The 281689-nt window shown below is 40.7% G+C and overlaps 1 protein-coding gene across 2 annotated transcripts; it reads left to right on the top strand.

The window, feature by feature from the left end:
- Positions 1–90447: 90447 nt before the first annotated feature.
- SVIL (supervillin) lies at positions 90448–228510 on the top strand. Of its 2 annotated transcripts, XM_071559982.1 has the most exons (38): positions 124889–124993; positions 160052–160118; positions 165192–165283; positions 170561–170618; positions 170739–170890; positions 171305–171974; positions 176775–176855; positions 178828–179715; positions 180046–180210; positions 180834–180868; positions 181942–182003; positions 182364–182503; positions 183256–183351; positions 184572–184824; positions 187379–187949; positions 189431–189650; positions 194917–195046; positions 206141–206291; positions 208819–208908; positions 208991–209077; positions 210122–210299; positions 210521–210693; positions 212179–212334; positions 213090–213226; positions 213726–213873; positions 213997–214142; positions 214823–214998; positions 215099–215243; positions 215619–215895; positions 217510–217661; positions 218849–218954; positions 219750–219957; positions 220775–220908; positions 221571–221726; positions 222124–222267; positions 226397–226518; positions 227280–227435; positions 227561–228510. In XM_071559982.1, the coding sequence occupies exons 1-38, from the start codon at positions 124930–124932 to the stop codon at positions 227645–227647; spliced, it is 6873 nt and encodes a 2290-aa protein (XP_071416083.1). In that variant the 5' UTR covers positions 124889–124929; the 3' UTR covers positions 227648–228510. The 2 variants fall into 2 exon arrangements, with proteins under 2 accessions (XP_071416082.1, XP_071416083.1); XM_071559981.1 differs by lacking the exons at positions 124889–124993; positions 160052–160118; positions 176775–176855; ... (1 more) ...; positions 180046–180210; positions 183256–183351 and adding exons at positions 90448–90593; positions 96161–96243; positions 119828–119915.
- The last annotated feature ends 53179 nt before the right edge of the window (positions 228511–281689 follow it).

Genomic DNA, 281689 nt, shown 5'->3' with positions numbered 1-281689 from the left:
ACTGCCCTCTGCTGCTGCATCAGCAGGATGTGCTCTGAGAAACTGACTTTAGGTGGCTAAAGAGCTGGTAATGGATCTGAAAACTGTACTCTACCTTACCCCAGCCTCTCTCCCCTCTGCGCCGGAGAGGCTGGGAGCCGAGCAAGCAGCATGGGAGAGGGAAGCGGAGACCCCTGATGCACACAGCTGTTATCTGTGATAAGCTGCATCCTGTGCCATGCTCCACCTCTCTGCAGGAGGGAAGGCGTTTGAACTCCAAGACCGTTTCTTAGTTCAGTCCCTATCTGACAAACACACAGCAGGCAGCTGGGAGAAAAAAAAGCGAAGTTCAACCCATCCCCAGTGACTCAGTTTCTAAGATTTCTGACTAATTTCCTAAAACTCTGTCCTGAGGATTTTTTTAGGCAGTGTCGGTACATTTGAACCGTATAAATAACTGAAGGAGTTGAAGCCGTTGAGCTGTGAAGCAAAGAGATCGAGGTGAGGAAGGAAACAAAAAACTCAATTATGTGCTGGCAGAGCACGAAAAAACCGAAGCTGCTTGTTTGAAATGGCTGCAGCTGACCTCTGATCTCCCGTCAGCCACACACCTCGCCGCAGTGTGGCCGCTGACTTGTGTGTCCCTTTTGCAGGCTGTTCCTAACCACGATCGTTCCGACCGCCGGGTTTCACTGTGCTCTTCAGAGGAAACCCCTGGGAAGGCAGCGGCACATCTCCTTCCCCACGTTCTCCCCGAGGACTCTTCATCCTCCAGGATGCAGACGTTATCGAGGCAAAAGTCACGGGCTATGAATTGTGCCTGCCTTAGCAACACGTCATCTTAGTCATGGGGGTGCGCCGCTGCCCCGACCCTCTGCCCAAACCCACGAGGTTTCCCGCAACCGTCAGGCGCCGTTTGGTGCCAGCGCTGTGTCCGGGCGGCCACAGGTCGCTCCTCTGTGGGAACGCTGCTCTCGGGCCTGACACCGCGGCTGGTCGCTTTTTTGTTTGTTTTCCGCCGGAACAAATGACCGTCAGAGAAAAATTATTTCGCTTCTGTTCAGTTTTCACCGCAGTTCTCGTGTGACGGAGAAGGCGCCCGGCGGGCTCGGGGCGCGGCAGCAGCGCCACCTGCGGGCAGGGACGGGCAGCGCTGCCGGCGGTGAGCGGCTGTGAGCACCGAGAGCGCAAACAGGCTGTGGCACGGCAGTGGGATTTAGCGGGAACATTCGGGGATAGGGTGGAGCAGGAGGCAGATGGGATAGGTGGAAGCTGGTGGGCTGCAGGTGCTGTTGAAGTGGAGCCTGGATGAAAGGGCAGAAGAGCTGGTGGGAGACGAGGGTAGGAATGCCAGGTATATTAGGTGTGTTGGCTTGTTGCTCTAGCTGGTGCTATGTCATGCAGTTAGAAGCATCCCTTGGCAGACCTGGAAAGAGACAAAATATTCAGAAAACCTTTCACTAGAGCTCACGCTTCTTTGGGTTTACCTGTGCAATATGCATTAATATATGTCTGTCCTGATACCACTTCCATTGTGACTCTCCTTAGGATAGGCCTACCTGACCTCAGCAGCTCCCATCAGGTCTACAGTGACACCCATTACAGCACCTGGCCTAGTGTTGCTCTTCTAGGTGGGTAATTCATCTACTACCATCAGCCAGTCTCTCCCTCCAGCACCCCTGAGGCATGTGTCTTCTGCTTCAGCAGCTTCCCCAAAGGCAGGGGGACCCAAAACTGCACTATAAGAGGATTTCCCAGGATTAGGAAGTGATCCAAAAACACATGTGAAATTACTCAGCAGTGTCACCACATTCACCAGCTACCACTGACCTTTGAAATCATCTGTGTGTACTTCACTGACATGTGCTGTTCATTCTGAACATAACACCTCTAGTCTCACTTTGGCTAAAACAACATCATCAATATTTGACTCTTCAGTAAACCCCTTCAGAGCATCCTACTTCCCTCCCATTGCCATTTCTCCCTGTCCTTGGTGTCATGCCAGGTTTGTTCTCATTTACACCTTGCACACTGGCCAAAACGCTGTGTTTTTAATTCCTTCCTCTTTTTAAACTGGGATGCCAGTAATCAGTTTACACTAATAGCCAATACAGACACACTTTCTCCTGGTCTTACCAAATACAATTTTGTTATATGCAAAATAGGATACTTTTAGAAGGAAAGACTGAGAAATAGCCTAAAAATGTGGGGGAAGGGGGGGGGGGTGGGGGGAGAGGGGGATAATAGCCAGTGCATGGCAGCCACATTCTCTGCTCTGCCTGGTACATACCCAAATTATGAAGTTGGGTTTAGATACTCCAAATGGCTGAGCTATTCTGGTTAGGGAGAATCTTGTTTTTAATGAATATTTCAGAAGACCTGGTGTTTATTCCAGTGATGGTTCTCATGGAAGCAGAGCAATAAGATACTGTTTTCAAAACTGGATTAACCAAAGTTTCTTCCCACTTACCAAACGATAGCAGCTAGTGCTCCATAGTGTTTTTCATGCCAACCATCCCATATTCCAGTCTCAAACATGTAACTCACAATCCTGTTTGATAACACAACTGAATTGCCTCATCCCAGTCCTGGGATTTCAGACCCAGCACAGGCAAATTTGACATTCCACACTTACATGGAAAATAGTTTGAGAGGGAAAAAGTCTATGGAGGTTGGCTTTGTTTTTCATTGTTAATTGGTTGAGATGGCTAAAGAATAGCTGGGAAGGGTTTAGGGATGTTAGCTTGGTACTTAAGGATGAAAGCTCTGTCTTGACATTTCTTTCCTGGGGAGCTGGGTCCCAGGATGACTGCGAACACCCACTAACTGGAACAATTAATTGTTCAGTTGCTCATTAGCCTCATCCATCACTTAAGCATTTTTTCTCATAGTTTGAAAGAGATGTTGCCTAATTAACTCCATTTTTTTCCCCTGAAATCCATCTTAATCCCAACTCTACCCTCAATTTTCTCCAGCCTTTGAACTCAGTGTAGCTCTCTTGTGTGGACAGAGACATTTATACTGAAACATGCCATAAGATGAACTGGGAGAAAGAAAGAGAAATATTTACAGAGTCCAGTAGCATGGAGGTAATTTTTCACCATTTATTCTGATAAACATGTTTGGTGTACATGGCAATGGGGTTTTTGTACTTTCCATCTTATAAAGTGGTGAAGCATTTTGAGATCTGAAGATAGGAAAACATTGTACCAGAACTACATATTTATGATTGTGTTTTCCAATTGTTTCTCGTCTGTTTTTCTTAAAATGTTTGGTTTTCCATATGTCTACACTTCTTCTCCTTCTTGGGAGATGAGCAGATGCCTTGGTCCACCTCTTCCTCTGTAGTGACAAAAAAGGCAGCAGTGTGTGCCATCACATTACCTGCACTATGTCAGTCTTGGCTTGTTACAGAGTCCTTGGAATTGCCAGCCCTTTGCAAATCACACAGCACAGCGTAACATTTTTTACCTATAACAGATCCCTTTGGGGTTACAGACTAGGGAGAAAGCTGAGCACTTCTGATCTGACTGGGTGGGAAGAAACACATAGCAATTGCACTCCATCTGTTACCCCTTCTCCCCTCACCTTCTAATACTGCCTGTGATAAAGCAGAATATTCATATGAAAGATATTGAAGAGGGAGAAAATCCATAGTCATGACAGCAGGACTAAAAAATTGAGAAATAAACAGAAAAGGTTACAAGTCCTGCAAATAGAATCTCCTCATGTTTCAAATGAGTAATAGATCAGTCTCTCCTCTGCAGGTCTCCAGAAATATTTATCTGACTTTTTATTGCGCTGAGAAAAGTCAGAGCTCAGCCTGCCAGCCACCACCTCCAAAACCAAACACTTCTCAAATTAAGTCTTATTGTACAAGAAAAAGACAAACATAACATTCAGCTGTATAGAAATCTGCATGTGATAGATGAAAAGAGCCAAACATCCCCCTTGAAGCACTTAGAGACAAGAGGGGCTGAACACCTCTCCAGGGACAACTACCGCTTCCTCAGGCACGTCCTCCTGCTCCCGCTGTGGCAAAGACTGGGTCTGAGTCTGACAGCTGAGAATCTCACCCTCTGGCCTGTTCCCAGCACCTGCAGGCTGCTTCCTGTAGAGCCAGGCCAGCTGCTTTCTTGGGTCTCTAAAGGGCATGGATTTCTCTTATGCTGTTTTTCTACACAGATTTATTTGCATAAAATGAATGTTCTTTAAACGCAGGTTCTTTTTTATAACATCAAAAGCCTAGCGCCCTTCATTGCAGCTGTGTCTGTCTTTTAATGTGTAAGTCACTTTCAAACATCTACGCAAACCAGCTTTAGAGGGCTCTTCTTTCCTGCAGTGCAAAAGGCTTTAGGGAAAACATGTATCAGTGAAAACTAAATCCTAAAGAATAGACATGAGCATAAAGCCAAGAACTTGAAACAAAATTTGGGAGACCAATATTTAACCATATCTATCTAACACTAGGTACCTAAATCAGAACACAGTTACTGTTTTAGTTCCCACACTTTAACCCTCAGAAAAACAGGTAATGAGAGGCAATGCTCACACAGGCAGTGTCAAAGTAATGCTTTTCCTTTCTCTTCCAAACAGGGCTTTCTGCAAATGTACAGTAACATTTCTGAAGAAGCCTTCTGTAGTAGAAAGACAGAAGATGATTTTAATGAATATTTGTTAGCTCCTTGATTTAATACATGATCAATTATAGTTCATGAATTAGTCCTATAGCTTGCTAGTGTAGAACAGAAATTTAGCAATTCAATCTGAAGGCACTGCTAGTCACATTAACCAAGAGCCCCTATCACTTTTTGGCTGTGGGTTTAATTTAGCACAACTCTTGGTGTCAGTCTAATCTCAGTGAATGTCTACAGGAAGTTGTAGGGGATTCTCTCTGGTCCTCCCAAGTCTTTATAAAGCACTAGTCCTTTGAACCCTATGTGGAGAAACTCTTTTCCATCTTACATGAAGTGCTATTTTGGAGAGATCTAGCAAGTCTACTCATTATTTGGGTTGAACAGTTTTCTCTCTTATAAAACCGCAGTCTTCCTTGTTTGTGATTTTGCCAAACTTTTAAAAATGTTTCAGCAAGAGATTTTCCATGACAGACATCCAGCTTAAGCTACTTTCAAGATCCAAGTTAAGGATGAAAATTCTTTTTTTCTCTTGCTCTGAATTTCTTGAGTGCCCTTTTGGGAGAAGAGTGGAGAGGTGGAGGGATAAGTGGCAGTTCTTCCACTCTCTGGAAAGAATTCACAATGTGACTAAAGAACTGACTATAATGCCGAGCATGAAGCAAAAGAACAGCCTTTGAAAGATCAGAGCAGTTTTCAACGTGCATTTAGACTGTGATTTTAGAAACTTACAGAGTCCATCTTCTCTGAGCACAAATGCAAAGGAAGCGCATATTGCAGCAAGGAAGGATGGGGATAGGAAGAACAGTACCAACCCAGAAAGATGGACTGTCCTTGTCCCTCTGTCCACAGGCAATGTAGAGCACTTCATTCAAGCAGTCTTTAAAGAGGTGGATGGTACCACTGAAAGCCAGAGGCAGCTGTGCTCTGGACAGATGAGATGTCATGCTTAAAACCCCTAAAAAGTTAGGAGAGACACACTTCAAACAGAACTGTAATTTTCTGGCAAGCTCTGTCTTGAAAATAATAGTTTCCTGTGGAGGACAGACACTACAGTGATGACTGCCACAGAAGGATAACGTGAATGTGTCATTCAAAGTGATAAAACAGAGCATAATGACTTTATTTCTGATAGCATCTAGCTTTTGAATCCTCATCTTGGCAATCCTGCTCATCTAAAAGAAGTTTTATGTGCCATGAATCTGACAGACTGAAATGCCGGTTATTAGGCAGGCTTCTTAATCTCTTTCTGACTTTGCAGTTCTACCATGGAAAACGCCCAGCCCTGAAACTGGGTTGTGAAACTACAGTTTTCAGTCATCATCTGTGGATTGTTGGGACAACTGCTGTGGACTTTGTCCGGGTTAACTGCTTGTTGTCAGCTAGCCTGCATTTGAAATTCAGCATCTTCCCCTCCACTATGTGGTTCTTAGCTTGAAAATGAAAAACATGGATTGGAAGCATCAAGACCGATTTTCCTGGCGTCCTGTTGCCAATGGCTTGCCAGTGGGGTTTGATTAGATATACCTGAGTATTGCCATGTGATTAGAATAGAATAAACTTCTTGCAAAAAAGATTGTATTTCAATGGTTTATCTTCTTTGTTGTTTTCCTTTTGTGAACTGGCCATAAGGTAGTTATGACTATGTACAACATTTTTGGTTAATCAAAATTACTCAGTGGACAACTCCTCAGTTAAAAGCAATTTGAGAGCAGCCTATATCTAATATGCACTATTTGGACACTGAGGGAGTTGAATGAATTCATGACTCATAAGGATCGGTTTGCACCTTGTTCCCCCACTGGGCAAGTAAAACTTAGCTTCAGGTTTTGTGCAAGACCACTCCCATTGTACAAGTCCAAAATTACCTTTTTCTGTGAATGTTTCCAAATGTTACTTAAAAATCTACTGCTTGGCCCAAACAATAGATGCTGTCAAATTCAGTGTGCACTTGGACACCTGCAGGGCCTCTGGAAACCAGTGCCTGATTGCTGGACAAGTATGAACAACTTAAATTAAAGGCAGTAAATGCTTCACTTCACACTTCCTTTTTATTAAAAAGCCAATAAACTTTTTTGGCCTATATGATATCCCAAAGTGAATCACTTGTAAAGATGTGAATGAATGCTTCCAGAAAATGGTTTGTATGCACAAGATCTGGCCAGGGAAATTACTTGGTTGTGCACAAGACACCCTCTGGAAGAGCTGCATGTCACTTGTAGGTTATTGCACCATATCAGATACTGCAAGAGCAAAATACATATAGCATCACAATCAAAACATACAGCTATTTTCCTGGTTCACTTCTATAGTTCTGTTAACTCATGGTTGTCATGGATTTTGAGCAGCTCTGATCCAATACTAGACTTTACATTACTCAATGGCTTTGTTAATTACATTATAGCCCTTTATGAACTTTGAGTGACAAAACTCCTAAAAATTAGAAGCTTCCAAACTTTTTTGATAAAGCAATTTAGCTGCTCTTTTAATAACAGAAATCTAAAGGGTTCAGTAAAGGAATGGGATGTTTTACTCAATTGTTTTGTACTCTAGACATAAAGGCTAATCGGCATAAAATTCTTTAAGGGAAGGGGTAAAGTGGCAGGGGACTAGAAGACTTTTGGTTTGTCCTCAGGATTTTTCCAGCTGGATCCAGTTATGTTGCTTCTACCAGTACAGACAGCACTGGACATAGTCATGCTGTTTCTATTCTACGTCACAGCGACCTGGGACTTGAAGGTTGCAATTAGGCTTAAATCAGGATCCACAGAGGGACTTCACCTTGACTGGAGCCAGTAAGCACCCTGACTCCCTTTGTACTCAGTGAAAAGAAGGAGGCAACTGGGGAGCATGGCACCCGTTTTGAGATGATCCATGACATAACCAAGACATAGTCACACTGAGGAGGTCTCTGTTTGCTAAGCATTATTTATTATGCCATACCCAGAAGTCTAGCATGTCTCTTGCACTACAGCTGGAGTTCCTCCTGCTAACCATTCTGGGCTGTACTTGCAAGACTGGCTGGAAAGTCAAAAGTTTAGAAGACACCTACAGGGTCTCAGTTAAGCATTTCTTCAAGACAGGAGAGGCTACACTAGAGCGCAGTGAGCAGGGGCAGATGTCCCTTATCACCTCCCTTGGAGCTGCCAGAGCACACGGGACAGTAGCAGGAGCAGAGTGGTGCACAGGGCACCACAACGACGCCCCTGTGTTTGCACCTTGCTGAGACATCTCCTGGGACATCTGCATATAGGAGAAGATTGAATTCCTTCTCCTCCAGATCTATGTCTTGTTTCCATACTAAACTATTCTCACTCCAAGAACTTCGCTCACACGCATTTCTCTGCATAATTCAGTTTTTTCTTTCCTCTGTAAATCACACGCATAATGCACTATAGAGCCCCATTTATGAAAACAAGATCTATGACAAAAACCTCATAACACCAGTAAATCTTCTTTTAATGAATTGGGCCTGTAGCTTCAATTATGAAGCTGGGATGTGATGGCTGCAGAGCAAGCCATGCCAACAACAACACTGAGACAGATCACTGTCATAAGGGTGTTAGGAGAGTCTTGGGAAATGCTTGGACGCTCCCTCTTTCCCTTCAAGTACTTTCACATCTGCACTGCATTATAGCCCTGTCCAGATGACTTCGCTGGGATTTCCAGTGTTCTTGAGAGTATTTACATTATCAGAAAAGAAATCACTAATTTATTTGTTCAGTCTTCCACACAAATATACCCATAGCCCAGTGTGAAACAACTCACATTTATCTGGTTTGCTTTGTTTTTCAAATGAACCTACCCTGGATTTTCAGTTTTACAGTGTATATAAAAAATTAAATTCTTTAATTAGATTGTAAACCCTCTGGATCATATTTTTACCCTGTTTTTGTGCACTGCATACCATCAGACACTATTCTTCTTCATCATTATTGGAAATAAAGCACTTCCGGGTATCATGTAAGAGCTGGATGGGCCATTTACAGGGAGGGGCAGATCTAGTGGCTCCCACATTGACAGATGATGTGGGAAGGCTGAAGATGCTATTTCTGTCCTCTCCATTAGGAAGTACATTTGGGCCATCCATAAGACAGAGTGTTGCCGAGCTGTTTTCTCTTCTATAGCAGTGAGAAATTGCCAATGGACACTGTGATAGGTAATGCTCTTATCTTTCTGGCCTTGGGAACAGAGAAGGGGGCAAAGCACAAAGGAAATACCCTCAAACCCTCCTGCCCTCTTCTGTGACTAGTGTGATTATAAAGGCATTGAGATTGTCTCAGATTTTGTTCTGTGCAGGACCTCAGATTCCCATCTTTAATGTAGAAATCAGGATTATTTCCACCTATTATTGTCATATTTACACTAACAACAAGCTTTTCTTGGTACTTGCTTCTTCTGTTGGCCTCACAGAGTAGTTCTCATGAGTCATCTTGGTCCTGTAGTGAAACTCGACATAGCAGAGGACCTCTTTGACTCGATTTTATTTCTTGAGAGCCTGCACTTGTCCTGTGTTCTGTCTTTCTGTAGCAGTCTGGGTCATGTTGATTTAGTGATGGAAAACCCCTTGATGGAGAAATGGGAGAAAGGAATATTAAAATAATAAATTTCACTTACTGGAATGCTTGGCCTAGAGACACCTGTTCCTGTGGATTTTCATCACATGAAATGGATGCTGGTCTAGTAGAGCTAGTGCAGCACACAGGCACTCCTGTGGACTGCAGGGTGGGGTGGTGTCTGGATTGATGACAAAACCAGACACCTAGCTTACTGAAGAGAGATTGTTGAACACTGAGGAGAATTACTTAAGTTCTTTTGTGTGGTACTATCTCCTTCCCGTAAATTACATGGATTATTCCTACTGGTAAGGAAGAAAACTATATTGAAAGTATTAACATTTTGAACACTATCAGCTGGAATTTGGCTTCTGCACAATGTCAATGATCCAGCTTTGTTATTGTTTTTGTTCCTGTGAAAGTGCCTGGCTTGGACAGGAGTTTCACACTGGGTTGCTGCAAATATGTGTTTCCATGCACTCCCCTGCTTTCAAAATATTCTGGTGAAAACATGTACATTCTGCAGAAAATGTCCCCTCTGCTTAGCCTACCCCAATCCTGAATTAAAGCACAATCCTGCACAGCATTGCTTGGCAGAGGAGAGGTGGCTGTGCCTGGCTGTGCACACAGGTCCTCACTGGCTGCCTTTTCTGTGTGCTCACAAATGCTGAAAGAAAGCCAGCAGCTGTCACCTATGTGTGTACCCAAGGATGCACCTTTGGTAATGGCCTTCTGGTGACAGTCACATGCCATCTATGGTGCTTGGGAACTTGCAGATGAGTATTTCCTCTGATAGCTCAGTTTCTGAAAACCATCTACGGGCACATCAGTAAGGTCAGGCATTGCTCATGAGTCAAAAATGAGTCACTCTTTATCTAGATATCAAACTGCAAACATTCTGGTCTGGAAAATCATTTTGTTGGTATAGACTAAACATTAAAGTCCCTGCATTTGGGTCAGCTGCACGACCCAGGAGGAGATTTCAGAGAAGGGTGTGACTGAGAAAGCAAGAGAAAAGACCCTAGGACTGCAGCCAGTTTTATTTAGATGAACTGCTTTGTTATTGTATTACAGCTGCATGGTGTTTTTAACTATAAACTCAGCTTCAGACCCAAGCTGAAACAGGTGCTGCAGTGATTCATATGGCAAAACAAGTTACAAATCCCACATGAAGCAGTGTTTTAAAGTCCTTTGAAAGCATTGTTTGAGCAGCAGCAGGGCTCTTTTCAAGCCCTACTGTGGTTGCAACTCTTATTTCTAAAGGTACAGCTATACAAACAAGTGACTGTAGGGATGTGCATGTACTATGGATCATGTTTTTCACAGCAAGATCCCATTCACAGCCAGTGGTAAGTGAAAAGCTCCCTAACCACTAAGAGAAATTTGCTCCAAGGCAAGAGGTTACCTCTCAGAAGTTGCCACTGGCAGCTATATTGACACTGAAAATCCATACCTTCACTTCATTCAGAACAATCTGTTTGTGTTGCTGTATCATGTGTTACTAATGCCCTTGTTAGAAATGTAGTTTCATGGCTGCAAGAAGCAGCTGTGCAGGAGGTACTCGTGAATTGCATGGGGTGTTGGAAATGGATATAGATACCTGAGCAGTAAATGGGGAAAGAAGGAAGAAATCCAGTGTAAAGTGTTGCTTTACAAGCCTATGTGTTACAGTGTTATCTGCCTCCTCCATCCAGTGCTTGGAAAAGTCTGGGTAGTGGAAGGTTTTCTAAATTAATTCTAATCTTAACTCTCACAATTCAAAGGAGAAGAGCTGAATTTGCTGTCTGCTCCCCTGGACACCATGTAGTTGTTGGCCATTTCAGCAGTATGTGGAAGTAGTGGGGACGTGCTGTAGGCACTTGCAGCCTCACAGGAAAACATCTCCTGCACTTCTGACAAGCTCCTATGGACACTGCATGGCCTGGGCTGGTGGAAGTCCATCTCATTGTGTGTGGAGACCACAGACACAGGGTAGACTTCATTTTATGTGCTTCTTTCATAGACTTCATTTTATCTGTTACTCTCCTTTATACGAGCGAATGAGAAATAGTGAGTGAATGGGACAAGGATTATATTTGAAGTCTACTCATATTTTCCCTCCAGCTAAGATTTCTAGTGCCTCTAATTCCATAAATTAGTGATGAGGTCAAATACTGCCAGAGAAATATGGCTAAGGTTGAAGCTCCAGCCAGCCAATATCTAGGTAATAATTAAATATGTATTATTCATGAACACTTTATTAATGTTCACATTAAGTCATAATAATTCTTTCAGTACCAATGTCCCTGCTTCACATGAGTAGTGTTTAATATTAGCTGGTTTTCAGCCCTTTCCAGCCAAATAAAGTCAGTCTTTTTAAATTCTGTCTTGCTTATATCAATAAACATGAAACATAATGAACTCACCCTGCTCTGTGACTTATCTTGCCAGGACGGGAAAGCAAAATTACCACAGCTAAACATTCCCCAGTGCTTTGTTTTGACAGCACACAGTCCAGCCTGTGAATGGACTGTGACAGTGCCACAGGATGCTGCAGCTTCCCATCTCTTCTGTCTGCCAGCACAGGAGAACCACTGTGCCTTCCCTCCCTGGCATCAGTTACTTTGTGAGGGCAATATGGCTCTTCAGCAGGTCCCATGGTTAAACTGCTTTCCAGAAAGGTTAAAGGAGAGATATTCCCCAACAGCAGCCTCTTTCCTGCCTGGTGGCCCCTGTCCAATGCACCAGGCTGGACACTGTGAGAGCAGCCCTGGTGCTGGGCTGGCAGTACAGGGGGTCCACACTCTGCAGCAAGTAATGGGAAACTGGCCTATCTTTTGAGTGAATCCGACTCACAATGATGGAGACAGGAAATTTTGGGTATACCCGAACCAATCTCTAGTAAGAGTTTGAAAGCAGGGCACTGGGAATGTTTTTAAACCACTCAAGCAATGACAAGAAAAAAACCATAGCATAATGTCAGGTTCTTCTGATTAAATGTTTTTTTCCTTCCCATATTACTTCAAAATTAGAAGCAGACAAAATTATCCATCATGTTATAGATAACTTGGCTGCAGAAATATGGCATCAGTATATGCTGAAAAGTAAACGCTAATATGATTAATAGACTATTAATTCTAGCATCAGCCTTGCCTGCATGGGATCTGTGTGCACAGAAAATAAGGTATTCAGAGAAAAAAGTAGTGTTTCTCTATATCTCTAAAGCAGGTGCAATTGGTCCGAGCATTAGACTAAAAATCTGATGTTGAAAAATTGGCAATGGTCTTTGAAAGTGTTGGCCCATCAAAAGAGTCTTCAGAGTCTTGTGATTCTGTTGGTCCAAAGCTGGATGGTGTCTGTAAGTTTAATTCCATTGAGCTGGTTAGGCTGACTTGGATCTGGTATTTAGGTATGTCCATCCGAAAACAAGGTTTTCAAAACACATTGTAGCTCCTGGAGTTCATAAAAGCTGTGAACTACAGAACTAGTAGTCAGTGCTCTGTGGGATGCAGTTTGCATAGTGCATTGCACACCGACCTTCCAGGCCTCCCAGGCCTCTGTTTTTTCACGGTTGGTGTTTCCCAGGTGCCTTAACCCAGAAGCTGCAAATATGTCTTTCCTCATTTATGGGGAAAACCAAAAAGGACTCGATTACAGAGTGTTAAAGACTTGATATCTGCTAGTGTGATTAGCCCCACAAAACTGCAATGGTTTTAATTTCACAGGAAAAAGGGAGAAGAATTTTCATCCTACTGAGTTTTGGCAACACTTTGATGGGGAAGGTCTATAAAGAAAACACTATCAGCAAAGGTCTTGTGAAAACCAAACTTCAACATCACTTGATACAAATAGTCCTGTTAAATCATGTTAAATGTTTTCTGTGCATCCATGAAGGGTATGACATCTGGTGTCTGCATATCTGCAGTCTGGCTTAAGTTACAATTTACACACATACCATCCTCTGCTAGCCTCCTTCTCATTAATCCAGCTTGGCCCTTCCAAATCAATTTGGCTATAGCAATTTCTGGCCTGATCTTTAGTATTTTAACTCAAACAGGGTGTGTTGCAGTTCATCTGTCCAATGTTTCTTGTTTCCTTGATGGGATCAGAAGAAATTTGTGTTCCCTTTCCTGAGAAAGGCAGCAATTTCTTCGTGGTGGGAGAAAGCTTGCCACTCTCTGCCAAAAGAGCTGTCACTCACCTGGGAACACGCTGTACTCTGCAGCTCCCAGCCGTGCCTCGTCTGACCACCAGAAGTCACCCCATACCACATCTCAGTCATGGGAATTGTGACAGACAGAACAAACCCACAGAAGATCAGAGATCCGTAGACTCTTTCCTGTGCAGAGTCTTTCTACCATTTTAGTGTCACTACATTTAACTAATTTCAGAAAACTTTATGTTAAAACATCTTGTTTGCAGGTGAAGAAGCTCACCGTACACTTCTAGAAACCTTAATGATAATTCAAGAATTACTTGTAGTCCATATCTAATTGTTACAGAAGAAGAAAGAATAACAGTTCAGTTAAAACTGTTTCACGCACACCTCATTTCTACCCCTTTTCCTGATGTGAGGCTGCTTCTCCATGCCCTGAGGTGGATGGTCTCAGTCTGGTGGGGCTGGCAGTGTTGCAGTGAATCAGGAACAACTGGAGGGCTTTGTGAGGAGGGTCATGATGTTCAGGCTGATGGTGTTTCCTTTCTTGATCTAGGATTCACTTTGAGTAATTTTCATAAGTTTTCTAACTTTTTTTCACACCTTTGTCTTTCTGCACTGGTCTGCAGCTCTGTGTTTCTTTGAAATTTACCATATGGAGTGCCTTTTACATATGTTGGGTACTGTTTTTTTCTCATTTTACCCTGATAAAACCAGGTTTGTCCAGCTCCACTTTTGTTGAACTTTATTGAATCTCACTTGAATTTTATTGAAAGAAGACATGTTTATAGTTGGGATCACCAGTGGCAGTCTGTGCCACATTTCTCGCCATCCCACGCCTGTGCTTCTCTGTGCCTAATTCTGTCTCCACTTCTCCATGGATGTTGCTGCAGACCTGTCTGCCCTACACTGCATTATTGTATTAATCAAAAATAGCTCATTCTGCTTCGAATAATTACAGTGTCTGTAAAACTGTGGTTGTAGCATGCAAAAATACACAAAAGTAAACCAAACTAACTTTGCACACACAGTCACTTGGAGAACTTGCTGCCACATTTCAATGAAGCAAGAAAAATGTAAAACAAAACTGCAAGCAGATGAAGAAGAGTTCAGACAGAGCAGAACCTGATAGACTCAATCTTGAGTATTTTGAAATCCAGTAGAAAGCTTCTGGCCCGAGAAAGGCAGTGCTGCACTGCAGAGCTACCTCATGGTATGATGCTCTGCTCAGCATCACAGGGAATAGTTTTTCCAGTGAAAAACAAACCATGGGCTTTGGAGCATACAGGGGTGCATGACAGTGACATACAAAGGCAGCAGCGTGTTTCAAGCCTTAGACCAATCTGTGCTTGCTTTTTTTGATTAGCTGTTTGAAAGCTGATCGTGGAGAAGTGCTGTTGTGGGTGATGGAACAGGTATCTCCAGACTAGGTTTGACAGCCCAGCTCTGTCCTAACAGGTCTGGGAAGGTGTACCTCCTCAGGATTACCCTGCTTGCTTCAAGAAGACAGCAAAACACTTCACATTTGACATGGGCAGCTTGCCAAAATTCTTTTATTTTTCCCTTTCAGACACATCATTTCCCAGATAAGTAACACCTGAGAATTTCTGGCATCACTGCAGCATATTCTGTCCTTCAAAGAGATATGAGTGGCCATATCTGCATCAGTCTGGCTTTCACTGAGTTAGAGCCATAGGCACTTTTATCCCAAGCTGTCAGTAAGTCTCTGGCTCTGACAGCTCTGCTGTAATAAGACACTTAGTGCCACTGAGCAAGGAAAATGCCATTTCTATTTGCAGAATGGACACACTTCCCTGTGTAATAAATGAAGTGAGTGACTGTCTGTATGGGCTGGCAGTTATCTTCTGCTCCTTGCTCCCTCATTTACTGTCAGTGAGAGCAGCTTGGCACATCAATATTGCAAATTAAATACCAATCAGATAGGTGATCTTTGGAGTTTGCATCTGGGAAGGAAACAATTTTCAAACTGAGGTTCAGCCCTTCTTGTGTTCAAATCTTGGCACTCAAGTAACACTCAGAGTGTTTGATCTGCAGGTTTTATGCAGCCCCAGTCTGCAAAGTCTGTTCTGGGCTTTTTCCCTCTTTCTCTCTCTGTCTCTCAACAGTCAAATTTTACATCAAAGGCTGGTTGAAGCTTTTAGACTACTATTACGCCATTCACTGGTTAAGTGGAAGCTGTTTAAAATCCTGCATAATTGCATTGTCTTTGTGTATCTGTTTTCCTTGGCAGCCCTCCTGGCATGTGGAATCAGTTGGTCTCTTAGAACTATCAGGGCCAGGCGCAGTTTAGCCAATGAAAATGCTAATTAGGATGGAAAAATATATTGTATGCATTCCACATGTTTAGCTGTAAAAAATATGAAAAATCCATAGCCTTAACACTCTTAAAATGTCAGATACTTCTCGCAGACAATGTCTTCAGAGTTCTATAAGCCTCAGCGGAGAGAGATTATTTTGTTAATGCCTCCCCTCCCCCCCAATAATTAGGTCCACATGCACACACGATTCAACATGAGCCCTGTCTTGACTTTGAACTTCAGGCCTGTGACAGTGGTTTGCATTGAACTTCAGGGTGTGTTTTAAAATAACACAAAAATATGTCAACTAAATATTGTAGCTACCAAATTAAGCCCCCAGGCTAGGAGAGGCCAATACCCACCCCAGTGCAAACCCCCTGTGCTGCCTTGTGTCATGTCCTGCACTGCAGCAGAGCCTCCAGTTGCACAGCCAGATGCTCCATCTCCTATAGGACCCCTGTGTCACCAGGGTACAACAGGCTAATTAACCAACAGCTAATCAAGAGATAGATGTCATCCTGTTCCTCATAGGGTAACCCAGCACCCTGGGTACTGCAGCCAGCTCAGCCCAGGGCAGGGTCAGCCCTCAGACCCTACAGCTGGAGCTCAGGAGCTGGCTGCAATCCCCCAGGGGAGCTGGGGAGGATGTGGTTGTTCTCCACCTTCTCCAGGCATCCCCATCCACCCCAACAGACTTGACTCCTTCCTCTGTGTCATTCTCCCCTAGTTCCCATGGGCAGACCTCAGCAATTTCTCTCCGTCCTTCACTTCTCTGTGAAGGCAGGATGTTGTGCGCTATTCCATGCCACTCTGTTGGCAAAGGGACATTTGGGACCCCATGAGGGAGCATATGCTCAGCACAGAGGGACTATGGGGCAGCCTGCAGCTGCTTAGTGCCTGCAGCAGCACAACCACTGTGGTGGCACCTGCCTGGCCATGTCTGGGCCAGTGCCATGCAGCAGAAAAGGACAGTGGGGCAAGATCACTGCTGGGGCACCTTGGGAGCTGAGCAGCTTCTGTCTCTAACAAGCACATGAGAAGTGAAAATTCTCTGGAGCAAGAGTGACCCTTAACTTGGGGAATGTTCCTGAGGGAGGGCATATATCTGCAATGGCAATGCTGAACCACTGCTGCAGCACACAGATAGCTAGAGGAGGCTCAACAGAGAGGCTACAAAGTTGTTAGTATTTACAGTGTGCTAAGCAGTGTATACTTTATTTTAGCCTTATTCTTGGAAAGGGATGAATTATTTTATACTGCACTTGCAGTGTGATAGGGCCTCTTGTAATGCCATCACTTGGCTATGGACCATTTCTGAAAGATAAAGAAGGCGAGACCACATTTCACACGCTGGAGGAAGGGCCCATTTAATTTCTTCCTTCATGAGCCTGCCCACCCGCTCCTTGCACTGGCCCCTGAAGCCTCTCATGTGCCCAGGAGCCTGGCTCACCACTCTGGCATTGTTCAAAAGCGAAAAGGCACAAGGGGATGGTTCCCTCACGTGCTTGGCATGCATGGACTTCCCTTCGCTGGGTCCTGGGACTGCTGTGGAGACACACAGCATATGCATTAGTGCAAGAAGAGGGTATCCCCTCCTTTGGAGGAGTAGAGCATTAAAACACAGATAGCTGCAGAAAATGAAAATTATGTTGAGAAAACAAGTCCAGAGGTTTTAACTGTTAAAGTTAAATAATATTTCATAAACATAATATTCCTAATACTGCATAATGCACTTCTCTGTGTCATGCAGCACAATAATTTCCTGTTCAGCTTCACTTTCTGAGCAAAAGATAGGCAGGCTGTAACAGGAGAGCCAGGGCTCTCCCTCAGCCACCAGAGAGCCTGCTTTCTCCTGCTTTACTCTCAGCATAAGCCAGTTCAGCCACCGGGTGATCCTCTTGAATCACTTTTTAACTGAGTCAAAAAGACTTCTATGGCAACAGCTTGTTTGTGTGTGAGTAAGGAAGGGGATTTCTAGGGAAGTAATGAAGGGGGAAGGAGGAGAAGACATTTGGCCAAGAACTGCTTACACAAGTGAAAACCAGATTTCCTCCACATCTTGCTTCAGAGTAAGGTTTTGAAGAACAAGAGCTCTAGAAACATGTAATTACCATTTGCTTTCTCTACTTTTTTTTTTTCTTTTCTCTTTATGGGATTGCTTGTTTCTTGCTCTGGTAGAAGCCAGCCTGCTTTACAGACTCTTGCATCTACCTGCTGCTGTGTTTGCAGAGGAGACCCAGCTCCTGCTTGGGGTCCTTTCTTCCTCTTTGTCCACTTTCCTCCTTCTGCTGCCCCCACAAAGAGCCAACTTTTACACATTGTGCAGCATGTCCTGACTTCCGAGGTGTGAGAATGCTTGTCGATGAGGCTTGGCTGAGTTCAGATTGTTTTTCCATTTTGGTAGAGCTATATTTAGGCTGTCCAGTAACTGTGTCCTGCACTTTCTAAAATAAATCAATGCACAAGGCCCTGATTCAGCGGCCGCCTGTGCCAGCATGGAGCCCTGCCTGCCCCCAGCTTGCCCGCAGTCTCTGCAGGCTTTGAACAGCCGCTGACAGAGATCTGGTTGCAAGTTCAAGGTTTAACAAGTCTCTTCTCCTGCCCCACTCTGCCCTTATGTCCTGCCTGCCACATGCTGACCTGTACTCAGGTTAATATAGCTCTGGTATGAATTCAGCTGAATTACAGATTTGCACCTATGCAGAGGGGCCAGAGCTCCTGGAGTATTTTCCTATTTTAAACATCACTTGATACACATTTAGATTGGTAATAAAAAAGACCTGCCCTTCTTTGACCTCTGTAGGAAACAAGTCAAACCAAACAACCTCTTCTATTGCAAGCTTGGTCTTAAATCTGTATTTTTATACCAGAGATCCAGTTATAAACTAAACTAAGGGTTCAGTTTAAAATCTGAACAATTACTGACTGTAACCTTCATAAGTTGTTCTGCAAAACTTGGAGAGTCAGTTACAAGAAATTTTCTCCTTACTCATTGAAGATCGGTTTATTTTCCTTTCTGTGGACTTGATATTGTGGAGCTTGTTAGAGAGTAACCCTGCAGAAATTAGGCATGAAAGCTTAAATATGAATTCTCCTTATTTCAAAAGTATAATAAAGATCTGATTTTGGCCTATGCCTTTTACCCACTGGTGGGTGGGTTTGTAGCCACACACTGTCACTGTGACAGAGAATTCATATCTAAAAATTTGTTTTAACTATCTTTTCTATGGAGACTTTGCAGTATTTCTGTAAGACTCACTGACATATTGATATGGACTAGCCAGTGATGCTCCCTGCTCACAGACATCAGCCATGTGCTGACTCTAGTAGCATCATTCAGAGGTTTTTACAGAATTGAGTTCCCACTGGGGTGACAAGGCTGGGTGCCAACAGCCAGTCTGGCCCCACAGAGTGGTGGATGTCCAACATGAAACTAAGTTTCATACCTAAAATATCTGCCTTCAAGACAGCCACATTGTCCTTTATTTAGAACTCATTTGCGACAATTTTAATAATTAATTGGTTGTTCATTTTTTGCAGTTGGGATAGGATTTTAATCCAGTTTTCAGTGAGACAGCATTGGAACTGAAACATTCAAAACAACTTCACACTCCCTGGTCTGGCCCAGCACTGTTTTTCTTCTTATGTTGAAGTGTAATTGCATTCTCTGTTTACCAGACCTCGTGCAGCTGAAGTACATGTGGGTCATGTTGATAAGTAAAAGGTATTATTGCTGGGATCATGTAGATTTTGAACAGCACACAGCTATTCACCAAGGTGTAAACTTACCAGAATCAGGCCATATGACATTCCAAAGTTCAAAAGAATGGTCAAAACCTACCAAATTGCAAATTTTCTCATAAATAAAAAAGCTTCAGTGTATCTGCTGTCAGGAATTCAGTGCCTTATCAGTCTGATCATTGACTGGAATGATAGGGACATTGCAGTTGGAAAGATGCCATTCTGGAAAGCTATCACATCTTGTCTGTAGATTAATTCTTGAGGATTTTCAACAGTTTTGTCTACTCAGCTTTTTTACTCTTGTTTTCTTTTTAAGAAATCTTGTGACTTCTGCTCCAGTGATCTGGCCAGACCCAAGAATGAGGGGCTGAGAAGCTTCAAATCAAATCAGATGTGAGAGCTAAATAAATTGGGGGGATTTTGGCAAGCCTTCTCAGAAACATAGAAACAGATGTAAAAAGAGGCATAGAAGAAACAGCAATGCCTCAGTTGCTCCTAATGGGGGTCCCAGCAGGGAGCTGGTTAACCCTGCTAAGAGACTTGCAGGCTCCTGGATAACCAGAGAAGAATCTGCAAAGGCAATGTCAGCACATGCAACAGTTAAAATGTTTTTTTTCCAACCTTGTGAGCTGCCACGACACGCTGCCAGTATTGTGCTGTGGCATGTATCACACAGCCCAGCAAAGCTTCTGTCTGTCTTGTGAGATTTTGTGCAGCAGCCATTAAATGATCAGTTCAGCCATTTTTGGCAAAACTTGACTAGAGAACATGCCTGAAAAAATACATGGACTGTCACTGTCACCAATGTGGCCTGTGTGGAGTGAAATTCAAAGTATATGAAGGATTCAAAAAGAGTCATTTTCCAGTGGTGCCAGGTTTGGGGCCTGGTCATGCTGTACCTAACGTGTCAGCAAACTCTTTACTGAAAGCAAAAAAAAAAAAAGAAAATATGCCATAAGACCCTCCCCCAAAGAAAGTTTGCTGCTGCTGTCTGAACACTAGCTGGAAAAATTCCCGTGCACTTCAAGTGCCTGTGGTTATATTAGTCATGCAGCAATGAGAAAATAGTCTGCTCCGGGGGCTCGGCTGGTGGTGGCTGGGGGGAGTGGGACAGAGCGGGTTTCTCGCAGCTGACCCAAGGGGAGAAACCACTGGCAAACATTAATGGCAGCTCAGGTCTGAGAGGTCCGATCCATTGTTGAAGCCATGTTGAGGAGGGCAGGAGAGGAAGACAGGCACTGGGTATTTTCAAGTACTGAGAAGCAATATTTTAGCAACAGTTTTGAAATGCAAACAAGAGAGGTTCATTATGTAATGTTTCCTGTATTTTAGGTAACCTTTTGTTACCAAACCAAGCTGTCACTTGTAGTTTTTTTATCTTTCCTAATTAACCAAACTGCAGGTTGCCCACCTCTGAAACATTCCTGCTTTGTGACTCTGTCATTGCTAGAAAATTAGAAAGAGAACTCTTGACTGGAATGAAAGCTCTTTTCTTGCCTTTTTTGGTAGAATATCCTACTACAATAAGTCTGTTGAAACACAAAGGGCTCTTTCTAATTGCTAAGCTAAAAGCAAAACAAAATCATAAAATATTCAGTGGGGTAACCTGTGCTTTAAAGATTGAATTTCTGAGCATTGTATCACGTTCTGATACTAGTGGTAATGCTCTGCAGCTACTGTGATCGTGAGGTTTGAAATGCTGATATTCAGCAAGCAGGTAACAAACTAATTAGTTAAGTAAAAAAGTATTTTTTTAACATAAGAAAGAAACACACAGAAACTAACCAAAATTGATCCTTACTTTTACTGAAAACTGGGCATTTGAGTGAGTATATTCTGCTAACTCACAGGTGGTGCGGCTCACATGCTTGCACTACCAGAGTGTGGCTCCCATGCCATGCTAAGCCTCACAGGGTGCCCAGGCATTGGTGCCTCCTAAACCTGAGAGGCTCACCAGGCTGGTGGGAGACTCCAAGGAATAGGAGCACAGAGCTTAATCTAGTGGTACTGTAGGAATGGCAAAATTTTAAGGATTCTGGTTTCTTATGGTTTCTAGGAGTTGACTTGCTTCATATAAAGCTAACTCTGTGAAAACTGAGTGGCATTAAAAGTACAGCTTTCCCAAGGGAGTTAGATTGCCTGGAAAAGTGTTGGCCACCTGTAGTAACAAAAACAACATGCTTTTGCACTGATCCTGGTGAAGTACCTGCATAGCTGAATGTGCCCCATAGTTAGGAGAGTTTCCATGCCTCTGCGTTCTTGACCAGAGAGGAAGGGCTGAGTATGGACATAGTGGACCCCAGTGGTATGCAAGGCAGGTCACGAGCTGCAGCAATGAGGAGCAGATGGCCAGTGGTAGGTGTTTAGTGTATCTGTCTCATGGTTTTACAAAGTGAATTTAAACTATCTATATAAGGAGCTGCTGAGGTACTTATAATCCATTAAGTTTGACAAGGAACATTATTGGATATAATATTCTCTCTGTGGTCTTACTGGGGTTAGAACCCATGTTTTAACAGCTATTCCTATTTGTCTTGTTACTCTTGCTAACTACTATTTATCTGCTCTCTTTGTTTTTATCCCTGCATTTCTTTTAGTTAGTACTTGCAGCATTCTGTGGTACTGAGGAAGGAAATATGAACATGAAGTCTCACAGCAGGGAGAAAGTTCACTGTAGCAGTAAGAAGCAGCAAGAAAAGATATGCAACATTTAACTCCTCACTCCCTTGCCCTGGGTGGGCTGGTACAGATTATATCTCCTGCTAGACTACAAGAATTGGAGAGGGAGCATGCTAGCTGGATACCTAGGGATTTAGCTAACAGGAAACAGAATGTGTTTGTACTAATTGCTCAGTTCTCCAATGTGTTAAAAATATGCATATAACAATAACAATCTATTCCATAGATTATGTATGACTTGATATATCCAACAATACTGTTAAACAAAGATTCTTGCTGAAGTTTCTGAGAGTGAGGACAGTTTGTATGTGCACTAAAATGGACAGGTTGAATGAGATCTAAAACTTGAGGAATTGATGAAGTTATGCATCTTAGCAGAATGTTTGGGAAAGATTACCTTCAAAAAAGGCTACATTTGCTTTGGCTTGTGTACTGCAGCTGGGGAAGTATCTACAGACACAAAGCCAAAAAACGGCCAGCAAAAAAAAATTTTCTGGATATCTGCATATCTCTCATATCAGCATGCTTATCAGTGTCCAGAGCTGCTCTAAATTTTCCCTTGCAAAGTGCTGTCTGTTTTTGTTGAAAACAACAAGAAAATAAATTAAAAGTAAACCAAACTGTACAAAAGTTAAATGCATGGTGCTAGCTGTACCACAGTATCACAGACAATAGAGGTTCGAATCTCTACATAGCTCCAAGGTATGTGTCTGGCAGCTGGACTGGCATTGACCTTCTCTGCAGGAAAAAAAAAACAAAAAAAACCCCAACACCGAGGGAGGGGGAAAAAAAAAAGGAAACCCCATTCCAGATAATGAGACCTCAGAGCAACTTGTTATTTGGAAAATTGTTTCTCACTGAGCCGTCACGTCTGCAATGGGTTGAGCTAATCCCCAGTCCTAAGCACTAGCAGGACTGATCTTGGCTGAACTTTGTGACTCTCGTCTGTCACGCTTAGATGAGAGGAGCCAACAGTCCCTAAAATACCCCTTCCCTGCCCTGGCTGGGAAGTTGCCCTCCATCACTGGTGTGAGCAGCACTCCTGCTACTCATGTGCCAAGCTGCTGGTGACAGGGTGAAAGGAGAGTGCTGGAGACTGTACAGAGTGCACATTAGAGGACTCTGGTGCTGAAAAATGACTCAGCTAAATAGTTCAACTCTGGTTGGTCTTAAAAATAAGAATCAGTGAAAAGTGTAAGAGTCCATTGAGCTTCCAAGACTTGTCAGCACAGACAGCAGTCTGAACAAGCCAGTTTGGTCAGATCAGCGGAATGCAGTATGAAGGCTTGTGCGTCTCTCTAGCTTGTGTGTGCAAAGAGACCAACTCAAACAAAGTCAAAGTGGTTTATAGCCTGCTAAGGGCACTGCAATTAGAAATTAGGCTGGTTTAGCAGACATAACATGACTTGCTTTTCTTGAAACATATATTTGAGACCTTGAGCATCACATCTGAGAAACCACAGAAGGATAAGAATAAATGTAGGTCTTGGAATAATCACATTATCTTACTTGCACTTTTGAAACATTTAACACCCTTAAAAACTTTACTGTAAAGATTGTGGAATTTTATGGCCTTTGTTATTAAAGTCACTGAAGTAATTTTTATTAGGGAGAGGTGGAATCTTTTCTCTGCATCTCTTCATTTTGAACCTGCATCAATTCCATTAGATTTTATGCTATTCCTCGTGAATATGATCCAATCCCACTCCAACGTGAGATGGGAGAGGAAAGGTCAGAACCATAAATTTTTGACCTTGCTGGGTGAAAGCAGACATTACACTCAAATCCTTGTTACTAATGGTCACTATAGTTTATGACAGTGCAGGCAGCGCAAAAGGGCACCAGCAATGACATCTTTCATCACTCGTGCTAAAATGCTCTTCACTGACTGACTCTTGCATGGGGTGCCAGTGAAATGAGATGTAAATGGATCTGTTGACAAACAGGTTAAATGTCAACACCCATGATGATGCGTTGTTAGTAGTAAGGGCACAAGATACCACAGAATTTTTTAAAAGGGACAAGTGCTGAAATGTGAGCAAAGTTGTCATCACAGTTATTTACTTTGTAAGTACCATGGTTTGACTAGTTGGCTCTCGTTCAATGCAGCCCTCATCCTATTCTCCCTTTTCTTTCTGACAGCCTTGCTCCAGACTTTGCTCCTGATCGCCCACATCCTTGTGCTTTCCCTGCTAGCGTTGCAATGCAACAGGAGTTAGAGGACACATATGGAGGCACCGAGCCCTCTTGGGACCAGTGACTGGGGACTAAAATGCCTTTTGCTTTGTGGAGGCCTGGGGAATGGTGAGAGCTCCTAGGGGGAGATGTTAGATATTGTGCAACTTGGGGCAGCTATTAGATATAACACTCCTTCTGTGTGCTCTGACTTGTTTGCTTTAGAGGGAGACTTTTTAATCACACTGGTATTTATAATGTTTTGCAATATTTTTATTGCTCTTCTGAGTCTCTGTCTGGGGGTTTACTAGGCACAACTTAATCAGTGCCATTATTCTCACTTGCTTTTCTACTGTAATAAGTACCTTAGGAGCCTGAGAGCTGCTACTAAGAGAAGGAAAGAGAAACTTTCCTTTTCTCTGATGCTGAAATGCTCAGTTTTTTTCATGGGGAAGGAGCTGGAGTGACTGCTGCTTGTTTACACTGTGCCTCAGGCAAAGGAGGAAAGATTCCACAGAAATATGTTAGAAACATACCCATACAAGGTGGTATTTGTGATTGACTTAGTGTCTTTCAGGCAAAATAGTTTATAAGCAGGATAGCAATTAGACAAATGATTCATTCTGTAAGCTGTATGACTATGTTATGTTTAAGATAGTGATGCCCCCATGTCCCATTAAGGTCTGCTGTCTTGGGTGATGTGTAAACATGGTGAAGTATATAACAGGCATGATTAAACTTATTCCAGTCAGTTTTTGATGAATAAATATTTTGATGGTACATTTTAATGATGTGAATGAAGAAACTATCCCACAAAAAGATATTAATGTGAAATAGCCAAAGGGAAAAACAACTTCTAGCAAGATATGAGCAGCTTTAAAATCACAGGGTTTCCTGTCTTAAGCTGATGGATTTGTCACTTCCTCCCTTGGTTCTCTCCCAAATGTAGATGCCAAATTAAACAAAAATAACAGCATCAGGTGAAAATCTGCATAGCTAATTACAAGAATCAAAAATCTCAAGCAGAGCATTAGCAAAGTATCTCCAAGAAAATTTAATATCAACATAAAATATGCCTCCTACCAGAAAAAGAAAATACTTTAAATAATAAAGAAAAACATGACATGCAAAGTCAACAGGAACTTCTGTGGAAACAGGGCTTGGTTATGGCTCAGTCAGGGATCATCTGAGATGTTTCTTACAACTAATCCTGAAATAACTTCTTTTTCAGCTAGAACAGTGCAACTTTGAAATGGGAAACCACAGGAAACCTGGTAATTCCTGACACTGAAGAAATAACAATACGTATACTTGATAGTTTCTATACTTTGAAATGAATTTTATTTGGTGCAATAATTAGTGGCAATGCTCTGTTTAAGAGATTTTCAAATATGAGGATTAAATGTTGTTTTGCAAGCTGATAATGACCACTCATATTCTAGAGTTAAACAATCGAAAGGATCTAAACTTTGAGGCCATAGGGCAGAATGTCACCTTGCACCTGGGGAAACCTTTCCTTGCATCATCTTTTCCTTAATGTCAGTTCTCTAATGTTCCTTCTTCCCTGCCCATGGCTTCTGGATGTCCTTCCACAGGATGGAGTGGACTACGAGTGTGATCCAGGCCAGCAGTTCCTTAGGCCCTCATAGAAGAAATAAGTTTCATGGAAATATCCCAGATATACTGGTGTCAAGTCATTTGAGTACATGGCAGAAGCATTCTGAACCTCAGTTTGGATGTGCCCTCCAAATCCTCCTGGCTTTCTGCTTCCTTTTGCTTTTTCCCTATGTTATTCTTAGAACTCCTTTGTTTTGCTCTCTAACAAGGCAGCTCCATCTGGCGCCTTCTAGTGTTTATTCTGTTTCATGGTTTCCTTGTGTGTCCCTTAAAGTGTGCCAGGTAGGAGCATCTAGGTACTGGACAGCTCTCTTACTGGTTGCAATAATAAGAAAGAGAATATTATATAGCCCTTTTATATGAAAAACCTTGAAGAATTACAAAACTCCCTCTGCTGTGATGCTAAAATTCTTTCATTCTACCTCAGTCTATTAATCCCTGCATGTCCCTCCTCACAAATGGGTACCTCCAATATTAAAGGAAGTACCTTGAACCTGGCCATTTATGGAATGATGCTTGAGTGCTCTTTCCTTTAGTATTGCACCAGTTTTTGCTTCTACCTGCTCTGTTTCTATTTATCTTTTTTCCATGGTATTTTCCATGCCTTGAGCCTAACCACCCTTTCTCTGCCTGTTCATGTCTCCTGTGCCTCCTGGTCAGGTCCTGGCTCTCATCAGTCTGTGCAACCTAAGGGACTCTTTGGATGGACCATCATTCCAGGCTTCTGCTGAAGTCCAGGATCAATCTTGTCTTTCCTACCTTCTCTTCTGCCACTTCTTCAACCTCTCAGTAGTCATAAGACATCTTCTTCCAGTTCCAGCTATTCATAGCTGCAAACTTAATAGTTGTCTCTCAAACCCAGTAACAGCAGTAAATATTTATATGATGTTAGCATCTTGACTGGTACTAAGGTATTACTGAATTGTTGTACAAACTCAAAGATAAAAAATCTTTGGCCTGACAGCAAAAGCTGCCAAAGGTGAGTTCAACAGAGTGCCTCAAAGGGTGTCTGTGCCATGCTGCAGAACACTCTTTTCAAATGGGAACTTAAGAAACTGTTTTGTACCATAAATTTAGAGTCTATATTCTGCTTTCCTGTCACTGTGTTGCCATACAAATCCCAGCCAAATGACTCATACTGCATACTAAACACTGGATAAAGAACATCACATTACATTACATAAACTTATATAAACTACTAAGATTACAAAAAATTTAACTCAGAAAAACAGTATCTAGTAGCCTTAGGACCATAGTGTGAACTTCCCCAGGAAATACCTCATCACCTACTGTCCTCAGTATAAACTCTATTTCTTTGATGTTACCTTCTCTTAAATATATAATAACATGTGTGTGTTGTTAGAAAATTCAAATCATTGTGTATACTGGAAGAGAGAGTAAAGGAGAGTAAGCATGTGAGACGCTAATCCCAGTGGGACACTCAGGATGAAGCTCAGATGTGGTGATGAAGTGTGTAAGTTTCAGTGTGGGAAGGACAGAGTAGCTGAGTGGCTTGCCAGGATGAAGAAGTGGCTCTTTACTGATGTGGGAAGGAACCTCACAAGGTCTGACTCCAGGCTCTTGGCTTGACTGGTTTTTGCAATTAGGAAAAAATCCTCCACATCTTCCTACTGTAACAGGCGCTATTTAAAACAAGACAGTAATAACAAACATAATGGCATGCACCACAGCCTAACCCTAAGGTGAGAGTAGAGATAACATTATTCCTGCAGTACTTTGTGGTCTTCATTCCTGGTCGAGTGCAAAGCTCCTTAAGGGTGACAGTGGTAACTCCAGAGCTTGATAAACTTGTCTTTACTGGGGGAGTCAGAGCATGTTATTAGCAAATGTATATGAATTCTGTGTTCTGCTATAGCACATGTTTGTATAGCCTTTTCTGACAGTTAAAGATGTGCTAAGTTTCCCTGACAGAAAACAGACATTTTAATAAAATGGCTGCCATTTAACTAGAAACTCCTGGGCAAAGCTCTATGGGAAACAGTTCCCACGACCTTCAGGGGGTAAGAAATGTTTGCCTTTTAGTAGGGCTCCATACTGTAAAACAACCCCCACAACCTTACTCTGCAGTGTCCAGGCTTTTTTAAACACAGTCCTAATGATTCAAGTCCTGAGGAATTACATATGCTGTTTGCAAAAGCATACTGCAAATTGCACTCATCTTTAATTTCAAAAAAAAGAAACTTTGAACTACTATTTCAGAACAACAGATTTGGAATAGAGTAAGACTGAAGCCAGATCTTCTGTAATGCATCTATTTTCATTACATTACACATTTTAAACCTGAAATGACAATTGCTTATTGATTTACTTGCCCATTTATGCTGCTGACTGTTATTTTTGTGAGTCTGGTAACTCCTACTTATGCTCCGCATGGGTTTTGTTTTGAATTATATCTAAGTTTGCATGTAATGTATTTATTTTAATATAAAGCATGTTTTACAAAAGTAGCAAAGCCTATAACCCAGCTGTTTTTATTCAGTGCATTCTGTTCATGCTTAATGGGCACCAGCTTGAATTAGGTCCTTATTCAACTTTTCTGGGTTGTTTATAGGCTGCACATGTCACTGAGCAACTTAAAAAAAAATTATTTATGAGCTGCCCTACCTGGGAGTGCTCCCCAGTGGCAAGAAGAGAAGTGAGCAATGGGAACTGAAGTTGCAAAGGAAGTTACACCATCTGTCTTAAAAACAAGACACAGGTGAGAGATAGGAAAGAGATGAAAAGAGGCATTCATAAAAAGCTGATTGGTCATTAATCTGCTTGTAGCCAAACACAGACAAAAATAGCTTGTTTTATGGTAAGGTTCTGCCCTTCCGAAGCTGCATTCCACTTTGGGAGGGAGAGTGTACTATATGCCATGAACTCAGGGTGATTGTGTTCATTTCACCAAAGAGCTTCTGTTGAAACTCCACTTTTTGTTTGTGTTTGGCACCAAAACAAAATGAGTGTGTTATATCCACCCTTGACAGCTAAAAGTTGAGCTGGATTAAAAATAACAATGAGGTTCTGTCTTTTTCTTGCATACGTATAAGTAATTTTGAAGTGAAACTACAACGTGGCTCCTTCTCCCTGGCTCCTCTGGCAGGGACTTTTGCAAGCAGTATGCATTACCCTGGCATTTGTGGCAACCACCTTCAGTTTTCTGCAGAAGCAGCAGACTTGCTCACATCTCCATGAGGATGGCAGGTTGGGCCCTGGGCACAGATCCTACTCTGAGGTGCTAAAAGGCTGCTCCGCTCATGAAGAGGGAGCCCATTGCTCCACAGAAAGATGTCCACAGCTGCTCTCCTGGCAGAGCTCAAGTCCACATTGGAATCCTAAAGTCCCAGTTCAATCCGTTGCTTATGCTGATGTATAGTAAGATTTGAATATGCACATAAGTGTCCAAATGGTTAAGTAAGAGAATCCAAGAGGGCTGAAGTTTTTCTTTAGCCTTCTGGCAGCTGCAGAAAGAAATCCTTATAGTGAAAGCAAGCCAGTACACTTTTTGACAAGCCTGTTTTCTAAAGGAAATGAAGCTGGTGTGGTTGCACTCTTCTCATCAGGCTCCCTTCTTCACCCCCAGCCAGTGTGTTTCCAGCTTGTGTGCCAACTCAACCAGGTTGGAGCAAGATGAAGATTTCAAAGAGGTTCTTCCTTCCTGTCACATAAGACCTGGGGCCTGCACAAAGGACTAAGACCCAGGTGTCTCGGTTTGAAGGGAAAAAACCCAAAATGTTTACCCACAAGCAGGGGAGGGGCCTCCTCCACGATAATCACACCACTCTTTATCAAATTTAAGAAAAGGAATTTTAATACAAGAAGGATAACTGCTATATATATATATATATATATGTAAACAGACTAGTGCAACCCACTTCCCCAACACCACAAGAGAGGGAAAAAAAAAACCAAAAAAACAAAACAACAACAAAACCCAGCAGGTTTTTTTTCTCCGGGAGGAAAGGTTATACTCAAGTGTCCTTGTCACAGCCCGGCTGGCTGCAGAGTGAGTTTCAGTCCCTCTCCAGCGAGACCGACGAGCAGTGAGCTTTCAGATGGACTCAGTCTCTTCCCCCTGTGTTCCCCGTCCAAGAAGCAGAAAGGTACGAGCAACCAGCAGCAAATCCAAGGCAGGTAGCAGCAGCAGCGCGGCACGAAAAGTAGTCCGAGGTGGGCAGCGGCAAGACAGCCAGGAAAACCCCAGCAGTAACCAGCAGGGCAGCCTGCCTCCTTCGAGCCCCCACTCCTGCGTTCCCCGAGCCAAGACTGGGGAGAATATCCAAAAAAAAACCAAAAGAGACAAACCTGCCCCCACCCCAGCGATCAACAGTTAACTGCTTCTTTTGTTAACTGCTGGCCTGGGCAGTTAAGTAGCAGGGGAGAGAATTTACATAATAATCCCAAACTACAACACCAGGTCAGTGTCTTCTCTGGGGAAAAGGCCCCCAGTGGGGGTTCAGCAGTTACCCACTGCAGTTAGATGGCTTGCTGGCAGATGAGCTCATGAGTATCCATGCAGGTGGATACCAGATATTTACACCAGAGCACATCTATTTCTCTCATGGGTCATGAGAAGGGAAGGGGGAGTTGGCTTGACTTCACATGTTGACACCAGGCTGCTCAGCTGCTGATTAGGTTGGATTTTTCATGTTAAAATTCAACAGAGAAAAAAATCACAGCATTTTATCATATTTTATTTGCAGAACAAATAAAAACCAAAACAGAGGTCTCCATTTTTCATCATATTTTAACACCTGAAAAATGAATCACTGGGACTTGAGGCTTTGCCAGTTATAACATGATAATATTGCAGACATTTGTTTTTAGAGAAGGAAGACAGGTAGAAAAATGGCATCCATGGGAGAAAATTTTTGGCTGGGTATATAATGAGCGAATACTCTTCTCCTGCTCTTGATGACAGGTTTTCTTGCAATTGTTCAATGACTCCTCTGTGCAGGGACCTGTCCTGTCACTGTGTGTAACATGGGGACATATTGGTGTCTCAAGACACGAAAGCCAAAATCTAAAAACTGGCAGAATGGACCAGGTACCTGGAGTGTGATACCAGTCACACACGCAGTGCAGAGGAAACAGAGCTGGCATGGCCAAGACTGAGTCTAAGCACTAGGTTACTCAAGTTACCTCTCGTAAATTGTTTTCATGACAGTGAGTGTTGGGGTAACATTCTTGATCTGTCAAGAAAGACATCCTCAAGGATGGAAAAAAACCTTGCACTGCTGAAAAGGAGTGAAGAAACCATTTTGTGTGGATAATTGAGAGTAGTAACAATTGTCATTTGGCTTATTGTAAGCATTACAGGAGAGGCTCTTGAAGAGCTGTTGGTGAACGCTTGTGTTTCACACAACCTGTAGAAGGAACAGAGACCAAAAATAGTCAGCATATTCTTTAATTTTATATTCTAGTCTTACTTTAAAAGTATAACGGCAAGACAGAAAAGATGTAAAGAAGTATTGTTCCATGTATATATTAATCTTCAAATACCTGATTTCACATTTTTATTTCAGCAAGCAACATTTCATTAATCACTTCAACCACTTTCACGGAAAAAATACTGACAAAATGTTGAAAGTGAATTACCAAGCAAGTTGTCTGGATTGTTAAGGAGAATTGTACTAGGAGTTGGTCTAAACTCTATTTTTCAGTCATATACTTCAATTTAATAAAATGCTTAGAATTTATTATGACCTTTCTCTTTTCATGTGCAGGAACAGAAATATTATTTCCCTTTTCTAAACAGACTGAGACAGGGCTCTACATGCAGAGAGTTTTATGAATGGATTAGAAAAAAACCCAACACGGACTAAAACAATCTATAAGTACCATCTTCAATAAGACCTGAATTATGTATTGAAGGGCAATAGCAAGGTATACTTAAGAAGATAATGCACTATCTCCAATTCAAATACAGTGCTACTGACTGTCTCATTGAACAAACAGTTGTTCCACATTTGTGCCTTATTTCCAACCACTAAAGGCTGTGCTACCAACCACTGCCAAAGAGGAAAGTCCATAGCAGCTGCAAAAGTTGCTTGCTGACAGCCACAGTCATTGTAGCCAGCATGTGGGGAACACAAGGAGGAAGTAGGGGGCTCCCAGAGGGTGGTGGGTGTGAAGCTGGAGTGGGAGGCATGATAGAAAGAATAAAATTCAAAAAGTGAAACACAAGAGGATAAGAAGAAATTAAGACCACAAGACAAAGGTGTATGGGGTTGATGAGTAACAGTCCATGAGTACATCGTGAGGTGATGCTAACCACCAGACTGTGTGTAATTCAGTCAATTAGTTGACCTGAATTCAGCCAAATCTGGTATTTCTCCTGGCTCACCCCTAATATAATGCAAATCACAATGTGTGCCAACAGCAATGCCAAGCATGTACCAGTGCTTATGAGTCTATGGCTTACAGACATGGGACTTGTAGAAAGTAACAAAGAAAAGAAACGTTATCATAACAGATTTAAATTACCTACAATGTTTCTCTCTTCAAAAATATCAGAGCAACTCAAGCTACTAAGTGTTCAAAGACAATTCAGTACATAATATCCAGTGGTGGTGTCATCTATTCAGTGTCAAAGGATGGCTCAGTAGTCTGCTGGATTTTAAGTCAGTAGTAAACACTGATGTGCAATTGCAGTGTAGTCAGAGATGAGGTTTTCCAATGACTGCCTTAACCACAAGTGTCAAGAAAGAGCAGAGGCTGCTTCAGAAGTTACTGCTGTGCCTGTTTCATGCTGTCATCATTCATCCCTCAGTGGAGGCATTGCAGGCAATTTTGTATTCACATGTGATAACACATGGATGATGAGAGTGGTGCCAAAATGAAAAGAGGATATATATAAGGTACAGTCCACCTACTGAGGTCTATTTCCTTCCAATTTAAGTTTTTGTGAAATTCACTCCAGAGGAACTTCTGAAATGTTGACAAAAAAAAAAAAAAAAAAAGCTTTGATTGCACTCTGAGGTGCCAACAGACAGCACAAGACTCTTTTTTTTCCAAAGAGCAGAACCCTGCTGCTGGTGCTGAGTTGCTGGCCCAAGAGTTGACCACAGTCTCGGGAGAGCATGCATACCCATGGCTCTTCTCAGACCTTACAAGGAAGGTAGTGAGGCAAGAGCAGGAGCAACAAAACTTGATTTTTTCAAAATTCAGGTTGATATTCAGAGACAGAGGTGAAGGAAAAATAGCAGAGCAGCCTCCAGCATGCATACTGAGTATCTTGTGGTGCCCATCATATAGTGATATTTTTTTTCACTCTAGCTGCTCTTCATTTAAAAACAAAGGTCCTCGGATTTCCATCCAGAAGACTTGGGTTTTGATAATCTGCTCTCCTGTTTCCTCAAATCACTTTCCCTCTGCAATCAGGCCATCAATCACTACAAAGGATCAAAATTGCCACATTTAAATACAATTCTCCTTGTGAGAAACTACTATGTGATCAAAGATTAACAGTTTGAAGTATGTTTCTTGTTTCTGCAGTAAACCTGCATGTCCCTTGTTTTCGGTCCAAGTTCATGGAGGTTTATTTTCAAAGCAAATCTCTTGTTTTCCTTTCACCAGAGAGTTGTTATAAAGCCAGCTATTGTAATTGTAGAGTATAACTTTATTTTTTTTAGTCTAACTACTAGAAGCAAATGGTTTTCATCCGGTGAAAATTCATTGTATTCATGTATTTTATAGACAGGTCTTGGACACAACAAGCAGTTAATATTTCTTAATTAAATAGAGTGAGATGGAATGCTCAAGGAGGAACCCAGGGATTACTTGTAGAGGAAGTTTCTCTCATGACTAATAGTGACTACAAATAAGATGGGGGATTACAATAAAATTCTACTGCTGACAAAAATATTAACAGTAAACGACGACAGAGCTTTCATCTGGGACTAGGAGAGCATCTGGAATATATTAAGACTGTAAAATTTCCCATTAAGTGTGGGTTACTAAAGTTAAAACCAGCCACCCAGAAACTATGGCACTCAGAGTAACTCAATATTTTTTTTCATTAAAATTACTTAAGGAGATTTACATCTTCCCTTGGTTGACGTTGTGATGTTCTGCTTGTCCAGACTTTGGGTCCTGGAAATACGTATATGATGAGAAGGAATAGAGGAAAAAAATGACCTCAAACATGTCCTGCCCATGTTCATCTGGGAAAACAACCCCAGTTCCAGGCATCCTTCTGCAATGCAATCAGTCAGATGCTCTTTGCAACAGCTCTGTGCAGATACCAACTACTTATTAAAACCATATGTGAAGTTGATGAATTATGTATCTAGAGATGCAATATAAGCACCAGATATCGACAGAGATAAACAGGAGTGAAGTGGGATGTGCTGGGAGATCATTACAGAAAACAGGAAAGTTTGTTTTAAACAAAAGGGCAGTGTTCTAAAAGAAAGATGGCATTGCAGCAAGGTTTCTGTTTTCCATCCTCCTTTCTCCCTGTCACCAGTTCTCATGACATCTCTCACTGCAATCTTATCTTAATTTAGGCTGTGATTTCCTTGAGACAGAAATTATCCTGTAACGTGTGTATATTGCATGCAGCACAAGAAGTGCTCCTGTCTCACCTGGTGTTTGGGAGGCAGCTGCACCAGAAGCATCTTATGTCTCAGTTGAATATCTATATTCTATTTCTATTCATGCATCTTTTCCTAGAATGGGAGAAGGCTTTTACATTTCTTTCCTGTAAACCTTCAGCTCAAATCCTAGTGCTGAGGTAACAACCCATATTGACAGATCAAAGAACTCCATTAGGAAGAAGAGAAAAATCTTCTCTCTCCTTCTCTTCCCATGTCCCTCTGCTTCCCCTTTCCTCTTTCTTCTGACCATGTATTTTTGTGGCTGAAATATTCAAAAGTAGCTACAGCAATAAGATCAAGTGTTTCAGAAATTGACAGGGAGCATCTGTCCATCAAGGTCCTTATAGACAGATAGCAGACAGGATCTGAACTCAAGTGAGCTGGTAGCTACTCTTTTGGGATTTAAGAGTGAGTTTTGCAATGCCAGTCTGCAATGTTAAGGACAGAACTCCATACATGTCTCCCATCAGGAAAACTTGAGCTTCTTGATCCAACCTGCATCTCATCCTACTAAGAAGTTGCTGAACATTATGAAATACAAAAAAAGAACAAAACCCAGGAAGAAAAGCTAACCCTGGAAATGTTCTACAAGGAGGAAGATACAGATATACACTGTCCTGAGCACCAGTCCATTTCTGGGCATGGTAGTAAGAGGTTGGAATGTATGTGTGTAGAACACAAAGTGGGGGAGATGGAATAATCCACTAATGTCCTCAAATTTTCCCACCTATCAGTAAGTCATTGCTGCTAAAGGCAATGAAGGAAACCTGCCAAATGTAACAGCTAAAACCAACACCCTGAAAAACATATTTAGGAAAAGATGTATGCTGGGGCCAGCTTGTGCCAGGTGCCAAGTCTACAACCACAAGAGGTCTTGGACATGGGAAGGTCTTTAGGAAAGTGCCCATTGGTGGCCAGGCACAGGACAACTCCTCTGCTCCTGTGCAGGTATGAGACTGTGACTCCCACAACTGATGGACAGTCCTGCTGATGGTAGCAGAGGTTAGGTTTTCCCTTCCTTCAAATCAGTTGCTCTTTGCAAATGGAAATGGAGGTAAATACTGATGACAGTTTCAAGGAGGGATGCATGGTCTTGGTGAGCAGTGGCTCAGATAAGGGTGAGGCCATGACTACACCAGCAGCTCACAGGCCTTAGCAGGAACTCAGCATCAGGCTGCAGCAAACTGGGGGCTTAAGAAAATCTTGGACCTAACAGTGTCGCCTGGATGTCCACTGAGGGGGGAACAAGGAAGGAGTTCTTCAACACAACTCTGGTAGGATCAGTGCAATAGGTCTGCGCCCCCTTCTGCACTTCTAGAGGGATGTTGGGAGGGATCCATAGCATGACAGAGGAGTAAGAGAAGCCTTGTAAGTCTTGAGAAGACAGAATGTGAAATGGGAAGTGAATTCCCTGTCTTCCTTGTTTACATACCTGGCATCTAATTTGGGCCTATGGCAAAGCTCTTTTTTCCTGCATGAGGATGACATCGCCTGGTTCCCCAGCAGGGAGATTTTGACTGAGGAATTGTTTGCAGGATGATACCTTCTCTTTGCTGGTGGCAGTTAGCAGCTCTGTTTTCTGAGTATTTGTGTGCTTTTGGCTGATTCATGGCTATGGGTTCGAGTGAGAGGTAATTAGGCAAAACTTTACTGCCTAAATGTCTAGTATGCAGGCACTTTGATCTTCTGTCTTAAACTCAATGAAATCCATGGCTTTGTGTCTACATGAGGTCCTCATCAGCTGCTTCCCTCAGCCAATCTTGCTGTCCTTGGCAGTGGAATCTCCTGAGAAGTTTGGGGCTTGAGGTCAGTATGCGCAAAACTGTGAGTGGTTTGGGAGGACAACTGGTGATATCTTTCAACAGCTGTGAACTTTGAACCATGCTAAACACCTGTTCGCTGGAGTCAGGCCTGTTCATGCAGAGCAGATGCGTATCCAAGGGTCAGAGTTACTGGCCCCACATTTCATGCAAGCTCTGCAAACCTTCTGCCCCACCAGACAGACCCTGCTGGGGCACAGCAGCAGCTTCCACTGGAGGTGCTACTATAGCAGCAAGAGCATTGACTGTACCTCATGAAAAAGTGTACCTGCTTATTTTTGATGTCCATCTGAGTCTAAAGAGTCATAAAACAGCTTTTACAAATTCCACAAGAATTCCTTCCTAAAAGGTCTCCCGAATTTCTTCCCCCCATGGGGCTCCTGGGAGCCATTGCAATTCTTCCTCTCCTGCTTTTCCTTGCAACTTTCTGCACATGCTCTCACTTGCCTGTTATTCCTGTACTCATTTTTATCTTCACTCCAGGCTTGAGCTGCGTCTCATTGTAACAATATTTCCTCATAAGGCTGTGCTTAAAAATGAGGAGCTTGTATTTGTTGGTCATGGGTGGTGGCATGTGAGGCTGTACAAAGAAAAACAAATGTTTGAGATGTTTTCAAAGGTGGTGTAATGAGACAAAACAGGGCTCTCGGCCCTGACATTGTCAAGTTTACTTGTACTTGGATGTACCAGAGCCTGCTCAAGCTCTTTAATAACTTTCTCCTGGGAAGTTTCCATCACCTCCCTTCCTTTCCTTCCCTCCTGCCAGCTCCATTTGCCATCAGGGCTGTGCTCTTTGGAGAAGTGATGGGGACATTCACTCCCACTTTGGAGTCTGATCAGCCATTGCCACCTTGCAAAAGCAGCATCTTCAGCCCTATTTGTTACACAGGTGACACAGTTAGAAACACCTTGTACAGCCACAGCAGGGTTTCATTTGCCCTCCTCCAGGAAAGTGTTCTACTTAAACCCCATAGCTTTAATCATTGCAGAGACTTTGTTCTGACTTCAAGCAATCAAGAATCCATGCAAACAAGGGGGAAAATATCCACTCAGTTTAGGGGGAGATGTAAAGAGGAAGCACTAAGTCCTGTCTCTCTCGAGTCAGAGGGAGTAGGGACAGAGGAAGGGGCAATGAATTGGTTACTGCACCAAGCTGAGCTTGCTAGCACCAAGGTGAGCTTGCTAGCTCCTTATCTAGCCTGATTTGGAAGCAGAGCTTAAAAGCTGTTTGCTTAGGAGGTTTGTTATAGCTATGCACTGAGCAGCAGAGCAGAGGGTAGAACAATATTTTATTCTTAAGTTAAAACACTTTCACAAGGGTAAAATAAGTAGGCTGCTCTGCCAGTGACTTCTGTGTGCAGGGTGTGCTAGTGGGACTGTTCTGAGGGTGCCCACACTGGGGCTTTCTCCATGTCTGCCTCCGGGTGGGCACGCTGCAGCTTTGGGTCATCATGTCACCCCAGGACACCGCACTCCTCATGCTCCCTGTCCTTTCGAGACCTTGGTGATTGCTCTGGGATGAAGAAAGGGGATTGTTTTACAAACCAATCAATTCTGGGGGAAACAGCTCTATTAAAGTCCTCAGAATATAAGATCTTTCCCCACATACAAAGTTTACAGCTGTGAAGCTGTGATTCCTGGAAAACTGGTGCCTTCTCCTACAGTAATTGTATGTGTGTGGCTCGGCTTCACGAACGCAGATTTGGGAAGGGCTGTCCCCATGTGGGTGTGCCCTTCCAGCCTGCGCAGTGGATTTTTAGGTGAGGCTCAACTTGCGCAGAACTGGCCCCACCGTTTCAGTCCTGAGGTTCATCTGCCATGGCCGAGCGAGCTTGGACAGTGACAACATTGAAGTCCTCAGGACTAGAACCTACAGCACCCGGCATTTCTCAGGAGGTCTCCCATCCAAGTACTAATCCGGGGCTGACCCTGCTTAGCTTCCGAGATCTGACAGGATCGGATGTCAGGGAGGCATTTAACTGCCCAGTAATTGTATGAACTGGGTAACAAAGCACTACCCCAGTATTCAGAAAAAGAATTGTTTTGAACTTGGAAATGTTTGCTACTTCTCTGACCAGCTGTGTTCTTCTTTGAAATAAGTAAAAACTCTCCCAGACTTTAGGGCTTTAGTATTTCTTAGTTCTCTTTTTTTCCCCCCTTCTAAAACTTCAGTACTAATTTGCTCTGGAAATAAGACATGAGAAGGAAATATACTTGAGGAAGATTCATACTCTGACTATGGGAAAGTGAAGTCCCAGGAGGTGAAGGGACTTGCCCCAAGCCCATAGGAAGCTTGTTCCACTGTGTAGAACCAAAGGACCTTTCAAAACCCAAACTGTTGTCTGCATTGCAATTTTCTTGTAAATATTTGGGACTCAGATTTCAAAGTTCAAGCTGGGTTAATCACAAAGAATGCAGCTCTTCCTGCTCCCTGTGTAGGGGATGTAAAGTAACAGTCTGTGGTGCCCTCCTGGATAGTCCATACTTCTGCACAGGTTTCAAGTAACATCTGGTCTTTAAACTCAGTATCACACAAACAAATTAATGATTACCTGCCCGCTGTCCTGCCTTCCAATCCGTTCCACTTTATTGACTTAGCCCAGGTTCGACAATTGTTTATTAATCTTGCCTTTGTGTATACACAGCAGCCTTATTGTGATTATATACTCCCCCCAGTTTTGTCAGCCAAGGTTAATATTGTAGGCACCAAGGACTTTGTTAACCGGGGTGGCTTGTCTGCAAACCAGAACTTAGGTGAGACCATTATGAGGGCTGGATCAAACTCCACTGTGTGGGAATTCTCTCACAGGGAGGTGTTTGATAACAAGACATTACATACTTCCTGAGAAGAACATTGGAATGGACCTGGGAGACTGTCAGGACTTGTAAACTGCCCACCCCGTGGGCTGCTGTCAGATCTGTACTGCTGTCCAGCTCTGGTACCCCAGGACAGCACCTGGGACTGCAGCTCCAGGTCCTGCCTGTCCTTGGTGCCTGGCACCCTGCACAGAGCTGTGCCTGCCCCGCACATCACCCCAGGCTGCCGTGCCCTGTCCTGCTGGCTGCTCCATCCTGCCCACATCCCTGCAGAAAGGTGGGAGTGTGGGCAGCAAGGCCGGGGTCGCAGGGCAGGGTTTTACCTGTGTGGCAGAGATACCTGCATGGCTTGAGGTAGCAAATGTGTTTGGGAAAGCTGCTCAAGACCATTCACCAGAGCTTGTTTCTGGCAACAGATAATTCAAAACATTTGTTCGGAGGATGGTTCATGGGATAACCACAAGCATTTGTATCACAGGGCAAATATTTGAGGCAGATCCAAATCAGCTATTACCAATGTTGTTATCAGTCTTCTTTCAGAGGAGTCCCTCGGGGGTGGCTACACTGGGAAGCAGAGGAGAAGGGCTGGGGCAGGAGGTGCACCCCGGGCTGATGCCTCATCTGCTCTTTCCAGATGCAAGGCCCACTGCAAGTACAGATCTGAGAGATGGGAAATGTGAAGCAGAAACTCCAAAGGTTTATTTTTAGGGAGGCAACCTGCAAAGGAGGAAAAAAAAGAACATATTATAAAAAGTAGAGGGAGTCAAATAGCAGCTGTAAAAATGAACATTTCCAACAATACAACAAACAGAAAATTACATTTCCCCCCATTGTGTGGAAGGGGTTGAGTTTCCAGACAGCTGTAGAGGAAATAACGTTATTTGCAGTGTCAGTGAGGACCAACATACAAACTTCCTGTCTGTGTCCCTCTACAAATTAGCAAAAGTTATATTTAAAAAACCCCCTTATATATAAAAAATACGTTTTCATTTCACTTCATTTTATTTTTTCTGGGGGGAGAAAATGCACCCCAACCAGTGTGGTCACAGACACTGTATCTGAGAAGGTGCTATGGGAAACTGAGCACACAGGAGATCAAAAGAAAAAGACAGAAATGGCTGTAATGCTGGAGCATTGCAGCTTTGCCCCTCACATCTCTGGGCCCAGATGGAGCAGCAGCTTGCAGGATGTGTCGATGTCTGTGGTCTCACAGGCCAGCATATGCCATTTACTCACAAGCCTAAGTTTTTACAACATGTGTCTTGCCGTGTGGAAAATGACCTCCCCCAATGTTTGTTTTAAGTTTCAAAGCATTGACATGTAAACTTAAATTATTAGAAGAAAAATGTCATATTCTGTCTTGGTGCTTGCTTATGCACAGCCTATATGTGTTGAGAGTTTTCCATGCCTCCCTGCACTGCAGCAGAGGGTATTTCAGCCAGCTGTGGGCAGAAATAAGCCCCACAAGGCTCTTGGCCCTGGGAGGTGCCTGGCATTCCTACTGCTTTCCCAGCTGCTTCCAGTGTCCTGTGACTGATGTTGCTGGGCAGGAAAAAAGCAAACATGCAGAGTCAGCAAGTTGCAAGTCAGGTGTGTGTTAAATGAAGCAGTTGATAGCCATTAGCAAACTGCTCAGCCTGGCCCTGAATCACTCTGAGGGATGGTCAGGGGGACAAGAAGACCCCAGGCAAAGGACTCTGACATCATGTTCTCTCTCAGTCAATCCCACCACAACTAAAACTGATTACCAGCTCATCTTCCTGTCCAAAATGACAACATTTAGATTCCTAATTTAAGGGAAGCTCCTGCCTGCCCATCCCCTGTGCTTGAGGCATGCTGGCTGCTGGATCTCTGGTGTTAGTGTCTTGGAATAAATACCAGAGCAGTCAGCTGCTCTGTTCCAGGAGACTTGGAGTCATGAGGAAGCATTTCAGGCAACTGAGAGAGGAATATTTCAAGATTTTTCACTTGAGAGAAGGGAAGGAGCATGGAGAAACCTCTGAATGAAAAGAGCTGGATTTCACCAGAAGTATTGTATTGCACATTGATTTAACTGCTCTCACTTCTGTAACCAAATAGATTCTCTCTCTTGCCTGAGGTACACTCTGTGCTTCCAAGAGTCTTGTCCCTCTGCTGTTGCATGTTTATGCATCCATTGTCCCTGTGCAATGATCTTTTACATGCCCCTCCCAGGGAAGCCTTCGGAGGGGTCCCCCAGGGCCACTGCTCCAGGAGTTGATGACGAATGGTCAGGAGTAGAGGGGAGAGGGACAAGGTCTTGGAGGGGCTAGGAAGAGAGTGCACTAGCTAAAAAACAGTCACTAGGAAAAAGACCGGGGTCTGCTTTGGGAATGGCTATGAGGTTTGTTGGCTCCACGGTCTCCCAAGCTGATTAACTTCTGGTGTGGGCTCATGTGTTTACCTTCTCAGGAGATGAAAAACAGAGTGAGATTTTGCAGCACTCAGATTCCCTGGTTTTTTTTAAGATTTTGATTAATCATAAGGCATTTGGGCAGTCTCCTCAAATACTCCATCACCCCTATGTAATCAGTCCGGTCTCAACTGGTATGGCTTGATGGCACAGAGGGATGGGTGGGCCTCAAGGTGCTCATGGGGCAGGCAGCTGGCTCTGCTCAGGGTCTGTGTCGACATCCCCTTGGTTTCTGCAAGGGAGACATCATGACAAATGTCCTTACATGGATGTAGAACATGGAATAACCTTAATTTGTATTGTGTGCAGTCATAGTTGGCTTGGACAGTTCAGGGAAATAAAAAGAGCCAGACTTTATGGACCTGGGGGCCATCATCATTAAAGATGTAAAATTATGCCATCAGTATTACAACTGAGAGGTTGTGGAAGTGTTGCCAGATGGGTTATGAAAGTGGTTTTTCACTGTCCTCTTCATCTCTCTTAATGTCTCTGCTGTGCCAGCTGAATGGACAGAGGGATCCCTGAGCTGTCTGTATCTCCATTAATAGCTTAGTTCACACCAGGATGGGACCTCTGAAGCAAAAGTCTCCATGTGCCATGTTTCAACCATGATCAGAGAGAAGTTTAGGGGGAAGTGAACTGGGTAAACTTTCAAACAAATGGGAATGCACTCCAGCCATACACTCAACAGCACATGGGATGACAGCCAGCTAGTGCAAAGCAAGACCCCTTTGAAAGGTTTGCTGTGTAGGTATGGCCTGCGCACATACTTCCACTCTATAATTTTGCTCATTGGGCAATGACACACAGCCACAGCCAGTGCTGAATTGGTCAAAAAGATAGATACCTTTCTCCCGTTCCCTCTGCATGGTGGAGGGCTTGTTTAGTGCAAGAAGGTGCTGGCTGGTACCTCTTGTTAGCAAAATAGCTTTTCTTGTGTTTTACTGAGGTGACAAGGCTGCTTCACAAAAGTGCAAAAGAAGTGTAAAGGTGATTTGCAGAGCAGTCCTTTTTCTCATACAGAATGGAGCTGTGCTTGATGGTCTAAACCAGAAAAATTTAGCATTCTTCCTTCCAAAAAGTGAATCCCAGGAATATTCCTAAAGATGTCAATTTAAAGACCTTGAGTAGCAGTATAGGTCACTGATTAGCTGAACAAAGTAACACCAAGCATGTCTAGAAGATCAGAATGAGCAAAAATTGGGACAAGAATAGAGGTAAGAGATTCTACAGGAAAGAAATCTATTTTCTCATTTATTTTATGTCTTACAGTGTAGCAGCATTAAAAAATGTACAATTCCTTTCTGCTTCCAAATCTATGTGGATTTACTTCTTTTGGGAACAACAGGTTTCCATCACCACTGCGTACCCATTCCTTGATGTCCTTCTGTGATGATGATTGTGGCTGGTACATGCACAGTATCAGAAGTGTCATCTGTCTCTTCTTCAATAACTGAAGCAGATTTTCCTACCAATCTTCTTTGTGCACCATCTGCCATGTGAGTATAGTCTTCTAATTGACTATTTTTGCATTTACATCAAGAAGCTGATGAGCAAGTTCCTTTCTGATGCATGTCTTGAAGACTCTGTCTGACAGGTGTTGTACTTAGACATTAAACATGAAGTCAAAATTATATAGTGAATTACAACATTTTAAGTCGAGTATTTCCATCATGGATGTGACTGAGAACAAGCAAAGCTCGTTTGGGAATTGTGCAGCAAGTTGTGTTTGCAAGAAAGTCATCTGCTGTCTTACTTCTCTGTTTCTCTGTCAGGCATTAGGCAGTCATATATACACATGAACAGTCATTAGATTTTAGGTGCACTATAATCATTCTTTCTGCAGAGATAAAACAATTTGTCCCTAATCCATTGTTACAGCTGAATGACATGAGAATAGTAATGATGCAGTTGATGAATGAGCAGCTGGAAGAGTTGCAAATTTCATGTTAAATGGTGTATAGTTAGTCAGAAAAAAGGCTTTTTTCAGATAACCAAACATTCAGCTAACTGCCATGCAGACAGCTAGCACTGGGTGTCCTGGGATCCCTTCTTCTTACAATTCCTGAGTGACCAAAAAAGTAAAGTACAATCTTCTTTTAAGAGTTCCTTCATGGTGGTATTTATTAGTTTAAAAATATTAAGATTATTAGGGGAACATTACAGGCAACATAAACCTCTAACTGGCACCAAATCATTATCCAAGGGAACACTCACATGCTCTCCTTGAAACTCCACATTTATTATGTAGCTATCAGCAGCAGGGTAGGCACATGTGATGTGAAAGATGCTGAAGGGATGATCACTCAGATTTCCTGATGAGGCCTGTAGCTGGGCCCAGACAGACATGTAGTGAAACTCGTTTTTGCTAAGAGTCATGGAACTGGCACTGATTTGTCTTGGAGAACTCTCAAGCTGCTGGGATAGACTGTCCACATGTGAATTCAACAACTGCACTGGAAGTAATTATTCCCCTTGTCTTGCTACTTGTTCCAACTGCAGATCACTTAGCAATTTTCCTGTGTCCATCCTCAGACTGGAGAAGCATCAAAACTGTGCTAAGCCAGTGCCACTTAAAAGCTCTGATGAACCAATGGAAAATCCCTGATGAATAACTTGTATATGTGAATTCTGGTATTTTGATGCTGCCATTTTCCTCCCACTTCTGGTGCACAGCACAGTAATTGTGCTGCCAGGTGAGGGGAAAGAAAGCCAAACCAATAAGAACAATAACTAGAAAACAGACTATTCAATCCTCTTTCAGCTTCTGCTGTACAGTTACTGCTGTGCCTTCTGTATAACTGTTGATGATACACACATGCAGCAGCCCAAGTTCCCTCATGCACTGTACTATTACTTTCTATCCATCTGAAGTGGTGAAATGATATGAGGAGAGAATAATGATCCTTAAGCTTTAAAAGACAGGAAATATCAACTTTAACATGACACTGAAAGTTTCAGACTTCCTTGAATCTTACCTTGACCCAGCTTTAGCTCTTTGGTCCCTGGTTCAGATTTGTATCTTCATGTAAATTATTGTGACAAACCAGCACACCATAGTGGCTCTGCAGCTCTGATCTTGGTTAATACATCCAATAAAGGAAGCAGAAAAGGTGGTTTACTCCTGCTTCAGGTTCTTGCAAGGGTTTGGGCAATTGCATTCTGTGAGATGAGAAAGTTTGCAGTAAAACAACAGATCCATGATTCCTGGATTTGACCACTTAATTAAGAAACTAGAGGCAGGATTCAGGTCACAGATCAGGACACTTGTGTCCACAGGTAACCTAGGTGTCTAAGGCCTGTTATGGTCCTCAGTGATCGGGCCAATATACCAGTTGAGTTGAGAGACATTTCAACCAGATGTCTAAGTGTGGTCACCAAAGGCACCAAAGGCTCTCCAGCTCCTTTTGTATATTGACCAGATTGCCACTGACAGTAGGAGGATATCAGACACCTTTACCAGTAGATCCCTGCTTAAAGGTATTTGGCTCTCAGGGCTGAATTCCACCTCGAGATTCACAGATGAATCTTGCTGTCTTTTGTGGGCAGTCACCAAGAGGGCCTGGAGGATGGAGCACACACATAGCATCTTGAGGCCTGATCATCCATGTTGTCCTAGCCCAGATCAGCAGTCTATGTGCCTGCTGTCACCCCAGCAGACTTGGAGAGATTGATGTAACTCACCCATACCAATGACCATGGGCATATCTCTTTCACTCAGCCATGAGGGGTGTCCCCTGCTCAAGGGAGGAATCTCCAGACATACACCCTAGGAAGGGTTACGTTAGAAGAACCTACTGTATGGAAATGGACTGGACTTTTATAATATAAAGTGGTTGACTGTCAGTCATGTCTCCAGGTCAGCCTAACAGCTTTATCTGCCAAATCTTTGCCTCACTATCAGGATGTTAATTTGGAGTTGATGTGTCAGACTGTATTTAGCATAATTCAACACCAAAACCAGCAAGACATATCCTCTCTTGGTCCACCACTGAAAGCTATGCAAATAGGGCATTGTTAAGAGTATCTTAACCACATTCCAGGGCAGAGCATCCTGCTACAAAAGTGCAAGAGCAAGAATAAGAACGTCAAAATCTGGACCCCAGGTTGTGGATCGGAACTGCAAAATTCAACTGAGAAAACTGGAAACAAGAAATTGTCCTTTAAATTAATAAAACATATCACCCACATTAAACAGACAGCTTAATACAGATTTGAATGCATCAAATAGAATACAGCTAGATGGAAAAATCAATTTTCTACAGAACTGAAATAGAGGCCTGGCTGGAGATCTTCCAGTGGAAAAATTTTTCTTGCAAAACATTCACTACACTTAACTATCTTGAGGATACTTTTGACTTTCAATTAATAAAGTCAACTGAATGCAAAAATGGAAATACAATTTTCATATCATTGAACATTTTTCTATTTGGACATCATAATTCCTTTTCTTGGTATTATAAGCTAAAATCTATTCCCAAAAGCTTATTTCAATCAAAGTCTTCATTTTTGTTAGTACAAGATGTTTTAACCATCTTGTATTTTTTCACAGTTAGGATTCATTTACAATATTCATTTTGGAATAAAAAAACCAAAATGCTTTCTGCAATGAAAAATCTAGCTTTTAGGTTAGCTGTTTACTTTTCTCCACTGAAATACCTTCACTTATTGTCTTGTTCTTTTATTTATATGATAATGTATTCCAGCTTTTCACCAAAGTACAGTTGTTGACTAGGACACTCTTCTCACACCTTATAATATGTCTGCACAAGGATGCAAGGAAATATTACTTTTTTGGATATATATCATGTACCTACAAATAGTTATATGATAAACATGTGTCTAAGTAACACAGATTTATTAAATTTTGCCAGAAGGTTTGAAAAGCTCCATAACATTATTTATTGAATTTATATTTAATTTTTCTTTTATTTGTTCATCCCTAAGAGTCAGGCTGAAGACTTCCACAGTCTGTATGGAATTCCTAATGAAGACAAGGAAAAGATTTACACTTTAAAATTGTTTGTCTCATTTTTCTTTTTAATTTATGGGAACAGTAATGAAAAAGTACACCCCCAGGACATGCACAGAATTTCTCTGACAGTATGTCTACCAATATTGGATATCTGACAATAAATAAATGGAAAAAATGACTGCTTGACAGATTCTAGGGGAGGGAAGAAAGACAAGAAGCCAAGGAGAGATGGCATTTTCTCAAAGAAGCCATAGTAAGGGTGCAAGGCCAGACATTCTAGTTAGGGTAGTGACTAGCCTGGCTAAAACAGTGACTTTAGGTGCTACAGGGGAACAAAAATTGTTGAAACTATGTTGTGTGAACTAAGGATGAAGTGTGAAAAAGAAAGGGAAGGCTGAGGCAAAAAAGAAGCAAGAGCAAATCAGGAACATCTCAAAAAGTGGCAGGACAATGATGGTTTTGCAAGTGGTGGTGTCCTACAATGTTCAGGACCCAGATTTCATGTGTAGAAGTAGCACATTTATCAGACAACTTGTTATGGCTGTCAGTATGCATGGGCTAGTGGACATGCAGATCCTGAGGACACAGCAGAGAAGACCACAGCACACATCAAATAGCAGCTACCAAGAGACATCTAGAGGAAGAGGATGCCATTTGATGCAAACACTGGTAGAAATCAAAAGGCCAAGAAACACCCTGCTACACAGCTCAAAAAAGTTGCAACTGTTGTCAAAAGACTTAAATTTATTCTATATTTTTTGTAGCAATCTTTGTTGCAACCAGGTAACCAGTTAGTTAATTCCATATTAGGGTAAAAGAGGCAAGGTTTTGGTCTTTAGCACTTCATTTTAATACTCTTGATTTTAAAAAATGATTACCAAGGAAATAAATAGCACTCAACATGGATTCCACAGAAATAAAGTTATTTCTCCCCTGTGGTGAAGAGGAGGCTTTGTGGGCAAGGCAAGTGGTTTGATTTAAGCCAGGCAGTGAATGTTGTGTTTTTGCATTTGCATAAGCGGTGCATGGTGGTGATGGAGGGAGTGGACATCTCTGAGAGCAGGCTACACAAATATCTGTAGGGAAGGGTGAAACTTTTAGAAACCCAGGAAGAGATTGTTGGAGCACCTTCCCCTCTCTTTTTCTATGTTTCTGTGACTTTGCAGGCACAAAAATTATTATTATTATTATTATTATTATTATTATTATTATTAGTAGTAGTAGTAGTAGTAGTAGTAGTAGTAGTAGTAGTAGTAGTAGTGGTAGTAGTACTTGGTTTTGCATTCTGTTCTTGTCCTGCCCTGAATCCTATGCTGCTTTTTCTTGTCTAATTGACACTGAGTTCTCCATAGTCCCAGCTGAATTATAACACAAGTGTTTCCAAGTTTCAAGTGGCATTGAGATCTGATAGCCTTTTTTGCCAGAGGAGTTTCTTTTTTCTTTGAAGTCATTACATTCGATGACTCAAGAAAAATGACAGGGCAAAGAAAGGGAACTTTTATTTATCCCCACTTTACAAACAGGGGAAGCCAGACTCCACAGAATCCATACCAAAGCTGACAACTGAACTCTGATTCCCAGAGAGCATCTCATGTGCATGACTACCCTATTAATCGTGAGGGTAGGACAGGCCAACATGAGCCACTGATGAGCCTCTCATGAGAAACTGTCATCTTCTGTCTTTCTCAGGGTGAGTACAGGAACTATTGGGCTGAGTCTAAATTGTGAAAGCCCAGGAATTACTCCTGGGGCTCCAACAGACCAAAGAATGCAAAGTTTTTATCTCAGCATCCAAACAAATGAGCCTTTCAAAGCTCCCCTCAGGTTGTCTGGAGCCACTCCCCAGCCACAGATTTAATTCTCTTTACACACTCTGAAAATTGCAGTCTGTTTAATATTCTACCCACAACTTGGCTTGAGGCGACTTGAAGCTATTGTTTGAGGGTTTTTCTGGTCTGTTAATTAGACCTACAATTGGCAAACTACCATTTCTGATGTAAAGCTACATGTGATGTGACCCTAAGCCAAATCACGTATGATCCTACGCTGGAAAGCCAGCAGCCAAACGCAGCAAAAAACTGGACTCTGGAGGTGTCCCCTGAGCATATGAAGGCAGCAGTGAAGACAAAATGAGATGTCAGAAGGGCAAAGCCTGCTGCATTTCTTGGGGTTTTACCACAATCCTTTGTTCAGGCAAAACTCTCATTGGTTTTAGGGAAGTGAAGGCTTTAGAGCTTGTATTTCAAGTGCTTATAGACAGATAATCCCCTGCCTAGGGGGAAAAGATCCCCTAGGTTCTTTGCCCTAGGAAAGATCCCCACTGTGATACCTATTTACAATGGAGATGCTAATCCAAGGTTGTGGTGCTTCTCATCCCACTGTGTCCTAGGTGCAGGCAAGAGTCCCCAGAGTGTCAGGGACCACCAGCAGCAGGGGCACCTCTGTCAGCCTGTGATGGTGCATCACATCTTGCCTCCAGCCCCCAATCTCCACATAGATGGTCTTGTGTTTATTTTTGGTTTGGACTGATTTTTTGAGTGACATTAAAACACTCATTTCATGACACAGCCAACCTGTGCAAAGCAGTGCTGGGGCTCAGGAGAAACCATGCCAGGGAAGGTGCTCCCCTGGCTGCCTGCACATACACTGTGTGTAACAAGGGGCAAAGCACTCTCTCATGAGCTTCTGCCGTGGCAACAGAAGGGGCAGAGCTGTATGTCTTCAGGTCTCTCTTCCAGCAGCAGCTGAAGGTGCGTCAGCTGGTTGTGTTTGCTCCAGTGACCAGTGGCACTGAGCTAAAGCCTCTGCATGCCTCCTTCTCACACACTCCATCCTCAGCCTTGCTGGTTTGGAGAGGCAAGAGGTCCTGGCAGGAGACAGCCAGAGGCAGGGAGACCCAGCTCACAGAGGAGAGCTGTCCCCACAGGCAGGAGCAATCTGCTCACCAGGGCTACATGTCTCTGCACATTCAAATTAAAATGCAAACAAGGCTACCAAAGGCAGTGCAGAGCCTTGACCTCCTGCCCTTTTTGAATCCCACAGGTTCAACAGCCTGAGGTGATAAGCAATTTTCATCATCCTTGTGATGCCATGGTGATGGATCAAAGGAAGGCCACCACTGCTGCACGTCCTTGGTAGTTATGTTCACTGAGGTGGGGTGAATCAGAGGGGAGGAGAGAAAAAGACATGGACTCAGAGATGGTGATGAGGTAAAGAGCAGGACAACTCGAAGAATCTCCTCTGGAGTCATGCATTTTCCTGGAAAACCACCAGATCTGGCTACCAAGCCTTTCCCATTAGAGACAGAGACAAACTGCTGTGTCTCTCCTCCCAGGCGACAAATCTCCAGCAAACCCACACTGATGCTTGTGGACATTTCTTCTGCAGATCACAGCAGAAGGGACAGTTCAGGCCTAAGCAGCCATGACTTTTAGTTGCTGCAATAAGAAACCAAAACAGAAAAAAATCTAACCAGAATGGAATAAAAAATATTTTCATTTTGCGAAGTCTGAGGTGAACTTATTTTTACATTTTTCACAATTTGTGGAAAGTTTTCAAAGTATTTCAACTTTCTGGTAGTTTAGCTTTTAGTTTCTTATTCACTGCCAAGTAAAATTAACTAAGTGGTAGCCACAGAGTAGCACTTCTCCCTACTTTTTTACTTTTCACCTTGTTACCCTAGGCTTTCAAGGTATTATGAAAATGTGGAAGTTCTGAAAATTTAAAGAGTGGCAGAAGGAAAATCAAAAGTGATGAGTGGGGAGTAGAACAAAGGTTATTCAAGAAAAAAGATCAGTAGGTTCTGACCTGGCAAACGAGTGTTTTCTCAGAAATTGGGACAGACTGAATGGCAATCGCAGGGCCACCCTCACACAGTTTGTGCAGCCTCTGATACATTGTCAAATCCACTGTACAGAGGCATGAAATGATTTTGTGTCACAACATTTGTGCTTTAATTACAAGTGCATTTCATGCCATGTATCAAAGAAGGGTGAGGCAACTTAATTTGGTCCATTAGTCTGAGATTGGGGCCGGTGAAGTGCCTTAAATAAACATTTCAGAGCCAGTGCAATCCATTTATAAATCTCTCTTTTCTGCAAGATTTTGCACACAGAAAGAAAAAATGCCTAGAACAAGTCCCCTGGTAGAAAGGCTGTTTTCTATAACTACTCAAAAGAGGTGTTTTACAAGAAAAACTGTAAAGTTATGTAAAAGAAGGCTCTAGCCTCAACAATGAAATGGGGTATGCTGTCTTGCTCCTTGGGCAATGACAAATCAATGTGGAATGGAAGCCCACTGAAGGCTGGGTCAGCAGCAGCCAGCATGGTGACAGTGCCATTCTGGGTGGTCCCTGATGGGGTTGGAGACCAAGGCTGAACAGGCATCTCTGGAGGGCTCGCATGGGACCAGACAGCCTAGCAGTGCAAAGCTGCTTTTCCAATTTGGCAGCTGTGACTGAGCTCAGGCTCAGGTCCAGCTGCATCCTTCCATAGTAAAACTGCAAATATAACACAAATACAGAATAAAAAAAAAAAAGAAAGAAAAGAAAAGTTACATTTTCCCTCCCACCATTACAAATTACTCAACAGAATGTTTTATTTGTAGAAAACAATTGAAACTTGATCACTGCTTTATATTAAAAACTTGTAATCCCCATGTCACTCTTGCGTGATGCAGGATGGAGTCCACTGTGATCTGGCAAACAGCAAGGAGGGGAAGAGGAAAGTCATGACAAAGGCGTTCACATATCTGAACATTTACCTCTTGCTGAATGTATCTGGAGCAGCAGCGTTACTGGGAAATAAAATAATGTAAGAGAATTTACAGGGCAACATCTGTTTCACTGTCAGAATTCATTAGCGAGGAAAAGGGGAACACAGGTACACCAGGGGGATTTGGAAAATCTGAGATTTAAAGCAAATGTGTCATTCAACCTCCATTATTTTCTGTTTCTTGCAACTGTGCTTGACAGATGAAAAGAATTTTTGTCCAGCTAAAGGGTGTATGCAAAGCTTAGAAGTATTAGAGTACTCATTATCCTTCATGGAATCCTCTTTAATGATCTGTTCTGTGGCCATATACAGGATCACAAATGCAATAAAGTGGGAAATACTGAGTAAAAGCAATGTCTGGCATGGTGATGTCATCTATACAATAAACAAATGTCAGTGTGGAGTTATAAATAATCTTTTTATCCTAATCTTGAATTGATCCAATACCAGATGTATACACACATCATGAAAATTCTTTAGCTTTGAAAAAAGAGGACAATAACCTGTAATATAGAGATACACTTGTGTGTGCTTCTTATGGGTAGTTTATGTTACAGGCAAGAGGACACGGGGCTGTGGCCTTTCCTGTAATCAATGCCCATACCTCTGTGCCAAGCATGACATGCTCCTGTGAACATACAGACTCCAGGTATCACTCTGGGCTGGTAAACATCCCCCCAGTGACAGGCAGGTCCTCAGAAGCATAGAAAAGTCTTTATAAAGAACATCTCATTTATGAGAGAGATCTGAGCACACCTGATCTTTCCTTCTTTACAATGCAAAGAGTGCAGGACATTGCAATGAAACATCACATAAACATATCAATATTGAAATAGCAATTTCGGGCAGCTAAATCGGTCTTTTTGTTCTGGACCACTTTTTAATTCTGTTTATATGAGATATTTCTGTCAAGCAGGCTTTTACACTGTAACAATTGCATTTAAAAAAATATCCAGTTGCATCAGTCGAGCAGTGTCTTGGGTCTGACTCAATCCAATGAAAATCTTTCCATTGACGTCATTAAGCTTTTATTCAGGCTCTTAATCTGCAATCAATCAGCCCTTAATATTATGCTGTGCAAAGCTCCATGCCTTCGTTTGGCGATAGAAAAAGATGAGACCAAACACTTGTCCCAGCTACCAGTGCTGGCAAAAGTGCCTGGGTCATGATTACATTTTCAATGTACCTCAGTCCAGAGTTATCCCAAAATGCACTGTTCTGCCTTTTCTCCCTTATGTGCATTTTACTATCTTCATGTTTTGGTTTTCACACTACATTGGACTGTCCCTCCTTATCTAAGCTGAGGAGCCCTGTCCTGCGGCATCCTGAGTGTTGCTGAGGACAGGCAGCCTGAGCCATGGGCTGAATCTAGCAGCACAAAGTGTGTCCCAGAAGCAGGCTCTGGGACATTAAATCCTCCTGCAGTACCATGAGGTATTTACTAGTGGAGCTAAGAACCTACATTAGATTGCCAGGGGAAAAAAAAAGCATAACCTCCCCTAATCTTCCTTAGCTTTTCCCAGCACTGCATTCGGCATATCTTGCTTAACCTTTCAATCTCCAGTGTCTATAGCCATGGCTGTATTTCCTCTGCACCAGCTGCCAGAACAAGGACTATCTGTCTAGGGGTTCTGATGATAGGGGCTTCATCTTTTGTTATGTTCTGGAGGTCTTTCTGGTGTACTTTCATCATACGTCTTTTGTTAAAGGACAGGGAATGTGAGCCTGGCTCTACTGCTGTGGGGAGAGTTGAACAGGACAATATACAGGTCAATAAATCACACACACACACTCCAAACACACCCTCCAGAACCATAATTTGGCTGTAATCGGTGAAATAAGTCTCCTTATTTAGGAAAAGAAAAGAAAAGAAAAGAAAAGAAAAGAAAAGAAAAGAAAAGAAAAGAAAAGAAAAGAAAAGAAAAGAAAAGAAAAGAAAAGAAAAGAAAAGAAAAGAAAAGAAAAGAAAAGAAAAGAAAGAACAGGCAAAAAGGAAGAACTAAAACTTGGGGCATTCTCAGAGGTGTCTGAAATATAGCCTGGATACACTGGATGTTAGAGGTCACCTAGAAGAGGAGTGACAGAAGGGAAGGCTGCACACCAGAAATAAGTTCAAACCCAGGCAGTGTGGAAAAATACATAACAGAGACCGCAGAAGTGCTAGAGATGGCAAGGTCCAGGAATGGTGGCCTGCTGCTTCCTGTTGCAACTCTGTCAAATATTTGGAAACCATTCAATGAAGCCTTGGCTGTACTTGTTTCAGTGCTTAGGTGTCAATGAAAGAATAAAAATTAGACAACAGGGAGAATGGTTTTAACTTTAAAGGACAGGGCATTCAGGATTGCCCTTGGTCTTAGGTCAGTAGAGCCACAGGTACCCACCTATACCCGAAGGTGTCAGAGTCTTTGCCCAGTAACTAAACTGGAGGCCAAATGGGCAAATGCAAACAGGAACTGCAGGTCCAGAGAGTGTCCACATATCTAAAGTAGACAAGAAGCAGAGCAGGCATCACTTCCAAGTCTCTCAGGCCTTGGTCTCACATCTTATTCATGCTGACTTTCTCTTTTATGCCATGGATTGAGTGGGAAAGTGTGTAGATTTGGGACAGAAAAGGAAACAGTCACGGACAGAGGAATGCTGGGCTCGTTGCTAGCAGACAGCAGCTTTCTCTTAAACCAGTGAGCACACACTGACCAACTCTAGTTTTGCAGATTTGAGAAGGGGGAGAACCCCAAGGGCTAAAGTAAGGGTCAGGGAGAATGGAGAGGAGCATCTAAGTTTAGAAACATGCTTGAACTGTTGACACATCTGGTGTCTCACCGGAGGCTTTTTTTTTTTGCTAGATAATGTATAGGGAGTTGGGCCATGGGTCTGTCCAGCCCTTCCCTGGGGAGAAGTGCTTCAGGTACTCAGAAGTAAACACTATTCTTTCTGTTTGGTAAAGAACCTTACTGTATCAGTAGCTTCCTTACAATGCTAAAGATTAAATTAAGATTAGTTGAACCTAAGACTTAATTTGAGGTGAAGCCATAAAATAAATTATTCTTGTCTTATTCTTGTCTCTCATCATTCATCTTTTATGGGAAGATATAAGCAGATACAAGTCACAGCTGGAAAATGAGGAGTAATTGATGGAGCAGCCAGAAGGCTTGGTTGTAGCCACGATTATTTTGTGCTTGTGAGTTATGACAACAACAGCAAATACATTTTAACACTTAGTAGCACATTCAGGATATGTTCAGGTACCCTGATACTACATATTCTGCAGTGATATGCTTTACAAAAACACGCAGCTGTGTTTCTGAATTGCTGCTGAATATTCTAGGTGCTCTATAAGACTGAAGGCCTTTGCACTATAAGTCATGGGAGAGCCATAATTTCAGATTTCACAACGACAAAGCTTGTTCTGGAAAACCTTTCCCTCTCAAAGGCCCCCTCTTGACTTCAGGTAGTTTGGGATTGCAGGTCTCCCTACTTTTCTAGGATAGAATTTACAGATAAAAACTGAAAAACAGGTCTCTGTCTTCAATATTTATGCCAGGTGTTAATATAATATAACACTAAAGTAATGATGCTCAGCTTGGGGAGAGGGGGGCTAAGACCTTTCCTTATGTGACTTATGGCCACAGGAAATTAAAAAGTTTAAGATGAGAAGGGACAAAATAAGTTATGTGCAGAACTGTTTCTTGTCTTTTTATGCTCTGGCCTTAGGGGACCTGCTGATAGCCCAGCTGTGTCACAAGTTTCCTGCCATTCCGGGTGTCCTTAGAGTCTTACCATCTGGACATGCAAGAAATGTGAATGCCAGTTCACAGGACACAATTTTCTTGCTTTCAGCATTGCAGAAATAAAAAATCCACGTGGAAAATGTGAAATTAATATAATTAAAGACTCACAGAAATGGAAAGAAAAAGTATCTGAAGAAATGTACAAAATACCAAGCTTTTTAAATCAAATTGGTTGTATCTGACATAATAGCCTGTATTCAGAGGTGCATCTATCCTAGAGCCAGAGAGGCCAGCCTCTCTTCAGCACTGTAGAACTATTGAAAAAGGGTGATATCCTGATTTTCCTTCTAATAATGCTGCTTGGCCAAATCCAGTTGAATGAATCTTACAAGTAAAGAATTGCAAAGTAATTGCTGGTTGTATTGGAGCTCAAGTCTCTCCGCCATGCAAACCAGAGCTCCATCAGAAAAGGAGAGGAACACAACCTACCTGGGAAATACAGGAGGACTGCCAAGCAGCCTGGCATGAGAGGAAGATTGGTCTGCCTGTGCTAAACCTGCTACCCTCAGTTGTATCAGCAAGCAACAGTTGCTGGGAGCAGCTGTACCATGCAAAAGACTTTGAAGTAGATCATGGCTGGAGCTCTGCAGAAAACTGCATTGTTTCTGACTCACTGACTAACTAGAAAAAGAAGAATAAAAAATAGTCATCTATCTGGGTCAAACAAAGGAGGAGGATTATGAAGCAGTGCCTAGGGCCCTAAGATACTTGGACAAGCATTTCCATAGAAGACATTAGCACAGCTGGGCTTGTCAGCTGAATTTCCAACTGTTCTGCTTCCCTTCTATCTGGCCTCCCAGGTTGTGACACCTGCAGAAAGCTCCTGGAATGCTGTGGCTGAGCATCCACTCTCTGGCCCCTGGTGGACCTTCTGCTTCTGGGCAGAGGACACCACCAGCCTGGGGCAAGCTGCAATTCACCCTGACCCTGAAACTTATGGCAGAGAGACACAAGGTTTTTAACTGGCCCTGTCTAGCTTTTTGTTCCCAACCACCAGAAGGTGAATTATGAAGGATTGGGGCTGTTATTATTCTGGGTAAATGCTACTGACATCTGAGCAGTCTTGGCTGACAGTTCTTTTGGATTTCTATTACATTTGTATATTTTAAGCTCAAGAAAAACAGCTGAGGTCACAGACTAGGTACTTTCAGCAAAGCCCAGGGAAAAACAAAACAAAACCAAACCAAACCCAACACAGAACTGTCTAATAAACGTGCCCTTGGAAGGTGGCTTTCTCTGCCCTGCTGCCTGCCCCCAATCTGTGGGTGCTGGGCAAGGAGGGGCACACTGGGATGGGCAGTGGCACCAGTCCTGCAGAGGGGGCTTATGTCTCCTGCAGAACGAGATGGGAAAGTTGGGCCACACCTGGAAAGCCATGAAGCTCCTGTGGTGCTGCAACCAGGGGCTACTTGCTGAGCCCCATCAAACTGTGTCTTAGATGAGCTCTTGATTTTGCCTCTACAGGCACTGCACTTTGCAATGGCATGTTACAAACTCAGCAAGCATGTCAGCATGGCCTGAAGGCAACCAGCAGGGAAACAACCCCAGGTCTGTTTTTTTCACTCATTCTAAATATATGGGCAGTGACAGGTGTAAAATTACACCAACCAGGCAATAACTCAGACCTGTTTAAGTGCCAATTATGTGTCTTTTTACAACATTGGGCCTCTGCCTGAACACATCATTTAGGAGAAAAATATGTTGTAAAAGAATATTCACTCCAAAGAATGCTATAAAAATTGGTCTCACTTGTTTAATCCTCAGTCCTTTCCTCTGCTCCTCCCCCATTCTTGAATAAAGAAGCTCTGGATGCCCTGTGTTGCATGCACAATCTTGTAGAGTTAGCGAATAGGCCATCGAAAATAAATATACATAAATCTTAGCCATGTATGGTCTCCAGATGGGGAAAATGGCTCCCAAAACTCAGAAAGATGACCACCCATAAAAAAAATGCTGGACACTACTATTTTGATGGCAGAGACTCAAGCCACACAGTGTACGGCACAGTTTACAGAAGAGTCTGCTAATTTAACACACCAGCTTGGCAGGCAGAGCAGTTCCATGGGTTCAGGCTGGGTTATGGGCTGTTGCTGGTGATTGCTACCAGAACTAAGCCTTTAGCAGCTAAAAATTAGGTGTAGATGGTGGGATCCTGTCTCTAAAACATTCAAGTGTGGATACTGTCCTTTGCTAACAGGAATGCTTAAAGTATGAATTCTTTGCCCACTTTGTGGGTGGAACCACTGCCTGCTCAGAAGCTTGGAGGACTTCTGTGGCAAATCAAGGAAACCTTTGTAAGGAAGAAGGCTCAAAGAAGATAGGCAAGGATGACGTGCTCATGAAGCTCAAAAAAGCATATAGGAAGTGACCATAGCTGTCATACAGGAAGCTGAACTTATTTCAGCACAAAGGGGACTAGAGGGGACTAGAGGATGGTCTGTTTTAGATAAACAGCTGTATATGTTAAGTTGGTCAATTGGTTGTGTAAATGGACTTCCCTAAAATGATTAACAAGGAGTGTTGTCTTGGTGAGCTAGCCAGACCAGCATGGGAGAAATCTATTTGTGGTTCAGCCCCACACCGAGTTTAAAAATTAACAAACAAAATGGACTCTGAAGAGAGCAATGCGTCTGAGTTGCCTTCAGACAGCACTGTGAGTCATGTTTGTATTGCGATCCACCAGTATGTTGCAATTATATTGTGTTTGTGATTTCAGCATGTTGCTGTATCCCTCTCTTAAATCAAAATGCCATGTAATGTCAAATACCTACAAATAAGTAAATGTGATACTAAACATCAAATCCTTCTTGTGTGAAACATCTGAAAGAACTTGGTCAGAGGATGTTTGACTCATGACAATTTCATACCTTACTGTCACCATGAGACAGTCTTAGGAATCAATTTCCCAAGCTCTTTGGAGCACAGTATTCCTGTCAGTAAAGCTGATTGCACATTTTCTGTAGAGGTTATTACACTTGGTGTCACTGCAGTTTTCAGTATTTCCCTGTAATTTCCCAGCCTGCATATGATTAAAAGAACTAATGTGAAACCACAACTCCTTCGTAAACTTTCCAAAGCATTGCACAAGCCTTTAGAAAACCTCTCACTTTCATGCCCACAAGTTTCTATCCAGGCTCTTCCTCATTTCCTTATCCATCAGGTTGCTCATGATCAGGTATTGAGACTCAACTGAGCAGAAAAATCATGTTCTTATTATTTATCCATGTTCTGTACAGGTGAACAGGGAAGGCCAAGCTCTTGTTCTTGAACTGGAGCATGCAGAATGATTCAAAGCATGTCCATGCAATTTACATTTTTATAATTATATTACACACAATAACATTTTACAATGTGGCATTATAATAATAAAATTTTCAACTTATTTATATTATTACATATAATAGTATATAATGGTATATTTTTATATTTAAATGCGTCAGTTTATATTTTTTGGCCAGCCAGTGGAAACAAGAGACTGGAACCAAGAAGCCCTAAACTAGTTGCAATGTATCAGATGAACATGGAAGTGCTTTGTCTTGTGGCACAGACATATTTGTAAGAAATCATTTCACACATGCACTTCTGCTGCTGATAGACAGTTTTCTTTTGCTGACACTGTGTTCCTTAGTCTACAGAAGCTGATTCTTTCCTTACAAGCCCTGTTTCAATAACACTTCAAGCCATTTAAAATCTGCACTGCAAGCACAGTCAAGGGGTGTAGAGCAGTGCAGAAGTCAGGGCAAGAATAGTGCAGCCAAGTCTGGGGCTCACACAGATATTTCTGTGGAGAGACACCCCTTTTGGTAAGGGACCCACAGTGCAAGACTCAAGGGTTACACATTCCCATGTACAGGAGAAAATGCACATTTGATAACATGAAGCAATAATCTGCACCAAGTCTCAGACACATATTTCCTGGACTGCTATGTTCAGTTAGCAATTTTTAAACTTAGGTGTCTTGCCATGGGGTTTTTGTATGTGAATTCATGACAAAGCCTCCACTTTGACTGTCTCAGTATCCTCCTGGACTAGGGCCACCCTTACCCTTTCTTAATTTACTCTCTTAATTTACTCCCAAAGTCCCAATTCATAGCAACTTCACTCCAGCAGGGAATAAGAAGGTGCTTCACAACTCTTGGGGTCATTTCAAAACATCATCACAACCCTTCCTTCCCTCTCACTGTCATTGCCAAAAATTGAACTTGAAGTTTACCTTCTGAGACCCATTTATATTTCGAATTCAGATCAATGAAAGGCTAAAACAGACTCAGTGGAGTAATCAATCACTGAAATACGTTGCCTTTCTCCATGTGAGGAACTGGCCTGTGAGGCTTTTTTCTCTTCCCCAGGGGGAGTGGAGGGACAGATGGGGGCTTCTAGGTTTGGGATATTTAGAGTCCTCTTTACTCCATTGGATTCTGGTGTAGTAAATTGGTGCACAGTGGAATTGAGCATCTTTTAGAAGTCTAAATAGAGACAATCAGTGTAATGGTCCAGTGATTCTGAGGCAGTCAGCAACTAATGACCCCACAGGGGAAAGCCTGTGGTAATTGTTTTATAAAACTGACCAAACTGAAATCAAAAATCAGATTACAAGAAGGAAGGAAAGTGCATTTGTGAAAGGAGATTTTAATTAGTATTATAGAGCACCAACAAGGCTGCAATAGCTGCTTGTCTTACTTGTTCTGTGTTGGAAAGGCCAAATCCCGAAAATATATTGCCACAGATATATTCTGGAGGATGCACTGGCATCTGCTCGGATCTACTTGCAGAATACCCCATGAAATGATTATGTGTTTCAGTCTGTAGAGAATACTGGCATTGGAGGCAGTACAAACTAAAGTGCCTTTTATTCAAAAGGGTTTGGCTTGTTAGTGGAATTGGACCAGCAGATGGCAAATACCAGCTTTTAATACACTATAATGCAGTTTGCTGCAGAAAAATGTAACATAATTTAATATGAGGGTAAGGAACCAATCAGTCAGAGCAATGAGCAGGGAAGGGATTGAGAGTATTACGGAAAAATCATTGAAACCATGAGGCCAGCGCACAGCTGCAGCAATAAAGTCTGTTATAAAGTGGAAGGGACTATAAGAGAGGACTTAGTGTAGATGGTATTAGTCAGAGCCCCATCTGCTCTAAGCCCCATATCATGTAAGGGGTCTGTTAATGGCTCAGAGGGGTACAGGGCAGCTCAGGGTGAGGGCATCTATTTTACTACTAGATTTGTGGGGAGGAGGTGACCCACATGGAGGTTTCATCATCCTGCAAGATGCTTTTCTACAATAGACAGGGAAGGAGGCATGGAGCTGAACCCAGGTTTGTAACCGTCAGGTCTTCAAGTCTTTACATTGAGAAAATTTATTGTATTTTTCATGTTTTCTGTTTTTTCAGATCCAAATAAGGCCCAAATAGGAGTTCCACTATTTGTGTGACCAGCAACTCTGGACAATCCCTGGTGCTCTGATGTCAAGCAGGCATAATACAGAGGCACACTGGTTAGCCAGCATACCTTTTTTTAAAGCTACCTGGTCCCAGCAAACCTTTCCAGAGAAAACAATCATTTTCCTCAAGTTCCATAAAACCCAAGGCTAGATTTCGCCAGAAAAATATTGGTAGATCTCTGAATTATTTAATACCATTATTCTGATTTTTTTGGCAAAGTTCTGCTTGTACGACCATGATTTTCTGATTTTGATCCAAAATTCAAGTAGAGTTTCCCCTCCTTGTGTCTCATCCTCAGCCCAAAACAGCCTGAGACCAGTCTGTGCTGCATTACCCCTGTGTGATGTGTGTCGTTGTACCCCAGACCTCTGCACCAGCGACTGTCTTTGTCTTCCATGGGATTGCAGAGTGATGAATGAGTCCAGAATCTGACAGAGGAGGAATTAATGAAGTTTAATACTGTCTTTGGCCAGCCACAGCAACCACCACTTGATAGCTGAAGAAATGATTACATTCCACAAGAAACCATATAATTAAACCTACAGGAACCTCCACATCAAACACAAATATGTGTCACTACCCCAGATGAAAGTACACATGAGGCATAGAAGGGGGGAGAGGTTTTACTGCCTCTCCTTTACAAAGGCTTGAGTGTTTGAGAAAGAGGCCATGCAACCAAGGGGAGATAGCAGAGAAGATGTAAAAGAAGCCCTCAAAAAACCCTATCCCAATAGTGCAATATAAAATGCTATGCAAGAAAGAAAGGATGTCTGATTGGGTTAGAAGTGTAAGACAAGAGATTATCCCCTTTTGTCTGGTTTTTCCTGCGATTTGTGACCAGTGCATACTCTAGTGTATTAACAGATGTGTACCGAAAGGACTTTCTTCATTGCCACTTTTCCTTTTAAAGGAAGTAGTGTACACTTTCTCACTTGGCTAAAAGTTTAGGGTCAAAAGAGAAGACCAGTACTGCTGCTGCCTGAGATTTGAAAGTTCAACTCAGCTGCTCCACCATCATCACAAAAAAGGAGCATGTGAAAAAAATTCTTGCAATTGTAGTCACTAGACTGGTATTCTGATTTCACACATGGAATATATCTGCTAAGAAAGCAGATGCCAATTTTATACAGGCAATCTTTTGAGCAAAACCACACTTTAAATAATGAGGGAGTGGGGAAGTGCATCAAAGGTTAGAATGAAACTTCATATTACCATGAATAAAGGCTAACAGTGCTCTGGATGCCTTCAGATCTGAATCTGTGTGATATTCTCATAAATAAGTTAAGTGAGAGCGATGGATTTTGCACACATTAATTCACTTCCCACAAATACAGAAACATGAGGAGTCCCTAACCCTCACCCTCTCCTGGACCCAGGCCCAGTTACCCAAGCACACGTCCTGATTGTGTGTTGAACAGCACAGTCTCAGAGCTAGTCTTAGACAAACTCCCCATCCTTGCTGGCATGTGCAGCATTCCCAGTAACAGGGAGCTTGCTGCAGCTCCCATGTTGTGAGGGCCACTACAGCAAGCCTGAGTCCACTTGCTGACCTCCAGAAGGGTCTGAAAGAGCCAATGTGCTACCTGCCACTTCAGAACAAGGCTTTCTGTGTGCTGAAGGTCAGGTTCCCAGTTTGCCCAGTAACGTGACTTTCCCTCTCCTGTCTATCTTCACTGCGGGCTTGATTGGCACCAACACTGAATCGAGTGTCTTTTCATCAGCTCTGTCCCCAAGTGTTGGATATACTGGAGCATATTCCCCATCTCTTCAGGCAGCAGAACTGGAGACACATTGTTGCTCTGCAGCCACAGAGTGCAGGTGAGGTCCCTGTCCTGGGGGAGTGCTCAGGAACAGTGCTATGGGAAGGCTGGATGCACTAACCTGCTCCTTACGCATTTCAACCTCTCATCTCTTTCCAGGCTAACAAGAGTTAGTGGAAAATGACACTCACTTTGTACGAGCAAAATTTGTCTCAGGAGAGAGGAGAGATTAGGGATAGCTCATGCCAGAAATTTGATCAAAACTGTGACCCAGTCTGGATCCAAACAATTGTAACTGGAGACATTCTGAGCTAGAAAATACAAGCCTAATGTATGCTCTGTGGTGACTGCCTCAGCTTGGTATTACTTTTGTCCTGAAATGGGAAGTGGGGCAGCATAAGTTACCTCTTTCCCTGTGATTTCATGATGACCACAAGTTGTAGTAAAACCAGTTTTATTTTTACATTATGTCCTAATAGTAACTTCTAAAATAATGAAACAACAACATTTAAGGAAGTGTAAAATATTTGTTTTTAAACACCTATATTTTCTTTGAAGAGTGCAAAGATTGAATAGCTGAGCTGAATGATAGCCCAGGCTTTGTTTTGAGGGGACATCCCTTCTCTGGAACCTTGCTCAAGACATCCAGGACAGCAAATGGAAGGCATCAGCTATGAGAGTTAAATGTAGTCAAATCTTTCTTGTCTCTGTATGGTTTTCTCTGTACTGTTACAGGTCACTGCACAATCCCCTTAAAGAGTGCACATGTGGACTAGTTGGCCTTTGCAATAGGTAGGGCACAAGCCCAAGCTAAAAGGAGAGTCACAAGGAATGTCCAGCCTGGGCAGAGAGTACCACTGCTCACTGGTAGTGCCAGCTTGTTACACCAGTGCCTGGACTGCATTTCAGTCCTCTTTACATAAGCGCTTTCCTTTGGACAGTACAAAATTGCCAGTGCTGGTACAGATCCTTTCTAGAGCAGGACCACACCTTTGCCAATTAAAGTGATGTCCCCAGACTGGACTCAAGTCTTTCAGGCTGGAAACAGCATCCTTCATGAAGCTGCCAGACAACGGCAGCTACATCTTTGTCTCCTTCCCCATTCCACTACCCCAACTAAACTGTTGAGCACATCAGCTCTCCACTTCTACCTTTCCTCTCAGAACAGAGGGGTACAGGAGAGGTAGAAGTAGGGCTGGATGTCACTGCCTGTGCTGCAGTAAAGCTGAAGGCAGGACTGGAAGTAGTGCCACTGCTGCAATAACTCCTTTGCACTTTCTGACCATGGAATCTGCAGTCTGCCTTCTGTACATACAGAAGTGCCCAGATGTTCTGGCATGAGTGAAGGATCTAGTTAGGAAGACACTGCATGCCAAAAGGACGCCTCCCCTCCCACCTAATGCTGCCTGAGTATCCAGTGGGTTCATTCTCTCTCCTCACTTACTATCAGAAATCCATGGGTGGTGCCACTGAAGCCCATTACAGCTGTCAGAGGTAACAGAGGTGGTCTTTCTGGGAGCAGTTGGACCACTTTAGCTCCACTCTACCTACAACACATCATGTCCAGATCAGATATTGAAGAAAAACATGCAGCTGAAAGGGATCCCTATAGAACTGGCAGCCCCTAAAGGACTTTTATTTTATTCATGTATTTTGGGATAATAACTGCAAACAATTTAAAATGAGGTTGAGAAAAATACCTCCACCCTTTATGTTAACCACAGCTGATAATTTGTAGCAGTTCCTGGAAAAATGGATTGTGTGCTATAAGAGTCTTTGATCTGGCATGGGTGCTTTCCTGAGGAGGCTCCAAGAAGCAGCCTAACTAACTCATTCCAGGACAAAACAAAAAGCTATGTTTTTAAACACTCACTATTACTTTTAGACTCATTTTGAAACATCTGCATAATCCAAGTACAGATCAAAGCCTGGCTGCCTGAAAATACTACCCTGATGATGAATGTAGGATTACAGTGGCTCCATACATCTCACGACAGGTGGTAGGATACTGAAGGAACGCATTTCTGGAGTGACTTCGGATATATGCCAGCGGGAATTTCAAACATGAAACAGATCAATCAAAAGCAGCCTTGAGCAATCTGGAAACCTCTTGATCCTCAGCTGGCTGCTGCTGCTGCAGGTCAGCACTGGAAGGGCCTCTGGAGCCAGGACCTGGGCCTTGGTGCTGGGCTCTTGGGCTGTGCTGCTGGCATGGCAGGGACCTGGCTCTGGGTCAAAGCATCCTGGGCTCATCTGGGCAATGCACTTGAGTCAAGGAGCTCTCAGGCACAGCCTGACTTTGTAGCCGGGCCTTATCTTATAACATCCCAAGATATGGACCTTATCTGGGGGTGCTGTGCTGACTGATCTTCAAGTTACAATAGTTAAGATAATTTAATTATTTGTTGTCAGGAAATTATAGACACCTCTAGTCTGTTTCTGTCAATGATGAGAAAAATAGTGGTTATTGTTAATAACGTCAAGGTTCAACAAGTTACCCTATAAGGAATATTGCACTTTAGGGACAAATTTTCAGGGAATGTTCAAAAAATAAAGATTTTCTTTACATTGAAGAGAATCCAGTGCCATCTCAGTATATATGACTATACATCCATATATACATACATTCATGTACATTCATAAAAATAAGTATTATATATATAATGTATATAATGTACACAGTTATATATTTGCAGTTATTTATAAAAGATTTTTCCCACTAGACTAATTCAGTGCAAAAGATATCTCAGGTAATGCTCCTTGCATTGCATTTGCTTTAACTTTCACAACAGAAAGATGAAAAAACAATTTTTGTTAAAATCTGTGTATGTTTTGGAAGCTTGTTTTGTGGTCAACCCAAGTTTCTGGATATGGGATTCTGACAGCACAGGATGCTAAAGGTCACTGTCATCAATGACAAACCCAGGACACCACCCTGGAGAACTGTGTAAAAGCATTGTACTGCATAAGCATAAACTTGGCATAAGTAGGTTTAACGAGATCTTCCCCATGCTTAAATACATACTCCTTCATTGTGTGCTGTAAACACAAATGCAATTTATTTGTTTACCTAAATTTTATCAAGGAGTTTGCAATGAAACTGTGACAACTTCATGTAGAAATCTTGGATGAAGAAATTCTCTTCTCCCAGAAACCCCACAAAGAACAGTCTATGTCCTTCTTTACTTTGATGGGATGGTCCTGCCCTGCAGCTGACCTCCTACACTCAGTTGTCATCAGAAAACACTCAGGAAGCAACACTGATGTGTATGTGGACCTGTTTTGGAAGCAATTCGGAATGTTACTCATTAGACATAACTATTTCTAGGTAAATAAATGCAGGTTTAGGGACCCAGGCTTAAAAACTGGCCTTGGGACTGCATGTTAGCTTCATTTAGAAAAAAGAAACTGGTGTCATTAAAAAGAAATAAAAAAGAAGGATGTTCACAAATAAAGTAACACCTTCCTATAGGCAAGAAAATGTGTTGGCTCCCAGCCAGTGTCACTCACTCTGAAGCAATTTCAAGATAAAAGGCTCATTCATTGAAAAGTATTGCTCAACAGCAAAGTAGTGAAGGTGAGTCATAATCTCCTTTGTGCTGGGGCTGGGGTCTGGAACAACCTGCCTCTCCTCCACAGAGTGCCACCAGCTGCAGTCCCATGGGTCAAGTCAGAGCAGAGAGCACAGCACAACACCACAGGTCTTTGAGATATGATTCCCCTATAAGTCAGGCCTAGAAGCAGCCTGAACTGCCATACTTTTTTAAAGTAATATAAACCAAACTGATTTTCAGAGGAATCTGTGCAGAACCAGACTGAATGTTGACTGAATATTGCACTGCCTGTGATTTTCTGTTTTGTATTTTTGGATAGAAATTATTCATACTAGGGCAATATCCAACAGGTTGATTTATTTGTAAAATTTCATACAAGTCATTAAGTATTAGATAAACATAATTTTATTTCAACTAGCTTATAAATAGATATCTCAGTTACTGCACTGCATTCCAGGCCCCAGGGTCATGGATCTCATTATACAGCCTTAACCAGCCGTTAAGGACAACCCTATTAGGAAAGAGGTTTGCCATGAGCCTGATTGTGATTTCACTTCAGCTGAAGGACTTTTAGACAACATATTATTGAGGAATAAATGCCAAAAAATGGTTTAATATGTACTTCAAAGTGAAAAAGAACAAGAGGGAGCAAGGGAGGGAGCAAGGAAGAAAGGAAGGAAGAAAGACAGGAAGAAAGGATGATTATTAAATGTTCTCTCTTTATTTCCATAATTTATAAGTAACAAATGTAACCACACAAACATCACTGGAACAGATTTTGGGAAACAGACCCCTACCTAACAGCAGTCACACTGGGACGTCGCTTTTCTGATCCTATCAAATAGCAATACTTTGCCTAACTTAGCAGAAATGGAGAGTAGTCCTCATAGAGGGCAGCATGGACTTTCCCACTTCAGAGACCTTCAGAAGCCAGGATGCCCATTTCTCCCTGTAGTTTGGTTCAACAATGTATGAACCATTTCTGTTGTTTTAAAATTTTTCTCCTGTTTTTGCACCCAAAGGCTACATTCAGACCTGAAGCTCCATTTTTTGTAAAGAAGAGTTGCAGAAAGAAAGATAAGAACAGGCCTAACTTTAGTGCCAAAATGACCTGCAACAACAAACTGGGACATGGTTACAGCCATATTTATTGGCATTCCAGCACCATGACTCACATGTAATTTGCTCTTGAAGCAGAACAATGTAAACTGAAGAGGTTTACACTGAGGGATAAACAAGGGAGATGGATTGAGGATCCAACCTGCAAGAGATCAAATTTAGGAGAGGATTTGTACAGTACACTTTTGTTAGTTACTGGACTTTTTCTTTCCCTTGTGTATGCTGGATGAGTGTACCTTTTTTAACTTGCCCCTAAGTCAGAGTGTGAATACTCAGCAACTAAAATGAGGGAAAGGCTTAGGCCATGAATTACAGTTTATCCTATAGGATTTTATCAGGGTTTTAGCAGAGCTCACCACCATATTCACAAAATCCTCTAAAGACCAGGCTCATATGAATTCTGCACGTGGGACTGCTCACCTTACTGTGGCAGTTGATTAAAGTTTCTGGCCCACCTTTTTATTGCTAGGGTTCATTTAAAGTCTGGGGAGCAGATGCTGCCTTTTGAGAGCTCTGCAGTAACTTTCCACATTTCTTTGCATCTGCACTTCCAGGGTTTTATCCTCCATCTCCATTCTCCACCTACCAACTGGAAGCTACTGACAAATTTATATGAATGGTTTTACATGCAGCCTGTTTAATTTCTGCAGGATTCAGCTCATTTCAGGTATACAGTGCTAAAAGTTGATGGGTTGTTGTACTGCTAATGGGGCAGAGCTCCAGTTAGCCACTGGTGCAAGTGCAGAACAAACCAACGTCTTGTGAAAGGCACAGCTGAATGCCAGTGACATCCAAAACGTGCTGGAGATAGAGCAGATGTCAGTAGCAGGAGGCACAGTAGGGCCAGAAATCTGGATCAGGCCTTGGAACAGATGGCTCCAGGGGCCACATCCTGAGGATCTGTCTGGGTAGGATGAATAAAAAAACAATTCAGAGAAGAGCCAGAACTGGGACCACAGCAGGGTGAGCAATGACCTCTCTGTTTTGTTGTTACAGGGTGAAATGCTGAATTAATACAGTTGCTGTGGAGGGTAGTGCATGAAATGGGATCATTTTGCTTCAATTAATGGTGAGGGGCATTTAACTTCTTTGAGGTCTCTTTCTCTCCTCTCCCCACATCATCTCTATGCGTGATCCAGACTGGATTCCAAGTGGGAGGAAGAAAGGAAACTCACAATTATTGACTTGCTCTGCCAAAGTTTGAATAGATTCCTTCTAAAACAAATGAAAGCTTGTTTAACTGGCCTGGAAAACATGAGTGTGTACGACATTATGTACTGCCCTCTTTGTAACTCTATCACACTGGGAGATCATTACAGCAAAAGACAGAACAACATTATCCCAAGCAGCAGGAATTATAAATCCCAAAGGCTGTAGTACACTAAAAAAGTTCCTGGATGATGGCAAGGGTTGGTCTTTTTCCCTTACCTAGGCAGGGGACATTGACTTCTTAGCTCAGTATTTCATTAACTTTTGTATGTCTGCTTTCTTCCCCTGCCCAACTCCCAGCTGGTGTCTGAGGCTCCAGAATACTTAATGCAGGAGAAACTTGAGACAGTTGATCAGAATCTGGAGTAGAACAAAACTTCTGTCACCTTGCTTGTAATTTGCCAGTCCTTTCCAGTCCTAGTCTGGCTAGTGAATTAGTAGGTGTTGAAAAATCTCCTCCTCACAAATAAATGATCTAGTAGTGGAAGATCTGCAAGCAGACAGATGGTACTTTCCAAGATGTGTGCTTCTACCCCAAATGAATTTAAATTCCCTTTTAGAACCAGTTCTTGATCTGACTATCCTAAATATACTGGTGTTCCCCCAAAATTTCTTAATCCTTTACTAAGGCACTGAAGCTTAAATGCCTCATACTGTGTCTGTGGACTAATAGCAGCTTCTGTGCAGGGTAATAGGCAGGGGCAGAAAGGTGGCTAAAATCCATCTTTGCTACTCCTTATATCTCAGTTCTCAGCCTAGCTTGGCTATGTTTGTCTTCGCACTAACTTGTGAGAACCAAATAATTTGCCAACTAGGACTCCAAGTGTAGTCCTTGAAATAACTTACATGAAGTTCACTGCAGTGAGGTTACAGTAAACTTACACTAGACAAATGGGGCCTTGCCACAGCATCAAGGCATAGAAAATGCCTTGAAAAGCTAAGAAGTGGGCTTTAGAAGGCCTTACTGCAGAAAATCGTGCCCTCCAGACCACATATATGGGCAAGATTGACCAGCTATGCTGCTGCTACTGATCAGTAGATATTTCTGGCTTCGTGGTGTCCTCAGACATGATCCCTTAAAGGCTACAGTAATGCCAAAAGATTGGACATTATTGTTGTGGAATATGTGAGAAGGACTGAGAGGATGAGAACAGGTTTTATTTTTCTTTCTCTGTCCTCTGAACTATATTGGTTGAAAGAGGTAGGAAGAAAACACAGTTATAGCTAGTGTCTGTTTTAAGGAAGATGCAAACTAAGAAAGAGCAAACAAACTCTACCAGTTACAGTGAAAAATGTTTAAAAATGAATGTTTAACCTGAATGTTTCTCTTTTATCAGATACATGGAGACACTGCAGTCAGCCATCAGCAGTGGAAGCAACTACCTGAAGAGAGCTATCTCACCCAGAAGAAACATCCCAGGATCTACCAGTGTCATCAGCTGAGGATATTTCTAGAGAAAGACACTGTTTTGGAGACAGATTGTAACTACCTGAAATGCTCTTGTGAGTTAAGTTTTTAGATGTTTATTATGCTTCTCATTTTATTCTGGGACCAAAAAAGCAGAAATACCACAAGAAAATGCTGGTTTGGCATGGTTTCTGGAGACAGCCAGAAGTCAGAGAGCTGAAAACTTTTATGTGAGAGAATGTTTTACTGGTTCCTCATCTACTGAAATAGGGGGTATATGTAAATTCCAAATAGATATTAGCTTTCAGGCACTTGACTGAGCCCAGCCTCTGAAAACTATGAAAATTACCAAAACCTCCTTCTAACTATTCATTTTCTTTTGAGTGGGGAGCATGTAGAAAATAAAAGTATGGCCCCTAAAAATGGATGCAACCGACACTACTTTCAAGACTCACACTCTCCTCCAACTCCCTTTGAAGAGCACTTAAAATAATTCTTGAGTGCTTTGGTTCATCTGGGTAGGTTAGACACTAAGACAGTTCACAACATTCCTTTCTATTCTGTTTCTAATAACTTGTACTTTGGAAGAACAAATAATGCAGTGTGGTGATTAGCTAATCTGTGGAATTAGTGTATCATTGCATCTCTTTTGAAACACTGTTGAGGGGAAACAAACCTTCACAGACCAGGCCATCAACCAGCTACCTGGCTTTAGGAAGAAACTTGTCTTGGGCAGCCTAACCTTAGACTATCTACTTACAAAGTTACTTGCATATTTTTCTGAAGTATCTGGTATTAACCACTGTCAAAGAAGAAACTAAGTATGATGAATCATTGATCAAATGTGGAAAATACAGTGTGATCAAGGTGCAAGTGTTTCCCATGCTAGCTTAGCTTTGTGACAACTCTTTACATATTGAAAAAACTCTCAAAAGTTCTACAAAGCTCCTTCCTTTTACTGAGTTGTCTTTTCCAAAATAGAGACAGACAAGGGCAAAGCAGGTACTGCCCAAGCTGAGTGCTGATGCTGCTCATGGTGCCAGAAAGATCTTCTTTTCCTCCCACCTCTGGTTCTCAAGCTATAATTTTCCTCAGGAAAACACTAGCTACAAAAGCAGAAGGAGGACAAGGATCCAATCTTCTGACAACACATCTAGAAACTGAAGTCTCCAGCACTCTATTCTCTAACTTGATTTGTCATGTCACCTTGTGAAAGGGTGACATTTAGGGAGAGATTCTCATCTGAGTTAGGCTGGTAAGAGTGTAGGGATGGCATTTCCATTCCAGCTTTACAGACCTCTTTACAGCCTCTCTGCGAATGTGTTTTCATACTTGGTAAAGAATTCAACCTAAGAGTAATTTAATGGGGATTGAGTAACAAGACCTGGTTATTTACACAACAAGCATGGGTAGAAGGTAAAACACAGAAGTGAAACTTCTTACCCAGGCTTACAAAACAGTGCAGTGGCAGAGAGATGGAAATAAGCCAGGTCTCCCAAATTCGAGGTTAGTCCATAGCCCTATTTTCAGATTTCCAGAAAGTGTCTGTGAGTTAATGAACCTGCTGCTGTTTGTGACATACCCTGCTCATGCTATGTCTGTCTCGATACATTCTGCTTTTTTAAAACAGCTTGGCAGCCCCAGTCTTGAAACTGGAAACCAAGTGAAACCAGTGATTGTGACCATTAGACAAATCTTAAAATGCTTCCCTGTCATTACACAGAAAAGGAGCTGTCACTTGCTGCTCAGGCAGTTCTGCCATATACATGGATACAAATTACTGATGCCTGTGTACAAAGCTAAATGGCACCTCATACATCTCAGTCTACAAGGTGCAGGCTTGAGATAATTGCCTAACAGAGCAATAGATTCACCACTCCTGACAAAATCTATGCACATCTATGGACAAAAGAATTTATTTGCCTAAAAGCTGATGCCAGACTATCTAATTGCCTGGAAGGCAAAGCTCTTGAAATCAGCAGAAATTCCAGTCATATTTGGACATTAGTGAAAATATAAAGGAAATCATGAGACCCCTAATTGGCAATAAAAGCACTCTGCAGAGTCTGGCTGGACACAAAGTGGACTTGCCAAGGTACTTGGCCTGGAGAGTGAAGCCCCAGACAGAGAAAAGCTCTGACTGCAGGTGGGTCAAGCAGGTTGTGGTGTTAGTGAGTTCTTAGCAGATGGCTGTCATTTAGGTATACCACGAGGGATGTACAGAGGTGTCCCTAGGGCATTTCTCAGCTCTGTCCCCAACTTACTAAGAAAAAACTTGGGCTAGAACTCCAAGGCTTTTCTACAGGGAACCTGCTGTACTGTTTCAGGAAAGAAAAATATGAACTGCTATTCCAAGTTTGGCAAAAGTGAGAAACTACATTGTCAGGGCTGAATATACTTCTGCCTTGTTTATAGTCCAGAGGCTTGCTTTGTGTTATGGTTCAACTCCAGCCAAAGCATACCTGAGACTCTCAGTTACTGTAACTAATATTATAGTAATGCCCCAAGCAGAAATGAGGTCCCCACTGAATGGTGTGCTGCCCAAAGGCATGCAAAAGTAGAGTTCTTGGCCTTAATAACTTGCAAGTTGAAAGAACAAGGAATGGTCAAGTTTGTTGGATATAATAGCAGAGACAAATCAAGGGAGAGGGTGATGATAGATGCATGGCTTGTTAGCTCCATTTCTTTCTGACTCATTTGCTGTACTTATATTACATAAATCTGGATTCAGGGGATTTCATGGGGAAAATACTGAAATAGGAGATGAGAAGGACTATTGGAATAGGAGGAATGGTGGGCAATTTGAGCCTTTTAGGGCACTCAGGACTGTGACTGAGATGTAGGAAAAGGGAAAACAAAGGAGAAAAAGATGAGCAAAAGGAAAAGCTGAGCCCACTTGTCCAACAGCAACAGAGCAGGAAACTGATGGCTTCCCTTTATTCTAAGAGTTCATTACTTTAAAAAGTGCTGGATACCAGTCTTCCCGGGTTCCTTCTTTGCACAGTTGTTGGAAAGGATCTGTTCTGGGTCTTACAGCCTGGGAATAGAACCAGGCAGGGAACTGTGCCACTTGCCTCCACAGAGCCTTCCAGCATACCAGCCTTCAAAGTGCCATAGTAGTTGGTACAGGCTCTTTTGGTGAAAATCATAAAAAAAAATCAAGCAATCTCATGACCTTTGGGTAGAGAAGCTTGGTCTTTCTCTAACCCAAAAGCCAAGAGTGTGGCCAAAGTTTTTCAATAGGGATAAAACCCAAGAGAACCGAAAGGTTAAAGTCTTCTACCCACCCAGTTTATTAAGTACCCATCTCAAGACTTGCAGTCAGCTTTCCAGGCCTCAGAGCTCCTGCTGTCTCTAATCCATAAGTGCTGTTGGCTCTCTTCTTCACATGATCAACTGTCTAATGTTTTAAACATATCAGGAATAGCATACGTGGTGCTAACATTGCAACTGTTGTTTGTGCGTACAAGCACTGCTTGGGTACGATGTATCTATCATTCTCCAGGGACAACAATCCACTGCAAACCATCTCCAGAGAAAGTATCCTTTACATCTGGTTCCTTTTCTCACCCTCCTCTAATTTCAAGGTATCCTTTCATGCTGAACAGATGGAAAGCATCATTGGTTACTCTGCTCTGTACATCACTTTTGTGTAGCAAAGTTCATTTACATGAGTCCATATGCTTTTCATCACTAAGGGGCTATGAGATATTCCTCTTTTCTTCCCAGAACTTGGGTCAGTTGAGTGTTTGATGCTCCACCTTAATGTTCTAGTGTTGAAATTGTTTAGCAATGTCCCTTTATAATTCTAGGATTTATTTGGTGGCTGTCACCATGATAAATAGTGCTTTAAAAATTCAGTGGGAATACAAACCACATTAATAACTTCCTACTTTTATCAGGGGTTTATTGACAAATGGTTTCCAGAGCTTGTTTCTGACCCTTGTCTCATAGCAAAGAATGGTTCCTCCTTAAGCCAAAGTTTGTCCTACATTAACATTTGTCTGTAACTACAAATCTAAGAAGAGGCAGCAGAAAATTAGATATGAGCTAATTTGCCAGTAATTCTGTAAGTAAACTTTCCTCTCCTTTGAAGTAAATCCACAGGTATTTAATTCTACTTGCTTCCAGAGAACACAAGTATTTCCCAAGATAATTATCCTTTGGAAACTTTTGCAGGAATTATTTTTAAAACAAAATGGGCAGAGAGACAAGGCCAATGGAAGAGGAAAGAAAATAAAGAAAGAAATAAAGAAAGAAATAAAGAAAAGAAAGAAAAAAAGAAAAGAAAGAAAGAAAAGAGAAAGAAAGAAAGAAAGAAAGAAAGAAAGAAAGAAAGAAAGAAAGAAAGAAAGAAAGAAAGAAAGAAAGAAAGAAAGAAAGAAAGAAAGAAAGAAAGAAAGAAAGAAAAAGAAAGAGAAAGAAAGAAAGAAAGAGATCAAATGTTACTAGTGTTACCAGCTCAACACCAAGGAACTAACAGAATCATACAGGAAGACCCTTGAGGCTCTTTTTCCAAATAAATTAAACAGCTGGAACCATAGCTGCTTTGTCTTTTTCTTGGGTGTGAGTCATGCAAATCTGAAATCTTTGGGACATAATGGACATCTTGCACATATGCAATTCAATAGCATAATACATGTGTAGTAGGCCAGATAGTAACCACAACCACGCTTGCTGCACGCTCCCCAGAGCAGCAGGAAAGTGCTGCCTCTGTGCAGGGCACCCAGGAAGAGTTTCTGGACACTAGCAGCCCAGCTAGCTTCATTTATTTGCCTTCATTTGTGGTTTTAAAATATAACAATATATGGTTTTAAAATTTCTATAATAAATTATATTATTTACTATTAGTATTTACTTTAATAATTTAAATTATGTATATGGTTTGTTCTCTGGGCTTAAATCCAGAAATCCCAGAAGTGTAGCCAGATTAAGCCACTACTAAGCCAGCTTGAGTAAGAGGCTGTTGACTTCCTCCTTGTGCCCATTGCCACAGTAGTTACACCTGGCCTAAATGGCTGGAAAAGAACTCTTTCCCACTGGTCCCCAGATGGGCAGGGGTCCTGTGACACAACTAATCAACTACACTTCCTTCAATAAACAAGTAAAATTCTGCTACATATGAAAAATAACCCCATACCTGGCAGAGGTTCTCTTCTTCCCTGCAGCTGATGTTGCAGTGGGTTGGTATGAGGATGAAATACAAACGTATCAGCTGCAGGAAGACTGTTGGCACTGGGCCAGCCTCAAAGCATGGCTGCAGCTTTTGGGGTCAGGGAAGTCGCTCAGCCCTCCCTCCCAGAAGCACAGCAGTGACCAGCACGAAGCTGAGACTGTCAGTTCCCAGTTGTTCTTCAAAAATGAACACCCATCATGGGAGTCTCCAAAAAGCACAGTTAACTTTCTCCACAGTGCAGAGAGGGGGTGTAGCATCTGGAGAAGGAAGCCAGCAATCACTCAGCACTGACTGCAAGCTTGTGCAGGGCTCAGCTGACTCACTCCCCTCTGGCAGCCTGTGCTTCTGGTCAAGCAGGGAGCACAAATTGGATGCTGACCTATTTGCAGAAGGGCTGGTGGGACAGCAGACACTCACCCCAGCTCTCAGGACAGTGCTTATTCCTCACTTCAGTGCATAACTGGCTTAATTTTTGATTGACTTTAACTCTGGGGTTTCCCCATGCAAGAGCAATGGGTGGGCAAATCCAGGTGTACAGGCCCAGATTCTGCTATGGTATTTAAAATAGTTCCCATGATCATGGTAGTAGGACTGGGCTCAGAGGATACCCTCTGGTTTGAATGTATAGTTAAGGATTCTTTGTGGAAAGAAACCTGCCTGGCTGCCTTGGTGCCATTCTACAGAAATCAAAGAGGAATCAGTATTTTAATTGCAGTCATGCCTTCCATGCTCTATATTAACTCTGTATTTTCTAGCAAAAACAGGCTGAGTACCCTAATTTTGATCACAGTATCATTGCTCTTCCCTGGCATGGCTTCAGAAATGTGTGTGTAATTTTTAACCCTATGTACACACTCACTACTACTGTTAGATTTTAGATAATTTTGGATTAGAAATACATTCTCCATCCACCTTTATACAGTAAATCAGGAAGTTGTGCTATCCATCTGGGCTGGTATCTAGTGGAATAGGAGCCTTAAGTCTCATGAAACCATGTCTGCTTTTGATACAGTTGCCAAATCTGGTTCTTTTCCTTTTTAAATTTGGCTGCCTCAGTGGAGTAAGTCATTCTTCCACCGCCCAGAGGACTAGAAAAGCTGGTTACATTTTTCACACAGTTCACTTTTGGGATGATCAGATTACAGCAAATACATCATAAATTGCACAAATAAAAATGTATTTTAACTTCGAGGGCTTGGGATTTTTTAAAGTGACAATTTTACGATACTGCAGAAAAAGTGAAAAATGTAATGATTATTAGTAGAGGCCCAATACAGTGGTTCAGAGGCTGAAGTGCATGACTTACAAACAGAGACTGAGACAACCGAGATTGCTCAGCCTGGAGAAGGCCAAAAGTGGGGATCTAATTGCTGTCCTAAATGCCCATTGAGTAGTTATACAGAAGATGGAGACATATTCACCTTAGAGGTCAGCAGCCAAAGAGACAATGGAGACAAACTGCAAGAAGGAAATTCCAATTAGGAAAAATTTCCTTGAGGGCAGCCAAACACAAGAACAAGTTGTACAAAGGGCTTGCAGAGACTTCATCCTTGCAGATACTCAAATCTCAACTGGATGGGACTCTGAGTAAACTGACTCACCATTGAAGTTAGTCCTGTTTTAAGTAGGGGATTAGACTATATTACTTCCAGAGGGTCTTTCTAACCTAAATTGTGCTTTGATTCTGTGAAAAATTTTGCAACTACTTACAGAATCAGACACAAGGGAACAGGTACAGCACAATTTACACCAGGAAAAAAAATTAATTTTTATTGTTTCAAGAAGTAGTTCTGCCAATATAGGAATAGAGACTACAAAAATTATACTTATTGTAAAGCTATTTTATCTTCACTGTTTGTATCTGGATTGCCACGTGTGACAGCCTATGTCTGAGGCTCCTGAGGTCCAGCAGCTTGCCGTGAAGCCAAGGTCTTTGCTAAATACTTACTACCACTTATCAAAATAATTTCTCAGCTCTGTATCACACTGGTTAGAGAAGATGCTCATGAAGGATTTGTTTTCATTTGTTTTTCATTCCGGAATGCATAAATCTCTATTTAATCAATCACAGAAGCCACAAGGCTGGAGATTCACTGGGTTGTTTCTGTTCAGATTTCCAGTGATATGTATGGTGAGCTGAACATTTTGCCCACATACATCCAGAAACAGTGATTGCCTCCAGGAGACATACGTGGAGAATAATAGACATATTCTTCTTGACTAGCAGAGTAAAGGTTAACTCTGTAACACACCCTGCAGCTATGATAAAAGAGATGTAATTTGAAATGAAATAGTAGAACTCAAATCTTTATAGACATGGAGAATTAAGTACTACATGGTCATTTCTCTCTCTGGGGCACGCTTCAGAAATGGGGTTGGACCAAATATGCAGGATAATTCAGGTTTGAACTGATAAGTAATCACAAATTTAAGAGTTCAATATGTGAAGCAATTTCAAACCTACTTCAATAAAGACAAGTTTGGGATGGTTGGGTGGGGGTTTTTTTGGGAAAATACTTGCCTGTAGGCAAACCTGAGCTAAGCATTTTGTCTCACTCCATACTTACAGTAAATTCAAAGAGACATGCCTGGATGTCAATTCACTTTATTCAAAGATAAGCATCTGTTTAAGATAGTGATGCTTACAGCTGGTCAAATGGATACCACCCAAAGCTTTTTGTTCAAGAATGTTGAAAATTAAATACTGAATTTGGAAATAGAGAAATGATTTTCACTTTTTAAATTCTTTTTAGAAAAGGGTGCTATTTAAACAAGAAAGTGATTTGATGATAATTCCAAAGCATAGTTTTTCTTTGTATCTGCAAAATAAAAAAAAAAAAAATTTCTGTTCTATAGGTCCAGTGTCACACTTATAGGATTGAGTCAGTATTTACAGAGCAAGACAAAAAACTTCTTAAGTAGCAAATATGGTTGCTAATAAGCTGAATAATGTGTTCTGTTAATTTGCAGTATTAATAATCCGTTGCCTTATTTAGCATTTCCTCCAAATGCCTGTGGTTACAAACTTTTCAGACATTTTAGGAAAGTAATTATCCTCTTGAAGTAGAATATGCTGCAGTTTGGTATTTTTATCCCCTGATTTATATTCTATTTTAAATTTAAGAGTCATCCAGTCAAAGAAAAACAATACTTAAAAATACAAACACACAACAAGGATAAATGCATGGAAATGCTCAAAGGAAGCTCTTTCAAAGAGCCAAAGAACTGGAAATTATGTATCCAAGGTATTCCACAAAGAAAGTAGGTAAAAAGCAACACTAAAAACAAGAAGTTCACGTCACATTTTTTCTCCCTCCAAAAATGATGGTAAATCCATAACAAACAGTTCAGCCAGCTCTAGACCCAACTGGGATCTGATCCAGTCATTATTTTGGTACTTGAAATCAAAAGGGATTTGATGGGAATGCATGATAGATTATTTTCTGCACATTTTTAATTGGGTGATTTCTTCCCTTAAAGGGTTCCTAATTTTTCACACATGTCTCCAAACATCCTCTGCCAATATTACATTTTGCTCAGATGGATTTTCTTTTAGAGAAAAATTTGGCAGTTACAATTCTCTGGCCAAAATCCAGTAAATTCAGATGGGAGGAGCCAGCAATTGGAAATGGTTTTTGTAGATACTATGTTACTTCTTTGTGCATCCAGATTTACACATTCTTAGAGTAAACAAAGTTGTGAACTTTATTTTGGTTCCTTTTTGACTTTGAAAAAAAGCTACAGTAACACACAGTCTTCCCACTAATCTTCGCAGTTCTCTCTCTAATCTTTGGTCTAATAGGTTACCACTGAATTACTATTGCCTATGTATCTCTCCCTTTGTCCATGTCACAGTATACAACCTGACAAAGGCACTTTTAGAAATGAAAAGTGATTTGGTCAGGTGTCGTGAATTATCAATACTCTTAGGTAGGATCAATTGTATTAAGTAGGTGAAAGCCTTATGATATTCTATCCTTTTTTTCAATCTTCTGAAAAAGGATTTGCAAGAAAAAGAGAGAAAGCATTTGTTAAATTTACTTGAAAAATAAATGTCTCAGACTATGTTCAGGAAGAGAACTGTGATTTCCAAGTTTGTAGATGAATATTTAAGTACACCAATAATGAGAAGTTGAAATAGCACAGCTGAGCAAAGCAAGGCATCTTTAAAAGGCCCCAAATGGTTTCATGCAGATTCCATGATTTTATGAGTGATTATTTCTGCCACAAATTTAAACAAAATCCATTGTCTTACTCCAATCCGATGAGAAAAAGTGACTAGAAGAAGAGCTTGTACCATACTACTGATGTATCCTTCACACAACAGTGTCAGAGGGCAGATGCAGGTTTATTTTTGGAAAGCTCCTGTAAAAGGAGAACAACTTCTGTTACAAGGAAAAATGGGATGTATGCTTGAGTTACTGAGGACACACTCATCATAAAAATCTGCATAACTTATTTCTTCTCACAACTATTTTTTTCTTGCTTTTATTTTCCCTCATGAAAGTTTGGGTCTATTGGTGTAATTAGGGAGATTGACCACCATTTCCCAACCTAAAGGCTCCATAGACATGGCAGAACTGGAACAAGAAATTCTGACATTTTTCACAGAAAATTTTAACATTTTGAAACACATCCAGTTTTGGAGGGCGGAAAAATCTGGGAATTTATAAAGTCCTACAAAAGAAAATACTCAAATAAACTCACATCAATAGAAATATACAGTTTTGTTAAAATTTTTAAAAAAATCCATTTAATACTTTGCTTGTTTGCTTTTTTAAAGAGTAAGAGTTCTTCTGAAAGAGGAATAAAGAAGAAAAAAAAACTATTCTAAAGCCTTTCCAATAAGCCTTAAGTGAATTTTGTTTTACTAAGCATGAATATTTCCAGTGTGTAGTACACTCTTTGACACATTCCCACTTATGAATCAGCATTTTCAAAATGGAAAACACTAATTCAGAAAATGTTTGCCCAACACTAAGAATAGTTTGGGAGTCTCATTCTGAGTATTCCTTAGTTACTATTTTCTACTAAATTTCACTAAAAAGCATCACAAAAGTTATATAAGTATACTTCACATCTTGTACTTGGCATACTTGATATGTAAGGTAGCAGCGCACTCACCTGCTGGTCATCTGTCTCAATGGGATTGGAAACAAGTTTGCCCTGGAATCACCTTCTGGGCTCCAACCAGAACTTCTTCCCCTCAGATGCTGTTGGCAGCAGGCTGCTGCTTTGCCACTTTGTCCTTTCGTTGTGAAACCTTGGCAGCATTAAAAGGTCTTACAATAGTGGAAAACAGAATTTCAAGTCTTCACCAGCTTTCACAACTATTCTTTTTCACTCAGGTTCCAATGTTCACAAGGAGCAGGAGGTAGGGCAGCAGTGGATGTCTGGAGAACAAACTTACTGACTCATTTTCCCCATCAATGAGATGTTTATCTACATGCTTTCTCCTGCCTTTCCATATTTATTGGCATTCTTTCCACTGAGAAAAATAACTTGGTAACTCTGCAGAAGTACTCTCATTCTGGTAGTTCAATCTATCCTGTGTTTTCTGAATTTTCTCCCCTTATGCATCTGTTTTTGATGTGATTTGAATTCATTTTTATATGATCTGCTCACACGGAACAGCATAAACCCCATCCCTTCATAGATGCCAGCAGTGTCAAAGAGAAGTAGTATTATTGAGAGTTTTCCTCACTACTTCTAGTGTAAAATACATGTAATGGCTGTTTCATGGCTCAGTTGTGTAGTAATGAAATATAGTTATACTCACATCAGACTGGGGAGGGTTATTTGCTTTAGTGAGAATGATTAAGAAGAATATAAGGACTTGGACCTGGGCGTAAAGATAACTGACATAGAAAACCAGAGAAGCACAAGAAGATCCAACCTTAATGCAGGAGGATGCAGTTTCCAGAAAAGTGAGCTAAGTCTGCCTAAGCCTGGCCAAATATGTGAACCTCCAAGCACTCCCACCCAAATGTGTTCATTATATAGACCTGTGCAGTACATTTAATGTTCCTTGACTCTTGATGTCTTTGTTAAAGGTACTGGCTTTTTGTATTGGTTTTGGACTGGCTTCATGATCATGGATTTACAGATTATTTGAACACACCAAGACATTTTAATTGGTTAAAATGTGAACATTTTACAATTAATGAATGATAGCTTTAGAACTTGATTTTCCACTGCCGTGTACCTTATGGAGCCATTAGTTCACAGTAGGAGACAGGTCTCAGTGCAGTTTGGCAGCTCACTGCTTATGACCTTCTCAGGACATTAAATCCACTGAGCTTTTAAAAATCTCCTGTGAGGCTGGTTATGCTCTGGCTTTTCCCTCCTATCACAGCAACATGACAGGGTTCAGAGTTAATGCAACTGATCACCAGAGATTTTCCCAAGCTTTGGTGCTTTCCTGCTCACCTCCAACTTCAGTACCCAGACATTGGAGTATATCAATGAAGAGAGATCTGTTGTCAGATCCTGCTGTATTACAGCTTTCTTTTTATTATTTTTTCCCCCACCCTCAGCTATTAGAGCACTTGGTAGGACCTCAAATAGCTGAAGAAAATGAGAAGGAGAACCAGAGCTTAAAGTACTAACGTCTTTTGCTACAAACATCTGCCTATGGGCCCGCTCCTCAGCATGAATCTCCCAAATCACTTCAGCATATGCTTAACTTAAAATCTTCAGCTATTATTATTTTATTCTAAGTGTTTACTGCTGTATTCTTTGAGAGTTCTTAAATACTTCACTGATATGTTCAACTGACGCATAAATGAATAAATAAAATAATGACATACAAGGTGGAAGAGAATTTGTGCTTGATGTCATGTACTTTTACTGTTGGTTTGGAGAATGTATTTTATCACTAAATAATTTCTGATCTTCACAAAATGGTAATTGGTATGAAAATTACTCCTTGACACAGTGTCAGAGCTGGGATACATATGTTCCCACATTTTGCTTTTGCTTACTACCGGACACAAATCTTTGGTAACAATACCTCCAGGGCTGGGGGAAAAGTGTGTGAAATTGTCAGCACTGCAGATGTTATTACGAGCTTGTCTTATAAACCATTTTTTGCACCTTCTGCCTTAGTGCCTACGATATAGTGGCAACATTCTGGATTGCTTTGGAAATGTATGCAAGGATTCTCACATAAATTGAATATATTCAGAGACCAAGTTTCCAGCTGAAATGCATACTAACCTCCATTTCTGTGGTTGGGAGTTGTAGCTGATGGTCCACTCTGTTTTCTGTCTTATCTTGCTATCTAAGTCATGTTGTAGACAACCAATGAATATAGAAAAGCAGTAGCAGAATTAGTTTGTACTAAAAACACAACACAGTGACACTGATGGTGATTTTCCCCATGAAAGTCCACAATACAAAAAAGCAACAAAAACCTGCTAGGTCACCAATGTACTCACTATATCATTTGGTCATAAACAAGAATTTTCTTCATAAAAATGCTCCTTTCTATAAAATTCCTGCCTTGAAAGTTTTATTTAGCCCTAAAAGAGTCTTGGGAGGGTTTCACAGGAGAGAAAACATTTCTGTTTAGTTTTTTTGTTCCTTCATGAATTCAGTTTGCTGGAAAAGCTCTGAGTTGCACAGAATATCATTTGTTTAAATTAGGGCTTTCCTATTCAAATAACCTTATTCTAGTTCTCTGAAAAGTTGTTTTAGACAAGCCAAAAATGAGATCTTTATTTTACAGATGAGCTGCGAGCACACTGGCCTGGAGGATGATGGGTTCCATTTAGCTTTTCTGACTACAACACGGCAAGTGAGATTGTGAATATTTTCATTCTTGTAGACAGAAGTCACTCCAAGCTCTGGTTTCCCCTCTCACAGTCTTTTATCCTTTGACGTCAATTTCCTCTAAGAAGAGTCTCCACTTCATTTTTTTTGTGAGTTTTTTTTCCCTAGCCCCTCTCATATCTGTAGCTAGCATATGACTTTAAGATGGAAAATAATAATGAATAAGCTATAAAACTGTAGGATACTAGTGAAAGATTGCAACAACATCAGGCTTTCCCTGGGAGTGCTAACACTAATCCCACTGTAAGTTTGTATGGCACTGCTATATGTCTTGTGAGGGATTAATTTTTAAAAAAGTTGTTCTTTTCACATATCTGTAAGTATCAATTCTGGGTCATCATGAGAAGTCTGTGTTTAAGCACAAGAGTGCTCCAGACAACTTATTATTGCTAGTGGATCACTCAGGACCATCTGCTTCCATCTCCTGGCTTCAACCACAACAACTCTAGCTCCAGCTGGCAAGACCAAGACACAGCTTCATGCAAACAGCATTACTGGATGTTTGAGTAGTGGCCAGAGCTAGCCCATCATAACAATGGGTCTCAGACTTCTGATTCATATTTAAAAAAAAAAAGAAAAAAAGAAAAAAAAGAGAAAAATTTAAAAGCTTTCAGAGTTGGGATTTTTCCAATGGGTTTTGTTTCATGCTTAAGTTTATTTAACAGTTTTGCAACTCTTAAAATTAAACCAAATATAAAATTGACCTCCCATTTTCATATGCAAAGTCAAAACATTTTGCTTAAAAATAAAATTTGCCTAAACATTCAGTCTTTCTGATTCTCCCCCTTCTATTTTTCCAGTTGAAACTATTAAGAAAATTTAGAAAATTATTTAGATTTGTATTTGTATTGTTGTCCTCTTGAATGCAACTTTTTAAATAACTTGACTATGTAAAATAAAATCTTTGTTACTCCAAAGTAGGGCAAAGCAGTCCTTTCTCTAAACCCAAGCAGTTCTTCAGCAAAAAGGACTCCCATTGGGCAGACTGCCTTCATACTATCCCATGCAAGCAATACAAGCTTGCACACACTGAAGTAGCTAAAACTTCAGTAGTAGTTTGCAATTAAACACCTTGCTTTCATAGAAGGCTTTCAACAAAGGCTAATCTATGTTAATACTTTGTGAGCGAACTGCTTAAAGTACCAGTATTGTTATTTGCATCATTGTTTATAAATTGAAGTTTCCCTTAATGGGTCAGAAACACAAGAACAACCCTTGTAAAACACCTCCTCTGTGGAAATAGAAGTTGGGAGGGCAATGGACCAACCAATAAACTGGTAAGCTCACTTCCAAAAGAGCAAGGACTTCAAATATGGATCCTGCAGGGTTTTCCATATGAAAGAGTCCTGCCTGTGAATGGACTGACAAATTTTACTCCATCTCTTTGTTACGCGTATCATTACAGAAAGGAAGAACAAAATTCAAACTCATGCCACAGTTACATATCTCACTGAGGTATGGAAGGATGAGGAATTTGTTTTACGTGCCTTGCATATTTCCAAGACATTATAGATTATTGTCTTCATTGTGCCACAATCATATCACAGGTAAATGGCTGCATCACTGTCTGTGCAGAAGATGTGTAGCTTTCTGAAGTTACAGGGGTGCATCGAGTGCAGTCCAGTACTGCCACAGGAAGGCAGTACTTCCAAAATAGTAACATCAAGCTTCTTTTAAGCACTACAGACTATGCATATTTGATGCCAATATCTCTCTAAATTCTTATGAACAGCAAAAAGAGATTGCTAATGGCTATGTTTCTTGTCAATATGGAATTACTGTTTTAGTTCCTCTTGCATGTTAAATGTTTCACATTTTAATATGTGCTGTAAGACTGATAGACAGTATTGCAAGTCAAAGCTTAGGAATGACTTATGAAATCCCACATATCATTCCAGAAGAACTAGAATTTTGTATTTTGATAACTGTGAGCTCCATGTGAGGATTGTTACACCAAATAACACGAAGAAAACTCTGTGACAGACAGGCCCACTGCCTGTGCTGAAATCCATACATTAGTGCCAGCCACTTTCTGAAGGACATGTAGAGAGGCTTTCAATTTTTCCTTGATGTTCTTCAGATGCTATCAGTAGCTGAAAGCTTCATTCAATGTATCCTTGTGTTCCAGCACTCCACTGAAATCAGTGGTTTGTATGCAACCTCAGCTGACCAATTATGATAGTCTTCCTGAATTTTACTCACTGATTTCAAACCAATATCAGTTTTTTCCAAGTAAGTGTCTCATCATTAAGAGACATGCAAACAAGTAAATTAAGAGTCAATTAATTTCTACTCAAGAAACACCCAGTGGAATTCTATGAGCATGTGAAGAACAGAAAATCACCATAAGCCCAGCATGCCCAAGTATCAGATGAACAGTGCATAAATTATATAGTTAATCTGACTTTGCATAGTCAGTGAGTTTAGCATGGGTTGTGCAGTTCATCTGGTCAACATATGCTCAAAAGATTTAACACTGTGGAAGTACTGCATAGTTTATGGAGCTGATCTGCAATGCACAATGAATGTGTCTACAATTTCCAGATATTCAGAAGCTCAGGCAGACTTGCTATTCTGGTAAGGCTGTTCCAGACAATAGTCAGCATTCTCAAATTCCTCCCCAACAAAATTGCCTGAAAAAAAAAAAAAAAAAAAAAAAAAAAAAAAAAAGCAGCATGTCTGGTGAAAGCCAGATGGTAGGTAAAAAAAATTTCAATCCTATATATCACAATTTTATTATTGCCCTTACACCAGTGACTGCTAATCACCTTCTCAAGACCTATAAAAAATAATACAGCAACCTAAAGTATTAAATAGATGATAAATAAAAAAATTAAATAAGAAACCAGATTAAAAACCACCCAACCAACCAAACCAATAAACCCCCTAAGTAACACAGAACTCCAGTTCTACACGTAGTTCCTAAGCAGAAATTCATGACACCATTGTCAGATCAGAGAGATGTGTGTGACTCCCGTGTTAACCAGAACAAGTGTACATTCACTAGATATCTGAGAAGTGAATTTGTTCTGCATAAAGCTGTGACCCTTCCTTTCTGAATATTCTTTCTCCTTTAGAACTGGGGTTACTCCAGTTGTGAGTAGGAAATTCCTGAGAAGTTAGGTGAGCATGGCAAAGCAGGTCACTTGAAGGCAACATGTTCTGGGCCAGTAACCCCATTCATTCACACAGGATTCCTTTTCTGTCAGACACTGTCTAGTGTTACTGGCCATGGTATTGATTGCCAGGGCACTTGACATTTGATTGCTGTTGTTTGATGAAAGCAGCTAATTGGAATGCTTCCTCTGAGGAAAACCATTTACAAATATGGAGTCCTTTGTACCTGTGCCTACATAGGCAATACATTCTGAAACCTACACAACTCACAACATGCAGTTTACATGTACCATAAATGTAAGTAACTGTTATTGCTTTGCTAAACATTTACTCATAACTTGCAATTCAATTCCATCACCTGAAACAAAATACTTGAGACAACTGTGAACTAAATGTCAGTCCTCTTTCATGTTAGAGAAGATGCCTTTTCCATTCAGCAGAATTAATCAACTTACCTTACTTGAAAAATACTTTTATTCTGGAAAACTCCCAGAGAGTTGTTTCTTTAAAGCAGTCTTACAGAACTTCAATAGGAAACAAGATGAAGTGATTCAAATGGAAAGGACTCAAAAATGGAATATAAATCCTGATGCAAGACTTCAGATGTTTTATATACAGATTTTTAACCCTGATATTCACCCATGTTATACCAGTGCTATAAACAGGCAGAATTAGAGACCTGCAATAAAGCATAAAAATCACATTTCTATACTGTGATGAATTTGAAAACAAACCATATGCTACAGCATGGTTTCTTCAAACATCTTTTTCCAAAGTCAACAGCTTCATGGTAATATAATTTAGGTGATGAGCATGTTTGTATAAGTGCCATGTGGGCCACAAACTACATACTCCACCTAAAGAAACTGCTGTCCCAACTTATCCCAGCTTTCCTTGCAACCCCATTTTTATTTTTTCCAGAGCAATGATTGCAGTAGCACTGGCATGAGGCAGAACTTCAAAATTCTCCACAGATCTTTTTAGAAAATACATGAAAGTATCTGAAAGTATCTCCTGACAAGGAGATCTCATGGGGATTATGTTGCCACCCCCACACCCCACCTGCCCTTTCTCTTCCCTTTATTTTTTGTTGCTCGTGAGACAGATAGTTATTATCAGTTTATTATTACTGCTTTTCCACAGACTTTCTCAAATGTCAAGTGAATCTGATCTGGAGTTCAGGCCCATAATTACACTGGACCAACTCCAGGCACTCGTAAATAAATCGGTGGTGGCTGCTCTGCTGCCAGAGCTCTGTCATTCTGTTCGTCTGAGTGTGGACAAGGGCTTTGGCTCTTTTCTAAAATTCTACACTTGCCCCGAGATTTTCACACCTTATTTTAAAAGACCCTAGGCTTTCTCACTGTAGTTTGGCATAGCCTTACACAGGAAGAGAAAGCTACTAGCCTGCCACATTGTTGAATATGTTCATTTAGAAAAGCATCTGAAATACAGATCGTTACTTTTTCCTCCCCCCTCCCCCCCCCCCCCTCCCGCTTTCTCCATATGTGGGAACCTTGCAGGGACAGACATATTTCTGTGTCTCTGCTCTGGCCTCTTTGTTGACACTAATAGTTTGCACTGGCCTCTACAGTGAGGCACATCTTTGTCACAGTGTATCAGCTGTGCTAAGCTACAGAAGTCAGTTTCAAAGCTCGGCAAGAAAGTCCCGTAAGTGTAGAGGTCTGAATTCAAGACCATGGATTTCAAAGGAGCAGGCACAGCATTCATTCACAAACCTGGCTGACTGAATTCTAAGAAGATTACTAGTGATTTTACATGTTATTTTCAAGACTGTTTCTCATCATATCCATGCAATATACAGCACAGCATCTGGTTACAGAATGAAATCTCCAACTGGTGCAAGCTCGAACCGAAAATGCTGCAGATGTTTATCTTCTGCTATGTTGAACACCTTTTTCTTGAAAACCTTCAAATAAACTTTTCACACACATTATTAGAGCTGATTCAGAATATGTAACTATTCAGAAAATGGTTCATTTTCTTCAACCTCAGCTACAAGTAAAACTAGTCCCCATGTCAGCCTTTCAGTGATGCAGAAGGCAGCCGAGATCACAATCCGCACAACTTGATCTACAGTGGGTTTTTACCAGAAGCTAAAATGATTCCTGAAATCAGAGCTAATCCTGAGTGCAGACAAGGCCTCAGACTGCCAACTAGTTCCAAATGTTTTTAAGATGTGAATACTTATATGCTGCCAATGAGACTGAGATGACCAATTCTTTTCACGTGGGTCACTCCAAGGCCAGCAAACGGTAACAGTATTTCACCAGTGTTACCCTGGCTCATAGTCACACTGGTCACATAAAGGTGAAAGTTGCTGGGCTCCTTTGTAATAAGTTGAGTCACTGTGTCTTCTGCAGACCACTTTTCAAAATAAAGCAAAATACTTCATGGAGTGAAAAACACTGAATTATTTGCAAAAAAATGTCATTTCTTTTCTATATCCCTCCCCAGGGAGACCATTGTTTGAATAAGCATTTGCTTGTGCCCCAAAGTACAGATGTTTTTGACTATCATCATAAATCAAACATGCATATGTCTAACACATTACCAAAGAGTAGAAAATAGGATGGATTAAGATGGTTAGTCCGATACAAATTATACTTCTTTAATAATCTTAATTTTTTGCTGGTTCTTCTGGAAACAAAAGATTCAGCAACATCACTGTGCCTCCCTCTCCCACCTTGTAATTGAAATCAATCTTTTACTCCTTTTGAAATGTAAATTTGAAATAATCTTGTATCTGGATCATGGATTAAGTTTGCAGGAGAAAAGTTTCTGGCAGAAGATGGCAGGGACTGTGCCTAAAGTTAAATCCAGACACAGAAATCAGTTCTGAGCTAGGATGAACACAGAGTTCTTGTTAAATGGGTTGCAGGTTTTCAGTTGCAAAAGTTCCATCAAGAAACCATTCTGATATCTGAAAACAAACACAGACAGCATCACATCACTCAACAAAAACAAGTTTAACATTTCAATTAGTTTTTTCTTCTCTTACACAATTCTCTCAGGCCTATCTTAAAGTGCATTTTTCCGCAGAATCAGAATTCCATCTCTAAACCTTTACAGTACTAGAGATACAGTGGTGAGTCTTTTCTTTTTCCATAAGGAAGACAAGGCCTTTGATAGTTTCAAATACGGGTGTTGAACAACAGGATGAATTGTCTTGAAAGGCAGTAGGATAAACCATGTTTTCAAGGTCACTTTTTTAGTCTATGGCTTTTAACCTTGTTATGATTTATGTTTGACCTCCTTTCCACGGTAGCTTTCTTCCTTCTCTCCCTCACACTGGAAGGACACATCTACAATTTCTATTTGATGTGGGTTTCATGCATCTGCACAAAGTAATTCATAACCACTACACAAAAGGCATGTGCCTGCACCACATCATTATCCTGCAATTAAGAAAATTCTTCCTGCCACAAAGCTATAAAACCCAGGTATGCTTCAAGCTAAGCTCTCAATATTCATTCTGAACTCATCTAGATCATAAAGGTGCTATAGCACGGTGGACAAAGATATTTTGTAGCTGTCTTGTGAAATACTTCTTGGGTGTTGATTTGAAATTGTTTACATTTACCTCATCTCAGCATGTTTCCACAACTTGAGATTTTCTCAATTTTTTTTTTCTGCACAGACTTTAAACGGATATAGAGAAGTTGTCTCTCCTCTGCAGTTGAAAGGAACAGAGACATGTATTCTACTCAGTTCCTGTGCTCTCTACCTAAGCTCTCAGATTTAACATGTTCTTCAAATTATTGTCCCAATACCACATACCACAGGGTTATCCTCCATGTGGGATGTGCTGTTGTTCCTGTTTCAGGTTGATTTGTAAGACTTAATCAAGCAGGGCTTGAATTCTCCATGTAATTCACTCAGAAAATGTTTGATTAAGGTAAGAGATTGAAGTGAAAGGAAGATAAAAAGATTCTACTTTCCCCAGAAGGTAGGTGTTTAATATCAGAAAACCTGAATGCTCTAATTTTTTTAAACTATGTGGACAAACACCTCTGCTGCACCACGGTGGTATGGTCTACAGCATTTCATATTTCTTCCACCTTCCGAACGATGTCTTGGTTTTCAATAAGCTCATCTGAGGAAAAAAAAGTTTCTCCCTATAAACAAAAAGTGGTGATGACTGTGTGCATTCCCCGGCTTCTACCTCATGTGGCCCCAGTAGTGGGGAGAGAGCAGGACATTTATTGAATCGCTCTTTTAGACAGCCTGCTCCAGAAGCTCTTCCGAGATCTACTGCAGCCCAGCAGGAGCTTCTGCCATCAGGTTGATATAGCCTGGCAAGGCCGTGCAAATTATTAAAGAGAACAGTTGTATGTCTCTGAACGTACACTACTGATAAACACTGACCATAAATACTGCTAATGCAGGAGCTCTCCATAAAGTCGCACATGAGTAACGCTGCTGAGCCCTGCCCAGCCTCTTTGCCGCTCCGCGGCTCTGTCGTCGGCCCTGGTCTCCTCTAAATAATTAAACATTCTATTGGCCAGGCACGATGAAAGGGGACCCAAAACACTCGCCCCGCGCCGCGTAGGGCGCGGCACCTCCAGGAGGCGCGCGGGAGAGCGGACGGGGAGCGCCGGGCGAGGGTCCCGTCCCGTCCCGCCCCGTCCCGCGTGGGACCGCGAGCACCGCCCCGCCCCGCCTCCGCTGCTCCCCGCGCTGTGCCCGTGGCCGCTCTCACGCCGTTGCCGCCAGGGCGCAGAGCCGAGAGCCGCCCCGTCCCGCCCCGCCCCGCCCCGCCGAGGAGGCGGCAGCAGCCGCCCCCCGCCCCTCGTGTCCGCGCCGCTCCCCCTGCCCTGCTCCGCCCCGCACGGCCGGAGGCACGGCCGGACGGACGGAGGGACGAAGGGACGAGGCCGCCGAAGGCTGCGGCTGCCGAGGAGCTGCGAGGTGAGTGGCGGCGGCCGCGCTTGCCGCCCGTTCGCAGTCCGTTCGCCGCGGGAGCGGAACCCGCGCGGGCGCTGCCCCCGGGGCACGGCTGCCGCTGCCGCCGCCGCCGCCGTGGAGGACGCGCCGCGGGCTCCCCGCTCGCCCGCGCAGCGGGTTTGCGTCGCGAAGGTCCTGCACGAAACTTCCCCGGTGCCTCCCGCCGGGGCTGCGCTGTCACTCGGGCTCGGGGCTCTCCCGGCGCAGCAGCTCGTGGGGAATGCGGGGCTCGTCCCGCCCGCGGTGCCCTGCGCTCCCCGCACGCTGCAGGAGCACCTGCTCTAGGGTTGGACTGGAACCGGGGCCGGCCGACGGCGCGGGGCTGTACGGGGACGGCTCGGCGCCGGCGGGAGCGGGGGGCGCGGCGCAGGGTCCGCTCCCAGGACCGCCCGTGGCGCCGGGGCCGCTTCGCAGAGGGGCTGAGAAATGTTTGAAGGAGTTTTGTCTCTTGTTGCAGCTGGAAGAAAAGGCATCGGCGGCAGCAGCAGCGCTCACGTGTGATGTAGAGAAAGAGGGATTTTATGATGCTGGCTCGTTACAGCACAGCGGGATACCGGGAAAGGCTGGCAGAATCAACAGGGCGCTTGTTTAGTGATGCACGGAGCCTCTTTGGCTCAGAGCCCCGTAGCTGGGTTGAAGAGGTTGAATACTCACCTTGGCTTAAATGGGTCAGCAGTGGGGTTGTAGCTTGCCCCGACTTGTTTTCCAAACTCCAAAATACAATAATATGTTTTAAAAGGGGAAAACCAATGAAGTATTGTGATTAATAGGAGAAAAAAAGAGTAGGATATGCTGATAGTTACAATTGCAGTGCTTGTAGGATATTATATAGAGCGTGGATACCCAATGCTGCAGAGCTTACTACTTAATGACATGCATCCATTCTACTAATAATGCTTCTAGAAGGCTGCACATGATCATGGATTATGACTCTTTCACGGGATACATAAGTGGTCTTTCAAAGACTGAGTGTACTCGAGTTTATTACTTGGCAGGGGGCAGCAGCATGAAGCCTGGGAATGAGAATAGGAAGTGAACATTTTTCATTTAGTTCTGATATTGTTCTGGGTCTTCAGCAGTTGTAGGTGTCATCATAGACTAATCTTAAATCAAATACCATCTCATGTGTGGAAAGACAGTAGTGTTGTCCTAGAAAGTACCTACTGCTGTGTGTGAACACTCCTTCTGATACAGAATATGTTCTGAACAAATCTGGTTATTTTTATCATGGGCAAGTGTGTTTCTTTAAGAGTGAACTAAACTGTATTATACAGAAAAACGTTCTCAGCCTGTAATATCTTAATCTCTTGTGTTCAAAATGAAAACAAAAGCCATCGGAAGATTGAAACCTCTCTTGACTGATTCACGTGGCTAATGAGGTTTATGACAACAGAACTGTGTTCAGTGTTACTGTATTGGGTTGTCCTCTGGCTCTGTGCAATGCCCCATGTAACCAGCAGTGGCAGAGGTCCAGCTTGGGTTTTCAGAGAAACAATCCTAGTTTCTTTTTGGTCGTTTTCAAGCCTTCATAAGACAGAAGTGCCTGTTGTGGAAAGGGGGAAAGAATAGTGATAATGCACTCAACTCTTGAAACACAGGCCTGACAGCTGTTCCTGTCACGAGATGTTCTTCCCTGGTGAGATGTTCAGAGGCTTGATATGTCATCCTGATTTCCTGTGCCTGCTGAGGATCAGGCCAAAGGGTATTGGCCTGATCCTTAAATGCATCTAGCTGTAGGTAATGGCATGGTGAGTTGCACTAGGGTAGTTTGTTTTGGTTTAGTTCTGCTTTGTTTACCTGTCTGAAGACTTTGTTGGATGTCATTGTATTGAGTGAGATGGAGTTAAAATTTTTCTTTGCTATCCTGATAGGAAATATGCTTCAGCTTTCACTTTAAAGTAGTTGAGTGTTAATTATTAACACTTAAAGAGCTGTATCCTAGCATGGATGTGAGTGCCTGTAAGTTTATTTCTCCATGATATCATTACTAACCTCTGATACAAAGTGTCTGTCCTGGGTAGAAACTTCTGCAGTCACCATAGGAAAGTCATGAGCTTTTTAGTAGTAAAGCTCTGAACAAAATTCCTGTCTTCAGGTGAGCGTTAGCTCCTGCTAGGTGTGGCCTGACTGTATTCCCCTGGGGGAATCATTTCACACTCTTTGTTTCCCTAGAAAATTTATGGTTCCCAACTGCACTGTTCAGTTCTGTGTGGATGCAAACCATGCTGACTCATATGCTGAACTGTTGCAGCCTTGCTCCATGTAAACACAAGCACACTTCTAAAATATTTAATTTGTAATGTCCTCTGTGAAAAGCTATCCCACAGCTCCTGGCATAATTCCCAGAAGCAGCAGATTCTGGGGTACTGGGAATTTCAAAGGCCATTGGTGCCCAGCGGGATAATCGTCTGAACTAGTTTAGTGTAGTTTATCCTGGCACTGGGACAGTTCAAACTGAACAGGTATTTAATCTTGCTTAAAGCAAGTCTGCTTTGAACAATACTTGGTATGTGTATGAATGATCTGGAACCTGTTGGGACATGGCTGTCAGATCTACATGGTAGAGAAAGCTTTGTTACAGCAAGTACACTTTGGTGTAGCTGTATCTCCTAACAGTTTCTGAATCAACCTTATCTGTGTGCAGTTACAGTAAAATCAGGAATAAGCTATTAAATGACTTGTTTTCTTAGTTCCTCCATGGCAAATAACAGTGGTAATTTTTTGTGAAAGACCTGAGTTTATATCCACATGTAAAGTGGTTATTAAAATGAACGTCTCAGAAAGATGGAAACTCATCCTTCCCATTCATGTATGCAAACACCCTCATAGGTCTTTTAATTGAAAATAAAATACAATCACTGGTTTGGCTACAAAGAAGGGGAGTGAAACCAAAGAATGATTTTTGTCTGTACCTACTAAGTACAGCATTGGAATTTTAAGATAAATACCTTCTCCTTGAAAGCAGTAATTAGTTCAGTGGAGACTAATTGATAAGGAGCTAGAGTTCATTGGCTCTTTTGTGGGTTTGAAAATTTGTGTTTGGGCTTGTTTTTTTGTTATTATTGTGAGCTTGGTTGAAATACTAATCCATTATGGTAGATATGGAGAGTAATTTAGGAGAGGTTCAGTGCAGCTTATGGATGGTTCAGATCAATCACATATCACTTGCTTATGTAGGTTGACTATCAGGGCATTACCTGTAATTGCTAAAAATCGTCTGTTTACTGAACTGTGCTAAGGTTTGATGATGTCATAACTCCTTCCAACATCCTGCAATGTTTTAAGCTTCGAGTCTTACTTTTTGATTTTGAGAGCAAACTTTAGAGACACTAAAGGAGTGGGATATTTTCAAAACTGGATAAATCTGGGTAGCAAAACTGGTTCAAAACTCTGGAGAAAAAGCTCCTGATGCAGATGGGGCTCTGGATCTCATTGAGGTCCCTTGGGGGAATATAAGCCATTGCTCTCACTGCCACAACATGGCAGCATTTTGCAGGTGCTCATAGCAAGTGAATGTCAGTGCAGCTGGAAGAGCAAATCTGTGCTCTTACCTTTACAGATGGTAGGGTTTGAAGATAGCCTGCAGGAAGGGTACTTAGCATAGTGTTATTTTAGTACAAGAAGCATCTTTTCTGGAAGTGTGATTCAAGCCTCTACTTGTTTTCTTTCTTTGTTCTTATTCCATTCGTATGGGGAATTTCTTAGAAATACAGCTTAATTCACAAAAGAATTTCACTAAAAAGTCTTTATCAGAAGTCTGAAATTGAAACGTACAGATAGGGCATTTTGTTGTTTAGGTGTGTCGAGACATGTGTTTGCTGTTGGCAGAGTCCCATTGATTGCAATCCATATTTCAAAATCCTGCTTTCTATGATGACCATTAGGGGCATTTTTCTTTGTAAAAGCAAAGGAGGTTAAAAATTGTGACTGCATCAGTTATTGTTGCTATGACAGCTGTCTTTGTTCAGTTTTAACTATCATATTCTGAGTAGCTCTTAGCTGGGATTGTAACATTAATGGCTACCTGCAGAATAAGTAGAAGAGGAGATCTTTCCATGCTGTCTTTCTTAGTCAAAAATATCGTGTCTTTTGAGTTACTCTATTTCAATCAAGATGCAGTGAATTGAAACATTTCATTACTGACTCTGTTTTGGTGCCTGGCATAATTAGGAGTTGTGTAGTCAGTTCCTTAGCACTGTTTAACCATGGTTTGTCATGAGCAAAACAGATGGTACCGTGGATACTGTGCTTCTGAGACTTGAAAACTAGGAAGATCACTTGAAATAAGGTGATGCAATTTTTGTACAAGGTCATGTACAAAATTATGTTTTCTTCAGATGGCAATTGTGAAACAAGCGAGTGCGTCTTGCAACATGCTATCGGTTATTGCATAAGTAGCAGCAAATAAGGACTATCCCTTTGTCTACGTGAGAGCAGTGGGATGTGCTGTCCTCAGGTGCCAACTTACTTTTACATCAATGTGCAACACCAGCGTAAAAAAGCTGTAAAATAGCCCATGTTTATTGAAACCGTCCTTTCCAGCATGCTGAACATCTCTTTCCAAAGTGGATAGATAACTTCTGTGTAGTCAGTGTCTATATTAAGAGTTCGTAAATGGCTCTCTTCCTGACACTAGCTGGAAAATATAGTCACAAGAGAAGTTTTTTTATATGTTAGATGGCAACCTGTTAGTCTGAGTAATGCAATGTTGGAAACTGTTGGTGGTCAAGTAGCAGCAGTTTGAAAAGCTCTGTTACCCTAATCCAGACTTGTTTTAGAGGGTAAACTTCTAATACAGCGTCTTGTACAGTGTAGTCCAGTTGGAGGGCCAGCTGTCTATTTTGGAAATCAGACTGCTGCCTTTTAGGATGAAAGCCGTATTTTGCGAATATGAACTCCTTTGTATCCACTTGCTGTGCCTTGTCCGAGGCAAGGAGCAGCTGTAGTCCATTCACCAGACCTGCATTTGGCTGGTGCTGCCATTGTGTTGTGTGTAAACATGTACCATTATTTTGGATCATATGGCAGCCTGTTCAAAAGGGTCTTGCATTCCCCAGCTGTTCTGCAACTTTTCCATCTCTAAGCTTGCCAGCTGCTTAATACAGGCAACTGTAGCTGCATTTGTTTCTTTGGTGTTAAGTATTAGTGGAGATAAAAATTGACTTCTTGTTAAATGCTAGGTGCTGTGAGCCCCTCCTGCTTTCAATGGCCATAAAATAAAGCAGTTCTTACTGTATCAAAGTTGTTAGAAGTTTTCTTCATCACTAGTTGAACATGTTGCATACAAATCTTTTTTCATATATTTGAAACAAATAGGAAATACACTTGTGTTTACATATATATGTACGTCTACAGCCTGTGGTAGTAACTAATCCAAAAGAACTGGAGTACAAAAAAGGGTCACTTACAGATATGTCAACATCTCCTTTGTTTCCCCACTTCTCTGAACAATGTTCAGTTTAACAAGGCATCCTGTGCTCTCTTGTCAGCCAACCCTTTTGTTTACTGATTCTGGAAACTTTTTCTTTCAGTGGGCAGCACTGCTCAGATTGGATGTCAAGGAAGGGACAGGGGTTCTGCCATGCCTTGTACCTGCAGTGGGTGCTCAGTCCAGGTGAGGAACCACAGGTTGAGACCTGCCTTCTGGATTTTTCCCTCCAGCCTACTGTCCCTGCCATGAAAGTGATAGGAAATGTTTGGAAAATGTTTTGTGTTACTGTACTCCTCTTGCTGCAGCAGTGGATCCATACTTATCCACCTGGAGTTATAGAAGTTAAAAGTCAGAGTAAATTCAAGCACCTTTGGAAAAAGGAGACAATTCTGTTAATGACTAAAGTTACTGTTCTAACCTCTTAACCTCTTCTACAGTGTCAATTTGAAATTTTGGGTGAGGAGGAGCATATCCTAGGTTGCTGCAAAAGACTTTAAAGATAGTGATAAAGCCAAGTTTTCAGAGGCTTGAGCTGGTTTCCTTACTCCCGGACAAGGGGATAAATCAGGTGTTTGCTGGAAATCATATTTTGTAATTGAAGAATGTTAACTTGATTTTTCATGGTTGTGTTACTCATTTCATGGTGAAGGAGACTGGAAGGGAATGACTTGTGCATTCTTGCTTTTGATAGCAGAAAAGGCTGCCCCAGGGTCCAAGTTACCCATTGTAACTGTCCTGAAAACCCTCTTGTTCAGAGAGGAAATTTTCAGATGACTGTAGATATATTTCTTTTTTCCTACCCCCTTTCCCCCCACCCTTTCAGAAGGCCTACTGTGTCCTAGCTGGTTGTAACTTTAATGTACATGTTAAACATCAACACTACCTAAATGACCCTAGGATGACTCTGGTTTAATAACAGAGCATTTCCCTGTGAAAATAAAAGCAAAAACATAAAAAGACATCTCTTGATTTAAGGTAGCATATTTCAGGATCTGTTTTGGTGTTTGTTTTTTTTGTATTTCCAAATAGCTGAGAGTTTGAACTTTTCCATTCTAATGCTAGTATCTTAAAAGAGGTTGGAACACTGTCTTTGGCTAGGTTCTTGCACTTGTCTTGTGGAAAATTAATTTTTCAAAGTCAGTGTTGGAACACTAAATCAGTATTTCACTGAAATAATAGCAGAAATACAGGTTTATAATTTGATGTGATCATATTAGGTACATAGTCATGTTAGCTGAGCACAGTAGTGGATATTAGATTAAAATGTGTAATTAATACTGAAAATGTAGATATGAGTTTGTATTGTGGATTTAATAACTGCGTATATGAGCAGGTCTTTAGAAAACAAGTAACAGGGGTTCTCATCCAGAACAGCAGACTGTCCTTGCTTCAAAAATAGAGGTAGACAACTGAGTGTAATGATGAGGCCATGGAAAGATAGTGGCCAGTGGGAACTGGAGGGAGAACTTCTGTTGCAAAGAAGATTAGAGAGAGCGTTTGATTTTTTTTTTTCTATTTTAAAGGGCTGCTGATTAATTCACAAGCTCCTTTGTAGTGAGTTTAGGGAATGGACATAGAGGAGATTAGGAGAAGTGGATATTAAGAAGTAAGAAAGTAAAGAGGTGTTGGTTTGTCCTCAGCTGAACAGAAGAGGAAGACAGTATCTGATTAATAAGCAGTGTAAGTTAAAGGCTTTAGGAGAAAGAAATATTTTTCACATAGAAGGTGGTGGGAAGTGCAGTGATAAGATTTTAAATGGCATTGAATTGCTTAAACATGTTTAAAATAATAGAGTGAAAGAGGTTACCCACTCATTCACCTCCAAAAACTGTTCTTAGTGAAGTTGGTGGAAGTTTTGGAAAGGCATAAAAATAGAGCATTTGAGAAAGCTTTTTGTTAGGTGTTTGATTTTTTTATTTTTCATTCTTTTAAATGAAAGGTTCTGCCAATGTTTTTAACTTGGCTTAAATTTGCTCCATCCTCTACTGAGGAAAATATTTATTTTAAAGTTTCCTCTAAACTTAAATTCGCTTCCCAGCCAATTTAAAGACATGTCTGTCTATGTAATACCTTCCAACTCCAGGAAAGCTGACAACTGGAAGACTTAGTGGAGGAGGAGACCTTGTTGATTGCACAGAAGAGCAGTATTTCCAGGAGCAGGAAAATTGCTGTTCTGAAAAACGTAACTTGAATTAGTCCCTTCCATCTTTGTTTCCTTTTGCTGTTGTTAATGATTTCCTTTGCTCAGCTAGTGGTAAGTGCTGCTGTGCATGCCTCACTTCAGTGATTCTTCCACTGGTCTGAGACTAAAATTTACAGTATGTGTTAATTTAAGGACAGAAATAGAGCAGGAGCAGGTAAAGCTGCTTCCTTAAGCTGCAAGTTTATATGTTATCAGAGTTATGCTCTTTAACTTTGGCACTTTAAGTTGTTTTCCTCCAGAGTGGTCATTGCAGCTCCTAGCGTGGGTCATCCTGCACACTGGTGAGTTTGGCTGCCTGTTATCTCACAGGTTGTGTGGCTCAAGTCTCTGCCCCGTATGTAGCTTATCAGCCACATGCATGACTTCCCAGAGCCTACTTACACAAAATTGTCTCTATCACTGGAAAGATTCAAAGGCTTGAAAGAAGCTTACTTACACAAAAGTTGCAAAAATAAACAAAATTGCAAAAAGGAAACAGAATATATTTACTGAAATAATACTTGTCAGTAAGGATCTGGTTTAGTTAGGCTCTGTTGTTAGGATTGCCTGTCACAGCTACTTGTGTTCTGGATGCTTTGCCTTGTTTGTGTGCTACACATGAGGCTGTACTCTCATCCGTAAATCAGCATTTAGGTGTTAAATGCCAAAAAGCAGCTGTTTCTTCTTGTCCCACCTTACTCCACAAAACTGCTTAGGCTTAGGTATTCCTGTTCAGATCACTCTGTTGGCTTTAGGTTTAAACTACTTTACAAAATCACAGAATATGGCAAATTGTAAGGGACCCACAAGGATCAGTGAGTTCAACTCCTGGCCCTTCATAGAACAGCTCCAAGAGTCACACCATGTGCTCTAGAGTATTGTCGAAATGCTTCTGAAGCTCTGTCAGGCTTAGTGCTGTGACCGTTTTCCTGGGGAGCCACTTCCTGAGCCCAATCACCCTCTGGGTGAAGAACCTCTTTCTAATACCTGACCTAAACTTCCCCTGACAAAACGTAAGTCATTTACTCCTGTCACTGATCAGCAGAGAAAAGAAACCAGTGCCTGCTGTCCACTTCCCCTTGTGAGGGAGCTGTTGGCAGCAGCTCTGAGGTCTCCCTTCAGACTCCTCCAGGCTGAACAGACCAAGTGCCTTCAGCTGTTCCTCATACGGCTTCCCCTCAAGGCTCTTCACTGTCCTCATGGCTCTCTCTTGGACACTCTCTAATAAGTTAATATCTCTCTTTTATTGTGGTGTCCAAAACTGCACACAATATTAAAGGTGAGGCCATCCCAGTGCAGAGCAGAGCGGGACAGTCCCCTTCCTCGCCTGGCTAGAGATGCTTTGCCTGATGCCCCCCAGCCCTTCTGGCTGCCAGGACACTGCTGACTCATACTCAACTTGCCATCGACCTGGAGCCCCAGGCCCTTTCTGTTGGCACTGCTCTCCAGCTTCTCTTTCTCCATTCTGTACGAACATCCAGGATTGCCCTGTCCCAAGTGCAGAATCTGACACTTCCCCTTGTTGAATTTCATGTGGTTGGTGATTGCCCAGTCCTCTGATTTGTCAAGGTCTCTCTGCAGGGCTTCCCTGCCTTTCAGGGAGTCAACAGCTCCTCCCAGTTTTGTGTCATCTGCAAACTTGCTTAGTAACCCTTTTAGTCAGAGTATTCTGTCATTTGTGGTTTAAAGCATATGCTGGGACAAATACTACTTCAAAGGAGTTTGTGCAGAACTTGACCCTTGCAAATCTTAGAGAGTAAAGACTCTCCAGAACTCTATAAACACCCTGACCGTGGGATTGCACCAAACCTCTTCTGGATGCTCTGCCCAGTGCCTGTCCTCTTCCTTCCTGTTATACTGTAGAGTGCTAATAGTTGACAGACAAAGGATTTGTTTTTCCTGAAATACACTTGTTTATCTTGTCTCCATAATATTTGGTGCATGCCTCACTTGACAACTCGCATGCAAATGCCTCTTTTTGTGTTGTTTTTGTGGGTTGGCAACAACATTATTCTGGCTTCCTACTGCAAGCAAAAGCCTAGTGTATGGAACAGATTTGTTTATGTGGATTCCTGGTATGGAATGCAAATTTAATTCTTTTAACTTGAAATTAAATTACATTGAGTAAGATGACCTTTCAGTTTAAGTGTCACTGAACCTAGATAAAGAGCTTTCTAGGACTTACATTAATAAAAGCAAACTACAGTGTAGCTACTGTTAGGGATGCATTTCAGGTTCTTAAAATGTGTGGTTTAAGAGGGGAATGCTCATCTTATGCTTCTGTAGTAAACTTCACATCTTAAATGCACTATGTGGTGTATCTGGTTGGGACAGTGCAGCCACAGACAACTTGAAGGGACTTGTGTGGACAGGGAGATGGCAGATGAAACATTCCAGGTGAAATATAAATTTCCATGCCCTGGTTTAGGAACCTAATCTGCCTTACAGTACAGAGATAAGGAGCTATGAAAAAGAAGTTAACAGTGATTTTGTTTCATCTGACCTACTGTTAGAGGATCTAATAGCCTTTTCAAAGAATTCTTTAAAGCAGTATTTGGTTGGACAGGCTCTTTCTGGATTCCCAGGAGGTGCTTGCTAGCAAGGAGCTGCTGAAATAAAAAGTAAAACCCCAAAAGGCCCATATATTTGTGTGAATTAAGGAAGGTGAGAACCAGAGTGGTTTTGTGCTGAAGTTCAGCTTAAAGTTCTTTCCAAGTGCAATAAAGAGAAGGAACACCTTAATTTCTGTCCTCAAGAATTACAGTGACTTGTGAGATTCCTAGAGTAACATACAAATAGACTTTCATGATGGAACAGTAGATAGTGTCCTTCCAATAGAATAAGTGTTATTCATTAAATGTCTCTTATGCAAAGACTGATATGGGAAGTTATAATCATACCAGTCACCTCTGAAACAAAGCAAGTAATCTTGTGTTACAGAGGTTAGTTTCTTAAGGAAGCCTGAAAAAAACTTTTTCCATGAACACGTTGGTATGAATTGGCATTCTTCCTTACACAGGAAACCACAAATTCTTATTGTGGAAAACTTCTAACTCCTGTAAAACAGTCATTAGTTTTGTGTATTAAATGTTCAGAATGTTCTAGTGTTTTTTTGGTATGGCCTCTGGAGAGCTGCTCTAAGAAATGTTACTCTTGATAAACAGAAGATCACTTGCTCAAATGTTTCCAGTCACTTCCATTCACTGTGCATGCTTCTGGGGCTTGGATGCTTGTCAAATGCCTGCAAGCCTAAGACCATCTTTATTGCTCAATTACTTTTGCCCCCTTAAGTCTCTAAGTATGACAGTTGCAGACTGAACATGATCCCTGCCTTAAATACAGCAATGTGTTCTATGAGTTGCTTTGTTGGGATTTCTGAAACTGGTGCACTTGAAATTGCCTTTGGTGGTGGGCAGTCAGTGCGCGCGCACACACACACACACACACACACACACACACACACACACATGTGTACTTGTGTGCACTCCTTGGCAGTACTTGTGTGAATGTCAATATGACTTGAATACCTATAGTATGTGTGCACTATAGGCTGGGAGCTTCAGGTTCAGGTGGCTTGAAAAATTACTTAATTGACTTCACTGAGACTTTTCTTTAAGGTAGTTTCTTTCTTTATGACTTGGTCTTCCCAATGTCTTTACTTTTTTTAAAATCCCTATTCTGGATTTGGTATGCAAACCCTGATCAGTTTTTCAGACTTCACATGAAGTAAAACTTTCTTAACCGAGAACTGCATCATTATTTTTTGTTCCTTTCAAATACATTGTTGAGAGTAGAACTCAAATTACCCAGCACATTCTTTTTCTTTTTTTAATGAAAGAAGAAAGAAATGGGTAGGGATGTAGCAAATCACCTAAGCTAGCAGTGATGAAAGTGATTTTTAATTTTTTTTCTTTGCTGTGCATGTTACTTGTTTGAAACAGATTTATCATATCATCTTCATTAATGTTTTACACTTTCTACTATTTTGAATGGATAGCAGAGTTCTCAAGTACTGGAACGTTACTGCTGCTATTTAAGGCAGGACATCTGTCATGATGTGTCTAGAGTCTGATTTCCCCAAGCCTGTACAATTCTTGCTTTTATACTCTACCTATGTAGCCATTGCTCTTTCTACAATGTAAAAGTGGCAGAGAAGTTAAACAATTCATTGAAAATGTGTAATTTCTGAGAGCAGCAACTTGCGAGTAGCTATGTGTTATGTCATCTAGACAATGCTTTGGCAGAGTTTTAAGAATTCACTAAACTAGGCCAAATTAACTTTCTTTGCTTGTCAGGCATAACTTTCTGTATTGGAAGGGTGTGCACAAACTAAGTTCATGCATCTCACAGACAGTGTTAACAGTGTCTCATGCTGCACACACCAAGGCTTCTGGGATCCAATCCTAGTAGGTCCTCCTGCTGTGCTACCCTCGGCTTGCTCCCTCCTTCTGGAAATCACAGATTACATATCAACTTTCTTGAGCTTTGGGACTTTTCCCCTTGCAGTAGCCTCAGTGTTGGCTGCCCTCTCAGTCATGGTCCCAACAGCTGTTGGGTTTGCAGACTTTTGTTGTAAATGCTATTTATATTATTACATTATTATCAAATATTCTGGGCACAGGATAGTGAGATTACTCTGTGGAGCCTCAGAACTCATCTCTAGAAAGGGTAGACTTTGCAGGATAATCTAGAGAAATGATTCCCCTTCTCCCACAGAAACCCTTTTCTGAAAACTTTGGTTTAGAGACTGTTTTAATGAGCTTTGTATTACAGTTTTCAGGATAACCCATTTATGTCTGTGGCTTTGCAATAATGCCATTTTGGGGATGAAATTTTATGACTCCAACAGCTCTCTACTCCTCCCATTTCCCTTTTTCCTTCCTGCTCCCAGCTGTGTGCATGTGCTGATTATTCTGGGGTGGCTCTAATCCACTCTTTTAACTTTGTAAGCTGCTTTATCTCAGGTTTTGGTTGCTGGGTCAGCACATCAGTGTCTACTGTTAGTGAAGCAAGGAAGGTCTCAGACCTCCAGTGTGTGTGGGAGCTGGGGCAGTGGGGACAGTGTCAGACTGGGCAAAAATACGTGTTCTCCACAGTTCATTTTGCCTAACATGAATTTATATGTAAACATGAGTTTTCTGATTGCAGCTTTCAGTTCTGATTTGGCAAATTGAAAGCTTTCAAATGGAAAACTGAACTAGTGTTTATTTGAAGCTTAAAATGCTGGTTTTGGATTCTTTTTTCTTTGTATTTGTAGCTCCTATTCCATGCTATGTTTTCACAAGTTTTTTGTTCAAAGGAAGCCTTACACTTCCCAGAAAGGTCGCAGCTGGCAAAGGCCTAAAACAATTGCAGTTGCACAGTGTTGCTTGGCTCTGTTGGATTGTAACTGTGTATGACTGTTATTAATCTAAAATTGCAGATGCTTTACTTGTTCATCAGATTGTAAAAATGCTATGAGAGCATCCAGCATCTTTTAAAGGCAGCGGGAGTTGCTGCATTTTGCAGTTAGAATAGTCATGTCTCTTCTGTACGGGTGGAATAAATTAAAGAGAATGGGGAAGAAATGCTAGGGAGTAAGGAGACTTGAAATAACTATACATGGGTCAATGCAAACAACATAGGAAGTTTTGGGAAGCTTTGTTAAACTTGGGCTGAGTATTTAAAAGTTTACTAAAGAGTAATATATGCTATTGAACCTGATGGGTTTGGCTTGTGATCATCAGTGAAGGTCTGCTTTTTCACCTAGTTTTTCATCTGGGAATTTACTTTGGCACAAGCAAGGTAAGTTTCTTATTTGAGTTAGTAGAATACAAGTGGCTGCTTGGAAACTTTCCCAGCAATGGTCTGTTTCCTAGTCTTTTTGTAACTGCTCAATAGTGCCATCAATGCATATCTGGCCACAAAAGAGTTATGACAACCTACATAAACTCCAGGATATTTTAATGTCTCAAAAACACTTTAATACAGTGTAAAAGCTGGTCAGTTATAAAGATTGGCTTGAAACAAAGTGGCTTCCAAGGACTTGCCAGTTAAGTTTAACAAAACTATTGCTTGCTCCTGCTGACTTTGTGGCATCCCAGGTGAATCTTGATAAGCTGACTGCCAGTGACTGTCCCTTCACACCTACCTCACAGTACAGGAGTGCTGTGTCCGAAAATATCCTTTCTCAGTCCAAAGTCTCCATATTGTTGTTGGAGTTCATTTAGAAAGGACACGTGGCTCTATGGTCTGCTGCAGGTGTTGAAATGCCCCAGTGTTTCAGAAGAGGCTATGCTCTACTATCAGTATATTCTCCAGGGTAATTCATATATACGTCTTTGACCAAAACATAAAGGTCCTATTTTCTTTTATATCTTAACAAAACTTTTGCTTATTATAAAATATTGAAATATTTGAGTTAAAGGAAAATAAGCTCCAACAACAAACCAAATTATTACATTTCTCACTACATTCTGGAAGCAAATGCACATCCAATATGCTAAGGGGAGAGTTATGGCTGTGTAAGCTCCAGATGTGAGAGGATGTTCTGCATTACAGGTAGATGAAATAAATTTTGAAGCCATCTGGCAATGAACTGAGCGTAACTGCTTCACTGCCTTGAAAATCACTTCTATAAATTAACCTCTTCACAGGCTTCCTTTTGAGGAGAGTCCTGAGAAGATTCTCATTAGATCTTTTTTGACAGTATTGTCTGGGAATCTCACAGTCCAAAATAGTGCATAATTCAGATCTGAGATTTAGATTCAAAGTTAGTATCTCAATAGCAAAGTCCATGTTGTTCGGAGATTTTCAAGTGTTAATTGTTAACAGAGGTGCCCTCACTGCTCAGCTGAGGTGCAGGGTTTGTTAGCTGAGCTGCCTTACTATGTACTCTGTTGTGTAAGTGCTATTTTTGATGTCTCACAGCACCAACATATTTAGCTTAATAGATGTGATGCAGAGAAGACCCTTCTCCTGAAATATGCTGCTAGAACATGGTTGGGACTATTCAGATTATACTCAAAAATATTACTTTATATTTTTTCCAGTGTTAATTACACCATCTATTTTATTCATGTTATTTAAATATTGTACTTACTTTGATCTTTGAGCACAAGAATCTGATATTATTTGGTTGTTCATGGAAACCTGGGCGTTGTGTTTTATGTTTTGGGGTTTTTATTGGTTGGTTGGTGTTTTTTTAATCCTCTTAATAGTTCCTGTATTGAGTGCTGTTGTTTAGAACAAGCATTTATTTGTTTGTGCACCTGATTCATAAGAATCACTCATGTTCTAGTTGTCTTAGGCACCCGAGACTCTTGTTTCATCTCTACTGCCTTCACCTCATTTCTGTTTCTTTCTTGCTTGGTACTATCCATTTTCAAGACCTTGGGGAGGGGTTTTTGACTACAGCTCTTACTTTCATGTATAGGCAAGTCTTCAGTCTTGTTCCATAACTGCTCAGTGAAGAGAGTTGTCTCAGTCATTGAGGAAGCTTGAGCGACTTTGAGGTGTTGCAGATCAGAAGATGATTATAGTTCTGTAAGAGTTCTTTTGTTCCCCAGTGTAACATAATGTTGTCACTAACAGACCATTTTTGAAAATTTACATGGGTGAACAGAAGTGTGATGAGTTACATGAATCCAGTATGCCCCTCATTATATTGTTTTGTTTGGAAAATGTTATTTTTTAAAACTTAAGGAATTCTTACATTTATTGATTTTATTTTTAATGAAATTAATTTCATTGATAAGGGAGTTGTTTTCCATCATGCTGTCACAAGGCCCAAGTCCAGAAGAAAAATCTAAACAGAGGGAATGTGTCTTGAATGCATTGTTAAGAGATGATCTGAATGGACTAGTACTCCTGGTTAATGATTGTGCAGCATTAGTCTCATCTTTCTGCCTTGTCTGACGAAAAGAAATGTTTAATATTCCTTCCATTTCTGAATCTGGCCTTTCTAGAGACTGTAGTTAGCTGTGACTGTTATCTTTGGTAGGATATTCAACTGTTTCTATTTTGTACTTTATAGTCTTGTTTCTATCATCAGTTGGGTCTTTGGGCCGTTTCTTTAGAGGCTTTTTTTGCAGTATGTTTGTTCTTGATTTGCTTCAAAGACCTCATTGCTAGACACTCAGGCCACATCCAGTATCAAAGTTGATCAAAGTATCAAGTTTGATCCAAATAGTCCTAACAGCTGAGATAACTTATTTTCTGTTGGATGATGTGCTTGTGCGTTTTAGGATGATGCATAATAACCTGACCAGGAGCATGTGGAAAAAAGAGTAGGAAAATAGGATTCCTAATTAGGGGACCATTTACTAGCACTAGGGAAAGGGCTGCTGGAAAGCAGGTGTATTTTAAGGGCCTGCTTTTTTATTATAGGTCTGCAGAGCTTTAATTCTCATTTAGCACTTCAGCCTTTGCCTGACCTCTTCCAAATCTTCCCCTTTAGCCATATTTGCAGTATCTTTCTTTTCTGACTCCCCCCCCTCCCCCAAAAAAAGCATATCTTGTATGCCATTTTTTGGTTTGTGCACCACTCAGTAGTTTTGCCAGAGTAGAGCAATGGTGTGACTTTTTAAGGAGAGCATTAGTTATATGAATGATATTATCTCAACAAACTTTGAAGGTCAAAGAAACCCCTGCAATAAAACCTCTTGCAGACTAATTTGAAATACTTGATATCCCAAACTGGACAATTATTACATGTAGAACATGTAGAACTGTCTTTTTAAAGATTTTTTTTTCTTAATTCTTGAATTACAGAAATGGACACCTGTCTCTGTTATCCATTTTGCCAGTGCTGGCAAGTTCAAAACTCTTAAGTGGTGTTTGTGATGAACTGCAATTTCAGTGGTGACACTGCTGTCAAGTCTTTCTCTCTGTCCTTGAGTTCAGCAAGTCTGTTCCTCTTTGGTCCTGTAGCAAACAGTTGTGATCTCTCCACTTCTTGACATGTAAGAACTTCAGTATCTTTAAGGCAGTGACTACATTATGCTGCTAATGTCTTTGGACTAACTAAATGGAAACTGAGCAGTTTTTAATTTAAAATGTGCCCCAGGTCTTGTTTGTAAATATTGTGGAGAGTAATTGATGCATCTGATTTTCAATATTTCTCATATATTTAAGGGAGACAGTAAAGTATTGAAGTTGATGAAAGCAAGCGAAAACTAATTCACTTTGGAGAAAGGGAATGCACCCTGGCTTGAGGGAATGACTCTCTAGACCTTAGTGCTTGTTTTTAACACTGGAACTTATGTACTTTGAATGCCATAGACTGAAGTTACAATAAAGAGATAACATAACTGCAAAATGAGTTGGAGAAGTGAGAGAATTTAAGCAAATCAAACAAAATTTACTTTGTGATAATGAATTCTTGAATATATGAGTTTTTTGAAAATGTGGTTGAGAACTATAATCTGCTGCATAATCAAATGTGTCATCTGTAGGAAAAAATACTATTATTATGAAGGTAGAACATGCAAATATCTAAGAGTCTGCAGAAATATTTCAAAAATTTTGAGAACTTGGAAGAAAATCTAAAAGTGTATGTGGAAATCTGCTGCATAGTACTACTGGGTTAGCAGAAGACAGTGGTTCACATGCTGAAAAAATGTCTCTTTGCTAGCTGTTGTTACTCAACAAGACTATGAACATTGTAATTAGGTTTTGCAGCCCTTTCTGAGTATGTCCTACATAGCTGATGGCTCTGCTAAGGAGTTAAGAGACGCTGTAATAGAACCACATTTTAGTTGTAAAGGAGCTTATTAAATAACAAAACCTTTAAATCTAAGATTATATTTTATTTTGGCTAAGATCGACATTTATTTAATTACAGGTGTGCTCTGTTTCTAGAGGGTTTATGAGAAAATTTTGAAATTTGAAAATGTTCTTGTTCAGATAAACAGTTGAGCAGGCAATTGAGTCAAGTATCATTTGATATCAGTGTTTGCCTGTGTTAGGATATGAGTTCAGGTCAGACTATTGTAACTTGCATTAATGGCAACTGATTTATAGATATAAAAGCAATCTTCTCTTTGCCAGGTGTCTCTTAGTCAACATTGCTGGAGTTTTTTGAATGTCCAGTCAGTGACACCTGTATGTAGGCATCTGGATGGAATTTAGACTATTTATCACTGGGATACCCCCACTTACTCTGTCTAGAACACATGGCAGTTGCAACACTTTTTTTAAATTGGATTTGGGGATTGAGCTGGCTCATGCAGCTAGTACTTGGCTTTTATTTTAGTGTATTTACTTGATATGAGGAAGAAATTCAAGCTGCAGATTAAGGAGTGCGTGTGCCTAAGAGAGATCAAGCAATGTGAAGTCATGACTGAAGCTCTAACTATAGTCCATTTTTCTGGACCCCGTTTCTGTCCTGGGGCACTTTGTAGGAAGAGATTCCCACCTCTGTTACTTGCATGCTGGCCCATGTCAGAGGTAACTCTCTCAGCAGTAACTATGCACCGTCCAGGTTTCTACCCAAGGTCTGGCTGAGCAGAGCTGTGCAAGTGCATGTTAGAAGTCACTCAGATAACATAAACCCAGAACACCTGGGTCTTAGCAGTTGGCTGATGCATGAAGTGGGTGTTTTACAGCACATACTCTCTAAAGTTCAAGGAAGAGAATGAAAACAACAGTTGATTCCTAGATTTGCTGCAAACTCTAAAGTTTTAATCTGTTTCTTTGTATTTGTTTTTTGTTTGTTTTTTTTTTTGTTCATTGGGGTTTTTTCCCCCCCTCTATTTTTTTTTGCCTGTAAGTAGGGACATTCACCTGAACTTAGATGAATTTTGATGATGATGCAACTAGTTATTTTCTGCATTTACTGAGGTTCTTGCCCTTTCACATTCAGCATAGTGGCTTACCTGGCTGAGAGGGAATTGCCTTTCTACACTGTGTCTAGCTTTTTAGTGGCTTATTTGGAGCCTTTAAAAACACCTCACTTTGCCATTTAAAGTGAAACATGGTGGTTCAAAACTCAATTAAGAAAATAAATAAAATGTACCCCTTATGTTTTAGCCCTTTGTGTATGCTTCAGAAAATGCACTTGCCTGCTACTGGCTGACTGGCAAAATGAACATCTGCCCTAAGCAAGTAGGTTAGGAATTTCCATGGAGCTGGGGAAAATCGAGAGGGCACCCCTCTGTGTGGGGCAGGACTGAGCTGGTGTCTCTGCACTGCAGTTTCTCAAGAGTGTGAACCAGGGAGGCCTGTGCTTGTTGAAGTGTCTTCCCAGCCGTGCTGCGGAGGAGAGTAGTGCTGGCTGAGCTTGCCAGGAATGATAAGGCCTCCAGGTGGGGATCACAGTAACATGCTGTGAGAATCACAGCCCTGCTTTCCCAGGAGTTACATGCAGCAAAGATGTTGTTCTGTCACTTGTTCTGTTGGAAGTTTCTTGCTTCTAGCAACTAAATGATATGCAAAGCAATCAAACTATGGCTCTTCCAGCATTCCTGATGTTTTGGCTTATGGTACTTGATTCTGTTTTCAAAACTGAATTTCTCAACATAGACACTACTTCACTCTGAAAATGTAAAATCTTATCACAAGTGCTTCTTGTGTTGTAATAAACATGCATAACATTCCTCTAAGAGATCTGCACATTGTGCTTGCTTTTTCCCCCCACACTGTTTGTTCAATACCTGCCAATCTTCTGAAAAGATTTATTCAAAACTGGCAATATGGTAATGGCATTGCTTCCAGTAAATTCAGAATATTTTATTCTACATACAGTGTTCATGGCTGTATTACTGACTAACAAGACTGCTGTTGGCTACAATGAAGTACACCACAAAATTGCTCTCATCTTAGGCTTAAACTATAATTTGAGACAGTTACCTTAAACCAAAAGAACCTAAGTTCATACTAAACTATTAAGCATCATAAACTTTTTAATGACAGAAACAGTTAACAAGGAACTATGCAAATCCCACAGGCCTAGATAATCTCTACCATAATTATGTAGTCCACTGAGTAAAATTTCCAAGGCTCTGCTTATGAATAAGACCAGATTGTTTGTGATGTGATTTCATAAAACAAACAAGGAGACTAAAGGCTCCAGAGGCTGCTTAAGGTTTTGCAGATGGGTAAATGCTACTACTCAATTGTTTAAAGTATGTGTGAGGAGATACATGGCAGTTGTACAAAATATGCCTTAAGAAATAAACTTATTGTTAAATACGTGCTGAAGTTCTTTACCAGTGTAGCTAGGTTTCCAACAGGTCACTTTAGTAATCTGTTCAAAATAGCCTTTAAATGTTCAGTGAGGTTTTTACTACTTACTCTGCAAGATAATATATATTGCTAAATATTTTCTCTCTGCTGTATTCTAATTGTGGTAGGCTTCACAACTGCAGGCCTTTAAAGCTGTGCTCTTTCTGGTTCTGCTTTGGTACTCTTTACACATACCTGTTCTAATCCATACATCCTATTTAATTCCCCCACCTAAGACAGTTGTGCCAACAGAAGTACTAGGAAGAATACAACAGTTGCACCAGACTGGAAAAATCCACTCTCCAGAACATGGGTGTTGGAGGTGAGAGATAGCTGAGATGTTCAGCCATGGAGCAGATGAACTTCCTAATGGATTGTCTTGCCTGATCTTTGAGGTGGCCAGCCGCAAACAGCAACAGAGATACAGCCAGCACCCTGGAGATCATAGGAAGATGTAGCATCCTTTTGGGGTGCTTTAACAATGTATTGGTTCTCCTCCATTTCTTGAGAGAGGAGAAATTAGTTTCAGCTTTTGGGGACATCTTATCTAGGGATCATCCTGAAGACTTGGTCTTTCCTTTTTATTTGTATGTGGGTTTTTTCTGGTTTTGGGTTTTTTGTTGTTGTTGGTTTGGTTTTTTTGTTTGTGGTTTGTTTTTCTTTTTTTGTTTTTGTTTTTAAATGGCTAGGTGTTGTCTAACTGAGATAAAGCACCATGCATACTTCTGATGCAGGAATTTGTACTTGTTCAGATAAATCGGCTGTGAGATGGCCCACCCCCAAATACAGAAGGAATCGCAGAAACAGCAGCAAATGGTGATCTTGTTGAGCCCACAGAAGGGAAGGTCCCTTCTGTGTCACTTCCCTGTTACCTCCCTTATACTGGAACTTGCTGCAAAACAGAGACCTGAAGTCTCCTGCATCAGCACAGATCCGTCTGTAAGTTTTATTTTACTTCACTACTTCTCTGACTCAAAGTTACTAGAGAACTCAGACATTTGGGTGATGGAAGCCAAAGACTTACCCAAAATGGGTATTCTGTGGAAAAAATTCCCTTCCTTAGGCACATAATCTAAAAAATTGCTCCAGTGATGTAACATAAATCTCAGTGCTTTTGAAATCTTTAGTTATTTATCCTTACAGATCCCTGTGAAATTGAAGAGTTCCTTGGTCCTGAATGATGGACTGGGAGCTGGATTATGGATGGGCTAACTATCAGGTTCTCACCAACATGTACCAGCTTCCCCCTTTGCACCCCTCTGCTCTTCTGATCCTGTACTGAGTCAGCTCATATGGAAGAGAGCAATTGAATTATTTTTATGAGTTCTGGTCTGAAATGAGTCAGTGCAGGGTCAAACATCTTGTGGTACAGGGAAGGTAGAAGAATGGGAATCTGGCAGCTAGGAGCTGGCTGAGATTGCCATGGAGGCACAGACCACCCCTGGTGACTTCTCCAAGGTCACACAAACTTCTGTCAGCAAGAAATTGAAACCTTCTCTCTTGTGTTATCTAGGGTGCTGCCCTCAGGTCTGTCACACGCAATAACTCATAGGAAGTGGCTTTAGAGTTACCCTACTTGAATTTATTGCTTGTTTGCAAATACTGATGCATGCATGAATTAATAGATGCTTTCTAGTGTGTGCCAAAATGCAAGCATACTGAAGTGTAATCTTCAGGTGTAAGCTGGGTGCATTCCATGAGGAATTCATAGTTAACTTGAGGTAACTTTCTGTTACGTGATTTTTGGATAGACAGTGACCTGTCAACTGCAGCACATTTCTGTTTAAGGACTACTGTCCTTTAATAAAGATAGCTCAGGAGTTAGTGTCTCAAACATGGTATTATATTGCCAACTTAGTAAAAAATCATTTGGTCACAGTTGCCTGATAACTCACACAATCTGACACTTTATCAATGTCCTAATACAAAATTTAGAATGGAGTATTTCACCAATCCTGGGCACACAAATTTCTGGATGCACAGCATTTTGAGCTATGTTCCTTATGAAGGCAGTGTTGAAAGTAACGATCTGAGGGTAAAGCTTAGGTCATGTATTCTGGCATCAATTTCTATGCTCAGTTTTTTTTGTTTAAATTCATTTGGGTAGAAAGAAACTAGGAAACTTTTTGAGTGAAGATTTTGGAGCTCTGTGCTGGTTATGAAGCTGTTTGCATCACTCCTGTCTTTTTAAAGTTTCTTTAGGAAAAGGCCTAGCCAAAAAAATGTTCTGGACGTGATTGTATGTAACATATGTGCATTTTCTTTATACAGTACGCTGCAGTTCATTCAATTTGAAGGCCTTCCTCCTAGCTCTGGCAAACTTTCTCAAGCTACCACTTAATTTCTTTGCCTGTTATGTTTTGTTTTGAACTTTCATTTCTTGAAACTAAATAAAACTTGTTGCAGGTGTTTTGGTTTTTTTGTTTTTTTTTTTCCTAAGGACAATATTGGAAGTCTGTCTCCAGCAATCTAATATATTGTCTGATGTTCTTCTAGAAACAAATGCATCATGTGGATTTTTATGTAGGAGGCTTTTTAGACTTTTAAAGGTTGGGTGTTAGCCACAGGGTTCATGTGATAGGACAAATGTGGAACATCTGTGTACTAATGCACATCACTGTTCTCAGTCATTCCCCCCACCACATGCATTGAATCAAATACAAGAATTTAGAGAAAAAACAGTTGGAAGAACACATTCTGTCAAATACAATGGCGAGAATCTGTTGTGCAGGCTGTTGGAGCTCACTCACACACTTCACTCACTTCAGTGGTCTGATCTGCTTTATGCATTAACTGTTGCTCCTTTGGAACTGGGAGAGTGGTATCATGCCTTCCTAGCTGGTGGCAAACTGTTTTCTGGATTGAAATTAGAGTTTAGCTTAAGAGATTTCTCAGTGTAGTTCCTTGTTTCAGTGATATATGGGCTGTATATGAGGTAAGTAGGTGGCTGAGTTTGTTTACTTGTATTGGAAATGAATTGTGGCTGAGTGGCTTAGACTGGGATCTCTCATATTAAAACATGAATCTTTTTCATAATTCTGCCTGAAGTGACCTCACTTGGTGACCGATATCCTTGCAAATCCTGTATGCTACTGTTTGTCTCCATTCTATAGCTGGAGTAAGAGTTCTTGGTTATGAAACATCCGTGATATAGAAAAGTGATTCTTTTGGATGAGACTTGACCTGTAGCATTCTCGACCAGAAGCTAGAAATCCTCTGTCTTCTAGACTGCTTAGCAAATTACATGAAGGGCACTGTACTTTATTGCATCTTGTATACTTGATGCTATCACCTTGATCTGACAGGGGAGGCTCAGGTTTAAATTGTAGGATACGGTATATCCAAAAATCAGACTTCCAGATGCATGTCACAACTGATATTGAGGTGGAACTCATGGTTGGGGTGGTCAAAAGCTCACTGCTGTGCAGAAGGCAAGTGGCAGATATTCATAGTTGTCTTCCTAGGGACTTGCATGTATTCCAGAAGTGATCTGAAACTGTTTAGTTTTGAACACATCATTAAGTAGTGTTTTTCTTAAGTCATGTAACTCTGTTGTTTCAGATGTTGACATCGCAGATAAGGGTTTATTGAATGCTGGTACTCACAGCTAGAAACCAATGTTAAAGACTTGGCCCTTACTTCCTAGGTTATCTTCACAGACTCAGCTCTGGGACTGCAACTGTAAAGGACCTCCTTCAGTTGATCTGAATTTAGTTTCAAACATTTGCCTCTGAGATCATTTCTGAATACTTCCTTCATACTTTGAGGTTATGATGGCTGTTTTCATGCTGTGCTTAACTCTTTTTGAACTTATTATTTCTGAGATTTTTAAATACTTGTTCCAAAGATATTTCCATTTATAAGAGCTTCTATTCTAGAGTGCATGTAAAAGCTCTTGTTTCAACAAAGCCACATAGGCTTACTTTTCAGACGTTGGAAAACTTGTTCACATTGGAATTGTCACTTAACTTGGAAACAGCTTCTGAATGATGCCCTGCTTTAAAGGAGGTATAAGAAATGGTCTGAAGTAAAGGGAACATCTCTAGGATTTGTTGTCCAGAAGCAGGTGCATGTGAAGTGGACAGAAGTGGTATACCAGACCTAAATATTTTGGGCATCCAGTTCAATTGTCCTATTGTCTCAGCATTTGCTATGGTCTCATTAAATAGTTCTTACCATAAAACTGCAATTAGCTCATAACAAAATGTAGGATCTGTAACCTTAAAAGTTGGGGTGGAACTGTTTTTGTTTGGATTTGAAGTTGGCAGGTTTTGGAGCTAACTTTTTGTTTTTGTTTGTTTGGGGTTTGTTGGGTGGATATTTTTTCTTTTCAAAAGCCATTAATCCAAAGCAACCGGCCACTTCTCTCAACCGAGCCTGCCTGGGCTAAGAGGCTGCCCCCACCTACCTCTGTGAGCCCTCTGTCCTTAGGGGATGAGGAGCCATGCAGGTTTTTATACTGCATTTCCAGCAGACTTCTTGTCTTCAGTGCTGGCTGCAGGAAGTACATCTGAGTCAGCAGCCCTTTGAAAATCTGATGCAGAATCTGGGCTGATCTAATTGTGATCTCTGTGGTATAGGACTTGCCCAGAGTGTTTCTATTTTAAATGTTTGAGGGTTTTTTTAATTTAGCTTTGTAAAACTGTAGTTAGGCAACAAATCTGTACATCCAGAACGTGTAGGTGTTAAATTAAGCTGGTGTTCCAAGTACTTAAATGCAGCAGTGATATAAATTACTTAAGTAAACACAGCAGTAATTTCCCATCCTTAGAACAATTTAAGCTCTTTAGCTTCTTTTACCCATGCTTCAGTTTTGTTAAACAATTCAGAGTAATCCTAGGAGGCCTTTCTGACTTCAGTCTGCTTTATTGCATGAAAATGCCCTTCAGAGTGCTGGGGAAAAAAATTGATAACTTTTCTAAGTGTTTGAAGTGTCTTCTGATGTCTTGAGTCTTTGTTACACTAGAGGTCAGTATACGATGGGAGCTTCTGTGCTGTGGTATAGAGTTTCTTGCAGAATCCTATTTCATCAACTTTGAAACCAGATTCTAAGAGAAACTGTAGCCTGTTACTATGAAAAATCCTTAACATTTATGTGTCTTGTGACTTTCTTGGCTAAAGGGTTTTTGAGCTTCCTACTCTTAATTCTCCTTGCTTAGGGAGTATTAGACAAGTATCAGTAACAGCAATTTAATGTGGTAAGCAGGAATATGCACATTCAGTTGTTCCATTGTGAACCTCGAACATTCACCTTGCATTGCAATACCATTACTTTTTGGTTCAGATATATTTCTATATGCCAGTGTATTTACAGGAGTCATCCTTAACTTGTGCGCTGTACTTATTAAGGGCATGGTGGGAGAATTGCACATGCACCTTATTTTTAGAGTAGTAGGTGTCAGTTGTCAGCTTTGTGAGCATGACCTGGTAATTTCCAGGTGAATGGCTTCACTTTTGGGTGCTGAGGGAAGCGCAGTCAGTCATGATTCTATCATGATACTTGTAGAGATTCTTTCCTCAGCAGATTGTCTTCAGTTCTTCTGAAAAGGAATTTCCTTTAACATCTGGAATGTGCAAAAGCAGATTGTTTCTGAAATCGTCATTGGGCAAGGGAACTAGAGCAGATGGTCGAACTATGACAGTGTTATCTGAGGTGAAATGGAAGAGAAACACACTAAAGGAGAGTCCTGTTGACTGGAGCAGATTACATCACAAATGTCAGTTCAAGTAAGATAGTGGGAAAGAACCCAGTAGGGTGGATTTGAGCTCCTGAATGTTTTCTAGGAGAACTAACTACAAACAAAAGTGCCTGTACCCTGTCAGTCTTGTGCAGAGTTCTGAAATGCCTCAAAACCATGAAAAGAACATGGGATGTTTAGAATTTACAGGCTTATACCAATATAGATGCAAGTGCAGACACAGAGCTGCGTTGTCCTGTTCTAAAGTGATATTCTGAGTGTTCAAGAGACCTGGACTGATGAAAGTCTGTGGTCTTTCTTTCTGATAGGGTGGAAGAGGGAGGGAACACAGTAAAAGGAAAAGCAGCAGCCTGAAAATCTCCTTTGCAATTGGCTTGTGCTCAGTGTGTTTTGTTACATACCTCTGGAGCATTAAGAAGGATAACATCTCAGCTGAGATAGCATGAAGGACGTGTTACACTCTGTTGAACTCTTTGTCAGGTTTCCTGGCTTCACAGGAAAGTTGCTTCACTCCTCTACCTCTTTCCCAGGTTTTTCCAGGCTGCCTTTTTTTTTCCCTGTAAAAAATTAGTATTTAGCAAGTCTTTGCAGAATAGAGCTTTATCAAAGTATCTCTAAGTTGTGTTAGGATTCACTGGGTTGGGTGAGAGCCTGAGAAGTCGATGCTTTTGCAAACTGATGTGATATGTCATTAAGCAACAAATAAAACATCCTAAAAATTTATTTCCTTTTCTGATTGAAGGGATACAACCGTAATTTGTTTCAGTGAAACTCTTCAAAGTCTGTTCTGCATGTGAGAGCTCCAGAGCTGGGAGGCTTATCTTAAAGAAGAGAAGCTGTTGTAGGCATCCTGTAGCCAGCCTTGTGAATAACTTGATGGATCCCTGCAGATTCTTGTATGGCAGCTCTATGTCTGTGAACATAGTGGCAGTCCTTCTTGATTCAGCTGTCAGATGCTAAATCAGTCCAAATTATGCTGTTACCTGCATCCAGAAGAATATTTGTCTAGAAGAAATATAAGGTTCATTATTCTCCTGAATCAAAAATGATGGATCTTTGTGGCTAAGCAGAGATGATTACCCACTAGTTCTTCTTTCTAGCTCATAATACGAAGTAACGAAATGGTATTTTGATGTCTGTCTTTCCTTCATGATGTACTGATTAATTTCATCTGTTGTGTAATAAGGCAGAGTCCATCAAAAAGGCAAAAATTAATGTTTAGAGTGTCTTTTCCTGCTTTTGTTCTGAACTCTCAAAATGCAGGGGTTATCAGATAGAGGATTCAAATGGCTTGTGAGGCACATCTCAGATTAACTGCAGAGAGAGCACAAAAAGTTGCAGCCAAAGTCAGTCTTGAAAAGGGTGGAATTCAATTGCCAGCTCTTGCATTTTAAATTGAATCTCAGTTGTTTCCTGGTAGGTGCTCTGTATTTCTTAGGTCTTATGTTTGTCTCATTATGTGTTCTTGCTCAAACTTCTTGTGAGACTCCTGGCAGTAACTAGGATGTGTAGAATATAGTGACAGAGGCAAAGATACATAAAAAAAGAACAAACCAACTATGTTAAGATAGTTCAACTCACACCAGATTTCAAGATTCCTTTAAAAGGACAGACTTTGACAGGCTTCAAAACTGCAGGCCTTTAAAACTGCAGCACTGTGGTCTTCTTTCTCTTGTTCCAATACACAAATGTAACATTTGCAAAAGAAAAAGAATTAATGATGCGTACTAGTGGGACAGTGAAAGTGTGCACCACGTTTAATGTGTGTTGTGTAGTTCAAATGTCCACTCTTCCCACCTCACAGTGGCTTCCAGGAAACCTGTGAAGTAGTTGAGCAAAATTATAGCTAGATTTCAAATTCTTTCTCTTCTGTTGGTTTGCGTTTTTTTTTCAATATTGATACCTAGAGGAAGAAGGTAGGAACAGCAGAAGTAGTCAGGCAACCCTACAGTTGAGTAGCAAGAAGGAATTTGGAAGCTGAACATTATGTGATGGTACGACTACGTGAAACTAGGAGACACTTGTTTATCTTTCTTCCAGCTATCCCTTGTCAACCATCTTTTTTTCTTCACCTTTCCCACCAGACTGTAGTGAGTGCCCACTCATTTACCCTTTCAAAATGCAGGAATGCTCATTTGAGGTGAATGCAAATTGGAAATGTGAAAACAATAGCATGTGATTTAACATATTCTTGGAAATTTAGGCGAGTTTCCTGCCTGAAATACGGCAATAAGTATGGGTAGATCTTAAAAACTGGCTCAGTTTAAATATGTGAACAGCTGCATAACATCAGGGAGAAGGCTGAACTGCGGCCTTACCTGTTCTCATGCACTCTACAGTAGTCTGTTTTGGGGGGTTGCTTGTCTTCTTAAATCAGAATTTTTCCCAACTCAGGCAAAATTCCTGTCTTCTCTGTCTTTTCAAAGAATTATTTTTGTTTTGACCTCTTCTCTACATGCTGCTATTAGTGTCTGACGTGTTCAGCAGCTGCAGTGGAAGCAGAGCAGTGACCTGACTGCTCCGAACAGTTGTTGCTCTAGTCACAGAGGATATTATGACCTCATTTGGTACCTGCTATTAGATTAAAAAAATAAATTGAATAAAGTAGTTGTGAAAGTGAAAGCAGTATAACTGGCACCTAAACATATGCAGGTAAGCTGAGCCTGAGCTGAGCAAGAGTAAAAACGTTATTTAGTTACTAGCTATAACGGGAGGGGAACAATAATCTGTGCCATAGCACAGACTGCTTCAGGTAGTTCAAGTCTGCATTGGAGAACTCTTCACTGCTTTTTGGAAAGAAACAACTGCATGTGGTACAGAACAGAGTAACAAGCCTGAAGTAGTTGATTATTGTAAGTTTTTTATGAGTTCAGGGGATTGGCATTTCTAAGGACAGTGTGGTGCTGGGATAATTCAGCTAGATTGAATAAACTAACTTGGATGCTTCATCAACATGAGTAGCCCTGTGGGCTAAATCACTCTGCAATTAATGTTACAGGTACAGGCAGAGATGTTTTGTATTTGACAAAAATAAAACCAGCTGTGGTTCAAGGTGCGGGGATCAGAAATCATGCCACATAGCAAGTGTCTGCAGAACTGGACTTGCTTGATAGATCAACTCTACTAGGAGAGGTTACAGGTCTGACTCCTGATTGCTGTGGTTCTAGGAAGAGAATTGGCTCTTTCAGTTGCATCCACTGATGTTTAAAATTAAAGATTTTGAGGGTTATAGTATTTTGACAGATGCTGTTAGTTTTGTTATTTTTTTTCAGTGCTGCTTGACCTTATTGAAAGATGTAATACAGATTGCTTCCCATGAGATGGTTAAGGGAAAGCTCAGAATTTCTAGAGACATTTGTAGTTTGAGAATGTCTCATGTGAAAGGGGTCAGACTTTAGTAATGTGAAGGGTCGAGTTCCTCAGGGTTTCTATGAAACTACAAAACCTCTCTCTGTGAATATGGCTACATTGCATCAATAGCTGAAGAGTTCTTGTTGCCTGTGGAGATGATCCTGCCTATATGAGTAAGGAAGGTGGCAACATGCTCTAAACTGCTTCATTTTTTGCAGTTAATCAGTTCATCCCCTTTGTGCATCTGCCTGGTAGGTCTGTATTTGTTATCATATCCTGGGATGTGTATTTGTGGTTCTTACCCATAGTTTGTTATGTTTGTTTCTTGTAGGAGGAGGACTGCCTTTGGATTGTGAGCCACTTGGACATGGTGATGCAGATGTACCTAGAGGGTCAGGCCTGGATGGCTGTCATTTAAGGTAAGCCTTTGCTGAAAAATATATGCAGATGTGAATGAGGAACTATAGGTTGTTGTTTTTCTTGGGAGTTTTTGGGGGTTGGTTTTTGATTGTTTGTTTGTTGGTTGGTTGGTTTTAACCTGGAGTTGTTTGTAGCAAACATTTAAAGAAGAATCTGTGTGTGCCTCCTAGGGCATATGTAGTTTGAATAAAATGCAGTGATATAATAGTTAAGATCCTGGAGTAGCATTTAGGACCTTCAGAAAAACTGATAGGTATTTAAATACCTAGGAGATGCTAATGCTTCTTTAAGAGGAAATGATATTTGATAAAAAAGTGACAGTAAGAGTTCCTGAAACTCTATTCACTGAGAGGCAGCAGACAGCAGAGATGGGTCCCCCCATTCCAGCCTTTCCGTCATTCCTTCTTCCAACTGCTGTATAACAAAATAGCTTCTGCTGTTTTAGGCTGTGTACAATTTCTTCAAATACAACATTTTAATTACAGATCTGTACTCTCTTTCATGTTGCCCACTCTTCATGTTAGACTTTTGATTATATATTTGTAGTTTAGATTGACTCAGGTTTTTTTCAGTTGTTGGCTATGGGAGAGTATTTCTCTGTGTAATCACAAACCAAGAACAAAAGAGGGACATTTTTATGTATTTGTGTAGCAGGTTCTGTCAGTCCCACAAAGGCAGTGCTCTCATAGCTTATGGACTTAGTCTTGGAGAACTGTGTCATTTTTGTTACTGGAGAGATGTGATTTCTCAGACATGATCAGGGAGGTCTCACTGATTTGTATCAGCAAGACAGAATATAGATCTTTTAACTTTGCTGAAAGAGAATTGATGTCTAATTCTGATTATACTGCCAGTCAAGAGCTGGCATCCTGCTATTTCCCTTTCCCATATGTAGCCTATGTTTTTTCTCAGAGGTATAGTAGGCACCTTTTCAGTTATTGCTCCAGAATTACGTTAGAGCTGCTTTCCTTGCAACTTGTCATAGCTCTTGAAGACTGCGAGAACACAGTGGAAAGAGTGGAAGTGTGAATGAAAGCTGCTTTTGCTGATTTAACATCTTAGAAGAAAAGTGGGAGACTGGGGCAATGCTTACTCTTACATGTGCTAGAGAGCTTGAAAAGTTGGAAGGGCTTGCAGTGGAAAAGCAAAACCTAACCTTGATCATGCAAAAAAGAGAACTGAATATTCACAGTTCAGAATGAAAGCATTTGAATAAAGTCTTCTCCAAAAATGTTCGAGCAAGGACATTCACATCACAGCTGTTAGCTGCATGCTTTCTAGGCAGTGAATAATTTAATAAATGTGAGTAGAAGTAGCCTTTTCTTGCAAGACTAATGCAGGTACTGAAAATTATGTGAACAATCACGGGAATTTAGTTTTTGAGGGTAATATGTACTTAACATCTTTCAACAAAGACTCAAGTAAGTCAAGCCTCTAGAGAATTTCTTGCTGAACTTGTTTCTTAGTACATACCATCCTAAAATGATTATAACCTTCAGAGGATGATGCTGGTAGAACATGTGAATGAGTATTTTGGCTGTATTTAAAAAACATCAACAACTAAAATGAAATGAGATTTATTTTAGTAAACAATTTACACAATTAGAGTTTGTTGACAGTACACAATTTACACACTTAATGTGACCTAGCTGGACAAGGTCTGATAACTAAACCACATCCTATTGGGATACAAAGTCTTTAGATGAATGTGTTTTTTCACAGCAGCTTGCAATACTATGCAGTATTTACTGTACCCATAACTGGCTTATGATACATATTCATTAAGAAATTACAAGGACTTCAGATTATCGGTCTGTAAAATGATGGAAGAAAATTGGAGCTCTCTGGAGGTCATGACCCAGCTTTCTACTGCATTGCTGGAGTTACATGTGAGTAAGACTGGACAGTTGACTTTGGAGGCCAGGAAATGTGCAGGGCACAATCAGATGAATCACTGATACTCTCTTTTCATTCCAGTAGACACAGTTTATGAACTGGTATTTTGTTCTTTTAATTTGCAGTGTGTCACCTTTGCTAGCAGTGTACCATTTATCATGTACTACCTGTGCTGCATACCTTCCACAAAGAGCAAAGTCAAGGCTTCATGTACAAGTTCATGTGCTGTCTTGCTGGACACTTAAGCAGCCCTGCTTATATATGAAGAAACATGGAGTGTTCCTTCTAAGACTGGTGTATTTTTAATTGCATAAATTTCAGCCAACTCTTGCTGTCTAGAGTAGCTTGCAAAACAATGAACTGTTTAATTTCTGCCATCTAGGATAGAATTGAAACACTGGGTGTGCCCAGTTTGTATAAATCCCATGTCAGTGCAACAGTGCCCTTCAGGTTAAAGTTCTTGCTCACCCCACTGGAAACTTCATCCTCTCCCTTCTCAGGCTAAAGGCAAAAGGACTTATTTCCTATTTATTTTCTCAGATATCAATAAGATTGTTCCCCTCTACTATGGTTTCAATTCAGCTACTTTTTTGAATACTTTATAAGATGAATTATTAATGGTTGCACCATTTTAAAAAATAATGCTATGCAGTACCTGACAATCTCTTGCTGACCCAGCAGTTGGGTTTGTTTGATTGTTTTTTTTTTTGGGGGGGGCTGTTTGTTTTTTGGTTTTTCGTTTCGTTTTGTTTTTCTGTTTCAAGAACAGTTTATTTGAACTTTTGCATTTTACTGGTACAGACCAGGAGTACTAGACTTCCTGCAAAAGCCAAGCTTACGGGGAACATCATCCTGTTGAAAGTAGTTTGCTCTTACACAACATATGATAATGCTTTTGTTAAAATGTGTGTGTTTGGTGTAGCACCTGTTGTGTTCTCCATTCTTTGGCAACACTACTTGTGCTCAGTTTTCCTGAGAGTGTTAGTGTTGGATTAGCCTGGTATCTTGTGTAGGGGGTTGAGATCTTCAGTTCTGTTTAAAGTCTACCAGCTCTTTACCACCTACCTTGTTGGTAAGGATGGTCTTACGCTATTTTATTGGTACAGTTCCTCTAGGGCTTTTTCATTGCATTGCTTGAAGGCATCCTCAAAACTTTTATTTTTGCTGTCATGAGTTTGTTTGTTTTTTTGTTTAGAGCATTGGGAATTTTTAGTAAAGACGTTTCAGGTGGAAAAAGGTGCAACAGGGAGATTGTAAAAGCATTTTTCTTACTGCTGCATCTGTCTTCAAATTAATAGCTATTGGTAAGAAAGAAGCTATGCCAGAAATGGATCCTAGGAGTTTAACGTTTATCTCTGCACATGGCCTGGACTGTTGACAAATGTTCTTAGCTATTTATTATGGTCAACAAAGCAACTTCCTTATAGTTGTAAACTTTGGATGAAACCACTAATCCATTCAGGTCTGACACCATGAAATTCTTTTGAGGAGCAGATTGTCCACCTGGGTAATTTCTTCCTAATTTCCATTCGGTGAAAACTTTCAGTTTCATTTCTAGGATTTGAATTACTCATAAATCTTCCCAAAGCTTTTATTGCAGTACTCTACTGAAAATGTCAGAAATTTTCCACCTTAGGACCGTGTTTTCCCCAAAACTGTAATGACTCAAGAATGTTGTAAAGCCATGCAAAGCAAGAGAGTCAAGAAATCTGAGAAGCAATGATTCAGTTGTACTGCTCTTGCTCATTTCTTTGAATCGTGCATTCCAACTTCAATAGTGACTTCTACAAACCTTGGTGTTCATGACTTGCAACTGATACCTTTTTAAAAGCAGAGGGAGGGAGGAGGGGTAGTACTTTGTTTATTTCAACAACCACAAGCAACACTTCCAAAATACACTTGTGGTGGTATCTGAGAGTTATGAATCTTAGGTTATCTAGTGGTGACTAACGTGGTGAGACAGTAGCCTAATATGTCCATGCTTTATTTAGAAAAGGTAGTTCTTGTCAGAGACAAGGAACACCAGTGTTTCATTCACTGTGTTTGCTGAATCTGTAAGTACAGATATCAAGTCTGTTGACAGTTCACAATGCCAAGATACAGCAGGTGGCCTTTCAGGGCCTGACTACAAGTTTTTAAGGATTCTGTGGTACAGAAAGAGACAAATTCTTTTCCCCTTCCAGCTTCTCTCCTGCCAAATGCGCTTTTTGGGCTGTCCTATGGTTTGATCAAAGTTAATAGAGGGTTGTGATATCTCTTGATCAGATAGGTTTTTCACTTACACTGTAGTGATTTTTTTAACACTATTACTACATTGTAGAGGTGGTTCACAAATAGATTGTAATAACTTTCTAAACTCTTCAGCCAGAGCCTAGATTATACCAATTGTTGCTTTTAGAGAATCCTACAGGTTATGAAAAAAATGACTTTTTTTTCCTCATTGCAGAGTTAAACCTGTAGAGTCTGTGTGTGTGCCTTCAATAAGACAACAGTCTTTACTGTTCTGCCTATTTAAAAATAAAATGGAAGAGCAAATCCCCTCTGGCAAACTGGGAGTTCCTCAGGTTTGGGGTTATATGCAGTTTGCATTGAAGATACGCTGTGTTGGAGGGTATAGGCTTTGACACTAAACATGTGGCTTTATTCCCATGGACAGACAATGCAGATGAACTGGGGATTACTGAAGACTGTAGAGTCCTCCCTGACTTTCCACCTTCTCATTGATTCAGAGCGCAGGGAATTGTTTGGCCCCATGGCAATAACATCACTTCATTGTGTTTGATAGTGAAAGAGTGAATGATTTCTTCTCCCAGAAAGACAGGAAGTGTTTGTGTTGTTTTTGTTCTTGTTTGTTTGTTTTGTGTTTGTTTTTTAAATGTTGTTGGTAGTGTTTGTTTAGGTTTTTTAAAGGTAAATAAAAAAATCCTCTGTGGGTAATTTTAGGCTCTCACAGAAACATGAATGTGCTAAATGAGTGTGTTTCCCTAGCTGAGCCAATAGGGATGGTCAGGCACAGGCAACACTTTTAGCCCACGAAAGGGAGGAGGGGTGAATGAGCCAGAAGATATAAGCTGAAACAAAGCCATGCTGTCTTTCTGAGTCATTCGCATACACTGGATGGGTAAGGCTTCCTGCTTCCTGGGACACAGAAGTGGGGTCATGATTCTAACAATGGATGCTGGTAAGTCGCGTTTTATTAAATTTGTCTGTGGTTTGTTTTTTTTTTTCTGGGAAGTCTCTCCTTCCCCTTCCCTCCTTAGCTGAAAAGACGGTATCTGTAAACTGGGAAGCTGGATTGTTAAATAAAAGAATGCTTAATCCAGACTTTGCATGCTGTGTGGGCTTCACATGTGTTACACTGGTGTTATTTCTTGACTGTTACTAATTGAAGCACATACCCTGCCTTGCAAAGCAAGACCTTGATATCAGAAGTGTGTCTATTAATTTGTACTTCTATCTTCATTGGGACAGAACTTGTGGCCTGAGAAGTACATGATGTCTCATTCTCTTTGATAATAGACATGATAATGTCTGGAAGATACATGCTAGATCTTAGGCTTGTTGTAAAGAGCTAGTGGTGAATTATTGTACTGGTTGTGGTTTCCTCCACTCTGTTTTTACAGAAATTTTGTATTGGGGAGAAAGAGGGAGAAACTACTGCATTTCTGTGGTAGGCAGCTCTGCTTTATGTGCTTATAGCCAAGAAGTCTATGTAAAAAAGCGCACACAGAACCTTTTTTTTTTTAATTAATGAAAGTGAAATCTTTAACATAGCTCCCTGTGTGATAGGGAGAATGAATGCAGAGTGGTTTCTATAATAGAAACAAGCAATCCCAGTCCTGCTTCTTGAGAGGGGGTGTGTTTCCATGTCATAACTTGCATCCTTCAAATTCCACAGTAATAAAAGACCTTGGATTTTAAATGGTTATGGCTAGGGCATAAAGCACCAGTGGTTGTGCTCTGGCAGCGTGTTCTCGGCTGCTCTTTCTCTTTACCAGCTGCAAGCATGCCTGCTGCATTTCTAAGAGCTCTGTTGAACTTTTGTCAGCAGTTGGTTCAGCTACTTTTTTTTTCACTACAGTGCAGAAGCATAATGTGACATGTTCTACAAGCTCTGTTCAAAGTGATAAACTTAGTCAGGCAGATCTTGCTGGTCTGTTTTATCTACTTGTCACATGCTGGGTTTACTCCATGCTAGTGAAAAACTCACTGTCTCTCCTGTATCTGAATTGATTCAGTTGGGCATATGCTAGGCCCTAAAGGGAAAACTCTCTGTGCCTTCTTATAGCTGAGACTTCCAGAAGGTGACCTAGCTGGGTTCTTCAAGCACAATTTAGAGGAGATAGCAAACCACTTCATGTAATCCACCCACACCTAATTGAGGTTGCTTTGTTATTGTCTGTGTAGGCAAGATTGAAACCAGTGACTCTTTTTGTGTTCAAGGGATGTTATACGCTTTGCACATCAGTTAAAATTCAGGCACTTTAACTGAGTTGATAAAATTTAACACAGACTCAAAGTGTTGTGTGGCTGGCAATTTTTCATTAAGTGGAAGATTATTAAGTTTAGGTGATTTTTGTACTTTGGCCCTTCCATTAGAGTAACTTCTGGAGGAGCCAAATTTCAGGTCCTTAAAGCAGTTTGAATACCAGGAATTAGCAATTCTCTTATAGCCTTGCTTGAATAGGAAGGATTGATGCCTAGATGGTAGATGTCATACCCAGTATTTTAGAAGGTTACCCTGGCACTGTTCAGAATTTACATGATCATGGAAGATAGAGATATAGGCTTTGCCCACAAGACACTTTTTCCCCTTTGAAGTATCAGAGTTCCCATACTGCAGTGGAATAATTGAACTCTTTGTTTTAGAAAGACTAAGAGGATGTTAATAATATGTGGCTGAAAAAATACCTTTTATTTGCATGTAATTACGTACTTGCATTGTGTGCTGTTTCTTTGCACTGTGAGGTGAACCATAAAGATAATGCTGCTCACCTATGTTTCGCTGAATCCAAACCTGGTTTTTTCCCAGAACAATGTCACTGCACTGGTTTCTCAGGAATTACTGTGCTTTTGTAGTCCTAGTGATAATATTCAGTTATACCAACTGATGTAGTTAGTAAACATATGTTTTGGAAGCTCCTAACTCTGTAAGAATTTTTAAATTATAGTCCTCATCTGCTTTGTGGGAAAGTGGTTCTAACTACCTGAAAAGTAACACTGTAATTCAAGGATTTTTAACAGAGAATTCTCAAGTGTATTTAAGTTACAGAAAAAAAATACACAAGCAATTCAGTGTCATGCCTTCGTCTAGGACACAGATAGTGCCCCATGAAGTTTATCTGCTTAGTTTCACCCATCTTTTAAAGCTCTGCTTGCTGTTCTTGGAACTGTTTGCTTATTTCAAATTGTACGTTTTCATTACAAGTCAGGGCTGATAACTTATTTTATATGGGCATAAAATACTTCAGCTGTTTTTTAACAAAATGAAACTTCTCTTCCTTAACGTAATTTTAAGAATACTTGTGCGTTTGCTTCAAGTTTTTATTTTATTGGTTTGATTCTGCTGCATTTGTCTTAGCAGCTTCTAATTTCTGTCAGAAGGAGGACTGAATGTTTTGGATGGAGGGAGTAAAAAAGAAAGCTTCAAGACAGAGTTGACAGTATAATTGGATTTGAAGCAGCTACAGGCTGGGACTGTTGCAACAGCTGATTTGATCCTTCTGAGTTTCAAGAGCTATTTATGGTAGATTAGCTGTATCAAAGCTCTACTGTTCCAACCATAAAAGGTTGGTCCTCTGTGAAGTTGCCACACTGCATTTGGCTTAGTCCTCTGAGGTTGGAGAGCCTATAGCTTTTTATGTGGATAAATCCAGTGATGGATGGAAATACTAAAGGCAGATCAAGGAATAACACTGTTGAGGACTTCAGATGGCAGCGAACTCTTAAAAGGAGATTTTCACTAATACATTTTTTGCTCTGATGTTTGGAATCAGCACTTGGATATAGCTCCTGCATATTTACAGCATTTGGTGAACGCATGCTTTTAGGAAAGCACTGTTCTAAATTTATCTGACTTATCTGAATCATCTTGACTGCACATGTACTTGCCAGCCATGCATGTTGATATTTGGTAACTTTTCTGAAGTCACTTTTCTGTTTTCCAAGTGGAAGAGTGTTAGGTTAAGGAATCTTAGCTGAAGTGAGTAACTTCTTTAAAGCGAGAATTGTGAAATACTTGGCTAAAGAGAGCTTCAGGCATTATCAGTAACTATTTTGAGAAGACTTTAACCCCTTTTGCTGCATCTTTCTGTCCTTTGTGTAAAGACAGACAAGTGGACTTTTTACGGGATCTGAAGTAAGTAGCACCTGATCTCGACAGCTTGCACGCAGTCGCTTGAGCCAGTTGTTTGAGAATATTTGCACCACTGTCAGATTGAAATGCAAGTGGATTTATTGCAGCCTGTGCATGCCAGTCCTTCAGCCTTCCTTAAGGCATTTTTGTGTTTTTATTTTCTTGGGTTTGCTTAGAAGATGAGTTCCTTCTGCTATGAATGCAAAGTCCTGTCGCTGGTTGATTTGTGTGATGTGTTTGTCTATTCTTTTTTAGTTTTCATGTTAACTTTAGCCACGGTACTACAAATGGCTATAAGAATACTTCTTTAACAACAATATTTTTCAGTAATAATTTTCTCTTGTGTTCATGAAGTTCTATAAATAGATGTGAATACTGTTGCATTGGGTAACTGTTTTATTTTGAGCCTTGAAATGTTCCAAAGAAAGCTTCCTCTGACTTTTCCATCCTCTTATTTTTAAACATTATCAGGACACCATAGGTAGAAGTTCCTGGCACTGTTTTACCTTCCTCTTCTGCAGCAGTATCCTTGCATGCAGTTGCTCAAGCCAGTTGTTTGAGAATATTCACAGCATTGTCATGTTGAAATGTGAGTGGGTTTATTCCAGCCTGTTACTGGGGGGGGGGAGCATAAGGGAACAGAGGATGGGAAGAAGGATTTCCTTGCTTCAAGGATATTCCAGGTGCTGTGTTTTAATCTCCAGAAACAAGAATGGTGTCCTTGCCAAAAAAATCTCTGCTTCTCAATTTCCAATTCAGGAACTAGCTTTTTAAGGTCATCTTCCATTTTCTTTGGATTACAAATTTATGTTTCTCTGTCAAATGGATTTAGAATTTTTATTCTGAATTATATAAGCCTTTGCTTTAGCCCAGGGAATACCAGAAGACAGAACATGTCTGGAGCATTACTGTTTAGAAACTACTGTATCAGTTTAGGGATAGAAATATTTTATTGCAATAAACCCTCTTATGTATGGAATCTTTCTCACAGACTTTGTTAGATATACATTTAAATACTCACCTCTGTCAGCATATTTCATATGAGACAGACTCCCTCTACCTGCAGAAGCAGCGAGAGTTAGGAAGAAACTGCCTGAACAATAAACTCCTTGAAACAGACGCTTAATTTCTGTGTTGGATTAACGGATAGGTGCTTCAGTTTGATATCTGACTTTAAAATGGTTTTACATTGCTTCCAGTAAAACTAGTGTTTTTAACATACATCCTTTTTTATATGATCTGATTTTCTTTTCCTTTGCTAATTACATTTTATGAAGCAAGTTGCTTTAAATTGCTCCAGCATTTTAATGTGCCTGTGTTTTGTTCCTGTAAACTTTTTAGAAGGTATTAATGCCTTAAAAGCCTTAAAGCAGGCCACAAAGACATCAGATATGGAAGTTAGAAACCCCAGAGGGTGCAGAAGAGCAAGAATACACTGTTAGAGCTCTTAACTTGAATTTCAGACTCACGTGCACTAACAGTATAATGCAGGAAACATTTTGATTGTTAAAAAGTGACAATATCAGCTTCTCTTCATGCAGCAGTCTTAAACTTGTTGGAACAGGTAAATTTCCTTCCCCATCTCAATTTAAGGGTTAATTCTGCCTCTTCCCGTGACATTTTGGTCTTGATTGCATTGCTAAATTACATTTTTGGCAAAAATTTCCAGTAGGAAGGAGGATTTATCTGGGCTTTATTCAGCAGGACTATAGCTTTGTAATTCATATTTCTTTGCTAAATTCTTTGTTTTGATATGGGATAAAGGTAGTGAAGACATGCAAGCAGTTTTCATCTGTCTTTAAACTATGCCATTTTTACTTTTTATATAGAGAAGAGAGATTGCACTATAACAGTACACAGAGCTCCCCAAAACTATGTAGCTGAGAAAAAGTAAAATGGTAGTGCATATTTCTTCTTCACAGTGAGTCAAGGTAGGTTCGGAGATGGTGGTGTTGAACCATTTGTGGCCAAGACGTTTCCAGAGAGGTCAGAGGAGTCTTCTGCCAGCTTTCTGTGTGGAAAATATATGTGTCTTATATGTTGTAACACATTATGAGCTGAGGTTTCTCTCTTGTCTAGGTTTATGAAGTGGTTTGAAAGCTTTATAAAGTCTTAGAACCTTTGTTTATGCAAAGGAATATTAAGAATGTGTAGAATTTGTGGTTTATGGTTTGGGTTTTTTTTAATTTAAATGCAACATTGTCATTTTACTTGCTTCGAACATATTCACAAGATCAGCTCTTGTCTATAAAACTTTTAATGACCAGAGGAGAAAATTGCACAAGCTTATTTAGTTTAAATTGTCATTGTTTAAGTTCATGTTTGTTCCCCAATGTGTTGGCTGTCATGCATGGCAATTTCACCCCAGTTTTCAGGAGCCAAAAGCTGAGGAATAGTTTGCAGTAATAAGGTGGCTGAGATATTCACTTTGCAGAGGCATTGCTATTTCCAGTGTGGTTTCTTGCTTTTGTTTCTCCATGGTAAAACCTCCATGTGGCATAATGGAGGGGAATAGTGATCTCACACCTTATTAATTCTCTCATCTTGCCACTTTCCCAGCTAGACACTGTAGAGTTAACAGACACATTGGAAGGTTGTGATTTTTAATAAGCAAAACATGTCCTACTTGGAGTCTGCCTTAAGCAGTTAAGAATGCACTGGGTAACTGGTGATAAAAATGCTTCTGATGTCATTTAAACTCACATGATGGTGTGTTGAAGGGAGTCTTTCAGTAGAGAGGGTACTGCAATTATGCATTAACTCCTTGCTGATTTATTTGGATTCAGTTGATAGAATGGTCTCACTTTCCTCTAATGATGCCAGTTTTCAGAGTTTAAAGACAATAAATCTGTAAAGTCAAATTTCAAAGACCCAGATTAAAATACTTTGGATATCCGGGCATGTCTCTCTTCAGGTGTACAAAAAAGCATCATGAGAAGCTTGGATGTCAGCCATCATGTGTTGTAATAACTAAGGCTAGATACGTTTCTGAAGCAGCTTGAGGCTCCATCAGACTATTATGAAGGAAGTGTGCAATTTCCCAACAGAACTAAGCCATTTGACACCAAAAGATGCCATGCTGTTACTAGTGGTCTGCTACAAAGGAACTGCATTCAGGTGTTGCTGCCAAAGTACTGTGAGAAGTTAATAATACTTCAGTGGTGTTAATGACTGCCAAATGTGCTCCTCATGGCTCATACCTGTACAACTCTTGGCAGTCAGCAAAGACCTGCAGGATTTCATTTTTGCTCTGTTAGATTTAGACAGAAATACTGTCTGTTCTCCAAAATAAAACAAAGGTAGCGTTGTCCACTATTAGCTCCCTCCGGAAGAATGAAGGAGTGTGGATTAATTTTTCAAAACAGTTGCACCAAGTGATCTAGAGAATATACAAATCATATGTGCTTTACATATGACTTTTTCAATCTTGCCGTTTCTGACAAGAAGCCCAGTTAAGGGTCAGAGACAGCTAGAATAACTCCTTAACTCTTAGAAAATAATTGCCCCAACTGTTTATATTAAAGTGAAAAAGGGGCAGTATTTCAATGTCATTTTTCATTAAGTGCCAACTGACCCTGAAAGCAAGGTAAGATCCTACTGAAAGCAGCATTTCAGGCAGCTGTTGGCATTGCAGCAGTGACTGGGGTTGGTCAGGCTAACCATGTAGCCATAACTTAGGTCTGGGAGTTAGGACCTGGGTTCACTTGGCTTCAGTGTCAGTCATCATAGCACCTGCCTGCCTTCAGTTACAATAAAAAAACTTGCCAGATTTTTTAACACAGGCAGCTGGAGCTGAACAATGGACATAGAATGGTGCTCCAGCAGCACTGAATTTCACTTGTCTTTCCTCTTCATTGTGAAGACAAGGAGCGTTTTTTTGCAGTGAGTAAAGCTAACCTTGAATTATATATTTCTTACTGTGGTCAAACATCCAGAGCATATAACTAATTTGAAAAAATTGACTTAAAACTTCAGTATTGGTAATTCTAAGCAACTTGAAGCTGAGGTAAATAAAGCTCACTGAGTGCCTTAAAACCTCTTGAGTTAGTTTTTTACTAACCTATTTCAAACAAACAAAATACATACTAACTCCCTGAGCTGCGCTCAGCAAAGCCTGTGTGGATTGTACAAGGGGACTTTGAAAACATACCTCAACCCCTCTCTTTTCATTCCTATCGGATAGTAAGGGTTGGCTTTGCAAGTAAGGAAACTTTGCATTTGGAGGTTGTGGTTCAGAGTGGGAAACTTAATTTTATAACTGTAAAATTGACTCTGGTCTTTAAAGGCTGCATTACAGATTTCAATACCAAATGCTTGGGTTGAAGTTTCCTGTCTTTTCTTGCTTCCATTCCTTAAACTATCCTTTATAAAACAGCACAAATTTGTTTTGGTTATAGGGCTCTACATACTAAAATAGTCTGTTTATTAATACACATATATTTAAAGGTATGCTACAAATTAAGTGTAGCAGATACAGTTTTGATATTGTTAACATGCATTGCCAGTTTATATGTGGAATTATTGGTGTTCCTGTAGCTCTGCAAAAAATCAAGAACTCTGCACTTTCAGTCTACCAACTGTCCTGAGAATTAACAAAATCATTACCAGTTTTTTTGTGGTCAATTCTACTTCTCAGAATTACCTAGAACTGTGTTTCAACTACCTACAGTTGTTTTGTACCTGCATCACTAGAGAATCAGAACACCTCTGGAAGAAACCTCTTCCACTTGCAAAAATTGTTTGTATTTGGTGTGTGGACAACTTTGAGGTTTTTTCCTTGTTGAAATTTCTAGAAAGGATAAAGGTCTTTTGGTTTATTCAGAGCAAGAATGACTATCTTAACTAACCATGTATGCTGACAAAGGTAAGGCATTAATTTTATGAAATGCTGCGTTAATCTACCCTTGACATCTCCTGAGGATTTTGGAGGAGTATGAATCAGACAGGTATGTGCACATGTGTCTACAAAGGGCAAATAGACTTACACAAACATATTGCCACTTTCAGCAGCTGTGAGCCATGCAGTGAAGAGCCAGGCAGGTTAACAGTGCTGGTGCCAGGAGGATTGGCATGTAGAAATCTATGCCAAGTCTTCATGAGGCTCCTGATTGCCATGTGCGTTTGAAGAGTGACCTGTCCAGATGGAGAACTTACAGAGGTGGAAATAGGATGTTTAAGCTATAGAAAACCTGGCTAGGTTAAGTGCTTTGAAAAAGTAGCAAAGAATTGATGCTTTGAAGTACATCAGAGCTCAAAAGGACAGATTTAATAGTTGCATGCTCACTTATACCATGGTGTGCCAGATAACTGTTCAGATCAGAGGAACTCTGGTAACTGAAAGAGTTTTGAAGTTAAAAAAGAGTGTTATGAGGACTTAACTCTGAACAGTCTTCTACTTGAAATCAGTTAGTTCTGCACCTTTCATTTGAGATGTAAGTAAGCTTTTGGCTTGAATTACAAAAACTCATATACTGCCTGTGCTAGGTGTTTGGACATAGGTAAAAATAGGTATAAGTAAAATTAGGGCATAATTTTCAAGGGCAGCTATGAAAGACCTATGCTTGATTTCACAAGAGTTTTGTCTTGATTGAAGCCAGCACAGAAGCAGCACATTTCTGGTGAAATGCTAAATGGGCAAGTATTTCTGATTTAAACCTAGACCCAGTAATTGAGTAAACTCATGAATGAATTTCACTGCCTGTGATGATGTGAGACTAAATGCAGACAATGAAATGTCATGACAGCACAATTCCATGCAAGTTAATTCTCAGGTAAAAAGTGACTTCACACATTCCTCTCAGCAAAAGCTTCAGATAAATCAAGAACTATTAGGCTTAGTTGCCCTGGCTTGTTCTTCCTGGTATTGCAGATAGACTTCCACAGCAGGCCTTTTGCTCCCTAGGCAAGACTTTGGAGAGAGAGGAGAAAAAGCAGTAGTTGAGATAGATCAAGCTTTAGGGACCACGCTTTGAGACAGAAAGGTAGAGTTATTTTAAAGGGAAGCAGTTAAAGAAGAGGAGCTCTCATGCTTTTGTTTCTACTGTCTTGATTGGATAAATGAGCTAGTTTAAACAGGATCTTCAGTCATCTCTCTGCTGGGAACAGACAGAGTTGATATGCTGGGATAATAGTCTAAGATTTAATCTGAGTATTGCATCATGGGATTACATCCTAGGAGGTGTAAATGACTAGTTCTCAACATGACTTGACTTACATGACCTGTACCCTGACAATGCTTCATTCAGTACCTTGAGTTTTTTTACTCCTTATTTATGTTTTTGACTCAGTCAATGAAACACAACCTGCTGCTCAACTTCACAGTCTAATGAATGGTTTGAGTTGAAATGAACTTCAGACTGATTAACACTTCTGGGTTGCTTCTCTCTTGTGACAGGTAACAATCAGTTGAATGACTGTATAGTTTTCTGGTGTCTTTTGCTTCCACAAACACAGAATTTTGTGTTAAGTACTTTCACTATTAGCAGGGAAGCAAATTTTAAATGTGGCCCTTACATATTCCTAGATTGGTAGGCTGAAACCTAACCCTGTGCCCTTCTGCCTGTAAAGGGATGCTTTACTGCAGCTCCTGCTGGGCAGACGTGTGTGAACTTTCCTGACACAGAGGAGTAGTTTTGTCAGTTCACTGGGGGTTAAGTGTATTCAGTACAGTACAGCAAAAAACAATGTAGTTGGTGATACTGTTCCCATGGCCATCAAGCTGTACTCCCTGTGGGTGGTCTAACAAGGCAGACAAGCTCAAAACATTTGGAAATATTTACGTAATTCAGGACCCTGAAGCTGGCCAACATGGCTGTGTATCCTACAAGAGTATTGAGTGCCAAAAAAATTGGGCATTCAGCTTTATCCAGCCTATCATGTTTTTCTTTGTAGCTAAAAGTCCTTCCTATAACCACCTGCCAAGTGTTCTAGCTGTTTAGCTTTAAGGGTTGACAGCTACCCAAGCCTGATTTTGTTGCAGGCTACAGATTTAACTTGCAGACCACTAAAAATAAATAAATAAGGGGAGGTGATGGTGGTAGGGAAGTTTTTTAGGGCCAACTTGGTTCAGATTTTTTTCATCTCCTTTTGGAGCACTTACCAAAGCAAAGGTAGAGCTTTTGCTCAGGGGTACCTGAAGTAAATTATATTAATCTGGGTTTTTTAAAATAACTATAATAACTAAAAAAAAAATTCTGCTTCTAAAGGAGTTCCCATGCAAGTGAAAGGTTCCCCTTCCCCCTCCACCACAAAGGATCTCTCCGGGTTAGGGCAAACAGGCATCTTGTGACTTTGACAATAGATCTTTGTGTTCTGAAGTCAGAGCATAAATTATTCCCTCCCCAAAGAAGGCTGAGAAAGAAAAAAACAAGACCAAATAGGCTGGTTTCTCTACAGAAGCAAGGTGGAAATACTGTAATTCAACCACAGTGATGTGTGCTTGCTGTACCAGTGTCCAGGACTGCCTGTTTTCCCCAGGTTTAGGTAAGAATTTACAATAGTCCTCCCAAACACCAGTATCTGGCCAAAGCTGTGACCTGGGAGCTAGAGGAAGCATCAAGTGAAATATTGCAAGTGATGATGTTTTATAAAGCTGGTTTATTTATGGTACTTCAGACTTTCTGGACTGGCCAAAAAGCCATTGTATCAGTCACAATTTTAGCCTTTCCCTTTTTAAAACAGGATCATGACTACATCTTTCAGGACTTCTGACCTTTCTTCTTCACTGTCTGAGTTGCTGGTCTCTAATTTCTCCTCACTTTCCCTTCAATGATTTTTTTTATTACTTAAGCTATTCTTTATTTGCATTTCTCTCCCACTTAATTCCTGCTGAGTAGTCTACAGGTTCTCTTTGGATATGCCTTTTTAAGTATTACGTGTACCAAATGGTACTGTTGGAAATTACTTTTCCAAATATCTAGCTTTTCATTGCTCTGTAAGAATTTGGAGCAGAAACAGAAACCAGAACCCTGGAATGCTTATTTATGACAGATCAAAACTCTTATCTTATTTGTTCTGAGCCAGTGGTGCTGAGGGGAAAATCACATAATTGCATCAATTGTTCTGAGGTAACAACTGATGTTTGATTTAAACTCATTTTGTTAGGTAATGACAAAAGTTGTCCTGAGCTTCTTTGAGCTCCCTCTCTGCTGACAAAGGAGAAACATAGTTAAGGAATAGATAGGAGAAATGACACATACTATTTGACTTTCTAGTTTTGCTTTCCAATTTGCATGAATATTAGGAGGAAGCTTGTGGGTTAATATGCACCTGGTTTAATACATTTAACGTAGCCCTAAATTTAACATTCCTTATGAACTCTGCTCTAAATATTTGTTGCCCCATTCAAGAGCTTTTTATCTACCTATGGTGAACTTGATTGAGCTCTCCTTTGAGAACTGGAAATGTGTTGGGTCATGTGTCTGACATACAGTAGTGCTCAAGCCAGTGGTCTAAAACTGCAGCACTGTCACAGCTCAGAAAAAAATTAAAAACCTGTCAAACGAATTATACATTTTGGTACCAAAGAACTGTTTATGCCTGTTGGTAATGCAATAATGTGTCACAAAATTTATTTAGCTGTTGCAGTGTGACAGTTCTGTCTGACTTGCAGAACTTACTGAAGCATGCTCACTGTGGGGAATAATTGTCTGTACACATCTGATAAACTCTCTGTGGTTTGGGCAACTGTTCTCTTGAATAGAAGCAGCCTTTGAAGGGCTGGTTGTCGTGTGCTTGGCTTGTACTTGCAGAGGCATGTAGGAGGAGAGAAACAGGAGAATATAAGGGAGAAACAGGTTTTGTAGCCTAGAACCAATGAGGCCTGTGAAGAAGCATCACATCCAGTGGAGGGATGAACAGACATCCTTAGCAGTAGCACTTGGATGTCTGCTGCATCAGGTAATCTCTAGGAAACAACCTAGATGGCCGGACCAACTGCAGGCTTGATGCACTTCCTGACTTGTAATAAATATGCTAAGGAAGAAGCAGAAATAATGGAGCCTATTTGGGCACTGACATACCGTTGGGTTTTCATAAATCCCTGGAAGTGTAATGCTGGCAAATGAATATTCATAAACCAGGCTATTAAAACTTTAAGACTACCCGGAGGGATGATCACGTCAGATTCCAGAGTTAATTATAGAGATAGTAAGATTCTTGTCTAACTAGGCTGAACGCCTCTCACAATAGTTTTTACACAAAACGACAATCAGAGGGAGCCACAGTGTTGGATGTAGGTTCTGAATCTCTTAATATACTCCCTGAACTGGAAGTCTAGCAGTACAAAGGAGAGGAAGTATTTCTGGCTAGCTACTATTGAAATAAATCACCTGCTAGTAGTTGAGTTGCTGATCATTTGTTTTGAGGTTATTTTTGTCATTGAATTGATTACAGTTTCTGGCTCACTTGTCATTAAGTGCCCTGCTGGGCTGGGAAGCATGGGTGGTTCTCTCAAAAATTGCCAGTCGTTACATGAAACCTGTAGTGTTCACTAGACTTATTACAGAGAATACTAATAATTCAGTAACTTCCTCAAGGTTGCAATGAGTTTTAAGGATTGTTGCTTTGTTTTCACAGTCCCTATTCCTCTCAAAAGAGTTATGAAAAATTTCTGATGGCAGTTTTGTAGGATAGTGGTATTTTAAATTTTCAGAATTGATGAGGGCTTGGAGAGAGCTAATGAGTTCACAGTTATAATCCCACTTGGAAGAAACAAACTGAAAATTTCTGACTTTTGTTGATGGTCAGAGTACTCTTATTTCTGCTATTGCATTTTTTCCACAGTATTGATTAAAACTTTGAGAGATACTCCAATGCCAATCGTCATACATGTCCTTGTAGTGATGCAATGGGCAAAACTGCTAAACATGATTCTAACTACCCTGGAATCAGTGTAGTTAAAGCCCTAAATTGTAGGATCTTACTGAAATATTACTGTTCCATTTCTAATAATATTCCTTTCTTAAAGAGAAAGGGTGAAAAGGAAGAACACTTTATTATGTTTCTTGAATTAAAATGTGTGCCACAGGACCCTTTTAATGGCACAAGCCGTAGGAGGAAGAGGAACAAAATAATACTTGGCATATTTTTTAGATGGGGTATAAGGTTAAAATCTACACCAAACGAAACTAGTTATTTGTTTTGGTTGAAGAACAGGGACAGCTGCTCACTCCCTTTATTTTACCAGAACAAGGACCACAAATACTATAAACATAGATGAAACAGTTCTTGAATCCCAGCAAAAAGCCTAAAAACAGTTATGAATCTCAAAACATGCTAAATAGGATTCTGAAGGTTTGGGTTAATTTAGAAAATCATTCCAACTTGCCTGGAAATTGAAATATTTCTTCTTAAGAGGTAACTCTTCAGCAGTCAGTACCTCTAATAGAGATGCTATGTGACCATGAAAATCCAAAGTCTTTATCAGAAATAATACTTCCAAGAGCTCTCATCAATTTGGGGACTGCAAGAGAAAATCACTAATGGTCAAGTGAAATGTGCTGCAATTTTACAAGAAGGAAAATCACTTACTAACCTCAGCTTTTGGCAGCCTTTGTTGTACGGTGACTAAAGAGGCAGTGTCTGCTTTTGGGTGTGGAACATAGGCTGCTCTTTTGCAGAAGCCTCCAGAGTCCTCTGAGAGGAAAACATATTTATCACTTGCCTAGTCCTGTAGTTTGCATGATTAAGTAAGCATAAGTTCTTCCACACTTACTGCTCAGTCTTGAGTTCTTTTACTACAAGAGGGACTGGTGCCACAGAAGCTTTCCTGCCCATCTTCTTCCTGCGTATCAAAAGTGCTTTATCAGTGTGGCCTCTCTAAGTAAGATCAGATAGGAAAAATAAACATATACATCTGCAAGATTTATTTTATGATTGAAAACAAAGTTCAAGACTGTTCTGGATGAGAGGCTTTTGAATGTAACTTGCAGGCAGCCAAAGCTGTGTTGGTTGCATCTGTGCAGGAGGCAGCAAAGTTATTTGCCACAGAGGAGGAACCAAACAGATGCCAGACATTCTCACAAGTCTGCCCATGGGGAAGAAAAACCTTGCTTGTTGGAAGTCCAGACTTTTCCTTTGCAAAGTAATTTTTCAGTAGGTATTTCCCCTTCTTTCTCAAATCAACTATCCATCAGAGGATGGATGCAAATGATTTCTGTCACTGAAGCCAGGTGTTTTTGTGACCACTCTGGTCTAGAAAGATTGAAAGTGATGGTCCACCCAGCACCAGTGCTAGGCATCTGCAATGAAGTGAACATTCTTTCCTCAGTTCAACAGCACTGTGCCAATGCTCCAGGAGCGTGGGGGATACTGCAAGCTAAATATTGTGTAGAATATGAACTTTAACTTCTGGAACAAAAAGGTTTTTTCTGGGAAGGATGAAAGTACTTTTAAATAGATACCTCTTCTTTCTCTTTTTCTTTAATGTCTTTTTGTGTGGCTCCTGTATTTGACCTTGACAATACCAGTGAGGAAGAAGATAGGGGAAAATAGCTGAATCGAACTTGGTGGATTCTCTTTTTCCAAAAGAAAAAAGAAAAATTGCTGAAGGTAGATCAGCTTTTCTAGCTGGGATCATTTCTTGGCATGAGAGAAACCAGGACAGAGAAAGAAAATGCAAATAGATCCTGATCTTTTGTTTGAGGTCAGGTTATTACTTCAAATTCTTGGGGTCTACTCTTCTCATGAGGTCTCCTCTGCAGCTAATATTCCTGAGAGTCCTAGGAGGTAGGAATACCAGGAGGATGACTGGCCTCAAGTTTTAGTTCCATTTATTTTTGTCAAAGTGGTCAGCGGCTGTGTAAAAATAGTCTCTTCTCTGTGTCTGTGGGAAGAAGAGGGATGTGATCTCAAGGAGCCATCTTGCAGGTGTTGCAGTGAACAGCCGAGCACAAATGCCACTGTGCGAGCTGCCTCGTATCGCTCTGTTTTGGTACATTGATGGTGCCCAGTTTGAAGTTTTATATCGAGTCATTTGTCAGCACTTCAGTAAGCTCCCTGTCCCCCTTCCCATTCAGAGCCAGTGCTGCCTGTGCCTTGCGTGGGACTGTGCCCTCTTATCAGGAGCTGGTTCTTGCTCTCAAGAGCAGATACGCTGCTGTCCTGAAGATAGCACTGTGATACAGGCAGTAAGTGTCCTAAAGAGTGTATCAGTGTGAGCTTCAAGTCTTGTGGGATTTATAGGGAGCTCTTCCCTTTCCTTTAATGATTAATAAGCAATTACAATGGGCTTTTTTGTTTGTTTGCTTTTTCAAACAGTAAGCTCCACACTTGTTTATTTTTGTCCAAGGAGCATATGGCTGTATTGATTGGGCAGAGCTGCCACTCATTTTGCGAAGTTGTTGTTAGTTTGCATGTGGCCAGGCAGCATTTATGAAAAAGCTCTGCCCTGCCCTGCCTGCTCCCACATTGTTTCCAAATAAAGGCATGTCTGAAAGGGGAGTTAAGCCTCCAACTGCCGGACCTTAAAGAAAGGACCTTTTACCCATGGATTGAAAAGAGCTGATTTATCTGCAACAAACAGTTCCTTCCCCATCCCCCTCCCTTTCTCAAATTAAGTGAAAAAGTTGCTTTAAAATTTAAATCACATAAACTGCTTCTTTTACATTCATGCTCTCTAGCAGGCAGGAATCTAACTTAATATATCAAAATGCTATATTTTATTTTATCATTAGAGCATTTAAATCAGAAAATGCTCCTGTTCCTGGAAGATATTTAATAAGCAATCCTTTTCTTGCATGTAAACCCTTATCTATGTGAGGATTTGAGAAGGTGAATGGCTACCTTTAGTGCAAGGTTAGTAGTTTTGGTGACTTTGGTTTTTTTATTACTTCTTAAGCCAGAAGTACTCTATATCATGGTTTCATACAAATTTGAAGTGGCAAAATGGTACTTATCTGTGTATGATCTACGGACATAGCTAACATTAGGTTGTTAGGAAGAGGTAATTTATTAGACCAGCTGGTATGGGGGGAAAAAATGAGCCAAGCTTACAGGCACACCAGCACTTCATCAGGTCTGAAATAGAAGCAGCAGATTTCAAGGTTAAACAGAAGTTATGAAAAACCACGCTGTTTAATCAGACATGCATTGAACTGCCAAAGAGGAGCTTGCTGGTATGAAATTCCTTTAGTGGAGAGGGGAGGGTAAGAAGATTATTGTACTGGAGAAAGAAAGAAGGCATTTACAGCCAGTTAAACAGAGGGAGGCTATAAAACCAGTACCTGAGGAGCCCATGGCTGTTCTTGGTATCTAGGGGTACTAGAAGATTTTAGTTCTTTGTCTTCTCTTTGTAAGGTTCTGTTTTTGTAGGACTTCTGAGAATCAAGATTGTCAGATCAGTCATCTGTAGACAAATAGCTGAGTTTATCAAAAGGAACTTTATCAGGCAAATCTGGTTTCAGGTATGCTTTGTCAATTGGTTGCCATCCTTAGCGTACACTGCTAACTTAAGAAGTGACCTAGTACTCAGTTAAAATTTCTAAAGGTAATGGCAGAAAGAAAAAAAATAACCTCTATTGTTTATTTTTTAAAAAGCATAAAGTATTTACTTCTAAAATCTGATCAAATCTATTTTAATGAGAAGCCTTGAATGCTAATGGGTACTTTTAAAAAAATCTGTTCTTTTCCTCAAGCAGAAGCCAAATTCAGGGTTGAAGTATTTAAAAGAAAAAGAAAAAAAAGAAAAGAGTTTCATGGCTTTGTAGAATGACAGATGCTTTACTTGTGCTGCTGACGAAGTTGTCAGTGTGATATTTCTAAGCTTTGAATTTAGTTGTGTTATCAATGTGGTTTCAATACAGATTTCATGGTGCACTCACTGTCTATATTGTACTGTACACTGTGGAGAATAGAGGACAACTATTTGATGCTCTTTAGAAAAAGCTTTTCATTGTATTTCTGTAGTGCTGTATCCTAAATTGATTACTATTGTAGTTAAAGCAGTGTCAGATTAAACATGCAGAAGTCATTATCTTCTAACTTGCTTGTCTGGCTTCTTAATTATGTTTGGATTAACCCCTGTATGTATTAACAGTTGCTTTTAAAGTTATGGTATCTGCCTTTATCATGCAAAATGGACTTTCAATATCAATTATAATGCTCAAAATGATTGATGCTGCTGGAGTGCTGTCAGGAATACTTGGGACCAGCCTGTTCATTTTTCTGAGTCTCACCGCTCCATGTTGAGGGCAGTATTGTTTACTCAGCTGTGTTCTGTTAGTACCGCAGGGCTGGATAGGTAACCCTTGAATTTAACCCAAGCTCTGGAAAGGTGGAGGAGGTCAGAAAAGCTTAATCTAATTCAGATAAATTACTTACCGGGAAGGGGTGTAGCTGTGCTAGCATTTGTCTCGCTCTGCCAGAAGACAGGTTACTCCAACCTGCTGAACCAATAAATTGAAAAAAGTTGCCATGTATTGGGAGGAATTACATGGCAAGTGAGATATACTGAAAGACTGCAGCATCTTCTATGATCCTTGATGTTGCAAGATATGGCATATATGTATCTTGGCTTCCTTGGTGGTAGTTTTATGGAAACTTTCAAAGATTAAGGTATGTTAAAATATCCCTTTCATGTGGTGCTTGAGTAACATAAGTCTTCAGTCACATGGATAGCATTGTGTTTTGCTCTCAAATTTTTGGAGTATTTACCTGTAATTAGTTGTGAATGCCCTCCGAGAGACTTCCCAAAAACATGAGCTGGATGGCAGGTGACTGTAAGACTGGTCTCAAGGCATTGACTATGTTGAGCATGGCCAACATCTATCAAGTTCGTAGGGAAGGTAATAGTAGAAGCTAAAACTAACATATAGTTTTAGTACTTGACAAAATAGAACTAGACTCATATCTGGTGTGGTACAAGTTACAAAAAAACTTTAACTAGGGTTTAATGAAGTGTGATGACTCTGTTCTAACAGATACGGGGTTTGTATGTTGGCTGCCTGTTGCATAAGTAGTTTTTATTTATGGCAGAGATAGCCAGCTTGCTCTGTGAAGTTCAAATAAGAGTATTTATATGACTCCAACCTGATTCATAAATACTACCAGTGCTTAGAAAGAGAGAGAATTAACTGGCATAACACTTGAGGGGGTTAAAAGTAGGAAGGGGAAAAAAGTTATATGTAGCAATTTCAGTAGATGAAAACAGCTTATCTATATATTATTCCAACAAAATTGGACCCCAAATCTGTTCTGAGTTCTTTTGCAACCCTTTCTCTTACTAAGGGTAACTGAAAGGAAGCAAAAGTCCTAATGCAGTCTCCAAACTTAAAAACTGATATATTCTTTATGGAGCCCATACTTATTTTTCTCACAAAATTAAATATTAAGGGGGAAAAGAGTCTATGAACAGAAGCAGTTAATCTCTTTAGATAAGGAAATAAAAATAAAATGTTAGCTTTATTTTTCTGTAGTGAGGAATAAATTTGTTACAGTATGTAATAATGTTTGTTACTGGATATTCCTGCTGAGATCTTTTCCACAAAGTAGTGACTGTGGAGCACCCCTAGTGGCCTCTTTTGCCAGTTTGGGAGAAAAAGCACTACAACTAAGAGTTTATGACTGACACAGAGAAACAATTGCTTGACTTTTGAAACAAAACAAGGTAGTGCTCTGCACCAAATGTAGCTTTCTGGCATTCCTAGTTCCAATTCATCTCAGTCGACTCCTTTCTCTTCCCTGCCTTTCTGTGTTTGGAAGTAATTTTTCAGGGTTACTCACCAAGCTGCCTGACTTATGCTTTTCTTTGTTTCCTGATTACAAGACAAAAAGACAAGATAGCTGAGTTGTGTGTTTATTCTGATATAAAGTTTTCTTATAATCAATAGATGCAAAAAAAAATATAAAAAACCATGCAACCAACCAAACCTTTTCCCTGTGAAATCTAGTTTCTGTGCAGGTGTGTTTTAAACACCCACAGACCCTTGAAATATTAGAAGCTGGATGCTCTCACACTGTTCCTCATAAGGATTGTAAGAAATAATAATACTTTGCCAAAAAAAGCTCCCAAAAAAGAAACCTGAGAACTTGCATATGCCAAATTGTTTAATAGACTACTTTCACACATATGCATACACACATACATACGAAGAAAGTGAGAATTTGTCTATTAAAATGAAATTATGCTTTCCGAGTGTAATCCTTATATGGTGTCTTTTCTAGGAGCAGTCCACTAGTTCTGTTCAACCCTCACTAAATAGCATTCTAGTGTTCTGGATCTCCTTGGATAGGATTTAGTTCTTTTACTCCATATTGTGAGCTAATGCAACTGCTGGACTTCCTCCAGTTTGTGCTGACTTTACATCTAGAGTTTGGGTATAAGCTGCTGATTACCATTTCAAACTTCCCAGGAAATGAAAACAAAGAGCTCAAGAAAACGTTGCAGCTTTTCACAGTGATCTCATGCATGGCCACACGCTGTCAGGGTGTTTAAGTTTCTTGTGCTAAGTTTTAATGCAGCCATACTTTCCATGACAGTTTGAAATACTGCTGTAGTTTGACTTACTACCACTGGCAAAAAGTATATTTAACAAGATAGTCTAAATGTCTTGAAATGTAGCCTTCACTGAGATTTTTTTTTTGTTTATTTAACTGTTTATGAACGTGATTTTTTAATTCAAAGCAAGCTAGTTGTATGCTGACCTGCAATACAAATCGTTGAATCATTTTTTTAGAGAAGCTGCTGGATTACTTAACTCTTCTACTGCTGTATTTCATTCAGTTTTTGAATTAGCACTTAAAAATCAGGCCAGTTAAGAAAGGCAGTGAGGAAAACAAGCATCTTACTTGGACTTCAGTGACTTTGTGTGGAGTGTTGATACATAGTATAGCTATATAGAGAGTATATAGATAGATATATAGTATAGTATAGCTTTATAGTAAATATGCCGGTAGTGTTGCTGTGCTGAAATAAGTTCCCAAATGGCTCTCAAAGGCTTTCTGCTGTAGGAAGGACTATTTTCTTATCATAAGAATACCTTTCTGCAGACTCTGTGAGCAGGACAGTATGCTGACCATAAATTAGGTGCATAAACTTCTTGTGTATCTGTCCACTACATGTTCTGTTAAGGTGCTGAAGCTCGTGTACACCTGGCATGTATTATTCACTTGCATGGATCACGAACTGTGGTTCCAGCCTTTATGGTGCCTTGTGAGAATGATGGGGCGTTTTAAAAATGAAGCTTCTTAGGGTCCATTTACCCCCAAATTCCCCAAGGCATGCAGTATCTCTTTTCTTCTGAGAACTGCACGGTCTGGGTTTGGAAACAGTGTGGTGGTGGTGGTGGAGAGAAGTCTTGCTGGAGAACTTACCCATTTCCCTCCTGGGTTTTGCAGCCCCTCCTGAGCTCTGTGCTCCTGTGACAGCTGAACATGCTGCTTCCTCGTCTGAGCTTGCTGAATATCAGCTAAACACCAGGCTGTCGTCACACATGAAAGGGCCCTAACGACTGAGCATTCTGTAGCATCATCTGGCACAGGGTTATGTCCCACTGTGTTCTGCTGGCTAAGAAGAATTGTACTCTGTATGTCTGTGATTTGGAAGATTATGGACTGTTTCTAAGCAGTGGTTTTGCCTCGCTCATAGACAAATACCTTGCAAGGCAAGGTATTTTTTCATTGCCTTGCAAGGACCTAGTTCAGCACCTTTTCTGTAACTGGTTGTTGGTGTATTACTATAATAACCTATGACCATCAAGATATCTAGGGAGTCTGTTCTTTCCAACTCTAATTTGTTCAAGCTACCTGTCTTTTCTCTCTTTTAAGGGATGTCTCTTTCCATTACACATCTTAGTGCCTCTCTTCAAACAGTACAGCATTCCTTTGATACTATTCTTGGGCAAAACAAGTTGACTGATGAAGGGAATTTACCTGCAAGAAAAAAATGTCCCAGGCTATCAGCATACTTACACTGTGGCGTTGTGGTTTTTGGTCTGCTCCATAGTGTGCTGCTGAAGTTAAGCTTTGTGTGCTCCAATTGGTTCAGCTCTCAGAAATACACGTCCTTAGTTTCCCTATGAGCAGTTCTCTCCTCGTAAAGGGGAGAGAAAATATCAAGTCTGCTAGGTTGGACAGAGCTTTACCAAAGTCTTCTGGAGAACTAAACTAAAACCCTGATCAAGAAGGTGGCTGGGTTTGTGGAGGGGATGGAGTGGAGTAGCTAAGGAGAGCCGGTTGGAAGACTGGGTCTCTAACGGGCAAATTCGCAGTGGGAGCTGGAGAAGAGACAGGGGAGAAGTGGAGGTACCTTTGGAAACACTGAAGAATACAAATACAGTGGGATTACCCACAGGATGGGGTAGAGGAGGAAGGTGGAAGATGCAGCAGAAATAAAATCAGGAAAGACTGACAAGGTTGAGAGCTGGGAGACTAAAAGAATAGAGCTGGAAATGGCGATTTGAGTGTTGGGAAGATGCATGGACTTTGGGACAAGTGCAGCTGAGCTCCTCCCATGTGTCAGTAAAAGGTGCAGTGTGGCTGAGCACTTCTTTCCAGCCTTAACATTAGCATCAATATTGCACCAGCCTTGTGGGCTGTTCTCTGTGTGTTCATGAAGTGGCTCAGGGAAGCTGGACTATTAACAAATCACTTGGTTCCCCAAGCAACTGCCCTTGTTCTTTCATTTGTAGGCAGTTTGTTCACTACATTTCATTTCAACAACATTACGATGTTTTGCTTTTGAGCCTGAGCTGACCATCTGTAGAGCAGGGGAAGAACACCTCCCTATTACCTCACTGAGACCCATCTGTGTTCTCAGTGAATGTGTGCCTGCAACATATAGCTGGTGATTATGTGGTGGATGCGTTTCCTCTCGCGTGACCTGAGGCTGGGGTGGCAGTTGATTCTTTTAAGGTCACTGGATGAAGTGCCTGTTTGGGGGACTGACTGTGGAAAACATTCTTCAGCCTTGATTTAAAGCAGAGATTTTATGTGAGCCATTGCTTTGTTCTTTCAGCATCACCTTTGATATGCACAAATTTTGCTGAAACTACTTTTTGACCATGGTCTTGAAGAATTCAGTGAGAACTTTACTCTCTAGCTCTGCACCAGTTAGGTATAACTGATTGTAATAACTGTGCTTTGTCCCGAGCAATGAAAAAGCCATGCTTCTTTGTGAAGGTGACCTCCCTACCACTTATCCTTTTGCATTTAAGATTTTCAGGATATTCTTTTAAAAATGTTAATTCTATTTTTCCCCCCATTTTTAACACAATGGAGGAGATACTGCTGTACTTCCAAACTCTTCCCAAAATTCCATCCGGATATCTGTCTCGGGATTCTTAATCTCTGTGAGCAAAGATGGAAAATGGGAGTGACAGAATGGAGAAAAGTCAGTTGTAACATTAGCTCCCATTTAAAATTGAAACTGTGAAAGCATAAAAGCATTTGAATGCATTTTCTAGTGTGCAGTTACTGAAATGGTCCTAAATTAACTCGTGTCAAATCAGCAGACCTGTGAGGGTGTCATAAGGCTTTTTTGTGGATGTGCCTGAGTTTATTGAGATTCACCGTTTTAGCCAAGAGGACAAATTGAGTTCCCCTGGTACTTTGGATTTGTCGGATCGTATTCTGGGAGACTTGAATTGAATGGGTGAACCCATTTCTTCTAGCAAGTGGTGCAAGTCCGATAGCTTTTCTCTCAGCCCAGCCTGGATGTCTGTGGAATGTGACTTACTTCTATAGTTCTGGTCTGTCTGACTTCTTCCTAAACTCTTAACAGGCCTAATGCACACACACCAGTCCATCTCATTCCTTGCCTGTTTTGTTACCTACAACATTCATTATTGATGTTTATAAGAGCATACAGTGCTGCTGATCTAAGCAAATTGGACACAAAGTGAGGTAGTTTATTTTTGCACTTACCTGTGTGTAACCATGTCTGACTGACCCTTTTCTGAATGTGTGTGCTCCATTTCTTTGTATTAGTGGAGCATATTTTGGGTGAGAACAGACTTTGAGCAGAAAGTCAGCAATTCTGGGTCAAGATCTGTGTGTGCATCTGGGCACAGCTTTAGCCCAAAATGATAATGACTAAGCTTGCAAACTGCCAGTGTGATTCCCCAGCTGTGTTTTTTTAACATGCACTATTTTAAGAGTAAATTAGCCACATATTCTATCTCTTTTAATTATAATAGTGTGAACCCTAGGTTCATTGCAGGAACAGGACATAACTGTGGTAGTTTGGTTACTTTGGTAGGGTGATAATAATAGTGTGGTCTTACTCCCTGTGCTCAAGTGAGTTTTCTAGCTGTGAGAATCACGTAGTAAATCCATTATTATATTGGTAGTATTACATAGGTATTTAAACCTTACTTGGTGATGTTGAACGAAGGATGGACATGCACTGTCTGTGCTGACCCGAAGGGAAAAGCCACTCTGAGTGGCCCCTTGTAGGGGTCTTGCAGCAGCACTGTGGCAGGAGGTGACCTGCACTGCTCTCCTCTGGCTGACAGCTCTAACCACAGAGCAGTCTCGTGGCTTTCCTCACAGACTCTGTGCTGAGAAAGAGGATTGAACAGTATCCAAAATGTAGCATCTTGAAGTTGCCTTAGGAGTGATGCAAGGCAGAAAATAGACTGAATCACAGGAGGAGCAGCAGAAGGAGGTTTTATGTTGAGGTTTTTTTGCCACATAACTGTTTATGAGGAAAGTAAATCATTAATTTTGAAGCCATCTGTCTTGAATCACGGAGATTCTCACCATAACTGATCAAAACCAATAAATAATTAAATAGCAGTCCTCAAATGAGTATCTGTAGCTTGCTTTCATCTAGTTCTCTTGGTTCTGGTGTTTGACAAGTACCTGTCTGCTGCCTTGGAGCCATGGAGGTGGCTGTTTATACTCATGCTGCTGCCCTACTTTCAAGCAATTCATGCAGTGAGAAACCTGATTATTTTTTCAGTCTAGTGGTCCTACAATGTGCTGTGGTGGAAACTGTACCTGAACTCCCTGCAGTTTCATGCTGCCTGTGGTAAAACTGAAGTGTCTTCCTCAGCTGTGAGTGTTGGCTGAGCTTAACCTCTGGCATGGGAGCAGTGAGAGCTCCCGACTGGTGCTGCTCTGCCACGATTGCCGTGGCTGTGCGAGTGCAGGGGCGGCAGAGCGGTGGCCCAGAGCTGAGGAGGGCTGCGAGGCTCCAGCTGCTGCTGTGCTGCGCTTGCAAGGTAAACACTGGGTGACCTATAAGCCAGCCAGTCAACTCGCACGTGGCCTTATTAGGCAAGCTGCAGAGCCCGTGTCTGGGGACAGAACATGCTGGATGGCAGCGGAGAGTGCGCAGCCCAGAACGGATCCAGCGCAGACCCCGGGAGAGACGACCCAGTACTGCGGCTCTGACAGCGAGCTGCTGCTGCCTGAGCCCAGCTGTCAGAGACACTGAACTCCGCCTGGCAAATATCAAGAATTATGCTGAGGGTGGCTTTAAAAAGTAAAATGTTTTTGTGTAAATGTTAGTAACTTGTAGTTCTCTTCCTGACGTATTTTTTGTGTGCTTTGTTACAACCTTAAGACACCAGTTCACGCTGTCAGTCCATATACTGAAACACTTTGAGGTGGCCTTTGCTGGGAAGTGTATTTTCATTCCTTGTGCTGCTTGCTTTCAGAAGCACATGTGAACTAAGAGGAATTAATTTAATTTTGTTTCTGGACTTCGAGACTTGTTTCTCCCCTCTTCTTATGCAGTTTTATGCCCTTTATTGGAAGACTGATTTTTACTGGCTAAAGCAACGATCTTGCTCCCAGAAGAAGGGGAATATTGGCATCTACTGCCTGTGTGCAGACTAGCACTGGTCTAGTTTGCTTCATATCCACCTCATAAAAACAGACTTTCACATGGAAGAAGCCTTAAAAAAAAGCATCTATGTTTTTCCTTTAGTGAAATCTCCTTAGGTTTAGACAAGTGCATCACAGGCAGATGTTGTGCAAGCTTTCCTGGACAGCTCTGGTAAGGCTCCTCAGATCTGACTTGAGATTAATTTGCTGTTGGTGACTGGTACCCCCTGGGCACTGGGCATGTTTGTGATTTTTGTAGAGGCCTTGGGAGTCAATGAGGACAATAAAGAGAAAACCGCCATGATTGCTATAAATTTAAACCTGATCTCTAGAGAACAGGCTCCAGAACTGCAGCATCACTGTGCTAACCAGATTTTCTTTCCTTGTTAATTTTTGCTTAGCCATGCTGGATGCAAATTAAGGCCTGGTACACATGCCTTTTCATAGTAACACTATTTTCAGTGACAGTACTTGTAGTTGAGCTGTCCTGCCTTGACCATCAGCTTTTGAATAGAGCATGCATTTTTTGGTTTTTTACTAAATATTTAATTTTATGAGAAAGTATTGAAACATGCCCTAGACAGGATGGGAGCTAGGGTCATAGAGGTGTTGTCTGCCTGAGGCTTGAAAAGTTATATTTCAAGGTAAGTATGCAGGGATATGATGTGGCCTGTGAAATGTCACATTGCAGTGGTAAACAAAATTGATGTTTTCCTTAGATGACTATCACAAAGAGCCAAAGAACTTTGTTATAAATTCTTCCTTGGGGTATTGCATGCCTCTCTCTGCTCCCTTTTTGAGCTTTTACACCCCTACAGAGGTGTACAAGAGCAGCCAGGAAAAAACTCAGTAGTGTGGCTGGGCTTTTTTGTCACTTAACTGTATGAGGCCACTTGCTGCTCCAGGCAAGGGGAGAGCCTTGTGCTGGTTGTAGACACTAGAAGTGTCAGAAGATGGGGAAACCCATCCTGGAAACCCTAGCTGCTTGTTTGGGGGACCGGAGTTTTACAGTCTCCCAACAGCAGTTGAGGTCCTGAGTTGTCCCAGCAGCAAAGCTCTTTTTCACTGCAATAGTAAAGAAAATGCTGCTGCTTGTCTAGTGACTTCAGTGAAGGATGTCCACAGACTTTTGGCTAACATGTGCCTTCACAATCTGAGCTGCAGCTGCTTTACAGTGAGCCATGGTGTGAAATGCTCTCAAATATTGTTTTGTTAGGTAAAAACCCATGTCTCCTCAAAGTCCTCAAGCAGTTTAATCATTTAAATTGTACATATTGCAGGGAGATGAGTTCCTGCCTTATCCTCATTTCCTGGCATTTTCTCAGTCCATGCCTAACCCTGACCATGTTCATGCCTGACATCTTCTGTTACTGTTTCAGGCCCCAGACAAATAGGTCTGACTGAATTCAGATAATATGCCTCACATGAAAAAGGTATGTGGCCTTTAAACCTCCTTGAAGATGCCACTCTAGACAGATCCTACTCCTTCAGAGGAAAACCTTGCACATCTTTTCATTAAACTACAGTCTTGCCATACAGTATTGCAAACCATGATACGAGATGTAGGAATGTCAGGAAACGAGATTCATGTTCCCTTTTCTAAGAATGTGTTGCAAGATTGAAAGATACCAAAATATCCTTTTAGGAGCAAACAGTTGCTAAAATAAATTACTCAAATGAGATTTCTTCAAATCAGAAATAGTAACCTGGTGCATTGGAAAGGGTTTTTTTTAGTCCGAATGCAAAAATACCTGTTGTTCTCCTTTTTCCCACAGCACACGACTAAATAGCCAGTGCCAAAAGACTGTCCATATTCTTTCAACACATCTGTCATCTTGTACTAAAAAACTCAGTCCCCTTTTCTGATCTCTTTACCTATGACCTGTTTTAAAGTGTACCACACACAAGTAACGCAGTGCTGAAGTTTATCTGAAGACTTGCCCAAAACATAATCACTGGCCAAACATAAACCTTCTCGTCAGGATCATTATTTGAAAAGGATTACATTTGCTCAGTTTTAAAGTTCATACAAATGGCCTCCATTTAAGAAATGAGAAGTTACCACTTGCCCAGGTACATGGGTGTTAGATGGAGAAGACACGAGTGACTGGCATCGCCAACCCAGAATACATACGTGTTTGCAAGCTAGGCTGCTTGGATGTGACTCAAGATGGTAACTTCCTGTTAAGTGAAGTAATCTTCTGGTAGATTTTTGACCTGTCCTTTAGCTTTGGGCTGACTTATTTCTTGAGCACTTTGGCAGATGTTGCTGTAGAGTGGGAGGACGGGGAAATAAGACAAGGGAGTGCCTTGCCACTTTCCTTCAGAAAGACATGCCTGCATGCCGAAAACTGACAGGGCAGCATGGGGTAGGCAAGTAGCTTGCAGCCTGGGAGGGAAGGTCAGACAGACTGATGGAAAAGAGTGGTCTGGTTTAGCCCGATCTTCTGACCTTCATTCCTGCAGTCATCTTTGGCATCTCAGATCTTGGCACAGCTTGCTTTGACTAGCTATTCCAAAGGTGCTTGTGTTGTCCAGAAAAAGAGCAGTGGAATAAAATTCATGAGCTCCTTTAGATCTCTGCCCATGAAATGTGGATGAAAATATGATTTCATTATCTTGTTTATACAGATCATCTCAGATTCCTGCTTCCCTTAACTATAATAGTTGCTCAAAGTTTCTTTGCAGTCACTATAGGTTTTCTTTCCTCTGCATTGTTGATTTCTTTAAAATTTTATTTTATTTTTAGGTTTTCTTCAAACAGCTGTCATAGGCTTCTTTGATTTTTGCTTTTATAATAACTGCAAGTCACAACAAAGTATCTAGTTCTACTTATCACAGAGGAACTCTTCTAAATATAAATTCATAAGTGATCAAAATTCAGGAAGAAAAAAGTCTTGGTCTTGGCGGGACCTGATTCATAACTCCTCAGTGCTTTGGGGCTGGCTGCCCTTTGAGTTTGGAACCGTTTTGCAAGCCGTTTAAACTCCAGCTTTGATTAGAACAATTAATTTTGCCAGACAAAAGGAAGATATTTTCCTTCTTTTCCTGTGGGAAGCTTCAGAACAGCATTTAACTGCCAGCTGGTCTTTCATGAGCAGTCTCGGATTTGAAACGTATACATGCTTAACCTCGAGCTCTTTGCCCAGATGACGGCAAATTTTGCTTCCTGCTGGGCTGCCCCCCTTTCTGATGGCTGAACTGTTGTTCTCTCTTTGTTTGCTTATGTTGGAGGCTGCTAATGCTCAAGAATTAATGATGGCAGAGGGGAACAAGAATATTACTACCGATTTGTAACACAGCCTTGATAACATAGTTTGATGAAACACACTTCTGGGTCCTGGAGACTGGATCTTTTTGAAGGACAAACTGCTCTTTCTCCTTTCCTCATCAAGTATTTGGTGATGAATTTATTTTCCTCTGAGAAAGATTTGCTCTTAAATCTGCTGCTTTCAAACAAGCACCATGATGCTACGTCCAAGACTTCTTTTCTTGATACTATTGCTTGACTCTGCTGACTTACTGTTTTTACAACCTACTGTTTTGGTCTGCTGTCAAAGCTGGTTAAGGGATGGCACAGATTCTGCTCTTTTCAATAGGTGATACATTTTTGATAGGAAGGAGGGAGGGAAGTGGTCATTTACTGCAGTTAAATATTCCCGATGATCTCTGAAGTGCATAGTATTGGTGTAATATCCTAAGGCTCCAGTATCTCACAGCTTTAGGGGTTTTAATATTGAAAGCAGTGTTGGCACATACCCCTCATCTTGAATTGACACTGAACAAACTCTGGGGTCACAGATTCTGCACAGTAACACAATTTTGATATTAACAGCAGTGACATTAATGTTACTTCATAGATACTGTGCACGGAGCAATGCCTGGTGATTACCTTCCAACCTAACATGAAGAGATCTTGAAGCCAAATTTTAGAGTATGGGTTGGTATTTTTGTGAAGACCTTGTTACAGACTTTGTTTGTATTGGATATTTTATTCTACTCTGTAACAGTTCTTTGGTCCTGTGAGGTAGCCCCTGTATTCTTGATGTGCCAGCTGTGTATAGTAGGAAAAGGAGTCCTACTTGCACCGAAGCCTATCAAAAATATTTCTTTGCAGGTGGTAGCCAGAGCTGTTGGAGAGACTGGCTTCTTGATGTGTTCTGTAGCTAGAATTTGAGCAGCACAAGCAGGAACCTGTTCAAAAATTACACATTTGTGAAAGGCATTCCAGAGTTTTCTGTCTTTCTGCAGCTCTGTGTGCTTTACCTTCCACGCCACATTCACCATGAGGATGCTGAGGACAAAATGTTGGGAATGATGTGTAGCAGAGAAATGTGGGAGCCTGACCCCTCCCTCCACAAATACAAACATAGCTGTCTTTTTTGTTGTGTAGGACATTGCCAGACATGGGTATGACATTTGAGCTGAGCTTACTTCCTTTGTTAGCCAGGAAGGTTGATCCCTTTCCTGATCATAAGATCCTGTGCCTTTTTCTTTGTTCTGGCACATCCTGAAAAGCCTACCCAACAAAAATAAAAAGTAATATTTACTCCCAGTTTAGTCATCAGACCACGTCAATAGGGGGGAGCAGGACCTAGCAGAGATCCTGCAGCAGAGGGAGCAACTGGTAGCACTGTATTTCTTGGCAGCCATGAGCTATTGCATCAGCTCACCTGTCAAGTCTAACTTCTTTCACCTTGCTAAAGACTGCAGACACAAAATTTATCAAATGTTATTTACCTGCACTTTATATAAGAGAAATTTGCCTTACAGATGAGTTACAGGTGTTTAAAAATGCTCCAGTTCATAATACCTCTATTCACAAGGTGAAGTAAACAGCCTTCACACAAGCACAGTTGAGAAAGGGAGTTTTCAGAACAGGGCATCTCTTATTGATATACCAATACAGATACTGGTCCAGAATCTCTCCATTAGCTGTTACTAGCATCTTCTTTGTTAGTTCTGCACTGTCTTGTTTTTGTGTTTTAAGCACATCTGCACTTAGCCTAGACAATAAAGCAGATTTTCAGGTTAATGGCAAATTTGGAACTAATGTCAAAAAATTATGTTTTTTGTTACCCCTTTTTATATATTAGGCTCCAGTACATAGAGGCCTTCACAGCTGGTCAGGAGAGAGCAGAAGTGTCTGTTTGTGTTCTCTTGGCAGTGCTGCGAAGTGGTTAGAATTACACAAGATAGGTAGCAAGGTTATGGGCAAATTAAAAAAACATGATATATCCTATCAGATATTTGTAAACAGAGGATGTTACATGGTGAGAGGCTTTGAGGCTGTGTTCCTTGTGTTGGGTGACTCTCATTCCGGGGAACTCTCACCTGTTGAATGATCAGCTAATAGAAGGTTCTTTGGTTAGGGTGACTCCAGCATTATTCATGTTTATAAATAAATAAATGAACATAAATAGCAGGGCCTTTAGACAAGATGGAGTGCATATTCTTCTTTCCATTGCAATAACTTGCTAGCATGAGAAACAATATTGTGATGACCTGGACAGAATAATAAAATTTCATGGTGAGCCAACAGCCATTAACAGGTTTTTGATAGATTATATTTTTCACTTGTGATTAAGCAGTCTCTTTCACAGCATCATTGCTTGTATATTGCCTGTACATAGAGGTTCCCAGCACAGATTAGGATTCTGTTTTACCAGATATCATAAAAAGAGGTGAGAAAAGTCAAGAACTTCAGTATTTTGTTTCTAGACTACAGTTTTGTGGTCCTGACAACCCCAGTCTTGTGGTGAGTTTACTTCTCATGGAATTATAGAATGGTTTGGGATGGAAGGGACCTTAAAGATCATCTGGATCCAATGCCCCTGCTGCCATGGGCCGAGACACCTTCCACTACACCAGATTTCTCAAAGCCTCATCCAAACTGACCTTCAATGCTTCCAGGGATGGGGCATCTACAACTTCTCCGGGCAACCTGTTCCAGTGCCTCACCACGCTTAGAGTAAAGAATTCCCTCCTGATATTTAATCTAAACCTACCCTCCTTCGGCTTAAAGCCATTAACCCTTGTCCTACCACTACAGGTCCTTACAAAAAGTCCCTTTCCAGCTCTCTTGTAGCCCTCTTTAGGTATTAGGGGGTGCTATAAGGTCTCCCTGGAGGCTTCTCTTCTCCAGGCTGAACCACCTCAACTCTCTTAGCCTGTAATACTAATGCTAGTTGAAATCTTTTTGAAATGAAGAAGTCTACTGGAGGAAAGCTAATAGGCTTCCCTGTTTGTTTGTGTGGGATTAAGTGAATGGACCTGTTTTAGTCAAATATTTAATGCTTCTTTGTGTATTTGTTAGACCATCAGGTAGCTGAGTGTGGGTGACTGAGCCAGGGTTATTTCACCATTTCAAACAATTATTTCCAGACTTTCAAAATTAACTATAAAGAGTTTCCACTCTTCAATACAAAATCCATCAAATCTGTTTAATAATAAAAAAAAGATAGCTAGACAGTACTTTTGTGCAATTTTGCACCTTCTGTCTTGAATTAAAATATTTGGAGTTGTGGTGTCTGTTCTTTAATCCCTACCCCCACCAGTAATTTTGCTCATATGTTATCCATAAATCTTGTCTGTTTTAAATGTTCCAACTAATAGTTAGGCAAAACATTTAAGCATAATGATATGATTAACAGAGTCCATTTTTTGGCAGCCTGGATGCTGTTTTTCTTAAGCTTGCACTGCAGTTTATCCTGATTAGAGATATGAAGGAATTATTCCTCTTCTTCGAGGTTTTTGTTGTTGGGGTTTTTTTGTTTGTTTAGTTTCTTAATATGAGGTTTTAAGGGTTCTACATTCATTTTGCAGGAATATAATATGTGATTTGGCTGGATCTTTGAAGTGGTAATGTTATAAATCTCCCAATCACCATTGCCCAATCTGTTTTAGCATTCATGTGCCTAATTTCTGTTTGTAATCTGATTACTGGCTTGAGCTGCTCCGGCTTGCAGCCTATTGCTATGCATTTACTGTACTCCCTGGGACGCGATAGCCTGACAGCTCCAGTCCTGTGCTATGAAAAATCTCTACACGATATTGCTAAGACAGGCCTAGGGCTGTGGCTGCTTGAGAATTAGCTGCTATTGTAGTTTCTCTTTGCTGAATCCTTTGTTTGTGCAACCATGTTCAGAAATCCTTGGATCTCCAGCTATTTGGGAAATGTTAAATACTCTGAGGAGCAAGGTAAGAGTTCCAAGTAGATAGAAGAAAATGTAGTTCATTTGTGTGTATTTAATCTCTCGTATATGTGCATGCCTGTGTAAATATTGTTTGACTGGATCTTCTGCAGCTGCATTAGGTACTTTAGCAGTCAGTATGCAGTTAGTCACCTAGACTATTTCATTATTTTCTAAAGGACACTTTTGAAAGATCCGATTAGATGGATCTTTTAATTAGCTTAGCTTGCCACCGACTTAGGGCCTTTAAATATACTAAGTAACACTGGAAGGTTGCATCTACTTTTTCTTTTTGAATTCAGCATTTCAGATTTCCTATGTGTTTAATTATGGTTTTATGCAGTAGTTTGTACTTAAGAGGGAAGGGAACTAGACTGAACAAATGGTTAAACTTGTGAGCAAGTTTGATTTACGCTTCAGTAAATATACTCTTAAATTTAAATGCAAATATTTAAAATAACTTTAATGTGATTATGAGCATGTTTAAAATTCTTCAGCAGAAGAAAGAACAAAATGCTGTTGCAAATATTTTCCTTCTGTGTATCAGGTACTCTGAGGGTGGTTTTTTATCTTTAAATTAACCATTTAATAAGACTCTGCTAAACTAATGTTTCTTTTGTGAGCATAGTTATTGTCTTTTGATGCAGAGTTGTTTTACTTTTCCTCCTGTGTTTGTATTTAAGACTTCCATATTGTGGTAAGTATGTTTTATTGGACTCTAATCCCCCCAATATGATGTTTAATTTGAACGGAAGGAAGTACATAAAACATCAAAACTGTGTAACAGAATATAATTGTCTGTTACATTTTTCTTGTTTGGAATGTGGAAATAAAATTGGAGCTCACCCCTGTGAAATACAGCAAAGTTTTAAGATGTTTTTGAGGCAGCATAGATGTGGTATGTATGAATGTTACTGAGTGTGTTTAACGGGTAGCAAGAGCCAAACCCACTTATGTGCCCCCTCTTAACAGCCCTTCTCTCTCCCTGCTTTCAGGGAAGCAGTGCAGGCTACTTTATTCACTTCTCATATTACCTCCCCAGTTTTGGCTAGGGTAGGCAGAATTTCTCTGTGGTCTGCTTGTGGTTTTCATGGTGGACAGCTGCTTCAGTGCCAAAAATTCTAGGATGGGTTGTATCCTGTTAGAACAGCTATAAATTTAAGATATGCCTGGTTCTGATTAGCTAAGATGATGCTGAGCTGGGCTTTGAAAGTTAGTGCATAGGCTTCTCAAAGTCATGTAAATCTGCCCTTTTTAGAAGATATGTATGGCATGGAGTATTTTTTTAATGTTGTAGTGTAAAATATAATGATTTATATACCATTCACACTGTTTTTCTTATAACACTCTGTTTTGGTTTAACAAGATGTTTCTGTGTAATCTATGTCCTTTATTCTCCATTTAATGGGAAGAGAAAATCAATGTTAACAAAAACATAAAAAAGTTGCCTATTAAGAATGCTATTAGCAGAGCTGCTTGAAATCTGCAGTGACTTGTAGCAAATGCCTAAAAAATGCCTTTTTGCACAATCTAAGTTTTCTTATCAAGCTGTTGAAATTCTTTATTTCTGTTACTTTTTTTGTTATGGTGGGTTTTTTTTTTTATCTTTACACCTGTAGAGGTAGCAGAAAGAAGTGAAAGAGGAGGAAAAGTTTTGAAAGGCATGGACAAAATGTACATTCTCCAAATTAAGACTCATATTGTCAGCTGTAATAAGTTGCGTTATAACCATTCTGCAAATATAAGAGACATCCTACCCAGATTTTAAAATATTGTGCATAGGCAAAAAGTGGGTTTTTTGCCAGTTAGACTTTCCTTGAAATAGTTAAATCTCAGCTATGAGGTAGAGTAAAAGGGATGTATCTGGTTTTGAATTGCTTCAAAGAGTGGGTTGTGTAATATTCAGGTGTGTCTTCAAAAAGTAAAATGATCCCTTTATCAGTGACCAATTGGTTATTAATTTAGAGTCTTGGGGTAGTAGATTTAATACAGATGTTGACAGAAGGCAGTTTTCTATTGGGATTAAGTTATTAGCTTTATGTACTTTTCACTGGCAGTTACTGACCAGGTGCTCCCATGCTTCCTGGCTAGCAGTCCCCTAAAGTCTCTTAATAGCATCCTCGTTGTTGAATGGAGGGAGATGGTACTTGGAGCACAGGTCCCTCTTGCCCCTGGTCATCATTTAGACCCTCTGGTGATGCACTTGATTGCAGAAATGAAAAAGTTGAATCCAGAGAGAATGGGGAGATTGCCCATTGCTTATTATAGTTCTCATAGATGGGGGAACCTAGAGGCTTTGTAATATATGGTTTTTGAAGATAAGGCTGCATCTGACACAGTTTTGCTCTCAGTGAAAACATGTGTTCCTCTGTGAAAGTAAAGCATATACTAAGGCTATTCAGGAAAAAAAAAAGGGACCTACCAAACAGTAAACAATAATTTCTGTCTGACATGGATGGTGTAATATTGTTGCAGCAGATCCTCAGCTGGACATGTCTGATTTCTGCAGTGAATATGCATTTTTTTATAGTATTGCTAGGCTGCAGCCAAAAAGGCACTTTCTGTTTGCAGTATTTCTCATTTGCAGAGTGCATCATAAACCTGTCTACTGTCCATTTTATAAGATGGGAAACTGAGTCAAAGACTTTAAATAATCACTGCAGTCTGCATTGCTACACCACAACATGGCAGTGCTATAAAGTGTTAATGCTTGTGATACGTCTGCCATTTGTACTCATTTTTACAAGGCTTTGGTGTATCACCATGTTGAACATGCCCACTTGAGCTATTTGTCTAGAGAGAAGGCCTCTGCACAGTCTTTTGCAGTAGGAAGACTGTGATTGGAGACTATGACCTAGTTTACCAAAAGTTCTTTATTTATTACAGCATCTTTACAATGTTGTGGGTTTTTTCTATTTCACAGATTTTGCCAAGGGAAACTCAGTCAGATTTAAACCCTCACGATTGCTCCTAAGGAAGAGAGCATTAAGGTAAGGTCAAGTTTTAATTGTCCTGTGAGGGTGACCAGTTGCAGTAACTTATAGTCAGTGCCTGAATCTACATTTATTCTTTTGTCAGGAAAAATTATTATTGATCCTCTCATAGGACCAAGCTTTGGCATAGAGCAGATGCTCTGAACAAGTATTGAAAATACCAATTGCCTCCTAAGTGATGTTAAAATGTAAACCTGGCATTGCTAAGGGAAAAGTTCCAGTCTGCCACTGCAGTAGCCATTTTTCCTTGAGTGGCATGGACACAATAGAGACCAGTGAACCAATGTAGTGAACCAGCCTGGCATATTTACCTGTCTGTAAAAGAAGGTGGCTGAAGCAGATGAGTTACATACACATCCTCGCAGGGAGCTTTGCTAGCAATCTAGGGGGGAGAGAAGAGGTGGGACACTGCAAAGATGGTTGGACAGGTGGTGTTGCTGCTTCCTTGCAGGGCTTTGCTGCCTCATGCCTGCATTCTTAGGGCATGGTTCCACAAGGCTGAATAGGAGGATACAGTTAAGCAAGATGGCAGATCACATTCCCTCTCTTCCCATCCTTGCTCCAACTTCTTTTGGTATCCATGTTTGTGCTAGCTGGACTCATTCATAATGGCAGAGAGAGGAGGTCAGGGAGTGGGGAACTAACTCTTGCTCCAGCAACCAGCCATGTCATTGGCTCAGCTGCCCAGGAATCCACCAGCACACAGGCTCGCGCCTGCAAACTTCCATTCAGTCAATGCACACCACCTGGAGCACACCTGATTCCCTGCTGTGTTGTTTCTAGGTCACGTAAAGAGATGGAGAGAATGGGTGTAGAAGACACATTGTGTTGTGAAAGCAGGAAGGGGAAGGTAGAAATGAGAGTAGCAGAGAAGGATATGACTGTAGAATGGACCTTTTATACAGGAGTCTGGGGAAGGAAATTCTCCTGGAGGTAGAGAAAGAGAAGAAAAGAGAAGAACAAGAACCTAGCTGGCTGGTGGTATACAAGTGGATTTTTTGTTTCAATCATAAAATCTTGTTATATCCTGTAGCTTTAAATGGGATGGCAGGTCAGTGTTACCAGTGGCATTTGGATCAAACTTCTGGTTGCTTTTGGGCATGTAACTAGGTTAGTGGGACAGCTATTTAGAAACTGTATGTGGCTGCTGCAGCAGCAGATGAAGTTTTCAGCCTGAAATCCATGATGTACAGAATACAGCCCACACTTATTTTGGAAGTTGGCTGAGCAGTATAACTACTGAGACTGTCAAGTACTCTGCTAATGCTACATTATACATTGTTTCTTAACAGAACCTCTTAAGAAATAGTGTTGCCTGTGTTTTAAAAGGAATCATCTGAATTCCTGAACACTGGGGAGTATAATGAGTTTGTTGGCAACCTGAGGCCAAACCACACACAAATCCTCTGTGAAACAAACTGGTGGAGCCTTGTGCTGTTCATTACATTCCATGAACCATGGTCACAGGCTGTATTTCAGGCAAGGAAAGGATGAGAAGTTCCTCCTTCAGTATCCAGATTTAACAGGGACTTTAAGAGTGAATTCTTAAAAACATCTATTTTTTTTTCTTTTAGAGAAACCCATGTATGCCTTAATTATTTTAAGAATGAATGTGCAGAGCCTAGCTGTTAAGTGGAGAAACTCATAGTACTGCAGAATCTGCACCTAAATAATAACTAGATGTAGTTGTGATATTTCTAGAAGAGAGTTGTGGGTTAGTTTGCAGGTACAATATATGTGGCGATCCAAGTCTGACTATCTGACTCTGCTTAAGCAACTGAATTGATGCTGCAACTCCTTCTTCAGCAGAGAAACTAATAAAGCAGGGGGACATATGGATATATCCCTTTCAGGAACAAAGGAAGTCTTGGTGAGGAATTACGAGTATTTTTTTAAAACACTTACGAGTAGCATCCTTTAATTTTTTTCTTTTTTCTTTATTTGTAAGTTCTTTAACATCATTCCAACTCAATTTGGACTCCTAATGAATGTTCTTATTGAATGCTTTGACATGTCCTAAATATGCCTACTTTCATTTTTAGAACTAATTTGAAATATGTGTCTATAAATAGCCAATTGTTTGGCTTGACTCTGTCATCTTCAGAGTAGTGCTCTGTCTCTGAATCCTCTATGCATGTGAAAGTAATGTAATTATACATTAGATTAAAACATTTTGATTTTTTCATGTGCAAATATTTAAAAAAAGCAATGCAACCTGCACCTTAGCAATAGAGCCTCTGAAGAGGTAAAAGTCCTCTATTGTGGATAAAATAGTATATGAAAATTGTTAAACTTTTAAAAATAAACAAGTAAATACAAGTTGACAATCTGTCCAGAGGGAAATGGGAAATGAGGGCATAAGCGAAAGTATGAAGGGACTTTTACAAAGCAATTAACCTTGATGCTGTGTAGCTCGGTAAGGGTTAAACTTAGGAAGTTTGTGGTTATTTAAAGAGTTTTAATGAAATCTGCCAGTGAGCAAAGGTTGTAAGCCACCCTCTATACAAAAAAGGAGGGAGTTCACATACAGGAAGAACTGGATGACCTTGAGGAGTAATAGAAAAAGGATGTAATGTAATAACGCTAAGTGCACAGTTGTACATTGGGGGCTGATAAATTTTTCTGTCACTTGCAACTGGTGAAAGCAAAGCCTTGACATTTAGTTTCTCATACAGGATTGAGCAACCAATTTGGTGTAGATACAAAAAGGCAAATATGTTGTAGATCCCAGCATTCAACTGGCTAGTCATATAGCTTTCTCTCTTAAAATTCCTATTTTTATATGATATTGCTGACACCCAGGTCTGGAATCAAGACTGTTCAATTCTGATCACCATATACAAATAAAGATGACTGAAAACTAGAGTAAGTAGAGAACACTTTTACAGATAATTGATGAAACTGAGAGCCTATGTTGAGGGAGCAAAGTACACATGGATAACTTCTGTTAAGAAAAATAAATAAGGTAACTGGCAACACTGACATGAGAATAACTGGATGGAAACCCGGTGAAAGGCATTTAGACTGGGTTTAGAGAATCTCTGGCTTCAGAATCCCTGGAGCTCCATGGAGGAAGGAGCAGGAATGAACCTAACTAGTTTATGGTGTTTAAGGATTGCTGAGGAATCCCCAAGCAATCCAATAATACTGTTCTTTTTAGTACCAGCAAGCTAGTGCCAGTCCTGATTCTGTATAATTTTACCTTTGGAAATTCACGTAGGAATGAGGCATAATGGTCAGTGTTAATGCACAAGGATTTTTCTGTATTAGTGAATGCTATTCTGTACAGAGTCCTGTGTTTGTGGAAACTTAAGGTGCAACACTGTCACAAGCATTATGAAAGCAAGTGGAGGTGCTGCTAAATAAAGCCTGGATATTCAAAAGTCATGAGTTGGGTTCCTCAGAACTTTTGTCTTAATTAATCAAATTGATTTGACAAAATAAATTGGAGGGTGGTTTGTACCCTTAGCCCAATATAATTTGCATTTTCAGACTCATGCTCAGCCAAAAGGTGTAGAAACTGCTTTCAAATGGGAACTGGGAATCTTTCCACCCAGGGTTCTCCAGAAGCTGTGTGTCAAACAAAATAACATACTGTGAAATTAGTAAGAATCATGAATATTGGCAATGTGGGGTTAGGCATATACAAACATGCAGTTAACTGAGTCTCTGCCCAGTCTCAGATGACACATACACCCATTTGCTTGTGGCTGCCATGTGCTATTTTTTTATTGTATTTTGGGTTTTGTTTAGTTCAATTACAGTGTTTTTGCCCTGTAAGGATACATGGTTTTCTCTAATGCACAGTTTATTGCACCTCTTCATCTTCTCTGCAATTTTCTGTAGTGACTAACATTGCTTTTCTTGGCAGTACCTGGAATAATTTCTGTAAGTGCAGTTGTTGGACACAATTTGCAGCAGGTGGCATGGTGCCTAGATGTGACAGAGTCTAGTTTCTTCATTGTAATTTCAAGGGTTTTATTCCCCCTTCAGTGTCTTACAAAGGAATATTATTTATAAACAGTCAACAGGCAAATACTGGAGTTCATGAAAAATGTTATTAGTCATTATATGTTAAAACTATTTTCAATGAGAAATGTTCTTTTGGAATAGTGAGTACGGAATTCTTTTTTTTTTACTATTTTTTCTTTCCTAACCAAATACCCTTTAGAAAAAAGTAGTGCCATTTAAAATGTGTCCTAAGAAAGGATTTTCTAACTGTAAGGCTGTGCAGTTTTTCTTATCAGAATGACAGTAAATCCTATGGCACATCAGTACCATGGTAAAATGAAGAGCCGAGGATCACTGTGAGGATTTTTATGTGTTACACCTGTCTACACAGTTTACTAAAGGTTTTAAGACTAGTTTAAGTTTTCTTATGTCTAGTTGGGGTAGTTTAGAAGTCATAATGTCAGAATACAGAAGTTTGCTCTTTTCTTTTTAATGATCAGAGAAAAAAAATCTAGCTTACAAGGAGGAAAGAAGGAACACTTCCTCCAAAAAAGTCTCTGTAGACAGTATCTACTTTAGGCCATTATGACACTTCCATTTTAAAGTGTGTATATTTAAAGAACATACTTAAAGAAATGCTTTGTTTCATCTATGTGTTTTGAAAAGACATGATATAAAATTAAATGATCTGGTGCTCATCTTAGCATATTATAAACCATGTAAGATCCAGAGAACAGTGCAGTAACAACAGGGCAGTCGTGCAGAAGGCTGCTAGGTGGAGTGTACATACAGTACTGTATTTGATGACATGTTTTAATATTTATGGAGAAACATTTGATACAGATTATTTCAAATGTAATTGCTTAGTAGAGCATTTTGAAGGTAGTCTCCAGTCAGTAATTTAATGCAGAAATGTGTCACAGTCAGTTCCAAACAAGTTTCAAATTATGTTAGGTTTGGCTTTCTGGGTTTCTTTGGGTTATTTCTTAGTTCATTCTTATGGAAAATATTTTCTTGCATATCTCTGTCAGACTATCTTGCAGTAAATTGATTACATCTTGGCTTTACTTGATTTGTAGCAGAAATATCCCAGTTCTGTAAAACAGATGTTTCTTTCAGTTTTCAGAAGGAGTTCTCATTTGAAGATAAAGAAGAACTTGCAAACAGCACAAAGGATATTGATGCTAATCTCTTAGCAGTACTTCCAAAAGGTAAGTAGAGGAGACACATTATGATCACAAGTGGTATTTTAACAGCATGTGAAGTTTAGTCTATGCAAGTAGGAGGCACAGTCAAAATTATTTAGGCACAGATGTTTTGTAAATACATTTTCTTTTTCCATGTGAAGTTTGCATACAAGATGAAACAAGAGATGAACAACAGTGTTCTTCTATAAGATCTTGCTATATGCCTGCTTCATAAAATTCAGCTTTGTTTGTCTGGTTTTCTATAGGTTAAGAAGTAGTTGAAATTCAAAACTTCAGAGAGGTTTCTTTCTACATTAGATTAATCCTGAAATCAAAAGTATTAACTTGACTTGTAGTCATAACGCTTTCCAGGTCCCTTTGGTGGTTGGTAGAATGGCTGTGCTTGTATGAGCAACTGATTGCACTCTGAGTTTTTGCCTTGCATGCTTGAAGGTGCTGCAGTACACATGGGCTTTGGTTTAGTTTTTTTTGTTCTTAAATTTCTGTCTTAGTCTGAATAACTTCCGAAGAAAACAGCAGTTCCCTATTTATCATTTGACACAGTTGAGGTAGAGGCAAGAGTTAATTCTCTTGAATTATTTAGGAAAAATGACAATCTGCTTGAGCTATTGACCTGCAAAGGGTGGCATTTGACTGAAAAACTATGTGTAACTGGCATAAAGGTGTTCCCTTCAATCAGGGATGTTGTGGATCTCAGAACTTTGATTAAAATTGTGTGTATTCTGGTGATATCCAGTCTTTTCAGACCAACTACAAGGTTAAATGCAGTAATCCCAACATAATGGAACTGCCTTGGACTTTTAATGTAAGTTCTTGCAGAGTTCCTTTAGAAAGGAGACCTTCCAGCATAACATTTACATGTTAATTGAGTGTCATGCTTGCTTTTAAGTATAATCATTACAGATGTTCACAAGAAAATCTTGTGGGCAAAATGATAGGTTAGAGTGATAAAGATTTATAAAACACAGGCCTCCTGAGAGCACCAGTCAGCAGGAATGCATAGTCCCTCATTATTCCTTACCAGTCATGGTGGCCAACAAGTTAATTGTGAGAGCCTTCATTTGAGAAACCTTATCTCCAAGTTGCTTCTCAGTGCACTAAATTCTATTCCAAGGTATATCTATTTTTAAGGAAAATATTCTCATAATAAAGGCATTAGAATTGGTGTGTATCAGACTTAAGAAACAGTTAACAGAGGGAGTTTATGGTTGCATTCTAAGGGGACCACTTGAAACCAAACACTTTGTGAAAATCCTCATTAATTTCTGGGGCCTAAGTTTGATCTAGGGTTGAACATGTTGGAAGATTGGAGGAATATGTCTAATTTTCAACTGATACACACTGAACTGGGGTTCAGAGAGACTGGCTGAAGTCTCACACATTGCTGCCTGCACTTGGGCATTGAACATGTCATAGTGGCTCGGCTGGCATAAACAGAAGATAAATGCTTCTCCAACCTAGTTTTTAGATTATCACGTTTCCAGGTGTGGAGAGGAGGAAGTAGGAATGAGGCTGGTAGGCTTTGCTATTGTGTTAAATTTTCCTCAAAATGAAAATGTATATACCCATGTTGCTACGGTTATTTACCATCTCTGAGAAATTAGGACTCTGGCAGGTAAACTTTTGATCCACATCCATCCTGGCTTCACAAATGTATTTGCTGACTCTCTCTTAGAAACTTTTGGAAGGTTCAATTGAGTTTTTACACCTTCTGTTTTGTAAAAAGAAAACTGCTGTCATATGCCTGCAACTTTATTTATGTGTCCAGTCTGCTGTTGTCAAAGAGAACTTTCATCATAAACATGTTTATATTCTGTAGCAAATGTACCTGAAATATTTCTGAATTCTATAAGAAATATTTCCCCTTAATTTAAGGAGTTTTAAAAACATTTTTACAAGGTGCAATCCAAATGTATTTTTTGTTTTTCATTCCAGGATGAGACATGGAACAATACTACTTTTGCTGAATACTGGTATTCTAAGGCAGATTTTGCTTAAAAGGTCTACAGTTATTAAAATAAGATGCCTTTTGACAGTCTACGTTAGAGGGTATCCTACCATAGCATCCTGCTCAACATCCTAAAATAAAGCCTCAAGTTCACAGCTGTTTCTGAACTGTGGCTGTTCTTCCTCTTGCCCTGAACTAACCAGTGGTGCTTACAAAGTGTGTTGCCATGAATTAATCTAGATAAGGAGCTTTTACTGTGAAATTAATTATTTTAAGCTTCTTAGTCTTTTCTTGTGTGGTGAATCAGATCTTTGTGCTGCTTTTTAGATAGAAGTGTTGTTACTCTTTAAGACTGCCCTGGTGTAGTTTCTGATGGTCACATGGGAAAACATCCCACGAACTGATGGGAATTGGCACTAACTTATTCAAATTCCAAACTAAAAAGGAGAAACCTGATCAACTAAGTTTGCAAGGGTCAACCAATGTCTTTGGGAGTGAAATGCCTCCATCTAGTTTTTGTGTTTTGAAGTAAAATATTTTATTCATCAAAAAGAAATCACTAGAGTAGAAAACTTCCTGCATTTTTTTCTTTTGCTTTTTTATGCTTCTTTTTCCTACTCACCAAAAGAAGAACTTGAACTGCTTTCACAAAAAAACACTCTGCAGATGTTGGCCAACCCAGCTGAAATTACTGTCTGTAATCCCAAGGGTGGAAAAAGTGTAAGGCAGCATAGAGTAGTCCTATGCTATTTTTGTCCTTTGTTGTTTGGGAAGGTGTTGGAGAGATTCTTCATGGGACCAGTGCTCTTTTTAGGACTGCAAAGCGGTATTAGAATCTCTGGAACTTCAAGTAACATGTAGCCAAGAGGGTGTTGAGCTAATGCTTCTGGGAGTTCTTTGGATGTTCCACATTTTTTCTATGTGGAACTTAGAGTGAAGTTTCCTTTTCTGGAGCGGGGGAGAGAGGAAGAAGACTTTTGCTAATATATGAAGCAATGCTTTAGAGCTTTACTAAAGCTGTGTAAAAGACCTGTTCTCTGATGATGGTTTTGCTGACTGTATAAATTGGTGACTAGGGAAGAAAAATTTTTAGGATTTGTATGGAATGTGGTTTTATTAACTGTGAACTCTGGAGGCCTATGTCTGAAGTGACAGAACAATTTTGGGTTTTGTTTTGACCATTTTGTGTGTGTATAGCCAACAGATGGAACAGAAAAACTCCAATAGCTAGAGGAATGTACTTAAACAGAAGTAGATTTGGGGAGGTGAGAGCAAAGTATTTATGAGAAATCATTTCCTTTGGTGTGAATCTGAAATGAAGGCTGGTTTCATATGGGTAAGTTCTCTGTTTATTACAGCTCCACTGCTAGCATAGCTTGAGTAGACAGGGCAACAGTGGAAACTGCTGATGAATTGAGAGAAAAGTCTGTGAAACACAACGTAAGGGTTCATCTTTCCTGTGGTGTTAGTTCAGGATGCAAATTTTGCATTGCCCAGGTGTCCAGTTCCTCCATCTCCAGAGATGTGTGCTTGGAATTTGCTGACTTTCCTGGCTATCTTCCACTGTCAACCTGCTCAATAGCATAGGCGTAGACTTCAGTCTGCTTTGCTGCAGATGCTGAACTGAGGTGCGGAAGAGGTGTCCCTTGGGTTAACACTGTGAAGTAGCTGCATCCTGAGCTACTCAGCATCAAATGTACATCAAGTGTACATGTTGGATTTTTTTATGGTATGATCACAATCTGAGCTAACCTCACTTGAGAAATTGAAATGGCTAGCTTGAGTCTGCTTTCTGTAAACATACAGTCTGAAGGAGTTGTTTTTGAGAGTGGTCCAGTTAATTCCTTTCCTCTGTTAATTGCACCTTCTCAGCAGGCACTCATCTTTAGCCTCATTCATTTATACCTCATTCATTTGCATCTCTGAGTAGTCATGATCAGAATACATTCATTCTTGCTGATCCAAGGCATTTTATCATTAGTCCTAGTGGCTTTTCGGCATGTAAGGTTGATATGACAGCCAACGTCAATTGTATTTATGAGGTATGAGCACTGGTATTGACTACAGCAAACTTCCTGGCTGTGTCAGCTGAGCTGAAGCCCTGACCTAGCTACGCATATAAGTGCTTCCATTACAGGGAAGGTAGAGAAGGTGCATCTGACCTTTAAAAGGGTGGTGTTTCAATAATGTTTATCTTCTAAGTATCTAGAGCAATGAAGTCTGGTAGCAAAATAAAAAAAAAAAAGGTGATAGATTTACCTCTTCAGTGGAACAATATCAGCTAGACAGTCCTGACTCACCAGGTGTTTCTGATGGTAATCCCTGGCCAATTTAGCAGGCAATAGATTTTAGTCTGTGTCAACTTTCGATCCCCAAGTCAACAGAGTTAGAACCGTGGAGGTGCTTTGCATCAGTGTATGTGCACAGAGCTTTTAAAATCACATGTTTTCCAAGGCAATGGTACCGGGATGCATATATATGAGGATGTGTGTGTTTGTTAGGCACACACACACCCACCCCAGTCCACTGCAACCTTTGACAGCCTGGACGGTTTCTCTTCCTTGTGGTAAGAAGCCACACCGCGCTTGTTTATGTAGCGCTTACTGCTCCAGTAGTCTGCATATGTACATATATGTCTGTATATAGGGATTACTTAATCTATCGTGCCTCCTCTTAGTTCACTACTATTTTGTGAACTGTGACAGCTGTCTAACAGCACATAACACCAGCAAAGAGTTCAGGGGAAGAGAAGGAAAGTATGTCCAGTTAAAACTATAGGGGAAAGTTAGCAAAGTAGAGAGTGATTAACCATGCAGGAATATCATGACGGTGCACCATAATTTTCACTCCAGCAATGAGTCACTGGGATTTTTGGGATCTGCTCAATATAAGGGAGTAGAGGGAAGTAAGGAATAGGGTTAGGGTTAGGGTTTAAACACGGTCAGTCCCTGACCTTTGTGCAGACAGGGAAAGCAGTAATTCAGTATTACTTGGTTTTGAAACTGGTTACTATACCATGTAAGCTTGATCTCAGTTAATCAAAATACAACTTGTACAGTATATATTACAACTCAAAAACTGCTAGGATGGCATAGTAGATTTGAGTTTATCCTGGAAGAACCTAGAGTGGACCACTTGGTGGTCACACCTGTGTGCCTAATGTGCTTTTGACAGCACAAGCTTCAAAAACTAGGAAAACGAGGAAAAAACTCATTTCCTGACCTAAGTTATTTCAAATCTCTGAATTTTATTTGACTGTTCTTATTCTCAGCATTATAGGAAGTTTCTGAAAGGTAGTAGCTTATAAACTACATAATCTTTTGTTGTCTCAGTTTCAGAATTAAGAAAACTGTTTGAACCAAACAACCGAGATTTTTTGGAAATGAAAAGGTAAAAAAAAGTTTTTGGCCTTTAAAACAAAACCCACAACTTGTTTTGTTACCTCCTCTTAGGAACTCTCCCCCCAAATTTTCAAGATGCCTGTTTTCACATATTTCACATATTTTTCAGAAAAGAGAGAATAGCTAGACGCTTAGAGGGAATTGAAAATGATTCTCAACCTATGCTTCTACAAAACTGCCCAGGATCAGTCACACACCGCTTACTAGAGGAAGACACACCAAGATATATGCGTGCTACTGACCCATACAGTCCCCACTTAGGTAAGTAGCATATTGCAGTCAATTTTGAACTGCTGAATTACCTCATGTTTACTACCCTATCAGTTGTGCAGTCCACTTCATGGAGAAGAGTTCTACAGAAGAGCTGTGTCAGAGTTTATTTTTTACTTGCCTTGTAAGTCTCCAGTTGCCTTATTTGAAAAAAGTTGATTATCCTTATTCCTTTAAAACAACAATTTTATATTATTCTTTTATATTAAAGAATTATTACTAATACACATTTCTTAATCATTTGTATGTGCTTTTGGAGACAAAAGTGAAAAAATATAATGCGTCTAAGCAGTCAATTTTAATTTGTAAGAAGGTGGGAAGCTTTTAGTTCACTTGATTTGAGTTATTGGTAGGGTACTTGCAGTTTTGGGATGGACTTGCTCATATATGTTGTACTTTTGACAGGAAGATCAAATGAAGAGGAGGAAACTTCAGATTCTTCTGTAGAAAAGCAACCCAGGTCATCCAGATACAGAGCAGAAATCACAGGAGGTAATACAGAGCCCTTGTATAGTACAGGAAACATGGATGTCCAGGAACTAGAGTCAAAAGCAGAGAGAATAGCTAGGTACAAGGCAGAGAGGCGACGCCAGCTGGCAGAAAAGTATGGATTATCTCTTGATTCTGATTTGGATTCTGACTACTCATCCAGATATACGCGGGCAAGGAAAGATCCCGACAGCGTGGAAAGAAAGGCAGTGAAAAGTGAAAGGCAAGATGATGAAAACAAGGACTATGGCACCCTGTATTTGTCCAGGACTGAGATGAAGGGGTCAAAAAGTGTGATTTCTGATTCCAAAGAATGCTCCAACCATGAAGATAAAGACAACCTCTCAAATGAAAAGAGTGTTAGAAAAGCAGATGATGACAGTGCCATTAGACAGGCTTCTGACCCTTCAGCAAACTTAGATAGTTCTGTCTCCCTTTCACTTTCTGGACGAGAATCTTCCTCATATAACGAAGTGCCAATATCACCAAAGCAAACCCCCCGAGAGTCCTTTTCTTCACCAAAGCGGGCAGCCTCACCCATCCACTTGCAGAATGACCAGCCCTTGCACAGTAACAGCAGGCAAAGGTGAGCATGATTTTTATTTTTTTGTTTTACAGTGGATCACTTTATCTTAATCACCCTCTGCAGCAATGTCTGCAGTATTTATGAGAATTTATTTATTACCCTGGAAGAATGTATTTAGTGGCTATAGGTGTCTCAGCTTAGAGTGGTTGGTTTTATTGACTCACAGTGTGTTTCTGATACAAGGAAGCGGGTATATATTGCTTTGATTAGCTATGCCCTTAGTTTCATTTTATTTATATAATTTTTGCTAAAATTAGGTTCTCTAGGGGAGGGAGTGGAATAACTGATGTTTAAGATTTTTGCACAAACTAGAAATTGAAGGAGTTATGATTCTAAATCTTGCTTTTTTTTTTTCCAATAGCCTGTTATAGCAAGCCTTTAATTTTTTTCCTTTATATCCTGTGATTGGTTGGGAGCTTCCAAGTAAAGGCAACCTGTTTCTTAGTGAAGAATTTATAATGGCTTCTGCCAAAGTAAAACAGTTCTCACAGTTAAAAGCTGAACAGTGCTTTCAATCAGTTGAAATAATAGTTGATTTGTTTTTGTGATGTGAAAGTGTAAAAACCTTTTTGAACTGTGATAGTCCATCTTTGAGATAATGTCAGGCATATATGTGCATGAAGGGGCAGAGGAGAGAGTTAAATTCCATGCTGAATTGCTTCAAATTTGACAGATTAACTACAATAATAAGATAAACAGATATTTCCAGAAGGGGAAAAAAAATTAGATTTCTTGAATTTCACATTATAGTGAACTTTTAAAAAGTATGATTTTCTCTAAATGTAATCTTTTAATTTCTAGGCAGGTGGATAGATAGAAAATCTAAGTTAAAATATTGCAACTAAAAATTAAGTAAATTACAATGAGGACTTAATTGTGAATATACCTGCTTCATGCTGAGCAGTGTTGACTGTTTCTAAGGAACTGAAATAACTGATGTGAACTGAACCATTTATGCTTTCCATAGAGCACAAGGGCACTCAATCCCCAGGTGTAAGAAAGCAGGAAAAGAAGGCAAGAGACCAGCATGGCTGAGTTGATGATTAAAGGACAAGATGCAAATTCACTGGCAGTTGAAGCAGGGACAGGTGTTCTGGGAAGAGTATAGGGACACTGCCCATTTTTGTAGGGATGGCATTAGGAAGGCCAAGGTGAAGCTGGAGCTGAACATGGCGAGGGATGCAAAGAAGAACAAGAAGGACTTCCATAGGTATGTTAGCCTGAAAAGGAAGGTCAAAGAAAGCAAGACTGGGACAGGCAGCACTGCTTCACTAAGGCAAACCCCACCTGACCAATCTGGTGCCCTTTTATGGTAGAGTGACTACATTACTGGAAAAGGGAAAGACTATGAATGTGCTTCTGTAAGGCCTTTTACACAGTCCCCCACAACATCCTTCTCTCTACTTTGAAGAGATATGGATAGACTATTTGGAAGATGAGGAACTGGTTGGACAATTGCATCCAAAAGGTAATGGTCAACAGCTTAGTGGACATCAGTGGCAAGTGGTGTCCCTCAAGGTTCCTGTTATGGGTTCATCTAGGTGGGCCTAAATTTGGGCTCTGAAGTTTGGACTAGGCTGAAGCTGTCAGCTGATTTGAGCTGGGCTGAGCTAACAGCTGACCTCTTCTAGCCAGTAAATATATGTAGTTTTAGTATAAACGTGGTTTGAAGTGGGTTTTTTTTTCTTTCCCCTCTCTTTTCCTCTCTTTCCTTGGTGTTAGGAGGGAGGCTTTTCTCTCTGTGCTTGGGGGGGTTGGCAGTTGCTTATCTCAAACCAAGACAGTTCCATACTGGGACCAGTGCTATTTAATATCTTCCTCAATGACACAGAGGGATCGAATGCACCCTCAACAGTTTTGCAGATGACACTGAGCTCAGTGGTGCAGTTGACCCTCCTGAAGAATGGGGTATCATCCAGAGGAACATAGATAAGCTCAAGAAGCAGGCGCGTGGAAATCTCATGAGGTTCAACAAGGCCAAATGTGAGGTCCTGCACCTGGGCTGCAGCAAGCCCCAGTTACAGTACAGACTAGGGGATGAAGGGATTGAGAGGAGTCTTGACAAAAAGAACTTTGCAGAACTGGTGGGTGAAAAGCTGAACATGAACTGGCAATGATGTGTGCTTGAGGCCAGAAAGCCAATTGTGTCCTGGGCTGCATGAAAAAAGTGTGGCCAGCAGGTCAAGGGAGGTGATTCTGCCCCTGTAGTCTGCTCTCATGAGATCCCATGTGGAGTACTGCATTCAGCTCTGGAGTCTTCAGCACAAGAAAGATGTGGACCTGTTGGAGTGAGTCCAGAAGAGGACCACAAAAATACTCAGAGGGATGGAACACCTCTCCTTTAAGGAAAGGCTGAGAGAGTTGGGGTTGTTCAGCCTGGAGAATAGAAAGCTGCAAGAGACTTATTGCAGCCTCTCAGTGCTTAACATGGTCTTACAAGAAAGACAGGGACAGACTTTTTAACAGGGCCCATTGCAATAGGACAAGGGGGAATGATATTAAACTAAGAGAGGATATATTGAGACTAGATACAAGGAAGAAATTTTTTACAAGAAGGATGATAAAAACACTGACACATGCTGTCCAAAGAGGAGGTAGACACCCCATCTCTGAAAACATTCAGATTGATGTTTGATAGGACTCTGAGCAACCTGATATAGTTGAAGATTGCAGGAGAATTGGACTAAATGACCTTTAAAGGTCCTCTCTAACCCAAACTATTCTCTGATTCTATGAATAAATAATAGCTTAATACAAATTGCTGATTCCATTATCTCTAATTTCAGATTCTTTCTGAATCTTCCATCAGTATTTGCATAAAACTAGCTTCCTATAATTGCTGTCATTCTTATCTTTTAAAGGAAATCATCTGCACCCACCAAGATGTGGTGTAGCACTTAGAGCAGCCAAAAGCTTAAGCTGAGGATTGTCTCTTGTTTGGACATACATGTAGGCAATGGGTGGTATTTTAAAGGTCACAGTGCCAAGAGCCTGTTCTTTAATACCCATGACACTTCCAGTGCCAGTGTGTACTCACCGGTGTGATAGTCAGAGATGTAACAATAACCTCTCAGAAACCCTTGTCCCTGTTTTTGAGTGGTGAAGAAGTCATTGTCTGTTTCCATGCAGTCCCTTTAAAGTTACTATGTGGTGCTCTTCTATAAGGCTATTTGCACAAGAGAAATAAGGGCTAACTCCAGTTTTTCAGGGGATGGCTGTTCTGAAGTCAGTCCCACATGATATAGGCTGCAATTTAATTTTTTTTTGTTAAATTTAAAGTTCCTGAGTTCAAATTGCAAAATAAATGCATCTTGCATTGGGATACATATGAAGGCTTTGTGCCTTCAGTCCTAAGAAGATTTGATAATTAATCCTGTTACTCATCACTGAGAAGACAACAAAGTGTTGAGAAGGTATCATTTGGCTTTGCCTGCATTTGACTGCTGAAAGTCAAAATGTGGCTTGCGTTCTTCTGACTGCCCTCTTCAAAGGATGAATGATCAATTACAGATAATTGCTGCTTGGGCCATGCCCACTATAAAAATGTGACAAAGTACACATTAAGAGAGGATAAGGAAGTTCCCTTGCCTCAAAGCAGTTCCAGCTACTGGGACAGCTTCTGTGAAAGGGTTTTACCTTCTGTTTGGTCAGTTCCATTAGAGATTCAAAAACATTTGGAAAAACAAAAGGTGTTTCAACAGTTGGTGTTTGTTCTAAGATTGATTTGGATACAGTGACAACTATAGGTGAGTTCTCAAATTTAAACTTATTTGTAGCAAATCAACTGTTATCTTAAGAACAGTTGTTGATTTGACCTTTTTCAGCTATTTTTCTTAAAAGACTGACTAAGAAAAATTGAAGTACGTGACATGGAGCTTAATTTGGGATTTTCATCCCATGTGCTGCTATTGCAATGTGAGGAGTTCTTTCAGATGTAACTCACTCAGGGCAGTGAGTTTGTAAACGTCAATGTGGCAGGACAGCCAGAGGTTAAAAGTACTTGATGCCATCTACTGTTGCTGAGGAATTTTAGGTGAAGGTGGGAAAACTAAGAAAGTATTTGAGAAACTGTACACAGGAAGTCTGTGAACACCCTTTCCTGCAGAGCTTTTTTAGGTTTGTTGTACTCCTGTTTCTTTTTATGCTTTCAACACTGGAATGGAAATAGAATGAAATCAGGATTAAATTAGGGATCACTTTGTTTCTTAAGCTTTTCCTTTCCCAAGTCACCTAGTGAGACAGCATGATTTACTTGTGCTAGAGCTGAAGCTTTTGTGAAACAAGGTTACAAGAGGAGAGAGGGGTTCCTGATGCTTCTGAGGATTTCTTGGGAAGCATGATGTAGCCATCTGAATTTTTAACTTCATTGAATTCCTATTACTACTTTGTTTTGGATGCAGCAGTCTTTACCTCTTTAAACCACAAAATAAATTGATGGTTTTAACAGCTTTTTCCAGTGTCCTTGCACAAACTGACCTGCAATGACAAAGGGCAGAAATAAGGTTGTGTAGTTGCTTTCACTTCTCGAATTTTGGACAATGTACACTTGATAAAGTTATCTTCACAGAATCTTTACCATTTAGAACACTTTCTGGATGTTTTTTGCAATTAATATAATAGTTTGTTTCACAGTTTATCACCTTTTAATTTGATTAGTGTGCATTGCTTTTGTTTTATTGAACAGTCCTCCGCTATTGAGTAATTAGGAATAAAAAGCAATGGGGAGGGAACAGCAGGAGAAATAATGGGAGTATGTGTTAAGATTTCAAAAGTTACCTGAAGTTCTGTTTTCTGTAGTAGTGCAGGGAAAGCAAAACCTGAATGGTTTCTTCAGAAAGATTCGGAAGGGGACACACCTTCACTTATCAGCTGGCCCTCCAGGTATCATAAAACATGGCTGTGTGGCTAATAATCAGACTACAAACCTCTTTTCTTTCCGTTCACTCTGTGTTCATTTAACACTTGCCTTTAATTTTCTTTTAACAGCAAGTTAGAAAATGTTATTTCTTGTGGATAAAGAGCTGTTGAAACTTTTTTGAAGCATCTGCTTTTATTCTAACTTACGGCCCATTGGTATTTTGGTGAAGAAGTACAAACACCCCAAACTTCTATCACAGCTACTATGATTCTGACTTCCACTAAATTTTATAACTTCTTATTTTATTCCACTTCGTACTCTGCGAACAGCAGATTTCTATAACATACACCATTTCATCTTAGCATTCCCTACAATTAATTCCTTGAATTCCAAAAGAGATGGTACAAGAGAAGTGGGGGGAAAAAAAAATGGAAAAGTAAAGCAAGATCTCTAGCAGAGGTACAGGCTTTCTCCCAGTTTGGTAACACATACAGTGATCCCACCATGAAAAACATTGTAGGAAGACTCTTTTTATGTTTCTGATTAAGGTATTTCTTATAACCCACTACTAATACTAGTGTGGACATTCTGGAGAATGCTTGGTACATGTAGTCCAAAGAATACTTTTTCAGACTTGCACTCTTTCTGTGCTTAAGTAACTTTTAGAAGTTTTCCCTGATAAATGCATCAATCCTCAGAGGTGAGAAGCACCAAAATATTACAAAGATTGGTGTTTAAGGTAATTTTTGGATATCCTGCATTGTTCTCTTAGATAATTTGCCTCTTTTTTGTAACTTTTTTTTTTAATAACGCAACCTTCAAAAACTCTGTTGGTAGCAAGCCTGGAATTGCACATACTTGGAGCTGGATTACTTAGTTTCAAATAGAGCTAGTATCCTATTTTATTTGAGTTTCTCCCTCAGAATTAAAATAATTTTTTAAACCCATTTGGGAGGGGAGGAAGCACAGAGCTTTCGTTTTTAATACTGTGTGTTCATTACTTCCAAACATTGGCCCTGTAAGCTGTCCGAGTCCTCAGCGAGGCTGTGAAACTGCTGAGAGCTGACCTGCAGCGACAGTCACAGAGCAAAGGCTGCCTCTGGCTGCACCTGCTTGCCCTCTGTTGCACTGTTGCTTTCAGTTTCTAAAGGTTAAACACAACTCTGGTTTGCATGAATGTTACACAAGTCCAGAGGTGTTTCTAGAAAACACACTGAAGTAAGGTAACTTTTGGGAGCATTCCTGAATTTTTGCATGTTAGAATGCAATGACACATTTTAAAACAGAATGCCTGTTTTGGTTTCTAAATCCCTTTCTTCCCTGCAAGCTCTTTGAAGAGCAACAGCCATGCCATAGTTTTACTTTGGGCTTTAAGCCTTGCCCTTTCAACACTTTTTCTCACTGAAATAGGTTACACTACATGTAACATTCAGATCTCTTATATGATACCCAAAAGCACAAGTAAACCAGTCTCTGGCAAACTGTTTGAAAGGCTAGGTGAAGATACCATGTTTTTCATCCCTTTTTCCAATGCAACATCTTGATATGACATAATCTGCCCAATGTTTAGACATCTTCAAAAATCTGACTGTATACATGATTGCCAGCAGAATTTGCAATTTCAGACTGAACCAAACTTTGATATTATAAAATGCAATTTTGATCATCTTGTTTGAGACTATGGGTATGTGCTGTTTGACAGACAAAGTCATGATCTCATAGGAACATGCTGGATGCTTTCAGAGCTTGCACAGTTACCTTCTCAGGAGTCATGCATGTTCAAGGGCCTGTGAATCATTTGAGTGTTTTTGAGCAATGTTACTGCTAAGATCTGGGGGGGGGAAAGGGGTTGCATCATACGATTGCTTTCTTTTATGTGCTAATTGTTTTTTTATTTTAATACCTTGTTGCTGTCTGTACCCACAGTAGGTGTCTGTGTTCCTTTCCAGATTGGGTATTGCTGTTCACAGCTTTAATCCTTTTTCTTTCTTAAAGAGTAAAAGTTAGAGAGAAATTGGTGAAAGAGGAAAGTGCTCGTGGAAGCCCTGAATTTGTCACAGACACAGTATCTCAGAGAAAATCCCATCCAGTGCCAGCCCACTACATGGCTCTTCAGACAGAAACGTCTGCGTTTGATAGGGTTATAAATCAGCCCGTCAGTTCCGTGCGCCAACCAATACATGGCTATATTCAGCCTGCTGGCATTGCTCACACAGCTCAGCTCATGGCAACAGAAGAACCAGCAAACATCCCTATTGGCAGCCTCCTCCCACCAGACAATGTTAACCTTGTAACAAAATCATCAGCAGCTGCTGCATCAGAGAGTGAAAAGAAAGAAGCACCCAGTCATGGAACAAAACCTGTTGAAGAAGATTCCTTGGAGGGTGAACAGGCTTCCAAAGGCAGAAGACCAATTTTGCCATCAGAGATTCGCAAGCAAGGGAAGAACCATGAAGGCCTCTTTGGAGGAGGAGAATTAGATACCCCTGTGGGGAGTTCCTCCTCTGCAAGCAAGCTGAAAGTTAACTCAGAAATTCAGAGAGAGTTGGAATGCAATAAGAGGCAGGCCTCTGAGCAGCAGCTTAAGACCCCTGAGAACATAGAAAGGAGCGAAGCTGTTATGTACATACAGAGCGGATCTGTATTGCACCCTTCCAAAGCAAAGGCTCCTGTTTGGAAAGTGTCAACAACAAAGCATAAGGTCCTGACTCGCTCAATGTCTGACTATACTGTGACTCCTAGGCTAGAAGCTTTTAAAAGTAAGGAGAGCATGGAAGCAAATCCACCAAATGGTGAGATTGGCATGGTTGACACAAAAGTCTCTGTTGCCCAGCTCCGTAATGTCTTTTTGGAGACTGCTAATGCCAACAAGAAAACGGAACTGTAGGTGACATTTCAATCCTATTTTCGTGTGAAACTTGCACGTCCTTGGCAAAAATTACACACACTCAACAGCAGTTGTGTTCGGCACTTAAAGCACACAGCTTAGCTCTCACCAGTGTGTACTGGAGGCTGAGATGGTTTGAATCCTGCTTTTGTGCTTCTGCTTGCTAGTGCAAGTTGTGATGTGGGGTAGCTGGAATGTGTACGTCTGCGCATGTTACTGGAGGAGCATGCAGAGTGATCTCTAGAGAATTGTTGAGATGCTTACATCTATGCTTTACTTCTCTCCTATTTTCTTTTCTATGCGCTCTCTATCATGCGATTTGAAAGTGAGTCTCGGTTTGAGCTGTCAGCGGCAGGTAGTACTGTGTCTGCCAATGGTGACCGTGGGCCACGAAAGGCGAGGCGCTATTTTACTCCTGGTGAAAATAGAAAGACTTCTGAGAGATTTAAAACTCAACCTATAACGTCAGCAGAACGAAAGGAGACAGATAGGTAGGCACGTACGTAGCTCTGTGTAGCATTCTGGTGCAGGTAGACATGAACAAGCTTGTGAAAAGATCTGTTCTTAATAGCATAAATATTTTGCAAGGTTACTGTTTCTCTTTAAAAACCATCAAATATGTGTTGTAGCTTCTTACAATATGAAACCCAAAACACTCCTGACAAAACCAATTTGTTGTAAATTCCTCCTATGTAAATTGGTGAACAGTGAATCATCATTAAGTATTGGAGCTGTCTGGTTCTATCTAATAATAAATGCTTTTAGTTCTATATAAAGAGTTTCCACCTACTCTGCTTTATCATTTATTTTTTTTGTAAACTACCAAAACTACCTAATTTATATTAAAAGAGCTGGCAGCAAGTGTTAGACTTATATTTTCTGCAAGATGAACTAGAAATCATTTTCCTTTATGGTATTTATGTTCGCCTGCAGTTGCTTGCCTTAATGCTTTATTAAAGGATGTTCCCAAGTTGACACTATTGAAACTTGAAAAATAAATAAATTCTCCCATTCTTAAGACTTTTGAGATCCTCCTACTTCATATTGAATTTTAATTTTATTTTTGATGTCTTGTTTCAAGCTAACTTTTTTCTATTTGATAATTTTTCACTAGGTCAATTTTGAGTGCAGAAATACCAACTGCCGAAGGTATGTTAGTGTACTGTTTTCTAAGGAAGAAATGGAAGCAAACGTATTTTGGTTTGTTTTAACTGAAGATCTGTTTGATAATGCAAACAAATCCACTTGAAAATAACTGTCTGTAATATGTTTGAAGTACCGATTTTCCTTAGGCCATATCTACTGCAGACTTGATTTCAAATTCATTTCAGTCCAGAACTGTGTCTATGGATACCAAATTTCATATGGGAGTCAAAGGTGGAATGGCTTGACACCTTTCAACATAGTTGGGATTGCTTTTTTTTTTCTCCAATTTAGACAATAAATACCTAGTTGTTGGGAAAAAATCTTAATCATCAGTCAGTTTTAATAAGTGGTATAGTACTAAAAACTAAAAAAAAAAGCCCTTAGTATAATGTGAAACTGATTCTTGCTAACTTGTTTTCTGGCTAAGTTGCAAGATGCAGATTATTAAACTATAGAATTCTGTCTGCCATCTTCTCTTTTCCTCTTGTCACCCTTGGCAAGTCTGGCACAAATTAAGTAGGTAATCTCATGAGTAGCTAAATTTAGATTTAATGCCTTATGCTATTTGAAAGCTGATACTCTCTGCAGCTTTGAGATGCTGGCCCTCGGATCTGGAGGATGCTGATTTCAGCTACTAGGGATACCAGTTAAGCCTCTGAAAAATGGGGACACAAGGTGGTAATCAGAATGGTCAGCTAGTAGAAAACAGACATTCACTACTTTCACTGACCCTTAAGACAGTCTTTAATTATTTTCTTAGTCCATGTGTTATTATAGACTGACACAATCAGTTTGATTATTCATAAGAGATTGTTTGGATAACATGAAAGGATATGAACTGTCCTGAGGAAAAGTCTTTTGCAGTCATTTCAAGAATTTTCCTCTGATGCAATACATGTAAAAACAGATAAAGTCTACACAACTGGAGTCATAATAAATCTTTTGTTAAGTGGGAGAAACAAGCAACTTACTTGCTCATTTATAATAATTTATTAGAAAAAAATCCTACAAAACAAACCACTGCATTTAATATGAGCTGTTCAATGTCTTATTTTTTGTTTGTTTCCTTTGTGTAGATGAAGAAAAATTAGATGACCGAGCCAAACTAAGTGTGGCTGCAAAGAGACTGCTTTTTAGAGTAAGTATTGCATTTTCTAAATAAGAGGCTGAATTATACATTTCATATACAAGATGCTGAAGGAACCCAAAGTGCATTACAAGGAAGTATAATGCAGTTAACCAAGTCCAAGCTACATAACTTTGGGTTTTTTTACTTTATTCCCTGCCTACACAGTAGACCTGTTTCTCCTAAGCATTCTATAAAAATATCATTTAGAGAGAGGTGTGTAGTTAGTTTTAACTCCATGATGCATACTGTGCAATTGCATCCTGCTTTTAACTTGGGTACTTCAGAACTCTGCACTCAAGGAAGCTGAAAAGAAAGTATTGTTTTAGAACTTTCCTTCCATAGCCTTAATTATGACATATGTCCTCTTAGGAAATGGAAAAATCATTAGAAATGAAAAATATTCCTAAACCACCTACAAGAAGTTCAGCAGTAGAGAGAAGACTGCGACGTTTGCAGGATAGATCTCACACACAACCAATTACCAGCGAGGAGGTGGTCATTGCAGCAACGTAAGTCTTGTACATGTATTGGCTTCAGCTCTGGCTCCTGCTTTCAAATCTGGGAATAAGTTCCATATCTGTGGTGCTTATAACTTTGTAGCAAGGAAAACATTTAATACTAACGGCTTTGAGAACCACAGGGGAAACTATACTGGAATTCCTTTTTTAGATGTAGAGGGACTAGTAAAGCATAACTTGTATGAGCTGTGATTTGGCACAAAGTTTAGGAACCTGTGGATTAGGTAAACGAGATTAATCATAGCATCGTTTCATAACTCAAGTGAGAAAGATACTTTGCACTAAGGGAAATCTGCAAAATTTTATATGGATTGTGTATGTATTGCGGAAAAGCTTTTACACTCTGAAATCTCAAATGTGCTTTTTGGAAATGCATTTCTTCCACTCCGGTCATATATCATGACATTTTCCTGAAAAAGGGAAAATAGTTTTGGGGGAAAATGAAACAAAGGTGAATGGATGTTCACTTAATGGTCTACTAAAAGGTGGCTTATGTTGTGGGTAATGAATAACTTCAAGAGGTAGCCTGTTTGCTTTTCTAGGTTTTTAGTTCTTTCAAAGGATTTGAAACAATTTTGAAAATGCCACAGCAGATAACTAAGTTAATTAAAAATCATTTCTGTTTTGTTTTTTTCCTGTTTTGTTTTGGTCTTTTCTGTAGTTAACACTTTATGTATTGCTTTTCTTAATGCTTTTTTCTTCTCTCTCCCTGTGAATTTTCCCTCCTTGGCAATTCTTTAAAGTGAAACTACCCCTGCTTCACGTTCTGTGAATACCCACACAGTAGTGACAAGAGTACCTAGTCCCACTGTAGTTAAGAGCACTGTACAACCTACCAGGTACTGGGGGGGTAAACATGCATGTTACATGGAGCACAAGATTTCTCAATAGCAGATGCATCTTTAAAGTCTTGAATGCTTTTTCAATGTGTCAAGTCAATACTCATTTCAAGAACATTTGTCATTTATGTTTGCATGATAAAGCAATGCAGCTTTTTTTTTTGTCAAACGTCTGTTTTCAGGAACCTTCTAAACACGTTTACACGCGTATTCTTCTTTGTGAAAGGAATTAATTTGCATGTGAGCAAACCTAGCAGAACCCTCTTTGCTCTTGGAATTTTTTTATATGGTAATGTCATCCTGAAATGAAAATAACAAAGCTGAGTGCTTGATTTCATAAGGAGTACATGTCCTTTGTCTGTCTCTACATATATATATATATTTTTTTTAGCTTGCAAAACTAAAGGAAATATAAGAAATTGCACCACCTATAGGTAAAGCTGCAGAATACTGTTGCCTGTTCTGAACAAGAGAATTTTAGCAGAGACCATGACAGAAAAAAAAAAAATAGAAAATTCTACTAATGCCATAAATGTGGCAGAAGATGAACAGTAAAATATTTTATTGTAAAGGTGAATAAAATACATTATTGTAGAGACAAATGCAATTACAGCTTTTATGAATGAATGTGCCTGCCTTCAGCATTGGTCGGACAGTCTTCAAAATCAAACTGTGTTTCAAAACTATTTTTTGTTGTTGAGTTACCCTAGATAACTCAAAGCAAGTCAGTCTGAATTCTGTTCCACTTTAAATTATAAGAGGCATTGCAATTTATGCTAACCTAAAAGCAGCACTAACTTGGAGTTTAAGTCTGTCTTTTAAATGTTCTGTTTACTTTCAATAAAATTGAACTTTACATAAATTGTACTGTAGGAGCTGTGTTTGTGCTACAGCAGGCATCTAAATGTCTCTCCATAGCTCCGTGTTCTGTATAAAGAGATTGTCTGAAAAATCTCTCTTCAATCTTGAAGTTCCCCTTTTAAAAAAAATGTCTTGTCCTAATCAAATGAATTTTTGAATGAAAACCTAACTTTTTTTTTAATCTTCAGCTGTTGAATTTGAATTCATTATGCCAATGTTGAACCACTGCATACCCACTTAGGCTGCTATATTACATTGGCTATTGTGCTTCACATGCAGTTCTTCTGCTTCTATCAGGTTGAGATTTTAAAACTGCATAACAGCTTCTTCAAAAATAATTTCCAGTTCTGTTTCTTCAGCTTGCAGGCATCAGCACACCAAAAAATTTTAGCTAAAGAGGAGATAAGAGCAGCCAAAGAGGCGATGGGTCAAGATCAGTCTGATGAACCAGATTCTTCCACTTTAAGTTTAGCAGAAAAGATGGCTTTGTTTAATAAATTGTCTCAGCCAGTGTCCAGGGCCATCTCCACAAGGAATCGCGGAGATATGAGGCACAGGAGAATGAATGCCCGTTACCAGACTCAGCCAGTCACTCTTGGAGAAGTGGAGCAGGTAAGTGCCATCTGAGCTCTTCTGCATTTGGGGTTTTTTTTAGAAAACAGCTTCAGTGTAAGATACTGTTGGCTGGCCTTTCCTTTGCTCCAACCTACACACTGGAGAGAGAGCTTGCTCAGGAAGTCTTCTGACATTGAGGAACAACATCCCCTGAAGTGTTTAACCTTGTTAGTGTGGTTTTCTTCTTATTTTAAGTAATTCGAGAGTACATCATCTTCCTGTTCAGTGCATGCTGTACCTTTCACAGTGTGTATCTTTTCTGGTAGAGTATTACATGTCTTCTAAAAGTAAATTCCTAATCAAAGGGGTAAAAACTGTGACACATGTAATTGTGTTTTAGTTGTATTTTCAGGGAATTTTGGAGCTTTGTCATGTGCCACTTTCAGGCCCATTCCTGAAAGCACTATATATTTCCATTATTAATCAGGACATAGTGTGTCAGTTTCTTCTGGAAGGGGGCATTGATTTTTATCTTAATTTTTTTCCTTAAAAGCAGGATACTTTTGGAATTCAGAAAGTCATGGCCAAAAAGAAATTATTTAATGTGTGTGGTAGAATTGGGCTTCCTGTTCTGGAATCCTTCCTGTAATTGAAACTGCCAAGGAATGCCTTTTTAGTGAAGCCTGAGCATGAGGTGGCCCAGCAGTGATCTTTCAGAGCTAATCTCAATAGCACATTGATCAGTCCCTTAGTGTTACATGTTTAAAAGAAATCACTTTAATTGTGAAGCACAACTCCTATGCATGTTGTATTTCTAGCGATTTGGATCAATCTGTTAGAAAGTTCCTACCCTTCTCTTTCTATATGCTTAATCCATGATTATATGTTTTCCATATTATAGTAATAGAATAGTGAGAAGGCAGGATTTCTTTAAACATATTGGTGTAAAGTTGTACAGATATATAATCATACTTTATGCCTACTTTGCTTACTCTGGAAGTAGTAATAAATGTTTGCCAGATTTAGAGAGATTTCCAGACCTTACATAGTTATTTTTCCATTCACTTTCCATGTGCCAATCACTGTCACAGCCTGGCCTCTTTAATGACTGTGTCACTAACTTGTTTGGGGGCCAGGAAGGGGATCAACAGAAAGGAGCTGAAGCAGATGGCAACAAAGTGACAGTCACATTATTTTGTCAGACTTTTACAGAACAAACTTGCTCTTCAAGCAAGGAAACTCAGAGGAAGCGTGTTTTGTTATCTCTTTCTTTCTGAACCTAGCAAAAGAAACCAGAGTTTACTCTGAAACAAAGTCAGTGGGAGTGTCTTTTCCAAAAGACTTTTATAGTGAACTGTTCATTTGGAGGGATGTTTTGAGATGCAAGTATGATTTTTCTAGGAAGAAACAAAAGAGAGATATCAAAATAGGTATCTAGAGATTACTTTCCCAAAGTGCATAATTGAAAATGTAAATATCCTGTAATTAAAGCTGAAGTCACTTTTCTGATCTCCTCTAAATTTCTGATTCTGATAGATGCAATGGAAAAAAAATAAACTGGTAACTATTTTCTTAATCTTTCTTTGAAATCTTTGACCTAACATAGTAGTCTTTGCTCTGCTTTCCAATTTGCTTAACAAATGATTGTGTTGTCCATCCTTTATGGAATCTGCATGCATATTTTAATTTCTGAGCTGGTTTCCTCCTACTGGTGTGATCTTGTCTATTCCTTTTGTGTGCTGCTCACTAGCTCTGCAGTTTAAGAAAACAACAAAAAACAACCTTCCTGATGTCTATGAGGCATGTTTGTCACTCTCTTTCATAGCTTTTGTATCCTTTTGAGAAGATAAAGCCAAACTCTGCATTTCAGAAAAAAGTTCCATCTTAATTGTATTCTAGGAAAACTTTATAAAATTATTATCTTAGAAGAGTAGAAAAGATAGCTGCTCCACTGTGAAGACTGGCAAAGCAAATTTGGAAGTATTTTTAATATGCTTCTTAGGTTCAAATACTTTGCTCATGACAGCCAATATTTATACCTGAAAAAGTCCTGTGTGTAGGTGATTTATGTGGGTGAAGCATCAGCAATGTCTGCCGTGTGTAGGACAGCACAGAGAAGTCTCTCTCTGGTGCTGAACAAACTTCAGAGCTCGAAGCTGCAGAACTGTATAAGAGCAGAGCTGTGCCAAAGCTAATTAGTCCTGCTGAGATGCAGAGTTGATTAGCCTGGGCACATGGCATGTCATCCGGCGTCTGGAACCTGAACTAATTTCTCCCCCCAGTTCCCTGCCAGCGTGAGCCTTTCCACAGAGGCCTGAAACAACGTCATGTTGCATGCTACACATACACCACTTATTACTAAAGATGTTGCAGTCATTTTTGTCTTGGGGGGAATAATCCATCTGCTGCCAAATTATGGGGGCATTGTTGTTTTCCTTATCTGTTTCTAGTCTATATTGATTATTGATAGAGCACTATATTCATACAGAAACATACCTCTGAAGAACTGACATGATTAGACTCTTTTGGAATTGCTAATTTCAGAGCTTTTAAGTCCTATTTGAGTTCCTTGCTTGTTTTGTTGTTGGTTTTTTTTTCTTTTTCTTCATAGGTACAAAATGAAAGTGGAAAAATTACTCCCCTGTCAAGTGCAGTTGCAACATCAGTTTCAGCAATGGCATCTGCCCTTGCTCCGTTGTTTGCTGGAGACCTGCACGTGAAGCCAGCTAGTGATGGGAGTGTGAGTGCTGCTGCTAGAGCTGATTTGAGGTTCCACTCTTCAGCAGAAAACTTGGACTCATCAGGAAAACGTACACAGAAATCAGAACAGTGGCAGCCCTCGATGGAAGCACTAGAAAGCAGAAGAGCATCAAAAAAACATGAAGAAGAGAGGAAGAGGTTTCCAACACATGAAGCTAATGAAATTACAAAGTACAGCTCCTTTGAGGAAGAAACCACACATCCTGTTCCTGAAAAAACAGGAGATCACCACAAAGAGACAACATACAGCTTCCTGAGGAAGGGCAGCTTGGAACTGTTCAGTTCACAAGGACTTTTTCAGCCTCTTGAACAGAAGGAAATTGATACTGGCATGCAAAGTAAATGGGAAGTCAAAGAAGGCCAGTCCTTTGAAGAAAAGATGAATTTGGAAAGTGTTACGAAAAGCAAGACTTGGCAAAGAGGTGCAGTATATACTTGCTGGTGGTGTAGTCTCATTCAGTAAATGATGTTTCAAGCTTTATCAAGGCTGGTTACGTCTCCTTTTTTAAACACTGCTTGAGAGTAGAGTAATACCTGTAAAGCCTTAAGTTTTAAAAATGCAGGTTTTTATTTTTTTGTTCTTTCAATTCTTTAGTCTTTAAAGATAGCTACATTTTTATTCAGATTTTCTTACTTTGACAGTAGTCATATTATATGCTGAAGCTAAGATTTATCCTTTTTTTTGCCCTTGCCCCTGCCCTACAGAAGGCTGAACAAACTAAACTTGCCGCCCCCGGTCAAGTACCTGCCCTTAATTTTTTCCTTATTGTGCATATATAGTTATGAATTAACTACATATGTGCCTTCATAGCTAGTAGCAGATAATTTTCAGATAATTCATTTTGCAAAACTGATACTATATTCTCTTTAGTGTAGTGACAAATACAACCCAAGAAATTCTCAGAGCAATTGCATTTCTATATGCACAACATAATTTAAACTTAAAAAGTAAACTTGCCCATCTTAAAATAAAGTACTTTCAAAATAAATCAGTGGATTTGGTCATTGCATAGTCTTCTGTTGAATTTAGAAGCATATTTATTGCTTTTCTGGTTTATTATAATGGGTGACAGGACCACAGTACCCTGTAGCACTAAAAGCATTGTGTCTTCATCCTGTGAAGTTAATTTGTTTTGAATTTAATGGTGTTCACACAAGCATAGAGGGGACAGTATAGTTCTGCCTGTATTCCTCAAAAGCAGTATCCATTCTATCCAATTAGCTTTTGATGACTGCAGGGGACATGGAGACTGGGATAAAACAGGAGCAGTTGTCTATCAGAGGGAATGTTGTGCTTATAAAATTTCAAGAAGAAAAATGAAGATCATTTATATTTCTTTAAGGATGACTGTGATGGTGCATTTATCTTTCATCAAGGCAGTTTTTCCTGTGGTTTAATTGCCACTTGAAGAAACATACCCAGAAATCACCCAACACCCACCTACAAAATAATGCCTCTATTTAGAAATTAAACGTCCGGCCAGTATGCTATTCATCATGCATTAAACTGCTTTACCAATAAGTTAATTTCTTGTTTAAATTTTGTCTGCTTCTCTCCCCCTGCTCTTTGTTCCCTCTCACTTTTATCTATCCTTTTGTTTTTCTGTTGGTGTGATGATTGGAGCAGCAGTTTGTACCTCATCCATATGAAGTTCAGAATTGTGTATTGAACATGATAATCTGTGGCTTCGTGTGAACATCAGTCACAAACAGCCAGTTTCTGCAGCAAATAATACTTCACAATTAATCTGTGTACTTTAGCTCAGCCAGAATCTTTTCCCTGCTGAAAGAGTATGTGATATGAATGTTTAAAAAATAAATTTGCTGTTTCAGTATTAGATAGGTAAAATATCTTTGAGTATAGAACTAAGTCTAATTCAGCACTTCTCTTTTGAATGGGCAGACCACGCTGAGCCTAATTCTGAACTCACCAGCACATCAGCAATGAGGACGGTTTCCCAAACTGCAGCTGCGGCATCCTGTAGACTGCAGGAGCTCTCTGAACAATTGGAAGGCAAATCTTATAAGAATTCCTGTGAGATGTTTTCCATTGGAGAGAGCAAAGCACAAACAACTGAGGATGTCCTTGATAATTCCAGCAAAACAATGTCAATTAAGGAAAGGTACTTAATTTTCACTTTTTTTAATGATCCCTATAAATACAGTTATTAGACTGTTAATGGCATGAAAAGAAGCTTTGAAACTGTTTCTGAAAAACCTAAGTAGTGATTATTAGGCTTTATTATTACTACCAACAGAAACATGCAGCTAATCTGCCTGGCATGCTTATAAAGGAGATGATGGTGAATGAGAATTGGCATTCAAGGGAGCATAACCTGATTTGAAAAAGCCAGCTGAATAATCAATAACTATGTCAGGAAATTAAAGTTGTTAAAGCTACATATTCAAGATACATTTATACATTAAATATACTTCCCCAGGTTCTGCTTTCACTTAGAAAACCTCTAATTTGATTCTGTATTTGTTTAATAACCATTTCTTTTTGCTCTCTGTGGGTGTCTTAACAAAGCTAAGTACAGGGTGTCAGGGATAGACTCTCTGATATTGCCCCCTCTACTTCAGAAATACACGGTTGCCATTTTGACTTCTGAGAACTTACTGTAGGGATTTTAAAAGGATTATAAGTTGGACAGGTTTGTAGGAATACTAGAAATAATTTTTCCAATCCAACATCTTTCTGATCCTGTGTTTGTGCAGCCAGTGGGAGTTCAGGGCCGGAGTTCCAGTAGCTGCTGTAGTACTTGTAAAAATTTTTCTGATTTAGATAAAACTTGGAGAGTCCCAGACTCAGTCCCAAATTGGTAGCAGTCCAGTGAGTAAAATTATGACTGTTTGCTTCAGTTTGACAAATAGGCCTATTTTTACTTTAGTTTTTCTGCAGTGAAAGCAGAACCAACAAATAAAAATAGCTGTTTGATTACACTTTCACTGTGTAAAAGTATTCCCTCACTTGGTGGTGAGATAGCTGTGATATTAGGAACTCTGAACGTTTGGTTTTTTTTTTCTTTTAAACATGATTCTAAAGTATGCTTCTTAAATTCTTGTATTTCCAGGAGGTATGTGAGTCATTCACATTTATAGAGCACCCTACTCCATTTTCCCCTGTATACAAAGGGGGTGTGGGGACAGCTACAGCAGTCTTAGTGCCCCTTCTGAAGGATATACTTACCTTTTTCAGTTTATTCTTGTTTGGTTTAAAGCAACTTTCACACCCCCCTTCCCATACCTCTGATGTAAATGTCAATTATCTGGGCAGATAAGGTTTAAGACCAGTAACTTCTGGTTTATAAGTAGTAAATAATCTGCCTCCCCTGATTCTGGTGAAGAAAAAGAGGTTGGAGGGAAGGGAAGATCCAACTATTAGCAGCTGCTTTAGTCCTAACTTTAATGCCTCAGCTGAGTTGATCTTTTGAGGAACCAAAGTAGAAGACTGTCAGTTACATTAACAACCAGGAATTTCTTTTATTAGTCTGTCCCAGAGCTGACAAAAGAAAATACCTGCTGTCTTGTCAGAAATTTGTATATCCTTATTCCACAAACGTCTGTAAATGACTGAGCTGATATCAAAATGTTTTAGACTTCCAAAATACCACAGTAGTCTACTTCTTGTCCCAGAATTTAAAAAGTACAACCAGTCATTTTCTTTTGCTTGGCTGTTGGTGATGCCAAGTATTCATAAACATCAAAGACCATTTCTGCTAAAGATTAACTATTACACTTTGATTTTTTTTTTCCTTTTACATTTACTAACTTCACCTTTCCATCCAGCGGATTTTTCTGGCTGTGTCAGACATTCTTTCACCTTTTGGAAGAACAACTTTTCCACACATGTAATGGTATTTGGGCAGGATGCAGGATGATGGTCTGGACGAAAGCCATTTTCTCAAAGACTTGCTTCACTGAACTAATATTATCCTTGTGGACTGAGTGCATGCCTGGCATTTTCAGAAGTACCTATATTATATGGAAGAATGAAAATCATGATTTTTCAAGGAAGAAAGACACCTATACTCTCTTCTCCTATCTGTGCATTTATGGAGAACTGAGTTGCTACAAGGCCCATCCTATCAGCTCTGCTTTAGAAGTCAACTACATGCCATAGTCACATGTAAAAAAGCTACAGATAACTAATTCCTGGTGGCCCTCTTACCGTCATTCACACCTTCTCAGAAAGTATGTAGCCTAAACTTCACTTTCAACGTTTTTTGATGTATGGATACCAGAGCAGTAGTTTCTTATGCAGTTCGGTCCTCACTATATTGAATTTATGCACTCTTTTAACAGTTGACTTCTTTTCTTTGTAGTTACATATCTTATATTGTCCCCCAGGATTTATGATTTAACTTAAAAGAATTGGTCAGGTGCAGCCAACAGAGTACATGTAAAAGTCAAGCCTATGTCCAGTTTGCTCTATCTCAAGGATAACACTAGCACCTAAGATACTAAAATAATGTCACAGAAGAAAGATGTGTCATTTTGGACATTTTTTGCAAGGACTTTTGCCAAGGCCTTTCACGCAACATTCTTTGTTTAGGCTTGTTCAAACCTTGTTTCTGTTTCCCTTCAGTATTAATCCAATATTTCGCCTTCAACTCTGGAAGCATTTGCTTTGAAGCCATCCTGACACCTCCAGAATGACAATCATTTGATCTTGATGTCACATATTCTATCTCAGTAGCAGGTGAAAGAATGACACAGAGTAAACTGACAAAGATGTGCCAACATGCAAAAGCTTTTTTCTCTCAAGAGAAAACAAATTTTTTCTGAATGGAAAAGGGACTTTTGGAGGAAAAAACAGTATAACTAAGCAGTGAAAGTGAATAATGAATGATTATTCATTCTTTATTGAAAGTGGAAAGCTAGAGATATGCCATGAAACTAGTAAGCAGCAGGCCTTAAACAAATCTACATATTACACCTAGTAGCCTTACTTTTGAAGACTTTCTAAAGAATCAACTTCTGTCTACTTTGAGTTAAGCTACTGAGCTGCTGAACTTGCTTGTATAAACCAATTCAGTAGTTCTTGCATCTTTGTTCATACAAAACGGAACTCTTCATCCAATTGTGGCTGAGTCAGGGCAGTCTGACTTTATTGCCACTTCCATTGTTTCAAAGTGTGTGGCTTTAGGTTTTACACAGCAGTGAAGTTTTCATTGGCATACAGAGCATACATGTTTGTTTAAGTGGTGATTTCATTGCTCAAAACAGACAAGTGTGTGTTCTTACTTGTAGGAGTGAGTTTCGTTACACATGCCTCTGAAGAATGGAGGACTGGTATGAATCCATCCTTATGGCAGAGAAGAAAACAAAGTCACCAGAGACACAGAAGTGTTCTTAGAATTATAGATTTTTCTCTCCCTGATGAACTAGGCTGTTGGGTCAAAGACCTAGGGCAAATACTCTGCAGTAATGTTCGCTTTAAAAAATAGAAGAAAAATACTTTTTTTGCCCTGACTGCTATGCTGAGTAGCTGTAGATATTTTAAAAAACAAACCTATCTTAGGCCAAAGATGACTGATATGCCTCCCAACTTGAGTTATCACAGATCATTTCTAGGCAAAACTGACATGAGAGAACATAGCCACTGAAGATAATTCATTGCATGGTGGCAATTCAGGCCCATCTTGGTCTCCTCCACAGTTTCACACATGCATGGATGCACTCCAGAAGATTAGTTCTGGGCAGTGAAATCTTGTATCCATTCTGGAAACACTGACCGTGACCTCAGCTCCTTATTGTGAGTCCTTCTCACCCCTACTCATCCCGTGCTGTGAGGTATGAAGCAACCAGGCAATGTGAAGCCTGCCAGCTCTGCCTGCCTAGGCACAAAGAGAGGAAATAACTGCTTTCTTGAATACTAACACTCTTACTGCCATTATTTTCTGTGGATTACTGTTCTTTGCATTCTTAGTTTTTTCTCAAATGACTGCCTTAGGCCCAATTGATCATCCTTAACAGGGCAGTAGCATGGTTACACCTCCTGGGTTTTTGCAAGAAGCAGCTGCCTGAAACTTGGTTTCTGGCTAAACCTATTCAGTTCTTTTCTTCTCAGAGTTTCAAGACAAGGCTTACTGTGAGGGTAACAGTAATCACGTTTCTAAAAAGGAATTTCCATATCTTGTGGTCAGAATAGGTTTAACTGCTGAACCTGTTCAAATATTAATAGGGTTACGGGTTTTGTGTAATAGTTACTGAAATGCGCTAGATTTTAAAAAGGTATGTAGTAAGACTTAATTCAAATAAAATAAAAATTATTTAGTGGACCTGTGCAAATGTTTGCACAAGTGCTGCAGATACACATTTTATGGATACTAAGAATGATTTCAAACAAATGTTATTTTCTGAGGAAGGTAAGATGAAGACCATGTCTAAGTAGACTTCATATTCTTGACTGACTTACCCTACCCTACTAATCACCTTAGGGTTTGTATGGACAAATAGGTTCTAATTCTAGCAAAATAAATCTACATGTTGTCCCTGCAAGAACCAGCCAGCGTCCCTTTGAGCTATGGTTATGCATTTTGCTCAAGATTAGGAAACAGCACTTGGAAAAGATCCTACTTACTGAGATTAATGATAATCCACATTATAAATATAAGACATCCTTTAAACGACTTGAATCTTGCTAATAGATTTCACAGCTGTAGTTAGCACCAAGTTATTAGTGCCCTGATACTGCTATCTGTGTCACAGGAATGCCTGAGCTAAGCAAGGAGATAGATACTAAGTGATCCCAGTGACTCTGATAGTAACCTCAGTCCCTGGAGTTGTAGTGGAAGCAGTAACTGCAGAGTTGTTCTTTGATGTGCCTGATGAGACCTGATTGGTGTGTGCCTGCTGACAGACCTCTTCTTGGGTTTTAAAGAAAATAATTTTTAAAATATTTTTAATGACTACAATGAAGACTAAAGAGAGGATACATGTTTGTAACTCTGGACATCTACAGGATAAGTATCCATAGCCAAACTAGTCATTCTCTGTGCCTCATTAACAGAAGGGAGAGAAAAAAACCCAGTTATTAATCTAACCCATTTGTATGTCTGCTTTAGGACAATCTGCGTTGTACCTTGGTCTCCCTTGACTGTATTGGCAATTTCTGCTGATTGTACAAATTAACTGAAGTGCCTGTCGCAGATCTAAATGTCTGTGTTTTGACAGATGATTTCCATTCAACATGTACAGTAAAGGCTTGGTGTTAATTTGTGAGCCTTGTATATGTGTATGAAATGTAAATAACTATAGTTAATGTTAGAAAACCTAATTTCATATTACCTTGAATGCAGCATCAGTGCAACAATAAGGTTATCCTTTGAAGATAATAGGAAGTACAGTGTTTAAAGGTAACTGTTGGCATTGTTTTCCTTCTAGGTTGGCATTGCTGAAGAAGAGTGGTGAAGAAGATTGGAAGAGCAGGCTCAGCAAAAAGCAGGAGTATGCAAAAGTGTCTGTCACTGATCGTAGTTCGCAGATGCAAGAAGTTGAGCAGCTGTTGAAAAAGGTAACTCTGTCCTTGTTTGGAAAAAATGTCTTGCTTGAAATTATTTTGCTTTCTGAAGATGCAACCAACTAGACAGGCATGCCTAATATAGCTACTAGCTCCTGTGATTTCTCTTATTGGCAGGCTTGTTTAAAAAATAATTCTTCCAACATGAGAGATCATTAAATGAGAATATCTGCATTGTCTTGGGGCATTGGTTACAATGTCTTCACATCAGGAGATTATGAACTAGTGAGTGGGTCTGTAAGGATTCTGGAATATGTACAGGTATAATGATTTAAGCCCTTTTTCTTTATCCTACACACACACCCCTCCCACAATGAAATTGCCTTAAGACTTAGTTCAGGTGTTTTCTTAGGTATGGATGAACTTGTAAAAATTTTACATTCCTAAAGCTCTGTCACCTCTGTGCATACCCTGGGGTTTTGACCAGTAGTTTTGGATCCTAGAATCACTTGAGGAAATGCAGGTACCAGAGCATTCAAAAACCATTTGGCTTTTGGTTATCTTGTATGATCTTTACTGGTTTTCGATGGCCAAAACAGTTAGGAAAAGGATTTTATCTGTCTTACCAGTGTTAATGAAGAGAGAGAGAGATGGGTAGAAAGGTATAGAGAGGAAAGGGAGGTCCACATTTTTAGCACACAGATTATGTCTACACCTGAGTAAATTATGTTGCTCAGCAGGATTGGATCTGTAAATCAGAATGATTACTGCTGAGGACCTGCTATCCATCCCATACTTGCTTCTTTTGGTTCAGTGAAGTCTTGCCTTAAGGTAAATTTAGCCTGGTCCTGTGGCCTGATTGCTGTTAGCAGCACTGGTATTACATGGGAATCTGGAAGCACACTGCAGGGCTTAGTTTCATCCAAAAGTCTGTGCGTTTTGCAGTGTGAACCAAAGCACTGCTGGCTCAAACTAAAGGACCAATGTAGACTTGTTTCCCTTCTAGTATTTTGAAAATGACAGACAGATAAAATACACTCTTTCCAAAGCCTTTAATTTTTGAAGGAGTATTTCACAGAGGACAAGTGAAAATAAAATCTGTGTTACAAATTTTACTAATGGGGACAGTGATCTTTGTATCCAATCATTTAGCTGTGAAAATGTTGCTTATATTAAATAGTACAGGCAAACAGTAACAAAAGTCATCTGTTCCATCAGTGTATTGTAAGTAAGGTCACAGTCTGTCATTATTGAAGATGAATCTGTGCCTGAACATATGACTCCTCAATTGTGGTGTTAACTGGGCAGAAAACAAGAAAGCTGATTTTTGCAGTTTGGTTTATGGGGTTTGTTTTGGTTTTGTTCTTCAGACTTGGTAAGAAATGCAGTTGCTGGTTTAAAAGATATCTTTAAATAAAAATAGTTTCAGCAAAGGAAGAAAAATTTTGGTCACATTTTTAACAGGCTGGTCTCCAAAATGACAACTGCTGAGATCAGATAACAAATGTACTCCAACTAGAGACAATGGGGTCAAGAAAATGTTTTAAACAGCTGCCAAGATTTAGTCAGAGACAAACCCTTTGTTCTCTCTGCTCACACCTCAGCACCCATATCCTCCCTGCTGCCTTTCCATGTGCAGTAACTTCGCTCAGCATAGCATGTGTTAGGCTTTTAAAGCAAGTAAGCGAGCGTGAAGTGCTTGAAGGATACAAGCTTTGAAGTGACAGTTCTAGCAGTGGGAGTTTCTGTGACACTGGGTCACCCACTCTGATAGTTCATGTTAGCTCTTGGCTATTTAGAGACTAAGTCAAAGGATTTGCATGTCTGCCAATGGATGAAAACTTGAGTATGCAAGATATAGAGCTCCCTGAACTATATTGATAATTGTGATGCTGATTCATTATATGATACATGACAAATAATGTAAACATTTACTAAGTTGATCGCACTGCTTGCAAGACACCATGTCAGCTGCCCTTAAATCTGGAAATACTGGTTTTGATAATTAATCAATGTGATGGCTGTTATCCTTTGAGGATCATGAAGCAGCGTGCCACTGAATTCTGTTTGTAGAATTTTGAGACTGTGGTGTACTTGAGAATCTTGGGGTTTTCTGTTGCTGGATTGCAATAAAATGCAGGAATTGTATTGATTACTGCACTTTGAGCTAGTTGTACAATTTCCATACGTGGCAGCCATGCATCAACAGCAAGGGTGTGTAAACTTCTGCCATGCTCCAGTGGTTCAAAATAATGCCTGACATTTTCAGTTGCAATATGGCATTCTGTTAATGTAGACAGACATCTTTTTAGGTTTTCTTTTGTGTCTCTGTCTCTTAAAAGATTATCTCTTAAAAGGTTATCTGGAGATTTGATTACTAAAGTATGGCTGTATAAATTAGAAGTTACTAAAGTACATTAAGATTTCTTATAAACAACAAAAGTGGAAAGATTCATACTCTATATAAAATAGTTACATTAAACAGTGCTGTTTCATCACTTCTAGTCAAAATACTTCTGCACAGTTGGCTGCGCGGTAAGATATTTCTCCAAGTGTGTTATAGTAATTTATATGTAGACTAAACTGTAGAAAAAGCTATAAAATTTGTGGAAAAGCTGACAGAGAAACCTCAAATGGTGAAAAAAGAAGGGACTAAAGAATTAAGGAGATACATATGAGGGGAGGAAGTTCAGATTTACTTGGCGGTCCAGCATCTGTTTTGATGATTGCTACGCACAGAAGGAAAATTTTTTGGAAGCTGTGAGACTTCTTAAATTATTTATATATGTGGTAAAACATATTTGGACAATTCAAAGAATAGCTCTAACATCAGTGGAACAATTGTGCACTGATGAATGTCTCAATGGAAAAAAATCCCTGTTATTTGGAAAAATATTTTGGATTTGGTATATTTGTGTTCATCATCTTAGGCTGGATGGAAGACTTCCAGTTTGCTGGATTTTTTCATGAGTAGAAAAATTAACAGACTTTGAAATCTTTCTTTAGTATCAACACAGCAAGATTTATGGGAATGAAAATTTCTATTTTATAGTCAGCAATTTTTCACAGAGTCTCTGATTAATGTGATTACCAACTGCATTGCAGTTGCATTAAAATGACTGACATTTGAAACAATTCTTACATCAAATTTAAACTGCAGCTTAGCGCTGGTGTTAAAGTCTAGGGCTGAACAGCCATTTAAAAATTACTCAGATAAAGTGTGTAAAAATCTTAAAGGGTGTGAGCCCTTAAAAAGTGACTTTCAGGCAAAATATTAGTCTCTGTTTGTGGTTTTATCCATTTCTTATATGTCGTCCCCCAGGTGTTTGTATCCCATTCTCATCAAAGCTGAAACTAATGATTAGGTTTCATTTTCAGCCACTCTGATTAACTGTGTTTACCCACATTCTTTGCCATGTTCCACATTTGCTTTAACCTATAGAAAGGGAGAAGAATTATAGATGATAAAGCCTTGTCTAATCAGCTTTGGGTAAGCCCAGCGCTGGGGCAGGGCTTATTTGTAGGCTTTGTTTACAATGGGGAACTCACCTTTGCTGAGTACTGTGGGCTTAGCAATTCTCTCCAGATGGCTTTTGGGTCTCCCAGTTTTAGCAAGCATTCTTTCTTTTCATCCAGAAAATAGATGGCTTGTTATTTAGCAGAGTCTGAATAAACTTTCAGTAGAATTGTTCACATTGTGATTGACATGGTTATGGTAATGGTGCATGAAAACAGAGACATATTAACATTATCAGCATATGAAAAGTGTATCTTTCAGTTGTGCTGATTTGTTCTGTGTTGAGTTGTAGTGATATTGTTACTAACTTGGATAATTCCTGCATGGAATGGCTTTGGTAAATGTGCTGTTGTATTATGACAACATTTTTTATCTCTGGCTTTCCAATAGGGAAAACATTTCTAGATGATTAAAAGAGTTTGTAAGAAATTAGGGAAAGAGCAGTTATTTCTCCCCCATCTCCATTTCTGGCAGTTCAGTTCTTTTCTAACTCCTTTGCTTTGCTTCTGTCCTTGTCATAGGAACCTGTATATGCTTCTACTTACTCTCCTGTTATACCCGCTCTCCATAAATTTCATCCTTTTCTACCTATTAATCAGGTGAGCAAAAGTCTGCACAATTTAAATGCTCCACAATTTCAAGTAAGCACATTTTAATAGTGTTTTCTTACATAGGAAATTAATAATCTTCTTAACTGATTAACCAGGTTAGTAAATGCAAATTTAAAGAAACACTATGCTGTGTACTCTTCTTCAGCATACATTCTACTGTTTCTCTTATGGTTACTTTTCTAAAAATTCTGTATCTATTAGAGTGGATAGTTGAGAAAGTAAAAGAAGTGGATAGTTAAGGAAACATTATTACATTTGTTATAATACTGAGAACTTGAAAGTTGTTAAAAAGGGTATATAAAAGGAGTAGTATGTAACTGCACAGCATTTATTTTAGAATAAAATGCTGTGTACCCTGACTTGCCTTTAAGTAATGTGCATATACAATGTAAGGCATAACATAATCTAATTTATTGACTGTAAAAAACCCAAGCTGCCTTTATTCAGAGGTGACTTTCCTGTAGTGTTTTTGCCTAGTCCCCGTGAAAAAGATTTTTGCCTTGGCGCATCCTACTTCTATTCTCTGACTGTCCCATCTTCCTGCTTCTCTCTCTTTCTTCCTTTAAGGTCTGTAGTACTAGTTTGAAAGAATCAAGCTCTCTGATTTCTGACGAACGTCATCCTTGGAGATGGAAGGTGAAATGCTCTATAAACTTCCTATATAATTATTGAAGGGAGGAGTAAGACAGAAAATTGCATTCAGATCAAAGATGCACATTCCCAAAGCAACTTGTGGCAGTAGAGTTAACTTTGTGTTTGCTTGGGAATAGCATTCTGCTGTTGTTCCAGTAAATGTTAGAGAAGCTTCACATGAAGTCTTCCTCATAATCACATCCATACTTCTCCAAGTCCGTCGTAGACATTTTGAAGGACTTAATTATGAAGTATTAATAGATAATGAAAAATATATGCTTTCTACAGCTAGAGCTACTTGACAAAGTTGTCTTTGAGCAGAAGTAGAATAGTAGATCTTGATCTCAGCCAACAGTACCTGGTCACATGATCAGAGGTAAAAAAAGCAAAGGCAGGAGTGTGCAAAGAAATAAGCTGAATAAAAACACAAGAAAAGGAGAGTTCAATAGGAGGTGACTATAGAGCTATGCAAATCTAATTCTGCTATATTACACCTCTGTCTTGGGTTGAGCTGGCAAAATGCCAACTGCCCATCACAGAGTGTCAGAGCCTCCCTCCCTCAGCCAAGAAAAGGGAGAAAGGAAAAAAAACCACTTCAAAACAGGTTAAACTTAAACTAACTATATATATTTCTACAGAAAAGAGAAAATTAAAAGAAACTACAATATAACACACACTTACACAAGTTAGAAATAACAACAATTTTCTGCCTCCCACCAAAACCAGATTTCATTACTCTAGATCTATAAGAACCCCAAAAGACACTCAGCAAAGAACAGAAAGAATAACAACAAAATGTTTCTACTTCCCTGAACTCAAACAAAATGCAAAGTAGCGGCAGCCGCAGCAAGGCCCAGCTCAGCAGGACAGCAGCAGCACGTCCTGCTCTACTACAGCCATCATGCCAAGTGAGAGAACACCTCCTACTCCTGTATTCATATCTCAGTTTTGTGTCATCTGGTATGAAATATTTCTTTGGTTACTTAAGTCAGGTGACATCTGTCTCTCCTAATCTACATAGATTCTCTGAGCCTGCTAAATTGAGGCCTACTTAAAACTAAAGCCCAAACTACCACAATCTCCACCCCTTATTTCATACCAAATTGTGTCAAACTCATATTCTATATCTATCTATTTTCTGCGCTCAAACAGTCTTTGTTCTTTTCATAGCCGTCTTCCACTCCTCCATATTGTAGGCATTAGTCCATTAGGATGGGGTAGACTCTTCGGGCAGGAAAAGCAATTCATCATTGGACACCAACACTGGTTCAGCTCAGGTCTTCCTCACCTGATGGTTCATGACCTGCAACACACAACTCAAAATGCAAGTTATTTTGTCTTCTCAAGGCTAAATGGCCTTGAGGCACAAGTGTCCCTTGTCTCCCAGCTCACATTTGTGGTTGTCGTACTACAAGGAATCCACTGGGTTCTTCATTCCCATATGACACAGTGTGTGTCACATGTAAGAGCATTCTGACCAGTATGTGTAATGTCAGTGAATTCAAGGAGCAGATACTCAATGCTGGAATAGAGGATGATGAGTACAGAAGAGGCTACTGGATATACTGTAAACTTTTAGACAACCAATATTTACCATTTTCCACATTCACTTTCACAGCTGTTTTTGAGAGTGATCTTTTACTATAAATTTTTTAAATTCAAAACTAAATTTGGACTAGTAACTGAAATATGTTAGTATTACCTCTTCTCCATAAGCTCTAGATTTAGTATAGCTTATTACTATTTGCTTCAGATCAGCTGTTAATTTTGTTGTAACAGAGCTTACCGCTTTGTGTATCTAGAAGGTAAACATATAGTCTAATTTAATAATATCCCTCCAGTAATGAGAGGGAGTCCTTCAGTGGGCTGTTCATTCCATCTGTCTTAAAAGGAAAACAGCCAGAAAGTGTCCATCTTTCCTTTGACTGTGGTGAGCTACCTCCTGCCCTCTTAGCAAGCTGCTTCCTCCTAGCACAGTGTCAAGGTACATGCAGATTTGTTTGTTTTTCTTTTTTTTTCTGGCACAATTAATGAGTTTGTTATTTGTACCAAACATGAGTTGAGTGTGTTCTGTTTTACTCAAACCACTTTTGAACAGACAGATGTGTGTTTGCACTGCAGCTTTCTCTCCATGTTTCTCTTATAACAAGGCCCATATAAAATTGCAGAGGAAAATGATGCAGAGACTTTGGAATACTTGAAAAATACATTTTGGTATTCATTCTTGGTTTGAGTTCCCCTGGATAGTGGCAGTCTTGATCTTCTACATAGAAAACCGTGAATGATCTTATTTCTTGTATTGAAAACCAAACCCAAACCCCTAAATAGCACACCAGCATGCTAACAGACCACTATTTCTCAGCTGGGTTCTTGTGACCTAGAGGGGACACGACTTGGACTAGAAAATTGTAGAACATAAAATGGAGCATTGCCTAAATGTATCCCTTTCCTTAGAGTGAACTGACAACTCAGTGCAGTGTCTCTGCATGACCTCAAGAAATGTGTTCCACTGCTAGAAAAGACTGCTATCATCATCCAACCTATGCAAGCAGTGGGAGAAATGTAATCCCTTTTCTTGCACTGAGTCTATTAATCCTCTTGAACTTAAAACAGAATGCATGCTCCTTATTCTAAGCTGTCAGTATACAGAAAATTCCCTGCAATATTAAGTGATTTTTCATGTGTAATTATTCTTGCTCTGTAAAATATAAGTCTTAACCCTCTCTTCAGTGAAAATATATACTCATCTGATTTAATCTGAGGATGATTTTTTTTTGTTTTAAATCTTGAAAAAATATTTCAACCCTTTCCTGTAACCCTTGAAAATTGTCAGCATCCTGGGTAGAAGCATGGGGGTTGGAAATGGTTGAGCTACAGCAGTACAGATTATCTGTTCAAAACAACTGTTCCATGGGAATTTTTCTCTCTCTTTTTATTTCAGTCTTTGTAATTGGCTTGGTTTGGCTTGTTTCTCTTTTCAAATAATATTTCTCTTACAAGGCTGGTTTACTAGATTTTTCTGATATCCCTTTTTTTACCTGTCCATGTGACTGTCTCTTTTTAATCTTCATCAGTCTTCTGTATGTTGGCGTCATCATGAGTGTCTTCTCAGTAGAGCTGCATCTTTTTTTTTTCCATGTTCATGAAAAGATTTTAGTCAAAGTTGGGATGAATCAGATCACTGCATGGGTTCTTTCTGTTTAGAAATAATTTTTCTGTCAGTTAACTAGCTTGCAGCCTGTAAGCTGCTCTGATATTTTCATATTGCTCAAAAAAAAAATGGCCTCAGAATGTCATCTGTGATTAAGTCAAATATATTTAAGAAATCAGAGGTAACTGTGTTAGTGTATTTAATCACACTTGAGCTCATCAAACGTACCATTTTGATTAAAACTGTTTTCCATAATGCCATGTGGAATGGCATTAATTATGTGTCTGTGATTTGATTCTTCATTGATTGTCTTTGCAGCAGTCTTTCCATTGGTGTCTGGAACAACATACAACTTGTGTGACCTGTGCCTGCATGCTTTAGTTTTACTCCTTCTAAATATTGTCCCCATCAGAGCTTTTATCGTCCTATACATTTTCCCATTTTCAAAGGCTTTTTTTTTGAAATTCGCTGCTTGTGTTTGTGTTCCAGTTATTTCACCTAAGACATCAATGAACACGTGTATGTATTTTATGTGATAAATCAGAATCTTTCATTGAAAGTAACTACCTTTTGAATGAAGAAAAAAAAAACAATAAAGCCAAACCAAAACAAACATATTGGAGCTGGTTTATTCCTAAACTTTTATTTATCATTTTTATCCTTTATATAATAATTCTTGTTTTGACTTCTTTACAGTTGTGAATTTGAGATTCTTCTTTCATGTCTTAATTTTTTTTCACTTAGAAATAAAACTTTTACTTAAAAGCTTCTTGAGTTTTAACTTTTCTGACATACTTTCTCGTAGCCAGAATGTCTTTTGACCAGCTCATTCCTTCACAAATGCTGTACGTGGCAATTGTGAAAGCTTTCTAAACTGTTTGCAACTATCAGGTGTATTTTTTCTGAAAATTCTTTTGACAATTGCTTTGGCTTATATTAGTTTTCCAGCTATAGCAAATCATTCTGTATTTAATCATGGCATATACTTCTGTTTTTCACCAGGACTGTTATGGGAAATTGAATGGATTAGGGATTGCTTGGAGTCTATTCTGGTTATAATTTTTTAGTTCCTTTATTTATTACAAGATTAAGGTGGGAGGCTTCATGCATTAGGAAGAGATCTAATATGGAATTGCTCCAAATTGTGTAACATGCACACCCAGTCTGATTTTTTTTTTAAGGAATTTCAAAGATGTTTTGCCCAATGGAACAGCTAGAAATCCTCCATTCAAAACAAACAAACAAACAAACAACAAAAAGCCCCCACAAACAAGCAAACAAACAAGTTTGTTTGTGCTGTCAGACAGCTGCTCTCTTTTGTCCTTTGACACAGCTCCAGGATTACTCACAATCTTTCTTGCAATTCATGTGTGTAGTGATTAACACGCACACTTTCCAGCTCTGCTTCTCCAGAATTTTCAGTAGCTCTGTAGACTGAAGAGTCAGATATTCACTGAAAACAAAATCCAAAATCAAGCCCCCTATAAGTTAAAAAAAACAAGCCAAACCAGAACCAACCAAAGGAAAAACAGAAAAAAAATCCAAACAAAAAACGAAAAACAAATCCGTATGATTCTACTTATTCCTGTCTCTCCTTCACTTCCCATCATATTGTAATTGAAGTCAGCCTCCTTACTAAGTTAAAAGTATTTGTTTTGTGTATGAAATTTCACTTGTAGTTTCATTAGGTATTTACTAATTTCCTGCCCAGATCTCCTTTAGTATGTTGCTGTGTTTGTTTCTACCAACTATAGATACTGATACCGAATAGACCTGCGTGTTGTTATTTCTATTGAACATTTTGGAAGTTCTAGGGAGAAATCAAAGTTTTAATCTTGCTTATCATGGCTTGCAGTCATATTGTCTGGCTGCCCAGCTATCCATCCTGATAAATTGTGAGGACGTTTTACTGCACAAAGCTGCAGAGATATGTGGAACTAGAGGCAAGGAGTGGAGGGCTCTCATGTCTTTGTACAAGTCAGTTCTTGGCTTGTCTTCACTCTTCTGGCTGATGGCTACTGATCCTGCTAAATGCTGAAAGCTATGAAATCTCCATGTTAGTGTGTCCCCTGCAGTCACAATTGTTTTATATAAAGTGACTTATTTATTTAGTCTGCTTGATTTTTAAGAAAATAAAAAAATAAGAATAACTCGGTTTATATCTCTTCCTTGTATCTTAAAAGAAGAATGTTTATGTTCACAAGCTTTTACACACTTTTGCAGTTCCCCTCTATGGTTCCATGAGTTAGAGCTGTGTTAAAGCTTGAGATTTTCTTTTTTTTTTTTTTTTCAACTCTAGCAGCTAAGTTGTGAAGAAAAATGATTAATAACGTGCAACTTGGAAGTGATTATAGAGTTGATAGTCCCTTGCACTAAAAATACTTCCATGTTTGATTTCTATGCAGTATAATCCATGAAATGTTGCTGCTTTTTTAAGATAAGTGCATTAAAGTAATATTTCTTTGGCCTGACCTAGCTACAGCAGAGTATGTAAGTTCAGTTTGTTCCCTCTTTAATGTCCCATCATCAATCCTTTGTGTTAGGAGGGCACTAAGACAGTGTACCTTCTGCATCTGATCACTCAAGCTGTTGGCTGCTAACCTCTAAAGCGAGCAAGGAAAGATGAGGGTGACCTGAAAAATAGGAGAGGGTGATAGAGATGATCACAGTCATTGGAAAAATATTTAGTAGAGTAAATTGACAGGAACTAAAGTGAGCAGCCTCTGGAGACATAAGGCTGCTAATCCTGCCTGGAGAATTGAGTTACTCTAAGAGACTGATTCAGGAATCATCCACTGAAGTTACACCACTTCATTGCTATTCCCTGTGCCACTTGCAGATTTGCACACTTGGAAACATCTGCTCAAAGTCAGTTTAGTGATCTCACTTGTGTAGTAAGTCATGCTTCCAAAGAACAAGGTCTGGAAAATTATATCATATGCAAAGTGAATGATTTGTTTGCTTAGAGGGGTACCATTTGCCCTGACTGGTAGTTTCAAGAAAAGCTCAAAGAGCACAGACCAAATCCTCATAGTCATGTTGTAATGAGGCAGCAAGAAAATGAAGCATCTCAGGGTCATTAAACTGTGTCTGTAACTTCACTTTAGTAGCTTGTTCTCCTGCTCCCTTCCCTCTGCATCTGGCAGTTGAGGTGTTCAGCCAGTCTGTAGCTGTATCCTGATCAGTTTATCTCCTTTTTTTTTTTAAACATCTCTTTCTCTCTTTCCCCCGAAAAGCAAAGAATGGCAGATAACCAGGAGAGTCAAATGACAATTGAGGAAAGGAAACACCTGATTACAGCTCGAGAAGAAGCCTGGAAGTCCAAGGGTAAAGGAGCAGCCAATGACTCCACACAGTTCACTGTAGCTGGCCGAATGGTCAAAAAAGGTCAGTGATTAAATGATTCAAGTATAAATAAGATACCTCTTCTCTGTCTAGTCAAAACAGAGTCAAGCTAAAGCTATGCAGAAACAGTATCTGAGTTTAGCAAGAGAAGGACTGTTTATCTTCAGCTGAATATCATGTCATGAGGGTGTTTGCTTTAGTTTCTTGTGGCCATCATACTGATCCATTTTGTTCTGCACTGTTGCACTGCCATCCAGTTATTACTGTACTCTGTCTGACTGGTGGAATTCTATCACTTGAACAGGAATACATGTTTTGTTTCTCCCTCTAATACAACACAGAGGGGTAGTTGGATTATTCTTCCTTATTTATTCTTCCTTTGAAAACCCAGCTGCACTTTCTGGAGAATAGTTGTGAAATCAGTTGTTGCTATTGCTGGCACTTCCTCCACTCCCAGGATTGCTGGGAATATTTAGCAAACAAGTGTTATTTTTATGGATATTGTCTTGTACAACTTGAAGTTCGGCTGAAGAAATCACTGAACAGATTCCCTGGTTCTGCACAGAACTGGGGAGTAGAAATGACAAAGGAGCAATGTTGACTTTTTTTGGACTTCTTGAATTCAGTCACTTTTTCGAGACCTAATCATTATTCTGAAGTGGACAGGAGTCTCTGAAAGCTGTATATGGTGGAAGTGTAGCTGTTTTTGCAGTGCTTCTGGTTTGGGAAGAAGGTACCTAAACTGACTTCTTGTGCTTAATGAATACTAGATTTTGTTTTGTTACAGGAACTCGGTTATTAAACACTCAGTTGGCAGACAAACAGATACAGGGTATGAGGAATTACATCTATTAATAACATATTTTAGCTGCAACTTACATTGTTTTGCTGCTAGAAAGGCCAGTGATCCCTGTTTAAAGAGTAACCTATTTTGGAGGGTCACCAAGAAAAACTGTTTAGTTGTCCACAGACTTATTTTTCTGAGATTTTTTTTTCACAGATAGATTGGTCTTTGGAGAGGGATAGAATGTGATAGCATTTGCTCTTAATGGGAAAAAATTGCCTTGAAAGGGTCTGTTTAGGTGGTCTGATCTTTCTTTTGAAGAAGCAAGTTAACATAATGGCAGTGACATCAATAAAAGTAACCCAAGTGGGATTTTAGTTAGAAGTGTGTTGTTTTTATAGCCTGAAAGAATAAATTACCATGATGACTTTTTAATTTAAGAGTTTATGAGAAAACAGTGCAAAATTACATCTTTGTTATATGCATGTCTACAGATGCTGTATTTTAATTGCTTCTTATGACTGAAAAATTTTCAGTCCTACTTGGAAGGTCATCCTTTACTAAGCAGTTCTCAATGTGGTGTTGTGGATTAAGTCCTGGTAGAGCAGCTTAAGAGCTGTGTCCTCTCAAGTATGTCTTGATGAAGGCTTTCCCCATTGACTTAAAACCTGCTGCAACTTTGAGTGTCTTAGGTAAAAGAGAGAAAAATTGCTTGTGGGAAAACTGCCCAATTATATTCTAAATCTATCTTGGTGTTTGACAGTTAGGACTTGCTAGGACTTGGAGTAAAGGTAGTGGAAATGTGGTTAGTGTATGTTCTCCCAGCGCAACATTGGTTTAATCTGATCAAAATAACTAAAGGCTTAACTTACATGACTCATTAATTAGTAAGCTATAGCTAAGTGGAAAATAGATAATAGAGAAAAGTTAAATGTCTGTTCCCTCATTTGCTGAAAGTCTAGGCAACAAGAGTTAATGGATAAAATTCTTTGCTTCAGTATGCTTTTCTACCTAATAAAACCCATGAATCCTACAGAGTGCCATTTCTATTACTAGAACAACATAAATTTACGTGAAAGAACTAAAGAAAAGTCATCTCATTTTATCTGATGGGTCCAAAATGAATTGGTTTCTGGTAGTTAATGAAAATGGTGGAAGAAAGTAACACAAAAGGAGGGAGTAGTGCTTGATACGGTGGGAACTCTGACTTACATTTCTACTTCCATTTTCACGTGTTGTTAAAAATGCAACAGGGCCTATGAATTTTATTGTGCAATTCAGCATTCACAAGTCAGACACATCCTGCTATGTGTATTTATGTGTTTAAATTTAAAAAGGAGCAATGACATGATGAAGGTGAAGGTGCCAAGCAAGATCTTGGTAGTTTCCTTGCTAACCATATCTTTTTGTTCAGAACACTTAAATGTGGCATGTGGTAGAGCTGACATCCGAAATGTAGGCCAAGTGAACTGCTGCTATCTTGAAGAGGAGTAAAATGACTGAATTCAAGAGAAAGCCTGGATCTTGTGTTAGTTTGCTTACAGACACTTGGAACTGAAGCTTTGTTCTTGTGAATGGTTTCAGAGGCGGCTGCTGATTAAAGGAGCAAGCAGGGCAGTGCACTCTGCCCTCTCTAATACAATGGTTAGGGAGCTGGGCAAGTATGCCAGACTGTAGGAAGTGTCCAGGCTCATCTCCTTTCCCTAAATAGCTTCCCTGTTATCATTGTTGGTAACACAGGCTCATCTCACGACAGCATTTCCTACGTTCTCTGTTCCCATGCAGGCCTGGCTTCTCCCAGTGCTCTGACACCAGTAGCATCCCCTTACAGTAACCGGCAGAAGTCCACCACTCCAGTTACAAAGCCCTTGGAAGGTAAGGAATAAAAATGTCTGAGATATGTTCAGGCTTTTTTACTTCCTGTCAAGTAACAGGTTTTACTTTCTGGTTTGCTTAGAAATTGAAGCCAGGCCTGATATGCAGTTGGAATCAGATATGAAGCTTGACAAGTTGGAGTCATTCTTGGGAAGGCTGAATAACAAAGGTTGGTAGTTACCAAAGGTTGCAGTGTATCCACTCTGCAACTTCAATAAATGGATTAAAGTACCTCTTAGTTAAAATATCTGGTAACATAAACTGAATATTTCTTTTTTCAGACTGCTCTTCCTGATCACTTACTTTATTTTTGTGACTCAGTCTTTACTAAATTTTAGAAGAAAAGCCTTTCACTGTTGTATTACAAATGTATAATAGAGTAAATCACAAATGCCAAAACAGCTTTCTTATTTTTCTACACATGATGTACACATCCTTGCGGGCAAGATTTCTTAAAGCCACACAGCCAGCCTGAACCACATTGCCATATACAGTGAAACAGCTTTAAATGTAGTTCAGTCTTTTTAAAATCAAGATAGTACACTATGCTGCTCAAAGCACAATTCATTCACCTACCTGCTTTTTTGAAAATTTAATCTCTGTAGCAGTTCTTCAGCTTCCTTGTACAGTTTGTTGGCTATTTATGAAGCTGTCTAGAGTTCTCCAGTGTTTCTATCTCATATGTCTGTCCTCCATTTGTAAGACAAAAAATTCTTCTGTAATTTGTAGTGTGTCAGATACCATAAAAAATGTATTCATGTTTCAGCAGAGGAGGCACTAGGGTATATTAATGACTGTGCCATACTCACTAGTCTGAAATAGTGACTTTTCCACTTGTAGTTCTAGTAGATCTTCTCCAAGGAAGGAATTACATGGTTGGAGGCAAGATGGAATATACAAGACTGTAAAATGTTTTTATCATCCTACCAAAACAACTCATTTTTGATAGTACCTATGTTTTTAACTTATCCCTATTTCCTGCGCATTTTGTTTGATTCTTGCATGTGAGTAGCAGTTACACTGTTTTAACATTCTTTTCCAACACTTTTCTACCATCTCTTAAAAAAACCCCACGAAAACCCCAACAGAAACCAAAACACCACCCCCCAAAAAAACCCTACTCCAACAACTACGAAACAAGTCATGTTTATGTTTTATAGAGTTAGAAACTCTAGTATGATTATTTACTGGGTAAGCTGGTTGTTTCCTGCAGTTGCTGGGATGCAAGAGACAGTGCTGACAGTTACAGGAAGATCTGTGAAGGAGGTGATGAAGTTGGATGATGACGAAACATTTTCCAAATTTTATCGCCATGTGGATTTTCCTTCTTCCTCAGTGCCTTTGGACCTTGATGAGGACTTTGATGCCATCTTTGACCCTTATGCACCAAAGTAAGAATGACTTCTTTCCCCATTGTTTTGAAAGCAGGCATAGGGCCAAGTGTTCAATGTTCAGCTCTAAGTTATCATGTAGGTAGATATCTTAGTGCTGGGCATGTCCATTTCTTCTGCGTATTTCTGAAATCATGCTTCTGCCTGAATTGGGGAACTGATCCTGATTTCTCGTCATTAGAAAAGTTAACTGATGATTATAAACACTACTTGTTTTTCAGGTTGATATCTTCTGTAGCAGAGCACAAACGTGCAGTTCGGCCAACGCGCAGAGTCCAGTCCTCAAGAAACCCCCTGAAAATGCTGGCAGCAAGACAAGATATTCTTCATGAATATACTGAACAAAGACTGAACGTTGCCTTCATGGAGTCAAAGCGAATGAAAGTAGAAAAAAGTAAGCTAGCAGCCTGTTTTGTACAAGACACTATCTTGCTATTTTAAATAAAAGCAAAAACCAGAAATGAAGGAATGGAACGCATTCTCTGAGTGGCAATAAATTGAGTGAGGTATAAGGTTGAATGTAGACTGTCTAGGAGGTCTGGAGAGAGGGCTTGTGAGACTTCCTCAGGGAAAGCTACCTCCAGCCACCTCCTGTGTGTAGGTTTAATTACTTATTTTTAGCACAGTCATCTTGTGTAGAGAGGGAGAGGCTGCCACCGTGCCTGCAGGGTGAGGACAGGAGATCATGGAAAGCAGATCCAGTGTTACGTTACACTGGGTTGGGAGCTGGCAAGAATAGATGAACTTTTATTCAGGTACACTGGCCTCAATTTTGGGTCCTAATTTTCTCTCAGAAACTGGAATTAGCCTTCTTGACTCCTAAAGATTAATTTCCATTGAGGATTGGTGCTTTATGGAAAGGCTTTGTATTTTACTTGTGACATTGCATTCTCCTGACAACCAGATAGACAGGAAGACATTATTGTGAAATTTATTCAAAGGTTTGTCAAGCCACTCTTACCATTTGGGGCACAAGTTTTCCTTGTTACATTTAAATAAAGATCATCTTTAAATATTGACTGTATTGATGAAAACACTAATTATATGTGTAATATTTTGTTGCCCAAGGCACTTAAATGCCTTCCTGACACCCGATCCCATCAGATCTCGGAAGCCAAGCAGGGTCAGCCCCAGTAAGTTCTTGGATGGGAGACCTCCTGGGAATACTGGGGGCTGTAGGTTCTAGTCCTGAGGACTTCACTGTCACCATCCAAGCTCGCTTGGCTGTCGCAGATGAACCTGAGGAGTTCAAGGGTGGGGCCAGTTCTGCGCTGTGCCTCACCTAAAAAATCCACTGTGCAGGCTCGAAGGACACACCCACGTGGGGAGAGCCCTTCCCAAATCTTCGTTTACGAAGCCAAGCCATACATTTTGTTGCCATCTCATGAGAAGCATTTCTCATAGTTACAAATGCATAAAGTGCTTTGTCTTTAGTTGCACAACAAGCAAAGGTAGCCAAGAATTTGGGCCATAAGTTTACAGTAGAGCATGACTAAGACATTGAAATGTAAATGGCTGTTGCATCACACTGTCTGAGCCAAATTTTAAGGGAATTTCAGTTAATTAGCCCTGCCTCTCTGCTCTTTTCTTACTAATTACTTAGTAAGGCATTGAAGTTCTACACAATACTTCACAAAACATTGGGTAAAACGTTTCCTAGCAAAGTTGTTATTTCTGCCAAATAACAATTCTGGCTCCAGTTTACTCTCAGCTTTTGGGCTCATGGTTAATCTGAGTTCAACCTAGTTTTGCTGTCACTATTGAGAAGAAGAACTGGAAATAATTGTCAAAAATTCTTTTCTTAACGTAACACCCAACTTTTTAATTTTTTTTTGTCTGTGTGTGTGCATCTTTCCTCCAACTTCTTTTTATGTACAAGTGTCTACAAACTCAAATTTCTCAGAAGTAGCACTTGCTGGCCTGGCAAGCAAAGAGAACTTCAGCAACATTAGCCTGCGGAGTGTTAATCTTACAGAGCAAAACTCTAACAACAGTGCTGTGCCATACAAGAAGCTAATGCTCCTGCAAATTAAAGGTATGCTGAAACTGCTTTTACTTTCCCTAAATAATAGGCTGAATGTAATGTATAGGAGTTGCTACCACAGCTGGATGCTTAGTTTGTTCTAGATCTTCAGCTAAAGATTTATGTCCAAAACTTAAAAGAGTAAGTGACAACTGTGTGACACAAGTTAAACCTTACAAATAGGTTTGCATTGTGCCACTGGTGTGTGTTTTCCAAGTGAAAAACAGAACATATGAGAAATTCTAGCAATCTCCTGTGGAAATTTTTTGACTGTCCCATTCTTCCAATGCTCAATATAACTTGGAAGGGACATGACAGTGTTCTTGCTCCACTTTCCCTTACAATGCATAGTAACATATCTGATTCTGTAAAATAATAGGGAATATTTTGACAAAATATAATTCTTGAAACTTGTTACTGCCTACAGAAACTGTGCCATAGCTTCACTTAAGCAAATGTGAAGGATTCTGGAATTTCACTGCTGTCTACCATTTACTTAATTCATTTCTTCCAGAAGGACTCAGAATTGTTAAAGCAAGAACAGGAAATAATAGAAATATTAGTTGATAGGAAACAACATTTATTTTGTTTCCTGTGAGTAAACTCTTTTTCCACAGTAGTAGTCTTTTAATTCTTCTATAACAGTCTGTTTCAGTGTATTTTGCTAAATGTGCTGGAATTTGTTGGTATTTCATTCAAAACGCATTAGATCTTGGCGTTTGATAGTAGTAGTTGAAGGAGTATAACTAGCTTTATTTTCTTTTTAGGAAGAAGGCACGTTCAAACAAGATTAGTTGAACCTAGAGCCTCGTCACTGAACAGTGGAGACTGTTTCCTGTTGTTAACTCCACACTTATGTTTCTTATGGGTAGGAGAGTTTGCAAATGTCATAGAAAAAGCAAAGGTCAGTACTGTTTGGGGGTTTTATTGTTAATTTTTAGAGCTGGCACGGTATATGTCTCCTTGATGAAACTGAGCCTTGGTGGCTATGCTCTCACAAAGTGACCTGTAACTGGTAGATACTCAGAATTCCTTAAAATATGTTTTAGCCCATGCACTGAATGAAAGCTGACATAGGAGTATGTAGGTTGTGAAGCTGCAAGAGAAAAGAGGATATCCTCAGGATATAGATTTGGACTCAAACAAAAAATAGTCTGAATTGCAGGATGTCATTTTTATTCCCATGTTCATTGAGATCAGGTCTTGTTTTAAGTTAAATGAAAGAATGAATGAATTTCTGTAATTTTTTTTCTAGTGTTCGTTTATTTAGTGCAACAAATAATGACAATTTCTTCTGTTATTTGCTCTGTTAAATCCCATTTTTCTTCTCCCTGAACAAAAGTATTTCACAAGAACTTCAAAGATTTAAGCTAATCCTGTTCAGATAACTGTTAATCTCTTAGGCTTCAGAACTTGCAACTTTAATTCAGACAAAGAGGGAACTTGGCTGTAGAGCTTCTTATATACAGACTATAGAAGAAGGAATAAATACCCACACCCACGCAGCCAAAGACTTCTGGAAACTCCTTGGTGGACAGACAAATTACCAGTGTAAGCATTCTTATAGTTACAGTATCTGAAGTTCTATCACAATAAAATAGTCAAATCAGTTCTCTTTAGTAAAAATAGTTGGATATTAATTTTTTTATTATTTTTGACAATCTTTTTCTTCAGCTGCTGGAAGTCCTGAAGAAGATGAAATGTATGAAGCTGCAATAATAGAAACAAATTGCATTTACCGTCTTGTAGAAGATAAACTCATTCCTGAGGATGACTACTGGGGAAAGGTGCCAAAATGCACCCTGCTACAACCAAAAGAGGTATGGTGCCACTTACTGCTCTTGTGGGAAGTGCAGGAACCTGCAACTGATAATAACTTTCAGTAACATTTTTGTAAATGGTGGCTCACTCCAGAAACATGAAGTGCTAAACAGGTGGCACTTCAGAAAAACAAAATAAAATAAAAACCTGTTTTTGTTTTTCCCCTTAGCATAATTCTCCCTTTCAACAAACAACCAGTTCACCCATTCAAGTCAGAATGAGAGCAAATTTCTAAAACAAAGACACAATACATTTTCTCAAAAGTATTGAAGTCACTGCCTGTGTGCTGAACCAGTTGTCTGTGTTGTGTGTTTTGTCACCCTTCCCTGACTGCAGGACAAGGCATAGGTCAAAACGTTGAGGAAAACTGCTGTAACTGGACAGCAATCAGTCATGCAACAGAATCAGGTTTTTAGCAATAAGAGCGCTCTAATCTGCTAGTGACTTAGCTGCTACCTTTAGGTACACCTGTACTTGCTTCCAGTGATCCTCAACAATTAAACATCACAGTGCACACCACTGCCCTGTCTGTACTTGCATTGCAGTGCTACTTGTCAGTGTCATTGCAGAAACTCAAATATTTGGAGAAGTTTCAGTTCAACACAAGGAAACTGGAGCCATGAGTGTTTTGCCTAAACTAATGGTAGGTTGTTGGGTTTTTGTTTGGTTTGGATTTTAGGTGCTGGTATTTGATTTTGGCAGTGAAGTATATGTGTGGCATGGAAAGGAAGTTACTTTAGCACAAAGAAAAGTTGCATTCCAGCTGGCAAAACACTTGTGGAATGGCACCTTTGACTACTCCAACTGTGACATAAATCCTTTGGACCCAGGAGAATGCAATCCCCTCATACCCAGGTATCATAACTCAAATTTAGTCTCATTGCAGATACTTAGTTTTCTTCTACTTTTCTCACAGTGTTTAATTTTATTCTATTTCTTTTGTTCCCTTGTTCAGAAAGGGACAAGGACGCCCAGACTGGGCTGTGTTTGGCAGACTCACAGAACATAACGAGACAATACTCTTCAAAGAAAAATTTCTTGACTGGACAGAACTGAAGAAACTCAATGAGAAGAATTGTAGTGAATCCCTTCACCAGAAGGTGCATATAATAAGCACGCTAGGTATTTCACACTAGATGACCTAGGTGGGATGGAAGCCAGGGAAATTTGTTCTCAAGGAATCCCGAGCACATGCTTTATCCTGTGAGCTTTGACCTACAGGTCAGAAAATCACCTCCTAGGGCAAATCCACAGAATTGCTTTATATTGTTATTATTTATGTATTACATTTGAAATATATATTATTATACATTATTAATTTTATATGAGCAGGCAGCTCAATTAATACTGCCAAGGTAGCTTTGACAAGGCATCAAACAATGACAAGATACTAAAATACTGAAATATGCAGTGTAGTCAAATAATTTGACTAAAAAAGCTGTGCTCAAAGAAATTTCCTCTCTATTTTTTGACAGGAAGAATCCAGATCTGACTCTAAACCATATGATGTCATGCTAATGGTAGCTGTGCCTCAAACAACTGTAGGCACCGTCTTGGATGGAATGAATATTGGCCGGGGCTACGGACTTGTAGAAGGAGAAGATGGGAGGCAGTTTGAAATTATCACTGCATCTGTGGATGTCTGGCACATCCTGGAATTTGATTACAGTAGACTGCCCAAGCAAAGCATAGGGCAATTCCATGAGGGAGACACATATGTGGTGAAGTGGAAGTACATGGTGAGCACTACAGGTTAGTGAACAATTCCATTTCATCCTGCTGAAACAACTAAAACTGCTGCTTTGGTGGTGAGGTCCAGATCTAGACTTCCTTGGATATGAGGCTGTTTTAAGGGTTAGGAATGCTGATTTAGCCTTCCTAGACCGTAAAGAAGTAGAGCTTCTTATTTTATTTTGTTTAAAAGGAAGCAATAGAAAAAAAGTGTATTTGTTTTTCATATATCAGATGTAACGAGGTCCATCTCTACTTTTGCGCAACATTGGCGGTGTACATGTTCACAAGACAGCTCATTAGGCCAGAATTGTGCCCACAGCTTAACACACCAAAATAACGAAGCAGCTGGACTAATGGCAGTGGTGTGACTATCTGTCAAGAGAGGCTTAGCAACAAGGAAAGCCTTTGCTGGGTAATTGAGATCAGTAACAATGACAGGAAAGCCCTTGCCAACTCATTGCCTTTGCTGTCCCTTTTGCTGTTGTGGGAAACCTTTTGCTATGGCTTTCCGGCTCAGCAGTGTTCTGACAAAGAGCCTGAGAGCAGCAGTAAAGGCTGAGACTCAGTCAGCTCATCAAGCCCATTGGAACTCTCCCTCCTGGCACTAAACTAAGAATAGGTGGCATTCTAAAAATGGTTGTTCCAAATGGAAGTATATTAAAATCAGTTGAAAGCAGTGTAACAATTATACAGCTTCAGGCTTTTAGCCAAAAAATGTAGGTAGATCTTAGTCAGGATCGTTGAATTCAGATACTGGCAAATCCAAGAAAAATATGAAGCCTTGTAAGTCTTGGGAGAAGTTCGCTAATACTGAACTGCAAACAGACTTCTAATCCAAATGGATGAAAGCATATTCCATCACTCCAAAACAGAATAAATTTTTATGTAGGAGGCACTACTTTTATGGGCTGAATGTACAGATAAGGATGAAAACCATAAATTTTAGAAGTGAGTACAGGTTTGAATATTCTCTACTTGAAATATGCAAGATACTTTCTCTTAAGTATTTCATTTGGATGCTGCTCAGCACTGCAGGAATCAAGGCAGAAGTTTTAATATTTTTTTAAGAATATCTTTTAAAGCTCTTGGATTTTTTTAAAGCCTTTGATTAAGTTATATCTTTTTATTCCCTGTTCACTGGAAAGAGTGAAATATTCCTTAATTGGTAGTATTGTTGAACTTCACTTGCTGTAAACATTATTTGCTTATCATAATGCCAATCCTTTTAAGAAAAGAAAAAAAAAAAGTTGCTGTTTTCCTGCTGCCAAGGAACAGTGTGTAATGTGGAAAATGAGCCATAATGCACTCTTCTGGTAACTGAACTGGACATACCATTTCACATGCAAATTGGTTCAAGTGCTGTTAGTTATTTCCCTCCAGATAGTACCAGTTCTTTCTACATCTCTTTCTCCGGCCAACATGGGCGTCTCTGCCTGTGGGCTCACGTCCACCTGCGGAGACAGTGCCAACTCTGCATGGGGGCGCGCTGGCTTGGATACCTAATGTTCCTCCAACTGGACATTTTATCTTTCCTGTTCTGAATAGTGCTGAGCTGGCAGATGAGATTAAACCATGTGCTGCTTAAACCTATAGCCAGACTGCTTTCTTCAGCATGTGCTTTCTGTTTCACAGTTGGAAGCAGACAAAAAGGAGAGCAACAAGTAAGGGCTGTTGGAAAAGAGAAATGTGTATATTTCTTTTGGCAAGGAAGGCACTCCACAGTGAGTGAGAAAGGAACATCAGCACTGATGACAGTGGAACTCGATGAAGAGAGAGGAGCACAGGTGAGCTTCCTAGGTGTCAGACCTGGTAAGATTTGCCTGCCCATGTAGCCAGTAATAGTAAATGGGACTTAGGTTTTCTGGCCTCCTCCCTCTCTGTAAAGGTGTTCTTGCCATTACACATACTTGGAACTCAAAATTACTTTTGGTGTTAGTCTAACTGCCAGAGACATGTCAGCTCCTTTATGGATTGTCATTCCCAAATTTCACTTCTAAAGATTATATTTTTGAGAAAGGCTGAAGGAGAAGGTCTCTCTCTCCCTTCAGGATTATGTAAAGCACAGTTATACAGATTCATGCCTTCAGTTGAGGTACATGTTCAGATAACAGGACTGTCTTCCTAGTTTTGAGTAGAAGCACTTTCTGCAGGCCAAGGCAAAAAATACATTTGAAATTTTTTATTTGTTTACTATATAATTAGGTATTAATTGCCTTGCTTTGCAGAGATTCTAACATATGCAGATGCAGCTAATCTGAAACTGAGACAACAGGCTTGCTTTTTTTGTCTTGAGACAGACTTGGGCTTTTCTGTGGCTTCACTGTTACCAGCATATGAGGTGGGAGGTTTAAAGTTAGTTTCTGGACCTTGATTATGCTATAACTAGTTTTTTAACAGCAGCGTGGACATTACCAGCAAGATAGGAATTCATAGAAGATAAATGTAAATGCACCTGACCAAGAGTGTGGGAGTCTCTGCAACATAACTGATTTAGCAATTTGTCATATTGGTTTCATACTCAAAATGCACTGTTTAGTGAACAGGAAACATGCATGTTGTCACAGAAACCAGTTTTACAGCAAATTTTAAACACACTTGAGTTCCTATGTTATCTTCATAATGGTGTCAAAAAATGTCAGTCAAGGTGGACCACTTCCATAAAGAATTCAAATAATCATTAGTTTAAACCTATTTAATCTAAACTTTATGTGGTATTCCTTATCCTCTGAGACTCTTGATTGTTGGATTCCAGCTAGAGATTTCTTTTAATATGCAGGCCACATATGAAAACCATTGCATGCCGATACATGGAAATATAAACAATAGTCAGCATTTATGAAGCAGAAGGAAAGCCATCTTCATAGGTGGCCATAAGTGTATAATTTTTAATAATCCATAGAGAATAGTTTTCTTGAGTCTGTATACTTACTTCATTTTTTTTTTAATGAGGAATGGTACTTTCAATTTGCAGGTACAAGTGCTTCAAGGGAAAGAACCACCATGCTTCCTGCAGTGCTTCCAAGGAGGAATGATTGTGCATGCTGGAAGAAGGGAAGAGGAAGAAGAAAATGCACAAAGTAAATTATCCTTAGTTAAGAGCTTCTGCCCCAAAATCTTTGGTCTCAGCTACCATACTCTGTAGAAGGGGAAACTTAATGCCATGAAACTCTTAAGACAGCTTTGCAGTGCTTTGTTTCAAGGTAGTCTGTTTCTTCTTTGAGCACAGAATGGATTTTGTCATCCTAGACCATGCTGACTTAATTGTATTGGTACACATATAAATTGTTCTAGTTGTTCTTTAATTAAGCTAAGTACCCATTTGCTTTAAAATATGTTCTTTTTTACATAGTCTGAGGAAAAATAAAGGTGTTTTTATGAGCAGTTCTTCTGCTCCAAGGAAAGCTCTAGGCTTTTGTTACCCAGTCATTACTTTTTGTAACATTTTCCTTGAATGCTGTAGTTGAGGTAGGAGAACTTCAAAGTAATTGTAGCTTGGAGATGTTCCAGTTCACACCTAAATGTGACCTTCTGCCTAAGGTGCAGAGGACAAGAGAAGCTGATAGGAATACTGTGTTTGTCTTCCTTTTTGCCCCATATGAAACAGCAGAACTTGACTCCTCTGCTCTGTTAAGCTCTTCAGCTCCCAGTACTTGTACTCTTGTAGCATCATTTCAGAAGGCATGTTTTCTGTATCAGGGTTTCTCGAGTAGCGTTACCCAAACCTGGCGCTTAGCTAGTGTATTCTGTGACAATATAGGTATGCAATCAGTGAGATTCATCCAGTGTGAGAACAGCTGTTCCAGAGGAGAGGTTTTGAATTTGCAATGCCTTGTGACTGTGTAACACTGCTGCACTGTTCCTGTCTGCTCCAGGTGACTGGAGGCTTTATTGCGTGCGAGGAGAAGTTCCCAATGAAGGAAACTTACTCGAAGTAGCATGTCACTGCAGCAGCCTGCGTTCCCGGACATCCATGATTGTCCTCAATATAAATAAAGCTCTTATCTACCTGTGGCATGGCTGCAAAGCACAATCTCACACCAAGGATGTAGGAAGAACAGCAGCCAATAAAATAAAAGAACAGTGAGTGTCTGACCTGTATTTTGGAGATGTTTATATAGGCTACAAATTTACTTAAATTAATTTGGCTCCAAGAAAATTTGAAATAAATAAAGCTGTTCTCTGAGTACAAAGGCAGCATGTGCATGCTTGGTGAGGAGGACAAGTGATGGGTAGTTGGTTTGGTAGATGGGAGAAAACACAAGTTCTGCAATCACCTTCACTGAAGGTCAAGTGCATTTATTAATAGACTCATAAAATGGTTTGAATTGGAAGGGACCTTAAAGATCATCTAGTTCCAGCCCCCTTGCCAGGAGAAATACCTTCCACTACACCAGGTTACTCAAAGTCCCAACCACTCTGAACACTTTCAGGGATGGGGCATCAATACTCTTCCGACTTTACTAGTTACAGTTGCAAAAAAAAAACCCAGGCACTTTCCATTTGGAGGGAGATGCTCAATATCTGAATAGCAAATTAAATTACAGTTGATAGGAGGATTGGAATCCAGTCTTGTGAATAGGGAAAAGGAAACTAACTGGGGAAAGCCTGCAAGGAGGACAGCAGCAGTTGCAAAAACAGGCAGGGAGAATCCCTACTGAGAGCTTATATGAGCATCTACTCCACTCTGTGAACAGGATCGGAAATGGTATGAGACGGGTAGTTGAAGTTCCCTCTCTTGTTTTTTTCATAATTTTTCAAAGTGCTTGTGTTGACATGAAGTGTGCAACAAACCTAGAGGGTACTTTTGGGTTCTAATAATGCAAGTAGCCATCAGGTTTGTGTCAGCTGTGTTTGGGGCAGGAATACTGGGTTCACTTACTCTCTCTGTGTTTTGTAGATGCCCACTGGAGGCAGGGCTGCACAGCAGCAGCAAGGTGACAATCCATGAATGTGATGAAGGGTCAGAGCCCTTGGGATTCTGGGACGCATTAGGAAGGAGAGATCGAAAGGCCTATGACTGCATGTTGCAAGGTAGATCTGCCTGCCTGGATTTGGCACTCACATTTTACTTTACTGGTCTATGGTATTGTGAGATTTAATGTAAAGTTTTTGAAGAACTTCTTAGTAGTTTAGATGATCCCTTCAGAGAGATGCTTCCAAAAATCTACTGAGTGAAGTAATTCTGTTCTAGAAGGAAAGTGCCGGAAGACCAAGCACTTCATTTTGTTCTTCCCCCCTTCTGCTATCCATCTGTATTCAAACAGCACAGAGCAACAGTTAACACCATTACCAATACATTTTGCTTTTCTTCTGAAGGGATTTAGGAGGCACTTCTGCACACATTCTCATCCAACCTCTGCTTTGAATACTGCCAATAAAGGTAGTAGGGAGATTGATTTACCAAGTGGAAAATTTGTCAGCTAACCCTGAGATGTACTTACTTCACTTAAGCTGCAAAACAGCCTGTTATGAAATGGCTGATAGTAACTAGCCAGGATCAGATTCAAACTGATGGCAGCCAGCCATTTAGCTCAACTTCTTCACAGCTGTTGCTAGTCCCCAAGACATCTGGTTGTCTTTCCTGATTTTTAAAACCCAGAGAATTTACAGTCAGTTTAAAAGTTTATTTTTTATTTTTCACAATAATCTCTGACATCTTCTGTTGCAAATCTTCTTAATTTTTGTTTTTAAAGATCCTGGAAAGTTTAATTTCACCCCCCGCCTGTTCAGCCTCAGTAGTTCATCAGGAGAATTCTCAGCCACTGAGTATGTTTACCCTTCAAGAGACCCTGCTGTCATCAATTCCATGCCATTCTTGCAAGAGGATCTTTACACTGCCCCACAGCCAGGTATATGCTTTAAAATACTTAAGTAAAAACAAAACAGATAACTCTATCCTGCAGTGGACAGTGTTTCAATAGCTATAAGCACTTTAATTTATCACAGCAAAATGTGTGCATGTGATGTTTATACAGCATTAAGAAATTAACATAGTTATTCCATAATAAAGCCGCTGAGAACTAATCAAATGTATATGTACCCTAAAAGGTTGCTATAAAAATGCAATGTTTATGTCAGAGAATCTGAGACCAGCTGAGGGTTTAGCTGGATGATTAACAAATGGAATTGGTAAGCTATGAAATGATCCTGTTGTGATGCTGACAAGCATGTAAGACTGGAGTTGTTGAAGGAATTATAAGAACTATAAGTGGCTGATGATGGGTTTCTCATTTTCTGACTGCGTAGCACTGTTCCTTGTTGACAATCACCATGAAGTGTACCTGTGGCAAGGCTGGTGGCCTGTGGAAAACAAAATCACTGGATCAGCTCGAATCAGGTGGGCTACAGACAGGAAATGCGCCATGGAGACAGTGCTCCGGTACTGCAAAGGTAAGATTGCTGTGCCTGACTGCTTTGAGACTGTCATACCTCTCCATGCCTTGCTGTCTTGAGCTGAAAGGTGCTCACCCAATTTTATCAATAAACATTAGCTTATTTGAAGATACATTTTCCACTCTTTCTTAGCAAACCATTTGTTTAGTAATAGCATTGTTCCCAAATTGCCAAGGTACTCTGCTGACTCAGTTGTCAGAGGAAAGGCTTTATTTTTTTTTTTTGTGCCTCCACTGTAGGAGAATAGTTCAGACATCAGATCCCTAAAAGTGAATACCAAGAACACAATCTCATAAACCTGAATGCTTTCTGTCTAGTTCCTCTTAGATTTCCCAAACTTCTGTGTATCAAAAAGACTGAATGAAGATACTGTTTGCTGATGTAACTGGGTGTCAGTTTAGTGGGGGAGATGAAAAGACTTTGAAGATTGAGAGCAAATCTCACATGGAAACTGCTGGCCATTGGAAGTGCTGGAGGGCAAGAGCCTCGGTTTGTGATCATTGCTACAAGATAGATGTTACCACTCAGTGTGCAGTGATTCAAGCTGCAGTTGATGATCTTGTAAGATAGTGACTAGAGATGATTTTCTGCACTACCGGAGTTTCTTTGAGACACCATAATGCTGCCTTCTCACTTTATCTACTGTTATGTAAAGCTGGGAATGGGCCTTGCATCTTCTGACAGAGGATAAATAAAGAGAGGTGAGAGGTTACCATGCAGGAGAGAAGACATAAGTAACAACTGTATTCTGTTAATTCAGAGCAGTTTCCCATTGTGAACAAGTCGCCAGGGCTTAATTGGTGCAAACTGTGTCCTCTTGCAAGGAAATCCTGATTGCTTATAGACCTTGAGATCTGATGATGCCACTGATTTCTTCTTATAGCAAATAAACTCCATAACTTGTGACAGAGGGTGGTTATTGTCACTATCTCCCATAGACATTTGTGTATTTGAAGAGGGAAAGTGATATCTTTTTTGGATTCCACCCTTATGCCAATAAGCGAGTCTCAGCTTTGCAGTCTCCAGGTCAAATAGGAGTAGGAACAAGTGTTGGGTTTCTAGTCAGTCACTGAAGGGAGTTGGTAACACCTGAGAGGAGACAGCTGAAAACCAGTACTGCAGACACTGAAATATGACCTTTACTGGACTGCGTTATTGCTCTCTGTGGTTCATCAGGTATCTCTGGCACTGCCCTGCTGAACAGCAGCATTTGTTTAGGAATGGTGGCTAAAGACAGGGCAGTAAGTGGTGCTTTGACTGGTGAATTCCTGAAGAGGCCAGTTACTTGTTCACCACTACCCTCAGTTTTTGCAAGTCAGAAGGAGTGATAAGATGGATTTCTTTGAAGTCATGTGTGTCAGTGTGCTTCACAGCAGCAGTGAAGGTCAGCATAGAGGAACAGAGCCCCATGCCATGAAGTGCTGAGAGCTGCTCAACAGGCTAGTGAGAGAGATGAAGGTAAGGTTCCAGTTACCAGTGTTCCTAATGCAGTGCTATGATCTTCTGGTAAAAGTCATGTTTTCTGGTCCCAGCCAGAGGTTGAATCAGATGCACATGCTGAGGTTTGAATACTTTTCCAGATTTCTTAAACATTGAGTTTGATGATGGGAAAAGGGATTAATGCCTTCTGCGCTAGATTTAATGTGCTGCATTTGAGTTTGATGCACAGTGGGAAGTTCTTCAGTGACTCCTCAGGGGTCTGAAGTTTAGTTTGCGTACCATAGGACTAGCTATTTTGCTGGGTGCTCACTTTGCAATGGTTGTGGTTTTTAACCTCTCTGCCTTGGGTATTTCTCAACAGTTTCAGGCTGTGTGGTTGGATAGATACAGCACAAGTTTGTTACTGTTAAAAGACCAATTCTATTTGTATTATGTCTATGCCAAAGATGATGCACACTTCTGTAGCAGGTTTTTTTTCTATTCAAACCATGCTGTTCCTGAGGTCTGTTGCTTTCATAATCTGGAATTCTGTCAACCACTTCAAAATTTCATTGCATCAAGCTGTCAGAGCTGTCTAGCTCTAATGTGGTGTTACTTATCAAGGTGTAGAAATTTAATTTCAGGAGTTATTAATGCTGCTGTAATTATTTTGACTACCAGAATATAGTTGAGTGATCAGAAGTATTAAAATTTTTTTCTTTTTTTTTTCTTTATTTCTTTTCTCATCTATGTCCCACTCCCCCCTTTCCCTGCCCCTCCCCTTTTTCTTTTCCTGGCTTGCAGTGTTTAACTACATGATGGCATGAAGGAGATTGATTAGCAACTCTGGATATCCCTTGACTATACCTAGCAGTTCCCCTTGTGCATAAATCTCCTTTAACTTGTGAAAATGTCTTGAAAGTTTTTCTGTGGTTTTATTTGCTAAATCAGCAGTCTGGAGAGTCGAGCTCCAGACCGCCAGGAGAGGGAAGAATCTGGTTTGCCTTTCAGTGATTCTTGCTGAGGAGATCAGCTTGTGCAGAGGGCAGAATTCATGCAATGAAAATGTTCCTCAACGTACATATAAATTCATCTTACCTATACTGGAACATTGTAAATGCCACTCTCTTGTATTTCTTGGCTGAGTTACTGAGACTGGACCTGCACAACTAGAGCAGAGCCACATGTTTTTTAAAAGCACAGGTTTTTAAGTGGGTTTTTTTGCATAGTTCATGATAGAATGAACCACAGTGAAAATATGTGAAACAGAGGCTTAAAATCAAGGGCTCAAATGATAAATCTTCTGTCTAAATTCTAATTCACATTCTAATACATTTGTTAGACTATTCCACAGAGCTTTTACCTGTAATATTCAGTTTCATATGAACATATTCTCTCTAATTAGTCTGCCCTCAACATGTGATGTAAGGCCAAACCTGTAACACTCAGATTTTGCAAACCTAATGGAACACCCATGTCCAGCCAGACCCTCTGCATTCAGCACAGGTGTTGGATAATTTCCCTGGGGTCCTCCTTAGCAATGGCAGGAAGGGGATATATTTTTTTAGATTCTCCTGTCTGACAAGCCACAGGCATCAAGTGCGGGCAGGGACTACAGTAAAAACCAGGGAATTCTGTGGTGGAGGAAATCTTAGGGCATAAAGATGCTCTGAGACTGAATCTAGGGAATAACAGAAATTTTTAATAAGCATTTCTTAGGGAAACTACAGCCCTTGGAAGTGAGGTCATGTCATGTTGCTCTGTTACTTTCACCTGACTGTGAGCTTTGCACCATCTTCAGCTTTTCCACTGCCCATCTGGAAGAAAGATTTGTTTAGACTGAATTTTTTTAATCTAAGTAAGGTGAATGTACAATATATTTTTTGAATTATAGTTTCTCTCTGTCCCTGGCTTCCTGCCTACCTCTTTCCAATAATACTTGGAGTTCATCAGTGCTTTTGACTCCTTAGGGAATTAAATCATTGAATCAGGACCTTTGTTCACTAGTACTTGGCAGAATGACTTTAGGTACTTAATCAGATACATCACTCCTAAGCAGAGTTATGTCCATGTCCTATACTGTGTGAACACATAACTTTTTTAAAGAAACAGGACTGTCCTTGAAAATGATCAGTAATTGCTATCCAGCTATTGGAATACCTCTATTAACTTTCAGATCCCATTCCTTTGTAATAACAAAATTATTGTTTTACACCTCAGTATCTCAAGAACAGTTTAAACATTCTCACTTAAGCCTCCAAGCTTAAGCTTTGTTGGCTGATGGCAGGATACTTCTGATGAGCATGCCAGAAATTTTCATTTATCTGAATTTGGCTAATTTCAGACCATCACACTCTGCTTACTCTGATCAAACTCTATTTTTGTAAGACAAGGAAGGCATTGGGTTAGAAGTAGCTGTTGGGGAGTTTCAGCATACATGTTTTGATCTTTGTAGTCAGAAACAGTAAAAGGCAGGTCTAAAAATACTGAAAAACATGTTTAAAGATCCCATGCTAATTTAAAAAAGAAAATCCTGGTGAAATTTATTGTTACTGCCTTAAATGACTTCTGATTTTCAAGAAAGAATTAAATATACTTAGGAGGTAGCTTTGAATAGTGGGTTGCATTGCAAAATATACTATCATTTGTAATTTCTAATTTCTCTTTTTTCCTTTTTTTTTTAATTTTGTATTTTGACTGCTTTTAGGAAAAAATGTAAAGAAGCCCCCAAAATCCTATCTAATTCATGCTGGCCTAGAACCTCTGACATTCACGAATATGTTCCCAAGTTGGGAACACAGGGAAGACATTGCAGAGATCACAGAAATGGTAAATCTTTTCACTGCACTGCTGTTTCCTCCTGTTAGTAAATGTGTCTTGTGTTGTCAGTAACATTACTTGTTTGTGCTGTCAAGACCCAAGGTCCAGAGGATGAACCTAGAAAGCACAGTTCAGGAGTCTGCAGGAAACCAACAGCACAGCTAGAGTCTGTCTGGGAGTGTAAATATCCAAGGCATTCCTGGTTACGTTTTTGTAACTTCTCATACTCTTTATTTGTTAAAAGCAAGAGGAAAGTGTTACCTGAATCATCTGGTAGAAAGAGATGTGCTAGAGTTTAGCAGAACAGCTAATTGAATCATGCACCAATGTACCGTTCTGGTCTGTTCTCCAGATTCAAAGTGCAGGGGAGTAAAACAGCCCACACAGGACCAGCTGGCTCCAAGGGCTCAACTACTGACTTCCTCAGCTGGGATGCAGAGTCACAGCCAAATTATATGTGGCTGCTTTAAAAGCTTTCAGTCAAGGGGCATCTCAAGGCAAATGACATTTTCTGTTTTGTAAGTCTTCTTCAGCCATCCTTAGTGGAAAACACTGACTTCATGACTAAACACAGACAGGATGTCCTTCTGCTAAGTGCAGACCTGTTTTCAACTGTGAAACTGTTGTAGGGCAGAGTGTTGGCCTGTGTGCACACCTGGAGAGCTTTGTGCACAGCAGGTTATCCCATGCCATCTGCAGGCTGCCATGAGTGCACAGTTGGTGGCTTCAGCATTGTGATCCTGTTCTCTGTTTTCCTTTTCTCCTTACAGGATGCTGACGTTTCTAATCAGATAATACTTGTAGAGGATGTGCTGGCCAAGCTATGTAAAACAGTGTATCCATTAGCAGATCTCTTAGCTAGGCCTCTGCCTGAGGGAGTTGATCCACTGAAGCTTGAAATTTATCTTTCAGATGAGGACTTTGAGGTAAGGAGAGAATAGGTGCGCTGCTACTCTGTGCATTTATGCCTAGTCATGCAGTAAAGTCATTTGCCAGTTATGCTACTTATAAGTGTTTTTGCTAATAGCATATCCTCTTGTTTTAAATGCAGGTTGCATTAGAGATGACGAGAGAGGAGTACAATGCACTGCCATCTTGGAAGCAAGTTAACCTGAAGAAGGCAAAAGGACTTTTCTAAGCTGTGTTTATAGGAGTGAGCACTAAAGGGATGTCTGTTCTCACTTTCTATGTCCTTTAGAACAATTGTACCCTACATTTACAGAACAAATAGAAATAATCTGGAGTAATTAGTGACTACCAATCTGGAGGTGTGTAATATTATAAAAGGCCAAGAGAACTCTTTGAAAATGTAATTCAATTTTGACTCTTAAAGGCAATGCGTTTAAGCTCCACTCTCCTATGCACTTAGACAGTAGTTTCTTGAGCTACTGCTGCAGGTGTCCTTTGGCTAGATACAATACTTGCCACTCTTGTTTTTAAAGAAGTTCTCTTTGTAAAGTGTTATTTTGTTAGTTTGTGGATGACAAAGAATTTATATTTATATAAACACATAGAACAAGTATGTATTTAACAATGCAATATATATTCACTTTCAAGACTTTCGTGTCAAAAACTACAGAAAAGTAGCTGGATGGCAGTTGCTTATACTGAATTAGCTATACCACCAATATGTATCTCCTACGCATTCTGAAAAGTTTCTCTTTACAATAGTTAATGATTGTTCTCAGTGCTGCTTCAGGTGCTAAACAGAACAAAGCATTTGTATTTATAGCATGGATTTCTTGAGAAACTATGCGAATCAACCTTTATACTTTATTATCCAAAAATGTATAGTGCCTTGTTTTTTTGTGTACAGTTTATATACAAAAAAAAAGATTGGTCTGCATTTTGAAGATGGCTTAGAACAGTCTCCTATGTTACTTTTATAATAGTAGAAATAAAAACATCTCAGTTTCTAATACTTGTTGTAAACATTAAACATGTCTTTTGTGATATAAGAACCGAAAGTAAAAGCTTCTGAATAAACTCTTAGCAATGCTCTGACTTGTCATTATCTTGTACTGTACTCTGTACTAAGTCATTGGAACCTTCCATAACATCTTCTCAAAATATTTTAACCTTAGATGTCTGCAGGTATTGTACAGAGTTATAATTTGAGAAGCAGATAATGTAGAAAATAATGTATGAGATAAAATGAGGTTGGGCAATACTTTAATGCTGAATGTTGAAACAGCCACACAACTCCTGTATTCTTTGAGTTTCCCTGTTTTATATATGAAATGAAAATTATTATGCTGATTTTCAAACTTTGAAAAAACATTTTCAACATTTGTGCAATTGGGAGTAAAACTTGAACTGAAAATGAGCATCGTGTCCATTCTTTCAATAAGCAGTGAACTCAAAATCATTTTCATTCAGCTAATTAGGACATCGAATAGAATCATCGAGTAAATATTGGCTATTGTTTGAAATGTTCTCCAGGCATTTGACATTTCTAAATCAAGTTGTGTGGTTCCTCTCTGGTAGCCTAGTGGGTTTCACATATTCATTCCTGGCAGCATAAGTTTTATTCTGCCCCGCAGCTGTTCAGAGCTCCTCCTGGCCTCCAGTGGTGCTGTTGCTGCTCTTGTCATTCTCTTAGGGCCAGGGAATTGAAGTAAGATCTTTCAATGTGTGAGGTCTGGATTTCCTCAAGATCTGCAGTAAGTATTGCTCTATAATTAATCTTGCTTTGACAGATGGGTTAATAACTTGTAAGCAAACCTTGAAGTAAATTAATTAAAAACTTAGAAATACACAAGTATTATTCACCTAACCTGAGATATTGCAGGTGAATATTCAGCACTGGAGTATTTCCTTTCATATGCTAGTTTCTGTCAAGAACTGAAATGAAATAACCCAAGAAAATGGTAGCAACAGTATTCAGAGCCAGAATGTTTCTTATGTAGCCTCCAGCAAAAAGCTGTTTTGATGCCAGTTCCTCAGCTGCCTTCTGCATGGGATACACTATTAGTTTGAAAATGGGGGGCTTTATAGGGACAAGTTAATTTTTCAAGCATTGTGAGGTTTCCAAAGTCACTGCTGTATTCATCTAAGTATTTTTGACCCATATATATTTGGCTTTCACCCTCTGGTGATAAAATCAAGCAGGAATTAGGTTTTGATTATTCATGTTCAGTCTGTACCATGGGGGTAGCAGGTTCCTCTGTTTTGATTTTTCTGTACAACAGACAGCTGATTTGCATAGCATGATTGACCTTGTTTTTCCCTCTGGCAGGGTGTTCTCATTTGCTTTTGTTTTTAAAAATACCATCAGTCCTTCAAGTGCTGCTGAAGGGCAACATTCACCCACCTTTAAAGCCTTTAGAATCTCAGCTAAAAGGCAAGATGAGCTGCCATGGGACCTGCAGGCAGTGAAACAATTCACTCTTGTCAGATCTCAGTTGCTGTGAATTTTATACAATTTGGGATCTAATGTCCCAGTTCCAGGAACCAGGACATACAACCCAACTTTTTACTCAGATGCTTTGCTCATAACTATGTCCATGCAAACTTCAAGGTTTTGCAGAAAGTATTTTATTGTCCTGAGTTTACTTGTTACTTACCAAAATGCTTTCCTAAAATGTGAAGATGACAACAGAAAGAAAATCAATGTAATGCCTCAGACAGAACTGTAGATTATACTTTTCCTTCTACCTTTCCTCTCCACTATGGGGATCCCATTTATGGTTGGAAAATGGAATCACAGAATATGCTGAGTTGGAAGAGGCACCCACAAGGATCATCGAGTCCAGCCCTTAGCCGTGCACAGGATTATCCCCAAGAGGCACACCATATGCCTGAGAGGATCATCCAAATGCATCTTGAACTCTGTCAGGAGTGGTGCTGTGACCACTTCTCTGGGGAGCCTGTTCCAGTGCCCAACCACCCTCTGGGTGAAGAACCTTTTCTAAGATCCAACCTAAACCTCTCTGCCACAACTTCAGACTGCTCTCTTGCACTCTTACTGTTCACCACAGAAAAGGCTATTAAATTCTTCCTGAACTGTTTTTACAGCCCTTCATATGAAACAGAGCTTGTTTCAAAAAGACCCCCAAGAATACCATGTCTAAGGTGAACTCAAAGGCAAAATTTCTGGTGTAGGGAGTCTGTACATGAAAAAGGCAATGCCTTGAACAACACATTCTGTATTTTCTAACAATATTGCAGCTTCCAGGCCTAGAGCCATGATTCCTATCTCTTATGGTTTTGAATTGCCCCATCCTGGATCTTAAAAATGTCATTCTTTGATTGCACAATCATTGCAGCAAACAAAAGAATTTGTTAGCAGTGAAATGGGCTGGAAACATGAACATATTGGTATGCCCCAAAAGAGCAAATAAAACATTATATCTGAAAAATCTGCTGCCCATATGCTTCAGCCAGAAGTGGAGGGGAAATGGGAGGTAGGTAGAGAAGAAAAAAACTAGTCTTTAATTGATTAGTAGAGCTTGTATCTGTCCACAACCATCCCACCTGTCTCCCAAACAGGTACTTAGCTGAGGAGGAGTTATGGACCCACATGCACAACTGGTGAAAGCCAATTCTGAGCTTTTCTGAAAGCTTGTGCTGCCTCTGTGGAAGAAAGCAGTGGCAGGTTGGTGCAGTGAGTCCAAGTGTTGCGTGGCCCACTGGGATAGGGCATTAACCCTTCCTGACTGCAGTGGTGGGAAGAACAATTTGACTAGTCTTTGCTACTGTCTTCCAGGTAGTAGATGAGGAGAAATAGCTCAAATAATAATATTCTCCAAAGTGCCTGCTTTCCACTGATGTCCCAGTTTACCTGATGCACTCTCCCAATATGATACTGACAGTCAACAGCTGATGCTTTCACTGAATGAACAGTTTTAACCTTCCTCCTGAGATTAGATTGGGGAATAGATCTTTGTTTTAGATGACGGATTTTGGAAGGTAGTGCTTGAAATGCCTGGTTTGTTCTTCCTCCTCTGCTCTCATGTTTAAATGCCCTATAGGATTAATGCTGATTCTGTGTTGTTTTCATGCAATTTGATCAGTAGAGTAAGCAGAGTGCCTAGAAGAACAGCTAATCATGAGTAACTCACAGCTAATTGTAACTCCTGCTGCTGTTCAGGTGAGATAGTAGATAAAACTGCCCGAAGAACAGCCTAAAAGGTCAGTGCGGTTTCCTCACTCATGCTGGCTCTGTGGATGAGTTTTGTTGAAACCTGTGACTGTGAGGCAGTGCTGTTACAGTGTTAGTTTTCCTCTAATTCAACTAACCTGATCCTATAACAATAATTTTTAAAAAGTCATCTAAAATATTTTAATAATACTTTTCCCTTCACATTAACTCTTAGCATGAGTGCTGTGCTGTTGTCCTACTAGCAATATATTTCTGGGCACTGATTTCTGAATTTGGAAGTGCAAAACCTCTCCACGGACAGAGGCACAGCCCAAATACCTGAGTAGTAAGTACCACCAACCCCAGAAGGAAAGGGATGAAGCAGCAGCTCTTCCTGCCAGCGAGGAAGAGGCCAATCCCAGGGACCATTCTGGTGAGCTACAGCCCTACCTGTGAGAGAACAGGCTGCTCACACATGTATTTGTCATCTTCAAAAACCCTATCTCTGCTTAGCAAAGGTGCTGGCTGCAAGGCATCCCGCTTGCTCTGTGACTCCCAGGTGGTCTTCAACTCTCTGTTTGGCAGCCCCAGGATCTGCTCTGTATCAAGAATATTTCATGAGGGATTTTCCAGTTTGTGAGACGTAGAGCTGGATGGGGGGAATGTGCAGCCATATGGCAGTATTTCACCAGCCATGCAGCTGGCAGCCCTTTCCCATGGGGAGGACAGGCTTCTTCCACGTTTCTTTATGCTCTGGGGTTCCCAAGAGCAATGTGGGCTGGGAGCCAGACATGCAGGAACTATTACAACAGCAGGAGAGCCACTGAAGAAGCAACGTCAACTATCCAGTTATGCTGCATGCTCTGGAGATGAAGCTAAGTAAATCATCATTTCTGATGGTGCTTCTCCTCAAATGTAGCATGTTCCAGTGGAAAAAGAGGGACTGCCATATGCTGTGCACACCATCATCTTTCCTGAAGCTGGGCTGCTTTGCCTTCGGGTGCTCCCTGCCCTTTATTCTTTACGGAATTTGTGCAGTATGCCCAAGAGCCAAGGCAGCAAGCACGAGATCAGCAGCAGGGACTGCATCTTCACATTTTCATGTCAAATCTTGTGCTCTCCACGATGTACAACCCAAGGGGCAAAGATGGACACATTCTATTTCTACAGTCACAGTCATAAGGGCAGCTCCATGACAAGATCCACATACAGTCCTGATCCACTGACAGTAGTGCTCTTAACAGTAAAGTGCTACTTTTATAAAGCTCTGTAATCACTCCTGCTCAGTGTCGCCCCTTGGACTAGCATGGAATATATTTTCACAGCAAGACCAAACTCTGGACAAATTTCTTATATTCTGTTGCTAAATGATATATTTGTGCAAAAGAAACAGCTTCATTTTCTGCTCCCTCAATGCAGTAAGGAACTGAGGTATGTGAAGAAAGCCATCCTTTATCTATTCAAACAGAAGATAGAGTCAGTTGTGGAGAGTTATGGTAAAAGCTCCTGATTGTGCACCTGAGCTGCCTGTGTCTGCTATACCTGTCTGCACACACAGAGTCCAGGCTGTGTGCTGGCAAACCCTTGCAGTCATACATTTCTACACTTCTGGCTCTACCAATCCAACCAAGCTGGAAGGAGCCCTGAAGGATTGCTGCAAATGTTACCTAGACCACCCCAAACTTCTGCGTTCTCCTCTGGGACCTGCCCATGGAATGGCTCACCAAGTTACTCAACCGGACAAAAGTTCTAGAGCATGTGCACTGCTGAAAGAGCAAGGAGAGGCAAGAGAAAGCAACCTGTAGTGTCCGCACTTGCTATTCTAGCTGATACCTGTTCAGCTTCAACTTTGCACTCCCCCAACCCACTCTGCAGCCTTTTCTTTTCATGCTGCGCTAACCGCAACATTTATTTTGCAAAGCCACTATTGCCTGGTAACAGAACACTGATATTTAAGTCTGCTAGTTTAGAAATGTGCTTTATAAACTGGTAACTGCTTGCATGTGTGGCTATTAATTGTCTTTGTGCAGCCAGTAAACCTATCATAGCCTCAATACGATTGCTACTCTTGGTTGTGATGACTGGCTGCAAAGAAAGGCACCTGCTTCCTAGTTCCCAAAATTGGATGCTGTATATAATAATGTTGAAGTGGTAACACTTTATTATTAGTGTCTCTGTTTGTTCCCTGTATACTTCATAAAGTGCTCATGACTTATAGACAGAAAAGTAATTTATTTGGCTTGGTTTATCTAATGGGGGTACAGGGAATATTTTGTAGTTTCACTTCTAAAGTTATTTTTGAACTACAGTCATTTATCTAAGTAGTCCCCAAGTAAAATCTCTGCTGGTTCTAAAGCTTTATTTTTTTTCCAACTCTTGACTGCTACCCTCATTTCACTGAAGTATTACAACTTAAATACGTGAGGTTTTTTTAAAGAATTCTAACTTTTATATGTGAGGAATGATTGCTGATGCCTTGCTGCAGACTTGTAGGAGGTGTATTTCCACACCTACCCCTGCCCTTACACACCACACACCCCACCCCACCCCCAGTTCTTTCCACGTGGTTTATTAGTCATGTGGGAAACATGATTTTCTATTTCAGAAAAGATTTTCAAAACCTGGCTGCAAATCAGAAGCAGAACCTTGTTGCAGCACACAACTCCACACCAGTGGAATAAATACTAAGTGAGGTTGAATATTTCAGAAAAGGAAAACTACCAGAAATAGTTTGAGGTTTTGACTTTCTCCAGAAGCCTCTGGTTTATTTTAGTATCAAAATTTCCAGCAAAACAGACTTAATTTTTGCAATGTTTTTTGTTTTAGATAGAGCCATGTGTTTTTGCCAACACATGACTGCTGGATGAGCAAAGACTTGCAAGACAGACTCTGCAGTGGTAGATGCAGCACTGAGAGCTGAAAGTAACGCAAAGTATAGAAGGACCAACCAAAATTACACAGGACATCAATAGGAAGGGATTTTGAAAGCCTAGAGTCTGATCAACAGAGGGAGAAGTTGGAGTCCCTCAAGCATGACATGTGAAGACAAGATCCTCTGAAGCCACTGCTGGTTTTGGTACCAGTTTGGATAGATACCACGGTAGAAGATCTACAGTTTGTCCATAAAATATGTGCAAAGACTCCATAAGGTGAGGTTTATGAGGTGCCTGTATTGGTTGGACAAACAAGGTACCACCTGCCCCAACACACCTCATTTGTTGACGTCCATACAACATAAAACCAAATACTAGAAGACTATGTGTTTTTGTCTTTTTAAGATCCTACCACATCTGCCTCACTTCTGATGACACAGAACAGGCAGTGGTCTGTGAGAACTTGGCAGCCATAGATTTTCTTTCAGGTTCTATCTCTCTAGAACGAGACACAACTGAGTGTGGAAGTGGAACTGCTGGAAGCACATGCCAGTGCAGCCTCCCTGCTCTGTCATCTGAAGTACCTCTTATGGGTTTGTTCTTCATGAAGGGTATATACCAAACCCTCCTCTTTTTTAGCCTAACTCATAAAGAAGAGTCAGAAAACCCTTAAAGCAGCATTTTTCAAATAAGGGGACTGAGCCGTGCATCGAAGATAGGCAGACCCCAGGAAAGGCTGGTTGAGGATGTGTGCTAATGAGAAAGCGGTCCCAGTAGATGGAATGGTGACTGAGCCTTTTAGGGAGGGAAGAGACGAGGAAAAGTCATCAGAAAAACGCCAGAACAGAGGGGTTAAATTGAAAGCCACGGGCTCGCGGAGAACGCGCCCGCGGTCCGGGAGACAGAGAGCGCGGCTGCCGATCTGTCCCCTCGCGGCGCCTCCAGGTCCGAGTGTCCATGCCTGCCGCCCGGGGGAGCCTTCGGGGCCCCTCGGCAGCGCCCAGCCCAGCGGCGGGAGGAGCCCCGCGGGCCGCCTCAGCCGCATCTCGTCGCCCGCTCCATCCATCCTTCCCTCCCTCCTTCCCAGTCTTCTCTCCCTCTCCCGCCTCGCCGCCATAACGCGTGTTGGCCGGCAGGGGGCGCCGCTCGCCGCCCGGTGCGCTGCGCGGCAGCACCGCCCGCGCCGGAGTCGGGGCAGTGGCTTCAGCATCCCCGCACAAGGCACTCAGGGCCTGCCCGGAAGGTGTTCCCTGAGCTGCCGGCTGCCACTGTTTTCCCAGCGATCCTCCTCCCATCCCGGCTCATGTCTGCGGACAGTGGGCTCCGTGCCAGGCTCAACCCCAGGCTGGCGGGGTTGCAGAGGAGTCGCAGCCCGGCGGTGGCAGCCGTGTGCCCCTGGCGTTCCACGACGGAAGGGCATTGTCCCGCTGCACAAGTTCCTCGCCCTTTGGCGAGGCCGCCTTTAGAAGCTGCATTTCCCCCCTGACATCCCACTGGGCTGTCAGACTTCTCCTGACCCAACTTCCTTCCTACGCAGACAGCGGTGATCCCAGTCTGGGAACATTGTTGGCAGGAACTCACAATCCTCCATCCAGAAGCACATGGAAAGGGCAAAACTGTACTTTGGCCATGAGAACTGAAGTGGTCCCTTGGGGACCATGGCCCAGGGCACAGAGGAGAAGGAACAGGACTGACGCTGGCACTTCAGCAAGGGCAGTTTTGTGGCTGAATATTTTCCCTGACAGCTGATTATCTGGTAGCCTGTCTAAGCAAGCCTGAGTTCCAAGGTCCTGTTTCATGTGACAGTTCTGGGAATGACTTCCTGTCAGACACAGGGGTTTGTGACATTCCCTGCTCTGGAGTAAGCGTGGGTTGCCTTTTCCCTTTCCCTTAAGATCCAGTATTTTGGGCCAGCCAGGCTGTGGCTGTGCACAGAGCACATGTCAAACGCCAGGTGCTAGCGAATTCGTGATGGCTGCGTGTCAGTGGGTATGGGTAAGGTAGACCCACACTGCCCTCCTCCAGCCTATCGGCACACACACACATGCATAGTGGCCCTTTCTTCCCTACTCCAGCAAAGTAGTTGGCACAAAGAGAAGCAGTGGCTCGCAGCTGGCACAGATCAGCCACGGCTCTCTGGCCCCAGCCATTTCAGTTCAAATTTGCTCATTTGCTGTCGCCTCTTCCTTCCCCTCTTTCCTCCCAGAGCCACACAAAGAGCTGGCAGGGTTGCTCGCCATTTCGGCGGGCACCACACACCTTGCCAAGCAGAGCCCCCTTCATGCCCCTTCCTGCCACCCTGCAGCTGCTTCACCATTGTGTTCACTTGCCTTTGAAATTGGCAGGAGACATCAGCCATGCTCAGATGATGAAAAGAGAGGAGAGGCACCTGCTCATGTTTGGGGCTTGGGTTTAGAGAAGTGCTTGTTCTGAATACATACACCCTTATTTGTGTGCATGGGGCCAGAACAGTTGGAGAGGGGCTTTTATTCTGTTGCTGAAATATTCAGCCAGGTCACAGTGCGGATGGCAGTTTACAGAGAAACCACCTCTTCCACCCCCCTGACCCTCTCAGAAACTAATGTTTTAATCACTTTATGTGCTGAATACTGAAGTGTTTTTTACCTTGCAATGTGAACAGTTAGAATGGGCTAAATGGGCTAACCAACAGCAGCCTTCTTGCTCTGTTGCACAGTGACTGTATGTGTCGTCACCTGCATACATCATGTCTCTTAAAGCATTTGGGGACCACACAATTGCAACCTGTATGTCACATTTTAATGCCCAGGAGGAGATAGGCAGTTTCTTACATCAAGTGAGAAGTGAAGGACATTTCTCCAGGGCATGGGAACAGAGTGAGGGTGAATTACTTGTGACGGATGGTTATTGGCAATTTGCTCCCTTCCAAAGCACAGAACCAAATGGGTGACCAAAACCAGCTTGGATTTTCTTTTCTCTCACTTGCTATGACTTTTTCTTGGGGTTTATTACTGTATATGTAGAAGGGGGAAGGATGTGGGTCTAGCACGATTTCCCTGAAGTAAAGTAGCGGTTATAAGCCCTGTATGCCCTGAACCAGGCAACAGTCCAGGGCTGCTCATGCACAAAGAGTTGGTAACATCATGACGTGCAGCCTCATGTCCCACAGACATAGCAGTGGGTCTGACAGCAATACTGATGTATTTGCCTGGCATTGCACCTGAATCAATAAGCCCTGGGTTTGTTAGCTTGGGCACAGAACAGCACTGACATCAGGGGACCTACACTGGTTCCCAGCCCACCAGCTGAGATGCCTCTGGGCTGTTTTCCCTGATTGTGGTAGGCCAGGACAGCTACGTCATTCAAAGTGCCCTTTTCTCACTTTTTGAAACCCTGTTAGTTCCTCATCTTTTGCTCCTGCCTCCATCTCATGAGTAGATGACCGGGAATGAATTAACTAAGGGAGGGCATGGAAGCAGCTATAAATAACTTTGTCGCTGTGACCACTGCAGTGCCCTGTTTGCCCACTCTTCCTTTTAGCCATTTTCAGCCATCAGACTGCAGTGCATCTTGCACTTGAATCTTCTTCATGGCTTCACACAGGGGAGGTTTGGGGAAGCAATCACCACCACTCAGATCTATAGTCAGCAGAGCTCTACTTGTTTCAGCTGCTGGATTCCACAATGGGAATTACCTCCTTCAAAAAGAGGCAGGCATATCTTCAGGTGAATTGTATCCAAAGGGTCTTTCCCTCACCCCGCTGACTGTGAAGTAGCCCAAGCTCCACTATAGAGTGAGATGAGAGGAATCCCACTGCTGGAATCCAGAAGCACTTAATTTCTTCCGGTTACCCAAGGCTCTGCACAGCATGTCTGCCCAGAGCCCTTGCCATTGCATGAGGACTCCTCAGATGCCTGTCTAGAGCTGTGCAGGAGCTTAAGGTCCTCCTTCTCTCCCTGAGGAACCCCAAGGCTCAGGGGTCTCCACTGATGTCCTCTTAACAAGACACACCAGACCTAGCTGCAATTAGACCAGCGAAGGCAGCACTAGCTTGTATTTGTCCTGTAACACTATAATTGGAGCTATGGAGAGATTCAGGCTTGATGTCTGACCTGAGGGACTGCAGCGTCATTACTTTCCAGATCATCTTCTTGACCATCCAATGTCAGTCTGCTGGGGCAGGGGGAGAGAAGAGGGGACCAGGCTCATGGAGGGGGAGTTGGGCAGATGACTCCTGTGGCATGTACTGGGCACTTCAGTGCTGGTTCTATTAAGGGAACCTGGATGTCACATCTCATCGGCCACTCCATGGAGCTGGTCCTGCTTGCCCCCATATCAGGCAGCTGCATACCAGGAATGCTGCATGAATTGAGTCTGACTTAGTAAATAAAGTTTGCAGGATTGTGTGCAACCTACTGAACTGTAAGCAGTTTCCTGCTAAAAAGCCTTTCTCCTAAAAACTGGGGCTATGAAATTAGAAACACTTACTTTGCATTGGCCAACATGATGCCTCAGTCACTGAGTGCAAAAAAGCCCCAAGGAATTGAAAGGTGCAATTATGAAAGGCCATGAACAGCTGCTGAAAGTGTTCATGAACCAGGAGTAACTTAACATAAAGAACAAAAACAGAAAGAAAGCCTGTTTTGATTAAATGGTTGGATACAGGAAAGCAAGTCACCTCCTGAAAAGTTGCTTATGTAGGTGTGAGATGATTCAGGCTATTTCTGAAGAGGGAAAATATGCAACACAGGCCACCTCACGCCCAAGTAAGACCTCAGACTTCCACTGACCCTTGTCATTGCCCCTTCAGTCCCTGTGCTCTTGGAGGGTACTGATGCTTCTCTGCCTGGTCTCTGCCTCCAAAACTAAAATACACACACATACCTGCATGCACACATGCAAACAATTCCCACATTGCTAAAATTCATTCACCTACACAGAAGCGATTTCAAAGGTGAAATTCAAAGGTGATGAACCTTTCTGCTCCTGATCAGTCTTAAGGTAGCACAGTGGTCAGAATTTCTGATGGAAACTACAAGCACTTGGCATCTGAAAATCAGAACATGACCATTTTTGTGTCTAATCTCAAAGGAGTACTTGGACATAATATCTGATGATCTCCCCCGAGAACCCAAGGGCACCTTGCAAGTCACTTTAGGAGATGGAAAACTTCAACCCCCTGTGATCACATGGGTCAGCTGGGGACTGCTACTGATCCTGTCCATGTCGTCAGGTAGGCTGGAAAAAGAAAATCCATTTGCGAACTCACAGTTTGTCACTCTGACTTGTGAGAAGTGTCATCCTGCAACCTGACTGATTTCTTGGCAAAATGGCTGGCACAGAGCTTGGATACACATCCTGGTTTATATCTGCTTTCTCTAATTTGGCCCAAGCAGTCAAAAGCAAATGAGTGAGGATGTAGCAATAATATGGGGAAGATGGAGAGGTTGAAAATATGAGCAGGAAATAACCAAATTAGACTGTGCCTGGGAAAACCAAAGTTAATACATTTGGGGGAAATTGTCTGAAAAAAATATTGGTTAATAGGACAGAGAAACCTGGAAAGCAGGCCCATCAGTTAACCACTGGTGCACAATGGGCCAGGACAAACTCCTGTGATTTGTGGCTGTCCACTGAGGTATCATATTGCAGAGGGGAGTCCTGGGGCTGCAGCAGGGCTGTTGCAATTGTTACTGTGCACCCCAGGCCCAGGGTGATGTAGACAGGCTGTAGGCTTTCAGAGAGCACCACTGCAGATGAAAGGTGGGAGAGAACAGCTGGATGAGGAAAGCCTGAAAGAATTCAGCATAAACAACTTTTCCAAATGATGACTAAAGGAGGATATGATAACCCTCTGCAAGTATTTGAAGACTATAAACACCAAGGGTGGTTCATGCGGGATAAGATTAAGTGTAATGTGATAAATTTATGTACAGGGAAAAACGTGTTTTGTGCGAGGAGACAGGTTTAAAGTAACAGAAGATAGTGGAGTTTCCCAAAGTAGAGGTGGAAGTCCAATTGTTAAAACTGCTCCAGGTAGGAAAAGAAAACAAGGCCATGTGTCATTAGAGCAGTCCAGCAAAGGAGAAGTAGATAAAGTCAGTCTTTTACCTTCAGGTCTTTTGCTGTGACACTTGCTGTTCTGTAGAAAAGAAAAACATGTTCATCACCTTGCTTAAAATCCCAGAATCAACCTGAGTACAAAAATAGGTAACAAGACTCTTTTTCCAGAGTGCTGAAGAACATTGCTTATCATAGCTGGAACTTTCCTTGCTTGTACAACAAAGGAAGTGTGACATTCTGCTCTGTGTGGGTTTTGTTGAGGATGGCCTGAAGGACATGTAAACGGATGGCTATAGACAGCTATCACCTGTGTCACTGGCAGCACAGTGGCAGTGGTAAGGTGACTTCATCTTACACTGCCTTCTTCTGGAAATTAACTTCAAACTAAGTCAGGGTGATAGTAACAAAACATTTCTCCTATCCTGTGGCATTTGATTGCCCTCAGGGAAATTAGGTGAATAGGCTTTGCATGTTCCCAAAATGAATTTCCATACTGGGGTCAGGGGCATAAGAACTGAGTTTGCAGTTCTGTTGTGCAGAGAGAAAGGTCTGGTTGGACCCTTCCCATTTGTGGAGGGAAAGAGATCCTTATACTGAGGCTTTTCCCAGTATGGCCAGGCCATTTGAGAGAAGTAGGAGATACATATACGGCTCTGTTGACAGGTCCATTCTACATGGCTCTCAGCCCACCTTGCACTCTGCTGTCAGACGTAAGACGTGCCAGCACTGCAGGCCTCTCTGGCCAGCACAGTGAACAAAAAGTGAAAAAAAATTCAGAGAGAATTTCTTAATCTTACAAACAGCGAGGGGCCTTATGAGAGGAGCATAGGTCCTTTCCCCTCCCACTTGATTTGATACAGAAGGTGAAGTCACATATCCTGTCTTTCAAAACCTGTCTTGAATGTCCTAGGTCACCCTTTGGGTGTCATGTGTGGTCCTGTGGCCACAAAGACAACTCAGGTGCTCAATTTCATGTCCCCTGAGCTGTACTGCAATGCATCTGTCTAATAGATATAGTACAAACTTCCATCGTATTTATTTATTTCCCATAAAACCCCAAATGGCCAGATACTTTGCAATTCAAATTGAGCAAGTACTTTTGTTAGGAAAAGACATTTTGAAATAGTTAAACAAATCTAGAAATAAATTTTCCAGTCAACAGACTGGGAGTGTTTGTTGGCCAAGTACCCAGAGGCCAAACTGTAATTAATTCCTGGGATTACAGCAGCAACCAAACCAGGGAAGGGGCATTCCTCTTCCACTGCTAATTTTTCTTCACTGTAGAAATAAGCCACAATTTTTTTACTTCATGGTTATTCAGACTGTTTGCAGGCTTTGGCTTGTACAGGCATTTTAAAGGAAAAAGTCAGGACTTGGATGCAATCCTATTACCTGCCGATTGGTCTCTCCACTTCAGTCAATGTAAAGCTAGGCAGAAAAGGGCTTTATTTTCCCACTCTTTCTCTCTGTTCCTCTCCAACTCCCCTGAATCTGTGTAATGTAAAAAGGCCAGGGTATTCAGTGCTGCTCAGATTCTGTACTGTGTCTCATTAAAATGTCAGACTCAGCACTGCACAACCAGGATCTCATTCCTATTGGCATCGATGGACAATGAAGTCGGTCGGAACTGGAAAGTAGAAAAAGGCCACAAACTTCTTTATGGTGAGATTAGTGATCAGAGTAGCTTTAAATTATGTTAAACTCCTCTCATGTCATTAAGTGGAGCTGTCAGGCTGTTCAGTCCAACATAAGCACGCAAACATTTCAACAAGTTTTCTCTTCTTGTGGGGCTTGGGAAAGAAACCTGTATCTGACACTCACCTGTGCTCACTGACAGGCTGTGCTAAGGCTTTCATGTCGCTGGTGATCGGCAAAACATGAGGAAAACGCATTTTGCTGCTGTATTTCCAGGTTTTATAATGCATCACACAAACCATTTAATAAATATGCAGTAAAGTGGAAAATAAGTCATTCTAAGAGAAGCCCAAGGTGATCTGAAAGCCAAGCACAAAGCTGTCACTCAGCTTCTATGGGACAAAACCCTTCCTTCCCTTGAATGCAGAATGCAGAATTCAGTTAGTAACTATACAAACTCAGTTGTTCTTCATGCAGTTGCTTCCAATCCCTATCTAATACATTTCTTAATGGGAAAAACAAGACTGCTCACAGAAATAATGTGCAACCTGAAATAAAGCTTTGAACAGAGCTAAAATTACAGAATGGAAAACTGTACTATTGTTGTCTGTCACCTTCCTCCCATTTAAAAGAGTCTTTGTACTTTCACATTTGGACAAATACATGCCTTGCTCATAGAGGAGACATTCATATCCCCAAATATGTCCAATAATGTTTCTACTTTAATTCTGGAAATTATTTTAATGAGCACCATCTCTCCTCTAATCAAGCAATACAATGGAAGCTTGTTAAATATAATCAAAAAGTTTCTCATGTAATAAATCATCATAATATTTTATCAAATATGAAAGAGCTGCCCAGTCTTTTTAAGTATCCCATACATGAACTACTTTTCCAGGACACTACTGAGGAATTGGTTTTGCCCTGTATTTTCTTCAAAGAAAAGCAAAAGTGTTAAAGTTTCTACTTCAGTTCTCATTTTTCTGCTGCTCCAGACATTTCTTAGGGAAGTTGAGGAGACCTGGCGTGGGCAGCAGTGCTGCTCTGATGCAGAGAGGGGCACCAGTTCCTTGGATAATTCTCCAGGAAGTGCTGTAAGGAGGCAGTGTGGCACAAGGCATTTAATTAGCATGTTAAATACTCATGTACATTTCAAAACAGTGCCAGCTGAGCAGGAAAGCAGCATAACACACAGTTGGAAGAAAACGAGCATATTTGCAAACTTCTTTTCTTATTTCTCTGTAAGTTGTCTTTTAAATACTAAAGGGAAACTTGGTTTTGGGGTTTTCTTTTAGCAGAACATACACTGAAGTCCTTTATTAAATCAGCTGGCTGAACTGCAATTGCTGAAGGCAATAGTGAGAACTTGCCACTTCTTTTGAAAAGCATCTTCTTGTTCAGGGTATGGTTTAGGCTATACAAGTTTATTGCAAATGCTGAACTCTGCCCTGGAGGGCAGTGGCATGGACTTCAGCATACACCATTGCAGATTTCTGGGACACTGAAAGGCTGCCAGAATAAGTTATCTTTCTCCACCTGGAACCAAGTGAAAAGGAGATTTCTCTTATTGATTCCTTGGTGTCTTGGCCAGATGAACTTGGAAACATAATGTGCCAAATTCACATAGTTTGAGAAGGTTCACATTAAACCTACGGGACCTGACTATGCTTTCCAGAGCCTTCTCCTGGCATTCTTCCTCTAGCAATCCCTTCCAGTTCCATTGGCACAAGGACCAGACAAAAAAAAATTCTAAGGAAAATGCCTCAGTTCCAGTCCTTTAGCTGCCACTTGGTGTGGAGCTGGCCCAGCACATACACTCATTTCTCCCATTTGGGCCATCTTCACTTGTGGGCCAAGCAGTGGTGCCCTGAACAGGCAATGTCCTGCACAGGCAGCAGAGGGCAAGCAGGTATCTCACCTGACATGGGCTGGAAACGCATGATCACACTGCAGCCTCCACTGCCCTGCAAACATTTGTACTTGGGACTTAAAGACTCACACTCTAAATAACCCAAGAAAACCAACAAAAAAAATAAAAATAAAAAGCCAAGCAAACCCATCACCTCACCAAGTCTGGTTTTAGAGAGACTAGGAATTGTTTTAAATGTAAAGACTAGCCTAGCATCCACATCCAACCACAGGTGTAGGAATTGCAAAGAGCTCCTCCTCCAGCCCTGCTCTGGTCAGAGCATCAATGCTCAGGGGAGGAGGAGTGCAGCCTCATTGGCAGGTGCTCTGGAGGCCCATGGGAAGGGAATTAATGCTTCTTTGGGTCTTATGTTCTGCCATACTTCCTTTCCCAGTATTGTGGAGAGGGAGCCAAAAGAAATCTGCTGCCAGCAGAGAGGAGGGTCCTGTAGTGACTGCACAAAGGGCAACAGTTTTAAACAGTAAGAGGGAAGATTTAAACTAAATGTAAGGATGAAACTTTTTATGATGACAGTGATGAGATACTGGAGCAGCTTGCCTAGAGAAGTTGTAGATGCCCCATCCCTGGAAGTATTCAAGGTCAGGTTGGATGAGGCTTTGAGCAACCTGATCTAGTGAAAGATGTCCCTGGCCATGGCAGGAGGGTGGGACTAGTTGATCTTCAAAGGTCCTTTCAACTCAAACCATGCTGTAATTCAGAGTCATCTGCAGCAGAGCATAGTGAGGGGGCAGCTGAGGGTGCTGGGCACTTTGCAGGATTGGGCCAGGGACAGAGACAAGACCTTGCAAGGCAATCTTGACCAGGCATGTTTTGGTCAGTGAGGACTGGTCATTTTGATTCAATTCACTCTAAAAACATATTAGATGTCAAGGTCCTGGCAGCTGGAAGGTAATGAAATGAGAAGGCACCTGGGGAAATCTGAGAGCAGCAAGTAAACAGGAGGTTGGAGACAAAACTGCAATTTTTAAATCCCTTTCTTCTCTAGAGCTTCACAGTCTACTAGTTTGGCCTAAGCTGACATGAAAGATCTGGTGTGTTTCCTGTCAGACATGAAAAACGACACATACACCAGTAACATCAATATTATTACAATTTTTTAAAATTGGACTTCACACGTAATTTTTACTAAAAATATGTATTTTGAGATTTATAGTTCATCATAGCCTGGCTTTCCTGATTGAGTGTGACCAGTTTTCGGGAAGCATGGTGAGATACTGCACCTCCCAGGCAATGCCCACTGCTGCTCAGGGCCAAGTCAGTAGTGCCAATGTGCCACCTGCATCTTTAATCATGTCAAAGAGCTTCAAAACACTGACATCTGCTCATGAACTTTGAAGTTTAAGTGATTTCTCAGATATGCAAGTCAACACTCTCTACCTGGAACCTTGCTTGGAAAACATTTGACATTTCTATGGCAGGCATTTTCTTACTTAGGAAAAAATGATCCTGAGAAAATAAGGGCTTTGCTGCCCAGCACACCACAAGTGAGCTCCCCTATCCTCTCTTTTCTCTACATTGTTGTGTTTATACACAAGAGAAAGGCACCACCACAATCAGTCTGCCTGTGGGCTTTTCCCCTCTGCAGGAACTCTGCTTCACTGTTCACACACTGGAATATTTTGTTTTATTTTTGCTTGACAATTCACTATCAGATCAGTAAAATGGTTTGGTTTTTTCTTTATTTAACTAAGGATACTTCTAATTGCTCAATAATGTAACAAATCTTGTAATGGGATTTGAATTTTTTCTAAAATACCCAAATCCCTGGCAGAATTTCAGTATTTCTTACAATTTAAGCAGGCCTTTTTACAGTATTTTAAAGTGTCTCATCTTTTTTTAATAGCTTTGTGTACACACTGTGGGGATTTGGCCACATAATCACATGAAGACTTGGATAAAATCCAGCCCAGATCAGCTGCTCTTACAGAAACAAATCAAACAGTGTTCGTTTTTTTCCTCTTTACTCAAAGTAAGAAAGAGGGCTGGAGCTGCAACGGCTGCCAGTGAGTCAGAGCTTAACCCCAACATGCTGAATCTGGGGCTGGGCTCACCTTTCACCACGAGGCATATTGGCCAAGAAGGCCATGTGTGTTGCAGTCATGCCCACTCATACATACACAGAGAGAGTGTGATGGCTGTGCATGGCTATATAACAACATGAGCACAAATCTGCCCCATACACCAAAACAGGGCTGTTTGGTGCTGAGGTGGTTATGAACCCAGGCTGGAGTCAGTGCCCTGCTCACTCAGCAACTCCAGGTGCATTCAGCAACTTGTTGCACCAGGCTCTCGTTTAACTAAATCACAGCAGCAGCACCAGCAACCCCAGTGAGGTCTGGGGAGAGCTCCTGTCCCCGGGGTCTCTCCCCACCACAGCTTTTCCTGCTCCAGCCCTGCCTCAGCCCCCATACCTCAGCACTGGGGAGCAGTGCCTGGGGACACAGCATGCTCCAAACATGCATTTCTTCCTTATAAAACCATGGAACAAGCAATTTGGCTTCTCTTACTAGAGACCTGGGGTGTAATTAATCCACACTATCTTGCATTTCTAATTACATCTGCACTCAAGGATCCAAGTCTTTCACAACCTCAGTAATTTTAAGATGCAGGGAAAATATTACATCCATTTTCATGGGAAGAGAGGCTGCAGCATAGAGCCTTTGAGTAAGTAGGGCAAACTTCAGAGAAAATCTTTAGCATGACTGAGAACAGAACCCAGATGTACCCAGGCTAATGCTTCATTTAATACAGCACTAGCATGCCTCTCACTCATGATGCCAGTATAATGGTATTTCCTGTCCTGGAATGGTGTGTTCAGCTTTGGCCAGCACCTCTCTCTCTGCAAAGTCAGATGGAGAGAGGGAGAAAAAGGTCAGAGAAGTACAACCAAGACAAGTTCCATTGTGCAGAAGACCTCCATACAAGGCAAAGCAGAGGCACAGGAGCCTGCAGAGGAACGTGAGGTGCTCTGTGCCTGGCAAAGCAGGGAGCAGACCAGCAAGCTGGCAGCACATGGCTGGGCTTCACCCAGCTCTGGGGTATGAGGGCTTGGCAACAGGGAATTCAGTCTCAGCCTGGGACAGCTTCCAATTTCGCTCTGTTCTGCAATGAGCCATTTAACACTTTAGGGCTTGTCTACCAGGTTGAGGGGAACTTTGGCAGGGTGTTTTAAAGTGCAAATTTAACATGTACCAACTACCTTGAGCTAACTCCCCATGTCAGTCCAAGTGAAAGGCAGATCACTGCAGTAGGGAGTGACTGTTCCCAGAGGTGCTCTTAGACCTCTTGCAAAACAGTTTGGGCACAGTATCACGGGTATATAGAATCGTGGAGTTGTTTGGGTTGGGAGGGACCTTAAAGATCATCTATCTCCAGCCCCCATGCCACTGGCAGAGATGCCAATCACTACATGAGGTTGCTTAGGGCACCATCCATCCTGACCTTGAACACTTTCAGGGATGGGGCATCCACAGCCTCTCTGGACAACCTGTTCCAGCACTTCATCAATATCTGAGTAAAGCATTTCTTCTTAACATGCCCTGTCTCAGTTTAAAGGCTTTGCCCCTTGTCCTGGCACTATCTGCCCATATAAAAAGTCTTTCTCCCTCCTTTTTGTAAGCCCTCTTTGGGAATTGGAAGTTGCTACAAGGTCTCCCTGAAGCCTTTCCTTCTTCAGGCTAAACAGCTCCAACTTCCTCAGCCTGTTTTCATAGGAGAGGTGCTCCAGCCCTCTGATCATCTTCATGGCGTCCTCTGTCTTCACGAAGTCCTGTTTTCCATCTGGACATGTACAATGGTCTTAGCAATTTTTTCTCCTTAAAGCCAGAGGTTGTCTGTGAGAAAGTATCTCTTCCCACATTTACAGGTTTTGTACTCACTTTGAAATCTGAGATATGGTTCTGTTCCACTGCCTTGTGCACATGTTAATGTGCATGTGGCATTTCCATGCAACTTGACACTTGGTAACCATATCCATGATCTGCCTTAACCCTATAGCTTAGGGATCTCTTGGCAGCCTCTATCACTCATTTTTAGTTTGCACAGCTCTCTCCTTAGCCATTTCCTCTCTAAAATCTCTTCTTCCATGATGCCTGGGAAAAGATTTCTAAAAACCAGTGTTTGCTGTTTATAATGATAATTCTGTATCCCAGTTCCCTCAGATCCAGGGCTCTCTGTGCTGTAAACTACTTGGGCAAGGCAAATGTTTCTCCTTTCTTTGGCACAAGGGGATGATGGTCTAGAATGAGTGATGCCCTCTGAGGCAATAATAAAAGTGATAACCAAATAATCAGACTAATGCCAGGTAAAATGCTTGCTACAACACTGCTAGAAAAGATCAAACAATTAATTTAAAAAGCAAGTTATTCCAAATACCATCTTCCTTCACCCAAAGCAAGTCACCAGGACTTGCACTGGTTTGACAGACCAGGTTTTCTCTCATCAGAACAATCATAGAAATAAATCATTTAGAAATAAAATTTAATTTACAGCATCAAAAACAGTCACATTTGGAAGCAGTCTAATTCCCTGATGCTCAAAAGCACATCACATTATAATTTATCAACCATCACATTTTTAACTATGTCAGACATTTGTCATAAAATCGCCACTAAATTGCTATCTAATGGCTTCTAATAAATGTCAAAATGAACTTGCAGATGCCTACTTGAAATATATTAGGAGCCATTAAACAGCAATTAAAAGGAAGTTTCACAAATAATATTTTATATTAGGTATGTTGTAGAGTCAGGCAAGGAAGGGACAGTGACATTTTGAGTAACTTCTGGAAATGCTCCCGTGTGCCACATATTTCTGCAATGATGGCCTGCACACCTCCCTGGGGAGCATCCCACGCTTCCTCGGCATCCAGAGCCCTCCCTGCAGGATGAGGCCCTGGGCTGTCATGATGTGGATGCTGTAAGTCCCTGCTTTAAGACATAGCGTGGATGATATGACAGGTAATGTCATTATCCCACTCTGCCTTGTCCCATTCTGCTCTGGAGGCAGAAAGTTGTCCCAGACCCTTCCCCAGTGTTGCCCTCCAGGGTGCTGGGAAGTGCTGCAGCAGGCAGGGACATGGAGGAGGAGGGGAGAGCTGCCAGTGTGGGGAGAGATAAATAGGCAGTGACATTTGCTGGGGTTTGGAGGGGACAGGTAGGGAAATATCACAAAGGGATGGGGAAGAAGATTTTGGGGAGGATGGGTGGAGAAGGGAGCACGAACAGCCATTCTCCCTCTGGAAAGGTGAGGTGAGTGAAAAAGAGGGTTAGATATTGGGTAGAGGGACAACCTGAGGCCACTTAGAATTGAAGTGTGCACAGTTTACTATTGACTTCAAGCAAAGAGCTCACACCACTGGCACTCCCCTCCCTACCATCTTTTTCTCTAGTCCACACATTAACAAAACTGTGTGGCTGGTGCATTCTGGTATGAGTATGTCCTGGGCTCTCTCAGGAGGACGCTGAAGGTCACCTTTGCCTGCTGGCTCAAAGCTCTCCAGAAGCAGCTGTGCACTGAGAGAGGCACTGATGGCTCATGTTCTTCCCATGTGTTCATGCATTTTCTGTTCTGGAGCTATGGTTTAAAAGGTGCATCTTACATGAATATTAAGTATACATGGACATGTAAATACAATTTATACAGATCATTAAAGGTATGCCCAGGTATGAGTCCCTTAGTTTCTCTGGCAGCACAAGGATTACTTTCATTTCTATAGAATCATAGAATCATTTAGGTTGGAGAAGACCTCTGAGATCACTGAGTCCAACTGTTAACCCAACACTGCTAAGTCCACCACTAAACCATGTCTCTATACCTTGAAAATGACTGACAGACACATAACTTTTCAAAATTAGTAAGAATTTCATAATATTGACATTCCTGTATCAGTCCAGCCACAGTTTAAAAACAGTCTGAAAAAATGAACTTAATCCCATTTTGTTCCATTCCAATATCAGAATCTCTTTAAAAGAGCAGCTTGTTTTTCTCTCTTCTTCTTTTTATTTTTTTCCTTTTTTCACATTAGCCCTCACAAACAGGAGGGAGGGAAGGATGGGACTAGATATGTTCATTAATCCTGCTGGGGCTCAGGCCAGTGCAGTGAGAATTAGGTAAGCAGGAGACTGCACAGCCCAATGGGGACAGCACATTGGGGCAGGGTCAGGAGCACAAGCAACAAACCAGTGCCTTAAACGAGGAGGTATCAGGAGCCAGTAATAGATCCATTGTGTCACCACTCAAATATGTTGTTATGCTCCACCTTCTATCCTGTTTGTTTCTTACAGTACTATGGCTACTTTCCTCTCCAATCTACGTAGCTGAAAATTGGTCCTGACACTGAAAAGCAAGAAAAAACTCTCATTCCCTCCACCCTCCCCATCATTCACTCTGTAAAGGACCTGTTTATACAACTGCGGAAGACGATGTGTATTTGCATATTAAATGGGATCAAGAAAATATGTAACATATGTTGCAAACAGAAATAATGTCTAAACACACATGTAAACCTGGGCTAACAGGTCCTGCCAAAATATTTTAACCATCTGTTTTTACTTAGCTGTTTTTGAACAAATTATGTTTATTATGTTAATTTATTTTACTGTCAACAACACCAAATGACAGAGTTGCCGCTAAACAGCATCATTATATATCACATACTGGCATAATACCAGCAGGTTTTTTTAATGCAACAGGAATAAATGCATATTAAAATGTCAGTTTGCTTAAAATCTAGATCAGAATGGTAAATGCATCTCAAAAATTCATCATGTTCCAACAGACACTGTTTGCACGCAGACTACTTAAAGATCAGGTGTTTTGGACAGAACCTGGAGAAAGAGGCAGCACAAAGGTCCTGCCTGAACTCCTGCTCCAGCTTCGAGGTTGATTCTAAGAGGAGGGAAAGGGAGGAGCAAAGTGGGGGATAATTCACATTTTTAGAGGTTGTGATTAGACTTCCCATGAATCTATCTTCACTTGCAGCATCCAGGACATCTCCCTTAGATGAAGAGAAACTGAAATTGAGATCAACCACAAAATAATATTGATCTTCACCCCCGGTCCGCGTCCTATTCCCCAGCGTACACTGTGTGTGTCTGGGCAGGAGTCTCTGTCCCCAGGCTCTTCAATGGGCTCTTGCAAGGCAGGAACAGACATTGCCATGGGCAACTGCTGCTAGCCCATATCCAGCATATGAGTTCAGTGATGGATGCTCTGGAGGCCCCAACATCTTCTCAAAAATCCCCCAGTGTCTAAGTTACATGATATTTTCTGGGCCAGCTCCCCTCTCTTGATCACATAATTTTCTGCTTGTTGCCCTAAAGCAAATCCTTATTTCATCAGGATTTTTTTGCTGACTCCTCTAAGAAGAAAGATCTCTTCACTGGAAAGGGCAGGGGCATCCATTATCCTCCTGGTTGCCTCCCCTCACCATTCATAAGTTCAAAATCATTCCTCTCCTAATTTCCAAAGTCAGTATCTGTTCTTCTAAATCTGTCTGGTCCCCACATCCTTTTCCCATGTAGACAGTTCCTACATCTTCCTGGCAAAAAGACTCGTTTTCCCTAAATCTGATGCTGAATCCCATATTCTTCTCCCACACAGGAAGTGTAATCTCCTTTCCCTTCCAGTATAATTCATGGGATGATGTAGGCTGCTTTTGTTGCCTCATTGCTCTCTCAGGACCATGGTTGGTGGGCTGACCTTTCTTTGCACATTGAGAGAATCCTGCTTTTCCCAGTTCTGGGCTATGCATGTTTTTACACTACTCCACAGGCAGGCCAGGGAAGTGGCCAGAAAACCCCAACCTACCCTAATTCATCTTTTGCAGACATGGGAAAATAGCTCATGGCTCATACAGCTGAAAGAAGAGATTTTTATGTCCTCCAGAAGTCAACTAGAAAAATCAGGGACCTGGGGAGTCTTCTGGATTTTAAGCCAAAAAATACAAAGAAAACAGACTGATTTTCCTGCCTAAATATTCCTTCTTTCTCCCTTCTTCCCACATATGAAACACTGAATCATAGAATCATTAAGGTTGGAAAAGACCTTTAAGATACTCAAGTCCAAACGTCAACCTGGTGCCACCACCATGTTCAATACTGAACCATGTCCTGAAGTCCCATATCCACATGGTTTTTGAACACTGCCATGGATGGTCACTCTACCACTTCCCTGGACACTCTGTTCCAAGGCATTACAGCACTCCCTGTGAAAAAAAAAAATTCCTAATATCTAATCTACATGTCCACTGGGACAACTTGAGGCCATTTCTTTTCTTCCTGTCACTTGTTACCTGGCAGAAGAGACTGACCTCACCTTACTCTGACCCCCACACACCACCCTTGCCTCCATTTGGTGCAGACCCTTTGGGGCTATCTCAGTGATGGCAACTGACATAAATGCAGCTACTGGGACAATATAGGATAAGCTATGGAATTTTCTTTGCTGTTTATATACGGATCTCAGAGAGGAGAAAAGAGACCAAAATGAGCCGGAAGCCGCCAGAAACTCTGAAGAACCAGAACAAAACAAGATTAAAGTGGAACAAGTGGAAAAGTCCAAAATGAGACCATGAGCACAAGTAATGCTCTCTGGCCATCCTGAACCATCCTGCTTACAATGATTTGCTCCAGGAGCTAAAGGAACTTGTGACATGTAAGCCAGGGACAATGTGATATATTACAGGATATGGTACAACATAAAATACAGTCAGACCATGGTCCTGCAAAGACCCTGCATATGTGAAACTATACACATGAACAGACCTGCTGAGACCTGAGGAATTACTCTGACACAGATGGTTGAACACAGGCACAAAACCTTGCAAAGCCAGAGCCGGGGAGAGGTATGGTCAAGGAGGAACTTTCTTGCCCTAAGAAGTCCTAATGCAGCATAACATTGCCTCTGATGTTGAATTAGCTGAGAAGCAACAAGTAAGGAAATACGATACTGCTTTCTGGGGATTAAGGAGCAGATATCTTAGGACAAGGTTTTGCTTAAGACAAGGAACAGGCTTCTTTTGATTAACCTCAGCCTTTTGAGAAGTATAGCAAAGAAATACCATGCACATAAATGTTTTGATATCTTGCTAACAACTATTATAAACCATATCACCTTTGTTTAAATGCCCTTCACTATCATTACAAGGCCTGCTCCTCCAGGATAGTAAAGGAATCCTTGTTTATAGCATCCACAATAGCACTAGATTTTGCCAAGTGCAGCAACATGTGAGAGGCACTGCCATGCAGTGGAAAGCTTGGGAGAATTCTCCCTCCCCTCTCTGAATTCTAGTTTTATGAAGAGAAAGCTTACATGGTTTATATTTCAGGAGTTGAAGTCCTGAGAAAATAAACCTCAGTCCAAGTACTCATCCAGCATACAACAGATATTCCATAAAATGTATGGGCTGATTTCATGCATATGGCTACTCCTTTTACAAGGGGATGATTAAGATGGTCATGGTTATGTTGGCTTTTAGTTCACAAATGCCTCAGCTGTTCTGGATTCATTTAAAATCATAATGTACCTCTGTGTGTAAAAAGCAAGCAGGCAGCACTCCTCTGCTCTCACCATACTGCAAATCCAGCCCTATGCTTGTGACGGTGTTTCCAACATGGTTCATTAGTCATTATTGATTTACATGGTCCATCTCTTTCTTCTCAGAGTTTGCCATCTCCTTCTGCTCTGGCACCAAAGAGGCCCATGGAGTGGACAGGGTTGCCTTTGGGAAGAGAGGAATTTTTACTGCAATATGCTGGCTTCCACCCCCCTTCCTGTTGCTTTTCTTGCTCTTTGATAACTCCCAACTGGCATTTCACAGCCTGCCTCCTGAGGGATGTCAGCCCACCCTGTCCTGGCCTTCTAGTCAGAGCACATAGAGCTGCTCTGTTGGCACTTTCAGAGGAGTAGTTTGTTAAGTTCTACCATTGGGAATGCAGTTCAGAAAGGCTTTTTCCCTTCCAAGACTGAAAATTCAGCACTGGCACCTCAACCCAAAAGAGAAACAAGTCTGGCACCCTTGGGAGAACCATCTTTTCACACCTGGGAATGAAGAAGGCTGCTGTGGTATGGTCTGGGTGGTGCAGCATTATTCCCTCCCCAGGAGTCACACAGAGAGTGATTAAAACTGGCAGAGAGTGACTCATGGAACATAAACACCTTTTCCCATTTCAATCATTTTTGGTCATGTCAGGCTTTCCAAGCACATTCTATTTGATACTTCCTGCTGCAGAGGTTTTTCTTGCTGCAGCTGCTTAGCATCCCTTCCCCTCACCCTCCTCCACATCTTGTCCTGCATTTGGTTTATCTCTTCATTCTAAAAAAGAAAGGCATTTATTGCTTCATTCACATTAAGTGATTATCATGTAACAGAAATAAACTGCTTGTTCCTATATAATCATATATCACTTTGCAGAAGGCAGACTTCAAACAGCAGAGGTAAAAATCTGCAATGTTTTCCTCTGAAGCAATCTTAATTTCTTAAAAAAACCAACAAAACAAACCCTAAAACCCCTAAGTCAGTATCTTCCCACAACTGCAGCTGATTTCCTGTGTAAACTAAAACCATGTGATATTCCATAAAAGCTTCCAGCTCTAAATTACAGGAAATGAAAACCATGGAAAAGGAAAGCTTTGGACTAAATTCCCAGATCAGATATCACTGCAACTCTATTTCAGTCTGATTACAATTTGGATGCTTTCTAACATACCTGCTAGTCATTAAAGAAGCTGATAACAGCTGTTGGAGCACAGTGTCACCCACAGCCTCACAGGAGGACAGAGACATCTTCCACACTCAGGACAGTGCCCCAGAGGTGCCATAGATGAAATCATGAGCTGAGGTTGATCAAGGGAAGCATTTTTATGTAGCCATTGTGAAGGTTGGGCTCTGAAGTTTCAGCTGTATTATACTGTGTGCACTATGCACAATAATAGTTTGCAGTTAGCTGGCCACACACCCACACCTGCACATGCACGAGCTGTTCCACCATCAAGGGCTTGGTGGCTGTGCAGTTCTTTGTTGCTCAGTAACATTTTTTGCAATAAGAAAGAGCCATGCAAGGGAATATGAGCCAATGCTGGTACAGAGCATATACATGACCAGAAAAAAAGAAAAGAAAGGAACTCATCTCATCCCATCTCACCTGAATTTGGAATATATGCATGGTCCTTTGCCAGTCATGCTGTTTACTGCTTCTTAGAGCCTGAGTACTGCTCTAATCCCATGGGAAGCTGAATTTAAGCTATGTCATCATGCTATTCTGATATGCATCATGCAGTGTGAACGTGCAGGAGATCTCAGTGTTTTCCCCAGAGGTCCCTCAACAGAGAGCACCCACAGCCCCTCATAGCTGCAACAAGCATACCACATAGTTAACAGCCTGCTACCTTCAGGTGGACTCTGCGGAGAGTCTCTCACTTGCTGTGAAGTCAAGTGGCCAAGCCAAAATTTATGGACACTTGTCCCAGTGTTCTCATCTCGTAAGTGATTGGAGAAAGAGGAATTCCATTCCTTCGACCAGCACATTCTCTTAATTTCTCTTTATGTCTGCAGAGTGTCTTTGTCCTTCAAGGCACTAAATCAGCCTAGCACTGCTAAGAAATAGGGACTTCAATTAAACAAATTAATTGCAATGTTCTGTACAGTCTCTTAATTGATATGATAGGAGATTTTTTAGTTTGTTCAGCCAAGATCATGATAATTTTTTTTCAACTGATGCAGTGAAAAGAAGTTGAGGTGAAATACTAGTTTTAAAGGCAGTTATTGGATACATTCTCACTCATTTCTGATTTCAAATATCACAGAAGCAAAACATTACTCTTATTGTGGAAGGGAGTATTGCTGGATGCCAGACCAATGCCTGTATCCCAATCATCCTTCAGATGTTTTAACTGTTGCTGTCACTTCCTCACACATAAAACATTTGGGGCTGTCCCTAGTACCTCTGGGTGTTAAATTATAGCTGTCCTGTTCCTGGTATTATGAAAGCATTTCTACAAACAATAGTATCTCAGCAACCATCAATACATCATTCACATTTAGGCCTGCATTGATTTCTGTCTTGTTACCACAATGAAGCAGATGCTCCAACCAGGCAGAGGATCCAGTGCCAAAGGCACTAAGACAATTTGCACAAATTGAGGACTTTAGCCAATACTTTTTATAAGCTGTTCCTGCTGTATGTCCCAAATGAGAGGCTTCAGTGCCAGTAAAATCATTAAAGTGAACAGCTTTGCCTTGTTCCCTACCCAGCAGACATTTCTGTTGGGATAGGTCATTAGTTATTCCTGAGGTTGTTAGGTTATCGCATTGAATCTTAATCCATCTAATTCATCCCAGTGCACTCCTATTTGTTTCTAGTGCTTGCCTTTTAAAATACCATTAAATCATGTCACAGGCCGCCTCTGCACCTGCCAAGAAAGCTGCATGCCTTGTCCCATTTTCTTTGCCAGGTGAACTCTATTTAGTATATTCCTGGAGAAGACAGCTCATTGCAAATCCTCTTTCTCCTTCTCCTGTTTCTCCTTCTCAAGTACTCTTGCTCTTACACTCTGGGGATTTTAACTTTTACATACCCAGCAGCCTGGGCTTAAGTCAATCAGTGGTGTTCTGATGCTGGTGGGTTTCCATTGCCTCGAGCTAGCCCGGGTGTCCCACTTTCTCTTGCGGAGATAAGTTATTAGGGCAAAGAAAGAGGAAAATATTGGCCTTTGATGGTGTAATGCAAAAATAAGGAAATCCCAGCAAAACCTGCCCTTCTTGTGCATAAACCCCTTTGGTTAAAAGGCAAGATACTAAAAATAGAGAAACTCCACTGAGTTCAGTGCACAGCTTTAAACCAAACATATAAATTAGTAAAGAAATGTCATTCTCAGTCATAGCTTGTAGTGAATTAGACCAGGGGTTTTACAGAACAAAGGAACCTAAAAAAACCCTTAATCTCACTTCGATGGAAAAAAGTCTCTGATCACTCCACCTGCCACTTCTCTCTGTGCCAAGAAAAACTCAAGTATACACCAAAAATACTGAAGGAGAGTTGAGTGTTGCATTAAATTTATGTACCACTAGAGACTAGAGTTGAATGTGCTGACTGAACTTATTCTAATAGCTTAGATGGGAAAAATCCATACTGCAAATCACCCTACTTAGGTTGGTTTAACAAGAACTATTTACCCAAGAAAGAAAAAAACATGAGTGCTGATTGCTTTCTCACCCAAGAAATACACATGGTCAGAGCCTGATAATCTTTTCTTGCTGCAAAATACCACAGAAGAGGAAGGGAAGAAATTTGTTAGATCGGGCAAAGGATTTTCCACAGAAAACAAGCAGAGTTTGCATGAAGCTGTTTGTGCATGTGGCAAATGTTTACCATTGGCACAAGATTAGAAGAAACACAGGGAATCTGGATATCCTGGGATTGTGCTAACATTGTCTCAGTGAACCTTAGGGACTGTGCTGGACCTTGTATTTCTGAGTTCACATCACTGGGCCAGACGTCCATGCTCTTGGGCCATACTGTGTGTCCTAGTTTCAGCCAGAACCTTAATGTTATTCAATACCACCTCACATCATTGCCAAAGGCAGGCGAAAAGGGCTCTCTGGCTTCAGAGAAAGAGGGTGTGGCTTCCATAATAAAAATGTGGTGGCATTGCCTGCCATATTTTGTTGTCTTCAGGTCCCCAGTGAGCATTTTTGCATGTGAATCACCCTCTCCTTCGTATACTTTTGTTATTTCTATTGTTGCAGTTACAGCTGGTTTTCTTATCTCGTTGTTTCCAGTGGTTTCTCAACCTATGATCTCTGCCTTTTGTGCCTCCCATTGGAGGGGACTAAAGGGAGTGGCTCATGGTCTTTCTAGTGGGAGAACAAAATTGGGAATACCATTCCTAAACCAGGACACTGTGCCTGTTACCTTATGGCAAATGCTTGTTTGCAGTCTTTCACCTCATGTATAAGCTTATGCTGTGGATCTTGGTTTGTGGGAGTGGGCGAGGGAGCACAGTCTGGGGGTAGATGAGGTACACAGAGGCAGGGGGTCAATGGGTTGCTGCAGCCACCACCTTAATTGCCAATGACTACAGGGCAAAAGTCACCTCCACCCTAAATTACGTTAGCTGAAGAGAGCAGACCCCAGCCTCACAGTGCCAGGCTTTGTCCTCAGACTTTGTCCAGTGTGGGTCTGGTCTGACCTGTGAGGGGGAAAATGAGGAGTTAGGGAGCACCCTTGGGAGGACCTGAGGAACCTGGGGAGGGGAGAGGCTGAAGGGGCTAAAGCTAGAGCAGGTCTCTGGGAAGACTCAGCACCAAAGATGGGCAATGCTGCTTTAATTAAAAATCCAGAACTTCAAAACCTTGCTGGGAAGCCAGAGTGTCTAGGAGCAGCCTTTGTTGCAGCTGTGGACTGTAGGAGTTTGTTCGGTGCACGTGTCCATGCAGGGGTCCCTGCTGAAATTGCCAGGGAGGTTTCCAATTAGCACCAATTGAGGCATGTTACTGGGGGGGGGGGGGTTCATCCTGCAGATACACCTCCCCTGCGACGCAGCATGAGACCACCCACTTGCATTGCACAAACCACAAAAAAACATTAAACTTGTAGGAACCGCTCTCAATCACGACCAACCCACACTAGATTTGAACCATCCACTGAAAGGTGAAAGGTTAATGTGAGCTAATTTTTTAAATCATTGCTGTAACATTAGGAAGAAGCTCTGGTAACCTTTGGGGGCTGCTGACTTACTGCCTGGTGTTCATTTGGCTGATCCTACAGGCTACAGTCATGATAGGATAGTGTCCCAAGAGAGCAAATAAAATCCAAGAGGTACATTTTTCTTCTCAGTGCTTGCCTGCTATAACACTGAACCCTTCATTAAAAATGTGATAAGCCATGTAATATATTTTCCTGTATGTTATAGCCTTTAATCTTTAATGTTAATGACAGATATTTTACCATTAGCAGGACTGTATTTTGCTACACACTTTAGACATTCTTTTGCAACCATGTTTTCCTGTCTTCTTTGAAACAGATGGTAACTATTTTAGCCTGAATTCCTTTTTATATTAACATAAAGGGATTTTGAAAAAACAAACTAACCTATAATATAACTAAAATAGAAGAAGTTATGGCATTGAAATGTCAAACATTTTTTTCATAGCCATGACCACACTTTGACTTTGCTGTTACTAGGTGTGTGCTTGAAACTGAAGTCAGTTTTGTAAATACTGCTGACAAGGAGGAATCAATACTCCTCAACTCCTCCAGTCACGCTGTCTTGACTTCTGCACAACTCTTAGAGGACAAATTATTGGCTGATCAGTTGGAAAATCAGTGTTTGTATGAATCATGTAAAAGCTATATTAGAGAGTAGGGCTTGGTCTAGCAATTAATAATAAAGCTGGTAATGAAGGAATTCCTGAATTTGAATTCCATCTACATGTTTCTCCATGTCCTTCATACATGCCTTTCTAGCTTCCCTTGTAGCTTTGACCTTTATAGCTGTTAAATGCAGATAATAATACTGACGCCTGCATGTTGCACCAGCTTTGCAAGGAGTCATTAACTGTGGTGCACCTACTTACAAGGGTAGCATCACATTTCACACAGAGTTACAGCCAACAACCAAAAACCACTACGGAATGGACCATAACTCTTCAGAAGGTAGGAAAGCAGTCACAAAGAAATACATCAAATCTGAGTTGGGGACCAGGGATTGAGGGCATAAGACACATGTCTCTTTTTATGTGTGGGTGCCAAGCACAATGGGGTCCAGTCCGCTGGCATGAGATTGCTGTGCCCATAGTGACATAGGAGGAAGGACAAAAGATTTCGGACATCATCCAGAGACAGTGTCCTTTAGAAATCATCTTCCAAGCACTAGGCTTGGGGGGTGTGACAGCCTCCCACTGTCACCAGCCCTTCCTGTAGGCTGGTCCTCAGTCCTTGGCAGTGGCTGAAGTACCTAAGATGCCAAGATGTGTGCTGGCCAGAAGCCACCATGGATTTGAAGAGCCTGTCTGGGGGATGGCCAGGGAAAAGTGATCTGCATGACAGGCAGTGGTCTTCACAGCTCATCAGTTTTTTGGAGGTGTCAGAGCAGGGACAGTTTTTAAGGAAGAAAAAGGACATTGGGGTACTGTGGCCTTCAACGTATTCCATTCCTTCATTAACGGCAAGAAAGGGGATAGAGCACCCATGCAATGACAGACATTAGTGCTGCTATGGCAAGCAAGGACAAGTGATAAACAACTGATAGCTGAACACTGGCCATGATCAGAGAGATCTCGTGATCTCCCTGAGCTGCAGGAGGACAAGCGTTACCCTTGCTTTAGATCATAGTTTAGTTCTGTTGGCATGGGATGTATCCTTGAAAATCACCATGTCTTAGCACTATACCTTTCTCCAAGCACCGTAGCTCCCTAGAGCAACACTCCTCCATGCCAAGGCTGTAACATGGGGTCAAGCCATTGCACACCTGCTCTCCAGCAGCAGGAGGGTGTGGGGAACCCAAAGCTGTGCGCTGTTCAGCATGAGGCCAAAGGGACAGGGAAACCTGAGGTTCGAGAGCAAGTCTCTGTTCAACATGTTCCTGGTGAGCCATGGGCTCTGTGTCACTGGGAGTGCTCTCCCCAGCTGGGAGCAGCAAGTTGCTCACTGATGAGCAGCTGGTCGTGAGGCTTTGTCCTTCTGATGGTGGGTTTGGGTGACAGGGAGAAGACATAAGCCTTCCCTGAGCCAAGAGCAGAGTCAGAACTTGTTGAAACTCTTGAACACAGGAAGGCATGAGGTCACATGAGCTTGAGGAAAGCCCAGCTGATTTCCAGACCCTTGCCTGTCAGCAGGAGCAGGATCAGAATTGCCATGCCTAGCTGGGGGAAATCCAGCAAAATGGAGATGCTGACAGCCACAGCAGGCCCCATGGTCAGAGGGTGCTGACCCCTGCTGAGCTGCATAAATCTGAGCCCTGAACATTTAACCCACCAAAGCAGGGGAAGAGCTCTGGCTGGCAGGCATCACCTCAGCTGCTGCAGGCTGTTTGGCAGAGTCAGGGGCCTGAAGGCTGAAGCAGCCATCTGATGGGAGAAGAACCACCAAGGATAACAATCATCCTTACCATGAATAAATAGAAGAGTTCATCTTTCACAAGCTGGAGTTATCCAAAACCAATGGAGGACATCCAGCTCTTTCACAATACTTTTAAGTCTTCAGCAATATTTCACCTTAATGCTACCAACAATAGTGCTGGCTCCCAGCACTCACATTTTACTAGCTTTTATGTCTTCTGTTCCACTTTTGATGTCCTTACTCACAGGCATGTACTTATATGCTTAGCTATACAGGTGTATCCATTTTATATGTCTACTTGATCTTGGAGGGAATGCAAAATTAGATAGGCAGGGGTTATTAAGAGTCTTATTTTGAGAAATGGTTGGCATATGTGCACACATACTCTGATTAATATACGTGTTGAATTCTGGGACAACAGGTGGACAGGCCTATTTATTTATCACCACTTAGGATTAGACATTCAAACCCAGTATATGTCTTCTTATTTACCAGATGTTGACACTAGGAAATTTGTATTTCAAATATAAAACCCAGCTTCTTGGGGTATCAGGTTATGCTGAGAAATGTGTTCTAGAATTTTGAGAGTTTTTTCCAAAATTCATTCATTGATAGCAATCACAGCCACTTGCTCTGTCTTGGCCTTCCAGTGAGGGCATGTGAGCCACAAGGGGAGAAGGGAAAAGGCATTTTGGGAGTTTTTCTGGTTTCTGGCATTCTTTAAGGCAGGAACCATTACTGCTGTATCGAATTTAATGTTGTCTGTTGAGTGCAAAGCAAATTTGAATATCACATCAAACCTATCCTGAATTAGGCATGGCTGAGATGGGACAGGTTTCTCATTGGGCAAAAGGGACTTCCGAGGCTGCAGTATCATTACTTCCAAAAATGTAAGCCCCTACAACCTGCTAGGCTTCTGCATAGTTAGATTAATTTCCCCCACTTTTTATTCTACACTAAATTTGGTGCTGAACACCACAGGTTTTTAGGTATTAATGGACCTTTTCTGCCTCAACTGTAATTTTTACTCTTGATTTTAAGAAGACAAAGCTAATATTGGAAGATCAGCAGCCTCATACCCTTTTTTGAGGAAAACCTAAACTTTTCAAAATTCCTTTTAAAATTCTAACAGTGACACTCTGCAAAGACTGTAATACTGCAACAGCCATTCCAAAACAGCCATTCAATGAGAAGATGCTCCCATTAAAGCCTTCACAAGCATGCCCCAATAAATTAGTAATGTTTCAATCTTTGATTTTCATTAACAGGTCTCTATAATAAGGTTGACATCATAAATCTTAACTGCAGCTGAGGCTCTGTTGTGATTGATAGTATCAATGTTTTTCTGTTACTTGCACTTTCAGCTGTCGTCAGTGTAATCCCTGCTACTGCACCTGGAGAATGTGCATCACACCCTATATTGGCATCTTTTTCTGAATTTAAGCAGACTATTTGTTGCAACTGTATTGCAGTGGCATTAAAATGTAGATGGTTATCCATATCTAGCAGAGCAAACACTAAATTACCAATGGGCTTAATTAGCACAAGGCGAGAAACTTTTGCCTTCCAAGGAGTGGCAGGGATCTTGTCTGGGAAGGGAGGGGAGGCAAAGGGACCTCAGTAAATAAGAACAGTAAGTATTAATTATAGGCAGTTTTGGTTTTATCACACCATACCTGTTAAAAGCCAAAACTTAACCTAATTCTTTACTATAATATTATAAAATAACAATTCATACTTCTAATCTATTAGACAGCTGAATATAAATATTCTCACATTTTTGTTCCTTGGACTCTCAACAGCTTTATCTCTGCTACCAATGTCTTCTTATGTCTCCAGAAAGAATAAAGCAGAAAAAAAGAAGATAATGATTTAATCAAAGACAACTCAAATGGCAGCTTTGCTAAGCAGACAATAACAGAGTTAATGATTCTCTCAGGACTCCTTTTTGAGAACCATAAAACTCCCACACTTAAGAAATAAGAGTTAATACACACTTTTAAGAAATAATTTTCTATTTGAGGAAAGGACTGAAGTCTAATACATTATTGGCTGAATCCTAAAAGGTTTTTATTATACATATCATCTTCACTTCTTCACTTATTCTTACAATAAAATCAAATAAGCAGTAATAGGCTGATATTTTGGTGTCAAATGGAACCTAAACCACATATGAGAATGGAAAATCGTTCAAGCATTGTGTGAACCTTTAGTGGTTGAGCCTTAACTAAGTAATGGACTATAAGAGGTGCCAACTGGGCATTTTATCCTACTCCAAGGACCCTTCCTCTCATTTTGAAGTGCTACTGGCATGAACAATTATGGGGAAGTCTCCATGCCATTGGCATTGCTGGACAGTAGCATTTTCAAAATGAGTTTCCCACAAGTCTTCTTTTCTACTTGAGAGAAAATGGGATGATCCAGGCTATTACGTGAAGGAGATCAGATACTGCAAATGAGGCATGTGCTTACAGACCAGTAGCAAAAATACGTACATTCCTGAGACAATTTATTTCAAGACTCCTTTCTCACTTGTTAATGGTGTTAACTGGAAACAACTAGGGGACTTCCAAGTGTAAATTTTGTCTGGATTGCCGGAGGCTAACCAAATGAAAGGTGAATTTAGACTAAAAATAGTATAAGCAGCTTACAGGCTTATAACTATAGATGAAAGATTATATTCTGCAGGGGAGTTTTGCAGGGAACTCAGGCTAAAGTGTTCAGTGCCATTGACCACTTTGTCACTTTACATTACAAAAAAAATTATATGTTTTAGGACAAGAAATTTCAGCAAAGAAAGATCAAAAAGTTGAAAACTGCTAGAGTACATATTTTCTTTTAACCCTGTACCATTTTTGCAAACACTTTTTAGTTCCTATTCTAAAAAATAAATAAATGCAGACTGTGTTACTTAATAGCATTAAGAGCATCAGTCTGTTTTGCTGGCTGGATCTGGATCAAACAGTAGAGATCAAAAAGAACATAAATGTACTTGATATTCCATCATATCCAGAAATAATCTGCATGCATCAGAAGGACTGAAGTGAAGAAACATATATATGTTGGGTATTTTCACTTCCAGTGTTCCTTCACAGTTACTGGATTAACTCACCCTTCATCCTCTCTTTACTCATTCAGATCTTGACTCTTTTATTCTCTGCTGGCAAATTGAAGGTCTGCCTTGTGGTCAGAGGTCACTGAATTAATCACTTTAAACAAGAGATTTGCTGAGGTTTCAGAATTTCTAGTGTGACCTATTTCTCCTTTCTGTTTTCCACAGCTTTCACCCTGTTGTTTGTAGAGGAAAAATCTGTGGAATAAGATCAAGAGTCAGAAAGTGCCAGGAAATGAGTGGTCTTGTGGCCCAGCTTACAGGAAAGTGAATGGCTCATATTCCACAGGGGGGAGAGCTGGCTTGGTTGTCTCTCCAGTGCAGGATGTGGCCACCGCAGTAGAAGGAGGTAGTGATGTGGGCTCTGTGGCAAAGCACTGGATGACAGTTTCCTCCTAATGTTAAAATTGACACTCTTTAGTCCCATAGCTACAGAGAGAAGAGTTCTACCCAGTTACATGGTTGAGTCAACTGGCAATGCAGCCTTTTTAATTTTACACCAAGTATAGTTTTCAAATTATTATTATACAAGCACTGGAGTCCTTAGGATCTTGTAGTTTTCTTTGCTAGGTACCAGCTCTGCAGGGAGAAAAATCACCAAACCAAAACCAAATTATTGACCTAAAACATTTTGGAAACTTGAACTGTGACCAGACAAGATGAATAAAGAGGAATTTAAGCCTGCTTTGCTACAGAAATTGAGCCGTGACACCTCACTAGTGCAGCAGTACAGTTGGGATAAGGGTCTAGTCTCTGTGCAGACACTGCAGAGGCAATGTATGTGCACAGGGATGAGTGTGAGCTAAACTATCATCAGGCTCTCCTGGACACCATAAATGTGTTCCCTTTCATGCACTGTATGTATAATTTCTTTAGTTAGGCAGTTATTCTGGTGACAAAACTGCCTTCCTGCATGCCTGTACCATGAACAGTGTTCCCAAATATAGAAGTTCTCATACCTTATCTAAAGACTAGGCAAAAGGAGAGTATAGAATTATATATATCTATACGTATTTTGGCAGCAATTCATGCCACATGGGCAAGAATATGTCAATTGTAAGAAAACCATCCTAATGCTTTTTTCTCTCACATTGATTTTCCAGCTGAATTCAGGTCCCCAGTGCAACCACCAATAAACATGGGCCTGGGCAGGATGAAAGAAGAGGGTTAGCAAGGATCCTGGGGGATTGTCGGCAGAACTGTCCTTGGATGCTAAAATACTTCTACTACCTCTTCTATTGACTTGCCATTCAGTCCAGAGGTTTCCCCTTTTGCATCCATCTTTGCTGTTGTAATGTACAGGGGGCCAATTTCCATGTGCATTAATATTCCAGGGGCATAACAGGAGCAGTAAATCCTTTGAAGAGTAGAGAAGCTCTTTCTAGCTATTTCCCTTTGGAGCTGATTCCAACACAAATCTGCATCTGAACAACTGTTCAGTGACTGATGCAAGAATTGTACCTTGACCAGCTGCAATATTGTGCTCAGGGCTTTTTTATATGCTCAATTTTCACTGAACCAAATTTAAAGAAAGTGCTGTAAGATTTAGTGAAATGAGGGTTGTGGTTGGGAATCAGGGCTCAAGCATGTTTTCCCTTTTTTTATGGTCTATTTGGGTATAGGGAATGCACTTTAAAAACAGCATTTCTCATTCACATGCACAAGGGAGTCAGTGTACATGGGAAGAAAAGGGCACTGCCTCCTCAGCCCTTGTCCCATCACATCCTTTCACCTGCTGGCATTGCTCTCAGCCATTCCACAAGCATTAACTGCCTTTAACTGGATTACTCTATTTTCTATGCCTTCGATCTTGACTACATCTTGAAACATTGCATTTAAAATGTAAAATAAAAAAAGGACTAATTCCATTAACTCAAAATAGGTCTCTAATTGACCCCTTACAATGGTGTATTTAACGTGACACTACCATTTTCATATGTAAATGGGATGATCCTTAATAATTCAGTGCTTCTATTTTCATTCTATAGAATACATCTTCCAAGGGAGTCAGGAGAACATTCTGAATTCCTGTCATTTATCACTCTGCCACAGAAATGAAACTGCAGCTGCCACTGACATGAAACAGTACATTTTACACCTGCCTTCCCATACCTTGCTCTTGCAGTGTACAACTCCAAAAACTTTATACATCTCTTATCAATAAACATATCAAAAATTTCAGTGTGAATATACTTTTTCTTAACCTTTTCAGTAACAGGAAGGAGAAGGTGCGGACAAACAGCATTTCCCATTGCAGGATCCAGCTCAGACTCACAGCTGTTCTGAGGAATAAAATGTACACAGAGCAGAAGTAGTTAATGTGATTCCATGTCAGGCTCAAATGCAGCATCCCCCCTTGGCACTTTCCTCTCCCCAGCCAGCCCATCCCCTCCACCCTCGGGATGACACTTCCCATTTAATGTAAACCCTCTCAGATTAAGCGGGCGTGTAATTCACTCCCACAGTAAGGTCCATTGCAACTGCGAAGGTGATGTAAAGAGGAGTTTGTTTAAACAATGTTAAGCCTGCAAACCTGCATGAAAAACCCTCTTGTCGGGGCTGTCAGCAAAGCCTTTAATGTGCATTCAGTCTTGCATTCATCTGGGATATGCGTGTGGTATTGATTGATGTTTTATTATTGTTTGGTAGATAAAAATACTTAATTTAAGAACAACTCAATTGCAAGAAAGGCTTTATATAGTCATCACAACACACTTCTGCTGCTGTGAGTGTAGGAGGCAGGGTATTTTTCTGCCATTTAATGTGTAAAGTCTGATGAATTTTCAGAACATTATCAAAATGCAGCTTTAGAAATCACTTTAAACATAAAACCAAAGAAATAAATCCATAGTCTTTTGACAATTTCCCTCAGGTAAACTATTTCAATATGCTACTTTTATTTATATTACTCCTTTCTGCCTTTGGCAGTGCAGATCTTTTCACCCTGATAGGTATAATGGACCATGAAAGCGGGAACCCAAACGTCAGCTGCAGTTAAGGTGAACTGCCCCATTTAAAGGTGCAGTGAGCTAGCCTGTGCTTCACTGGAACTCAGGACCAGTGTGAGAGAGGAACAGGGAAAGGAGGTGGGTCTTCACCGAGATGAAGTGTGACAGCTCTCAGGCCACTGGTGGCTTCTCATTCAGAACTGCTATGAAATAACAGCTCTTTTAGAGAAGTACAAGTGAAAGCATTGTTGCCAGATTTGCACTATTTCCTCTTCTCACAGACTGTGTATCTTACACAGCTGACAGTAGGTATGTTATAGCCTGCCCTCAGATGTGTGCCAGCAGGACATATTGGAAATTGTGCATCCAGCCTAGAGGATTTCTTAACCATAGGCCTCCAACATCTGCTGCACACTTGTTACATGGCTGGAACATGAACAGAGCTTTTAATTTTGCTCTTTGATTTTTGCATTCCTGTTTTAAAATGCTGTTTGTGTAATTTATGTCTTGCAAGTCCACAGAAGATTGGTGGAAAGGAACCTCTTCATTTGAACTCTCTGAAGTGCAATACTTTTCTTGGCTTAATTTTCCCTCCTTCTAAGCTTATGTATTATCATCTGACAAATTGGACCTGTTCTTTTCCAGCAAGTTATTTGAACACATACTTGTAGCTGCTTTTAAGAACAGTACAGCTTTCAGATCATTTCATTGTTATTTTATGTGCCAGATGTGGTTTGTTTTCCACAGCTGGAGTATTAGAAAAATGTTGCATAACATCCATCCATTGTTTTACAAATAGAAATTAAAATCTACAGATAAAAGATCCTGCCTTATTTCACTTGTCTCCTTATGCAGAAATGAGTTCAGGCTTGCAATTACCTCCCTGCCAGAATATAAGCTCATGGCTCATCTTCCCTCTGCCTGGGCTTCCCCAGCTATGCTGCTTCTCTGCACTCCACTGACTGCATTTAACTTAACATGCCTATTGACCAGAAGCACCAAAAGAAATCCTTCTTTATTCAAACCTTCAAAGAAAGTTTAGTAAGCCTTTTGGTTACTCTCCATTGACTACATCACCCACATTAGCAGATTTACTTTTGATATTTAGAGTTCCATTAAAAGCTAGGATGTGCCCTGAATTTTATCTATACTCTGTGCAACCTCTTTTTATTTCTTTCTTTCAGGAGTTATTACACAGAGGAACAGCTGGTGTCTATAACTTATAAAGTGCCCTGAATACCATCTATGTGGGCTGTGTGATGAACCCATGGAAGGATCTTGGTACAGAGAGGAGATACATTGTGGGACTCTCTCTCCCTTCAAAGGAGGCTAAACGCAAATACACACATTTAGCTCAGTGGGGATCAAGAAGGGCAGACAACATGTGCATCCAGCTGAGAGCTCTGTGAGGTCTCGGTGACACTGACTTTCTTCAAATGAAAAGACAGAAACAAAACAATTTTATGAATTCCATGAAAGTTGCCTTTGCAAATGATAACTAGAGAAATGGAGATACTGGTTTGGCAGAGAGCTAAAGTTACTCTCAAGCTCGATCATAACAGCAACTCATCTTTCTTTGGGAATTGCTTGTCCATGTGGATCTCTGTGTGTACCACTTCAACTGTTCATGAGACAGTATTTGTCACTGTGTGTTCCCTTTGCAAAGTGTCCTGTCTTGCTGGGGTAGTCACAGAGTGGAAAGGTTGCCATGGTCCATGTTTCAGCTGAAGACAAGAGTAAATAGTCCAGAAGAACATGCAAAGCCAGACACAGCATAAATTACTGATGTGCCCAATCTGCAGAAATCTATAAAGCTAAAGCAGCGTCCTTGAAACAGTCCACACATTTTAACATTTTAATTAAATAGGTGTTTTATGTATTCATGTTGTAAGTACTTTATGATTACTGACTCTGCAGTCTTCTAGACTTCAGTCCTCAAAGAGGTATGAAAGGGAATACCCCACACACGGGAGAAGGGAAGCCTTCTTCAGGTGCCAGGGCTCAATATCTTTCTGTTTAATTTTTATAGATAGAGTTTATCAGGAATTGACAGACCAAGTCATTAGGACTTCCAAAAATTTAAATGTAAGCCACCTTGACATTAGAAAAATACTTAGGCACACATGCAGCATTTTCTGTTTTCAAGGTGCCACAGATGTTAATTAACAAATGAATCTTGCTTGCCTCAGCTAGAAAAGTCCTCTGTCTCTTGGATTTTCCCCCAAAGGCCAACAGCAAGGGCCTTTATCGTAACTGCTGCAGCAGCACTGGGCACAGATCATGGCTTGACTAACGGGAAATGATGCAACAAAAAGCTTTATAGATAATGAAACCATCTCCTAAAAGCAATGCACTGGGAGGAGGCTGGACTCTGTTACAGAAAGTTATGCATCGCCATGCCCATGCTCCCAGCAGGCAGGACCTTGTAGGCAGCTCTTCTGTAGGCAGCTCCCTCTGCCCACTGCAGCACAAACCCACCAGCCAAGAGCAGTTTCCCTGCTGCTCATGTCAAAACTGTGTCCCATGGGCCAAAAGGAATTTCGCCATGTGGCCACTCACCCTCAGAAGGGTGGGCTTAGCATGGGTCTGCAAGGTCAAGGTGGAAAGCCTTTCATGCTGCTTATTTCCTTATCCTAAATCTGCTTACATAGGGATATAAAGACATGAAATGATTCACAGCGAAGTGCGATAGCTGATCCCTCCTTGGCGAAACCTGGACAATTCATGGATGGAGCTGCTGTCAGGGGGGGTTCTCAACCAAACAGGTTCAAGGTATTTTAGCTTGTCTTGGCAATGTTCAAATGTAACAGCTCCCATGTTCCTCAGCTTCTAAGATGTATTTCATCCAGAAATTCTGAGGTAGCCTATGGGGACAGCAAAGCAGAGAAATCAAGCCTTGAAAAAGAAAGAAAGCTGCAAGTCTATTTGTCAAAGATGTTCTTGCTGGAAATGTAATGAAAGTACTAGAAGGAATGGGGAGCACAAGAATGTGGGTAGCACATATGAGCAAGAGTGGTCTGCTGAGGAGGATGGAGGGCACAGTCCACAGCTATCCAGAACTCAAAAGTGAGGCTGGGAGCTGCAGAGATGCAATGTCAGGAAGGTGTGTGACAAAGCAGAATAGAGGACAATTATTTCACCGAAACCAGTTTTGGCAAGACAGTGAGGCAGAGAAGAGAGGATGAAGAAACAGGTTACACTAAACTGGACCACAAGGTAACATTCTATAGGAAAATATTCTGGTTGTGCATTTCTTTAGGTGTCCTTTTACAGTTCTATGACAAAATATCATATAGGTAAATCTTATTTTCCTAATTATCCCTGTTGGGTCTGCATCACTGTAATTGAAGGGTTCTGTCTTTTCACAGCAGGAGCTCAACACCAAGTACAAATTGCTATTAAAGAGGAACTGTTGTGCAAGCACATGCCTAGAGGACCTGACAGTGTGTTGTGCAGCTCAGCTGCTGGCACAGAACCAGCTCTCAGCTGTGCAGTGAGTGTGCACGCCACTTCCAGTGACATGATTTCTTTGTGAATACCTCCAGAAGAAAAACATTAATGTGACTTCAATGGGACATTTCTTCCTCTGATCGCAAAGCACACTCCAGAGGTGGTGGTATCTAGTCACAGGTGTTATCTAGTCACAGTTGAAACTGGACGCTGAGAAATTCAACAATGTCTGTGCATCCAGATCTGGATGACTGCAGACATTTCAGGAAGATAAGTTGTTAAGAGGAGGGGATCAGAACACTATTGCCCATAACATCTGCCAAGAAATGTGCTTCTTGTTTTCACAACCTTACATTTGGGAAACCACATTAACACCTGAGTGTTTCCTCATTACTTTGTGGAAAGCATTTCTGAGATTCAATTTCCTGCAATATCCCCATTCATATCACTAACCTGCAGTAATGCTGGTCAGTAAGTTCTTTGATTTTGATGTTAGCTTTCCAGTATTCCACTAATTGACTCTTAAGAGACTTACACTTAGGGGTCACTGTAGTGGAATACCGAAGAACCACAACTATTGCAATATTTTCAAATCAAAATCACTTGAAAAAAGGTAAAGTTTTAAAGGATATGAAATAAAGCACAGGATTAAAGGAACAGACTAATGAAATCATTACAGACTGCATGTCCACTTTCATTCTGACTGGTACTTTTCAATCAAACACAACACCTTATATGTGCTATATGACAACACTTATTTTAAACGATAGTTCCTCTGGGCAGGTAAGCATCACACTGAATTAAAAGGTAGCTCACTGTTTCCTGTAAGATTTAAAATGAAGAACATAGGGAAAATAATTGCCTGACTGCTGAGAAATGATGCATAAAGCACAGCCATAAATGTGTGATACACTCTGTGTATGTATTTAAATGTTCCCTAGTTATCCCTGATTACAGCTTGCCACATCAGCAAAACACCTGGTCTGGTATTTTTTCTTACATTGAAACCTCTTGGCCAAGCAGGAATTTTTATCTCAAAAGCAGCTGAAACCTTTGTTTACCATCTCACAGGACATGCTGTTAGACTCCTGCGTTGAAGATCTTTTTTAATGACGTGCTTGATGGGACTGAACGGTGTACGTTCACCAGCTTTCACCTTCACTATTAATAACAGCACAGTTCCTATCTGAAATGTCTTCTATAATTGTGTAATTACACACCTCATTTATCCAATTGTTAAGCCAAGAGTCTGATTAAATATTAACAACTGCTTGGTTCTCCTGGTGTTATTAGTTGGAAAGCAATCCTGTAATCTCAGGTAGCACATGATGGTAATTATCCTTCACAGTTCCCCTTAGCTGAAAATCCAGCACAAATCAGAGCAGATAGGGTTGCCCAGCAGAAAACACGTTACCCCTCTGCTCTTCCTTACCTCAACACTGCCTGAGCCCTGTCCCACTTGTATAGACTTCCCACAACAGAAAAGCAAATGTGTACAGAGCACTGCAGAGGACGGCACAGGCTGGATTTGCTCCTCTAAACTCATGCTGTATTTTGAGAGACTGTTGCCTGACTTCCGAAATCAGTTTTTACCTTTAGTCAAAGAAGGGGCAGTTTGGCTTGGCCCAAACATCCCCTCCCATTGGAAGTCAGGGGAAGAGCAGAGCAGCATGACTTGAGACCAGCAAAGCGAGACCTGGGGATGATGCTCTTGCATATGGTATTGCATCTGAAGGGCACATACGCTGGGAATGTCCCAAATCACAGGCAACCTAAAATGCATAAACCAGGAGTGAAATGCACTTCAGATGCACTTTGCATGGGAATATCACCAGGCCCTTGAAAATAAAGTGTTGAAGAACATCAAAATGCTATAAACAACCCACAGCAATGGCAAACAGATGTTTTGCTCAGCCCCATGAGAAGTGCTGTGTGCTGCTGCCCACAGCCCTCACCAAAGACTTTGGGACCTGGGAGACCCTGAGCTGCGGGGAGGGACATGAGTAGGCACCCTCTGCCTCAGGGATCAGGACCACATCAGGGGGACATTTGAATGGGAGGCCCCGAGTCACAGGGACATTTGAATGGGAGGCCCTGAGCCACAGGCATGAGGGCTGCACGGGTGTGGGCACTGCTGAAACCAATCCAGCAGATCATTTTCCCAGCTGTTGCAGCAGAGTTAATAGAGGACTGCCTGAAGCAGCAGGGCTTTACCACTGTTAACATCTTATTATGATGAAAGGAGCAGTTTATACCTCCCAGAGTTACTGCTTCCAGGCTGTCTGTAAACTCAGGTGAAATCTTGCATCTGGTTAAGGTTTGCAGGCTTTCTGTTGCAGTGGGGAGGACAAGAACATAACTTGTGTGTGAGGAGAGCAGGGCTGGAGGTAGGCTGGGACAAGGGAGGCTTGCCACCCACCAAGCTGGGCCACCAGCTCACTGCCTGACACCTGCTCTGCACAGCTCCATGCCTCTCCTCCTCTGTGGTGCAACATGGCACAGCATGGCTGGTGCTGGCACACTGAGGTGTGAGGCACAGCCATGCATGGGGTTGCAGGAGGGGAAGGAGTCAGGGTTTGCTCTGACAGCTCTTGGCATCAGGGTGGGCTGCTCCAGAGCAGGGCACACAGAGGGGCTTTACAGCTGGTGACACCAGAAAGCTCATGAGAGAGCTCTCTCATCTGTAACATGCTGCAGTTCAGTTCAGGCTTCCAGTACAGCTCTGGCAGGTGATGAATTTGAAATAAGATTTGCCAGATCAGAGTCAGAAATCAATAAACTCCATCAGCTAGGATCTAGAAGCTGTCTGAAACAACAGGTTACAGCAGATGATAAATACTTTAAGGTAGGGGAAATGAATTAAAAGTAAGACCAAAATATCATCATAAAGTGTGCTCTGCAGCTGCTAACCCTATAGGGGAGCAAGACCTGAGAAATAACCACATTCAGGTATTTCCCTTAAAACACAGCTAGCACAGCCTCTTCAGGGATGGGTAATACCTTCATAGGGAGGGCAGGTTATGCTACAAGTTATCAAATAGCTCCTTGATTAAGTTTTAGCTGCCAGGTTTTGTGATTCGGAGGTCTTTTCCAACCCAATCGATTCTATGATTCTATGATTCTTGTATTCTTTCTGAAATCCACTCTAAAAAACCCTTATCCACCCCTCTGCAATAATCTTTACATGATACTTCACCAGTTGTGTAAATAAAGGCTTCAGTGAAATACTGTAGGTCCTCAAGACTGTCAGTCCCAGCAGGATTTTTTTTGGAAGCTGAATAAATGCTAGAGCTCACCTCACCAGCATGCATCTTGCAGGTGGGACATGCAATAGGAGACAGTCTTGTCTGGGAAGCATTTGGGAAAACCCCTCATGGCCTGTAGTGTGGCATGTGGTGGAAGCTTCCCTCTCCATCTTTTCCCTTTGCAGCCAAAGCCACAAGAATGGTATTTAAGCCAAAAGATATTAAATACAGACAAGAAAGGCAGAACACCAACATTTCTGGGAGGCAGGGGTGGCCACTGAGACGAGCCTGGGGAAATCAGAGTAACCTCCATCCCCTCGGACTGGAGTATTTCCCACCTTTTCTAGCATGGGCTGGGACACAGCACTGGGACCTGGTGCTGTCAAGCCACACTGAGGGGGAAGCCAGGGACTTTGCTCTAACTGGAAGTGTTGTCTCAAAGCTTTTGAGGGAGAGATCCAGCAGTCTATGAGAAGAAATAATTTGCCCTAAATTTGTAACAGCATTCGGGTACCTGCGTGGCTGCGTTTTCTCCTGTGTGGAACAGGTCACCTACAGAGGAAAATTGCAGCCAGCTGTGGACAGCATGGAGCTGCAGGCTCATGTGCTCATTTCCCACTGAAGTCACAGAGAGTGTGGGCACATGAAGCTGTTGTGGTCAATGGATGAAAACCACACAAAATACTGGCAAGGACATCTGTTTCCAGCTGTGCTCAACAGCTTTAGCAAGCTCCTAAGGACTAGAAAGATGATCTCAGGGAAGGAGGCACTGACTTGGCCACTGTTCCTGGTTTATTACAGTCTTTGTGTGTTACACTAGATAAATCACTTAAAATTATGTTGTTGCTATTTAAAAGAATTCTATCAATTGATTGTCACAAAACATCTAATAGGCCTCTGATGAAAAGTCAAAGAGCACACACATAACACTAGATTTTTGCAGCACATCACTCACTATCTTCTGTACTGTTGGAAGAAGTTCCACTGGAAAATAAAACCACCTGGAGGAATAAATTTGTTCCGTTCAGACTGACCAGAGTACAAGGTTTTTTTTTCCTTCTGACCTTGCACAGACATTTTACATACTGTTGTTTTCCAAAACAGTATATTGATCTTCACTGATACTGGTACTGCATGCCAGGAGCCTGCCTGTCCTCCTGGTGATGCAGAGCATTTGAGAATGGGATTGTTGCTCTGCAGCAGAATTCCCCATTTCCCCAGAAAGGCATGATTTGCCATTCAGAAACCTAAAGCAGCATCAATTCCAGCAACACAGTAATTCCAGCCAATGGAGATGTATAATCTTGGGGAACCACCTGCAAAAGCCCACACAAAAGTGCTCCCCAGAAACCTTCCGGCCTCGTAAACCTCTCACAGGCCCCTGAAGGCCATAAATTCTGCAGGGCCTCTCACAACTGTTTCAAAACACTTAATGTTTTCCTTCTGCTCTGCGGTTTCCCTGCCCAAGGTGGGGGATCTCTGCACCCACCTGATACTGAGCCTGGAAGACTTTTGGTCCATATGCCAAAATCTGCTATGGAATTGAGCTAAATTGTCTTAGCTGATGCCTGTCTAGGTAAGACATTGATGCCACTTCCTTACAACTTGATTGCTTTAAATTAGAGGGGGGGGGAAAGCAGTTAAATTAAGTATTTGAATTAGATTTTCAGTTTCTAATGTCAAGCTTTAAGAAATCAGTGAAACAGTTTAACAGCATCAGCTCAACCAAAGAACTTGAGCATGGGGCAAGCATGATATTTCTCTCCATAAACACAAAAAGGCTGTTTAAAAAAACAGCATCCCAAACAAGGAGAAAGAGATTGTAAGGAAGATGCCTTGTCTGCCACTCCGGCAGGAGTGAACACTGGGTGAGTTGCTGAAAACTAAACTGATTGAAAAAGCGAAGTTCACTCTTACAGATAAGAAGGTGTAGGGATGTGAACAAGCCCAGTCAGATCATGAAAAGAGAACTGAGAAATGGGAATATGAATGCAAAATTGGAAGTACCCATTTCCACCTGAAAAATACTTTGATGCACAGAAACTGGGAATGACCAGCCTGTCTCTTCTACCAAACATCTATCAAACAAAGAACAACAATATGTGAGCCAAAACTACATTATAAAGAAGGAAACACAAGCAATCACAACAACTTTAACTATCCTCAATATAGAACTGTAATTTGAAGGTATTTATGAAGTCAAAAGCAAGACATGAAGGTTGGCATACACTCCCCAAAGCTGTGTACCCTCAACCTCATCTCACACCATTCCTCAGTAAGAGGAACAACTTCTTGCAAGTGGGGTGCATTGGGTGTAAACTGCCTGCACCTCACTGAAGAGGTGCCCTATGGAAACCAGTTACTTAATGAAGTACTTTTGTTATGGGAAGAAAAAGGCCAAGAGAAAGACAACCATGGGCTGTGTTGAGAGAAGAGCCATCACGAAAGAAAGGTACCACCATTTTTGAAGGCTCAGTGTTTCAAGTTCTGTTATTTAATACATTTTATAAATGAGGTGGGAGAATCCTAATGAAATCTGTGGATCTGACAGAGTTAATTGGTATCATAAGGGTGATGGATTTATCAGAATACTATGTATGAGACTTTGTGGGTTGGAATATTAGAAATGGATTAAACTTGATTGCACCAGCTGTACCTCATGCACATGGAGACAGACCTAAGTCGAACTGTAGCTTTCACATGAGGACTTGGTTTTGACATTGAAAGGGGAGAGCTATTAGCTCACAAGATGATTGTGAGCTACCAGCACAATGAGACAGTGAGGAAGGAGATCAACTTTATGACCTGAGAAGTTTATTCCTATCGCTCTGAACTTCATGCACAACCACTCAGACTTTTTTCTACTGGGACTGAAAGAGCCTCCTAGTTGGAGGGTGGGGCAGAGGTGAGAAAACAGACTCAATGCACCTGGGAGAGGGAGAGGTTTTTCCTGTGTGCTGGCTTCACTTCATTTTGGGCAGCTGCTGGGAGAGAGCCACTGTTTGCTAAGCTGGTGAGAGCTCCTTCTGGCTCTGTTCTTTGCTTTCCCCCTCTCCATCTCTGGGCATCCTGAGCTCCAGAGAGAGAGACAAGAGAGAAAGGAGGGTCACACCAGATTCAGGTCACACTACAGACCTTTTCCTGGGAAATTACTTTGACTGCAAGGGGATTTCTGGGAATTACCACCACTCCTTGACTCCCAGCATTTCTTTCTTTTGAACAAAGGACAAGGAGAGAGAGAGTCTGCTCTTCTCCCCATGGGAAAGGCTCCACCCTGCGCCATGTGAGTCATACACCTCCCTTGTCTCTGCCTCGCTGGGAAAAGACTGAGAATTCACCTTGCAGCCAGCTGAAGTGTGACACTGACACTGTTCATAAATATAACTGCACCAGGAGGAACCTACAGGGTTTGAGGGTTGGTTTTTTTGGTTTTTTATTTTTGTGGTGCTGGGGGAGTAGTTTGCTCTGGTCTCTTTATAGTTATATCTATATATATTTATATATATATAGTAGTTAAGAACAGTTATCCTTCTTATTTACATTTTCTAATTAAAAGGATTTTTAAAATTTAATAAGGAGTGACGTGATTATTGAGGAGGAATCCTTTCCTCTGGTTTTGGTAAACATTTTTGTTTTCCTCAAACTAAGACAAAGTCATATTTGCACCTGGGCAGTGAAAGAGATGGTCTGCTCTTCCCAGTCTGCCACCACCTCCAAAATCCATTCCTCTGTTGCTGGTACCCCAGGACTCAGGGATGAAGGAAAGGGCTGTGTGCTCCCTACTTCTTAATCAAAGTGCTTTGAGGCCCAAAGTATCATAATGCAGCAAGCTGAACTTTGTATCGATTATTTTAACATGAAGCCTGTACCACATTTCACTAGCAAAGCATTTCATATGGGACAAAAAGTATTCTGTTTCCAGCAATGAGTCATATTTTTCTTATTTGGAAACAAACAGAGCCTGTGATGGGAAGTAGAGAAATAGGAGTGGGAGGCTTGGTGTGCTTGTATCTGGACACATCTCCCCAAAGGTTAAGGGATTTCACTGTATGTCCATGAGTGCAAATCAGTCAACTTTGATGCTCAGCTTCACCAACTGCTAAAAAAAACTCCCATGTTTTTGTTTGTTAATTTCTAATATTTTTTTCAAAGTTTCTTATACAAAGAATGACTAAAAGGGATTTTGCTGAAAAGGATTGCTGTATGCATAGAGGAGGAGGATAAAGTTAGAAGGGCCACCAAAAAACCCCATTTGCCACTGCACACCTGAGAAACCAAATTGATATTAGTCTTCAAGGGTATTTCTCAAATACACTACAATCTTTCTCTCTTTGAAATTCCAGCAAATACCTCCAGACTTGCTTGTCTTAACTACTTTTTCCAGACCATCTATCAAACATCAATCAGTAACCAGTGCTACAGATAGCAAAACTCTGTGTGAGGGAGAAACAACTCAAGCAAACCATGTACTCTTTGAGTCTTTAAGAAAGAAATCTCTCTGTGGCCATCTGTGGATAAGTCAGTCTTCAATCAGTATTTGTACTTAGCATTAGGTGCTGCTGTTCTTTGCAGAGACTGAGATTTTTCACAGGCCACAGTAAGGAAAATGACAATAAGGATATTTTTGTGCTTTCTGCCTAAGCAGCCCCAGACCACCGCAGTCAGCAGGAGCACAGTGAGCCCATGTGCCATGTACCTGCACAGGGTCTTTGCGTGGTGATGTGTGAAAATAGGAGGGGAGGAAAAGCTCCCCGTTGAATTTAATCTGAAATGAGGAACCAAATACTCTTTTCTTTTAAAACCTTGCAGTGTATTTAGCAGACAAAAAAAATTAAAATGATACATATAGATAGATATAGATATATATCAGTTATCTTGCTTTCATTCTTACCAAATATCCAGCTCTGGAAATACTTTTAAATTTCTTCAGCTCTTCTCACGCTTTTACTGCCCTAGTTTGGTACCTTCTGCAAAATGCAATTTGGTGGGTGAGTTCACACCAGTTAATTCCAACTTATATTGTAATTGCATATAGTAATTAACATCTTTCTTTGTAACTAAGTAAAACTATTCCTTGTATTTCCCCTGTCTCTGTTTAGATTCTTGACAGACTCATTCTTTGTCCCATAATTACTAACAACCTACCAGTGAGAACATAAAAGTAAAATTCTTATACTTAGATTTCTTGTCTTGTTCCAATTGTTGTAATCAGCATGAGGAACAGGATTTTTCTTTGTATACACACAATTTTCTCATGAATTAATTAGAAGTGATAAGATATGCTGCTCTATAATTCAAATTATCCCTTTACATCATATCCTCGCATACACTTGCCCAGTACTGCGGCCGTTGGCCAACAGGTAACCACACGTGCCAGGAGGGTCTGGCTGTCACAGATGTAACATCATGGGTGTCTGTCCTGCAGAGCTTGCAGCAAGAATACTATTAACGGCCAGAGAAATTCTCAAAATACCTAAAAATTAAGTGTTTGCAGGCCTGCTGAGGCCCTGTGCCAGGCACCTGTCCACAGTCAGCTCCCCTGGCTGGAAGCAGCACCACACCCTCTGCCCACGCTGCCACCCGGTGCTGGCTGAACAGCAGGGGAAATCGAGTGCTGAGCAGCTACAGCACTGTCACCAGGGACAGAGAGAGGCTGAGACTGGGGATGGTGAGGCACAGGTTACACCCTGTGCCTGGCTTACCTGGGAGCAGGCAAGCTGAGTTGCACAGTGACCTTGGCCCTTCTTGAATGAATCTTGCTCCTGAGACACATTAGCCTTTTGTGGTCTGTGAAAATGTTTCCAATATATAATATTAATATTCCACTGGTTGAATTATGGAGCAGCTCAAAGTTCTCCCATCCAATTACAGTTCTGGCCATCAGTGCAGCAAGCTATTAAAACTAAGTTAAAGATGGAAGGTGGCCTCATTTACCATGTTGCTTTATTTCTCAGAAGCTTGGTGTTTAATCACTTCCACTTGACAGCAAGCAAAGCACTATTTTCCATGTGGTCTGAAAGTCTTCAGAAGGATTTGGATACATTTAGAGGTTTATTAGAAGAGTGACAGGGTTTGCCTGTATAAAGCAGGATGTCGGATGGCTGTGGTGAACTGATACTTACGTATATTAAATCTAATAGTGATATAACAGGGCCAGAAAACTTGAAAGGTGCACAGGTGAATGATGAGAGATTTGGGGCTTCATTATAATGGCTGGTTGGTTTTTTTTTCCTAAACTGAAGACTCCTGTTGCTGTACACTGAAGGTTCAATCGATTTGCAGACTTAGCAGTGATTAAAGTTCTACTGTTTATTCTCCATGGAAAAGCATTTCTATGGCATTATAGCAAAGAAAAGAACATTGCAAACAAATGTTGCATGGAGAACTCAGCAACAATTCCAAGTTAACGTCATACTGCACCTCTCCCCTGCCTCAGGGAGAACTCATTCCTCCAAAACGAAAAGATCTAATATTTTCTTCTGGTTCAAAAGGTACTCTCCATCATATTGCAATTTCATGAGAGTAGTTGAACAGCAAGGCCACTCTATCATGAATTTTATCTGAAAGTAGTTATTTACACTCAAAGAGCCTGCATGTGTTGGGGCTTTTTGGGACTTTTTCTCAAGAGTTTTTACTCTGTGTCTACAGTTTATTTTCTTTTTCCTGTTTTATTTTTTTCAGCCTGATGTTTTTCAAAACCACCTCCACATTTCAGGGACTCTGAAAAGATATTTACTAACAAACCCTTAAATTTTCTTTCAAGTGAGAATGAATCCTAAAAACTTCATGAGCTAGAAAGCTTCAAACTGGAGAACACTTTCCCATGCCTCACATCAACCGTATCTCCTGGAACAAAATCTTATGCAATGCTGACTAAAGAATAATGCACTTCCCCTCTTAAATCTAACTTTTGCATTTATGATCTTACTTTCCTTGGACACAACTGCAAAAGGGGAATTACTTTTCACAGCTGACAGTGGGAATGTGGAACCCAGGAGGCAAAGAGCCCAGGAGACCTGACAGTCTGTTTGAACTGTGCCTGTAAAATGCAATTCATCGGAACGCTGCATAGAGAAGGGGGGCAAAAGGATGAGTCTAATTGGTTCTGACTATAAAAGTCAGATCTCAAGTTTTCTCTAGAGATGTGCATTACAGGAAACACTGTTAGTGAACCCAGATCCCTTTTAAAAGGGCTAATTTAATCAAGTGCTAAAATAATTTAAAAATATAACACTGTTAGGAGATTTGCATGTGATACTTGACAGCAAAAAGCATCAAATGTTTGTCATTGACACCAAATGACTCATTTGGGAGGAAAAAAGAAGCTATCAGAAGTAACCAAAGGGATTGGTCTGGCATACAATGAAGCTTCAGAATAGGCAATGTGGTGAGCACTAAGTCAAACCCAAATCCTACCTATTATGCACAAAACGAAAATATAAGACAAAAGCTCAAAGGATAAAGGACTCCTACCATGAAGACATGGGAGCAATTTATTACCAAGTAACAGATCAAATGAGTTTGGTGTCAGCACATCTTCTTGTGCTGCACATGATGCTCTGCTTCCAAACTCAGACTCTTGGCTGCAATGAGCAGCTTTGCTGAGCAGTGTTCCCAGGCCAGCACAAATATCACCCAGGGCTCCCATCATGCATGAGGTGAGCAGGTACAGAAGCTTCACCAGAGCTTCCCTGCATTCCTCTGCCTGCATGTGGAGCTTTCAGATGGATCCTCTGAGAGCTGCAGGCTTCTCATTTTTTTCAATCTCTCACCTTACATAAGCACTTCATTTATCAGAAAGA

This window comes from Pithys albifrons, chromosome 7 (genome assembly GCF_047495875.1).
Source record: "Pithys albifrons albifrons isolate INPA30051 chromosome 7, PitAlb_v1, whole genome shotgun sequence".
NCBI lineage: Eukaryota > Metazoa > Chordata > Aves > Passeriformes > Thamnophilidae > Pithys > Pithys albifrons.
Note: the sequence above shows the minus strand (reverse complement) of the source record. Positions and strands in the feature narration are given on the sequence as shown.

Excerpts from the sequence above, each read along its gene's own strand:
- SVIL (XM_071559982.1), top strand. The coding sequence starts at position 124,930 with ATGGGTAAGGCTTCCTGCTTCCTGGGACACAGAAGTGGGGTCATGATT. Across the intron at positions 209,078-210,121 it reads GGGAAGGCTGAATAACAAAG|TTGCTGGGATGCAAGAGACA; the intron begins GTTGGTAGTTAC and ends TGTTTCCTGCAG. Across the intron at positions 226,519-227,279 it reads TTGCAGAGATCACAGAAATG|GATGCTGACGTTTCTAATCA; the intron begins GTAAATCTTTTC and ends TTCTCCTTACAG.